Source organism: Carassius gibelio, chromosome B15, assembly GCF_023724105.1.
Source record: "Carassius gibelio isolate Cgi1373 ecotype wild population from Czech Republic chromosome B15, carGib1.2-hapl.c, whole genome shotgun sequence".
Taxonomy (NCBI): Eukaryota; Metazoa; Chordata; class Actinopteri; order Cypriniformes; family Cyprinidae; genus Carassius; species Carassius gibelio.
In genome coordinates, this window is record NC_068410.1 from 16,517,134 (window position 1) to 16,761,614 (window position 244,481).

The 244,481-nt window shown below is 37.8% G+C and overlaps 13 protein-coding genes and 1 long non-coding RNA gene across 21 annotated transcripts; 9 read left to right on the forward strand and 5 right to left on the reverse strand.

The window, feature by feature from the left end:
• The first annotated feature begins 893 nt into the window (after positions 1-893).
• caln1 (calneuron 1) lies at positions 894-51,990 on the forward strand. Of its 2 annotated transcripts, none has more exons than XM_052576894.1 (6): positions 894-1,492; positions 8,866-8,990; positions 15,198-15,341; positions 18,095-18,207; positions 43,862-44,018; positions 48,424-51,990. In XM_052576894.1, exons 2-6 carry the CDS (start codon positions 8,873-8,875, stop codon positions 48,549-48,551), a joined length of 660 nt encoding a protein of 219 aa, XP_052432854.1. In that variant the 5' UTR covers positions 894-1,492; positions 8,866-8,872; the 3' UTR covers positions 48,552-51,990. The 2 variants fall into 2 exon arrangements, with proteins under 2 accessions (XP_052432854.1, XP_052432853.1); XM_052576893.1 differs by lacking the exon at positions 894-1,492 and adding an exon at positions 2,465-2,938.
• A 2,066-nt stretch (positions 51,991-54,056) lies between these two features.
• On the reverse strand, positions 54,057-66,013 carry galnt17 (polypeptide N-acetylgalactosaminyltransferase 17). The gene is made up of 12 exons (XM_052575432.1): positions 65,406-66,013; positions 63,767-64,049; positions 63,487-63,670; positions 62,881-63,047; positions 61,557-61,731; positions 59,881-60,078; positions 58,920-59,037; positions 58,580-58,765; positions 58,371-58,508; positions 57,169-57,264; positions 56,598-56,759; positions 54,057-56,503 (listed from the first exon to the last, which is right to left on the reverse strand). The coding sequence occupies exons 1-12, from the start codon at positions 65,406-65,408 to the stop codon at positions 56,366-56,368; spliced, it is 1,848 nt and encodes a 615-aa protein (XP_052431392.1). The 5' UTR covers positions 65,409-66,013; the 3' UTR covers positions 54,057-56,365.
• Positions 66,014-77,416: 11,403 nt separating this feature from the next.
• Positions 77,417-90,324, reverse strand: flot2b (flotillin 2b). The gene is made up of 11 exons (XM_052576452.1): positions 90,095-90,324; positions 88,652-88,733; positions 88,078-88,168; positions 86,055-86,178; positions 85,838-85,956; positions 85,120-85,233; positions 84,902-85,021; positions 84,557-84,771; positions 80,487-80,670; positions 80,217-80,366; positions 77,417-79,297 (listed from the first exon to the last, which is right to left on the reverse strand). Exons 1-11 carry the CDS (start codon positions 90,141-90,143, stop codon positions 79,265-79,267), a joined length of 1,281 nt encoding a protein of 426 aa, XP_052432412.1. The 5' UTR covers positions 90,144-90,324; the 3' UTR covers positions 77,417-79,264.
• A 498-nt stretch (positions 90,325-90,822) lies between these two features.
• On the forward strand, positions 90,823-97,599 carry fam222bb (family with sequence similarity 222 member Bb). 2 transcript variants are annotated; one of them, XM_052576768.1, is made up of 3 exons: positions 90,823-91,050; positions 92,595-92,719; positions 92,897-97,599. In XM_052576768.1, exons 2-3 carry the CDS (start codon positions 92,641-92,643, stop codon positions 94,612-94,614), a joined length of 1,797 nt encoding a protein of 598 aa, XP_052432728.1. In that variant the 5' UTR covers positions 90,823-91,050; positions 92,595-92,640; the 3' UTR covers positions 94,615-97,599. The 2 variants fall into 2 exon arrangements, with proteins under 2 accessions (XP_052432728.1, XP_052432729.1); XM_052576769.1 differs by lacking the exon at positions 90,823-91,050 and adding an exon at positions 91,077-91,338.
• Positions 97,600-100,319: 2,720 nt separating this feature from the next.
• Positions 100,320-104,154, reverse strand: LOC127972243 (uncharacterized). Its single transcript, XR_008157053.1, has 4 exons — positions 103,652-104,154; positions 103,411-103,487; positions 102,394-102,497; positions 100,320-100,414 (listed from the first exon to the last, which is right to left on the reverse strand). It is a non-coding gene; the product is annotated as an uncharacterized LOC127972243 (long non-coding RNA).
• A 4,417-nt stretch (positions 104,155-108,571) lies between these two features.
• p2rx8 (purinergic receptor P2X, ligand-gated ion channel, 8) lies at positions 108,572-120,130 on the reverse strand. 2 transcript variants are annotated; one of them, XM_052575616.1, is made up of 12 exons: positions 118,055-120,130; positions 117,787-117,931; positions 117,602-117,673; positions 112,391-112,466; positions 112,003-112,087; positions 111,791-111,874; positions 111,550-111,691; positions 111,342-111,451; positions 110,901-110,994; positions 110,749-110,814; positions 110,590-110,675; positions 108,572-110,449 (listed from the first exon to the last, which is right to left on the reverse strand). In XM_052575616.1, the coding sequence occupies exons 1-12, from the start codon at positions 118,219-118,221 to the stop codon at positions 110,386-110,388; spliced, it is 1,191 nt and encodes a 396-aa protein (XP_052431576.1). In that variant the 5' UTR covers positions 118,222-120,130; the 3' UTR covers positions 108,572-110,385. The 2 variants fall into 2 exon arrangements, 1 of the variants encoding a protein (XP_052431576.1); XR_008157059.1 differs by lacking the exon at positions 108,572-110,449 and having other exon boundaries at positions 110,749-110,824.
• A 748-nt stretch (positions 120,131-120,878) lies between these two features.
• On the forward strand, positions 120,879-122,529 carry txndc17 (thioredoxin domain containing 17). Its single transcript, XM_052576327.1, has 4 exons — positions 120,879-121,166; positions 121,251-121,332; positions 122,016-122,091; positions 122,174-122,529. The coding sequence occupies exons 1-4, from the start codon at positions 121,022-121,024 to the stop codon at positions 122,240-122,242; spliced, it is 372 nt and encodes a 123-aa protein (XP_052432287.1). The 5' UTR covers positions 120,879-121,021; the 3' UTR covers positions 122,243-122,529.
• An 860-nt stretch (positions 122,530-123,389) lies between these two features.
• On the forward strand, positions 123,390-194,973 carry nxn (nucleoredoxin). Its single transcript, XM_052576319.1, has 8 exons — positions 123,390-123,876; positions 178,281-178,398; positions 181,467-181,600; positions 184,936-185,036; positions 186,427-186,533; positions 188,028-188,207; positions 188,314-188,438; positions 193,955-194,973. Exons 1-8 carry the CDS (start codon positions 123,568-123,570, stop codon positions 194,135-194,137), a joined length of 1,257 nt encoding a protein of 418 aa, XP_052432279.1. The 5' UTR covers positions 123,390-123,567; the 3' UTR covers positions 194,138-194,973.
• Positions 194,974-195,151: 178 nt separating this feature from the next.
• On the reverse strand, positions 195,152-199,299 carry mrm3a (mitochondrial rRNA methyltransferase 3a). Of its 2 annotated transcripts, XM_052576318.1 has the most exons (5): positions 198,920-199,012; positions 197,990-198,036; positions 197,792-197,910; positions 197,536-197,703; positions 195,152-196,645 (listed from the first exon to the last, which is right to left on the reverse strand). In XM_052576318.1, exons 3-5 carry the CDS (start codon positions 197,832-197,834, stop codon positions 196,137-196,139), a joined length of 720 nt encoding a protein of 239 aa, XP_052432278.1. In that variant the 5' UTR covers positions 197,835-197,910; positions 197,990-198,036; positions 198,920-199,012; the 3' UTR covers positions 195,152-196,136. The 2 variants fall into 2 exon arrangements, with proteins under 2 accessions (XP_052432278.1, XP_052432277.1); XM_052576317.1 differs by having other exon boundaries at positions 197,792-198,036; positions 198,920-199,299.
• A 1,603-nt stretch (positions 199,300-200,902) lies between these two features.
• Positions 200,903-203,917, forward strand: glod4 (glyoxalase domain containing 4). Of its 2 annotated transcripts, XM_052576324.1 has the most exons (9): positions 200,903-201,062; positions 201,229-201,278; positions 201,377-201,497; positions 201,875-202,019; positions 202,167-202,303; positions 203,065-203,151; positions 203,227-203,340; positions 203,411-203,497; positions 203,592-203,917. In XM_052576324.1, exons 1-9 carry the CDS (start codon positions 200,973-200,975, stop codon positions 203,655-203,657), a joined length of 897 nt encoding a protein of 298 aa, XP_052432284.1. In that variant the 5' UTR covers positions 200,903-200,972; the 3' UTR covers positions 203,658-203,917. The 2 variants fall into 2 exon arrangements, with proteins under 2 accessions (XP_052432284.1, XP_052432285.1); XM_052576325.1 differs by lacking the exon at positions 203,411-203,497.
• A 659-nt stretch (positions 203,918-204,576) lies between these two features.
• LOC127972644 (protein KIAA0100) lies at positions 204,577-225,331 on the forward strand. The gene is made up of 40 exons (XM_052576312.1): positions 204,577-204,834; positions 205,371-205,498; positions 205,585-205,708; positions 206,499-206,548; positions 206,630-206,771; positions 207,142-207,260; positions 208,246-208,306; positions 208,425-208,614; positions 209,400-209,523; positions 209,602-209,726; positions 209,820-209,887; positions 209,993-210,129; positions 210,238-210,356; positions 211,282-211,469; positions 211,579-211,843; positions 211,969-212,174; positions 212,884-213,922; positions 214,844-215,035; positions 215,116-215,318; positions 215,392-215,510; positions 216,244-216,467; positions 216,648-216,838; positions 216,944-217,043; positions 217,128-217,327; positions 217,452-217,749; positions 217,926-218,083; positions 218,157-218,363; positions 218,450-218,549; positions 218,832-219,014; positions 219,111-219,232; positions 219,317-219,472; positions 219,592-219,713; positions 219,807-219,987; positions 220,099-220,185; positions 221,781-221,891; positions 221,990-222,125; positions 222,565-222,677; positions 222,839-222,940; positions 223,279-223,413; positions 223,510-225,331. The coding sequence occupies exons 2-40, from the start codon at positions 205,431-205,433 to the stop codon at positions 223,693-223,695; spliced, it is 6,651 nt and encodes a 2,216-aa protein (XP_052432272.1). The 5' UTR covers positions 204,577-204,834; positions 205,371-205,430; the 3' UTR covers positions 223,696-225,331.
• Positions 225,332-225,671: 340 nt separating this feature from the next.
• On the forward strand, positions 225,672-233,874 carry rskra (ribosomal protein S6 kinase related a). Of its 2 annotated transcripts, XM_052576320.1 has the most exons (12): positions 225,672-225,875; positions 226,811-227,044; positions 227,730-227,813; positions 227,932-228,000; positions 228,227-228,296; positions 229,996-230,103; positions 230,256-230,296; positions 230,449-230,476; positions 231,084-231,173; positions 231,317-231,405; positions 231,517-231,627; positions 232,545-233,874. In XM_052576320.1, the coding sequence occupies exons 1-12, from the start codon at positions 225,849-225,851 to the stop codon at positions 232,791-232,793; spliced, it is 1,200 nt and encodes a 399-aa protein (XP_052432280.1). In that variant the 5' UTR covers positions 225,672-225,848; the 3' UTR covers positions 232,794-233,874. The 2 variants fall into 2 exon arrangements, with proteins under 2 accessions (XP_052432280.1, XP_052432281.1); XM_052576321.1 differs by lacking the exons at positions 230,256-230,296; positions 230,449-230,476.
• Positions 233,875-234,166: 292 nt separating this feature from the next.
• On the forward strand, positions 234,167-239,703 carry aldoca (aldolase C, fructose-bisphosphate, a). Of its 2 annotated transcripts, XM_052576323.1 has the most exons (9): positions 234,167-236,170; positions 236,876-237,006; positions 237,087-237,298; positions 237,781-237,835; positions 238,201-238,361; positions 238,452-238,535; positions 238,663-238,837; positions 238,924-239,123; positions 239,211-239,703. In XM_052576323.1, the coding sequence occupies exons 2-9, from the start codon at positions 236,895-236,897 to the stop codon at positions 239,304-239,306; spliced, it is 1,095 nt and encodes a 364-aa protein (XP_052432283.1). In that variant the 5' UTR covers positions 234,167-236,170; positions 236,876-236,894; the 3' UTR covers positions 239,307-239,703. The 2 variants fall into 2 exon arrangements, with proteins under 2 accessions (XP_052432283.1, XP_052432282.1); XM_052576322.1 differs by lacking the exon at positions 234,167-236,170 and having other exon boundaries at positions 236,258-237,006.
• Positions 239,704-240,085: 382 nt separating this feature from the next.
• On the forward strand, positions 240,086-243,297 carry srsf1a (serine and arginine rich splicing factor 1a). Its single transcript, XM_052576326.1, has 5 exons — positions 240,086-240,310; positions 240,435-240,654; positions 241,398-241,588; positions 241,663-241,835; positions 242,720-243,297. Exons 2-5 carry the CDS (start codon positions 240,461-240,463, stop codon positions 242,912-242,914), a joined length of 753 nt encoding a protein of 250 aa, XP_052432286.1. The 5' UTR covers positions 240,086-240,310; positions 240,435-240,460; the 3' UTR covers positions 242,915-243,297.
• The last annotated feature ends 1,184 nt before the right edge of the window (positions 243,298-244,481 follow it).

Genomic DNA, 244,481 nt, shown 5'->3' on the forward strand with positions numbered 1-244,481 from the left:
TAGATGGGTGAATGAATGGGGTGATAGATGAATAGATTTATAGATGGATGAATAAGGGTGATGGATGGATGGATGGTTGAATGGGTGGTGGTTGAGCTGAGGGAAGAGTGGGTGGGTTGGATGGATGGATGGATGAATGGTGTGATGATGGATGGATTTAACAGGCTGATTGGATGGATGAATGGGTGGATGGGTAATGGACAGATAGGTGAATGAAATGGATGATGTATGGGTGAACGGATGGATGGAAGGATGGGTGAATGAATGAATGGGGTGATGGATGGATAGATGGGTGATAATAGATGGGTGAATAAATGGGGTGATGGATAGATGGATGGATAGAATGATAGATAGGTAATGATAGATGGGTGAATGAACTGGGTGATGGATGGATAAATGGGTGGATGGAAGGATGGGTGGGTAATGATAGATGGTTGAATGAATGGGGTGGTGGATGGATAGATAGACTGATAGATGGATGAATAAGGGTGATGGAGGGATGGTTGAATGGGTTGTGGTTGAGCTGATGGAAGGGTGGGTAGGTGGATGGATTGATGAGCTGAGCTGATGGTTGGATGGGGAAAGGATGGGTGGGTAGGTGGATGGACTGATTGATGGATGAATGGGTGGGTGGGCAGATGATGTTTGGATAGATAGATTGATGGATAGATGGATGGATGGATGGATTTAGGGCTTTGTTGTCTGCTTGAAAGTCAGTGAAGAAGCACTTTCCTTGTATGTAAATATAGCAGAGAGGTTGCATCGCTGATGATGGAGTGATGTTCTCTAAGGTCTGCACCCGGTCCTGCGCTCACCTGCGGATGAATGACAGAAGAGGTGAAGGCTGGACCCGCTGAGTAATGGCTCCAGCAGTGCTCACTCACTCACTCATTCAGTGTGTTATGGGTTAATTCATGCAATGTGAGGAATCTCTCTGCTTCTTTCTCAAATAAACCTGCTATTTATTGTTTTGTGACCGTTAATGCCCACCAACAGCTCGTGGACAACAATATCCAGCTGGACTGCTGATTTGACAGCGATGTTTATTGATTGTTTTTATGAGGCTCGCATACAGTGGCAGTCGAAATCTATCAGCAGCTTTTTGCGATGTGAATCAAACTCGGGAATTATGAGCTGGAATTCGCCTTTAGATCATGGAAGTAGGCTACTGAAGAATCTAGAGGCTCATTAGCGCTGATTGGAGTTGGAGGAAAAGTACAACTGGTTTTATTGCTTTTGCCTGGAAGTCGGACGGGTTTTTTTCGGATAACGATCGGGATAAGGACCACTCTCCACTGCTATTCGCACCAAAAATAATATTGCGTATAATCGCGAATGAGATCTGGAGAATTTCCTCACAATTCAGCGACAATCCATGATCCAGATTTCAGCAGTGGGATAATCTGGATCCTGCAGCGACATCGGCTCGGATCATCAGTCCGTCGGGATCTGAGGGATCACTGCCAGAGATCGCCCATCATCACCACTGAAGGTAGGAGCTGTGTCTCAGAGTTTATAAATCAAATGTTTGAAGTGAATGTGAGTTGCTTGAAGGCTTTGATGGGCAGCATGATTTCAGAAACTGCAGCCTACATTTTCTACACTTTCGCACCTGTTGTTTTATACGGACTGATCGGTCAAACGGAAGGTTTATGATTTATGTACTGTCATGTACAACTCGACTTTCATCATGGCGTGCTACATTATTAATCTTTTTTTTTCTGATTTTAAACATCCATTATTTATTTTATTAAAACATTGTAAACCATGATGCTGCTGATATTATAATAATTATTATTATTATTGTTATTATTAATAATAATAATAATAATATTAATAAATGACAGACATGTATGATGTCTTTTTGTTTTTAGTATTAAGCTATTATTATTATTATTATTATTATTATTATTATTAATAATAATATTTTAATTCGTCTAGTTTATAGAAGTAATACTAATTTGCTGTTTACCTTTAAATATGTCTAAACTATTAAAAATTTTTTCATTAATAGTAGGCTAATAATAATAATTTGCTGTTTACTTTTAAGGATTTCGTTTTATTTTAAAATAATTATTACTACTGCTACAGTTGTTCCTATGTTTTTTTTTTTTGTGGATGTCTGCAATAAAATAATAATTAATAATATAAATAATATTATTATTTGTTATAGCTCCGTAATTGAAAGGATGCCTTATCTTAAATATTTATTTAAAATTATGAATCATCATTATTGCTACTGTTAATATTGTTACTTATTATTTCGTCTATTCACAAAAGCTGTGCAAAACACAAACAACATGTATAATTCATTGTTGGCACGCAGATGGCAGTTTCCGGGCAAATTTTTCACCTTAGTCTCATTTGACAAGTCAGGTGGTGCCCAGCCAACACCCCCTTCAGGGAAAAAAGTGATGGACATGCTAATGACTAGAGGACCTGGAGGAGCGCGTGCAGTGTGAGAGAGCAGGAGCGTTGGTGTGGTGCGGTCCGGTCCGGGGGGCTGGTCAGCTGTGTGTGTGTGAGTGTGTGTGTGTGTGTGCGCTCTCAACGGAGCTGCAGAGGCAGGACTACTTATGTCACCGAGCCACTGTTATTATGAGCCCACCGATGACACCAGAGTGTGACATGAGGGAGATGCTGACCGGCTGAAGGGATGAATGAACACATGAATGACTTACTACCTGCTCCGGGCTGCTGACATTTTAACCAGCGGTTTCTGGGCACTCTATGCTGCTCGGGGGAGAGGACCAGTGCTGGGACGTAGTTAGGCGGCTCTGTTGTGCTTCGAGCCCGGAGTGTGCCGTCAGATGGAGGTCACCAATCTGGATCCAGACCCTCGGGCAGAGGGGTCTGAAGGAGAGGGTCCTTGCGTCCCGAACAGTCCTGGGACAGAGCCTGTTGTGCTTGAGCGTCCTGTAGAGTATGATCCATACGGGTAAGCAACAGGGATCACCGCTGCCATCCCGGGATCTTGCTGCTTTCACACTTTGGCATGTAGGGAATGTGTTTAAAGCTGGTGGTATGTGCTTTGATTTTAATGTTAAACGTGTTTTTGCTTTAATGAGACTGGAGAGATGTTCTGCTTTGATTCTTCTGTTTCGGTATGTGTGTGATCACTTGCTTGATTTGTATTGATTTTAATAACTTGGAATGTTTTTATGCTCGAGTCTGTCCTTCGAACCAGAGGTTGCCTTTGTAAGAGGTTTAGATTGAATTATTCTGACATGATGTGGACTGACATTTTGACACTGGACTGTTTTTTTGCGGTGTCTTTGTGAAACACTGTGCCCTGTGATTTGATTAAAGGATGCAGAGCTCTTCTTGTTCATTTAATGGGTTTGACTCTTGTGAACAGGAAGATATGGCTGAGTGCAGTTTTTTATTAATTAATGAGTTCATCTCTCTTTTTATGTTGTTTAAGAAATGCATTTTATGCTTGTGTTTTTGATTTTTAATTGCAATTCGATGGCTGTTTTCTAGGAAACTTAGAATGTGATGTGGCATTGCTGGATTGGAAAGTTTTGCCCTCAGTTGAACACATTGTGATCAATTCTGCCTCCACCACTGAGTTACACTCTTTATGTCCAGACACTCTATTATGCCTCCAGAACAGAACAGTCTGTTTGTAATGAATAGTTGACTTTACATGTCAAACAGTGAGCTATAATGTGATGCTGTACTACACCTAAAACTATCATTTATAATGTATAATCATTATAAATGCCAGTTTTATGACCTTGCGACCACACTGAACATTTGTACTTTTATCGAGGACTATTTAAGTGAGCGGAATGCCAACTGATCAGCAATTTTTGTCAATATTATTTTAATATGTATTTAAACTGATGTAACTTTTTCTGTATTTTTTGTTTTGTTTTTGAAAAGTCTCTTATGCTCACCAAGGCTGCATTTATTTGATCAAAAATGTAGTGAAAAATGTAAAATATTACAATTTAAATCTATTTTAATATATTTTAAAACCTGATTTATTTCTGCGATCAAAGCTGAATATTCAGCATCCTTACTCCAGTAGTCAGTGTCACACAATCCCTCAGAAATCAATCTAAAAAGCTGATTTGTTGCTCAAGAATCATGTTTTATTATTATGAATGTTGAAAACAGTTCTAATATTTTGTGTAGCTGTGATATATTTTTATTTCAGCATTCTTTGATGAATAGAAAGTTTAAAAGAACGGCATTGGTTTTTGAAATAGAAGTAATTTGCAACATTATAAATGTCTTCAATTTCACTTTTGATCAGTTGAATGCATCTTTCACTGAAGAAAAACGGCGCAGAAACAGTTTTCACTAAGAGATTCCTTGTAAATTTCAAGTTATCTTTGTAATATTTACAACTATCAAAAATAGTTTTGTGAATTAAATTATGAATTCTTCTTCTTTTTAACTGACCCCAAGCTTTTGAATAGTGTATAATATAATATAATATTAGAAATCTAGACTTTATATGTATACATGTATGTGAATTCTAACGTAAAATCTAAATGTTTACATCTGTGTTATTGGTCAACTACCCATCTACATTTCTATTATTAAAGCAAACATACAGAGTATCTTAAAATGTACCAAATTAACTGATGCATTTTTTTTAAATACTTTTTTTTTGCCATTTGCAGTAGGCTACCTTTTGGCTTTATGCAGCTGTCATTTAAACTTGGCAGTTTATCATGTGAAAAGCATGGCAGGTAAATTAGTCATGCTTTCCCCTTGGACATACTCAGACTGTCATGCTTAGCCCCAGGGTTTCTGGGTTTGGATATATACAGTAATAAAAAATGCATAGAGATATTTATTTGCAGACAAGACTGAAAAGTTCATTTTCCTCACTAAGTTCTTATACCATTTAAAATGTGTATTTATTATTGTGATGTGTGTAGCCGGTAAAAAAAAAATGAATTGCATGTAAACCAAGATTTATGAGTCATTTAATGAGCTATTTTAAAGGAGCAAAGTATACATCAACCATCAACAAAGTGGGACCATTAGAAAACAAGAGGTTGATTTGAATGCTAATGAACCTGGAGGCACTGTGATAATTACCTTAATTAAAATTGCCTACATAAACAGTTCATCTGTGCTTTTTCCCTTTCGGGGACGATGATTTATTTGGCCAATTCAGCTCTACTTGTGCAAAGTGTTGACATATGGTGCTTTATAGTCCTTCACACAGTACCCTGTAAAGATGGAGGAATAAAAACGAAATATTTGGTATTAATGAGCTTTCACATTGAAAAATAATTACAGACATTAATTCATTGGCGTGAAACATTCCACCAAAGGCTAATTACAATCTTTCACTTTTATTAATCATTTCAGACATTAAGCTTTATGGTAGATTAAAGAAAACTCAGCTGAAGAAAAGAATGCATGTTTGTTTTTATTATAAATTACATCTTAAAGGGTCAGTAAGATTTCTTTCCTCATTAAATTGATCAAAAGATAAAAAATAAATAAAATCAATTCTGCTCTTTCGAACATTCTATTGTTTTTCTTAATTACGGAATCTTTCTGCTGTAGCCCAAGGGTTGCATGCTTTAAGGCTGGTTCACACGGCAGGATAATTAGACCGATTTTAGCCCCGATTCACCCCTTCCGACAATTTTAGGATGCTCCGATTATCGTAAAATAATCTGATCAAATATTCCTGCCGTGTGTGGTGTGTTAAGACTGCTCTCCTCTGCTCGGAAGAATGTCGGGACCGCTCCGATCTCAAATCGGGGATATCCAACATGTTGGATTTATTTGGCCCGATTTCTTCTCGTTTGTGGTGTCCCCCGAGGACAAACAATCACGCAGCCTGTGGACTGTGGGTGTAGCCAATCAGAAAGCGAGGTGACGAGGCAGTGATAGTACCGGGAAACAAAATCAAAACAGCCGGCGTATATAATATAACAAATACAAATAAAGTCGATGGGCATAACTACATCCACAACTGCAGTCCACCAGAGTACAAACGAATATATGAACGTTTATTTCAGCGGTTATTAATCTGTGTAGTACGTAACAACATTTCTATGAGATAAAACAACAACTTATCTCCATATTATGATATAGCAAGTATAGTCCATGCTCGCGTTGTCTCCACCTCTTTGACCATCGCCTTTTCTTGTTTTTCTTATGTTTTTTCCCGTTAAAAACAAAGCACAAACTATGACCACTGCATCCTCTTCGTCCGCCATGATTGTTTACTCTAAAGTCACGTTTGATCTCGAGGGATTTTGCGAGATTTCCAGTCTGACCTGGGAATGCTCGGGAGTCAAATCGGTTCATGTGTGATGTGTTGATTTTGCCGTGTGGCTGCACACCACACACGGAACGACCAAAACTGTTAGATCCGTGATTTTTTATCGCTGTGTGTGGGGTCTCTCATATTTGTAAAATCGGCCGACAATTTTAAAATCGTCCCGTGTGAACCAGGCCTTAATCTAAAGATCTGGTAAAAATGAAGGCATTTACACCTCCACATTTGATAGAGACATTCTGGACTTGAACCAGAGAGATTTTTAGCTACTCTCAGGCCATTAAAGGCTTTGCACATCCCAATCAACTGCCCCATTAAAGCAACCCCCAGTCTCCTACATTCTTCCAAAGGCAGCATCCATATTTTACAAGGGTGTGCCATCCATCATGGGACATGTCCTTCAGCAGACTGCTACTACGAGCTCAAGCTGTATGTGTTTTACTCTGATTTGGTAACTGGCTGAAGCCCAGCACATACTGTGACTGTGGGCTCACGTCCCAAAGCGTAGTCTGTGATCTGGAACCTCCTGCCCCTTCATGCTTTCTGCTGCTTCAAGTGGCTTTTCTTTCTCTCTCTCTTGCTCTCTGCTGACGGTCTGGTGGTATTTAACCTGCTGGGTGACCACATTGTCCCCACGCGAGCTTTAAGTTCCTGTACAGGACACCAGCAGTCACAGTCTGAAGGAAAGGCTGCTTTTAGCTCTGCTGACGGGAGTAAATCTCAGTAAATCAGCATAACATGACAGACAAGAGAGAGATTTCTAAGGTCTACTCACTAATTTTATTGAGTATACATCTGGGGTCAGTAAGATTTGATACTTTTATACATGGGCCTTGAGCCAGGAACTACAGTAAAGCCCTCAGTGGGTTTGTTTGTGGGAGTACTTGATACACACAGAGCCCATCTTGATCTGTGAAGCGGCCTGCAGGATGTGGAGTGCTGTGCATTTTGAGTGGGCTTTTGACACTCAAGCCCGTTTTTAAAACTCACGTTTACGAAAGGCACTCACTTCGCAGAGCCCAATTACTGAGAGAAACTCACATCTCTATCTGACGCCATCGTATTAAAATGATTCCCATGGCTGTAACTGTGCTGAATAATTAATAGAGATTTCTGCTTATGCTAACCATGACATCTGAGAAATGAGAGATTTCCATATAAAGAGCCATTCCGGTTTGATTTGTGGTTATTGCGATGGTGACTTCTTGAACCCTGCATACATTTGTTTAGTTAAATGACTGTTGCTTTGAGTTTTTGTTAGAATTATTCAGTTTATATTAGTGATAGGATCAATATACTGTCCATTATGCAGCCATTATCATATTGACCTGTGTATGACTGATGAACCGAAATGGTCATTATACATTGTTTCATATACATAATCTAATCTATCTTTATTTTAGAATAAATAATTTTTAATTACTGATTTTTTTTTTTTTATTATTCAAATGTTTTGGTTGCACTTTATTTTATAATGTCCTTGTTACAGTGCAATTATGCAATTAAATACTGAGTAATATTTATTAACAACATGTCCTTACTAAATGATTAGCATTTGGTTTATGGTCAGTTGCTTAAAATTATGCATAATTCACTGTTATAATTGTAGAAATTACAAGTGACATGCAACAATTTGGTTTTTAGTTCATATTATAAAAATCACATAGTTGTTACAGGTAAGGGGTGTATGCTAAACGTAAGACAAAGAGCTTGAGGAGGATCGGGATCAAATGAGGAGTTTACTCACATTAGGTTAGGTTACAATACAATATCAGGTAACTCACAAATAACAGCATTATACAAATACAATCACGGACGAGGAAGAACTGAACAGACCGGGTATTTAAACACACAGGAGGTAATGAGGGAACTGGAGACAGGTGGGGAATAATCAACTAACAAAACAAGAACAGGAAGAAGCCCAAATAAGGAAACAGAAAGTTCATTAATGTAACAATAGTAAGAAATATTTTAAATTGTAATGTTATTTCATTATTTTATTATCAAATAAATGCAGCCTTGGTGAGCATAATTATTTTTGTAAATACGTAAAAATATATATAGTTCCAATACCATCCTTTTGAACAGCAGTGTTTGGTATTGGTATCAGCCATCATAAAACCCATATTATAAGACCACTAGTTTATACAGGAGAAAACACAGTTGTTAATTGTTGAAACTGAAAGTGTCAGCAGGATTATAATGGCACTTAAAGACATGTAAACAATAACTGTGCTTTCATAGACACTTAAGACTCCACCCGTACGTTCACAAACACAAGGGTAATTCAGAGGGCCACTTTACGCTTTAAGATTTAATAGCTTGCCATTTTATAGCTACTTATTTCATTAGCTTTAATCCTCATATGCACATAAACAGCCTTTGTATTCTTTTACAACAATATCTTCACTTAATAATGCAGCAGAACATTGGAAGCACATTGATGTCTGCTGAACAAAGTGTTTACGGATGAGCCCTCCGAGGACAATAATGAGCATTTTCATATAATCAACTTAAGCATGCTCTGTCATAGTCTAATGTTGATCTTGGACCTTGATGTGCGTCAATCATTGCCGTGTTCTTCTGCTCTCTCTGTCTCTCAGGGAGAAGATGCCGTTCCACCATGTGACGGCAGGATTGCTGTACAAAGGGAACTATTTGAGTCGCTCACTGTCCGAACACAGCAATAGTGAACAGCTCGCCAACATCTCCGTGGAGGAACTAGATGGTGAGCAATGGACTTACAGACATTAACACAAATACTATGCACTTTATTTAAGGTCAAACTCTTTACCACTTTTTGTGAGTGGGACTTAAAATTCCAGTTGGTCATTCAGCATTGAGTGACAATTTAGAATAATTTTCATTAAAGGAATAGTTTGCTCAAAAATGAATGCATTTTCTTCATTTATATGTATAGTTGTTTTCATAAATAGATTTTTTTTTAAATCTAAAAATAGATAAATAGGCTTTGTATATTTTCCGTTCTACAGAATTGGCCGAAGTCAGAGTTGCAAATGTCTTGAGAAATGTGTCTTTTTACATACATTTTTGAATATTTGTCCTTTCCCAATATTTGTCACTACCGAAACACAGTAATAATAATTTAATTGGAAGGGTAATATTGACCTTTTAAGATTTTGCTTACATCTAGATTTTAAATAAATAGTTTGACTAAAAAAACTCAGAGGTGAATCCATGACAAATCTTTTTTTTAACAATATTTCAAGTGTAATTTATGAGATTTGTTGTATTTTGAATCAAATTTTGCTTTGTAAAAGTTGATCTTACTGATTTCCAAGTTAAGGATTCATTAGTTTGAATGTACATTGAACCAAAAAATATCATAACATCTTAGTTGATTATTTTGTATACTTTATTTTTAATAAAACATCCAATGTTTCGGTAGTGACAGCACTTTTTCGGTAGTGACAGTAATGCTTTCGTAGAAACCACAAAAAAAAAATGTCAGGATTCAATTTTGAGTTTTGGGATAACGTTAATGATTTTTTTGAGGAAAGTTAGCAGCATATTTTATACAGTTATAAGTCAAATTGTTAAATAATGCCCGTCTTGCTACTAATATAAACCAAATATTTCTGCAAACCCAAAGCAATGGTAATTTTACTGAACAAATATATGCAGACTTCAAAAAGTCAGTGTGAGGGTAAGCACTGTAACTAACATTTTTGAAGAAAGTTACGAACAAGGCAAAACAAGCAAAAAAATAAATTCATTAAGTCATGTAACTTTGATTTATGTACTCATGTATATTCATTTTTGATTGAAAATGAATTATTGATCCCTTAAGAATTATATAATATAAATATTTTATTAATAACGTTTTAATGAAGGCTATTACAGAGTGTTACCCTGAAGTGTTTTTGGTTTTCATATGTAAATCAGGCATTGAATCATAAATCAAAAGTCAGAAATTGTATAAAAAGCATGATCAAAGCCGCACACATGCCCCCCAACACTCTTCATCATGAATCAGGGTGAGTGAAGCAGAACGCTAATCAATTAACGCTGCCATCCTCATGAATAGAAATACATTGAACCCTTGAGGCCTGAAAATGAATGCTTAAGTGACATATTAACACCGCGGGGCATCTGCAGATATACACAGCTGCTACAAGTCATTGACTTTGTTGGTTTTGCTCTGAAACAGTTCAAACTGTGAAATGCAGCCGCTGGAGCCCTGATGTTGTATTAATCGTGTCAGGAGGGGTCAGCAAATACTCTGTAGCTTCTTAATCACAGCGATACTCTTGTGTTAGAGAAACTGCTGGATTTCTGGAGTCTTACTGTTTTAAAATGCTGAACAGATCTAACTGAATCTGCATTTGATATGCAGCAAAAGGTTTTTGCAAGGTTTCCCAGATGTTAAAAGGATCATTCAACCAAAATAAAAATTAGCTGTTAATACTTACTGTAACCTCAGTCCATACCAGATGACTTTTGTCCTACAGCAATGTGTTTTAGCGGAAATTGCAGTTCTTGGTGATTCATAAAATGCAAGTTAACTGCTTCCATCACTTTCATAGTAAAGGCAACACAAAATTAATACCTATGGCTCCTGACGATATATTGAAGTCTTACAAAGAAAAATGTTTGGTCTGTGCAAGAAACTAAATGTTATTTACATTTACATGTTATTTATAATTACATGCAATAAATGTGACCCTTTGAGCACAAAACCAGTCATAAATAGCACCGGTATATTTGTAGCAATAGCCAACATTGTATGGGTCAAAATTATCAATTTCTCTTTTATGCCAAAAATCATTAGGATATTAAAGGGGTCATAGGATGCAAAATTAAATTTTATTCAAAGTAGTTTGAACTGAAATGTGTGTTGGCAGTGTGTGTACACAACCAGCTCATATTGATAAAAATCCACCCAGTGATTTTCTATAAATCTCGATAAATCCAAACCCCTTTCTCATATAAAGCCAATCTCAGATTCTCGGCAGAATGAAGTAGTTCTGCACAGGCCCCTCCCATGATTGTTGATTGACAGTGGTGTCAGTCTTTGGTTTTATCACAGCTCCGCCCTGTTGAGTGAGCTGTCATAAGTTCGCCATTGTTTCAACTCTGGAAGGGTTGTAGACAAGAATGGCTCCTAAGCAATTGAGGTGTTCTGTCATTGGATGTAATAATGAACATAGCAGTCGTCATTTACTCCTGGCATCCAAGCTGCTGAAGACGCAGAGGATTACTTTTGTTTTTGGAACGGAATGCGCCCTGATCTACCTAACTGTGTCCATGTTTTGCACAAATCATTCGTGGTTGCCTTTCCTAATAACGTGCTAGTTAGCAAGTTTCATAATGAATGTGGCTAAAGTTTACAGTCTCTCAGAGAGTGGCTCGGAAGAGAGGGGCGGGGTCAGTAGAGCTCATTGACATTTAAAGGAACTTGCAACAAAACAGCTTGCTGTAAACAGAGCAGTTTTTGACAGGGTAAAAGGGTGTTGTTTTACACTACCATTGAAATTGTTTTAACCAAACTATGTTACAGACTTTTCATTAAGACCTTAAAGCAGGGATCACCAAGCCCTGCTCCTGGAGAGCTACCATCCAGAAGACTTCAGTTCCAACCCTGCTCCAACACACCTGTCTGTTATTATCAAGTAGCCCTGAACACCTCGATTAGTTGGATGAGGTGTGTTTGATTGGGGTTGGAGCTGAAATCTGCTGGGCAGTAGCTGTCCAGGAGCAGGAATGGAGACTCCTGCTCTAAAGAATCATATCAAACTGTGGAAAATAGGCATCCGATGACCCCCTTAAGTAAAGATCATGCATGAAGATGTTTTGTAAATTGCCTACCATAAATATATCAAAACTAAATTTTTGATTAGTAGATGCATTGCTAAGAACTTCATCTCAACAACTTTAAAGGCAATTTCTCAATATTTAAATTTTTTTGCACCCTCAAATTCCAGATTTTCAAATAGTTGTTTTTCATAATCTCAATTTTAAATTATTGACCCATATGTCTGGTTCTGTGGTCCAAGGTCACATATAGCCTCAAGAAAACAGGGAAGACTTTCCTGGAAACTGACTCTTTTGAACAGTTCAGGTAAATAAATTGGTTCAAATAACCGATTTGCCAGTTTGTTTACATAATCGCGCAATTACACAATGTATACGCAATGAAAACGGCATCTAATAATGATGTGAAACGTGCATGTTTAACATTTTTAAAGCATAAACTTATCTTCATCAGCTCACCTTGTTAGATAAAGAAAAAACCATAGAAAAACCATTAAAAAATCACATTTTTTTAAATGCTTGGTTCCTGTCAGTGCAAATCACTAGCTCCTCTGTCTGAGTCGGAGCCGTTTACTCAGTTTTGGTGGAATAACTGGAGCACTGAATGAGTTGGCAAAAACCGGCATCATAGGATCATATACATCAGGACTTTGGCTCATTTTTCCAGTCAGAGTGACTGTCAGGCACACCTGAAAGTGAGTTTTGACTGAGTAACTTATAGACCTGTGCCGCTCGAGTCGAAAACTGTTTCAGGCGGTTTTGTCAGATTTGGTGAACTGGTTCAAAAGAATGATTCGCTCGTGAACCTAACATCATTTCAGGGGCCTGAGGGTGAGTAAATTAATACATTTTCATTTTTGGGTGAACTATCTTTTTTAAGAGAAGCATTATGCTGACAAACTGCTAAATAATCATTTGTCTTTGTCTTTTCATCAAGAGCACATTTTTATTATCTTAGCATAATCTGATTGTATCTTCAGGTAGTAGATCTGAAAATTGATTATTACATCATCTGCCATTTTCATCTCTAAAATGAAAGGTGCATGTCAGACAAATAGCCAGAATTGAGAAAACGGTTCTGTTCAAACAGACTCTTTATGCATATATTCATGAGTTTGCCTCTATACAAAACAAATCTAATGCCTTTACTGTGCAAACACTTTGCAGCGCTCCTAAAGTCTTCTCTCATGTGTGTGTCTGTGTGGAATAACAATTACAAGCCTCTTTTTCCTAAAACAGATGTTCTTAATTGGCTCTGAAACATAACTGTCAGTATAAATGTCCATAGCTATTGGTATAAAAGCCATTTGTGTGGCTGTAATTGTGACAGTATAAAAGTAATGGTTGTCCTCCTGACAATGCTAAATGTTATGTAGGACTGATCCTGATTTGGTTTGAGTTGCAGATTATTTGACACTAGTTGACTGTAAATATAAGGGAATTGAAATGATTTTCACAACTGGAAAAGTGTTGGAAATTAATAGAGTTTTTTTTTAAATCATGTAAAGTAATGTTTGTTTCTTTGTATAGTCATGCTTTGCTCTAAAGCATTCCAAAGTCTCACTAGATATAGGTTTTCATGAGCGCTTCTGTAGAGTACGATTTGATGACTGATAACATCAGTCAGATAACATCACATCAGATAACATCAGTCTGTTCAATGAGGAGTGCTTTGGGATTCTTTGGATGGTATATATCACTAGCTAGTTGTTTTTCAAAATCGTTTCCTTAAGGGGAGAAGGGGCATTGAATCATCCATTGAGAAGTAATCCAATCTCAGGGTGTTATTGGAGATCTTTGTACACTAGAAAGTTATTTAAATCTTGCAATTCAAAAAATGATACCCATAAATCACTATAAAATTATGTTCACACATTCCTCAGTCCGAAAACATTATTGTAATGTCAATAATGTCAGAATGGAAAACATATATTGTTTTTAATTTTTATGTAAAATGTAAAGTTTTAATTTTTTTTATTAATTCATTGTTTATTTGTTTAATTTATAAAAAATTCCCTTTTTTATGTATAAAAATTATTATAATTTACAAGTTGGTCTTTTATTATTATTATGTTGTAGATGTAGTTGCTGCTGTTTTTTTATTTATTTTTTTTTTTTTTTATGAATAACTGAATATATGACCCCAACAAAATAATTTGAAAAAGGAAATCAAACAGAAATCTCTGAATTCATTATAAAATTAAACAAAATGAAAAAAATCCCTAGTCTGGAAACAACTGGAAATATAATTGAAAAAATAATTAATAATAATAAAAAAAGAGGAAGTTTGGAACCCTAATTCAGTGTATAATGGAATTGTTCAATGAATTAGAATAGTTATTGTAATAGAAATATTATAATAGCCTATCAGACACACCGTCCAGGATACATAGAAAAAGAAAAGGCAAAATAATTATTCATTTAATGATTTTTTTTTTTTTTATAAAATCATATGCTATTTTTCCAATCAAAAGGATGATTTTAAACAGGCAATGACCCTTACATAACTGCATAACTTGTTGCTGTGATAATGTGCAGTCTTAAGTTTTGATTTGGATGGATGAGAATAGAGCAGTGTGTCGTCAAAGCTTTTGTTTCTTGTGTACTAATTCCCAGGTTGCTTAACTTCAAATGCTGTTATACGTAGACAAAATTTCCCAATGTACTGCTGTATGCTAGAGCATGCAGCGCAACCATAGCGTTCTTCAGAGATGTGACACTCCAGCTCTATTTTAAAACACCAATCCTTTGCGGACACAAGTTTTCTCCTCACTGAAGAATCGTTTATAAAATATTCATTTGATGGAGCCAACTCCTCGTCTCCACGATTCGAGATATATATGCATTTCAGAGGCAGAGTCCTCCTCTGTAGATCAGATATCAAAAGAAAAAGCCTGGCCTTAAGATGTGCTTGTGTGGTTGGTTAAAATTCTGATATTTAGTGCTGTTTTCAGCAGAAAAATGAACGGTAAAGTATGAATCTGACAAGCGTTTTGAGGAAAGAAACAGCACAGCAGTGTGTGTTGCCACTGATGTCATATCAGGTGCAGAGAAGGTGGCAAATCACTGCAATCATTGCTCAGAGGAGGATGACCAGTGAGATGTCTTATGATGGGAAGCCACCTGAGGTGTTGAGCCGCACACTTGTTTGTCTTGGCAGAAATCCGGGAGGCGTTCAGGGTCCTGGATCGGGATGGCAATGGGTTCATCTCCAAGCAGGAGCTTGGCATGGCCATGCGCTCACTAGGGTACATGCCCAGTGAAGTGGAGCTGGCGATCATCATGCAGAGACTGGACATGGATGGTGAGTTCCTCTACTCACCAACACACATTTGCTCTGCTGTCATCAGAATTTACATTGACTTCTATTAGTTATTTTATTGCTAAAATTATATTTTTATACCTCAATGACAGTATCAAAAAACCTGACTCGCATATATAGACTAATTAGACTCTTATTGCTCTTTTTCACTCTCAGTATGATTTATATTCATTATCTACTGTATACACTAGCATTTACAAGTTTGGAGTCTGTGAGAATTTATAACGCTATTGTCTTTCATGATTTTTATTTTTTTTATTTGATTAAAACTACAGTAGAAAAGTAATTTTGTGAAATTTTATTACAATTTAAAATCACCATTTTCTATTTGAATATATTTTAAAATATAATTTATTCTTGTGATGCAAATTTGTATTTTCAGCATCATTACTCCAGTGTCACATAATCCTTAAGAAATCATGTGAATATTCAGAATCGCATACATTATATGATACATTTTTAATTTCAATATGAATTGAATGTTCAAAAGAACAGCATTTATTTGAAATAGAAATATTTTAAACGTTTTAAATGCCTTTACTGTTTTTTACTCTTATTTAATGTGTCTTACTGAATGAGAGCATTTTTGAACTGTAGTGTATATACAGTGTATTATTTATTTTTTGATCGTTGAAGATCTGATAATATCAGTGAGTTTTGACAGGAGCGTCCATGTGTATATGATGCTCTGAATGTAACTCATATTCATAAAGATTCAGCTACTACACTTTCTGGACGTGAAAGATTGTCGACTCCAGACACTGCTGCATCTAGCCATGATTATTTTATTTTACTTTTTATTCTCAAAGTTATTTGCTTCAGTTTCATTCCTCTAAGCCAGCAGAACTCATCTAAAGGTTCCTGGGCCTGATATATTTTTTAGTGAATCTGTGAAGACTTTTTTTTTTGTGCGAGGAGTTTAAGTGGATATGAATTAATAAAGCAGTAATATTTTCATGCTTCATTAGCATACGGTCTTAAAACAGTAACTGGACGTTACCTTTGATTCAAGCTGTTCACTTTAGATTAGGGGCCCCACATTAACTTTGATGACTGCTAAATTCTGCTCACATTTGAATCAAGTATTTTTATTTAATATTTTTATGAGTTAAAGTCTTTGCCTAGTTGTCTGAAGACATTTAATGGATCAGAGAACTAGACTCTTTTACTTTGAACCTAAAGCAATATTAATCTATAATATTAAACAGCATGTGCATGTACATCAATAACAGATATATGCTGTTTGAGAGATTGCTGAATAAATGTAAATACATGAGCTCTTGGTTATGAATATAAAGATATACATTTTTGTCCTAAAAAGCAAACGGCTAATATATATATTATTTTATTTTATTGGTATTGTAGAATGACTCTAAAAATTACTAAATAATGTGACTAAGTATCTCAGTAGTATTAGCAGTCAAAAATAATGAAGTGGGGAGACGAGAAATAAGAGAAGTTTCACTTCTGCCCGATAGCAAAGTATTTTACTTTCTATTATTGCTTTTGAGATTTTGACTTTCTTTAGTATTCCTAACAAAATGCTGCTTCTGGAGTTCATAGTACATTGTGTCAAGTACATGGTGTGATGGGCAGTCATTTGAAAAAAGATCATAATGAGTCCAATTGACCTTCATCACTGTATATTCAAGACATATGATCCCTGGTCATAGTCACCTGCAGTGAGCCGAACTGCCAGACATCTGATGAATGTGGCCAGCTGATGTAACGCAATGATTCACATTAGTGTTCAGACTTCTGCTAAAGTTTGACACATTGAGTCATCTTCAGGAGCGCTATTGTCTGAGGAAGCCAATACGTTGTTCTGCAAGCACAGGTCACGTTATTTCAAGCACTTTTCAAAGCATGTAAAAAAAAAAAAAAACATTTTTAGTCTGATTGCTTAAAACAGCTGATGTGTTAGTGTGTGAAGCTGTGGTGTGTTATCATATATTTACTCTCTTAAAGGTGAAGTGAGTGTGTTTCAGTGTTAAAATACTTCATTATGTTTCAGTGTGGCCCTGTGGCGTTTCCAACAATCTTAGGTTTTAATTTCAAACTAATGATTGAGTCTTCTCGTCTGTACTATGGGGCAGTAAAGGTCTTTGGCATTAATTTTTTGTATATAATTATTACTAATGATTGCTAATACTTATGAACAAAAATGATGGGCATTTGACTTTTTTCCCCCAAACATTTCCTGTTCGGGATTTTGCCTAAAATGTCTGTTTTGGCTCTGAAAAAAGGCTCTTTAGTTATTTTTCACAGTAAGAAAAAAATGGTTCTTTTCACAACAAGAAGGTTATTTTGGAAACCCAAAATTGGTTCTTTTATGGAAACACTGTGAAAATCCCCCTTTTGGAACCAAATCCTTTAAGAGTGTAATGACTGAAAAGTAGTTTGACCAATAGCATGCAGGTATAGTTCATAATCGACCAATCGTGACGCACAAGACGGTGCGATCTACAGAGAATAGTTAAAGCAATACAAATACATGTGCATGTGATGTTTTAGGACTGTAAAGCATGTAATTTAAATATGGAAAACAATACCAAAACCTGGATATTTTAGGCAATTATAAACCAACAACACCCTAGCAACTATCTATAAAATACAGCTGCCTCAGAAATGACACACCTCACCTTTAATGCCTTCAGTCATAAAATGATGCCTTCAATTTTAAATATATCTTTTGGCATATGTGAGCAGGATTCTGAGGTTAATTTGTGTTTCAGGTGATGGACAGGTGGACTTTGATGAGTTCATGACGATACTCGGACCGAAGCTCCTGTCCTCTGAAACACGGGAAGGTTTCCTTGGAAACACAATTGACAGCATATTCTGGCAGGTAAGATGCCATGAGGACATTTTACTGGTGACAGGACTGTGCAGGACTCTTTACATTTCTACATTATAGAAGATGATTTATTGGTGTTATGATTAGGACCCTATGAAATCCATGTTATCTTTTCTCAAATTCCATTTGTTCCATTTTAATTGTTCTGGATTACGTTTTTTTTTTAGACCCTGTTTTAATGGTTAAATTAAATTGGGTCTAATTAACTGAAATCACAAAACCTACAATATAATTTATAAGTTTTATTTTTGCCAAATTCTCTTTTCTGTAATTTTTTCTGGATTAAGTTTTAATGGTTTCATTAAATATTGATCATTTAAATCATCTCTAATTTATTTATTTTATAAAAACATATAATTTATTATTATTTAATTTTAAATAATAAAAACTTTATTTCCTACCCAAGGAATACTGTGTTGTGTATTTACATTTTTCTGCTGAATAAATTCTGGTAAATAATTTTTCTGGTGAATATTTTGCTGTGAAGACCTTAAGGTTTTCTATTTGTATTATTGTATGATGCTAGTTTTTCACAAAAGAAAGGGTAAAAAGCTCATGAAGTGACTCTCAGAGCAGAGATTATGTTCATGTGTTTATGTACTCATATACTGAGGCAGCAGAGGGTGTGTTGTAAATGAACAGTATTTATGATGCGTTAATATTCACACACGTTAGTCGCGTTCTGATGTAAGTGTAATGACCTGCTTTTGATGTATCCATCCAAACATTGGCATATTCCGTGACATTCCGCGTTTTACAGTAAATTCCATTTTTATGACTGGATTCCGCAATTCCATCTGCATTTTGCTCATCATGGAAATCTCAGGGCCTTAATGTGATGCCTGTTTTTCTGAATAACATCAATAAGAGGACTTGAATAACGGATGCATTGTCTGGATATTGTTACATTAGCGGCATTCATGTGTAGACTGTGGTTTGTAAGAATGGTTTTCAGCTGATTTGAGCTGGGTGAAGCAGTGTTTGGCTGCTTCTGATGTTGGAGAAGATGAAGCAGAGCCCATGCCAGCTGCACTTGGCTGAGACGGGTGCTCGGGACCTTGGCTGACCGTCCCGAAGGAGTTTGACAACTCAGTGTTTACAGAGGCCAGATCGCTCATGATCAGGGAGATGTGTAATAGACAGTACCTTGACCCTGACTTCTTATAAAAAAGAAATAAATGTCTGCGTAAAAAATTTGTCATAACTTGACAGGCACCTTTGGTTATGGCATCCCAAAACATCACATGGTAACAAACACCTCCATAACAGCATCTGTTTGTCTTTATGTTCTATGAAATTGTTACAAAATTTTTACAAATCCCGCTTATTTAGAGTATGATTGTAATTATTGCTTACACTATTGTTTGTGGTTAGTTTTAAAAAAAAAATTTTTTGAAAGTTTTTTTTTTAAATGTCTTTTATGCTTGCTTAGGCTGCATTTATGTGAAAATGTAAAAATACAGTAAAATTTGAATATTGTGAATATTATTATAGATTTTAAAATGTAATTTATTCATGTGATGCACATTTTTTGAATGCAAATGTGTTTAAGTAAACACAAAATTATTTTGAATATGTGTTAAATATTATCTACAAATATAAATATCTTACAAGATTAGTTGTATTGTGTTATTTTAGTTTAATTTGCTGTATACTATTATAGTATTTTGAACTAGCCTTAATTTTATATATTCAGTTTTAGTTTGCTTTAATAATTTTTGTGCTTTTGTCATTTCATTCATTTTTAATTTATTACTATTTCCACTTTAATTTTTTTGTCATTTTAACACTTCAACTTTTCCTGTACTTCGATTTATTGATTTATTTTTTCAATTAGTTTCCAAGGCAACATTTCAAATTTTTGGTAGAAAATTAGAGAGTTTTGTATTTGTTTGATTTAAGTTGTTCTAATATTTCATATTAGCTTTATTTTATTTAATTAAAATGTGTAATTTTTTAATAGTTGCGCTTAAGGTAAAGGGTCTCTGGCTGCTTTCACATACAGCTCATGATTTAAACTGTTAGCATACGCTCAGTGATGATTCCTTTCACTCTTAATTTAAGTGATATGTGTCCTTTTGTTGTTTTTAGACATTGAGCGTTTGATCTTGTTACAGCACCTGTCTAAATTAATCTAGTCCCAAGAGTGGCTCATTCCTGCTGTGAGGGGAAAGAGTCACTGAGGCGCTCCCATCCATCATCTGTGTGTGAAGTAGGATGAAACAACCTTCCCATTACGAAGGACGTTTTTCCTGTTATATATCCAGTTCCAGCCAGTGCTGGTAGAGACTCACTTCCTGTGTGCCTTCACTATTCCTGGTGTATGTCAGCAGAGGACGGGACAGTTCCCTGCAGCAGTGCTCCTCGAATGCCTTTAGCTTTAGGAGTAATATTTGACATTGGACAAGCAGTTACTACAATATACGGCAAGTGTATATAGGGATATATATAAGAATCTTTCTTGAGCATCAGATCAGCATATTCAAATGATTTCTCAAGGATCATTGAAAACTGTGTATCACAGAAATAAAACAGAAAACTCTTATAATATTTCACAATATTACGTTTTTTACTGTATTTTTGATCAAAGCACTGCAGCTTTGGTGAGACTTTGAGTCTCTAATAGTCATCTTAGATTTGCATGATAACATGATTAGCTGCATGTTATTTGCATTTAGAATAGTACAGTATTTGCCCCATTGTTACTGACCCTATCAGACCAGATCTGTGGTTATTTTTGGGACGTGACCCACCAGTTGAGATCCACTGCTGTAGAAGAGCTCTGCCTCCTTCTAAAACAAGACAGCAGAGGTTATCTTGAACCGTTCTTGCTGCTGTCAGAGCTTTAATTATATTTTATGAATCATTTGTCACGATAGGTATTGGGGAAAAACACAAAGAGAGGGTAGATCCAAATGCAGGTAAGGGTTTTATTTAAACAGAGGGGTAAATACAAAATAAACAGTCATGAGAGACAAATCAAACAAAAAGGGAACCGGATGAAACGGGGAACTCGGAAGAATGGAAAGGTAGAGGAAGTCTGGTGGAACGAGAGAATGAGACACATAGGGTAAGACAAAGCAAGACTGATGGACCTGAAACACAATGACATCAGACAAGGACTCCGTGACATAGACTAAGACAGACTGGGTATTTATACACAGAAGGATAATTGGGAAACAGGAGACAGGTGGGGTGAACAATCAATCAGGTAACAAGGAGGAAGGTGACCATATAAGGGAACAGGAAGTGATCTGGGACAGGCACCGTGAGAAGGAGGACATCTAGTGGAACCCCGGGGAACAACAACCCAGACACTGTGACAGTACCCCCCCTCTACGGAGCGGCTACCAGACGCTTAAAGACAAAACATGACACAGAGACCAGGAGGGAGGCGGACAGGTGGAGGCTCAGGGGGAGGGACGGAGGGCCAGAAAAGGAACACATGGGGGACAAACACCAGAAATGATACATAAAACCGGGAGATCAGGAGGGAGGAGGACCGGAGGAGGTACAGGGGGAGGGACGGAGGGCCAGACTAAACTAAAGAAAACAGACAGAAACAGAACTCAAAAAACACAAAACATAAGTCCATGAAGGACATGTTGAGGTGTCCACTAGGACGGAGCAGATGACCACCACAGCCGTGTGGTCAAGGCCAGAGCCCTCCAGGGCGGAGCGGAAGACCACCACGTCTCTGTGGTCGAGGCCGGAGTCCACCAGGTCGGAGCAGAAAACCACCACGTCCTCATGGTCATCACCAGAGTCCCCCAGGGTGGAGCGGACGACCACCACGTCCTCGTGGTCACCGCCAGAGTCCCCCAGGGCGGAGCGGATGACCACCACGTCCTCGTGGTCACCACCAGAGTCCCCCAGGGTGGAGCGGACGACCACCACGTCCTTGTGGTCACCGCCAGAGTCCCCCAGGGCGGAGCGGATGACCACCACGTCCTCGTGGTCACCGCCAGAGTCTCCCAGGGCGGAGCCGAAGACCACCACGGCCTTGTGGTCACCGCCTCGGGAACTGTAACGGACACCGCCTCGGGAACAACATCGGGCACCGCCTCGGGAACAACCTCGGGCACCGCCTCGGGAACAGCATCGGGCACCGCCTCGGGAACAGCATCGGGCTCCGCCTCGGGAACTGCATCGGGCTCCGCCTCGGGAACTGCATCGGGCACCGCCTCGGGAACGACCTCGGCCTCGGGAACAGCATCGGGCACCGCCTCGGGAACTGCATCGGGCTCCGCCTCGGGAACAGCATCGGGCTCCGCCTCGGGAACAGCATCGGGCTCCGCCTCGGGAACTGCATCGGGCACCGCCTCGGGAACTGCATCGAGCACCGCCTCGGGAACTGCATCGAGCACCGCCTCGGGAACTGCATCGGGCTCCGCCTCGGAAACAGCATCGGGCACCGCCTCGGGAACTGCATCGGGAACTGCATCGGGCTTCGCCTCGGGAACTGCATCGGGCACCGCCTCGGGAACTGCATCGGGCACCGCCTCGGAAACAGCATCGGGCACCGCCTCGGGAACTGCATCGGGCACCGCCTCGGGAACTGCATCGGGCTCCGCCTCGGGAACTGCATCGGGCTCCGCCTCGGGAACTGCATCCGGCTCCGCCTCGGGAACAGCATCGGGCACCGCCTCGGGAACTGCATCGGGCACCGCCTCGGAAACTGCATCGGGCACCGCCTCGGGAACTGCATCGAGCACCGCCTCGGGAACTGCATCGAGCACCGCCTCGGGAACTGCATCGGGCACCGCCTCGGGAACAACCTCGGGCACCGCCTCGGGAACAGCATCGGGCACCGCCTCGGGAACAGCATCGGGCACCGCCTCGGGAACAGCATCGGGCTCCGCCTCGGGAACTGCATCGGGCACCGCCTCGGGAACTGCATCGAGCACCGCCTCGGGAACTGCATCGAGCACCGCCTCGGGAACTGCATCGGGCACCGCCTCGGGAACAACCTCGGGCACCGCCTCGGGAACAGCATCGGGCACCGCCTCGGGAACAGCATCGGGCACCGCCTCGGGAACAGCATCGGGCTCCGCCTCGGGAACTGCATCGGGCACCGCCTCGGGAACTGCATCGAGCACCGCCTCGGGAACTGCATCGAGCACCGCCTCGGGAACTGCATCGGGCTCCGCCTCGGAAACAGCATCGGGCACCGCCTCGGGAACTGCATCGGGAACTGCATCGGGCTTCGCCTCGGGAACTGCATCGGGCACCGCCTCGGGAACTGCATCGGGCACCGCCTCGGAAACAGCATCGGGCACCGCCTCGGGAACTGCATCGGGCACCGCCTCGGGAACTGCATCGGGCTCCGCCTCGGGAACTGCATCGGGCTCCGCCTCGGGAACTGCATCGGGCTCCGCCTCGGAAACAGCATCGGGCTCCGCCTCGGGAACTGCATCGGGCACCGCCTCGGAAACAGCATCGGGCACCGCCTCGGGAACTGCATCGGGCTCCGCCTCGGGAACTGCATCGGGCTCCGCCTCGGGAACTGCATCGGGCACCGCCTCGGAAACAGCATCGGGCACCGCCTCGGGAACAGCATCGAGCACCGCCTCGGGAACTGCATCGGGCTCCGCCTCGGGAACAGCATCGGGCTCCGCCTCGGGAACAGCATCGGGCTCCGCCTCGGGCACCGCCTCGGGAACTGCATCGGGCACCGCCTCGGGAACTGCATCGGGCACCGCCTCGGGAACTGCATCGAGCACCGCCTCGGGAACTGCATCGAGCACCGCCTCGGGAACTGCATAGGGCACCGCCTCGGAAACAGCATCGGGCACCGCCTCGGGAACTGCATCGGGAACTGCATCAGGCTTCGCCTCGGGAACTGCATCAGGCACCGCCTCGGGAACTGCATCGGGCACCGCCTCGGGAACTGCATCGGGCACCGCCTCGGGAACTGCATCGGGCACCGCCTCGGGAACTGCATCGGGCTCCGCCTCGGGAACTGCATAGGGCACCGCCTCGGAAACAGCATCGGGCACCGCCTCGGGAACTGCATCGGGAACTGCATCGGGCTTCGCCTCGGGAACTGCATCGGGCACCGCCTCGGGAACTGCATCGGGCTCCGCCTCGGGAACTGCATCGGGCACCGCCTCGGAAACAGCATCGGGCACCGCCTCGGGAACTGCATCGGGCACCGCCTCGGGAACTGCATCGGGCTCCGCCTCGGGAACTGCATCGGGCACCGCCTCGGAAACAGCATCGGGCACCGCCTCGGGCACCGCCTCGGGAACTGCATCGGGCCCCGCCTCGGAAACAGCAGCTGCCTGTCTCCTCCTCCGCCCTCTACGATGGGGAGTCGGTGGCGTTGAGTCGACCATCTTGTGCTGTGGTGCAGGGCTGGCGGCCATCTTGGGCTGTGACGCTAGGTTGGCGGCCATCTTGGGCTGTGGGGCTGGGCTGGTGGCCATCTTGGGTTGTGGGGCTGGGTTGGCGGCCATCCTGTGCTGTGGGGTTGGGCTGGCGCCCATCTTGTGCTGTGGGGCTGAACTGGCAGCCTTGTCTGGACACTCTGGTGTGGTTGTTGCATTCCACTGGGCACGATGGTGCAGGTAATTGGTAAACCCCCAAAAGTCCAGTATCTCTAACCCCTTCATCTCCCATGAAGGTAAAGGATCATCCAGGCAATTATTAAATAAATCCTTTAGTGCTGCATCATTGTAACCTAGCCCGACTGCCATAGTCCAAAACAATTGCGCCAGGCCACCCACCTCACTTCCCTCTTGATGAAGGGTGATTAAGTTCTGGTATCTCCCCCTCCGTTCCTCCATGGTGGCTGGGGAACCGATTCGAAATCCCACACCGCTGGATCTAGGCATGACGGAGTCCTTCTGTCACGATAGGTATTGGGGAAAAACACAAAGAGAGGGTAGATCCAAATGCAGGTAAGGGTTTTATTTAAACAGAGGGGTAAATACAAAATAAACAGTCATGAGAGACAAATCAAACAAAAAGGGAACCGGATGAAACGGGGAACTCGGAAGAATGGAAAGGTAGAGGAAGTCTGGTGGAACGAGAGAATGAGACACATAGGGTAAGACAAAGCAAGACTGATGGACCTGAAACACAATGACATCAGACAAGGACTCCGTGACATAGACTAAGACAGACTGGGTATTTATACACAGAAGGATAATTGGGAAACAGGAGACAGGTGGGGTGAACAATCAATCAGGTAACAAGGAGGAAGGTGACCATATAAGGGAACAGGAAGTGATCTGGGACAGGCACCGTGAGAAGGAGGACATCTAGTGGAACCCCGGGGAACAACAACCCAGACACTGTGACATCATTCCCCAGACTTCATGGAGGACTCTGCTCTAAAGTATTTATTTTCCGCCGCGCTGCTGCGTCAGGTTTGTTTTCTCACTGCTACATCGCTTCAGCGTTCTCATCTCAGTCAAAGCTGGGTCATCCTTTACTTCCTGGTGTCTCTGTTACAGCAGAGCTTTATGTTTGTAATTTTTTTGTATTTTTGTTCACTTTCTGGTGTTCTTTCAATAAGTAGGGTATGATTGACCAAGCTTCGGAAAAAAAGGAAAAGATAGATTTTATATGTTATTTTATAAATATTATATAATTTAAATGTACAGATAGATTTTATATTGTATAATTTTACAAAACATTACAACAACTTGAAAAGGAAAAATGAAGAGCATACAGCATTAGAACAACATGAGGGTGAGTAAATGATTAATTAATCTCTTTGTAGTCAAAAGCCCTCTGTTTTCTTGTTCTCTGTTCCTCTCTTTGCAACAGCATAAGAAACCTTTTGTTTGAAAGCATGAATGCAGACTCTGCTGTGTGACACAGCACGAAGCCTCAGAAGCCCAGGACATCTATCGATATGAAAGACTGAACTCAAAGCCTTTATTCCTCACAGATCTGAGAGGATGAAACTGATACACTCAGGACCCACTGGCTTTGGCACAACTGGCACACAGTTGAAGTTCAAAAATATGAAATGTGCAAATCATGCTCAGATTAGTGAATGAATTCCTATGTCTGGCTTTTAATTTCCAGCGTGCATCAGGTTTGTTAATATGCCCTGGAGTGGGAGACCACACTGCGTCTTGCTAATGAGACAAGGATTTTGTCGAAGAGATGCGAAGGATAATGACGGATCATCGTGAGCACTCAATGAGAAATGATGAGAAACTTCAGATCATAACTACACAACTGTCCCGTCTGGAAGACTGAGGCGTTCCTGTTGGCAGCACACCAGCTGCGATCTTCAAATCTGATCATGTGTTGATATTATTGCGCAGGCGAATGAGTTTCTAGCAAATGATCTGTCATTCCCCATCCAACCTTGCCCAGGTCAAAGCTTATATTAGGGCTGTCAAAAATGCTGTTGATAGAGATATGCTGAATAAAATATAAACAAAACAAGACAATATGTTGACATATAAAGCCACGTTTTGTTTATTCAGTGATTTACTAAGCAATCATTTCTGAATTATATTCAATTAGAGACTTTGGTAACACTTTAGAATAAGGTTCCATTAGTTAATGTATTAATTAACATGAACAAACAATGAATAATACATTTATTACTGTATTTATTCATCTTCGTTAATGTTAGTTAATGAAAATACAGTTATTCATTGTTAGTTCATGGTAATTCACAGTGCATTAACTAATGTTAACAAGCACAACTTTAGATTTAAATAATGCATTAGTAAATGTTGAAATTAACATGAACTAAGACTTACAAATGCTGTAGAAGGATTGTTCTTGCTTAGTTCATGTTAACGAAAGTAGTTAACTAACATTAACTAATGGAACCTTATTCTAAAGTGTTATCGAGACTTTATATATAAATGAATGGATAAGCAAATAACGTCATTTGATTTTAGTACAGATTTTAAGTGATTGAAAACCCTGTTTATATCATTAATATTTTTTATAACAATAATAATATTATTATTATAACATGCAGTATTTAATTTAATTTAATTTGCAGTAGACTCTGGAACTGAAGAATTTATGCTAATACATAAAGCACCTCAAATGCTTTAAGTTGATATTCGCTTAGAGGTCTTTGGGTGTTTCTGAGAAACGCCACCAATTTTTCTGATGGGCTAAACCCCTGCCATGTGTGCACGTTGACTTGGTCCTGTTTTATTGCTATAATAATCAGAAAATTTAAATAATCTTATTTTTTATGCATGAGGAGCTTTCTGGACCCTAATCTTTTCTGCAATATTAAAATAAATGATCTATAGCTGTAACTGCAGGCACTTTGATTTAGTAGACGACAGGATTTGTAAATGAAAGGGAAAAAAGGTTTCACAACAAGAAAAATCGCTAATGATAGAGCCATTTTCTTTCATCAGAAGAGTATGCATTTGATTCAGATTTGTTGATCCCTATTAATTATTAAGGAGATTTATTTAGCTCAATATGAGCGTGTTAGATTTTTCATTAAAATGGCAACAGCTTTGAAAAGGAGACCAGACAGGATCTGTAGTTCAGTAAATATAATTGAATATTTCACATTAAAAAACTTATTTCACTATTACTTGATCATTGCATTGGCCTTTTTTAAGTAAGGGCAGACTTATAATGATGCAAAGTAATCTAAATATATATATATATATATATATATAGCATAATCATTTATCATCTGTATAATTTGTTTAATTATAAAAAGTTTTTCTTCGCATTAATTTTCTTAAAAATTCTGAAGAAACTAATATGTAACATTATTTTTGGCGAGACTGCACAGTGCAGGCTCTTATACATATAGAGATTGTCATGTAGGCGGAATAAATTATGAAAATCTGTGGAATAAAATATGAAAGGAGAGGCAGCGGGTGGCAGCTGATTACAGTCCTTGTCACCATTTTTAACTTGACACTTATGACACACTTACCTTTTCTCACACTTGCAGCCGCGACTAATTGCCCGAATGCGCTCGCTTCACTGTAATGTGACTGTTTATTACAACTATTATCACAAATGATTTTTCTGTAGTGAAATGCTGAAATGTTAGATACCAATAACCTCGAGTCCTGCTGCATGAGAGCAGTTTTACGTGTGCTTGGTTTATTCTCCGACAGTGCTGAATCTTATAAACGTGTCGGTCATATTTCCATGGTTTGGGTGCCGTGGGAATGGATGTCCTTGAAGGATGTTGATGAATGGCGTTCCAGGCTTGACCAAGGCTGAGATGATGATTGGCTTTTAAAGGCTGTTTCTTCGCCTCACTGGTGTGAAGTGACATAAGATGTATTGAAATGCTGCTTTCAAAAGGGCTTCATAAGTGATATCTTCGAGGATAGGTCTTCACCATCACAGTGTCACATTTCTCACTCGGGCAACCTTTAAAAGTTGGTATGCAGTAAACTTCATTGGCAGGTAATGTAAATGTCTCCACTGCATTTAGTCTCTTTTGTCCCATATGAAAGTGCCGTACTTATTGCACTGGAGTTGACGGTGTGTGAACATGTTAATTTGCCAGTGTAATTGTTTTCTGCTCATACACTGACTTCTCTTGTAAAGTTAGGCGAGTAAGGTCACAGGCCATCAGCTGTAGTCGAGCTCAGCACTTCTGCAGCACGCAGCTCACTGAAAATGTTCAGATAACCCAAAGACCTGCTGTAACATTATAACACCAGAGATTTCTGAGGATATTTGACTTTCACAAGGTAACACCCATTCATTTTTAATGACTTTTTCTGATGTACGATAACTTGGTTTATTTATTTGTTCCCTTAACCAACCAAAGGAAATGGAAAAATGCACAAAGACACTGATTTGTTTTGGTAGAGATTGGAGAACTCTTCTGGGTGTTTTAAGCCCACTCTTTTGACAGGAAGTTGCTACAGGAAACAGGTTTTCATTAGAACTCTATTGTGTTGAATTGGTTTGAAGTGACTGCTCAGTGATTGTGAATGTGAAGTATTTATATAAAAGGGCAGATGATCAGTAAGAAAGTGGCTTTTGTTGGATAAAGGGACTTCACACAAGTCTGACACTATTCAAAGTGATATTGAGGACAGATTAAAAACCCCATTTTGATTAGAGCAGCGATTCCCAAACGTTTTTTTTTTTTTTGTCAGTCGAACCCCTTTGACCTAAAACATTTACTTGAAAGTTCATATATCAATAATTTAACAAAATATTTGCATGTTTACAGTGCCCTGATGTCAGTCACATGATGTAGAGGTAAAAAAGTATCTTTTTATTAAGTGGCGTATATATTTGAATTGTTTTATATTAAAACAATATATTTCAGCTTTACATTTTTATGATTTCATTATTCGTTTTTCATCTCATGAACCCCCTATAGTACTTACATTTATATAATTCATTTTAAATTATGGCATTATTTTAAATGGCCATTTGGCTCTGAATTGCAAAATTATGATTATAAAACTAACTGATCTTTGTGTTCCAAAATTTGAATACTCATATATTTATAATATATTAAGACATATGAAATGTTAAATCTCTTGTTATAAATGTTTGTTATTGCGAAGAGGTCTGTAGTTGATTTTTATCAATTTAAAATCATCAGTTTGAGATTTAACAGTACAGTGACTTACATGGAGTTGAAAGGTTCTTTGTGTTTCCGTCTGTCCGCTGGATTCAGCACTTATTCCGACCCATACTTGGCTGTCAAGAGCTGACTTTGATAACAGTCAAGAGTAGCTTATAGAAAGCCTGTGTTTGACCCAACCATCAAATAAAAGAAAAAATGGTTGCCATAACCTGAGTGCTGCATTATGCACTACAAAATACAGAGAGATAACTGCCTCTTGTACTATTTGCTTTTGGGTAACTAAACAAACCCTTAAAAGGTCGGTTCCACCAGTGTTTCGCTAGGAACAAAGGCAGCACATTCAAAGGCAGCGCACAGATGGAGGTCTTTTACCTCCATGATGCTCAGCATCATATTCTTGTTGTGACAGTCTTTAAGAACAACATTAGCTGAGACATTAAAGCAAAGCTGTGTAACTACATCAAAAGACTGATATGCTGTCTCTTCCTCTGTATTCCTGGGGCTATGTTATGTTTTATTTGACAGGAGATTAACATAGCTTTAAATATATACAGGTACATCTCAATAAATGAGAATGTCGTGGAAAAGTTCATTTATTTCAGTAATTCAACTCAAATTGTGAAATTCGTTTATTAAATGAATACAGACTGAAATAGTTTAAGTCTTTGGTACTTTTAATTGTGATGATTTTGGCTCACATTTACATATAAATTAATTTAATACACAAAATGAAATTTCACTGCAGACTGTTAAAGTTGCGGTAGGTAACTTTTGAGGCTCTAGTGGTTAATAAACAGAACTGCTTGCGTCTTGCGGAAGAACATCGTAGCCGGAACTACTTCTCTCTGTTTATGTCTATGAAGAATCACCAAGGTACTGGGTTACTCCGCCGCGGTACCCCCGAAGCAATCTAAAATAGTCCGAATATAAACACTTATTAAAGGTGCACCCTAGTGATTCAGGACAAGCTAAAAACACGGTTAGGAAAATGGATTCATGGTGTACTCGCTTATTATATACATTTTTCTACATTTTGAACACAAACAAAGTTATGGACCGCAGCTCTGATTGGTTATTTTTTACCGGGAGCGGATGCATTTCTGCAAATGGCAATAGGACCACTGGGAGGAGCCAGAGGAGCTTGATTTTTTCACATATTATCTGTCTCATATTCTACTGTCTGAACATAATGACAGGTTTAACAAATATGTAAAAAATATATATTTACAAAAGTTACCTATAGCAGCTTTAAAGGGATACTCCACCGTGTTTTCATATTAAACTATGTTTTTCCCTTACCTAAGACGAGTTGATACATACCTCTCTCGTCTCAGTGCGTGCACTCAATCGCTTAGGCGTGCGGTGACACTTTGAAAGCACTTAGCTTAGCCCATTCATTCAATATGGGCCAAGCAGAGAAGCTACCAAACACCTCCACGTTTTCCCTATTTAAATACAGTTGCGTAGTGTAACTCAACATAGGACGGTAACACAAAACAAAACGTTGCGCTTTTCTAAGCGTGTAAAATGGATAACTATATTGTGTGGCGGAATACCATGGCAAGTGCTTGTAAGCACTTCATCTTGGCGCAGTAATATCTTCACTCGTGAAAAATCCTCTCACCGGCCCCCGCTCCCTCTAGTGAAGATATTACTGCGCCAAGATGAAGTGCTTACAAGCACTTGCCATGGTATTCCGCCACACAATATAGTTATCCATTTTACACGCTTAGAAAAGCGCAACGTTTTGTTTTGTGTTACCGTCCTAGGTTGAGTTACACTACGCGAGTAACTGTATTTAAATAGGGAAAACATGGAGGTGTTTGGTAGCTTCTCTGCTTGGCCCATAATTAAATGAATCGGCAAAGCTAAGTGCTTTTAAAGTGTCACCGCGCGTCAAAGCGATTGAGTGCACGCACTGAGACGAGAGAGGTATTTATCAACTCGTCTTAGGTAAGGGAAAAACATAGTTTAATATGAAAACACGTTAGAGTATCCCTTTAAGTGTTAAATATAGATTATATGTATTGAATTTAAATATATACTATTTTAAAATAGAAAGGAGTTATTTACATTTGCTATGTAATTAAATAAATGCATTCTTGCATCCTCGACTTCTTTCAAAAATATTAAATAATCTTACAGGCCCTTAAATATTTGCATATCGACTGTGCAGTTAATGGCTCTGATATTAGTATACGTTTTACATTTGAAGTCAACATGAAGCCGTTTTACATATTGTTTTTTATTTCAGAGTGAAACTGGGGTTTAGGAAGCAAACAGGGTCCGTTTAGATTTTTGTTGACTTTACATAGTAATAATGCAGGTTTGCTCATACTGTAGCAAAGGTTATAAGTTTGAAGCATTGGCCTACACTGACTCACTGTTATGTGGATCCTTCCCTTCTTGATGGGTTTGCATAAGGGGGGTGATTGTGTTTCTGAGCTGCCTACCTGCAAAAAGAAAGGTCTTAGTAATAATTCTGTGTTAAGCACGTCCCACATATGAATGTAATATGTCATTGGCAAGCTTCTATAGTCTATTAGCTCTGCATGAGATGATGTAATGCGCCAGCTGCAATATATAACAAATGATATTGTCTGCATGACATCTGAATGGCTGATTATAGGAAAAAGTGCACAGAAAGTGTGTGAATAGGATTCTTTTCTTATTTTTGATGTTTCTCAATGGGGTTAGATGGAGTGAAATGACCTGGAATCAAACCCCCATGGCAACTAACTAACACCTCGCCTCAGCCTAAAAACTATACTGGCATTCCAGGAAATATGTGATGCCTGTCAATGCAGGTCATTAATGATTATGTAACAATTTAGTTTGGATCAATTCATAATGCCTTATTGAAAATTGTGTGATGCATAGGCTTTGTCATAAAGTGCCTTTTCCATTGGGAAACTGACTTAGTCTCACAACGTGTATCTTCCATATGGAACAGTCCATGCTACATGTTTTATTTTTTGATAATCAGCAAAATATTTGCTGAACATATACTCACTGTTAGACCTTGCAAAATGTGTATGAGTTTGTTTCTTCATTGGAACAGCTTTGGAGAAATTTTGCTTTACATCACTTGATCACCAATGGATGAATGGGTGCCGTCAGAATGTGAGTCCCAACATCTGATAGAAACATCACAAATAATCCACGCCACTTCAGTGCATCAGTTGACATCTTCTGTAGTGGGAAAAACTGCATGTTTAACAAACCCAAAAAGTCCTCTATTTATAGTTTTGCTTCCTCCAGTGCAAAACGTTGTCTAATCTGAATCAGGAGAGAGATATGAGATAAAGCCTCATTTACAAGTATAAACAGTCCAAAAATGTTACAAACAGTGTGGATTTCAATGTGAGAGGACAACAGAGGATTTTCAGTGTTATTATGGATTATGGACAATTTAAGACTTTAATTATAGATTTGTTTCTTTAAACATGCAGATTTTCACTTGACTAGACACTAATTAATGGACACATTTCTCAGAATCTGTGCAAATCATGAAACAAACCCATCTAAATCATTTTTGCTTAAACTATAACTATCATGTTGTTCCAAACCCATGTGACTTGATAGTTTATGAAATGAAGTTGCTCTTTTCCATAAAGTTTTAACACTAGTGATTTCTGTATGCTTTTCACACAAAATTATTAAATGGCTATAAGATTTGAAATAAAGGTTACAGTGATTATTTTTATGGTGCTTTTTGAATCTATATAGCCCTATATTCCCCATTAATTTTCCATATGGAAAAGAAAATTATTTTGTGTTCCACAGAAGACATTTCTTGCTGGATGAAGGACCATCACCTTCAACTCAACCCTGCCAAGACAGAACTGCTTGTGATTCCTGCAAACCCATCGTTTCATCACAATTTGACCATCAAGTTAGACACATCAACCATAACTCCTTCAAAAACAGCCAGAAGCCTTGGAGTTATGATTGATGATCAGCTGACTTTCTCAGACCACATTACTAAAACTCTCCGGTCCTGCAGATTTGCTTTATTCAACATCAAGAAGATCAAGCCTTTTCTTTCAGAACATGCTCGTTCAGGCTCTTGTTCTGTCCAGGCTGGACTTGTTATAGCACTTTTGTCGATTTTGATTGCTTCTATTGTCCTCAGTCCTAAGTCGCTTTAGATCAAATAAATGTAAATATAGAAGAAAAGAAGTCACATGGGTTTGGAATGACATGAGGGAGAGCAAATAATGACAGATGATTTCTGGCGAGAAATGCTGCTCTCTTGGATAAGTACAGTAGGTCCATTTTTCAGGGCTGCTCTAATGCTCTAATGACACCTGGCACTTTTGTTTCTTTAATGCATTAATTTAGTTCAGAAACGTCTGATTAGTGTTACGGTCTAAAATGCTAAATGCCATATTGTATATCCAAAAAAGCTCAACATTAATAGAGGCGTTGCATGCTTCATTCTCTCTCTCCTTCACAATCTCTCTCTTTCTTTGTTTCTGCCGTGCTCTTTTGCTCTCCTCGTTGTTTTTATTTAAAATAGGTCCACGTCACCTCTTCAGAATTTCATTTTCATTCCTTCGCTCTCTGAAATGGAGGGAAGTGTTGAAAATGGGCTGAGATATTTTCCTTCTGCAATCAGCAAACCTCTCCTACCTCTGCCTGTTTCCACAACCCCGGTGCGGCAGCTGTCACTCACACACACAAAGAAAATTACAGCACTGCACTAATCACACACACACACACACATAATCAGGTATGCTCAAGCACAGACCTACACACAGCTTTCCCCAGCAGGACAGAGCGCATGGCAGAAATAACCGCAATTTTAATTGGTTATTATTAGATACGATTATCTCTTTAAATTGGAGAATGTTTCCATTTGAACAATTCAGTATTCTCAGGAAGCTTGACAAAGCCTAGGCATGTTGATCGCTGGGAATAGTGCGCCAGAGGAAGGAGAATTGAGGTGTTTTTCTGTGAAATTGAAATGGCATTCAGCAGATTAGGTCATTTACTTGCCATTGTATGATTAATGTTCCAGTGCATTTGTGATGTTCATTTGCAGAGTTCATGATATTCATTAAAACATGAAAATTCTGTCATCGTTTATTCTGTCACGTCGTCCCAAACCTGTATGAATTTCTTCCACAGAACCAGTATGAAAGGCCATTTGTCTCTTATCTCTTAACTTTTTTCATTATTCACTGAAAATACTCTGAGCTGTCAGTTGTGTGTTATTAAGCTGTACCCAAGAACCACATTAGTCCAGTGAATCATTCAGATTGAATTTGTGAAATGAATATGACCATTTCTTATAAATATTCAGTGTTAAACCATATTCTTGTTTAAACATATTCCTGTTCAAGATATATTCATCAAAGAATCCTGAAAAAAAGCAAAACAAATCATGGTTTCCATGAAATTTCTTTCACATTCATAGTTTCTTTGGCATCAAATAAGCCTATTATAATGATTTCTGAAGAACCATGTGACACTGAAGACTAAAAATTCAGCTTTGATCTGAGAAACAATTTACATTATTTTAAAATATATTCAAAAAAAAATAAAAACATATTTTAATTGTAATAACATTTTACAATATTACTGTTTGATTAAATGCTGCCTTGGTGAGACGTCTTTAAAAAATAAAGTCTAACAGATTTAGAACGACGTGAGGATGAGGAAATGAGAATTTTCATTGGTGGATCAAATATTCCTTTACTATTGTGCAGCTGATGAATTTTCATGACATGTCCGAACATACAAGAAATAATCTAGCCTAATTCAAGTCTTTCTTTTGTTTATCACATAGTCCATTCTTTTTTACATGCTGTTCAGAACGCAAGAGGTGGACAGCTGGCGAGTGTGTACTGTATAAATTGTGTATTGTAGCAGTGCAATATATTTGCTCTTTATTGCATGCAGCAGGGTGTGCATATTAAAGCGGTGTTTCAAAGGGACACTGGCGTTTCTCTGGAGCTCATTTTAATTTCAGATATGGCAATGGGACGATGGTGGTGCTTTGACAAATGCTTCTCTGCTGCTGGAAAGACGTACTGAGTCCTGAATCCGTTTGTAATTCTCCACCAAATGTGATTTGGTTGGAAAACAAGGGAAGTGACAGTTACATACTGTTTTCATCTGCTTACAGTATTTGTTTGGGACATTTTGTAGACATCTCTGTCTGGTTTATTTAAAGCTGTGATTTTCTAACTTTGTAACGACAAGCATCCATTATATGATGATCCCCTCGTGTGGGACCCCCTTCATACAATAGAAACAGTAGAATCCATTTATACTGTGCAAATTGAATACATACTGTAAATACATACATACATAATAAACATAAATAAATAGAAAGCTCATGAGGGCAAACATTCTCCCAAATTAAATGACTGGTTTTTATTTGTCATTGTACTAAAACCAAAAATCAATTATTTAATTATTATTTGGAATATATTTACTTTGCAAATGAAAGGCATGTCAAATTCATAGTTTATCTTATTTCTATGTCAGAATAATAGAAAAATATTTTCAATGCAATTCAAATGTATTTGTTTAGAACTTTTAAATAAATAATAATATGATTCAAATTAAACTTTGCGGAAAAAAATCGTATAATGAAATTTTATGTTCATTGCAAGTTTTTCAGTTTATTTATTTTTTTAAAGAAAATGATTTTTTTTTTAAATTTAGAAACCTTCACTCGAATGTATTGCGAATATATTATGGAGTATTTCTGTCTGTTTCATAGCTCACAACATGTAATGAAGCTCTCAGTTTTGTTTTATTTAATTATCAAATGTATCTCAAATGTTTGATTTTTATAAATACCTGTGTAGACCACTACAATGAAATACCATATTTAGACAATATTTACCCTCTGTTTATGATTAAAGCTAACAATATTGGCAAAGCAGATAGTTTAATGAGACCAAAAAATTGTATCAATTTTGCTAATATTTAAGATTGCTAGAAATGAAAGCTAAAACTGTATATAACTTTAAAGTAAAATGCAAGATTGAGTTAGATAATTAAATAAATAAATGAATGTGGATTGCAGTTTTGGAGATATCTGATGAAAGAATTTCGTATACCTGAGAATTTTGTTTGACGCTAGAAGAGCAGAACACTTAAGATCCTCAATTTGCTCTCTCTTTATCTCATTTCTATAGGAGAAGCACATGCTGTATGCTTTTGAACATATGAAGGCTTTCATAATCAATAGGATTCAATTCATAGAAACCTAAAAACCAAAGCGAACGCGCTTCTAACATGGTCAGGCTGCTGAGAGATCAATACTGATTGCCAAGCTGTTGTTTCAACAACAAGGACAATCTTATCTCTTTTACCCAATGCTAGCAGTAAGGCCAAGTGAAATCGTATGGAATATCATAACTCTTTTGTATCTATAACTACTTTCAAGACTCGTTCTCTCAGGTTAAAGTGACTTTCTGCTATAAATATACCTGGGTACATTTTGCATGTACAGTGCCTCATGGATAACTATCTTGCAGAGTCATCAGTTTATTCTCATACACTAAATGTACTGAGATTTATAGTATATACTGAATAAAAGAGCCATATTGAAGTCTTGACGCGTAGAACAAGAAGTCTTTTAATACTAACTTAAAGGGAAAAAATGAATTGAATAAAGGTTTACTCATTCTTATTCTAATTCAAACTGATATGAATTACTTTCTACTGATAATGATTCTATTGATCAATCAATTAATTAAAGAATCAGAAAATGTAACATTTTTATTTTATTTATTTTTTTGTTCACACAAAGTTGTTTTGGACCCCACTGACTTTCATTACAAAGGAAAGAAATTTGAAAATGCAAAAAAAAGTCTGAAGATGCATTCATACTTATCCATTTGAGGAATGATGAATCATAGTTTTTCTTCTGTCACTGTGTCTCAAAGAGGACATCTGTCATGTGACATTCATGGACAAGTGTGTGTGTCGCCAAACCTTGAAATGTCTCCGCGGGACTGATAAAAAACAGGTTACAGGCTGGACATAAAGTATCCCGCTCTTCATTATGTGCTCAAAAACTCCCCTGGGCTTGAGAACGTGAGCGTCATAATATTTTACTGACATTGCCCTGAAGTGGGACTTAAGGATGGGTACAAGGGCACAGTGCTGGACAGTGAGTCCAAATGTATGATCTATAGAGTATTACAGAAGAATTGTTGCTGTTTTATCACCATTTGGCTTTAATACAAGAATCGATCCATACAACATTTAATCTTTTCCTCTTCAGTTTAATGTTGTCTATAAAAACTAGTGCTGGGCAACGATATATTTTTTTAATCATGATTAATTGCATGATATTTCTGCAATCAATCGCATTATGCACAAAATTCAATAATTAATTCAAAAGTATTGTATTGCGCACTTTTATTTTAAAAGTACTGTTATATGAACAAAAGTGCAAATAACAAGTTATGCTCAGAGTCCAGAGCCTTGATTATAACAGGCACTTTCTGGATCGAGATCTGCACTCCTGCAAGACTACCACGGGACCCAATGCAACAGAGTGTGGTGCAGGACAACACTTGATGGGCGAGTGCAGGTGCAGGCGGGTAAAGTCTTGTGTGTGTATGTGTTTGTGCGGGATGCAGGAGAATAAAATGATTCACGGGACTACCGCAAAATAGAAATGCCTAAACATAAAATATAAAAAAAAGTATAAAATGTTATTCATTTATTGCATAAAAGCAATAAGAACAACTAATGTAACATAAAAATGATTAACATGCACAAGTTTCTTTTTATACCACGTGTGTTACCATGCGACCTACAGAGCATAGATAACATACAAGGAAAATGCAACATTAGTTTTTTCACTTAAGGCCAGTTCACACCAAGAACGATAACTATAAAGATAACTATAAAGATAACGATATTAGCGTCCACACCAGCGAACGATATTGTCTGTGTATTCTAAGCGGACGCGCGTCTGCTGCTTTAAATTCTCGAGCTCATTACAGCAGGATTGATTCTGATTGGTTGCCAATATTTTTATCGTTCATCAGAAAAAAAAATCCTTCTGAAAGTGTTTCCAACGATATCGTTTCTCTGTGCATTTATCGTTATAGTTGTGGTGTGGGTTTTTAGAACTGTATCTTTATCGTTATCTTTATAGTTATCGTGCTTGGTGTGAACAGGCTTTTAGCCTTCACAAATTATATTAACATCAACAATAATGAGTGTTCACATTATTTTTTCTTGTTTATTTTCGTGCTGGCAAAACCGTTGAAGAGCATGACTCTTTACTTTGTGTTTCTGATTGTCTTTCACGCACATCTCTTTTATCTCTCTATGTACTTCCTTTCTCTCCTCACACAGAGACACACCTGTTCTCTTCATCTTGTCCATCTTTTTAGAGAGGCAGCAGTATGTGGTGTTGTAGTAGAGCTAGAGCACTGGATCGATGACCACAGCTGTCAGTCTCCTGCAGCAGCAGCGAGATTCCATTAATGTGTTACTAAATGCTGTTAAGTGGCCTGATGTTTGGGATGAACAGAGGCTGTCGATACGCTTGCGCTGGTTTGTAGAGACAACTCAATGCAGCCCAATAACCGTCCCACCACAGGACACAACATCACCTTATCCATCCATCTATCCATCCATCCATCCATCCATCTCTCTGTCGATCTGTTGTTCTGTCTATCAACGTTCCATTCATACATTCCTTCTATTATTCTAATTCTGGTTTTCATAATTTTGGCAAGATGTGGATGGTTCTCTTAACCTGAAGGTGTCTTTTCTTAATTTAAAACAAAGATCTTAGGTGACCTATAAGTCATCAGGTCCAGTCTGTCTGGAAATTGCAATTAAACACACACACACCATCCCAACAAAGATTACCCCTGTCTTCCGCACAGACAGTCAAGCTCGAAGGTCATTCCAGCCACCATTACTGATATATATATATATATTATCTAACACGAGGGCTCTTAATGAGCTGCCCTGCTGCCCACTCTCATGGCCTCCAGTGGAAACCGATGGATCTGATGCCCTCGAGCGACTCCGTCTCTGTGGCTGTGGGTTGTCCGAAGGTTACATCAATGCAGTTAGTGCCCAGTCTTTCTCTATGGTAAGGATGGAAGCTTCCCAACTTTACTGTCTGGATGTTAAAAGGGCTGGTTTCCATGAGAGTCCCTGGATGACTTTCCCTTTCTGTTAGATTGTTTACCCTATTTTTTGATCAGGAATCCAAACCTTGCAAGTTCAATTGCTATTGATTTAAAAAATGAATAAAAATTAAACATCTATTACTTTGTTTGTTTCTGGGCATGAATGTGTATTCAGAAATCATGCAACATATTGTAGAAGTGTACTGTTAGATCAAGTGATATTCTATTGTCATGGGGTGAAGAATCACTCGACAAGAGGTATGTGAAATCAAAAGCCCCGGAGGGTGGATTTATTGTCACAGTGATGCCTGGTGAAAGGTGCTGCTCAGATATCTGGTGGCCGGTGCTTCCCGTGTGCTCTTCTGTGCCAGTTAAGGTGAAAGTGCTCCAAAGTGGCTGGGCTGTCGGTCACTCGCTGCTTTCTGTAAAGTGAAGAGAGAGGGATTAGACCAGCGTTGCATTCGGTTCAAGAACCTCTTCTGAGTGTAACATGTGCTCCTTTTAAATGTGCTGGCTGATGGGGAGCAGCTGTGACCGATCAGCCGGTGACGAGGACGTGCAGGTGTTTTGCTTTGGTTTCCAGGGCGACGCTGATTCCTCTGGGAGTGCTCGTCACATTATCTAGCCTGTAATATATAATAAAATATTCTACCATAGTATACTATAAAATAATATAATATAATATATCCATTTTTGTTTTATTTTACCCACTAACTCTAGGGTTCTCTATTCTATTCTGTTTATTAAATAAAATATAACCTACATGTTTGATTACTTCTATTGTCCTCGTTTGGAAGAGTCTGCTAAATGACTGAATGTAAATGTACAAATTTTGTAACTGTACAAAAACATGTCTGTTATGCTGCTAAATAATTGCAAACTGGTATTTGTTATCATATTATTTTACAAAGGGGTCATCGGATGCCCATTTTCCACAAGTTGATATGATCTTTAGGGTATTAATGAACAGTGTTGGGCAAGTTACTTTTAAAAAGTAATTAGTTACAGTTACTAGTTACTTCTTCCAAAAAGTAACTAAATTAGTAACTCAGTTACAAATTTTTAAAGTAACTAGTTACTTAAGAAAGTAACTATTGCGTTACTTTCAAGTAAAATTAAATTTTAAATGCTCAAACGTGACCCCACCTCTACCCCTCTTTAAAGGAACTTAAAATACATGTGCATGTTCAATTATTTATGATAAATCTGAATATTATAATGAAATGGACACTTAATACAATACATTATTAACAGAAACATGAAACATTGTACACACATCTAAAAAAAAAAGTTGCTGTGGGACAAAGTGAGACTAGCCTCCAATCAAATGGCATGTATGTAGATATTATGTTTATATAGTGGATCAATGCAAATAACACGATAGATTTTTGGGAACTTTTGATATTTCCTTTTATTGTTTCTTTAATTTCTTGAAGGAAAAAGTAATGTATATACTTCCATTTAGAGAAGGCTACTTTTGGATTATTTGGGCTCGTCGCCATACCTGTCTCTGGTTGACTGACTGGCTTGTGTTGTTCGTTGTGTGTCCTGTCCTGTCCGATGATGGGTCGTTCGCGAATGAGCGTTAGTGATGATGGATCGACTCGTTCGCGAATGAGCTTTTGATGAGTCGTTCGCGATTCGCGAATGAGCCGACTCTAAGAGCCGGCTTTTTTAGTTGAACTTCGGGAGCTGGCTCGCATATCTGAAGAGCCAACTCTATTTTTTCAAATTTAGCCTATAGAAATTAAATAATTATGTAATAAAAATTGAAATATTATAGTCAAAGTCATTTAAAGAGCCGTTTGTGAGCCAAAGAGCCGGCTCTTTTCAGTGAGCTGAGTCAAAAGAGCCGAATTCCCATCACTACTATGCGTGCTTTCGAACACCCGCCCAACTCTACCTCTGATTGGCTTACAATGAAATTTTACTCTACCTCAGCCAATCGTCAGCATTTATGCGCTTGTCTCGTGCTCTGCCCACTAACCAAGGAAGAACAGTAAAAAAAAGTATTTGCCTCTCGCTCAGAGATCTAGTTGGTCTGATGAAAAAAAAAAAACAGCTTCATCATCAGTTATAGTAACGCGCCGCATTTTTTGGCAGTAACGGTAACGGCGTTATTAAGATGAGAAGAGTAATCAATTAGATTACTCGTTACTGGAAAAAGTAATGCCGTTAGTAACGCCGTTATTTATAACGCCGTTATTCCCATCACTGTTAATGAATACCCTAACGTACTTATAATATATATATTTAAATTTCTCAGTGGTAGTGTAAAACAACATTCTTTTTATCCTGTCAAAACCTTGCTTTTCCGAGCAAGCTGTTTTCTTGAATGCTGCTTTAAATGTTAATGAGCTCTCCTGACTCCGCCCCTCTCTTCCGAGCCACTCTCTGAGAGACTTTAAACTTTAGCTGCATTCATTGTGAAACTTGCTAACTAGCACGTTATTAGGAAAGGTGATTTGCAAAGATTCTTAAAAAAATGTAAACTCACTTGTCTGTAGATGAGGCTGGATCACGATTGATTTGTGCGGACATAAACGCATTTAGGCAGATCAGAGGATGCATTCCCTTCAAAAGCAAAAGTAATCCTCTGCGTCTTCAGTGGATCAGATGTCAGAAGTAAATGACGACTGCTGTGCTGTGCTGTGAGAATGGCTTGATTTTAAGAAGGGATAATGATTTTAGTAGTAAAAAAAAAGAAGAAAACACCGGGTGGATGTGCGTGCCACATCTGATAACCCCTTTGGCTAATGAATCAAAATTCACACACAGAAGAACAAGCTTATTTCCTTGTTTCAAAATAAAGTGGATATATTATGTCACATAAACTGAGGACACAATAGGTCAACATTCATGGGCATTGAGTTACTGTTTGAAACCCTCAGTTTGTGCTTTCTCAGATTTAAATACAAGACGCCTATAAAATGATTCATAGACCTGTTCTGAAGTGTTTACTGCATCATACATGCATTATTACAAAGCAGTGTTTAGCCCCCATTCTTACCGACTTGCTAAAGTGGAGTGAAATGACAAGTTACTGTGGAGGTGAGCATACTGAGGCTGTAATACTTAATGGCTTGTCAGATATATTAGCTTGCCAGCTATTGTAATATCCTGCTGTCTCTTCTCATGAGCCGCAGTGGCAGCACATCCTGTCAAGTGTATTTCTCCAGAGCCACAGAAGTGTACTGTGAGCTTCCTGTCACAAAGTCAGAGCTTTCCATTCTGTATTTTATCACTGTGCTTATCCATGTTTCAGTGAAAAGTGAAGCTAGATTTGAACTTTACATTTTGCTCACTTTTAAAGCATTTACTAGGATCACATCTGCTGTGGTAATTAGATGAATGTATTCTGGTATATGATTATGTGAGTAAAGTTACCATCACTGCACTGTTTTGTAAGGGGAGTCTGAATGATTTAGTGGTGTATTAATACTGTATGTAACCGACTGTATCGCGGTTCCTAATGACTGTTTGTTCTCTGACCTGACAGCTTTACAAATAAGGCATTAAGCTAGTGCGCCACACTTTCATTTCCATCCTCCTGAGAAATCAGGGCTAGTGTTGTCTGGGTAATTAAAGGGATGGAGCTCATAAACGCCCTCTGGATATGAGTTATAAAAATCAACTTTCAATACTGATCATGAGTTACAGTCCCCATGACAGTTTTCCTCAGGATGTCCTTTGAATTCCTTAGTTAATTGTGTTACGTCCGTTTATCAAATCCCAAACGAAAGTGTTCAGACTGATCAATGCACGTTTTCTTCTCAATTACAAAGACTGTATTGATTTTTTTTTTCTGTGCTGTCTACATATCTAAGCACTCAGCTGCAAAATTCATTTTAATGTGGCATTTGTAATCCAAACATATGCAAAGTTTAAAGCTGAAATAATTTTGATTAAATATCCTTTTATAGACACATAAGAGTTTTTGAAGAGTTTGAGTTTGGTCGAGTAACGCCTGTGTTATTTGTCTTTGTAGTTTGACATGCAGCGGATAACACTGGAGGAGCTGAAACACATCCTTTTTCATGCCTTCCGGGACCACCTGACGATGAAGGACATCGAGAACATCATCATCAATGAGGAGGAGAGCTTGAACGAGAACTCGGGGAACTGTCAGACCGAGTTTGAGGGAGGTGAGTGTAAACAATGCTGCATTGTGTGTGTGTCAGTGGAGTTTTTCCTTGGTGTTTGTGAAAGCTTACATGTACAGAAGACAACATTGTCAAAATGCAGTTGTCTTGTAAATGAACGGATTTCCATTTTTAGTTTAAAAAGGTGTTGTGTAAATAGCCGTAGAGTGGGCTAGTTGTGATGTCACGGTATAGGGAAGGTTAAGCTCATGAATATTAATGAGCCCAGGATAATCACCTTGACTGTCCAGTCACGCTATATGAATTCTAATACATTAAGTCCTTGAAAGTCAGTCCAAAATGTGTTATGATATAAAGATAATTCCAAATAAATGGAGTAACAAATGAGGTTTTCTACAATATTCATGATTTTAGTTATAATTTATAATAATCAACTTGACATGAGTTTTTTGCTTGTAAAAAATTGGCCCTTGTGAAAATAGCCAACTTATTAGCGCAAATACTTAATAGCATGTTAATTGCAGTTCAATTAAAATGTATTAGAATTTAAAATGTATTAAATGCAACAAGGGAGTTTTTTTTTTGGCTTATTTAAGTACACTGTAAAAATTATATTATCAGTACGTAATGGCAACTTATGCTTTTACATTATTGTAACTCATCAAAATAAGTTGAGTAATAATTTGAGTATAATTTCAGTTGAAATGACTTGTACAGACAACTTAATTATACGTAAAAATGTAAAACACAAACTAAATTAACGCTGAAATACTGTGGGTGGAAATATTTCACAATGTATGACTTTCTTTAATTTCTTAATTACTTCTATTGGTTAAAGTGCACTGCTGGATGTAATGACAAGCATTTATGGTCATTTCAGCTGTACTGAAATGTTTTTTATGTTGTTGTGTGTGTGTGTATTTGAAATATATTTGTAATTACATTTGTAATGAATTTACAATTTAATGCATTTAAAATGAAGTGCTGTATTCTACAATATTTATGATTTGAGTCATAATTTATGACAAACGTGAGTAAATAAACATGACAGACAGAAGAACAGTATATCATGAAAAATAAGTATAATAAATAGAAAAGCATATGAGATACAACATGCAAACATGTAACTCATTTCAGAGTTTTTTCCTCATTTGGATTAAAAGCTAAAAGTAATTCTGATCAAACTCAACCCTTCATCTCAACTGTAGGGATCAGTGTTTGTAATGATGTGTAGGTGCTTCTTTAGAGTTCATAAGGTTTCTCTGCTTCGGTCTGTTTGTTTTAACAAACTAATATGGGCTGATGTTGATGTTGTTGTTTCATGCATGATAATACTCCTGTTCTCAACACAACATTCATCATGGTAATACACAGGAGGGTTCATGCTCTTTTACACTATATGTGATATTCACACTCTATTAACATCAGGTGCAATTTTTAGAGGCTTATTTGGTTATTAAAATCAGAGGAGTGAATTAAAGATGCTAGATTTGTTTTTGAGTGGGCAGCTTTTCTCCAGAAACAGGAGTGGGTGTTGTCACGCCATCTATAGGGTCACCAGCTCAGTGTAGCATATGCTGCACTACATTATGAGATCTCCTGAAACAAACTCATAATCATCTTATGAAACAGAGTCTTGAAATAATGATGCAAATACACTATATTCAGCACTTTGAGTACAATAGAAGTTTTTTTTTCTACTTAAAAGATTTTATACATCATAAATGTACAATTGTATTTATACAGTAGGGGGGGCTCTTACACATATGTGACCCTAGACCACAAAATCAGTCATAAGGGTCAGTTTTTTTCAAAGGTCAGATTTATACATAATCTGAAAGCTGAATAAATAAGCTTTCCATTGTTGCATGGTTTGTTAGAATAGGACAATATTCGGCTGAGATACAATTATTTGAATATCTGGAATCTGAGGGTGTAAAAAATGTAAATATAGAGAAAATCGCTTTTAAAGTTGTCCAAATTAAGTTGTTATCAAATGCATATTACTGATCAAACATTAAGTTTATATATATATATATATACTATTTTATATATATTTTCACATATTCTGTTTGCTTCCTGAACTTAACAGATTTGGAGAAATTTAGCATTACGTCACTATTCACCAATGGATCCTCTGCAGTGAATGGGTACCGTCAGAATAAGAGTCCAAACATATGATAAAAGCATCACAATAATCCACAAGTATCCACCACTCCAGTCCATCAATTAATGTCTCGTCAATTAAGTGAAAAACTAATGAATCATTAAACTGTTTTTAACTTCAAACCATTGCCTATATTCTTAAGTGAAAAACTAATTGAATCTGAATCAGGAGAGAAATATGCACAGACCAAGCACTGTTTAGTGAAGTGAAAACATTGCAAAACAGCAAATAAGTTCTTATCAAGTAGTTCTGTTACCAGATGATGAATAAAAGCCAATGGCTGAACTGAGAATATAATATTAGCAATCTATTGTTTCTGCCATACAATAATTAATCCCTATAAATCTTTAAAATATCAACCACAATTTAAAATTTAAATCAGTACATGCAGCAATATGTATTAGAAAAATACTTTGTGCACTTAGTGAATGATTTCAGTGTATGGATGTTCAGTATGTATAGATCATGCTAGCACAGTGTTAGCATTGGAGGGGTCAAGCGCATACCTTATGCCAACAGCGTACGTCTCTGTATACCAGCAGTAACAGATGTCCACAGCGCTGAAGCCACCCTCATCCACCTTCTGTTGAGCCCTCTGTGTCTTTATGAATCATTCATGGTTGCACCTGGGCCAAGATAGGTGTTGTCAACAGACCACACTCTGAGACTATGTTAATGAATCTAGAGACACAAGCAAAGCTAACTAAAACTCTTAAACTAAAACTAGCCAAACAACTGCCATTGAGATGAATGGGAATGGGGATTTAGCATTTCATTTGGTGATGCTAGCAGAAAAGAAAATGCAAAACATAAAAGCAAAAAGTGCAGCTTTACTGCAGTATAAATTGCTTTCCTGCTTTGTACTTTTTGTAGTGGGGGTTTTTGAAGTTGAAAAAGTACTTTAACATACAAGTGCTTAATATACTTTGAAATATTTAAATTAAGACTTCGGTAGGACTTAAGTATCTTAATAGGTAATCTCATTATTACTTATGGTAATGGATATGGTTAAAGTACTAAAGTGTTTAAAATTAATGTTAAAAGTATTTACAGTAAGTGTGTCAATAAAATGAATAGAAAATAAAAATGTACATTCTTTAGATAAACTTTTATTAATATTCAATATTATCTGCAAGTACAGTTTTTAAAAAATATACTTTTAAATGGTTTAAAATGGACATTTAATTTACATGACTACAAACTGCACTTTTTAAAAGTACTTAAGTATATACTATAAGTATACTAAATATATATATATATATATATATATATATATATATATATATATATATATATATATATATATATATATATATATATATATATAATCTTGCTGCGTGTACTGTGCTGGGCTAACTGAGACTTAGCACTTGCATTTTATTTCTCTTTTGTTGGTTTTGATTGCTTCTATTGTCCTAATTTTTAAGTTACTTTGGATAAAAGCATCTGCTATATATGACTAAATGTAAATGTGTATTAAATGTGTGTTAAAAGTACTTTAGTGTGTCAAGAAATAAAATAAAAATGTACACTCTTTAGGTACACTTAATTGGCCTTTTATTTCATAATGTTCTTTATTATCTGCAAGTACAGTTCTTTCTACTTTTGAAGTAAACTACAAGTGCACTTTCAATACAATTACACGCACTTCTTTTTCACAAGAGGGTTGCAGTGCTGTTGAGACTTTTTGAAGTTCAAAACATGCTGAGCTCGCTGCGAGACATTTTATCTTGACTTTTATCTGCTGCCATTTGCAAAGGCGAGAGTGGGGCAAAAACGAAAGTTCTCCTTAGCAACACACACTCAGGCAGAAGAGTCGCTACGTTTGCTCATTATCGCGCTTTCTTTCTGCCGTAACCAGGCCAGGGATTGGCTGCAGGGGGCGGGACTTGCTGACTAGCGCTCTGTGCCAGAAGAAAGACTGGAGCGGAAAATAATATCACGGGGTGAGGCTGGCACACAATCTGTCTCGCTGTGTGTTCCCAGAAGCACCTAATAACTGGCTCTATTCTCGGCCTAGACCCCACTGTCACCTCAGACGCTCGTGAGCCGCCACATGTGCTCTGGTGAACCTCGAACCCTGGTCAAAACACCTCCACCTCACAGCGTGTGAGAAAAATGTGTGAGAAATGCTGCTTTATTTAGACGGGTCAGATTGGCAGATGAAAGGCGGTCGGCTAGAATTCAAATCGACACCTACGCATTCAGATGCTAATGCGATATATGCTAATCACTGGCTTGTTTTCCTCAGACTAAATCGCTGTTTTTGTGTCATTGCAGTTCATCCCAAAAAGAAGAATCGGCAGACGTGTGTGCGCAAGAGCCTGATATGTGCGTTCGCCATGGCCTTCATCATCAGCGTCATGCTCATCGCGGCCAATCAGATGCTGCGCAACGGCATGGAGTAGCGACACCACTGTGAGCGGGGCGGAGCCTGCATGTGCATGTCTGTGGATGAAGTTATCGAAACTCGAGAAACAAAACCAAACGCCTCACTACTGAAAAGAGGAGCTTTTTATTCTTTTTTTATTTGTATTCTCCTATTACTTTTCCACGCGGACCAAGCGACACAGGAAGTGTAGAGGCGAGCCAAGCCAGCATGTTACACGGGGCCTCATCTCTCAGGCAGGGACTTTAAAGGGCTGACTTTCTGCTTTTCGTGCCACCTCTGTTCCCTAATGCAATAACACGCAGGAGTTCATAAACCGTCGCCGTCTCCTCCGTGTCTTCAGATATTTCAGCAGGGATTCGCTGATGAGCTTCTGCTGGGTTCGGGCCTCCTGTCGATGTAGGAAGGCAAAAGTAATTGGCAACTCATTACACCTTTGTGGAGGGAGATTTACAGCATCCACTCCGGAGACTATTTATGTCTGCTCTTGCCAGAGTGCTATTCTGGCTCGGGGGATGCTGGGAGACTGGGGAAGGAGCGCTCGTTGTAGTCCATAATTAAATCCATAGTCGTCAGCTCCAAAAATCCATGAGCCTGACTCATTGTTTTCATCATTTCGAATGTGTTCTGCCATTCATTTGTGCGATCTTCCTGTGTCTAATGCTTTTCCTGAAGTGATTTGTAATGAGCACGCCCACGCAAAATGTTGAAACAAAACGGAAAGTTGTGCAGATTTCCACAAAATTGGAACTGCCGTCATACAGGAGTTCTAGTTCCATGTTTGTTTTGTTCAAATTGGGATTGCATGGGGAAACAGGTTTAATTCCCAGGAAATCAGTGTATATCTTGAATGCATTTTAGTTCGCTTTGGGTAAAATTATCTACCATAGAGTCCTGCAGTCGTGATGTCAAAACCCAGAAGACTAATTCGCCGTTGAGATATTCCCATGGGCTTTTATAATGTTTTTTTTTAATTATTATTTTTTATTTATGAGTAAAATAAGATCTGTGGTTAATTTAAATTGATGATACTTGATCTACAACATAAATGATACACATCCATAATGGAAACATGATTTTGAATTTCCTTTTAAAAAAAAAGTTTGTCATATGTAACTACATAGTAATTACATACAAATTTTTTTTGTGTGTGGATGTGTGCAGTTCATGTTGTACAACAAAACGACAAGTTTCATCAAGTTTTAGTTACCACAGACCTTATTTTACTAATTAAGTAAAAAGCCCAATCAAAATAAATGAATAAATAAATAAAAAACACTGTGAAACCTGTGGCGAATTAGTCTTGCTTTGACATCACAGCTACAGCCCTTTATTCAGTTATGTTGTTTCTATGTTTTGGCAATGACATTTACATTATGGTAAACACATTGATGTACACAGCGTTTTGCGTTATTTTTCTCATGCAGTATTGTTGTTCATTTTCCAATGAAAATAGCAAAAAATTCTCCAAACGAGCAAAATTACATAAAATGTTAGGAATTATATAAAGAATTCAGTAATTATGTATTTCAATAAATATTATTAATGTAAATCTTACACAATTATATGACCTTTTAAAATGACAAATTGCAGTTTTGCTTGTCTACAGGTGTCTACAGGTTCCATCTGGGCCTAATGAGTGAATAACAAGATGTTTTTACTTGGGTTTTGCAAGTACTTCAAAGCACTTAATGTGTCTTAATGGTACTTTATGGCCAGTTATCAGTGTTTTTAACCTGTTGAGACCTGTTCCATTTCAGCATTTCTGAAAGGTTTACGATGGCTCTCAGATTCATGTTAGTGGATGAGCTTGGGTTACCTCCCTTTTTGAGCTGCACTGAAGATGTCCTTCACCTTATCATAAGCCACAGTCATCTTCATGGTTACGTGTACGGTGGATGTTCATATAGCATTTCATTCTCTGTCTGTATTAAAGCCACCGTAGCACTGCATTGTTGATGTTTCAGTAGATGTATGTAATGAAGATGCTTCACAAATCTTCAATATTGGGATTGTAAAAAGGAAAAGAATGGAAAGATTGGAAGATGATTGTATCTTTCACATAGGTGCAATGGCTGAAACTCTGTGCCTGATGCATTTCTTCTCTTGTGTTTCATGGATGTCTCCTCTGGACACCTCTGTAGAAAACGCACTGGTAGGCTATATGTCCTCCGCCATGTTTCCTGAGGTCTGCTTCTACTTTATAATGCATGTGAATGAGCAGAACTTTGTAAATAGAGCTTCACATGTGTGTTTTCTGTCCGTGCATGATAGTTTAAAACAGTACATTCTGCACAGATCGTGACAGGGCTACTGAGGGGGCGGCTGAAATCAATATGTGTCTGCCAGCTCTCCGTTCTCCCCCGAAACCCCTCACTAAAGCCATATTCGTCCGCACAGGTGTACTTTAGAAAATAAAGGTGCATACACTGAAATTATAAAGGTATAATGTTAGTCCAACCCCTTTTTTTCCTGACTCAAATGTTGAGTGGATAGTTGATTCTGGTATGATAATGACATCTGGTGGTGGACGTGATTACTTCATTCCCTGTGTTTGTCCTCATACTGTCCTTGTCTGATCTAGAATGTAACATTAGCTTGTAGCATTCAACACAAGATCTGGATGGGTTGATATATGACGTATACTATGTGTGTAGATGATTTTGAGCTCCACAATTGTGTGGTGAATGAGAAAAATTAGACATTAATTATATTTTGGGGTTGGGTGTGATTTTAGGAATGAAGGATTGTTATACCAATATACGGAGTCAATTATTTCAGTTTATGCCGTTATTTAAAGACAATGTAGTAAAATTGCTTTGACATGAACAAAATATCCCATGAAATCAGATTCAATTGGTTCTGTAGGCCATTTAAAGGGTTAGTTCATCCAAAAAATGAAAATTATCCCGTGTTTTATTCACCTTCAAAGCCTCCTTGGTGTATATGTCTTTCTTCTGGACGAATTGAACGAATACAATCAGAGTTTTATGATGGATGCATGCACTTTATTTGACTACTTTTTGGACTGTTGAACAAAAACACTTTTCTGTTCCTATTCTTACACTTGGAAGTGCAAGGAAAATGTTTAATATAACCCTGATTGGAAAGAAAAAAAGTCACATAGATGCTTTGAGTGTGAATAAAACATGAGTTAATTTAAATTTTTGGCTAATGGTTTAAAGTGGGTTGTATTTCAAAAGGCTTTAGGGTTTGGCAAACACAGGTGATGTGGTGGTAAAGTTGGCTACAATAAACTGTAAAAAAACTAAATGTAAATAGCCATATTTACAGTTATTCACTTAATGATATATCTGTACACTTCGCATGCATAATATTTAGCTATGTAGTTGGGACTAGCTTCTTGCAAGCTGCCCATAGATGATTTTAATATACATATTCAAATATGTACAGGACAAATGCATAGAGTTTATGCAATAAAGCATTTTTGTAACATCTGTGGCATCTTTTCTGTTTCCTGAAAAAAATAAAAAATAAATAGACCTACCTCAAGACATATCAAACTTCCCATTATTGATTAATATAGTTTTTGTTGCTCTTGTTTATCATTCTGTAAGAACTGTTCTCTGTTGTGGGTGCATGAACTGAATGGACAGCCTGGAAGCAACTGTATGTAGTTTCTTTAAAATGTTTTGCATCTTTGTAGCTCTCTACAGTCCTAATTACAGGGGATCTCTGTACATATGCATTTGTTTTTACCTTAAAGCAATCCCCCCTCTTCGCTGATTCCCTCATTATTACTCCCAAAACAGAAGTTTGGAGGGAAATGTGGAAAAGAAATGAGTCGGAATGATTTTTAAACTGATATTTTAAGGTAAAAAGATTACTGTAGCTTCAGTATCTCACAAGCAAAATCAACATGGTTCCACTGTCCCAAGGATGCAGGTAAGTCTTTTAGACACTTTTATTGCCAGTTATTTACAGTTGTCTATTCTGTAGTTCCAAATAGTTCCAAAGAAGACTACAGCAGAATCAAGCAGCAGAGTTTCGGTCCTAAATGATTAGTGTTTTGAAACAATTTGAAAGGGTGAGGGAATAATTCAGTGACTCATTTTAAAAAAACTGAAGAACAACTGTTTTTCACGCAATTCTTAGTTATATATATATATATAGTTTCTTAGGATTGTTGGGAACAACTCTCTATTGCATAATTGTATTTATTTATTTATTTTAATTGTTAGATAAAAATTACCTGTTACCTTTTTTTTTTTTTGGTGGAAAACTGCCAAAAAGACATAAAGTCAGAATGTAGAGAAATAAAGACAGAACTGAGCGATGTAGACTCAAAACTGAGAGTCAGAATTCTGCCAATTCTGACTTAATTTGTGAGACACAGTCATAAATACCTTATAATTTCCCATGCCAGAAAATGGCTTTCATAGGAATAACTGGATCTTGGCTGCAAAAATACTTGAAAATGTGCAAAAAAAAAAGTGCAAACAAGAGCACAGACACATTGCTTGGTATTCACTTGATTGGGAGTTTTGAAGTGACTCCATGTGTCAAAGGACCTTTTTTTTGCCTGTGAAATTTTTAATACAAAGTCCCAGTGCAGTTAGACTGTACCAGCACTTTTGGAGCTGACATGCAGAGCACAAAGACAAATGGTAACTAAGTAATGGGTTTTAGTCAAAATATGAAGCCATACAGCACTTATTCACAGTCACACATCAGCCATGCCTCTGAGCTCTGATGGTGAATCACTTAGTTAATGAGCCAGTAATGAATCATGATGATCAATATCAGCGGTGATGAACTACGGAGGCGTATCATCTATTTAAATTATTTACTCTTGTACTATGAACTACAAAGTCATTATGTGTATTCGAGAGCTATGCACTGCTACGATTACTCACTGCTTCACAGCTTACCATAAAATGAAACAAGCCTCCTATAAAATGTGAAAGCCTCTGCAACAAAGAAAATCCATAAGCTGATAGGCCCATACAGCAGAGCTGCCGATACAGCTGCCAGAGTTATTTAATATGGAAAGATGAAAAAGAATACTTGCCCTAATTCGAGTTGTAAATGCATAATAAACAGCGGTTGAATATTTAACAGCCCTCACACATGTGGCGCGGCTCACGTGACTGGGAGTTGTCAGTCATACAGAGCCTGAAGCATCACAGCAGGAGGTTTGGCTCAGTGGTAGGAGGCGCTCAGAGGGTCCATTAGTATGCACAGTTGATGCCCTTTTAAGTTAGAACAGCCTTACCATTGCTGAAGGAAAGATTGTTGTGTGAGAAAGCTCAGCTGGTGCTTTTTGACACGTCAGATCAGCCGCTTGGTAGCCCATCATCTTCCTTGTCACAGCAACATTGTAGTGTTTGACGCTAATCTTCAAATGACAACCTAAATTTTTTTTTGTGGAGCGTTACTTGCTTTGATCTTTAGATACGCTGCTTTGTTGCTGCCAACAGTTCCTCAGGTAAAGTAACAAGTGAGGTACTTATATAGGGCGTTTAAATTCTTTTTTAGATTTAGGACACCGAGCACTGCAACGCAGCAGTTCACCATTTTATTCAAATCAGCCCTAGTCAAAATGGAAGACGGTATGGGTGCAAAAACATCCGAGGAAACTGTAGTTGCATGTACAGTTTATGACTCGTGTAACGTGTCCTTATGTAACTCGGTCGACAATCCCTGACGATCATTTTTCCCATATTCCTATCGCCTACATACTGGCCTTGTTGCTATAGTGTGGTTCAAAGTAACAGTATGACTAGGCTACTACAGGATCCATTCAACAGCAGATAGAGCTCAGTTACCATAGTTACTGTTAAACTGCACACGTATCATAATGGGCTACGGTACAAAGAAAAATTAAATGCAATAAATAACATATTTCCAAAGCTTATTTAAACAGAAGACACTGGGACCCATAGGCGCTGACAGTGAAAACCTAACATAAGAGAATGTAAGAAGAAATACAGATAGCACAACTCAACATTACTACAAATTAAGTCTAAATAAAGCCGTTATGAGCATGTTTTTCCGGATGTTACGTAAATCTGCAGGTGTATAATTTAAAGAATAGATTTAAAGGATTAAGTTCACTTCCAGAATAAAACTTTCCTGATCATTTAGTCACCCCCTTGTGATCAGTCACAAATAAATGAAGGTTGTTTTTAATTAAGACAAACATTCTAGGATTTTTCTCCATATAGTAGACTTTGATGGTGGCCAATGGGTTGAAGGTCCAAATTGCAGTCTGAATGCAGCTTCACAGGGTTCTACACAATCCCAGAAGAGGAATAAGGGTCTTTACCAAACGATTGGTCATTTTCTAAAAAAAAAATAACAACAATTATATATTTATAGTATAAACGAATTAGTAAATCGTGCGCACAATTTATAAATCGAGGGAATGCTATTGTAGCCTAATTGTGTGCACATTTTAGTACATTGAGGGAACGAATTAGTAAATCTTGCACACGATTTAGCCTTATATTTTCTCCTGAGTGTCATGTGCGGGGCTCCATAGTCTGATATTGTTGTTTTAGCAACTTCAGAATTGTCCAACATTAGTTTTACCTTTTTTTTTTTTGTAAAGGCCATTTGACTTTCTTTACACATTCGCTTTGTAAACATGGGCTGTGTTCCAGTCCATTTTTTATGCCCTTCACTTGCAAACCTCCCTCTGTCTCCTTTACTCAGATGTAAGTGATTGATTACATTGCATGAGTAAACACTACTGGCGGGACCCTTGGAATGGGCTGAATTGGAACGTCTTAAGCTTGATCACTTAGAATCTGTGATGGAGTTGCTTTATTGTTTATATTTTTCCCTTTATAATTTATAATTTTGTTTGGTGCAGCATTCTATACATATTTAGGTACTCTTATTAGCTGTTCTAAAAATAATAATAATAATTTAAATATTATAGTGTTGTTTGGGGTGGGGATGAATCAAATGCAATCTGTGTCATATCGTTTGCATTTTGGTCTATGGAGCGGCCAGAAGTGTGCATATGAAACAGACTTGCTCCCTCAGTCTAGATCGAGGGGTAGAGGGGCTGTCCATAACTATGCTCATTTACTTCATGAAGTGGGTATGCATTTCAAAATGGCAGCATGTCTAAAAGTGGATTGGAACACACCCTGTGTCAGTTCTTCTGCCTATGTCGTGCATGCCTTATTCCGTAATGCGTGAGGTAGATCTAGTACAAGACAATTATTCATGTGGACCTTCAACCCATTGGTCCACTATATGGAGAAAAATCCAGAAAAAATTAATTATTTTTCAGAAAGACTTGAACATCTTGGATCATATGGGTGTGAGTAAATTATCAGGAATTTTTTTCTTCTGGAAGTGAACTAATCCTTTAAATTATGCATACAGTGATGTACAGAGTATTTGCAATGCAGCAGTTGATCATCTACAACATTTAATTGTCATTTTGGTTTCAGCACTAAGACTTGATTGCTCTCATTGTTGAAACTATGGTTGAAAATGCTGCACACCTAAGGAACTTCAACAGTTTATGTGCTTCAAAATCTTTAATTGCAGCAAGTTTACTGGAGGAACCATTGATGTTCCTTACAGTTCTTGCAATAACTTATGAAATCCAATGTTGCTCAATGAACTGTCATTGTTGAAGGGATGTCTAGAGGTTTTCCAGAATGTGGAAATCTGAGGAACCTACTGTATGGTGGTGCTTCGAGTGTCTTATTTTTTGTAATGTGTAATGTAGTAAGACCAAAAACCCAAAACACGCAAACATGATCAGCACCCCTTAAGTTCCTCAAAACTCTAAAGTTTCACGAATGCCGTAGAGATTCCCAACTTTCTAAGATCGCTGACTCACTGCCCTCAGTCCTGTTTCATCAAATTCTTGATGTTCCACTTCTGACCAGTGCAGGAACGCAGGATCAGAGCATAGCCGAAGTAGACATTAGCCGGCACTATCTCAAGACAGCGTCCTGTAGCTCGGTTGATGAATGCTTCATTCTTCAGGGTACAAAAATAAAAAGAATCATTCTAGTGATCAAAGGCAAAAGGACAGTTGTTACAAAGTACTCTATATAAAACATGACCCATTCACCTGTGCAAAGTGCCACGTTTTCTGGCTTACGCTTGAGACTTTCTCACAATTCAGGAGCTGTGGGTAGCCGCTGATTTTATCGTCCACCACACACCGCGTATCTTCGCCAGTGCTTCCCAGAGGACCCAGGAAGAGATAACCCTCCTTAGTGTAGCGGCCCAGCTACAAAATAGACCACAGAGGGGATAGTATGAATTTATTTAATTCAGTGATATGGTAACTGGGTCACTGAGTCATTAAGGGGCATTTTGGCACCCTATGCTGATGATGTTTGCCAGATAGTTTTTGGCAGTTGCATAATGATATTAATTTATTATAATTATTAGCTGGGTCAAGCTCCAGTGCAGATATGCAAACTTGTCAAGACATGATCTAGAAGTTACGGTCTCCAGATTGACTTTATAACTAGAAAATATAAATAATTTCTTGTTTCGCGCCATCTTTTTATAACATTGTTTAGTTGCCACAGATAAACTGAATTCGGAGAACTACGTCATGAAGAGACTCCCTCTAGACGTAACCTATTTCCCGCGTGCAGAGTGAGTAGAGGTTTGGAGGAGGGCAGGTCTACCTGAGGGCCCCAGCCATGGCAGGGGTGCAGAGTTGCTGTGTGGTTTTCCTTTATGCCCTGGTCCACACACAGATGGGTCACATTGGTGTTGCGTATCTAGAGCACATAAAAAAAGATTCAACAGCTCATAGTTTGGCCTGCTTTTTGTTGATTAAAATGTTATTCTCTTACTATGAAATTAGTTTTAATAAACTAAGATGCAGTGCCTTCTTATAGTGACGGTTCGCACCATTGTCACCATTTACTCACTTTCTTTGTATATTACGGATTGATTTTGTGCCTCTATAGTTTTTGCTTTGGTTAAAAATGTCTGCTAAATGCGTAAATGCTTCTTCTGTGAATTATAAAAGAAGTCATTGTGAAGAATGTTTTCAGTGTCATTTTCAAATTCAATTGAAGTGAATGGTAAAAAAACTGGTGCTGTTAAAATCCAAAAAGGCATCATGAAAGTTTCACAAAAGTGGTTCATATGACTTCTAAAGCTAAATGCTAGTGTGAAGAGCCAGGTTGAATTAAAGTTTTGGCTTCATTAACTTTAAAAACCATAGGTTTTGGTGTCACAGTGGTAACTAATATGAAATCATTGCATGACTCATCAATATTATTAAATAAACGCCTACAAAACTTGAATTCTCCAGTAAGATGATTGGTAAGATTTTAGCCAAATCATGATCTTAAACTTTGTTGACTCCTCACACTATTATATCATTGGTTTCAGAAGACTTAGAATATAGTACAAGAGTCATACTGACCACTTGAGTGTTACTTTTATGGTTATTTTTGCCATTTTTGGGGGCTTGACAGCCCTAGTCCCTGTTCACTTTCAAGGTATGGAAAAGTGTGCTGAGGACCTTCTTCAAAAAAAAATGTTTTGTTATATGGAAGAAAGTCAGACCGGTTTGAAAGGACATGAGGGTGAATAAATAATTCTGGGGGTGTTAATCAGGGACCCAGTGTTAAGGTGTGGTCACATTAGAAAAAATTTTTTAGGCAAAAAAGGTCCATTATCTTGTCAGTTTGACGTGATGTATAAAGCACAGCTCACACAGGAGTCACTTCCAAACCAAGCAGCTTTCTTTTGCTCGACATGGCAAATCCATATAACCAAACTGAACCCACTGTGTACTCTGTGTAAGGAAATCTTTCATCCAATTTGCCAAACGAAGATGACCGCACCTTTATTCATCTAATGTGGTACTCACCTCTCCATAAAAGAGAGTGTTGTTGTATCTCCTCATCTCTGGATAGATATTGTCGAGGTACCACTCAAAGTTTTTGCACTGGAGTCTTTTCCTGAGCGCAAGTCTCTGGGATATGTCTCCGTAGTCAATGCCATGGTTCTGTATGGACAAAGAAAGTTAGGTATTCTACTATTTATTATTATAATACTGCAAATATGTCAGGTGCTTACCTTCATTGGGAGGTTCCATGCCAAATAGACATTTGATTTGTACTGGTCCATCCAAACTTCTGCCACCCTCAGAGCATTGCGCCTAGTGTGGAAGGCGATGTTACTGTGGTAGGGCTTTTTTGTTCTTGCAATATGGGCCACTCTGGAACAAGGCAGAACTTCCATGCTTCCCCCACACAGCCAAACCTGGGTTTGAAAAATACACATGCACCTATCAAACTTCAGTTCTGGCATCATTTCAGAAGAAAAAAATGAATTCTTTCCAAATGAAGGCTCTGTGCACTGAGCGTAGGGAGGCTAATGCTCTACTTCAGCGGAGGGATGTGGGTGGCATACTAACCCTGATTCCCAGCTCTATATTTTCGCCTCCATACACGTCCATCCCTGCGTCCAGTAGACCCAACTCCCCAAAGTATTCCCGGTTTACCACAAAAGAGCAGCCTATCATTGCAGGAGTCCTAAAAACACAGATTTTACACTTATTTTCAAATGCCGTTTCTTCTCTATTATACTGAATAATTAATGAAGAAATAATGAATGTCAATATAAAAAAATAAAGTATAAATAATTGAAAATAATGTAATATAGAATAGTAGCAGTGTAAAATGTATCTTTTAACTAATAAAATATATTTTATCAGTTTGTATTCAGCTGCTTTCATATTTTTTTCAGAACCACGGCAATGCCAAAGGAACACAGTGTGAAACAATGCTGTGCTAGAATATCATGGCAAGTTGTTTAGCAACAGAAAACCAATCACAAACCAAACAAGCCAACGTCATTAAATATAAATGTGCTTTGTACAGTCACATAACCTTTCAATGCACTCTGTTTAGTTTCTGTTTACTTCGTGAAACACTTAAAACACTCTTGTGTATGTTCCTTCTATACCTTTTTTTTATGTTTCAGAGGATTTAAGACAGCCAGAGCAGATTTATAAAGTGACATTTCCACAGCTGGACAAGCAAGTCCTGCTATAAAGCGGTTGTGCTCTCTTTGTGTGCTGTACTTGTCCAATTGTTTCTTATTTTCTTATAATAATTTCTTCATAATCTATTTTAACAATGTCCTTACAACCTTTCTGGGCCTTGAACGTGTCAGGTTCGGAAAGCTCTCGGATTTCATCAACAATATCTCAAGTTGTGTTCTGAAGATGAATAAAGGTCTTACAGGTTTGGAACGACATGAGGGTTAGTAATTAATAACAATTTTCATTTTTGGGTGAACTATCCCGAAAGTAAATGAAAAATATGAAACCAAGGACTGTGTTTAGAATGGATGAAAGTCCAGTAAGATCCTACCTAATAGGTGCAGAAGTGTCTCCTTCATCCCACCACTGTTTTGGTGGGCTGATATACATACACCAGAGCTCCCAGTTATAACCATGGCCTGAGTTTTCATAGCGTTCCAGCTCAAACGTCTCGTCTTTAATGTTATCTATGGAGGGCAGTAAGATCCTCTTGCGGTTCTCCTTGATTCTAGACAGAACTGGTTCAGCCCTGACAAGGGGATGTAGAGGTTAGATCATTATAAGCAAAGCTGTACTGCACAGTGCTAATAACACTTCTTCAACTCTGCTGTGGAGCTAAATCTAATCCTGGCTTGTGAATGTGTTGGCTGGTTTCTCACATGAACTGAAACTCTTTTTACACATGGTATTTATATCTGATGGTTTGCTAATGAGAACACAAAACTAAATACATCTGTGAACAGGGTCACACACAGGCACATACATGAAAATAATGTACAGCAGAGGTGCCCAATTCTGTTCATGAAGATATACCATCCTTCAAAGTTCAGATCCAACCCTGATCAAACACGATCTTCAGGAGCACTTGATAAATACAGGCAGGTGTGTTGGAGCAAAGCTGGAACTGAAGTCTGCAGGCAGGCAGGTCTCCAGGAACAGGATTGAACACGCAGAGAAGACACAATTAAAGCACGTTAAGATTGCCCTCATACCCTTAAATAGGCACTATTTGAGGGGACAGCCATTTGTAGTTGTGTCCGAAACCACAGTGGATGTTATCAAGTTCACACATTTAATCCCATAATGTACTGCAACAACGAGTGTTAAACCAATGTAGAATCAACAGCTAGAGAATACTCATCACACAATCTTAGGGTTGTAATGATAGCGCCTGCAGCTGAATTATACATTCATCCATTTTCCAAACTGCTTGTCCAATGTGGGTTATACTGTACATGCTAGTTTCCATGAAAGAGATCAAGATGAATATTTCCATTACTACTGGAGCTGCCAGTTTACTCAGGTCCAAATATTTATTAAGCAGCAAGCACAATATGCAAAACTGGCAGCCCTTCCAGTGCACTTAGTGCACGAATTTGCTTATTTGTTTTCATTTACTCCTTCAACTGGACTATATTAGAGGACTAATGTAGGGAATATTGAATGAAGGTATAGGAAGCAATTACAAACAGCACAGGTGCAAACAGTAATGTACTTTGGCTAACCACTTGTGACCAGATAACTGAAAAATAGTGTAATAAGTGTCTATATACTAGGTGTACTATACTTTGTGTCAATCGGGCCATAACCGCATGTGACTGCATTGCTTGCAATGCTATTCTTATAGAGGGGTTTGAATCACTTTCAGATGGTCACCAGTTTTGCTAGGCTGGAAATTCAGCTAAACCATCCTGGTAGGATGAGGTAGTGAGACCAGCTTTAACCAGCTAAAACAAGTTTAATCCAGTTTAGACCAGTAAACCATATTAGGCTGGTTAGGTTTTTTTTTTTTTTTTTTTTATACGTTTCCAGTATAAAGAGCTGTCTGTTAGATGAGCTCTAGATGAGTCTAGAGCTCATCTAGATGAGTCTGTTAGATGAGCAGCTCAGTTTAGATCACCCAGGACAGATGTTAATACCATGCGTAAACAAGGCCTGAGCAGTCGAGGTGTGAGTGAGACCATCTGTAAAACCAGCAGCATATTGTAGCAAGTGCTAGATTCTCACCATGCAGGCGTGAACTCAACATGGGCATCAAAGAAGCCAGTCACCTCCCCAGTGGCCACTTTCCAGCCCTCGATGCGAGCCCGGATGAGGCCCTCTCTCTTCTGATTGCGCACTATTTTGATAAGACCCGGGTAGCGCTTGTTGACATACTCCTCCAGCGGCCCTTTCAGTTGTACTGTCATGCATAAACACACACATAAATGGTAAAGAAGGAGAAATCTTGTTTCATGGTGCATGAGTGCTCGTCGCTGTGTTTAAACCAGACCAGAGGGAACGTGTCTCCTATGCCAAAACTCTTCCGTGCCTTTGATCTTTGCTATGGGGATCCACACCATCCCCTGGAAAACACGTTCTTGGAAAGTGTTCCCCATCCCCACGTTAAACACTGTCATTTGCATTCCGAGTGACAAACCGTGAATCACTGACATTATGAGGACAGAGATGGGCGTGCTACTCGCCTGCCCCCTCATTTCAGCAAATGCAGGCTTTTCCCCCTGTGCTGATGGACGGTTGGCCCTCCGCCACCGGCTCATGCCAACAATGTGATTAAAATTGAACTGTCTCTCTGGGAAGGCCTGAGTACACACTTTGAAACAATAGACAGGCATGGCCATGCGCAAAGTGAGCAAAGAGTGCTTGGCAAACTACTCCAGGTTATCAGTGTTGACACTCGCGCTCAAATGCAACACAATGGATTAAACTCGGTCAGAATGGTTTATGAAACTAGATTTTTGCATTTTCTATTTGGTCTGTGGTTTCTGAGGTGTTCTGAGTGTTTTTTAGTGCCTGATGCATGTGTGGTTACTTGGGGTTTTGGACGAGTATTTAGAGGTTTCTTATTGGTCCAAGGCACATTCGAGTTCTGTAGGAAAGATCTTACTTATGAGTGTAATGCATATGAACCAACACAATGTCATAATTACGAGTGGGAAACTCAGGATTTTCTTGGAATTGGGACATTTCGGTGAGAAAACATGGCGGATGCAATTGATGCAACATGTGTAGGTGACATTAAATTTGTTGAAATGCATGAAATTACAATTTTTCACTTACAATAAAACTAACTGAGCTGAATGTACAAGACACAATAGAATTGTACAATTACAATAGAATTTATAACTATTTGCTTCACCTTTAGAAGATGACACAAAAATACACGATGCATCATTGTAGAAAGAGTAAAAATATTATTTTTTTTGCTACATTTTGTGCATCACCATCTTGCTCCATCATTTTTTATCATTCGCCTGAGAAAACCATTAGAATAACCTCAAATATGATTTTGTACAATGTAATTTAGAGCCAAAATTGTCTTGTTTCTTACCGTCATCACTGTTGTCATCCACCAAGATGATTTCCTTTAGGAGATGAGCTGGTGTGTGGTTGACAGCTGAATGGACTGAACGCAGGATGACAGACAACGCCTCATTTACAAAGATGAAAATGATGGAGATCTGTGGCAGGTCACGGGAATAAAATGCCTTTTTGCATCTATGAAAACACAGACATAGATACAGAAGATCTTGTTATCTTTGAGAAAAACCACCTCTTTGAATCTTTGGTACACAAGTCTGTGAAACCTTTGTCTTCTTAACAAAAGGAAAGCCATTTTTTGCTTTGCCTATATTTGCACATTTTCAGTGTAACAATTACAGAGCCTTGTGGGTCTCAAAATTGAAGCTTTTATAGAACATCGCTTAATTGAACTTTTTTGTCCTATTTAATCATGGTAAAATTAAAGTATCTTAAGCAAATAGTTCTAGACATTCTAGCTAATATATTACAGTGGGTTTTTGTGATTAAATGACAAATATGACAAAGAATACAAAACTATGCCATAACTTTGCTAGTCAGTTAACTCATTTCACATTACACCAACAGCAAAAACTATTTTTCAGGGTAAAAACAAAACAAAGCCAGTGACACTCACTTGCTGGGTCGATAATCTGGAATAGATCTATCCAGAGAGATTTTGTCACTCAGAAATGCATTGTAGCCATATTTCTCCCTCAGGTATTTGGCCTCCTTCTCTTCCTCTGGTGTAAGTGTTGCTGGTAGACCTCCTCCACCCCGACCTCCAAAACCTTCAATGAGTCCAAGAGACTTCGACAAACCTATTCAACACAAATGACTCAGGGCTTTCTTGTTCTGTAAAAGGAAAATTTTGTGAATAATGCAAAAAAGAAAAAGTATGATAATGAAGAAGTTACCATTTAGTTGTCTGTACACCACATCTTCCAGTGATCCAAGTCTCCTTAAGAGCACATCATGAGTGATGCTGGTCTCCTGAATAGATCCATTCAGATGCGTCTGCCCTCTCACATCAGCAGCCACCGCCTGTTGACCAACAGCTTTGGTTGTGCGTAAATTGCACTTGCCCCAAAAAGTGATGAAGCCGGCCATCGTAAACACATTCAGCACCAGTAAGATTTTCCATCTTCTCATCACAAAGGCCATGAAAGATTTTGGTGTTCGGAATCCAGCGAATCGCATCTTAAAAACATAAAGCAAATGTAACGTGTGATGTTCACTGAACTGATGGACACCATAAACTGTCTATTTTATTGACAGACACAGTAACAAAGGGAGTAAGTCAGCAGGGGAGGGGGCTAGGAAGTGAACATGACCTGGGCTGGACTTAAACCCAAGTCTACCATGAGGTATGACAGCTTCATATGACAAAACACAAACAATATGGACACTGCAAACATTTGGATACCATTTTATTACCAGTGTATTAGGTAAACTTTAACAAAAATGCTTTTCTAAGATGTTAAGATTTGGTTTAATTTATAAATGGAACGCAAAATAACATAATTTGCTATGATCCTGACAGGGTATTTAATTATTTTCATTACATCACATTCATTGATTCTGATTGGTCAATCGCACCATTCAGCGACGAAATAAATAACAATTAACGCTGTATAACAGACCACAAAATTAACATCATATATACCGGGACTAGTTTCGAGTGTCTTGTATCACTCCGCCATCTCGCTCTCTCTCTCTGGTCATACAAGCAGAAATGTAAATAATTAATCAGGCTTTATCTTTCGACTTGTAACGGTTAATAACTTTGTTACATTGGCATCGGACTACTCAAGTATTACTACTTTAACAGTGAACAAAACTTTTGATAACTAGATGCTCAGTGGTCCCCACAGAACCACGAACCAGTAAGACACGAGAACATCGATGAGAGAGACTTTAAGATAAGACATTTTCGGAAAGACTACTCTTTATAGGCTTTATTCATAACAATAATATATAAATTCGTATTTTAATAGACTACTTATTAGCATATAATAGCATAAATATTCTTGCTACATTAATAGTTTTCTGCATATTTGGGCTATTTTTCCTTTGCGGATGTAACAAAATAGGCTAATTGAACAAGTCATTTCCATTGCCCGTGTATTTATTTACTAAGTAGGTTAAGCATTAATACATTAGTTAATGTACACTGTCTCAAAATAAACCATTTCAGGATGATAACGACCGACTGAACGTACAAATAATATAACGTTTTTCATTTATAATTCTCTACTTAACTTTACGTTTCTGTATTCATAATTTCTAAATTGAATTAACATTGGGCCTATTTCAGCTATATTTATCTGACAAAATCCAATTGTAAGGCACCCTTCCCAAATTTTTTTTTTTAAAGCTAGCTTACTATAGGGTTTGAGACACAACAGGCTTCTGAAAATCAGACATACATTAATCTCCAACATAACTAGTTGACCAACAGCAAATGTAACTGACAACTTGAATCTTGACTGCGTTTTATGATGCTTGTCATTTGATTGATATTGACTAGTTTATATTAAAAAAAAAAACACTTACCATTTTTGATTGGTAGAATGCATCCTGCACTTGAATATAGAGTCCTCCTGTGCGCTTTCATCCGTATTCACATGTTCTTATAAATAAAATCTTCATGGGAAATATATTTACATACTTCAAAGAGTCACAGCAAAGGGTCCTAAACTGCAGTCATTCATCATAAGACATCTGTCAGTCAAATCTAAGAGCTCTTCGCTGACATACACAGCTGTCCTTTGCTGGAAACAATGTCAGAAGATGTTTAGTGAGGTCAGATTTAACGTGTGTGTTATTCCTGGATGAGCAGAAGTATGCAAGATCCCTCGACTTCAGCTACGAGACTCCGCAGACGCAACATCATCTCCAGCCGGATTCATCCACAGCAAGCGCAGTGCTCATAATAAACGCTCTTTCATGTCCTGCTGCTATGTGACGCTCATCGTTGATCCACGCTGATCCACGAGCATCTCGCATCTCGTGCCATCCACACTGTTTTCTGCAGTTAATGTGCCCTGTTAAATCGTTTTGTCCACATAATGCTGGATACTAGCGCCTCGGCTGAGACTGATGGAAAACACGGAATGGATGCAGCATGAGGAGCAGGTGCGTGGGATTAAAGAGCTGCTCACGCGCGCGCCACTTAACTCTGTTCACCTACATGGACGATACCAAAACGTCCTACTCATTTACATGCAACGTGGACAGCATTACATTTAATATTGGCAGCAGCTATTTGCACTAAATGTACTGTTACTTTAACTTAGTGTAAATATAATCCATGCCACTATTCAGTCATCATCAATCTTGCCAAATATTGAAATAGTAATTGATTCTATTTTTACTGTTTCGAAAGAAACAGTATTTTCTTAGCCATATGCCATTTACACTAGTGCAAATAGCAATAGATTATATTTTCACTAGGTAAAAACAGCAGTATTTTCTTTCCAATAGGCCTAATATTAGTACTAGTATCAAGTAGCATATTAAGACACTGCTTAAAGGGGTCATGACATGCGAAACATAATTTGCCTTGATCTTTTTTTGCATATAAGAGATCTTTATATCATTAAAACATCCTGCGAGTTTCATAGCTTAAAACGTCCTCCTCGTTATGAACAAAGCATTTATTTCATCAAAGTTTAAAAACTGCTTAGATGGGCCAGGTGACGTCATCTGGGCACAAACATTTGCATAAACACTGCCTCCAGAGCGAAGAGTAGATATCTTTTCACCCACTGGCATTAACTACCTTTATATGCAAATTACAATCACTGCCATAAACCTGTAGATACAGAAAAATTTGTTGATAGATGAAGCAGTGCTAAATCTGACTGCAGCTGCATCACACACTGTGAGTAAAGGAGTTAAGAATGCCATGTCTGGAAATTACTTCTTATTTTTGCTCAAGGTGTCAAAACACTCACATGCAACATCAAGGGAGCATTTAGTGTTTCCTATGCAATGACATTAGCCAATCATAACAGTGGCTGATTCCTGACAAGGCTTAAAGGACACGCCCCTTAAAAACAATTGTTTTAGAGAGCGGGTCAGAATGAGGGTTAAAAAAACATTGCATATATATATATATATATATATATATATATATATATATATATATATATATATATATATATATATATATATATATATATTTGCAACAGAATAAAACTAAAAGACTTTATTAACATTATAATTAAACTTCAAGGAACATAAATAAAATCCATGTCATGACCCCTTTAAGATTATGTATACATTTCTAGTCTAGTTAATATAACTTAAATGTTTTATACAAGTGAAAGAAATAGTACTCCTAACACTAAAAATGAAGGTGCTTGAGGGACCATCTGGAGTAGACTGACACATTGGTGGAACCTTCTGGAGAACCTCAATGGAACTTTACGGATTACATGAGGAACGATTGTTAGTCTTTAGAGTTTTTGCAGGAATTTATGCGTTCCATTTATAACTGCTATTTTTAAAGGGTTCCTAGAGGTTCTTCTAAAGTTTGTGTTTATTTTCGAGTGTTTCTTTAAGAAAAAAAAAAATCATGTCGTTTCAAATATGGATTTATTGCATCCCCTGAAACAGGAATGGAGAAAATTAGTAGTATCTCCAAAAAAAAAGTGTGTATAAATGAGAAATGATGCATTAAATTATTAATGAATGAGACCCATAATATCTAAATCTATAGATGAAAACTGAGAGCAATGAGGATGAGCAAATGATGACCAGTAGCCTATTGCAAGGCTATCTATTTTTTGCTTGATTTGATAAACCAAGTCACTTACTACAGACTTGTTTTTTCAGACCTGATCGTTCATTTCTTTCTCAATATTTAGCAAGATTGATGATGACTGAATTTTCATTTTTGGATAAACTATTCCTTTAGAACATGTTTAGGCAAACACACTTTATTTATGGCACAGCAGGGATCGTTTTATTCACAGAGGACACGTTTTGCATTTTGAAGTCTTAAAGGCATGTTCTAGTCATCTTCGTTTTATAATATCCAACTTTGCACCTGAGTCATAAGTATTGCATTACACCGTAAGCCAAAGATATCAAGATAATTCAGAACCAATCTGACCTTAAACCTAAACTAACCAGGAGAACCTTCAATGTACATTAATAATTGCTATATGGGTCGTTCAGTGGCTTTCCTCTCTGTTGCACCTTTAAATTCCACGAGTTTAGGAGGAAATAGGTCACCCAGATAGCCCAAGGAACTGATGTGCCTGGCCACATAGCAGTAACTTGTTAGATCTAACCACACTCACATTATTCCCTCACTGCAACTGTCTCATGTGACCCTTGGTTCTTCTGAAGGACTGACATTCTTGTTCTTGATTACTTGATAAATAGGAAGAGGCGTAATGAGGCTGAATACTGAATACAAAGATGAAAGAATGGGAGGAACCAAATACATCATCAAGTTGCACTAAAAATAATTCAGGGAGCCACACCCATAACAACATTATCCTCAGACTCGGGCCGGGTGATTGGGGCATTTTGGGATCAACGGGTTTGATAAGAACATTGTGTCTTATGTTCCAATAAAGCAGTTCTAGCTAATCAAAACAAATACTTAAATCCAAACTGATTATATTTAAATTTTTTACATAATTCTGATCATATTGTAAATGATTCATCAGCGTACTGTACATTATTCTAAACAAGACATCATGGTCAGTGGTCACACTATAATAAAGAATTCATTCCCTCATTTTAGGTAAATCATGGTTAAATTGTACTTATTTGTTCCTGTTCATTAAATTAAGGCTATGCTTTGTGCCTTGGTTAAAAACAACGCCTTTCAAACATTGAAATACAACACTAGCTCATTCATGCACGATTCACTTAAAAAGTGCCAAAATACATCTAAAAATTTAAATTTCAATTAAAAGTGGTGTGTGTTTCATGTTATTCTCTGGGATGTAGTCTTTTGCTGTTGAATCAGTTTGGTGACCTGTTTGTGGGGTTAATGATGATGAGCTCAGCTGTGTGGATCTGAATGACTTTATCGTGCCATCAATATCGAGCTCTTGAAGGAGGGGGAGGGGGCGGGGTTGAGAGGCAGGTGTTCATTTGTAAATAGGGAGTTTTTTCCTCCCCTGGGACAGTCTCAAATGAGGTCAGCAGCAAATTGGTGGTGAAAATTGGGCAATGGTTTGTGAGAATGAGTTGCTGTGAGCTGCTACTTTCTTCTCAGAGCCAGAGGTAAGTGATGAAGACAAAACAGCAGGTGGGTTTGGTAGAGAAAAGATGAGATAGAGTAGCTTGTGGAGGAATAAAAGTGCCTGAAAAGTCCTGAGTTGCTTTTTTTTTAAGTGCAGGAAACCTATATGACCTTTCCATTTACCATTTTTATTTCTGTGTTCAATAACATGATATAAAACAACAAAAATAAAATGATTGCTTAAAAATAAATAATTCCTTTTTTTATTATACATTTCATATATATATATATATATATATATATATATATATATATATATATATATATATATATATATATATATATAAATAAATTCATTCACACTTATTTCCTAGAGACTACGATGTTTGTGTCTAAAGTTTGTTCTGGTCTCTCTGACTCTGCCAGCTTGTCTGTCACAACAGCCTAAATATGTACAATGAAATGCTCTCAGGACCTGTCTGGAAACAGCTTCAAAATCTGTGTCTAATTTAGTATGCCAAGCATGCATCTCCTTCAACCATTTGTAGAGTTTACTCCACAAGTTGCCAGCAAATTCAGATTGCTTGCCATACTACTCAAGGTAATAGTCTATTATTATTCTCTGTGGAATCTTAATGTGATTGCAGAAGGTATTATAATCCTTTTTATTATTCAAAGATGATGTGTTTTGACCCAGTTTCAATGTAATGTAGTAGCTATAGCTTTCCTCCAAGATTTAAATAAATTGTTTACCTTGAAAAATCTGTTTCATTATGCTTCTTATAGTACACCGACTTCTAATGAGGACAAGGTTTCTTTTCCACGATTCCCCACCAAAAGTCTGTTCTGAGATTATGTAAGTTATATGCCAGATGATTTCAAAATTTCATGTAAAATCAGGGCTTAATTTGTCTCATCTTGGCGGATCTCCCTCCACCAGGGGCGGCGTTTCTGTATGGCAGACGGAGTATAGCCTGATATGTGCCGTGAAAAATTATCCAAAATTAATATCTCTATTATAATTAGTTATTATTATTTGAAATCACAGGGTTTTAGAAAATGTTTACCAATGATAAGTATTTAAAGAAGCTTGTAAAACTTTGTAATGCCATTGGATCCTAAAGCTCTCATATGACTTCAATCAGATTGACGTGCGCGCACAGCCTGGAGGAGACTGATCTCCGCTTATCCGCAAAGCAAGGTTAAACACAATCCCTGCAAGCCCAAGACTCGAACTTGCAACCTTTGGATTGTGAGTCCAAATCTCTAACCATAAGGCCCCAAAAACGAAGACTGGAGATTACCGTGTTATGCCTGGATTACTACAATTCCTGTAGGCTGCTCTTTTCCTAACTGTGTTTGGGCCGTACGGAAGATAAATCAACAAACATTACGTTTTGAGAAATTTGAGCTATTTGAGAAGCCGCCGACAATGAAACAGCAAGGCTGAAGATTACAATGCTATGGGAATTTCACACAGTGGACAAGTGTCCGGGTGTTTGTTACGCCATTTGTTATTCAGCCGTGTTTGAACTACATGGGAGTGGAATGCTGTAACTGTGAGTGAGTTTTGTCTTGGGCGGACCAGAAATACACTGACTGTGCATCAGACTCCAGATAGACCTTTGAACAGTTCATTCTTCCTCCTCAATGAAGCCATCTAATCACCAACGGCTCTCGAAAAAGATGAGTTTAGCGGACATCTAACCAGACACACAAACATCAATCATCATCAATCAAACTAAATGAGGTTTTATTAACAAGATTCGGGAGGAGCGCGTCAAATACTTTGCCTAATCAACACAGGTGGACCACAGCTGACTTACCTATATCCATTGATGGTTTATCAGCATCCCTCCTCCACCCCATCTCCCCCCTTTCTAGTTCACTGTATAAATAGACGGGTGGGGGGGGGTGGTACTCTAGGTTCGGGCCATTCCCGAGCTTGGAGTCCTTCCCCATACAGCATGCCAAATACGCATACCATACCTCAGCTAATGTAAGTGTGAACTTGGGAAAAGTGTGGTTTTGTGTGGATTGTTTTAGAAACCAACACCTGTCTTTGAATTTGTGGTCTTAAGCTTCAGTACGTGGAATGGAAACCAGGACCAGATGCAATTGTGTACTCCCTCTCCAGCAGGGACAGCAGTACATGGTTCTCAAGTGTCCTTAGGTGCCCAGTATGATTTGCCTGGGACGGTTCCCATACCTGCAAAGGAGAATGGACATCTTACTACCCAGGTCCAGGCTAACTGCAGCAAACTGTTTAACCTTAACAAGAGACAGCTGTAAGTGCATGTACTGAAACAGAGTTCCTCTCAACATGAAAGCCAATTGGAAAATCTTGCTGATAAATTGGACAACCAAACACAGCAAATTTCAAAGATTTCATCAAAAACCAAACAACAGAATAAAACTGAGACTGGTCAAATGGTAATAACAATAAAGTTTTAATAACAGAAGAACTCCAAAAAGTTGAAAAAAAAATTGCCTTCAAATATTTGTTTCATGGTGGAGAAACCTCAACAAGAGGTGCAGTATGGTCAAAATGTGCAAAAAATGAAACGAGACTGACGAAATGAGTCCGGCTTATGTTTTTAATTACAAAAGGATATTAATGTAATTGTTAAGGGTGCTGGCATTGTGTATTTTGTGCTATTCTCTAAAGGTGATTGATCCAACGGTCATAGCTAGGATCATTACCGTTCATAAACTATAACAGTATCTCAATGACATACTGTAAAAGTAACACTACTAAATAAACTGCTGTAGGATAAATGCTTAGGTTGAACTGAGCCAGAGGTTTTTGACAGTGGGACCGGATCAGACTCAGTGTAGTTTTTAACAGGGCTCAAGCACACCTCCTCACCTCTTTCTGCAGCGGTCACATCGCTAATTCTATTTGAACCTTTAATGGTCTGTAAGCGTCGGTAATATGGCTGTAGTTCTCTGTTCTCATGCTGTCAGCAGCAGTCATCATGTGCGGCGCTGCATCCCAATCCCAGCACACTGTGTGACTCATGTAATTCTCTGATAGATCGATAATTTCATCAGTTCACTCTTCCTCCTAAAGCATGATGCAGCTAAGTGGTTAAAGCGCTTAAATTGCCTTTTTAGAAGGGCTATCCAGGCATGAATTCAATAAAGGCATTGACTGGGTCTGTTACTTAGTCACCAAGTTAATGTTAAACCCTAAGGACTTGCGTTAAGATGAGCAACAGCACTGCAATTACACACGTCATCTCTCCTCTCCAGTCCTTTGCGGTTGAGACTTACTGTAATAGAGGAATTACATAATTATACAAACATTTAATACAAAGATGTTTGCCTATGCGTTTTTGTTTAAATAATGGTATGCCCAAAAAGTGTCATTAGTGTTCCTTACTGTGCGATCACACCGCCGGCATCGAGAGCATCAAAAATCGCTCTTGCCGCTCTGCTCACGACGCTGCAGAAAGATTCGTGAGCGCTCAGATGCTCTGACGTAGATCGAATGCTTATTTTGTATTTAAAGTGGCCGCAAAGCAAACAAGCTTGTTGATCTCGTGCAGACTAACCACAGGGAGGGCAACGTTATAAGTCAACCTCATTAAATATTGTTGTGGACAAAATATTAAGATCCTTTACTTAAAATGAACAATCTCAAACACCTAGGTCCACGTATAACTTTTAATTAATTTTGTATGTCCCTGTACGCAAACAGGGACACATCATAGATTATTGCAAACGCGAAACAGCAATAATCAACCTGTCCTCCGTAGTGCTTGGGAACTAATGGTCGGAGCTGCATTCTCTGGAATCGTCTCAAGCGGTTGACTTCTACGTTCCGATTGGTAGCTGCCCAACCGCGTCATAGCTCATTACCATAAAGTTGTCCTCAACGCTCTCAACGGCCAAGTCGCGCTGCGCCGCTCCTCGACGCCATAGACAGTAAAAGAAATGGACACAGCGACCCCATTGGAACTCAATTGAGACAAATGAAGCCCAGTTTTAGCGTTTTTTAGCACTTCCGTTTCTGACGCGCAGACTCAAACGAAGCTTGACGACGTCAGCAACCTGTTTGACAGATGTAAATCTTCTAAGTGGCTGTGCGTGCAAACTGCCATCGTTAATCTTGCAGAGACGGCGAGCTTGAGCGGGGAGTTCTTTGGCGTGAGTGAGCAGGAGTAAGTATTCTGATTAATTATTTTGTATAGTATTTTAAAATGTAACGCCAGTACGCCATATTAAGTTAATTGCCTGCGAGCTTTTCCTCCTGTCTGTACGGTAATGCGACAGAGAGCCGAGTGGTTATGACGCAATCGTTAGCCTATTTTTTACAAAAACTGTTTATACGGGGCCATAATGTAACATAGAAGGTAATGGAGCCCTTTATATATTGTCGTGTATCTTTAGAAATAAATAATGGACAAACAGAGTCTTTAAACGCCTCAGATGTAAAGTTATTCGCTGTCAAAGTGACGCCAAAATGAATGGGAGTCAATGGGAATGCTAACGCAGGTGAAGTTCTGCTAAAAGATGGCAGGCCCCACCCGACTTCAACTTCCGGTCGAGTTCCTTGCCCCTTGCTCGACGCCGACTTACATTGAAAATGAATGACTTCCGGCCGCTTTGACGCTCTCGACGCCGGCAGTGTGAACGCACAGTTACTGTTCACAAATCAGTTTGCGTTTTTGCTTTGACTTTGTATGAAATTCACTCACACGATTAAATTAGCTTTTGTTGTGCACACACCATAAGAGGCTCAGTGTCTCTAGTGTGGAAAAACAAATACACAACTATATTAGAAATACAAATAAACAATAATATAATTAATAACGATATTAACCATACATTGTAAAAAAAAAAAAGGAAAAAAGAAAAAAAAAAGAAAAGAAAAGAAAAAGAATGAATTTTTACAAATGCTACCGTAAAAACCTGGCAAACGGTTAACGTTAAATTCCCCTATAATATATATGGTGAATAACCGTTAATAAACATTTCCAGAATTCCCTGCGTTAAATTTCAAATTAGATGTATTTTTGTTGAAATAATGTTTTTTTTTAGCTTTTTCTTATCAGTTTTTTTAGGGTTGTGTGTTACACCTAATGTTGTTAAATGAATGTTTATTGCTTCATTTAAGTTTTGTGAGTTACCATGATGGTGTTTAGTGTTTGTGTGAATGACACTGTGCACCTTCCATACATGTTATTATTTAAACGCTGCTTGTGATGGGCTTTGATGCTTTGGTTCATCCTGTGACTTTCTCATCACCACCTGCATTTGTTGGTTATTAGCGCAGGTACAAAATAGATTTCAGTACTTCAATAAGTTGGTATATTAACATTATATCAGTTAATGAAATTATGGCATTTAACTGGAAATTTATGCAAATATAACCTGTTGCTTCCGTATTTTTTTACAGTATTTTTTTTTTTTACAGTGTAGGCTTATAACAAAAGTAATAATTTAAGTAAATATTCAATATTAAAATTTATTTTAAAATTGTTAATTGTTTTTAATATTTAACATTGGATAAGTTATTGAAATACATATTCAAAATAAATAATATGAATAATGCTAAATGTAAAAAAATATATAAATATTTTGTAAATAACTAATAAATATTATTAATTCATTTAAAATAAAGCTGAAATAAAGCGATGATAATAAGATGTTTTTCGTTACATGCCCTAACACCCTCGGAAGGCATCAGATGGTTATCTAGAGTGCATGAAAGAAAGATGATTGCGGTTGCACTTGATAATTGTCACCATAGCTCACTAGCTGTTAGGAGAGCTCAAAGCTGCCGGCGGCGCTGAAACAGAGAACACATTAATTACAGCCAGACTTCTCACTCACCGTCTCCATGAGTCAAGACTCTGACACTTCCACGCAGCAAACAAACAGACAGAGCAGTGGTTTTTCCACCGCTGATCTAGTTCTCCTCCTCTCTAAAGTGCTGTGAGGTTATTTTAATGTCATACCCGGAGGATGTGCGTTCGAGGAGTTAAAAAAAAATCAGAATTAATGTGGTGGAACAGGCTTCTGCTAGTGGGATGTGGAGATCTCCACGCTTGCTGGCAGATTAAATACTGAGAGGATTAGAAGAGAAAGCTGACATTTAAGCATTTAGGCTTAATTATGCAAAATATTTCATGTGGATTCAATGTCTTCAACAGTCACCCAGCAGAAATAAATAAATAAATAAATACTACATTGTTGAAATACTCCTATGTTCTCATAATGATGGAAAAGCTCTTAAATGTGTTTTACATTTAATTAGTTCTGTTGCATGCTTATATTACGCAAAGCTTGATGCTATTATGAAGCTTAGACACCTGATGCTGGACAGCGGCCCCATGTGCTTTAAGAAGAGTTCAATATGATGTGTTTCTCTGGAGATTTCATTTTATTCCACACAAGCTGCTCCAGAAACGTCATCGCATGGATCTCTTTCCTGCCCTGCAATGAGATTCAGTTACTCATTTAGACCTGAAATATGATGCACTAGGCTTTTGTTCCTCAAAGGCCTGATGCTTCGTATTTGATGTTCATATTTTAGCACGATTTTTCTAAAAAATTATGCATGAATAATTAAGGAAAGTTATTTCAGCCTGGTAAGTATTTATCTTGAAATATTAATGATTTAACCACTTTGAATTTTTTGGTTTTCTGTATATATTGGTCATTAAATTTGATTTGATTTTCACCAAAGTCACAAATGGTACTGTGGCTACTTTCCATAAGTGGGCAAAGATCTCTCCAAAGGGACAATGCAGAATAATCACTGAGGTGAAAAGGAACCCTAGAATAACATCTTAAGATTCATTGAAGCTGGTTAACTTCTCTATTCATCCGTCAACCATACGTAAAACATTCAACAGGCATGGTATCCATGGAAGGACACCACGAAGGAAGAAACTGCTTTCCAAACAAAACATTTCAGCACACCTAAAGTTCACCAAAGACCACCTTGAGACCACTACACTACTGGGAAAATGAAAATGAAGAACATGCAGTGCTATTTATACCATAAAAAGAAAACAAGAAAACCCACAGTGAAGTATGGTGGAGGTCTGCTTTGCTGCCTCCGGACATGGACCGCTTGCCATTGTGGAGGGGAAAAGGAATTCCCAAGTTTATCAGGATATCCTACCGGATAATCTCAAGGCGGCTGCCTGCAAGCTGAAGCTCAGAAGAAGTTGGTGATGCAGCAGGATAATAATCCTATAGTTTGAAGTTAATCTACTACAGAATGGCTTCAGAGACATATCATCTATCTTTTGGAGTGGGCCAGTCAAGCCCAGATCTCAACCCAATAGAGATGCTGTGGAAAGACCTCAGAGAGCCATTCACACCAAGCAGAAGCAGCTCTGTAAGGAGGAATGGTCCAAAATTACTCCTGGATGTTATGCAGGTCTAATACACAGCTACGTGAAGCGGTTGCTTGAGTTTTTTTGCTGTGAAAGGTGGTTAAACCAGTTATTAAAAAACTGTTCATTTGTGTGTTCAGTGGGGGTGTTCAAGAAGACATGAAACATCATGTTTGTGTTTGTCAGCTTAGAAATATTGTGTTTGTTGATATTTGTGACTTTGGTGAAGGTCAGATCGCATTCCATGACCAATTTAAGCAGAAAACCAGGAAATCATAAATATTTCACTCACTTCTTCTTTCCACTGTAGACGTTTTGACCATGCTGGCTTAGAAATGTATGTATTAACTTCTATAGGTCTTTGCTATTTCAGCCGGTCCACCAAAACCAACCTAAAACCAGAAAAGGTGATGTTAAAGGAATTAAACATTTTAGAAAGTAAGCTACAAAGAATAGTCAACTAGATTTGGTTTTATTTTAATGCGTTAAAGTGTAATGATGATGGATGGTGATATGAAAACGAGGCTCTGCATTTTAAATAGGGTTTTATTTAAATAAATAAATAAATAAAAATAAAACATTCTACAAGTGATTTTTGAAGTCAGTTTTGACTGGGAGAAACAAATTACATACATTTCAAAAAATTTCAGCACAGCACAACAGTTAATAGTTGAACTTCTTTTAAAACGAGTTGTGTGAACGATCCTCCTGTGATATTGGAACAGCGCAGTCTGTTTCACACTGTTTTTGGTCGTTTTTCTTTTGTACACAATTATAAAGCTGTGAAATAGTACTGCCAATGTGTATTTTTTAAAGCTAAAATACGCCATTTGTGTTTTCACGGTCGTTTGTTTGAGGATTAGTCTTTTATAAGAGCAATCCTGCACTGCACATCTTATCCACACGGTGTCAGTGTTTCATAACAAACACCCTCTGCACGGTTAGCGATTCGTGTCTTCAATCATTCTTATACGACAAAAGGAGACTTTAATTTCATAAAGTTGACACGGTTTATATGAGCATTTTAATGGAATGAAAGAAAATCGACAGAGACGGGGTCACATTACATTTATTACATTTGGAAATACATACATGCACCATAAACATGCTGAGTTAAATCTGTGTAAAGAGCATGTATAAAACTACCAAATCCTCCCCATATCGACAATGGCAAGTTGGGGTTAGTTTGTGTGACCCACTAAAGGAAAAGCACATCTGAGCTTTGTCCTGTCATTGTCCTGAGCTGTGTCCTGTCCTTCTACGGTTCCTATAATGTTTGTCCAGTACACAGTATAGTGTATTACCAATGCCATACAAAGCACATAAACAGTTGATGATGCGCTAATGCTAAATGGCTAAACCTGACATGGCTTTAATAGTTCTGAATTAATCAAACATATCAGAGTGTTAAAAAATAAAGAAAAAGAAACTGCGGAAAGAGTCAAGGTTTCCGGTGCCTCTTACCCATGCTAAAACTAAATAAATAAATCAGTTTTATAAAGATTTAATAAAAATGGACGGTAAACGGACACAAACTATGATTAAAATCTATATATCACAAAGAGGAGTGTGATCTCCTGGCTTTATCGTTTTTTTTTTTCATTAGCATGTCAAATTAACACAAGGAAAAGTGACTTTGTCCCTTCCCAGCAGAATAAATGTAGAAGCATGTTAAACTCTACTGCAAACCGCCACTCGCTCTGAACCGAATGAGGAAACCGAGGTAATAAACTTTCACAGTGACTAGAGTACACCATCTAGATAAACCACTACAAAACAGAACATTATTGTCCATAAATGGCGATGTCAATGCATCCCATGACAGCTACCGAGTATCTTATGTAACTCGTGTTAATATTTAAAAAGATTTTGTTAGGCATTGGTGTCAAACAACTATACAAAATGATCTTAAAAATGGCTCAACTCTATTGTCATGAAACTATATTAACAGCATCGGATTGGTTGGATATCCAAACATCAAACAACAAATGATAAATCTCTCCAGAACTAAATTTCTTAAAAAATAAATAAATTAAAAAAAAAAACAGATTTTGTCCAATAATATCAATTTAACAAAACAAAGCACACATACAATCCAACGATATTAAAAATGCCCAAGCGACGAGATTGATCTGAACTAATGATTTAAGTTGGCAAGATGGCTGGGTTTATAAAGGCCATGTCTATTTATGTGTCAGCAACATCTAAAAAAAAAAGAGGAGCACTTGGCTTCATTCTACCAAAGATGACACTGAAGTTTACCCGTGAAGCAATACTTTTGTCCAAGAGTTTAGTGTACTGAATGCTACTCGCTACTCGCATCAGTGACAGTCTTCCTGAATGTTAGAAATCATGGCAGGATCTGTAAGGTATAACGTCGCCTCTTTGTAGACAGAAATATGCTTTAATATGAATGAAGAAACAGTGCTTGACTTTGGACGGATACAAAGATTTGATTGTAATCTAAACTAAAGCTGACTCACCATTGAGTGTTAAAGTGTCTTAGTAGTGTAGAGATAAAAGTGTATAAAACAGTAAAGAAAAAGTGTGATAGGTAGAGTTTTGTATGCTGACACTACAGAAATCTATAACAAAACAAAAAGTGGTCTCTGACGTGTGTGATATACAATGACTCCAGCAACAAGTGAACTGAGGAATGTGGGAGCAGCAGTGCATGCAGATATTCTGGTCCTATAAAAAAACATTAAGGCACCAGAGGTATCAAAAATCTACTTGTTTCTTTAAATAATAATAATAATAATAATAAAAGATTTCCAAGTCTTCTAAAGGCAGTTTCTGTGAGTGCATACAACATATCATGAAGGAGACGCAACTGATTGACTTCCTGCTTAAGCACCCGTCATCTTCTGCAACAGAGGGATCTGTGAAAGTACAGACACATCAAGCAGATCATTATCTGATGACATATCACACAACAATATTCTATACATGGTAGGAATGGAACTGCATTATGAGCCTGATTTGCTAAATATATATCATATTAGAGATTTATTTAATTCAATTAGTTAATATTTCTTATTCAGAAATGTGATCAGTATTGTTAATGGATATTTATTCATTTATTTAGCAGACACGTTTATCCAAAGATAAAAAACAAAGCGATCAATCTTACATTTTTAAACTTTTCATACCGGACATTATAATTGTGTGAAGCCTAAATTCACTTGTAGCCTTTAGAGTTTTAAAGTTATGTTTTACTATTTATGAAGATAGGAACATAAAAATCTGACATTTACAATCTTTACTAATCTGGGTTTGAGAAGCAAAATGTACAATGTACAAATTTTACAACTGTTGTCTATTATTTAAAAAATAAAGTATGAGTTATGTTACTTTTTGTGGGTTATTTATCAACTCGGATAATTATTAGATTATGCATAGGGACCTGATCTCACTGTTAATTAGTTGCTTATTAGCATGCTTATTATTAACATATTGGCTTTTTATTAGCACTTATAAAACACATACTCTACATTCCTAATCATAACCAATACCTAAACTAAACAACAACCTTGCTGACTATTAATGAGCAGCAAACTAGTAGTTTACTGAGGCAAAACTCGAAGTTAATGGTTTGTTAACAGTGAGAATTAGACTATAAAATAAAGTGTGACCGATTACTTATTCATTTATAAATAAATAAATGTTTAATTAATTACTGACTGATTATTGTGCATTTTAAACACTGTAAAACACCTGGCCAAAAAGTCCCACACCACAAATGCATGATTAACTTCAGCGTTTTGTGTCCTAATCGTTTGATTTAATGGCCAGTCTCACCTTGGACAGGTCCACACCCGTGAGTGCATTAACAGACACCGGCAGCTCAGCGAGGAGACGGTTCACCTCCCCGGTCACGCGGCTGCCATCCCCACTCAGAATAACAATCTCATTGGTCTTGGCCAGAGGCGCTGCTACCTTTCCAGCGATCTGTAGGTGTTGGACATTAGAAAATCTATATATGAAATCCAGGCCCATCCTATGCATCCCCATGTATAATTCAATCTCTATCAAGGTATTTCAGATAGCATAGGAGAAACGTTCATTCACCTTGGGAAGTGCTTCCAGGACGAGCGCAGTCTTGGCGGCCTCTCCGTACTGCTGGTAGGCCTCTGCCTTCAGCCTCATACTCTCGGCCTCGGCCTTCCCCACGGATTCGATAGAGATGGCCTCTGCCTCTCCGATCTTCCTGATCTTCTCTGCCTCAGCCTGAGCAGTCAGCACTTTCTTCATCCTGTTCAGTGTCACCAATATAACACAGTTCATCTTGGTGTGTCACAGATCTGTTCCTCAAATACATCATGGATACATGATTAATCAGACATCCTATTCGGGTTTGATGCAACATCTGTGGCACATCTGTGAAACATTATTCTGAAAGTAGAAGAGAAGCACAGATGGACACTAAAAGATTGCAGGTTCAAATCCCACAAGGGACCATCCATCTACTAGCAAGGCACTTCATCATGGTTATACAACAACATGCTGAGGTCCTGTTTCACTTCAAAATCAAACGATAAAAAAAGCTATTATATTTTTTAAATACTTTTAAATATATCCCCACCCAAATTCTCATGATCATATTGTCTCCAGAGTGTTTTGTACTTTCCACTTTCCTCAGTGGTGCTAATTTGTTATTCTCTTTAAAAGTGTGTGCCACTATATTTCAGTGAATGTTTTAGCAAAAAAAAAAAAAGGCTATATATAGCTTTTCCTTTCCTCCAAGCAAAATGTGTTTATATACACAAATATATACATATATATTTGTATATATACACATATTATATATAATTAATATTACATATAGTAATTAATTATTATTATATATTATATATAGTTATATATGTTTTCATATACTTGCGTATACTATATATATTTTTCTTTATATATTTTTATATATATATAAATTATATTATATTGTATTTTTTATTTATGTCTATTTTCCGATTTTATTGTTTTAACAAATGCATTATTTTATTATTAATAATTTTACTTTAAAATAATTAATACAAATAACATTATAATAAAACATAATTGCAATGTATTAAAAAATCCATATATTTAGATGATAGATAGATAGGATAGATAGAAAACAGAGATTCTCTAGGAGAGCTGGACAGGCCAATAGAAAGTCCTTTACCTATCAGCAGGATTGGTGTCTGCTCCTTTGTGCAAGGAGGATCAGGCTGAGCACTGACAGAGCACTACAAAATCACCTCAAATGGCTTACACATAACACACTAATAAGCTTCTAATATCCAAATCCGTTGCATTAATGGCTGCATTAATTAGGTAAACCGGAACCAGAAACACTTCCCATAACACCCGATGTACTTGCTACATCATTAGAAGAATGGCATCTACGCTAATATTAGTCTGTTTCTCCCTTATTCAGAGGGTCACCGTAGCCACCAGATCCAGTCTGTATCCAGATCAGAGGGGCACTGCAGTCCCCCGGATCCAGTACGTATCCAGACCAGATGGTGGATCAGCACCTAGAAAGGACCTCTACATCCCTGAAAGACTGCGGAGACCAGGACAACTAGAGCCCCAGATACAGATCCCCTGTAAAGACCTTGTCTCAGAGGAGCACCAGGACAAGACCACAGGAAACAGATGATTTTTCTGCACAATCTGACTTTGCTGCAGCCTGGAATTGAACTACTGGTTTCCTTTCCTAAACATCCTTTAGGCATATAGGCATGTAACCTATAGGCCATTTCGTGTTCAAGCGCGCATAAAGCAACAGCAAATTAAATGATTATGAATGTGCCCGGGGAGAAGAAGACATTTTAATTATTTATTAATAAACTAGTGCTTTCTCAGTCAGCGTCGGCTGCAAAGATGAAGTTACCGAATGCAGAAGTGGACTCGTCATCTTCACAGTAATTGAAGAGAATAAAATTAGAAAAATTAGAGAATAAATATATATATATATATATATAATATTATATATAATTATATTATATATAATATTATATTATATATATAATATTTTTTTATTGGTTCGTTTAATAGTAGACCTTCCAAGATATTAATTTATTCCCATAGATTTATTTTTGTTGTGAGAAAAGTTAGTGCTTTATTGTTTGACGCGCTCCGTTTCACAGACACTGGCAGAAAGCGCACCCTTTCCCCCCTCTATTTTTACAAAAGGTCAATATATTGGTGTTATTGCGAGTGTCATTTTTTATTCATTTATTGGTTTTATTATTATATTTTTTTTTACAAATGATTTAGCCTATAAGGCTACTCTTATTTGTATGACCAAAAATTACGAATAGCCTATTTTAAGTACTTTCTGAAGGAAAAATGCAATGGATTACACGGGTGCCTCCATGTCATGCAGTAAGCAGGATAATACTCCCACACTTCTCATAAACACTTAATTTGCATATCTATAATGCATATTAATCTAAATTAGTAGCTTAGTAACTGTAGCAGTCCTACTCCTTTCCATGAGAGATCAAGTGAGAGATCTTTGTCCTGTCTCCACACTGTATATCTGCAGCTGTGGCATTGGTCGAAACAGCAGCTTGGCACATTTTAACATCAATACACAGAGAGCAAAGGCTCTGGTTTGAGACTGTAAATAGCAAGTCAATATATCCCCAGTGCTTTCTGATGTCATACTGCCTTGGACTCAGATTCTGAAACACTTGTGTAGTGAATTTTATGTGGACTGTATACAAATCTTTGAGAAGTGACTGATCTATCCACCTTTTTCTTGTCGTAAAAATGGGCGCGGGTGGATAGGCTACTTGTTTAATTTCATAAAACAAAAAATGTTAATTAAATTGTGAAAAGCCAAATAATCATATAATAATATGTTACAAAAAATATTTAGTGGATGTATTAGGCTATTTTATTATTATTAATAATAATTAGAACAACAACAAAAACATCTTTTGTTGATACTTATAATTGCCCAGCTCCCTCTGTCAGTGATCTAGCACCCCCTCAGCACCTGTGTTCAAAATTCTCTGGCGCCGCCCACTAGTTGTCAGGCATGCATACAAACAGACAGAGGCCACACAAACTACTCAGCACTAATCTGAGTTGCTGCAATGAAATTTCATCAAAATGGACTAGTCTGCTTCATCATGTTTTCAATTTGATTTTCGGGGTGTCTTTTAATTCAGCCCTCTGTAGATTGATAATATAATTTACATCAAACAATGTGGCATCCTTTCATTCCTAACATATCACCCAGTCCAGATCAGTACAGATATCCAGCGTGATGTATGATCATTGAGATCTGATGTGTTTTCAAAGTGCAGTGTAGATAGACACAGACATACAGATATATGGATGGATGGAAGGAAGGAAGGATGGACGGATAGATGGATGAATGAATGAAGGAATGAAGGAATGAATGAATGAATGGATGGATGGAAGGAAGGATGGATGGAAGGAAGGAAGGATGGACGGATAGATGGATGGATGAATGAATGAAGGAATGAATGAATGGATGGAAGGATGGATGGATGGAAGGAAGGAAGGATGGACGGATAGATGGATGGATGAATGAATGAATGAATGAATGAATGAATGAATGGATGGATGGATGGATGGAAGGAAGGAAGGATGGTCCAATGGATGGACGGATGAATGGATGGATGTAAGGATGGACGGATGGATGGACAGACGGATAGATGGATGGATGAATGAATGAATGGAAGGATGGATGGAAGGAAGGAAGGAAGGAAGGAAGGAAGGAAGGAAGGATGGACCGATGGATGGACTGATAGATGAATGAATGAATGAATGAATGAATGAATGAATGAATGGATGGAAGGATGGATGGATGGAAGGAAGGAAGGATGGACCGATGGATGGACGGATGAATGGATGGAAGGATGGGAGGAAGGAAGGATGGACCGATGGATGGACGGATCCATGGATGGAAGAATGGATGGATGGATGGATGGATGGAAGGACGGATCGATGGATGGATGAATGAATGAATTAATTAATTAATGGATGGAAGGATGGATGGACGAACGGAAGGATGGATGGATGGATGGACGGACGGAAAGAAAGATGATAGATAGATAGATAGATAGATAGATAGATAGATAGATAGATAGATAGATAGATAGATAGATAGCACCACTCACTTCTGTCCTTCTGCCAGCTGCTGCATCTTGTAAGCCTCTGCTTCAGCAGGACGCTTGACTGTTGAAATCAGCTCCTTCTCTGTCCTCTCAATTTCTTTCTCCTCAATGGAGATCTGCTTTTTCCTCTGCACAACCTCGATTTCGATCTCCTCCAATCTGATCTTCTGCTGCTCTTTAGCTGCCTGTAGTTCATAGGCCAGCTGAGACTCTGCTTTCTGTGTAGAAGAGAGACACATTTCATACAATTACTAGCACTCTCATCTGAGACTGCTCACATCCGGCCAGCTAACAAGATGACTTTGATTGAAGACGATGGTCCTGGATTGAAATGAATTTTAATCCAACCTTAGTGTTCACTTCTTGATTGAAAGCAGCTTTCTGCAGCTCCAGCTCTCGCTTGGAGTCAGCCATTTTAGTGTCGGCCAAGAACTTCACATCCATCATTTCTTTCTTGCACTCAGCTTCCTGATCAGGGAGGTGGGAGAAAACAGAAGCTAATGAAAGCCACACATCTAATGGATAATGCATTAGCAATAAAAACAATGAAGCCTGAAGTCTCTTACTCTAATCCCAGCATCCCTCTCTGCCTCGGCCACACCGATGTCAGCGTCCCTTTGTACAGCCGCTGTCTGAGTTTTTCCAAGAGAGCTCAGGTAGTCCAGCTTATCATAGACATCCTGTAAAGAAAAAACAAGTGTCAATATAATTTTTTAAATTCAATTTGTATTCAAATGCTACTATTACAATTACTAAAATTAATTTAATATGTAAAATAATTAATTGAATTATGATTAAATTAAATAGAGATTAACTAAACAGATTTAAATTGAAATAAATTAAATAAATTAAAAATAAAAGCTAATTACAAATTTTAATAAATACTATAAGTTGTGCTGTCAAATTGATTAATCGCATAAAAAAATACACTGTCTGTTTACATAATATATAATAACATATTTAAATATTTACATGTATATGTAATCATATTGATTTATACAATATATAAATATTACATATATTTCTGTGTGTGTGTATATATACTCTAGACACATATATTATGTAAACACAAACATTTTTTTGGGATACAATACATTGATTTGACAGCACTAACTATAGTATTATTTTAATATTAATGTTATTTTTATTATACAAGACATCCCCTTGATTTACTGTATACATGTATACTGGTTGAAGGTCATATTGAGTTCTAGAATGAAGGCGGGTCACTTCTACACCTTTTCCATGCACGTGATTTTGCATTAAGAAACACACATGTCTTACTTTTATAGTGAAGCTGAGGATCTCAATCCCCATCCGACCCACATCAGGAGCTGCCACCTCCCTCACCAGCCGAGCGAACTCATCTCTGTCCTGGTAGATCTGCTCCACGGTCAAAGTGCCTGTCGTAAGAACAGCAACAGAACATCAGCTCCGTAGAATCACACACATAAGCTTTGTTTTTTAATGAGGCTACTGTAATTGGTAGTTATCTATTAACCTAAGATAGAACGTAAATGTCCCTCCAGGGTTTGCAGGACCACAGCCTTGATTTCCATGACAGACTTTCCCAGAAACTGCTCACAGGCAACCGCCAGCAAGTCTTTGTCGGTCATAACCTTGACCTGATGGAGACACAAAGCAAGAGTTAAACCAGCTTTTTTAACTCTTCAAAAATAATGAGAAATAAAAGTTAAAAGATGTACTACTATTCTAAGGTTTAGAGACATTACAAAATGTTAGGGGGACATTATTCCAGCGATCACTGTAATAAAATGAACTAAAACCATACAAACTTAAAATAAAATATTTAAAACTTTCACTTATTCTATTTCAGCTACTTTCCAAGGCAACATTTCTCATTTCTTGTATTCAACTTGATCCTAAAATGGTACTAAAACAACTAAAACTGAAATAAAAATGAATAAAAACTATACAGACATTTATTTTTAACAGGGATGTGTCGATTCACTCAACTCACGATTCGATTCACGATTTTGATTTCAAGATTCGATTCGATTTTTTTAACAAAATGAGTTTTAAGACAAATTCTAAAATTAAATGTGTCCTTTTATTATTACTTAGACAAAATGCTGCACGTTTCTTTGTTAAATTGAAATATAACACTATAATAATATACAAATATAGCATTTGCGTATTATTGCCTTTTTTTGTTCTAATTTGTACATCGCTTTGGATAAAAGTGTCTGCTAAATAACAAAATGTAAAAATAATGTAAATGTAAGTTAAAAAAACTAAATGGAAATTTTAAAACAAGCCCCAAATCAAATATATAAGAAACAAATAAAAGAACTCTCTTCATATAAAGTAAATAAGGCTTTGTCTGTGCTCTTTCCAAAAACAACCACTGCATTTTTAATAATGATCCAAACAAAGATGCTGCATACATGTAACATGAGCAGTTTTTAATCTAAATTAGATTGTATGATTTCCAAATTTGAAGCAGAAACAGAATTGTTTGGCTTCAGTTTTGTGAAACTATACATAAAAAATATCTGTATGAAACAGAAGCAGATTCACTCTCAGCCACCAGGTGGCACTTAAAGCGTTTCCTTGGTTTCTGCTGTAAAGAAAGCAGCGCTGCACTTATTAACTTTAATATGCATTATACAGAAGAAAAAATACCACCTAAACTTTTCTAAAGACAGTAAGTTCCTATCAGATATTCTTTCATATACCGTATTTTCCAGACTATAAGTCGCACTTTTCTTTATAGTTTGGCTGGTCCTGCGACTTATAGTCAGGTGCGACTTATTTATCAATATTAATTTGACAAGAACCAAGAGAAAGGAACTAAGAGAAATGAACCAATAGAAAATATTACCGTCTACAGCCGCTAGAGGGCGCTCTATGCTGCTCAGTGCTCCTGTAGTCTACACTGAAGACAGAGCGCCCTCTCGTGGCTGTAGACGGTAATGTTTTCTCTTGGTTCTTGGTTCTAAATAAATGTGACTTATAGTCCAGTGCGACATATAGATTTTTTTTTCCTCATCATGACGTATTTTTGGACTGATGCGACTTATTCTCAGGTGCGACTTATAGTACGAAAAATATGGTAAGCTTCTACCTCTAATTGAATCATGATTTGTTTAGCATCTCAACCAATTTGAAAAAAACCACAACAAAATAAAAATATTACGAAAAACTATAATAGTATCTTGATGATACTAAAATAACAAGTGTCACATGATCCTTCAGAAATCATTCTGATGTGCTGATTTGACACTCACAAAACATTACTTATTATCAATGTGCTGCTTAATATGTCTGTGCTAAATGTTTTTAGGAATTTATCAATTTAATGCATCCTTACTCAATAAAAGTATTAATTTCTGTCAAAAAAATTCCAAACTTTCGAAGGATAGTCTATACCCTAACTTTCAAGACCCAAAAATGATGTACTGATACTAAGCTGCAATGAAGACTGCAATAATGATGAAATCATTATGAAAATCTACGAATGAATTTAATAAAACAACAGTAAATGAGCTCTGAGTGTTTACTTGAGCAACTCCTGTCACTGTAATAGCGACTCCCTCCGCTGTCTCCACGTCTTCACACTTAGGCTGTAGTGTCATTATCTCTAGTGTAATTCTGGGGGAAGAAAATACCAAATGTTAAACATAACTAAACAATGCCTAAAGCAAGACAAACCAGATTTTCCAAAGCTTGTTAGCGTTGCAGAATTCAAAAAATGGGGCAGGAGTGCAAAGATAATGGCAGTGGCTGACAGGAAATTCAGTATGCAATCAGAGAGACGTTCACGGGAAAGAATGACGCAAACGCTCGATAGAAAAGCATCAGATCAGCTCATAAATCAACTCATTTAGCTGATCATGAAAATTTAAGAAGTTAACAGAAATAGTACTGCATAAGTATCTAACGACAGAAGATGTATACGATAAAAGATGACCTCTATACAGCCAAACTGGTTTGACAAACACACCTGACCAGTTTTCTAAAGTCAGGCATTATAGTTACAGCTAAACATTGACTGTGTGTTGTTTTAGTGAACTTTGACTACATTTACTGCACTACAGAGTGAAATGTGATCCTCATTTATTTGACTGGCATTACCTCTGTGTGTCTGATATAAACCACCATGCCCACGCCCAGCCTCCCACCACATATGTCTTTTCATCTGAACCACAACAGGCACCTAAAAGAGAAGAAAAACACGTGTGACTGCAGTGATAATCTCAAAAGACACAGTCAAACATGAAACAATGATGAATCATACATGAAGTGAACTAGAAGATGCTGTGAAAGATGCCCAATCAAAAAAAGGCATATCATGGTACTCTGACTACCATTAGTGTTGTTTTAGTATCATTGAAACACTATTATAGATTTAATTCATTTGTAAAAAAAAAAAAATGTATTTGTATATATTTTGAAAGGTTTTTAGTAATATGTTGTTAGTTTTTTTTATTATCATTTTTTAATTAGTTTTTAGTTGTTGTTTTTTTTTTAAACACATATACAGTATATAGTTTTTTTTAGTATACATTTTTATTTCAGCTTTAGTTTTAGTTATTTTTGTGTCATTTTAATATCAAGTTAAACTAAATGAGAAATTTTGCCTCGGCAATTAGCTGAAATAAAATTAGTCTTTAAAAATGTTTACTTGGTTCCAGGGAGTGCTAAGGAAGCTGTGGAAAAAAAGTTTACACAAAAAAACTGAATATATATATATATATATATATATATATATATATATATATATATATATATCAAAGGAACTAACTTCCTAAATAGAACACATTTTTTTTGTATTCAAGTTTTCAAAACATTTAAATAAATGAAAAAATGAATTATATATGTACTGAGTAAAAACATTAAATAATAAATTTAAATATGTATCAAATAATATTTTATGAATATGTTAATATTAATTTCACAGTCTAAATGTGGTCTTTGTTCTTTTGGACCAAATGTTAATATAATAATATTCTTGGAGATACTCTGAAGTACCATGTAAATATGGTATTGTTTTATGATGCTTTCTAAATAATTATTAAACATAACAACATTACTTCTACATTTCTCAGCCTTTTAAAAGAAATCAGCTAAATGTAGCGTCACCATATCACTATTAAAGTGATTTCATCAGGATAAAAATAATATATTTAGTTATGAATGAATGTAAAGAGCTATCAAATATTAAATCACAATTAAAGTGCAACTGGATGCATCTAGCAAGCATAAGATACAGAAAAATAATAACTGCAAATACTTTTTCGTGATTAATATGTTTGCGCTCGAATTTATCATACTTAATCATATTTATCATAAACATTTTTAAACAGTTATGAATGACTCGTGTAAATAATGCGGAAGAGCTGATGAGCTAATGTAGTAACTTAGCTGTAGCTAGCTGGATGATATTACTAACCACACAATTCACAATACATGTGAAAACAAACATTTACACGCACACTTAATTAACCAATGAATGCAATAATTGGCTATACATATTAAACTCCTAATATCACAAGCAAAACACATATATCACGATACCTGACACAACGAGCGCTTCATTTGGTCCAACAGTCAAACAGCAACCCATCCTTGCATTTAATAACAAACAATAATCCTTTCGTGTGTATGCCTATATATTTAATAAAGCGGTTATTTAGCAGATTTTTGACTCGCAAAATGAATAAATCTCCGCCCTAGTAGGACAATAAATGTTTGTCAACACAGGCGACCCTGCCCACCGCCACAGGAAGGAAGGAAGGGCGCGTGATAGTGTACGGCTGTGGGCTCAATCCTAGCAAGCGCCCTACCTAGGCAACACGACTGAGCGTTCGAAGGCGCCTAAGATGCCGTCTACGTAGGCAGCACACTAGGAATTTGAAACACAGGCTGTGTTGTCATGATTACTGTAAATGCTGACTGTATTCATGTCTCTGCAGTACGTTCCTTTATTGATGAACTGAATGGATATGCGCTATGTGTTGTGCATGTGATATTGTGTTTTATTAGCTTTTGAATGTTCATCTACATATTTTGATAGTTTATAAATGTGTATTCTCATTCTGTCGCCATTTATTTTTTTCATTTCAGTAGCCTCAGGAGTAGATTTTTTTTTTCAAATAATTTTGCATAAAACATAAAATAAAACATTTTATTACAGCCATTTTAATGCAATAGTGTACAATATGAATTACAAAAAAAAAAAAAAACTTAAGGGTTTTAAAAATAGTCTTTGTTTTCTTTATATACTGCTTAGACTAAGCAGTGTAATTCCCGTTCAGTAGGTGGCGCGTTGAACCCAAGTCCGACCTCAGCGAGGAACACACGTGGGAAAAGCTTACTGCGCATGCGCGGATATGGGCTGCAGTAGTGGCTGGGCACTGGGCAGCAGCAGTGACTAGACAAGCGCTTTATCCGACACAAGCGGAGCACAGGTGCCGAATAACACTGCAAAATGCTCTTTTAAACAAGCGCACGTCTCATCCCGAAGCCAGAGAGTAAGTTTCGCTTTCGACACCTCCCATCTGAACATTTTAATGCGATTTTAAGAAGCTGTGAGATGAAAGCCGGGCAGTGGCTTGCACAAAGAAGACATAGGCTACATGCTAGTGGTTGTACTAGCAAATGTAGAGACAGAGGTACCAAGACAGGCTGAGATCTCACTCTGATCACCTTTTTAGATTGGTTGGTAGTTAGCTGGGCGTTAAATGAGCACGGCAACCCTTCAGCCAACAGGATACATCTTATCTACAGGACAGATGGGTGCTACAGTGACCCTAAATTGTGTAAGTGTGTCTGTGTTGATCTAAGATAAATCTAATGCATGTAGCTTGTGGCTAAGCAAACTTTGGTGGCTAGCAGATTTATTATAGGGTGGACGAAATGGCAACCACTAATTGTACTTTAAACTCAAAGTGCTTTGGTGTTATGTTTGTGTTTGAGATTTCACAATGTAGCTCAGCTCTTGCAAAGCTCCTGTTGTTTTGAATCAAGATGTGTGTAAATGTGTGCAACCTTAAATGTAAGTATTTGCTTGTAAGAGCTGTGAACTGTGAGTTCGTTTAGACATTGAACCCAGTTCAAAGGTTTTATTTTATGTAGAGCACCACCTAAATAAACAACTCCCCCATCCATGGTCCATTTTGGAATGATATAACAGGACGTGTTTGGGTCATCTTTGATTCTAAACAAATCCAGGATGTTTAAGGCAGTGTGAACCTAAGCTCTGGCTGATAACACCTCTTTCAGTGTAAAATTAAAAGCAGCTCCCTGATGAAAATAGCTGGGGGTTGGGTGCGCAGAACATGTCAGGCGCTGTCTCGACTGCACTTTTTGACACCTGCACATCTCAGATCGGAGGAGTCAGCTGGGAGCATGTGGCCTGTGGTTGTGTTGCCGCATCCCCTGCCGTGCCCCTGGGCACCTGCCAGGCAGACGGGAGACTGCGTTTGCATCGCACTCTTGACACTCAGACTGCGGGGTGTGCACCGTGGGTCCTGACACCAGCTGTTTCAGAGAGCTGTTTAAAAAGGTCATGCTTGAATGCATGATATTTAAATAAATTGCACAATGAGGCAATTACAGAGATCTATAGCTACAGCATTTGATGGATGTTCAGGTGAATTAGCAAGGGTAGGGCCTTTGTACACTCCTGCGATTACCATTTTCATGCGTCCGGCTGTAAATCATGTCATTTGTTGACTAGCACGCTCTACTCACTTAGGATATACACTGTTTGCTGGTTTTCAATCTGCAAGTCTTTTAATCTGAGGCGATCTGATTATTGCTTCTGCTGCTGCTGCTTTGTTGCAGCAAACCACCACTAATTAAACTAGAAATTTCCTCCTAATAATTTATTACTCTCATTAAGTCCCATTGCACAGTGTGTTCCATTAAACCTACATCTACCCGTAAAATTGGATCTCTTTAATGACGCCCTCGGAGGAGAAAATAGCCAATGCTTCTTTTTTTACACCCTGTATTTCAAGAGACGAATGATGTGAATCCGGTTTTGTTCCTGACGTGACTGTTTCCTTTGCAGTGTGATGAGGAGTGAGAGTCCAATGTTGCATTAGTCTCATTGTGACATGCTGGCCTGTCTGCCGGTATCAAAGCCCTCCCTCCAGCTTCTCTCGCACACGCAGATGAACACTGGACTTCAGAAATGTAAGAAATGGCCGTTAACTGAAATGAGCTTTGTTCTGATTGGACCTAGTTTGTCCTTTTGTTAACTCTGCCTCTTGACCCTGGTCTGTTAAGAGTCCTGATAAGCAGTTTTATATTATTATATCTGTGCCAAATTTCTTGCATCACCCTTCATGTTTGGCTTTCTCTTGCTCACAGGGGACACTACACAGAGGATGAGATCAGCAAACTATCCTACCCCAGCGGAATTGGATGCCTATGCTAAGAAAGTTGCCAATAACCCACTGACTATAAAAATCTTCCCCAATAGCGTCAAAGTACCTCAGAGGAAGCATATCCGCCGCACTGTCAACGGTCTCGACACCTCCAGCCAGCGCTACAGCCCTTACCCACCTCAGGTCAACACCCGGACGGGCCTCTTGGCCATTGTCAAAGTCCCCGTCAAAGGGATCCTCAAGGACATCGAAGGCGGCCGAGCCCGTTTTCTCCCTAAGCTCATCATGAACCCGCACAGTGGGCTTTACGCCAATCCCAGCACTTTAAATGTTCCTCACACTGTTCCACACCTTCAGACTCCTTTAGGCCAGAAGGGTCTGGCTCACTCTCGAGCCTTGCAGGCCCATCCGCAGTCCCTGCAGCAGAAGAGCAGTTTACAACCACAGCAGAACCTGGCCCACCAGGAGGCTTTACATCAGAGCCAAGCTCACCAACCGCCAGTACCACACCACGCCCTAAACCACCAACAGACTCTCATGCAGCAACAGCCACAATTGCCTGGTCCACAAGGACTCCGGCATCTGCCCGATATGGCGCAGTCGGTGAACCTGCAGCACTCCCAGGGCTTCTCTCAATCCCAGCCCATGCCACAGGCCTCTTGTGCTGGCCCTCCAGGCCCCGGGGTCTTACAGCCCCCCCTGGCAGGCTTACAGATGCCACGCAAGCTGCCTGATGCCGATGCCCCTCCCAATGTGACTGTGTCTACCTCAACCATCCCGCTTTCTATGGCTGCCAGCCTGCACCAGAACCGGCCCAGTGACCTGAACAGCATCGTCAATCAGATCAACCAGTTCTGCCAGGCTCGGGCAGGCATGGGCTCTACCTCCATGTGCGAAGGACAGATCGCCAACCCCAGTCCCATCAGCCGCAACCAGCTCATCAGTGCGAGCTCTCGGGTGTGCACCCATCCCGGTGTGGGTCCTCTGCCTTCTTGCATCCTTGGTAACTCTGACAAAGGCTGTCCTGCTACCGCTTTGCCACTGCCTGACATCGCTGCCATGAACAGGATGCCTCTTTATCACAACGACATGAAACAGCATCAATCCCAGCCACAGTTACCCCATCAAAAGCATCAGCAGAGCCCTTGGGGACAACACCAGTTGGCGCACCTTCAGCACCTTCCGGAGGGAGCAGCTCACCAGGGCAAGAATTTCCCTAGAGAGGCCCTAGTTGGACCGGGGTTCCTCACCAAGAACATGGGCTACCCACAGGAGGTGTGCATGGCACAGCCCTTCAACTTGAAGCCCTCAACTGATAAACCAACACCATCTCCTCCTGTCAACGGGATGCACATGAGTTACAGTAATGGCCACTACATCCAGCCTCCCTGGAACAACATCCTACCCACGCCAAACAGTGACAGCTCAGGGTCTCAAGACCTGGTGGGGCCGTTCCACGGGGGCCTCTCAGGGGCCTCCATAGACTGCACCCCCGGAGCACAGTACAGGACCGGGGCAGCCATTTCCAGCCAGACGAACCTGATGCAGACCATGGAGTACATGGGTGGTGACTTCCAGACGCCCTGTTTCCGAATGCAGAATCCTGGCACAATGGCAAAGATGCGTAGAGCATCGGTCAGCAGGGCCACAGATTCAGGTGAAAGTAGAAATGTGCACATCCACCATCCAGGGTACAGATGAGCTGCAGCCAGTTGTGTTATTCTGAGCGCAAGAAAAAATATTCCCCCGTTTCGTTCTCAGTCTTGCAAGTGATCTACTGAATGTTTCCAGTACAATGATTTACGTGGCTACCACAAAGATGAACCCCCATGTGCCACTTTTTTTTCTTTCAATTTTAGTTGTTTAGATTGCTTAAGTAGCTTTCGGAAAACGCTGTACGCATTTATTTATTTTAGTTTAATTATTTTTTTCTTTCCAGAAATAACAGCTTCAGTTTATGAGATCAGCACTGTTTTTTTTTTTTCATTCCTCTCTGGTCTGTGTTATATTAATGAAAAATGTACCACACAACACGCATATATTCACTTTCTCTTTTTGATTAGCAATTGTCCGTTATTTAAAAAGCTGAGAAGAAATTCCCAGCCAATGCCATCTGTATGTAGTTTAGGCCTACTTGAGATTTGAAGTACTAACTCAATGAAGACATTTAAGGGGTGCCATGATACTGAAATACTTAGCTGTTCCATCTAAGCTAACAGCTTGTACAATGTATAGAGGTTGATTTTATTTTTGTTCCTCTCAATGTTTACATATTGTGCTTTTTGTAACTAATTCTGAATCGATATGAAAGTGCAAACTGATACTGGGATATGCACATATGACAAGACTGTTTCTTTTCCAGACTGTTGAACACGAATCAGGTTAAAGTCTTAGATGGAAATGTTACACTAGGGCTGAGTCAAGCCACATTGTGTACAATGTTAATCCTTCCCTTGAAGTGTCAGCTAATGCACTATCCTTTTTATTCCCTCTTTCTTTTTTCAGTATCCTATTAGATTTCAGTTTAAATGGAGACTGCTGTAGACCGAAATTGCTTCGAGACTTGTGCTGTGCCCTAATTGCATAGCGTAGGGTTTTATTTTGTCTCTCAATTTAATTGTTACTACTTGAATTTCATTGGAAATAGACAGTGACGGCAGGCTTCGACTCACTACAGGACCGACGTTTAGCAGCCGACCCAAAGCTACCTTTGGGAAGAGTGTCATCATCCACTCCTGCATTAGTTTGTCGTTAAATGAAAGACGTCCTTGACCGTAATTGGATGATGGAAGTGTGTTGATGTAAGCGCAATATAAATGAGCACCACGGGCTAGCCTGTGGCTTCACTGCTGTGTTACTGTAACTGAGAGGTGTGATTAGCTGGTGTGAATGCTGTGTGTCGGGGCGGATTGGCTCCCTGCTTTTGCTCCATCATTAACACCATACCGCTCTTCCCTGGCGGGATCACTTCCATCTCCGTCACATGCTGTTGTGTCAGCTGAAGCCTGCCACTGCATTTTCCACCCACCTTAGGCACTTGATGTGTCATGTCGTTCTTATCTAAAATAGCTGAAATGCACCTCTGGTGACAGTCTAGGTCTGTTCAACGGGAAATAACCTAAACAAAAGACGCATTTTAAGTCGAGTTGTTCTGTGAATTCGATAATTGATCCATCCCATGCACCACGGTTTAACTCCCATGGAGAGTTTCTCTCTTTCTCAGGTCTACCTGTGCCTCTTCTCACATTCTCCCTTGACTTTCACGTCTACTGAGTCTCTCCACCTCTATCAGGGCAGGCCATCTGGCAGTGGAGCTTGGGTATTGTCAGACTTTGGTGGAGCAACTGCAGATGAGCGAATGGGTGAAGCCGCGACACCCAGTATCATAACCTCCCTGTTTGCCCCTCAGAAGCCTTAAATATTTGATCCTTGAACTGTCCTTGACAATAGGCATGGTGTAGAATATAAATTAATGATATTTAGCTACATTTGTTTTTGTGAAACCGTAAATCGGGGGCGCAAACTCCCGAAAGGAAGAGGTTTCTTTTTCTGTATTTAGCAATGTATGTGTAGTACTGGGCTGTAACAGTTTTGCATTCACACTACATCATATTATGTTTCCCCACACTAGCGTCTTTATTTGCTCCGTTTACCATCGCAGCAAATCCTGTTCCAGTCCTTTCCCGTAATGGGCGAACACATTCGTCAGAAACGCAAGCACGACTAAATGGTTTGCGTAGAGGCTGATGTTTTTCAATAACAGCAGGCCTTGTTTAAGCTTTGACGTCAGGATGCGTTGCCCATGAAGCTGCTATTTTATTCCAACTACAAGTTATTTCTTATAAATGTTGTGAGGATAGAGTTAAGATCTAATTTATATTATGCCTTTTTCTTTTTTTTCTTTTTTTGCAATGCAATATTGTTAATAGATTGATCGTCGGTAGGCGTAATAAGTTATTCCATTTGCCTGTCGACCATGTGGGTGTAAAGCTTGAACGTTTAGACATCTTGTATTACTTTCGATCCTCTTTTCATGCCTTGTTACAGCTCAAGAGTACAAAGTCAGGTTACTCTTTTAATAGTTGCTATCTCTATGTGAAGTGCCTCCTCTGGGCTGATGTGGACCGTGTGTATGTGACCGTTGGGATGGGAGATGGACCGACGCTAGTGCACGTTCTGTAGACGTAGTGCACTGCTCAAGAACGGGGGACCGAGCTACTTTATAGACTACTGATATGTAAAAAAAAAAAATGAACACCGTGTGCTGCTGCAGGTGCAAGATCTGTTCGGATGTGAATAGTTGCTGCTGAATCACTAGTTTAGGTGGCGAGAGCTACGCTGCTGAACTCCCTAGTGTCCTTGAAACATTTGAAGGAATGCTCTGGAAAGTTCTTTGTCTTTTGGAGCACATGCACTCCTGCCCCCATCACCCCGCTCCCTCTCTCCCCACACCCCCCTTCCCAAAACAACACAATGGCAGTTTTGGACCACAGGAGTGTGTGTTAGGACTCGGAGTTGAGTGTGTCTCATCTTGTTCCACCAAAGAACAAAATGTCACTTGAATGGTAGCAGTGCGCACCTGTTTTGTGTAACCGAAAACTGTCATTCCAGATACACATTTTTTCAGGAACGTGTTGCACAAACATTCCCCTCTAACCAAAATAAAGTTTGACTTGCATTTGCGAAGTGTGTCTTGTCTGTTTTTGTTTTCTGGTATATTTATTGGGGTACAAAAGTAATTATTTTGGATTAATAAGACATTATGTTCAGGCATATTCACCTATATTTGAGTGTGCTCACCTTAGCTTTTAATCAGTAATAATGTCATTAATATAGTATCAAATCTTTATTGTGACTTAGGAATGATTTTTCAGGACAGTCTATGGAATTTTCAGTAGCCTGTGTTGTGTTGGAAAACTTTAAAAATAAAAAATCTGATGAAATAATTATAATAAATCTTTGCACATGTATTTAAAGTAGTAGCCATTTTGTTTGCTTGAGTTGTTAGCTGCCTACTTAAAATGAAGGAAATTACCTTTTTAAAAGGCTATTCAAGCAGTTTCTTAAAATTAGGATATTCTGTAGGCTACTATACTTACCAGAAGAACTCGAGAACTTGAGAATGGACAGACGTTTAAATCATGCGACATATTCTAAATGTTTTTATGCTTGTCAAGGATTAACAGTACGTTCCGGTCCTCGTATTCGATTGGCTGAGCGTGCTTTATCAGCGCTAGCTACGTGTAGGACGTGTCACTGTATCAATGCGCAATCTGCCTTAGCGTTTCATACAGACTGTCGACATGCTAAGTGGAAACAAGTGACAGTATTTCTGAATAAATAAATAAATGATTTAGTTCTACTATCTACATTGAATAATTTAGTGTTCAATGAATAGGCTATTTCTCCTACGATTGGTCAAAGTAACCTTGTGCTGCTCAAAGATGCGTGACGTTACAATCGTATATCTGGAACTATTTTCGTTGGCGGAGCAATTACAAACAAACTAACTGCCAATATTTCCCTGCTGAAAAAAACAATAGAAACCATTACAGAAATTCTAATGGTTTCCATTACAAAACCATTACAAACCATCAGCAATTAACCATTAAAACCATTACCAAATGGTTTCCATTACGTAGTGTGTTTTGGGCATATTCCATTAGGATTTATTGGTTTGTATTGGTTTCCATTACAAGTTTGTATTGGTCACGATTTGCACATAATGGTTTCCATCACAGTTTTGTATTGGTTCTGATGGTTCCATTACAAGTTTGTATTGGTCTTTATTAAAACAAATTTAATGGTTTCTGTTGGTTTTGTAATGGTTCCATTACAAGTTTGTATTGGTCTTTATTAAAACAAATTTAATGGTTTCTGTTGGTTTTGTAATGGTTCTGATGGTTCCATTACAAGTTTGTATTGGTCTTTATTAAAACAAATTTAATGGTTTCTGTTGGTTTTGTAATGGTTCTGATGGTTCCATTACAAGTTTGTATTGGTCTTTATTAAAACAAATGTAATGGTTTCTGTTGGTTTTGTAATGGTTCTGATGGTTCCATTACAAGTTTGTATTGGTCTTTATTAAAACAAATTTAATGGTTTCTGTTGGTTTTGTAATGGTTCTGATGGTTCCATTACAAGTTTGTATTGGTCTTTATTAAAACAAATGTAATGGTTTCTGTTGGTTTTGTAATGGTTCCATTACAAGTTTGTATTGGTCTTTATTAAAACAAATTTAATGGTTTCTGTTGGTTTTGTAATGGTTCCATTACAAGTTTGTATTGGTCTTTATTAAAACAAATTTAATGGTTTCCGTTGGTTTTGTAATGGTTCTGATGGTTCCATTACAAGTTTGTATTGGTCTTTATTAAAACAAATTTAATGGTTTCCGTCAGTTTTGTAATGGTTCTGATGGTTCCATTGCAAGTTTGTACTGGTCTTTATTTGCATATATTTAATAGTTTTCGTTACAGTTTTATATTGGTTCTGATTTGAATGTTTAACTGATAGCTGGTAATTAGGCCATTAATTAATATAAGTAAATAATTTAAATTATTAATACAAACTGTACACAGGTTTTGTCAAGAATATAATGTTTTTATTTATTTAAACTTCATACCAACCTTTCAATAGCAAACAGTTCAGGTTGTTTTGCAAAGAATTAAGAATATGCACCTAAAATCAAAATTATTCACAGAATACTCAACATAGCTGGAATTAACACAAAACCTTGACATTACATTTTATTATAATTATTGTTATTCATTAATGCATTATAGAAATGCAGGAACTATGAACTGTTTTTGTGGCTTGTAGCTGTCTCAGACCTGCAAAAAAAAAAAGGGACAATTCATTAGGACAATGTACCACATTACCAGTATGTGAGATTATCCATACATATATTTATATGGCAGTCTCAAAAAAGTTATTGATTTTTCTTTCATGCCTAAAATCATTAGGATTTAAAAAAAGAAAATGTTCCATAAATATATTTTGTAAATTCCCTACCATAAATGTTTCAACTTAATTTTTTATTAATAAAATGCTTTGCTCTGGATTTGAAATATTTTTTACAATATTTAGATTTTTTAGCACCATCAGATTCCAGATTTTCAAATAGTTGTATCTCAGACAAATATTGTCCTCCTAACAAACCATACATCAATGGAAAACTTATTTAGTATTATTATTGAAATAAAAATCTAAAAAATAAAATAAAAACAATTACCCTTGTAACTGGTTTTGTGGTCCAGTTTCACAAATAGGCTTGAATAATTACATTATCTACTTTTTATGGTACATAGTCTCTATTCACTTCGAGTCATATTAGATAAGAGGTTGTAGCAGTTCCATTCGGATATGGATATGCAAACACTTACCACTGACAGTTTTATCTGGTTTATCACTGATCTCCTCAGCCAGGTATTTCCGTACACTTAGGAGGCGTTTATTTCCTATAAGGTGTGACCTTTTTTCTTCAGCTTCTGAGACAGACACACTTGTTTTGAACACACACCCACACACACACACACACACACGCACACACATAAACAAAAATTGAAATTCAAGAACTGATGGACTAATCTCAGACTTTAAATCTGACCACTCTCAAGTGGAAATTAAGTAGCATATGTGACCTGTGCTGGCAAAGTTAGTCACAATGAGCAAAAATCAGTTTTTTTTCTCATTAAAAAGTCCTTCAAAATGATGTATAACTGTATATATATATATATATATATATATATATATATATATATATATATATATATATATATATAAATGACTGAGCTACACCCGTTTGAAGTTGAAAGAGTTGGCAAAGTCAACTCTTTTCTATTTTCTAAAGGTTCCAAACCAAAATCACTGAGCAACATTGCATCTTTTCCTGCAGTTCTTTTCTTAATAATAATTCACTTTTTTTATTTTACATCCGAACAAAAGCATTCAAGTAAGAAAAACTAATAATCAAATGTAAAATCCCTTTATTCATTACAAATAAATTAATTATTTAAACTATAAAAGCAGTTCAATTAGTCATTCTGTGTATACAGGTGCTCGTCATATAATTAGAATATCATAATTTCAATTCAAAAAGTGAAACCTGTATATTATATTCATTCATTACACACAGACTGATATATTTATTTATATCTGACAACTAAGGAAAATCCCAAATTCATTATCTTAGAAAATTAGAGTATAACTTAAGACCAATACAAAGAAAGGATTTTTAGAAATCTTGGCCAACTGAAAAGTATGAACATGAAAAGTATGAGCATGTACAGCACTCAATACTTAGTTGAGGCTCCTTTCCCCTGAATGACTGCAGCAGTGCGGTGTGGCATGGAGTCGATCAGTCTGTGGCACTGCTCAGGTGTTATGAGAGCCCAGGTGTCTCTGATAGTGACCTTCAGCTCTTCTGTATTCTTGGGTCTGATATATCACTACTCAGCAGCAGTACAGTCCTTTTTGAAGCGAGACACTTCTGGTTCTGTCTGTTGTTCAAGAGTGGCTTGACACAAGGAATGCGAAGCTGAAACCCATGTCTTGCATACGTCTGTGTGTAGTGGTTCTTGAAGCACTGACTCCAGCTGCAGTCCACTCTTTGTAAATCTCCCCCACATTTTTGAATGTGTGTCGTTTCACAATCCTTTACAGGGTGCGGTTATCCCTATTGCTTTTACACTTTTTTTTTCTACCACACCTTTTCCTTCCCTTCCCCCCTTTATTAATGTGCTTGGACACAGAGCTCTGTGAACAGCCAGCCTCTTTTGCAATGACCTTTTGTTTCTTGCCCTCCTTGTGCAAGGTGTCAATTGTCGTCTTTTGGACAACTGTCAAGTCAGCAGTCTTCCCCATGATTGTGTGTCCTACAGAACTAGACTGAGAGACCATTTAAAGGATTTGCAGTTGTTTTGAGTTAATTATCTGATTAGAGTGTGGCACCAGGTCTCTTCAATATTGAACCTTTTCACAATATTCAAATTTTCTGGGATACTGAATTTGGGATTTTCCTTAGTTGTCAGTTATAAACATCAAAATTAAAAGAAATAGAGATTTGGAAATATATCAGTCTGTGTGTAATGAATGAATATAATATAAAAGTTTCACTTTTTGAATGGAATTAGTGAAATCAACTTTTGGATGATATTTTAATTATATGACCAGCACCTGTATTTATCAGGATATATATATATAACTGTAATTTGAATGTCGGATTGAAATGAACACTGTTATTAGAGTAGTTAATTGTTAGCATAAGTGCGGCTAATAATAATAATTAAAAAAAATAATAATTATTAAAAAAATTATAATAATTAATAATTAGACAACACTAATAGCTAGACCTCGATTAATGTGTTCAGGTGCACTGCAGGTTGGAGCAAAACTCTGCATGTAAGTGGACCTTGAGAGACAATGTTGAGATCTCCTGCAATATGTCCTGAACATGCACTATAAAGAGACAGAATGACTTACAACACTGGTGTCCAGTCCTGGGCTGGAGGACCACCGTTCTGCAGAGTTTCTGCTGATCCTTGATCAGCTGCTCAGGTCCGCTTAACTGGGGTTGGAGCTAAACTCTGAAACAAGAGAAGACAACCAATATTATGAAGTAAAAAAAAAAAAAATGATCCAGAAATATGCACAACGTTTGAAAATGCACAAAGATGAGAAGAAAGCTATGTGTTTAATGAGAACTTTCCACTGAAGAATAAGAAGCAATATTAAGTCACAGATGCATTTTTATTAATTCTTATTAATTTTGTTTAAATATGTTACAGTAACCTTGTGCTTTATCAATGATTTTCAGTCTCTGAAATAGAAAAGATCTATCAGTGCTGAATGGGATCATACATACATCATATGTAATGATATTTAACAAGAGTTCTAACACTGTGTCGTCACTGGACAGAACAACAAAATACAACAGAGCCTTTTATAATCAGTGATGCTCTCTACACTGGATGCGGCACGAAACAACAAATCACAGACGGTGATCTGATGCCTTTTCCTATTTATGATGTACTGACACAAAGACACATGATTTTTAACAGTCACTTTGGTGTGATAGTGTGTAGCTTGGAGATAGAGATTTTTTTATGTTTCTGAAATAAGTCTCATGTACACTAAGAAAACTGCATTTATTTGATCATAAATAAAAATGGTAATGTTGTGAAATATTAGTACAATTTCAAATAACTGCTTTATATGTGAATATTTTGTACAATTTTATTCTTGTTTTCACAAAGCATGATTTCTGAAGGATTGTGTGACACTGGAGACTGGAGTAATGATGCTGAAAATTCAGCTTTGATCACTTATTAAAACAAACTTAAATAGAAAATAGTTATTAAAAAATGGTAATTTCACAATTTAACTGTATTTTAATCAAATAAATGCAGCAGTGGTGAGCATAAAAGATGTCATTGAAATACATGACAAATCTGACCCTTACATTTTTGAATGGTAGTGTATGTTTGACGAATTGCTTACTATTCATGGTTCATAATGTCTAAAAATGTTCTTCGACAGGAGATATGACTAGAGCACAGCCATCAGCATGGAAGAACCTAGGAACATAAGTACTGTCACAGAGACAACAATATTTATTATACAATGCCAGGTATAAGGCATATACTATAGCAGAGGTGAAATGCAGAAAAGAAAAATAATAATTCACAGAATATATAATTTATATAATCATTTACAATAAATATTTATATTTTAGTTTTACTTATTTAGTAATGCTCCTACAGCGTGGACATCAAAATGTGTATGTTTTCATCCTCTCTGTCAGCAGCTCCCTTCAGAAATTAAAATCAGGAACTTCTCCTGCGTCATAGAGGTTTTTTTCTGGCACTTCTGAAATCACAGAACAAGTTTGTATTTATGTGTTTACCATGAAAGATCAAAACCTGAAGGTTTCAGTCCATTTTCACGCTCTATGTAAGTGATGTAACGTTATAGGTTACGTTAGTGCACATTTTAGGATTAAACAGTGGATACTTTTAGGGTTAAATTAATTTGGTTACTTCCATTCATCCATTGATCTATATGGAGAGAGAGAGAGAGAGAGAGAGAGCTCATCTACACACAAGATGACATTAAAAGCCCAAGCTTAATAAATAAGAGCTCATGTCTATCGTTACCTCTTGTAGTTAGCCTTACCTTTGAGATGCTAACGGACTTTTTCTGACGACGCTAAACCATTTCTATAAAGTAAATATTAAACGAAAGTGTATAATTTACATGAAATAAAGTGTCAGGAAAACTTTAATGTACTATTTGTGTAATTTAATAGACTAAACTTACCTAAAAAAAAAGTGAAACCACATTGAGTGTCAGCGATCAGCTGCTCGACGGTTGGGCTGCCGCCTCGTTTCCATGGTGACGTCCTCCGCTCCAGTTCTGCGCGCGCGCACATTACAGCACGTGGAAGTCACGCAGAATTTCACTGTTATTTCACATCTATTTTTGGGCTAAATTTGGACCAAATCCGACAGACAAAACAAAGACCAACTTTTCAAGTCAATTTTGAAGGCCATGACCAGTCGAGTTGATTTAAAAAAAAAAAAAAAAAAAAATTAAATGAATTAAAAATAACCTTTCCAAATGACGTATGGTGGCAATCCAAGACAATACATACCACCAATAGAAGAAAGCAATTTACCAATAGAGACCCACAGGGACCATTACTGTGACCATTACAACCAACATAATTCCCATTATAACCATTAAAACCATTACAAATTTTGTAATAGTTTCTATTGTTTGTGTGTTCATTTTTTTTTCAGCAGTAGCCTACCCACTAAGACCATTACAGTTTTCCAAAGAAACCACTAAATTTATTGGAGTCATAATGGTTTCTACTGGTGTCCAGTACACTGTAAAATTTTTCCAGGATTTCACAAGATATAACTGTAATATTTCACAGTTAATTACATTATTACCACTTCACAGGCTTTAACTGTGATAATTCACAATATAATACCGTATTTAGACTTTTACTGTGAAAATAATGCAGGCGCGGGGCTTTTACAAGAAACTACTGTGAATGCCGTCTTTTTTGAGTGGCAACTGTGGCAGCGTCATCAGAGCGTCATCAGAGCTCTCTGATCTACGTGGTCTCATTCGGTGGATTCAGACAGCGGTAAGTGTTTAAATGTCAAACTTTATCAATTTGATGTTTTTTATATGATAGTGCATGTAATTTAAAAGTATGAACCAAATTAGCGTTAGTTGTAGGTTCTGTTGTCATGTTTTTGTAACTTAGCTGGAGCAGACTGGCATCGACGTTTAAGCGCGCAAATTTGAATGAAAAGACGTTGGTTGTAGTGTTAATTATACCGTATTAAGTTAACTGTGAGATGTCTGATTAGATACACCGTCGAACATTTAACTTTAGCTTTACTTAAAGCTTATCTTAGTTACTCTAACAGCGTTCTCTCTTTTACCACAGCATTTTCTACATTGACCGACGATAAATAAAGTTATAAGGTAAGATGTGGCCTTAATGTGGGTATTATGACAGTTATTATCAACTAGATAAATTATGGTGTTTGTGGATTTGGGCAAAGGTGGATTAAATTCATCTCAAATTAGTAATTAACTTTATAATTTTACACGATGTTCCAAACACAAGAATTTTGTTCTACACAAATTAAGAAAATTTTAAGCAATATGAGAGCTTTCTGATCCCACCTATAGACTACTATGTTATAACCATTTTCAAGTCCGAGAAAGGTAGTAAAACCATCGTTAAAATAGTCCATGTGACTACAGTGGTTCAACCTCAATGTTATGATGCGACGAGAATACTTTTTGTGCCCAATGCAATCACATGCATGATCGAGAACACATCACGTGAACAGCATCGGATACTGGCACAGAAAGGAAAAATGTTGAATAAAGTCGGTATTCTATTTTGTTTTGTTTTGTTTCTGCACAGTAAAAGTATTCTCGTCGCTTCATAACATTAAGGATTAACCACTGTATACATATGGACTATTTTAACAATCTTTCCGGACCTTGAAAGTAAAATAATTGCTGTCCATGGAGGATACAGAAAGCTCTCGGATTTCTTAAAATATCTTAATTTGTGTTCCAAAGATTTTTGGGGTGAACTATCCCTTTAATGTGTTCTATAGTGTCTCCTGATTCAATGTAGAGTTTAGACAGACTGCAAAATAAATGTGTAAAATTAATTGTTTTTACGTTTATTTGATTTTAACATGCCTTGATGTCTAAAAAACTTCAAATTTACAGTACTTTACAATAGTTTTAAGTGTAAATTTACATTACTTGCTACTGTGTTGAATTACTATGCAATTTAGCATGCAATTTTTGCTTAAAGGGTTAGTTCACCCAAAAATGAAAATTCTGTCAGTAATTACTCACCCTCATGTTGTTCCAACCCCGTAAGATCTTCTCTCATCTTCGGAACACAAATTAAAATATTTTTGATTAAATCTGAGAGCTGTCTCACTCCTCCATAGGCTTCTAAGGGATTGAAGCTTGCTGGCCCAGAAAATGTATTAAAAACATCATTAATATAGTCCAAGTGACTACAGTGGCTCAATCTTACGTTTACCAAGCAACGAGAATACTTTTTGTGCGCAAAACCCCCCCAAAAATAATGACTTTATTCCACTATTCATTTCCTTCTCTCTGGGCCTCGGGTGAATTCATGTAGTATAACAGCGTAGCGCTTCTGTGTTATACGTCACATGCATCACACACATGACCAGCGTCGGCCAATAGTGAGCCTACGTGTGACGTATAACACAGAAGCGCTACGCTGTTTTACTACATGAAAAAACTCAAGGCCCACAGAGAAGGAAATGAATTGTGGAATAAAGTTTTTTTTTTTTTTTTTTTTTTACGCACAAAGTATTCTCGTCGCTTTATAAACTTAAGATTGAGCTACTGGAGTCACTTGGACTATATTAAAGATGTCTTTAATACATTTTTCTGGGCCAGCAAGTTTCAAACCCTTAGAAGCCGATGGAGGAGTGATCCAGCTCTCAGATTTCATCAAAAATATCTTAATTTGTGCTCTGTAATTACTGACAGAATTTTCATTTTTGGGTGAACTAACCTTTTAACCTCAATCATGTTACTTTCAGTCCTGTTACTCACGTGAAAAATAATAGGACTGGGTAAAAGTAACAGGAGTGATTAGAGTCCTGGTTTGTTGATTTAATATTAATTGAGAGTACTATTCACATTTTTTTTAATAGTTGAAATTACTTAAATTGTAGACATTTTAGGATTAGTGTTACAATGCGAGCACCATACTTACAGGGAGTCAGTCCACCACAGAGTAACTTAAACTTTTTGTCTTTCTTATCTTTTGTATATAGTGGATAGAACCCACACTATGCAGGTGCCAGCTGCGAGGGAAGGAGCGAGATACCTGCGACCCTCTCTATTCCCACCTTTTTGTCTTTTCTTACATCTCTCTCCCTCACTCTCTCTTCTCTGTCTCCTTCTTTCTCTTTTGACACACATTCCTGTTACCCAGTGTCAATCCCTGTTGCCCAGTGTTTTATTCATGTAATTAAATTGTATTTTACTTCTAAAAAATAAAAGTTATGTCACTGTTTTTATCAGTTTTGTTTGGTCCATCATTTATGCTAAATCACAGTAATAGATAGACATTCACAGTTATGTACAGTAATTCTACAGCTGCTTACTGCTAAATTACAGTAATAGATAGACTAATTTCACAGTTAAATACATTAATTCTACATCTGCTTGCTGCTAAATTACAATAATAGACACTAATTTCACAGTTAAATACATGAATTCTACAGCTGCTTACTGTTAAATTACAGTAATACATAGACACCAACTGTAATTTCACAGTTAAATACATTAATTCTACAGCAGCTTACCGCTAAATCACAGTAATGCGATGTCAGAATTACTGTGAAGTCACAGTATACAGCTGTCATTTCACAATAATTTACTGTAAAAATGTTACAGTAACTTACTGTGAAAGTCATGCAATTATTAACCTGCAATTTATTGTAAATTTACAGTCAAATAATTAACAGTGTAGATACCACTAGAAGTTTCTAAAGGTGTTCTATTGGTCCTTAATGGTATCCAATAGACAATACACGCCACCAATAGAAGAAAGCAAATTACCAATAGAGACCCACAGAGACCATTACAGTGTCCATTAAAACCATTAGAATTCCAATAAGAACCATTAAAACCATTACAAATTCTGTAATGGTTTCTATTGTTTTTTTCAGCAGGGTTGTTCTAACGTAAAAAATATTCAGTAAAGCCATATCACGCGCAGCTGTGCTTTTGGTCTGAACGACAACAATGCTATGATTACAACGATGCGGTACATAAAAATATAGTCTACTATGGAGTCCTACTGAGGAATAGGCTACTGAGTAGACCTACAGGTAGTTTTAGGGTTGGTGAGGGATAATGTCCCCTGCTGGGGGAAAAAATGCTGTAAAACCCAACGCACAATTTGTAATGGTTTTCCTAATTATAATGGGAATTGTAGCCTAATGGTTTTAATGGAAATTATAATAGTGCCTGTTGGTCTCTTGGTAATTGGTCGCCTTCTATTGGTGCCTCATTAAAACAACTAAATCCCAATTAAGTATCACAAAACACATTACAGCAACCCATTTCTTAATGATTAAAAGTTAATGGTTTGTAATGTTTATAATGGTATTTGTATGGAAACCATTAGAATTTCAGTCAATCTTATATCTTGACAGAATGATGAGGACATTTTACAAAATGATGTATCTGAACTAAGAATATTCTAGAGATCCTCTCTGTTTCACTCCAAATAAAAAAAAAAAGGATGCTTTTAAAGACTAAGGGCAGATAAAATGTTTGTCCCATATCTCAAATCAGTGATTTCCCCCAATTAAGTTTGCACATCTAAACCCGGTCACAATCTGACATCAATTTCCTGTCGTTAGACTTGTGCTAGCCTACATCAGAGTGTTATTTAGTGTTCTTGGGAGCTCAATAATAATCTTGTCAAAGGGGTTTAGGAGTGTACTGAAAAAAACTTTATTTTTACATGGATTACCACCCACAGGATCTTGACAGATTTGGCACTTGTGTCGGAGCTCAGTTAACCTCAGGGCATTTATGTGACACAGCTCTAATTGGCTTTGTACAAAACTGTGCCATGATGCCATCTTCAAAGAATACAGGCGTTAACTGAGGACACTCAAAATCGTTTGCCAAACTCTACAGTGTTCGGGGCCACTAAGGCTTTCAGTCATGATAGGTTCTGATGATGAAATACAATAAAATATACAAAAAAAAACTGATAGAGAATAGGAATGAAATGTGGCAAATTAAAACTGAATGGATGGATTGGGTGCGGGTGGCACAGATGCTTCATGTTTTATCAGGTTCTGAAATGTCTCTTTGTAAATGTGTTCTGTTACTGTACTGCAGATCTAAACGCCCTGGAAAAAACATTTCAAATGAATCATATAAAGCCAATTGTGATCACACGAGCTAAACTGTTCTGAGTTTTGTGTATTACTATGACCTCTTCTGGTAATTTTATGTCCCGACAACTAACTCATACTTTCAATGTTTTTAAGCAGGACATTTTAGTAGGAATTTAATTCAATCTGGTGAAGTGGTTTGACTATAGTCATCATACAGCAACAAAATAATTCTAGTATTGTTTAAAAAAGAGAGAAATAATAATAATAATAAAAGAGTCAAACATGATAAATCCACTGAACCAGTTTAATGTCTTAAATCATAAGAGTTTAGATGCAAAAGCCTCTAACGTCAGACGTTTTTCTTTAAAATTAGCATTGCTTTATGGCTATTATGTATAGGTTTCTATGTAAGTACTGGTACTTCTCAATGGTTTGAGGTTGGGATTTAGCGCATTTAAAGTGAAAAGTACTCAATGCACATATACTGTGTGGAGAGCATTCACTCAGTATCATTATCTCATTTTTGACTAAGACGGCTTTTAGAGGCTTTTGAACTGGAACTCATATTTACTAATAGAATTGTCTATGACGTTAATGCAATACATGTATTGAGTCATTTCCATCTTGATCTTCCGTCATGATTTCTAGCTGAAGTCCATGCCGCCAGACTATACATTACTCTAAAATGGTAAGGAACCAATACATGGCCGAATCACATCTCATGAAGCAAATGTACCATATTTCCACAGAGGGGATGAAAAACCATTTACAGTTTCCCGCTGATTGATACCAAATATGCTTTACATATCCACAGGTCTTTTAGATACAACATCAGGAAGTCCGACACAAACATAAATCTGAATATGAGATTGTATTTATATACTATATATTATGCAGATCACATTTACTAAACTCCAGCTTATAATGCTTAAAACTGAATAAGCTATACAGTGAGATTTTATTCACTTTTTTTGTGTGTGTGTGTAAGCCAGTTCTCTCATTACTATTATTGTAATTTTCATAAACTGAATTTTCTCTTCAGACCCTCTGGCATTATTTGTACTGGAATTTCTTTGTCATTCCTAAAGGAGATATAAAATAAATGTGATTAATACTTGCAGTTTCATGTGTCAGATAATGCATTATTTGAATATTATTCATTCTTAAATCAAATAACACAGCACAGTAGCATTTTTCTAGCAAACATGCTTCTGTTACGTACGTTGTCACTCTGTCAAGCTTCGACTCTGTGTAAACACTCCTCTTCTTCATCGTGTACAGTAGCATAATATCACAGAAGTAAGAACCCTTGGGGATAAACAAATGTATAGTTTGAAATAGATGATGTATGATGCATGAATCTGAATATTTACATACTTACAGCAGCCATTAAAGTCAGAGCAGAGGCTATGTTGACAATCGTGGGAATAATATTAAATCTTCTTGCCTGAAAAAAACTCATATATATACATGTATTAAAAGCATGCAATTTATCACTTGTGCATTCATGACTTTAGCGTTTGAGTCACGTACCACTCCACACACCATGATGTCCAAATGAATTCCAAAAGCTTTGTAAAATGTTCTTTGCCTCTTTCCTGCAGCATCAGTGGAATAGCGAGCAAATCTGAGAAGGCAATTATTGGCAATACTGAACATAACATTACACGTCGAATGGAACAAATCTTAGAGAATTTGTAAAAAAAAAAAAAATCTGTAGAAAGACAAACATATGAAATCCTAAGTATTCAAAGCCATTCATTAATATTGACTGAGTAATCCACTATTTTGTAAAGCGGGGCAAAATTACTATTTTCACCTGAGTTTTGATTCCAAATTACAGGGAGAAAAATATTATTTTGGCATGCACATAGGCACATTCTATTTTGATAGAGGGAAACAATTACATTTCTAGTTTCAATATTATTTGTTCTCCAATTGATTTTGACTAGTAAAAGAGCAGTGTGAATGTACCTGAAGTCAAATGAAACTTTGTCCAGACATACAAAGCTGTAGTGAGGACGACACTCTGTGTCTTTATCAAGGTCACAGAGCCACTCAATCAGAACCCCAATGGAAACACCCTGGCATTATGATATCAAAACAATAGATTTAGTGTAATAAGGAAATGTCTATTAAAATAAATGTTGCCTAACATTAAAACTACATTCACTATTCTCACCTTTAAAGCCAGTTCTTCAAACTTATGTCCAGTTTTGTTCACGATATCTCCCAGGCGAAATATAGGACAGTACGGGTGAAGAGTTTCATCATACGTGCAGCGTTTGAAAAGCAATTTTCTGTTTTCCTTTGGAACATTTGACCTGAGAGGGAAAACAACATTTGAGATAACGGAGTTGAAATACTTTAAATAGTTTTATATAGTAAAGTTTTGTGTGCTTTTTAATTAGTGAGTTTCTTACGCTGAGAAGTTGAACCGGGAAAATCTAATGAAGTTTCTTATGTACAAAGTGAAGTTTTCAGCTTCTCTCACAATGTTGGCAGGGCTAAAAAAAAAAGTGTGACCTTACTTTTTATTTTAAACTTGATATTGACAATTATTTTATTAATTGCATACACTGTCTGGGATGAACATTGTAACTGTACTTTAAAGAGTGGGAGAAAGTATTCTTACTCTGGTTCCCTTTGTCTTTCAGTGGGACACCAGCCATATATTTCACAAGTGCCGTTGGGTATCAAACAAACGCCAGTTTTAATTCCTAAAGAGAATAAAACCATATATTTCACAAGTGCCATTGGGTATCAAACAAACGCCAGTTTTAATTCCTAAAGAGAATAAAACCATATATTTCACAAGTGCCGTTGGGTATCAAACAAATGCCAGTTTTAATTCCTAAAGAGAATAAAACCATTAAGTACAGTAGGTATTTGCATATTTTAAAAACAGCAAAATTGTGGATGGAAAATATTTATTATGCAACATGGCTTATTATGCTTACATTATTCTGTACATTAACAGCTTATTTTGTGGAAAAAAAAGTTGAAAGCTTTTAAAATCATACCGTTTCCAGCCCTAACAGCCTCTCCCGCTGTGCATTCTTCATTCTTAGAGCAATCGTTATTCGCTACATCTGGGTTCTAAAAAAAATAAAAGATGCCATGGGATAAGGTCTAAAAAAGGTCATTCTGACTTCTTGTCTCACCATTTGAACTTATTTTTTCTCACATTTCTGACAAAAAGAATGTTAAGACACAGAAATGCGAGACATAAACACAAATTGTGGTAAACACAAGCTTGTGTGAATGAAGAATTGTGAGAAAGTCAAATGAAAAGGTATAAAAGATAAAAATGACATTGAAAAAATTAATTTTTTTTGAGTCAGAATTGTGAGATATAAACAGAGCTGTGTACTTAAAAATTGTAGTCTATTACTAATTATAGACTACTTTATGAAAATTGTAGTTTGTAGCAATCAAGGTTATTCATTTTAGGTAATGTATACTCTTTAGATTACTTTTTTAAAACTACCAAAAACTACATACATTACTGATATGAAAAAGCAAAGAGAAAGAAAATATATCAAATTTATTGATGTCAGTATAATTAAATTTTATGAATCCAGGATTTCCCAAACTGGGCTTAATTCAAGCACTGCAGTGGGCTTGTGAGTTGTTAAAAAGCTAATTAATAAAATCATAAAAATGTTAAATAAATGATTTAAAGGGGGGGTGAAATGCTATTTCATGCATACTGAGTTTTTTACACTGTTAAAGAGTTGGATTCCCATGCTAAACATGGACAAAGTTAAAAAAATTAAGTTAATTAGTTAAAATAATAATATAAACAGCTGGTAGGGACTACAACGAGCTACTTCCTGGGTCAGTGACCCTGTCCGGTGACACTTAATGGAGGGGGTGGGGTCATGTTGGGCTGCTATAGAGAAGAAGAAGAGTTGTATTTTTATATTTCTATTTATTTTTATTAAGCTATGTACAAACAACATTGCAGTAACAGAACATTTTGGAAGAGTTGTTGTAGTAGTGTTGTTAGCTCCGCTAGCCATTCAGCAAAATGCTAATTCATCCTTCAAATGGCTAAAAACACATATATAAATTATTTTCTATCCCACCAGCAAACTCCAAATGTTGGTGTTTGTTGGTGTTTATATGATCAGTGTAAACTATTCCTGGATTATAGCATTTATGCTCGTTTAGTTACATGCACAGTAAATGTTGTCCTGTGTTTAATTTGGCAACTGTAGTAAAGCCACTACCTATGTTTCCATCTATTTTTATGCACATTTTGGATTATAGCATTAAAAAACAGCTGGATGGAAACAAAAAGTTGCACATAATAACGTGTGCGCACAACTGAGTAGGATAAACTTTTTATCCAATAAGAAAAAGATGCATAGACCTACAATGAAAGCACATTTACCGAATAAATTCCTGCATTGAAAAAGGTCATGTGACTTGCGCTATCACATGGGATAACTTGACTAACCAGTGGACCAATCTCATTCACAGTGTCTAATAGGGGCTTTCACATCACTTTAGTTACTAAATGTACAGTAATAAAGAACTAGAATGGTTTTGTACGAACTATTTCCCAGTAGCATTTAAAGGGTTGCATTTGCACTAGGATGTGACGTAATCATTTTTGCATGGTGTTCAACAACATTAACAAAGAAGAAGAACGTTAACAACAGGAGGATGGAGGACACTGTGATCGGAGCCGTGTTTTTGTTGTCTCTCACAGGTTTCACAATAATGGACATGGAATTTCGACGTAAAGTGATAGAAAGAACGGAAAGAAGGACTTAGAATTTCCAACGACAACTGGCAGTGCTACATTTGCTACAAGTGCCTGCACTTCAGCGTCTGTCCATCTATCGCTGTTCATCATACTTGCTAAATAAGTTGACACAATGTTTACATTATGTTACACAGCGTTTTAAATCATGGCGGGTCAGGGCGTTTTCGAAACGCGCCTGGCCAATCGCTGGCTGCATCCAAAAACCTAGGCAGGTGACTCGCTGCTGTAGCCGGCAATTACTTTGCAAGTAGCGTTTTTGCACCAAGGCACCTCATGAAACTGATTTTAAGCTTCTGAGGCAAAGTAATGGTTTAATGATCTACAGCAAAATATAGAGAGCTTTGGTGATAACTAAGTGGATATTAATTACTGCGATATAAATTTCTCGCTAGAAATTACATAAAGAGAGGGTTACAGACAAACCGACAACCAACCGCAACTTTCAGACACCATCTTTATTTTTTGGCTTAACTCTCACAGAATGGAACGCACAGGATTGTGGGATATCAAAGGCAGCGAAGGATACATCTATGCTCAAAAATCTTCCAGATGGAGGCATCTCAGGAGACGGGAACTGAAGCTAACATTGAATTCAGACGTGCCTTGATGCCTTCCTCCCTTGGAATGTGTCCTCAGAAGGCAGCAATTTCTTTTTCGGATGGAGCCAATGTCTATTTACGTCACGAATAGTACCAGTTGTGCTTGTTAGACCATGCTCCAGAGTAGGAGCTAATTTGTTCTTCAGAAAAGGCAGTCCGGTAATAAAATTGCACCTAGTTCCAGTGGTGCCTAAATGTGGGTATCTCCACAGTTAGTTTCTGGTACTATGAAAAGGCCCTTATATGTTGTTTTGGTCTTCTGAAATGCCTGAGGAAAGTCTGTCATCAACGTATTTCTATATAATTACTGTCTTACATGACTGCATTCCCGAACACCGGGCATTCATCTCTGAAAGAAACGACCACATTTATTTTGTTACATCTGCTCTCTCTGAAGTGCAAGTAATTTATTACATATGAAAATTATTATAATCAGTGGCTTCTCCTAGTTTTCTTAGAGACATTTAGTACCAGACAAGTTCATCAGGAAGTGACGATTTTGTTCCCTTTGACTCGTTGGATGGAAACGGTGCTTTGTTCACTAATGTTTAATGCAATATTCCAGTTTTGCATTTAAATTAAATTAAAGCTATCAAAAGATAACATAAACAGTAGTAGTATTTATAAATAACGATGTATCTAAAAAGTATTAGACAACTAGAAAAGAACTCACCAGTATGAAACATCTTATAAGAGTAGTGCTTGCATATTTTCAACTTGATCCTCTTCAATAATATTCTCTAGGTCTGACTCAAGCTCAAATTGATAAGGCAATATTGAAGAAAACATCAGGAGTGCATGCAATTACCCGTTATGGTAAGAGGCCTGACGTTTCCAGACTATGAGCATTATATCTGGTTAGCGAAAAAGAATACACTGGGACAGCTAACCAATCTGGGCGTTCACACCATGTCGTAATTACCGTAATCCCGAGATGAAAACACGTGACATTCTACTCGGATCTGCATGATGTGTTTCCATGGCAACACTATCAATGCCAAAGCCCTCACATGCTCCAAAACTTGTAATTACAATTAATAAACTCAGAATGTTCTGAGAGTTTCGACTTGGACTAGTGACAACTGTACCACCTGTCCCCCGACAGATTAATTTAGGCACTACTAATGCCGAGTTCACACTGCACGATTTTCAAAGTAGTCAGACCTCCATTGTTTTTACACTCCATGACTATCTGGAGTAGCATTCAGTTGCTGCTGTGTGCACATTGCACAATGGATTTAAATTAAATTAAATTAAATGTATGCATTTAGCAGACGCTTTTATCCAAAGTGACTTACAGTGCATTCAGGCTATCAATTTTTACCTATCATGTGTTCCCGGGGAATCAAACCCCCAACCTCGCGCTTGATAATGCAATGCTCTACCAATTGAGCTACAGGAACACAGGATTTGCGACAGGAGGTTACACACAGCATCGACAACTTTCTGGTTGGCAAACTACTTTTCATTTAACTGCTCCCCGAGCTTCCCGCTGCCCTATCTTGCTCTCTCATTGGCTGTAGGTCATTGCCAACAAACTTTTCAGTCAGAACTAATTTCACAGGCTTCGTTGATTCCCTCAGATCGTGTCTTTCATAATTTACACTGCGTTCTTTTCAGTCAAGTGAACGAGCACTGATCTGGATCTGATTTTGGGCACTGAAAATCAGACGATAGAACATGAAAAGCTATGAGTAAAATATCACGTGCTGTCATCTCAGAATTCTGGAAATTACAACATGGCGTGAACCCATCATGAGCCCATTGCGAATTTCTGAGGGAAGATCCAGGAAGTAAACAGACCGTTTGAATGAGAATGGAAAAGCTGTGTAAAATAAAGGTAAAATGTGTAAAAAAAAAAAAAAGATTTCTTTTTAAAATGAAGCATGAACACATTACAGTGCACCCCACAAAACACAATCAAGCCTTTCAAAAAAGCCAGTGGCACCCCTTTAAAGGGTTAGTTCACCCAAAAATTTAAATTAGCCCATGCAATACTTACTCTCAAGACATGATTTTCTTCTCTTAGATGAATCGGATGTTTTAAATATGGATATTTTTCTTACAAAACATATTATTATAGGAGGTCTTTATTCACCCCTGGAGCCATGTGGAGCAGTTTTTATTATGGATGGATGCGCTTTATTTGTCTTCACCCACACACCAAAAACACCCACACACTGCCATTATAAAGCTTGGATGACCAAGGACACTTTTTTATATAACTGGATTGGATTCATCTGAAAAGAATAATTCGATGCCTTGAGGGCGCGTAAATCATGGGCTAATTTTAATTTTTGGGTGAACTAACCCTTTAAGCAGCAGCACTAGACATTTTCATATTAGCCAAGTTGTGCAGCATATAAATAATATAAAAACAACAAAGGTTTATGAAATTATATATTATTAATATTGTGTGTGTGTATTGGTAGCCTCTCAAACAACACTCACAAACACAAAAACTCTTTCTATATGAATGGCCCCTGAGACTCACAACACATAAGAAATGGCGGTATGAAATCGACAGATAAACCAAAAAGCCTATTAAACCAATCAAATCTGTCTGATAATGGGGAAGTAAAAGCACTGTAGTTCATAGGAATCACCACAGTGCTCTCACAAGCTCTTACACTGGTAATGGCCTGAATGGAACATGACAGATAACAAGCTGACTGTAATCAGCAACTAATGCAACAGTATCAAACAGTTATAGGATTGTTCATGAAGAATATGTCACTGAATAAAATATATTTTATTTAGTATAGAAATGTTTTTAAAGAACAGCAGAGGAGTTAAATGTTGTTGAAAGTGCAGATGTACTTTTTAATAAATGGTAAAGAGAACTTTTTTTGTCTTACCTCTGAACAGTTGCCTAATGTTTGTTCTTTTGTCTCGATGAAATTGGTTAGTATAGAGAGAAAGTTCTCACCCTGGAAAAAAATGTAATCAACATACTTATTATTGAAGCAAATTAATGATAAAGCAAATCTTTATGAAAATGATTAACAAGAAACTTTTTAGACTATGGTTTGGTTCGACTCACCTGGTTGGGGAAAACATAGTCCTCTGGTCCCCACAAATTTGAATCTATTGTGTTGACACGTGCAACTCCTTTAACTTTAGTTACCACAGAACTCTCAATAGTATCATCTTTTACCTGGTATCCTTTGTTTTTCAAAAATACCCATCTGTTGAGGTAAATAATAATAATAACTGCATATGTTTCATATCTGGAATCATTACATAAGATGATTTTACCTGAAGCTCAAGCTTTTGTTTGTGGTTAGACTAAAATTAATTATAGCTCTTACCCAATGAGATATCCCATTATGGTGAGTTGAAATATTCTGTACAGAAGTCCGATTTTCTTATTGTGCGTGCCCACATAACTGACTGTTGTATATTCAAAGAGAAACTGTAAGCGATTTTGATTGTTCTGCCAAGCCATTCCTGCTCCTGTTGCTGGAGAAGTGCTCATGAACTGCTCATACGCCCTGCATCTCTAAGAAACACACTGTCATGTGCAACACGTCATCTTGCAATTTGCATGCCCTACTACATAACCTTCTCTTATTTTCTTGTTTAGAATGTAAATTCATAAACCCATGTCTATTTGAGCTGTTAATTTTGGCTTGAAAATTGCCCAGTTTTAGCAGATATAACCAAATCATTGTTTACATATTGTACAGTAGTCAAATGCAGAACTCATTTTAATACTAGGAACAGTACTAATAGTAGTTAGATGCCACATATATAAGCCCATGTATGTTTAAGCTATGACTCTCCCACAATAAAAAAAAAAACAGACAACCAAACAAAACGGTAATTTACTTGAGTTTCTGACTAAATGTTTTATTTAAAAATGTGTATTAATTGAAACGAATTAGCCTAATTATGTAAAAAAAAGTTTAATAAATTGAGATAAATGAAGACTTGCAACATATACAGTCGATATTTGCAAAAGTGAGAGCGAGTTCAAAACAAAGCAGTCTGGATATCCGGTTCGCGAACAAATCATTCAGTTCACCAAATCAAACTGATAAAATACTGAGAAATACTCCGGGATATTGGTTTGTTTGAACTCAGAGGGAGTGTCAGCCACATTTAAAATGATTCAGTTCAATTTGGTGAACTGAATGATTCGTTCGCGAACCGGATATCACAAGCTGCTTTGTTTTGAACTCTCTCTCACAACAGACACGGAAGAGAAGACAATGCTGAATAAAGTCGTTGTTTTTGTTATTTTTGGACCAAAATGTATTTTCGATGCTTTAAAAAATTCTAACGGACCCTTTGATGTCACATGGACTACTTTGATTATGTTTTTCTTACCTTTCTGGACATGGACAGTAGACCGTACACACAGCTTCAATGGAGGGACTGAGAGCTCTCAGACTAAATCTAAAATATCTTAAACTGTGTTCCGATGATAAACAGAGACCTTACAGGTTTGGAACAGCATAAGGGTGAGTTATTAATTTCATAATTTTGCTATCTGGGTGAACTAACCCTTTAAGAGCTGTGCTTGCACAGGTTCTGCACGATCCTCTTTATTAATATTTTCTGTGTTTCTGTTAGGGGCAGGATGTTCAGACGCACTCGAGGCAGTTTCATAGACAGTATAAGAAATGGACACCGTGACCCGATTGGATTCAACGGAGACAAGTAACTCAATTAGAAGCACGCACTTCCTGGGGGTCGGGGGTACTGCGCAGACTCAAACTGAACTTGATGACGTAGATGTGACGTGAGCAACCTGTCTGACAATTATAGGTCTTATAATAGCTGTGCCAAGAGAAATCTGAATCACCCACCGAATCTTACAGACGTTGTTGAAAATTTTGTCCCATTGTTTTTATGGACTCTCTATGGGCTTCCCCCTTGACTTTATGCCTCCACGTCCCCCTGATTGTCTCATAGACAGTAAAGATTGCCTGCGAGCTTCTCCTCCTGTCCATACGGTAATTTCTCTACTGTGGGATAGAGAGTCGCAGATTATGATGCAATCGTTAGCCTATTTTTACAATAATGCTTGTATGGTGCCATAACGTAAGATACAAAGTAATGGAGCCTTTTATACATTTTCGTGTTTCTTTAGAAATAATTAGTGGACAAATGGAGTCTTTAAACACCTCAGATGTAAAGTTATTTACTGTCAAATTGACGCCAAAATGAATGGGAGTCAATGAAATGCTAACAGAAGATGGGGGTCCGCTAAACAATAGCGGCGCCCGGGGAAAGCTTCAATAAAATATGAAACCCTGCCCCCCTGCGCAGTTGAGCGAATCACAACACACTGAATCAGTTGACCAATATCAGTCCATTGTGTATTTCTGAGGGAGGGGCTTCATAAAAACAGGAAATAGATTGAGGCCTTTGTCAGAGAAGGGACAGATCGCTGTGGGATAAAAAAATAAATAAATAAATAAAATAAGGTAAATTATGTGAAAAATTATGTGTTTTTTTTTTATGAATCATGAACACCTTAGACTGCACCCCATAAATACAACCATGCTCAGAAAAAAATAAAAAAACAGTAAACCACCCCTTTAATGATTAAACGTGCATACATATGGGGGTGAACATTTTTTTTTTTTTTTCAGCCTGGTTCTCATAGGAGAACCTAGAGATTTGGTTTGGTCCTCAAACCCATTAAATATAACTAAACAAATTAATTACAAATAATTTTAATATTATTGCACTTTATTTATTTAGTTGTTTTTAAATAAAAGTATAAATGAAATAATGTGTGATAATATTATTAAACATGTAAGGTAGGCCTAGTATTAATTACAAATACAATTATTTTATAGTAAACTTCAAAATAGAATGCTAATATTTACTACTACGTTCTTTGTTTGCCTTTTTAAAATAAATGAATAAAAGCGTTTTCATCATTTTCACACTTAAAATCAGCAGACTTTTATTTTGGCGGGTTTAAAGATTTGCTGATTAAAGAGCGTCAGTGAATGAATGTTACAGTTTTGTACACAGTTACAGTTATTTAGAAATAATATGTTTAAACGATAATATAAGTGTTCAAAATGCTCAGTTGTGGTTCAACTACTACTAAAAAAAATCCAGACTTTTATTTTTAAATAGTCCACTCTTATTTTGTTAAAGGTAACGTTACACGCGCAGTCTTGATTTCTGCACACTTCCCTCACTGCTGTTATCGTAAGTTTTACAGTCAGGTGACTTCATACGAAGATCAGTCTACATTGTGCAGCTAAAGCTGGACTTTTTCATTGAACAACTGATTCCCAGAATACAAAATCATGACTAAATACGAGGACGTTGCTGTTCACGGCTACGAGGAATTTTGTAAAGCCGTGTCTGAAAGAAAAGGAAAAGACATATTCGCTTACTTCTCTGGAGATAAAGATGACCAGGGCACGAGCTGGTGTCCGGACTGTGTGAAAGGTGCATTCACGTTATACATTAGCTGTGCTGTTTCAGAAATTAAAAACTAGAAGAAGTCTTATTTTTCTTGTTTTGCTCATGCAGCAGAGCCAGTGGTCAGAGGAGAGCTGACTCATCTTCCGGAGGGATCTGTCTTCATTTACTGCCAAGTAGGAGACAGACCTTAGTAAGTTTAGAAGACATGGGCACACAGAAATAGATAATGTATGTCGCAGCATATAGTATATAAGATACAGCTTAGATTAAAGTTAATGTTCTTTGTAGTGAATGGGTGCCGTCAGAATGAGAGTCCAAACAGCTGATAAAAACCTCTAGCTACAAGAAATCTCCACGACTCCAGTCTGTCAGTTAAAATCTTCTAAAGTGAAACCCGTTTGTTTATTAAGAAATGAATTCATCAAGACGTTTTCAAGTTCACACCATTTTCCTTTCACTAAAATAAAAGTTCTTAACCCATAATATTGCTTCCTCCTGTGAAAAAGTAATCTCCCTCAGGAGAGAAATATGCACAGATCACCAGCAAAGCCAGTTATAAACAAATCGGTGGATTTTTACGTGAGAGCATGGACTTCTTCACTGCATGGAGGAAGTGTTGTCATAGATTGTCGAAGCTTTTCGCTTCACGAGATGTAAATTGATGGACTGTTATTGTGATGTTTTCATCAGCTGTTTGGACTCTCATTCTGACGGCACCCATTCACTGAATAGGATCCATTGATGCATAATTAATGTAATGCTAAATTTCTCCAAATCTGCTCTGATGATCAAACAGACTCGTCCGCATTAGTTTTCATTTTTAAATATGTGACCTGTTTGGGTAACATCTAATTTCACTGTTGTTCTCGCCAGCTGGAAGGACCCAAATAATGAGTTTAAGAAGAATCTGAAGCTGACTGGAGTCCCCACACTACTGCGCTATGGCACGGTACAGATCAGTGCTTTGATGAGTGAATTTAACACTTTCAATATGTATGCATCTTGCAAATGTGCTGTTTGTCTGTTTCAAGCCCCAGAAGCTGGTTGAAGAGGAGTGTTTCAAAGCAGACCTGGTTCGAATGTTGTTCACAGAGGATTAACGTCCTGTGATGCATGGCTTGATGACAAACACATTTCAAATGTCCTCTGTCAATGACTGACACCGTTTTTCTACTCTTGTCATTTGTAATCTGTGCTTCTGCCCTGTAATGTTCAACGAAACAAATTGTGGCCTGGAATTATGTTGTGATTGTGCATTTGTGTTCACTGGAAAATTTCATCAGTAACATTAACAGACTTTTCAAGCTTAATTTCAAGTGATGCTCAAAAAAGGGACTTTGACTACATGTTCATGTCAGCTATAATAAAGTGTTAGTTCATCCAAAAATTTAATATCTGTTATCAATTACTCACCCTCGAGTTGTTCCAAACCTGTATGAAATTCTTCCAGCTGTTGGATGCAAAAGAAGATATTTTTAATGTTTGTAACCAAAGAGTTGAAGGTAGCCACTGACTTCCATAGAAGGAAAAATATAAATCAAAATCAATACAGTAAACATAAATTAAATTTGTTTTATTATCCAAGCCTATGGGTTATGATTATGGTGCTTGCCAGTTTGATTATTTATATGGTTAGAACAAAAAAATTTTTTTTTTAAATCTATCTGCAAATGTTTTTTTTAAAATGCTGTTTTTGTGCTTTCCAAGTAAAATGATGGGAAATTACTGTGCACCAAGCAGATGTGGGTGTTTGTTTTTACTCCTAACTTCAGCAATCCTGTTATCAAGCAATACACTTATGGGTTTTTATCATACACAATCTGGGTGCAATTTTCCTGTGCACCATTTGTTTTTGTTTTTACTTGAAGTAGTGCAGTTTTTACCGTTCTGTTGTTTTTCTTTCGCTTTTAGTGGTAATTGAAATAAACGGGATGCATGAGGTAGCTAATCACTGTAACTCAAGAGACACCACTGACTCCTGAAATGAAAGGAGTGAATATTTACCCCCAAACATTACATGTACTCATACGGTTACTGTGAGAATCCGTTTATACATTAATCTATACAAAAACAAAAAAAGCATAAATTTATGCAGCGATAGAGACGTGGAATGAGTGTGATTCGCTTGACATCCCCGTAGACCGAGAGCGCCGAGGCGCAATTGCAGCATATCGCCACTAGATGTCGCGACAGTCTCACAGCGGGAGTCGGCGGCGCTGTTGCTGAGGGCCGGTTTATAACAGGAGCGCATTCCTCAACACCGCGCACGGTGGAGGCACACGACGGCCGCTGTCTCTCGAACCGCGGGACTGCCAAACTGGGCGCCAGGGCCTGCGGATATCCATCGAGGACTTTGGGTTTACCTTAAAACCGCCCGAATAATCCAAGAAAAGCAAGCGCAGTCCGCTTCGAGGGCTCAGCAGCGATGTCGGAGTTTCTGGTGAATCTGCTCGGAGAGCGGCTCGTCAACGGAGAGAAAGCCGAGGTGGATGTACACGCGCTGGGCAGCAAGCTGTCTCTGCTCGGGCTCTACTTCGGCTGCAGTTTGAACGGTCCCTGCAAGCAGTTCAACGCGAGTCTGTGCGAGTTTTACAGCAAGTTTAAAAAATCGTCAGAGCACAAGGACAAATTGGAAATCGTGTTCATCTCTTCGGATCAGGACCAGAAACAGTGGCAGGACTTCTTGCAAGAGATGCAATGGCCGGCGTTGCCTTTTAAAGACAGACACAAAAAGGTAAGATGAGCCAGTAGATTTAATAAATGACACGAGACTGGAAATGTATTAAATTATAGAAATACTTTTTTTTTAAACAACAAAATAGACGGAAAGTTTGTGTGCAGGTGTAAAAGATAAAAAAATAAGTCTGTTCTTCTGGTTTAAACCCTTTGACCTCTTGATGATAAATGATCAGTTTCATCAGTTTATTCTTCTCAGTGCTTGGGAATAATTAAACTAGCCTCTTTTAGTAGTATAAAACTGTAGTCTTGCTTTCAAAACTGGGATTTTTTTTTTTTGATTTTTTTTTTTTTTTTGGAAGGTATCAAGACATTTCAGACGTCCACCTAATGCATTTTTATTCATCATTCCTATTAATCTAGATATACATCTAAACGTTTCATCCAGTCGTTCTTGTAACAAAAGAGACTTCTGGATTTTATGGATGGAAGGTGGAAGAAATCCTGGGATATTTTCATTATGAAATACACAAAGAAAAGCAGCCACATGTGAATTGTATAGCATGACTCCCACCTAACAGTATATCAATTACCTGTAATCCCAGAAATTAATAAAGCATTTGTTGTAGGTGTTTTTATTTTATTTATTATTATAGTTAGAGGCTTTGTGCTGCTGGGTGATGTAAAGATGAAAAAACACACTTTGCAAACCACAATATACACGTATTAACCCTAAACCATTACACAATGACCATCTCCGTGTCTGCCAACTTAAACATTTCTTTTCCGTTTTCACTTGCCTATACAATCAAACATGCAGACTAGTTTTTAGTTTGTTTCAGCACATCCAGTGTGGGGGAAAAAAAGTGTTGTTCCGGAAAACCCTAATTACAAAAACGACAGTAATCTAAACTCGAAGCTTTTACAGAAAATTGTAAAAACAATTAGTTGCTAAATGCATGATTGTTTTTTTTGTTTTTTTTTTTTGTTAAAAGTACATTCTCAGGTTGTACAATTACACAAATCATTACAATATATCTAGATGATCTATTTCTATTGTTTTACTATGAATATTATTTAAAATAAGGGTGTAGCAGTGAGTTTAAATGTATTTGCTAAGGCCTAAACGAACCTGATTCTAAAGCTGTTTTATTATTGAAAGCACATTTTTTCGGTCAGATTTTTAACAGGCCCATTTTATGTCATTTATTAAAACAAATCTGGAAATGATTACTGCATCTCAGAGCACTTATAATCGAGTTATCCTCTTGCTTATTCCGATGAGATCCTGTGGTTGTGAATCTATTTCAGCTCTGGTATACCAGTGATGAGAAATAACCTTTATTAAATTTGGACTGCCATCAGAAACGTTAATTAATTTCTCACGATTGTCATTCTGAACACTAGCTCTGCTTTGCATAATATGCTCTGTAAGTAATGTTGTGTTACTGTGGGGTTTACCGCTGTATCGTTTGGTTGATATTGTAGTGCCGTATTTTAGTGTTTGTTTTAATGGATAATACCATTTGGATCATGCTCAGATTTGCCCCTGTGTGCTGGTATCCATTTTGGTCCCCTGCACCAGCTCCTCCTCCTGCAGCATGCCTCGGCACGTCTCACTGACGAGCAAATGATGTGCGTTTAATGGCTCATACGGTTTACAGTGGCATCGGTGGCAGCCATATCTAAATATTTAAGATAAAATCTGCCACCGTGCAAAATGCTGATTGTACCGCATGCAGTGTTTTAATAATACACACTGAGAAATGCTGTGTGTGGTGAGAAGATGATATTGTGTGAGTGTTTTAAGGAAGTATAATTCAATTTAGATTCCTGTTTATGGTGTGTGGAAGTAAAAATGGATTTAGTTATTTACTATTTGGATACCATTATTTGTTAAAGGCCTAGGTCTTTTTTACATGCTGACATTCTGTGCAAACTGCAGCTGGTATTTTCATAAGCTTTGAATCCTTTTTTTTTTTTTCTTTTCTTTTTTTTTGGCATATTTGGCATTTTATTGAATGTTTTCCCATGTGTTTTAAGGTTACATGTGTTGCAAACAAAAGTCACAGATGCAAAAAAATCAACAACAAACAAACAAAAAAAAAAACTCCAACTCAGTCCAAGTCCAACTACAGATATGTCCACATCTCTGCTCTAAATTATGCCAGTATTTTATTTGTATTTTTTATGTTTTTTTTTTGCACTGTCCTCTGACATTTGACATTGACAAATCTGGCATTTCTTCGTTTTTGTGTCTTTTATGCTGAATTGCATTTATTCATAGATTCAGTATATTATAAATATTATCTTCATTGTATGGAAAATAATAATTAATTAATAAATATTGTAATATTAAAAGAACAACCATGTATATAGTAGTAATTATAATCATAATATACAGAATAGTAAAATAATGAGATATATGAGAGAGAGAGAGAGAGAGAGAGTGATGATGATGATGATAATTCTCTGATAAATCTCTGTGTGTGTGTATATATATGTATGTATGTATATGTGTGTGTGTGTGTGTGTTTATTTAATAATAATAATTAATTATTATTATTATTATTATTCCAAATGTTTTTCATTCAATTTTGTCCTTGGTATGCTTGCATAAATATTACACCCTATTTTTATTTTTTTTATTTCTGCTTATTAGCAATGCTTTAACATTGCAAGTCAAAATGCTGTTGTTGTTAGCAAGGCAGACTAAGACTAAACATAACATTAAAATAATCCGAACCTATTGTAGGTTGCTGTTACATGGATCATACATCTATGATTTGTTCTTGAGCATTATTTAGTTCGTTTTTTGGAGGGAGATGTGAATGACTCGGGCCGGTCCAGATGAAAGTGTAGCGTCCTGCAGAGCGTCTGAGCTGTGACCGACCAATGTCACGTTCCTGTCCGCAGCCCTAGCATGAGCAATCGCCCTTCCTCTCTTCATGGGAGAGTGCATACAGTGGCTCGTTTGTGTTTGTGTTCTCTGAAGGCTTTAATTGCTGTGTGATGTTGTCCTGCTGCAGAGCAGAGCTGAGGTTGTGGGATATTAAGTGGCTCATTTCCCTCTCTCTCCTGGGGCAAGAGAGAGTGTATCGCTTCTGGACTCGTCTCTGTGTTTGGAATGAAATACTAGCTTACTACATACTGTGCAGTGCACACTATATACTACATACTAGTTTTTTAAATAGTATTATCACATGCCCTCATTATGTTTGTCGCAACCTTATCGTGTTACTAGTTTAATTCGAAAGCTTTGCATTGATGGATGCAGAATTCCTCATAATTACTCTTCAGCTCATTTTAGACTTTGTAATTGGTCATTCATGTATTTCATGCTTATAGAAAATAATATGCACTATATAAATGCGGTACACTATAGTCAACATTTGAAGTGGATCAAAACCTTTCATCAAAGTTGTCCTAAAACCAAAATGCATTCTGGTCGTAGGACAACTTTGAACTTTTTTTGATCCACTTCAAATGTTGACTAGTGTATACTGCAGAAACAGTAAGTAGTGTATTCCCTCTTCTTTTCAGTTGTCTTTTTCCGTGAAGTGGAAGTGATTGGATTTCTGTAAGCACTTGACTTGTCTTTCTGACCTGGGCTGTGTCTCGAAATTGCACACTTTATTTTTTATTGGTAATCTGCAATCATTAAAACCGTATGTTCCACTGTATAGAGAATGATTGCGTGTAGCATGGATCTAATCCAGACATGCTGCATTCGTGACATACCAGTGTGGAACATGACAACTGAAAAACGGTATTTTACTGTAAAAGTGTCTGAAATGTAAAATGTTTTTCACCGTATATAGTTGTGCAACTTACTGTTAACCATTTAACAGGTAGCATTTTCACAGTATTTTACCGTTAAAATCACAGCTATTTACAGTGATATGGAAAAGAGCAGCTTAAGGGAACGTCAAAGAACGAAGTGAGGAAATAAAAACTGAAACACGTAATTTATTGGATATGGTTACCCAAAATGCTTCTGTTTTCACCTCTGACTGGACCCAGTGTTCGCAGCCGTCATCAGTGCACTTAATGTCTGCAGCCGGTGAGCCGTAGCATATTTATTCTGTGTTTTTTCTTGAGACGGGGTCAGAGGAGTGGTGTTTGGTGGTGGGCGTCTGTCCTGGCACTGCCTTACAAGGACACTCGCGTCAGGCGGAGTGTGGAAAGCTGCTCGTAAATCAATTACGGGTTTGGCCCAGTTTTCTGCCAAAGCCCAGATCTGCAAACGGAGAGCCGGCGGTCTCGCATCCGAGAGAAAGAGAGAAGAGTCGTCCTTCTGGAGCTCCACAGATTCAGAGACAGCTGCTCGGAGCTTTTGAGATTGCTAAGGGCTGCTGTCATCAGGGTGTCAGTGATCTGATGAAAACCCCGGCGCTCCCCGTTCATCACATATCCTAGAGCCGCACCCCTCCGCCAGGATCTGGTTTCAAGGCTGGCGGCCAGAGAAAGAGGGCCTTATCTGCAGGTGATAATACCGGCTTCGCTATCAGTGAACGGTACATTTGGCTCAGTGTGACGAACACAGATTTTCTCTCTGTTGAGCGACGCTGTGTGCTGATAATGCTGCTCGGTGGGAAACGCTGAGCTCGGGTTAATTGAGATGGACCGGTGTATGACACACCAAATTCATTTCAGATTACAAAGATTGTGCTTTTTTTTTTTTTTACTACATGATGAAATTTGTAACCAGTTAGCATCACCATATGATGCCCTTGTTTTTTTCTTTTCTTCAAAATTCACATTTTACCTGACCATTTGACTTTTGGGAAGCCAAACATTAATCACTTTGCCAGTAATTATTAATTAAATTTTTTTTTATGGCTGATTTTACAGTTCTCAAATTCCTAAAATTCCACTAAAAAACTAAAATGAGTCAATTAAGTGAATTTCAATGAAAATTTAAGTTTATTTGTATAGCGCTTTTAACAATATAAATCGTTGCAAAGCAGCTTTACAGAAAATTTTGTCATCACAACATTATTTATCTTGGATATTCAGAATGAGAAATAAATATTGTAATCCAAAGATTAAATATAATAGTGTTTTTTTTTTTTTTTTAGTTTTGCATTAGATGACAGCAAAGTTAATGGAAGTGTAAAATTGCATAAATAAGCATGAACAATTTAAATATCGGCCAATAAAGAATAGCTTTAAATGTAAAAAATCTCCAATATCAGATTTGAATTTATATGTTACCAATAATTCATGCTTATTAACAGAGCACCACCCACAATCAACATTTGATCAAGATAGAAAGTCATACAGAAATGGTGTGCAATTAAGTAAATAACTTATTTTATTTTATTTTACAAAATGTTCTTTTAAGACATGTAAATGTCTGTGTTATTACTTAACAGTCTGCTTAACCTCTTTAATGAAGATTCACATCATCATTAGTTCACTCAAAAATGCAAATTTGATAGCTTTTTTTTAATCATGTCAATGGCTACCGTCAACTGTTTGGTTCCCAACATTCTTCAAAATATCTTCTTTTGTGCTCAGCAGAAGAAAGAAACTCATACAGGTCTGGAACGACTTGATGGTGAGTATATTTCATGTAAATATCATTTCTGAGTGTTATGTATATGTGGGTGGTCTTATGTTAATGCGCGTATGGTCAACATGTCATAATCATGACTAGATTTGAATAATGTGTTTTCTGCAGCTTAATTTTAAAAAATGGAGAGCTGCCTGGGAAGAAAGCTCTCTGTTTGAGTTTGTCAACATCATTCAACACACTCTTATCTCAGAAGATCAAAGAAAATCCAGTTTTTCCAAATATATTGCCTGAAGCTATAGCTGTTACACACAGCATGTCTGTGACCCTGTTGAACCTACAGATTCTCGCAATTGTATGACAAGAGATTATGTAAGGACTGTGTGTGTGTGTGTGTGTGTGTGTGTGGATGCTAGCGATATTCTGCAGAGCTTTATAAACAGCACTTACCAAATGTAACTCTTTACGGCGCACTAGATTTACACCTCCTTTCTGTCCCCATTGTGTCTTTCTCACTGGAAGCACAGTAACGTAGTGAATGGTTATAATGAGAGTGTGGACATGGTGAATCCTAGTGGAGGACTGGTTTCTTAGGTTTTTAGTTACCTATTGAGACTAGATGAAAACAGGCGGGGAAAGGACAGCGCTTGATCTCAGGCATCGTGAGACCGTCCTGTTCCCAGCAGTCTGTAGAGGGAGAATACAACAAGAGCTGTCGAGCTGTGACCCCGGACAAGATTGTCGTCCAAGAATGAGTTACAGATGATAGTCTAGCCTTTCTGTACGTTTATCACCTTGTGGCTTGGGTACAGAATTTGCAAGGAAACTGAAAGTGAACCACAGAGAAATGTGAGAGATTTCATCTTCAGCACAACATCAGATTAAAGCCTGAGATGACTCAGTGCGCCAGATTTATTACCGGGTTTATTTAGAGTCTGCAGTCATTTTAGGAATGTTTCGTCCAGCTTTCCTGAGCAAGTCTGAGTAAACACTGCAGTCACATTATTTGGTAAGGAGGACTGAAGCCAGAAACATGCTCAATGTCAATGGTTTTTAAATGGGGGTCCGGAAAAAGTTAGAAGTACTGTATTTTTAAATATTAGATTTATATTGCTTTCTGAAGCCTGTTAGGAAATCATGAGATCCATTGGGAATTATTGTATTCAGTTGGCCAAGTTATTCAAGTTTTTGACACACACACACACACACACACACACACACACACACACACACACACACACACACACACACACACACTGTCTGCTCGGTATAAAATAAAAAGAAATAAACCTAGTTCACCCAAAAGTGAATGTGGAAAATACTATGGAATTCAATGGGGACTATCAACGTTTTCTTTTTTTCCCCCGAAATATCTTATACAAGGTTGAAACAACGTGAGGGAGAGGAAATGATGACAGGATTTCCATTTTTGTTGAACCATGCCTTTAATAATTTCTTCTGACTTTAATGCAGTGAGAACATAGACCACACTGTATATTTAATTTAGAAATGTAGTAAAAACCATAGTTTAATAGAACTGTTTTGTATTTGGATCTATTTAAACATTTTATTTATTCTTGTGATGCAAAGCTGAATTTTCAGCATCATTCCTCCAGTCTTTAGTGTCACATGATCTTTCAGAAATCATTATAATAGGCTGATTTGTTGCTTAAGAAACATTCCTTCTTAATATGAGTGTTGAGAAAAATATTAATATTCAATGGCGTGTTTTTGTGCAAAACCTTGATTCTTTAAATGGAAATGTCAAAAGAACAGCATTTATTTGAAGCAGAAATCTTTCTTCGCTGTCACTTTTGATTATTTGGCATCATGGCAGTCGTCGGCCTACCCTGAAAATCATAAAAAAGATTTACAGATTTATGCTAATAATGCTTAATATGGCATCCTTTGTGGCAATGCAGAGCATACAGCTTCATTCTTTGCATAGAATGAGCTGCTTTTGAGAAACATCTGAGGAAAATAACTTTTATTAATTATGAGTTGACTTTGAAGCTGCAGTACAATAGAGCCGTGGAGTCAATACTGTGCTCATTTTGGCAAAAAACACCACGGGAAGTTTAATTTGGTAGACACTGTATGTTCTTTAACACTTCTTCTCGGCTCATCTTTCATTTTGTCATGTAATAACTTTTGCAGAGATTGGTTCTTCTTATTCCCTTCCATTTTTCTTGAGTGATGGTTGTGCTGACTTTCACTTCTCTGTTCCTCAGAAGTGCGCATGCTGTCATCGGAGAGGATTGTTGAAAGGATGCACAAATGACTCTTTCATGTGGACGAAATGAGTATCAGATGCAACAGATCTAGAGATGTTGAGAGTAACCATCCCAGCATGTTTGAGGACAGCTTAAAGTGATGTTGGATGCATTAAAGCTGTACTGGGCCGTTTTGATCTGGGATCTTATCAATGCTGTCGTTGAGTCAGTGAGTCAGTGATGGTGTGTGGTGGCTGCTTGCCCGATGGTTCAGTGTTCAAGCGCAGCACAAACATGTCGACCATCTCTCCTTGCAGTCTGGCACCTTCACAAACTGGCGCCGACCCTGCTGTGAATCTGCTGTTGACTTGAGTGAGCGTGGAGAGAAATGAACAGTTTTTTTTTGTCTTGTCTTACCACAAAGTGAGAAATCCTGCCACAGTGTTGCTGTGGTATTGGTCTCAACTTGTCACTAGCATTTACTAGAATGACTTTCTTGCTTTCAGTTGGCTATTTGTAGGATATTTCTTTGGTGAAACGCAAAATAATTCTTTTTGAAAATGCTGAGGTTTGTATTTTCTAAAACCATTTTTATTTTAATATAAAGTGCAAAAAAAAAAAAAAAAAAAAAACTAAAATTAGTCTATACTAGGGAAATTTTAGGACCCCAAAATATAATATTCACACCATCATAAGGTATGAAGAAAGCTAAATATTTTCATTAAAATAATTTTTATATAAATATTTATTTTCTTTTTTTACATTTAAGTTATTAATATATATTTAATGAAATAAATGCATAAGCTAATATTTAAGGTAAACATAACTTTTTTTTTTATTTTTTTTATGAATTTAAACATTTCATTTAATATGAACTTTTACATAATCATTTTGTTAAACATTTAAGTAAACATTAACTTATTAATTTATTTGAACAAGTTTATTTTGTTAAACATTAAACTTGGATGTTCAAAAAAAATAAATAAAAATGTTTGTATACATAAATGGTTAACAAAATAATTATTTAAATGATAATATTAACTTAAAATAATTAAAAATGAAAAGCTGTTTACTTGAAACATTAACTTGTGCATTTATTTTGTTATTATTAACATTAAACTTAAGTTAATATTTTGAGTAAACAGACTTTTATTTTTACATTTGAACACATTTGTCAACATTAGCTTTTTTTTAGAATTAACTTGTTAAATTAAGTTAACATTAACTTTTTATTTATGTGAACATATCTAAGTTTAAAGTTTAATAAAATAAAAAATAAAAAATAAACACTTTAATGAATTAAAACTTCTTTTGTTTTTTATTAACTTTTGCATATTTTGTTAAACATGAAATATTACCTATTTATTAATTTTTTTTAAACATTTAATTTGCAATATTAGCTTTTATGTATTTATTTTTTCTATTTTGTTAAACACATCTTTCATTCGTTTATTATTTTACTGAAGCACATTTAAACAAGTGTCTCTGTGCAGTCAGTTTTAAGACGTGAAGAGCTTTCATGTGTTGTTTTAATATACAAAAAAATATTGTCTGTTCCCAGCCATCATTCTGCTGGAGGAAATGGAAATGGAGGCAAAAAAGAGTGAATATCTTAGAACTCCAAAACCACTGACGTCTTAATTAAGGGGCTTGACGCCTGGGATGAAGATCTTCATTTTTTGGCCTCGAGATCAAACGACGCCACAGTGGAAATATGTAATTAAGGGTTTTATTATAGTTTACCCTCTGCTAAATTCCCTCAAAGTATTAATCCAGTTGGCCTTTTTCTTGTCAGAATTGCCCAAAGCTATAAAAACCGGAGTGCATTTGTGATTAACAGGAACCAAATTGAATGAGTCATGGAGGTTGATGAAACATTATATAACTCTGTCACATAGCCTGCAGAATGAACCGGGAGCATGTTTCTCCTGCGGTAAGTGGGAAGATCTGGGGCCTCACCAAATCCTTCTAATCGCTTCATCTCCAGTGGATTACAGGCGATTAGCACCTCTGGAGTCATCAGAGCGATCTGCTTGTCCCCTCACCTCTGAGGGACGAGACCCGCTCTGACCTGACGTGACTCCTGTGTGTCAGGCGCTCTCCACCGGCTTTGTTGGGCTTTTCTCTTGGTGACTTCGACAGATGTTAGATTTGGAGAGAAGCTGACTGGTGTACAGGGTGGGAAATTAGCACCAGCTAAATGCAATTTGGTTTTCACAGTGGCGGGTAATTCTGTGGGCGATGTGTTTCTCATGTTCCTTTGGCAAAAATAGCTGTTGTTTAGATGCAGCGTTGTGCTCCTGTTGAAGTAACATATTATATTTAGAAGCTTGTTTGACTGTTCGTCCCAATCTTCTGTGGTGTTCGTGGCTGTCAGAGCTGAAATTGTAGCTTATGTTAAAGCTTTAGCTCACCAAGGCTGCATTTATTTGATCAAAAATACAGTAAAACAGTGGTATTGTGAAATACTATTACAATTTCAAATATCTTCTTTCTTTTTGAATATTTGAAAATGTATTTTATTGCTGCGATGGCAAATCTATCCATATCTGTTGTGCTGCTTAATAGTTTTGTGGAAACCATGATCATTTTTAATCATTTTAATGAATAAAAAGTTCAGAAGAACAACGTTTATTTGAAATGGAGAATATTTCCATAATGTTGCAAATATTTGTCCCTTTTGAGATACTTAAGGCATCGTTGCTAATTAAAACTATTAGCATTATTAAAAAGGAAAAACAAGCAAACAAATACATATATTGCCATTTAAAAATTGGGGTCAGTAATCTCCCCCCCCCCCATTTTTCTTGTTTGAGGGGCGTAAATTAGTTTTTCCTTTTTAATTTTTTTATTTATTTTTTATTAAATGTACGTGTTTGTGTGTGTATGTGTGTGTGTTTGTTTGTTTGTTTGTACTGGGTTCCAAAACTAGTGAACTGAGGCTCATAATCTGGTTTGAATCCACTTCAGGCAAGAGTCAGTGTGAATTCAAAGACAATACAGTTATACGTAGTTTCCTGGATTTTTTTTTTAATGCATTTATTTAATGCATTTTTTAAATTGCATTTCAAATATTTCCTATGTGGAGTCATGTTAAATAAAGCCTACTTCAAATGAAAAATTAAAAACAGCTGAAAATGTCTGCATTCATCAGCTAATGGGCATACTGATGCTAAAGTGAATTTTCCAATCTGATCATGTAATAGTGTGACTGTATCTAAAGGAATCAGACTGGGTTTTCTGTTAAGCCTCTATAACATAATATCCAAATGTTCCTCACAGGCTTGTGCTTGTGCTGTTGGACTTCAGCCAAAGAAACGAAGATTTTTAGTGCTGGCTTCTGAAGGTTTTACGTCTGTTAGTGTGGTTTTTATTTTGCAGAGGTTATTGCTAGTCCTGCACGCTTCTCCTGTTTCAGCTTTAACAGTTTGAGGGGCTGTTTATTGTCTCAAGGTGCAAGTGTGGCTAATAACGGGACCGAGGTGCTGCCCTACAGCATGTACATCAGCTTTAACAGCGTGGAGGAAACGGGACATCGTGCCGCTGACCCTGAAATTAGCTCTATTTTATAACGTCTCAAAAAGTGTCCAAGTGCAAAACTTTCCAATAAGCGAAAACCATTAAAGGACGTTTCCCCAGTCTGCCATTGCTTTTCTTTTTCTTTTTATTAGTATATCATCTGCAAACGTGTTTTGGTCATTTGTGCAGAAAGTGCTCGCAGCCGCTGGGACCTGGAAGTATTTCCCGCTGGATGCTTCGGTTGTATAGTGTCAAATAAAATTCCATCTGCTTTTTATTGACCTTATTATACGTCTGGTGTTTCGGCGAAGGATGTCATACAATCCTTGCGGTTTGTGTGCCCAGTACGCACTCAAAAAAAAAACCCACTGTCCTGAGCTTTCTTTGGGAAAATCCTCTTTATTTTTCAAAGCGAAAGAAAACAATGCAAATCCTCTTGTGTAATGCATCTCATTTCTTTGGGATTGATGTTATCAGATTGCACATGAATGCAGGGCTATCGTTAGTGTGTGTTGGCACAGCCGAGCAAGGAGGACAAGCCTCATAATTGAGTTTTCTTGCAGTGTGGTTTGGACTCACAGCAGACTGAACTGCTGCTCTGACAACTGTGAGCCTTTAGTACTTCGCAATTGGTGTCTTGTGATTGAATTGTGGGAAACGACGGAGAATTTCCAGAATGCGGGGCAGTAAGTGTGTGCTAAAATGAAAAGTTTAGAACCGACTGAGTTTCAGTAGAAGGTTATTTAGGGGTATTCTGGGTAGGCCAAGGTGGCGTTCACAGGGAATGAACGGAAGACGGTCGTTTTCAGTGACTGTTGACGATTTCCACCGAAATTAGCTGTGAGTTTTTAAAAAGTCGAGAAAAGTTTGATCTTATTTTTCAAGGCATTAAGGGAATAGTTTAACCACAAATGAACATTTGCTAAACATTTACTCTCGATCAGACCATCCAAGATTTAGATGAGTTTGTTTCTTCCTCAGAACAGATTTGGAGAAATGTAGCATTACTGTACACTTGCTCACCAATGGATCCTCTGCGGTGAATGGGTGCCGTCAGAGTCCAAACAGCTAATAAAAACATCACAATAATCCACACAACTCCAGTCCACCAAGAGCTGTGTGTTTGTAAGAAACAAATCCATAAAGATGTTTTAACTTTGTAATTTTGTCCATAGTAACACTTGCTCCAGTAAAAAAAAAAAAATCCATCCCTGTTGTCCTGCCATTAAAAACATGTTAAGAACCATTTTGACTGTATTTGTGTTTGGTGCCTGATCTGTGCATATTTCTCTCCTGATTCAGAGGATATGTCCTTTTGACTGAAGGAAGTGTTCTCATGGATTTTAGATTTGTATTCTAGCTGGAAGCAATTAAGTGCATAGCTTTTCATCTCACAAGACTTTAATAAATGGACTGGACTGTTTGATTGTTTTGATGTTTTTAATCTTTCTTCTGACGGCACCTATTCACTGCAGAGGATCCATTGGTGAGCAAGTGATATAATGCTATATTTCTCTGTTATGATGAAGAAACAAACTCCTCTACATTTTGGATGGCTTGAGGGGGAGTACATTTCAGCATATTTAAATTTTTGGATGAATTATTCCTTTTTAAACCCATTTGTAATTTGTATTTTAAAAGCTATGGCGAATGAAATTACTGTGGGTCTAAACAAGGCTTGTGAACTTTCACGAAGAAATGTGTTTCACAAGCTTGTTGCGTTGAGACCTGAAATAATGCGCTGCACAGGAGATGAATTGTCTCCTTCCAGCTGTTGTTCCACTGAGGAGTCGCTCGATTGAGGATCATGAAGTGACACTGAGAAATGATTGTTCACAAACACAGCTGGGATGAGCATAAAAAAAAAAAAAAAAACATGTTTGGAGTGTTTTTCTACACACCCTAAATTCACATGCCGCTCATATTCAGATAAGTAGTTTTTCACCAAAAAAAAAAAATTCTGAATACAATCTAGAATCATTTCCTGGCATTATCATGCTATCATTTATTCAGCATTTCTGGTTTGTGTTGATGGGATTCTGGAAAATGGATTAATCTGGTATTTCGGGAATCATTTTGTGTTCTAGTTTCTGGAGTAAATGAAGCGGAAGAATCGCAGGCTTTTTCCATCAGTCGGCGGTCACCTCCCGCTGAGAGCGAACCGTGGGGAGTCTGTGTGACTTTGTGGATGGCCGTAAACGCTGTTTTGATTAATCATTTTCTCTACAGCCTTTGAAACTGAGGGGGAATTGATCCCGAGGCCGGGAGAAATGAAAGGGTTTATCAGCTTAAGGCGCTTGTACGAGCACGAGAGGTTGCATCTTTTGAGAGCGTTCTGGATAGATGTGTCCGGCCAATTAGAGACGCTTTGTACGTCTGTGAGATTACGTCTGCTGTGGAAAAGCGTAGCGTGTCCCATTTCTGTTTGGCATTGTTGGTGCAGGTTAAACATCAAGCCAGATGTCGATGCTTGTGTTTAATGTGTGTAGTTCTCAAGCAGATATACTGAAAAGTGGAAGCTAAACTGTTTGTCATTGTTCAACTTTGTGGACTTATTCTATTGTCGTTTTGAAGAATCTGCCTTTTCTGGTGAATTATTTATTTGGCTGGTTCTGTCTCTGTCTGTCTAAATTTGTCTAAATCTGTCTGTCTAATCTGTATTCATCTAAATCTCTCTGTATAATCTTTATCTATCTGTTTGTTTCTCTAATCCAGAGTTTTTCCTGGCTCAAAGTGAGATGGAGGTGGCACCCTCCTGATCATGTCCCTTTAACTGGCTGTAACAAGCACTTTTTTACACAAAACACATTTTAGGTGCTATAATAATTATATGATTGAAAATGTAAATGATAAAGTTACATTTTACAAAAACAAACCTGTTGAACATGAAATTAAATAAAACATACTAACTTTTGTAGCATAGGTCAACATATAACATTTGGTTTTTAAACATTTCATTAAATTGAAAATCTTTATCCACTCCTTATAGTCTCCTGGTCCTCAGTGCATTGATATAATATACATTTATCCACTTTCTAGATAACAAAATATTTTGTTAAAACCTTATGTGAATTCTTCTGATTCACCATGCAATCGCAGCAGGCTAACAGGTGAATTAGGACTAACATTAGCACCAAGCAAAAACTTTTCATCAAATTAATAGTAAGCTTTTACTCAAATCTTGTTTCAAACCAGCATCGAGAGTTTGTAATTACCTGTTTGAAGTTTTTTAGACGCCTTCAGCTTGGCATTCTACAAATCTCATTAAAATAACAAACAAACCATATACTATTGTAATCGTGTGTTCTATTGGGCCCTATGAAATCTGTTCTATTTTTTCCCAAATTCCATTATAATTTTTCTAGAATCCTTTTTAATGGTTAAATGACATTTTATAATCCAAAAAGCATGTCTTATTAATTGAAATCATGGAACTTATAGAATGTCATGTCAGTTTATTAAAAGTCTGACAAAAATTACGTTTAGAGCCCTATGACCATATGTTTTATTATTACCATTCTGTGTTGTAGGTAATAATTATGTCTAATTATTTGAATGCATAAACAACTTATTCACATTTATTCTTAGAATGGCCTTGCGGAAAGTCTTATCATTCTGTGTTATCAGATGAAGTCATAAAATATTAATTAAATTCATCTTTCAATTTCAAGTTTTCCTTTCTCTTTGGAGTGTTACAAGCTCTTCGTGAATGGATAAAATTCCTAAAGTTGCAAAGACGAAGGTCTCAAATCCAAAGTGATATTCTTTATAAAAGTTAAGTTTCATCAACGCCCTCCTAAAACACTTCGTTTAAACACGCCTCCATATGTCTACGTCAGGGTTTTTTATGCAAAGATTTGCATAACATCGCACAGATGTTCACGCAAAGAAAGAAGTCATAACTTTGTTTCTCACTGTAGTATTGCTGCTGCCGCCGCCATATTCTGGAGGCTCTGTGTGTTTTGGTGTAAAAGACTAGAAATCAGTGGTTAAGTTGTAGTTCCAGAACAGTTCAACCCAAATATTCAGATGTGTGCAACACATTTTACGGAGTACAAGGACTGTTTCTTGGGAGAGAAGCTTACAATGCCAGTGCTCTGACAAATAATGCTGACTCACAGCCTGTAAGTACGCTTTTATATTTAAAGGATTTGCCACTGATGATTCAAACGTTAGTTTTGAGAGGTATAGAGTAGCGCGTGTTTGTCGTTTCTCCCAACACAAATGCAGACATGGTTTTATGTTAATACGGCGTGAAGCAATACATAAAAAGAAAGTATAATCCGTAATTATGTCCACACTGGATGCTACAAATGCCTTGTTTGTAATGGGTTTTATTATTTTTGTCTTGTCGCGCTGGGACACGGCATCACAGTATGGTAAGGGGAATAAAATTTCACGCTTGAGGTTTTCGGCCAATGCACAGGATAGCTGGCCAATCACAGCACACATCGCTTTTCAGAACGATGAGCTTTGTAAAAATCGATGCGTTACAGAAAGGCGGAGCATAGAGAAGAAACAATAATGTACCTTATGTGGAAAATAATGGGTTTTTTAACCTTAATCTGCATAAACACATTTCAATACACCAAATACACCAAATAACCATAAAATAATAGTCATATGACCCTTTTAAAATTAAAAGGGAATTTACTATTAAAATTAAAACATGGAAGAAATGTTGTGTGATCATTTCTTTAAAAAATAAAGTTGTAACTATTTTTGTAATATGTACATTCTGCTGAACAAAAGTAATATATTTCTGCTGCGATGTATTCAAGTTAAACCATACTTTTATTTTGAAGGGTTGCCGTGAATACCTTTTATATTTCTATGTGTATATCATATAATGCTAGTTTTACTCAAATGAAATGGTAAAATACTCATGAAGTGACTTTCAGAGCAGTTCTGGAGATACTGTCCATGTATTTGTCTTAATTTAGTGAGATGACAGATGCAGAAATCACCGCGATTAATATATAATTCTCTATGCATGAAAACCTTGTAATCTGTTTATGTCTGTCTGTCTGTCTAACTTTCTATACAAAATATTGGTCTCTGTCTGTCTATACAAAACATCAGCATCTGACTGCCGATAAAAAAATATTTATCTCCATCAGTTTGTCTAGCTCCCGGTCTATGCAAAATATTGGCCTTCATTTCTTTGTCCGTTTATACAAAATATCAATCTTCATCCGTCTGTCTGTCTGAAGAAAATATCAGTCTTTGTTTATCTCTGGCTAAGTGTCTTTACAAAATACTGGTCTTTGTTTGTCTACAAAATAGAAGTCTCTTTGTCTTCCTGTCTGTCTGTCTGTATAATATGTATTTTTCTGTATTCCTGCTTTTCTACCCAAAATATCTTTCCAATTCCATGTCTGCTGATACTTAATATCAGTCTGTCTCCATTTGTTTGCCTATCTCCCTGTCTGTCCAATAGTCTGTTTATCTGCCTGTTTGTTTGTGTGTTTATCCGTCTGTCTGCCTCTCTATACAAAAAAATGAACGTTCTAAGCAGATCTTTCCGTCTAGATTTAATTCTGTCTCATTGTTGGTCTGCTTCTTGCCTGTCTAATTTCTTGAGTTGTCGATCAAGATCTGTTTGTCTAATTCTGATTATCTGTCTGCTTGCCTGTGTGTACTGTATATAGGTTTATCTAGATCCGTTTATTAATATCTGTCTCACTAAACGCATGAATGTATTTCGAGTTCTACAAGTCTATTTAGAGCCTGCTATTGTTCTCTTGTTAACGTCAGAATGGTGAGTAAAGCTGGGGTGGCAGCTGGCCTCTCATTGACCCTGCGGCTCCTCCACCCAGCGCAGGTGAGCGTGTCCTTCACCACCTGTTCATTCCTCCAGCAGCTTTAAAACGCTCTTCAGACCAGGCGGTTTGGCCCTGGATGCTGCTTCTGCCTCTCCTTCCCTCTGCCATTCTGTTCCTGTATGCATCAGTAGCTGCTGATGGAGCGGAGGTTCGGCTCTGGATGGGGTGAATGTGCAGCTTGTTTGTTTATAGAAAGAGAGGCCATGTGTAAGGACCGCCTGTTTGACTGCCAAATGCTGCTTTGCCTCTTCTGCCCCCAATAGGACATGGGAAGGTTTGTTTTGAGGCTGTAACAGTGTAATATAAGCAACAGCTGCTAGCGGGATTGAAAACCAGCTAGAAACTTATGTTCATAAGGAAGAGATGACTGATGTTCAAAAGGAAGTGTTATTTCTGACGGGGCGTTGCAGAGATAATTGTTATGTGTAAAATGATAGTTCATTTAAAAATTATCATTCTGCCTTTTACCATATGACTTTACTTAATCTGTGACATGAAAAATAAGAGAATGTTTCGTTGCTTTTTTACATGCAAAGAGCACATAAAGGGACTTTCCAGTAGATTTGAGTTTTTCATGGAATTACAACAATGATGAAAGCAAGAATATTTGTATGATGCAGCACTAAGATATAAAGTCTATAAATTCAATGAATAAGGAAAACATTAGAATTAGTTTATAATTTTGGTTTAAGCAATTTTACAGACCTACAACTTCTGTTGTAGCATCTATGTCTATATAGTATGATTAAGATTAGTTGCTAACAGTGTTTATTATCTTCAACTAAACCCAGAAAAACGTTTTAAAAAAGCTGGAATACAAACTGGTGAAAATGAGAAATATTTAGTAGGCGATTAACTGAAATAAAATCAGCACTAAAAGCACAGACGTACATAACAAAGTTCCTAAAACATGAAATGAAAGCAAACTGAAAATATAAAAATAAAAGCTACTTCAAAATATCACAAAGTCAAAATATTATGTTGAATGTGGTTCTTAATTCCCTGCTTGCATCTGCTTAAAAAAGAGAAAGTTTCCCAGCACACAACCTTGAATTACGTCAAAATATTATGTTGAATGTGGTTCTTAATTCCCTGCTTGCATCTGCTTAAAAAAAGAGAATGTTTCCCAGCACACAAACTTGAATTACTATGCTTTCATTAAGGCCAAGCCTCCAAGGGCTTTGCAGACCAAACCATTTCAGCATTTTCTGTCACGGAAACTTAGTCAGGGATGTCCCGTTGAGGATGCTGGCTGCCAGGAGAGTACGGGTTACCGAAACCTGGCATCCTCTACAAACCACGTCCGTATTACTGAGCAAGGCCTATTAACCTCGAATGACCTACAGTGACTCAAGCTCTTCTAGAAGATCTCTGCGTAATCGCTGCTCTTAGAAGGTTGCATTGAATAGAGACTACGACCAGCACTGCTTGCGTGGGTGGCACTATGTGGGGGAGGGTGGATGGGTATTAGTAAAATGCCTCAAATCCTCACTTTAATAACCCATAAGCCCCTTAACACTAATTACAGCTTGATACACTAATCAGTGTCTGTTTTCGTTCCTCTGCTGCGGGAGTAGTATAAATACTGCAGAAATCCCCTCAAATGGGAACAAGGCATCAAACTGTTGTATGTATAGCTGCAGTCTTGTATAGCCGTAGACATTCATCTGAGATCATATCTCCTGTTTCTTATTCCTGCAAAGCTCTGTCAGATGAAATATTGCAGAGGTCAGGATTGTACACTTGAAGACTGACCTGAATTGCTCAAGTCTGCTGGGAAGGATGAGTAACTATTGTTTCGAGTCCTACTGGAAATACAGAGCTCCAGAAAATCAACCGTATTTCATTTGATTTCGTAAGCTAACCATATATTTATGTAGATAACTGTTGTAAAAAAAAAAAAAATTGTTCCATGCAGGTATGGATCAGGATGTTAAACTAGTACATCAGTCTTTTTCTTTTTTTTTTTTTTTTACTTAAGGTCGATCTTGTATATATTTTTTTGTGTGTTTATTTTTAACTTTACTTTCTTGTGTTTTTAAAGATAATGAATTAAGACAAAATGTTGTGAGATGGTTTAAATGTGTTGTGCTTTTTCATGATTCATATGCCTAGTTCCTTTGGACTTTTTCAGTTTTGCGCATATCTAATTTTGTTTTTTTTTTGTACTCTATAGTTCAAAAGTTTGGGGTCAGTATTATTATTATATGTTTGTTAATTTATTTTTGTAGATTCCAGACAGATGCATTAAATTAATAAAATAAACTTTATTTAATTAAATGAATACATTTAAGTTTAATGTTACAAAATAGATACTCCCCATATAAATAGTTAATAAAAAGATGGTTATGTTAAATTGTAATAATATTTCACAAATTACTATTCTTACTGCATTTTTGATCAAATAAATGCAGCCTTGGTGAGCTTTAGTGACTTCTTTTACAACATTTAAAAACACATTTGAACAGTAGTGTGTGACCATAAACACTCTGACCAATGAGGGAGTTTGGATATCTATATTGATTTGAAAAAGAAAAAAAAGAATAAATAAAAATCTAAAATGGTCCATATGAACAGCGTGCTGTCATGTTTTAATGCACACAGCTGTTGAATGGTATCTTTTGTGCTTATGTGTGTATGAGAGGGTGAGTCTATAGTCCTCAGAGGAGGGTGTAGAAGGCAGTGTGTAGTTGCAAACAAAGGCACCCCCTCGAGTGAATGACCGGCCATTCTTCATCCTGCCTCGAATCATTTTATTCTGTCTGTTGTCCCCCAGCTGCGAGCGCAGCCAAACTAAATATCTGGCTTGGCCTCAGCACATGGAATATTTCTAAAGGGAAAAAGCAAAGCAGTTTATGTAAGTGCAGGGATGGATATATATGCAATAAACTGCATTTTGTGGATATTAAACAGTGTAATGTTGCTTAGTGCATCTGTATTTCTTCTGTATTATTTCCTTTTATAGATGGAATGACCAGAAAACCATGGTATGAGTTATTTTATGTTGAAGTAATGGTATATCCATACCTACACTGTAAACCCTGATAAGTTCACAGAACTCAAAAAATATTTTGTAACAGATTACACAAAAACATTTAAGTGATGTTTTTAAATGTTTTAAGTTTACATAAACTTAAAAAATGTAATTCCAGTTGCCTTAAATTATCTCAGAGTTATCTTAAATAATTATATTTCTGAACTTATAATTAGGGAGTAATTCACTCATAATTTTATCTATTTTTCAACTCCTATAATGTGGGAAATACACTCAAAATTAGGCTTTTGCTGTCCATCCTCAGTCTAACCACAGGCTCTACTCTTCACCACAACGGTAACACTACAAATCCAACATACAGTATTGTTCAAAATAATAGCAGTACAATGTGACTAACCAGAATAATCAAGGTTTTTAGTATATTTTTTATTGCTACGTGGCAAACAAGTTACCAGTAGGTTCAGTAGATTGTCAGAAAACAAACAAGACCCAGCATTCATGATATGCACGCTCTTAAGGCTGTGCAATTGGGCAATTAGTTGAAAGGGGTGTGTTCAAAAAAATAGCAGTGTCTACCTTTGACTGTACAAACTCAAAACTATTTTGTACAAACATTTTTTTTTGGGATTTAGCAATCCTGTGAATCACTAAACTAATATTTAGTTGTATGACCACAGTTTTTTAAAACTGCTTGACATCTGTGTGGCATGGAGTCAACCAACTTGTGGCACCTCTCAGCTGTTATTCCACTCCATGATTCTTTAACAACATTCCACAATTCATTCACATTTCTTGGTTTTGCTTCAGAAACAGCATTTTTGATATCACCCCACAAGTTCTCAATTGGATTAAGGTCTGGAGATTGGGCTGGCCACTCCATAACATTAATTTTGTTGGTTTGGAACCAAGACTTTGCCCGTTTACTAGTGTGTTTTGGGTCATTGTCTTGTTGAAACAACCATTTCAAGGGCATGTCCTCTTCAGCATAGGGCAACATGACCTCTTCAAGTATTTTAACATATGCAAACTGATCCATGATCCCTGGTATGCAATAAATAGGCCCAACACCATAGTAGGAGAAACATGCCCATATCATGATGCTTGCACCTCCATGCTTCACTGTCTTCACTGTGTACTGTGGCTTGAATTCAGAGTTTGGGGGTCGTCTCACAAACTGCCTGTGGCCCTTGGACCCAAAAAGAACAATTTTACTCTCATCAGTCCACAAAATGTTCCTCCATTTCTCTTTAGGCCAGTTGATGTGTTCTTTGGCAAATTGTAACCTCTTCTGCACATGCCTTTTTTTTAACAGAGGGACTTTGCGGGGGATTCTTGAAAATAGATTAGCTTCACACAGACGTCTTCTAACTGTCACAGTACTTACAGGTAACTCCAGACTGTCTTTGATCATCCTGGAGGTGATCATTGGCTGAGCCTTTGCCATTCTGGTTATTCTTCTATCCATTTTGATAGTTGTCTTCCGTTTTCTTCCACGTCTCTCTGGTTTTGCTCTCCATTTTAAGGCATTGGAGATCATTTTAGCTGAACAGCCTATCATTTTTTGCACCTCTTTATAGGTTTTCCCCTCTCTAATCAACTTTTTAATCAAAGTACGCTGTTCTTCTGAACAATGTCTTGAACGACCCATTTTCCTCAGCTTTCAAATGCATGTTCAACAAGTGTTGGCTTCATCCTTAAATAGGGGCCACCTGATTCACACCTGTTTCTTCACAAAATTGATGACCTCAGTGATTGAATGCCACACTGCTATTTTTTTGAACACACCCCTTTCAACTAATTCAACTAATTGCCCAATTGCACAGCCTTAAGAGCGTGCATATCATGAATGCTGGGTCTCATTTGTTTTCTGAGAATCTACTGAACCTACTGGTAACTTGTTTGCCACGTAGCAATAAAAAAATATACGAAAAACCTTGATTATTCTGGTTAGTCACATTGTACTGCTATTATTTTGAACAATACTGTAACATAAACCTTTGTAAAATCTAATATAACACAACATTTATGTATTAACTTATGTCCCTCTATGTTAATCTTGTGTAAAAACACACAAAATAACACTTAATTTCTAAATTTATTTTCCTTGTTTTCTGAAGCAAAGCATGCTGGGAACCAGAAAACACAATCATTTTAAGTTCACCTCACTACAACAAATTTTTGAGTTAACAGAACTTATTTAAATTAAGTCCAATGAACTTTCGTTATTATTTGAGTGCAATTAACTAATTTAATTTGATTAATTTCACTGTTCGGTTTTACAGTGTATGTTTAGTAATCTGGTAATATTTATTTAGTTTTTTTAAAGGGGTCATATGATGTTGCTAAAAAGTATAAAATATTTCTTTGTGTATTTGGTGTAATTAAATGTATGTGTTTTAAGTAAAAAAAAACAAAAAAAAAAACATTATTTTCCACATACTATTGTTTCTCCTCTATGCCCCACCTTTCTGAAATGCATTGAATTTTACAAAGCCCATCTGAAAAGCAAGGTGTGCTCTGATTGTCCAGCGATCTAGTGCGTTGTGATTGGCTGAATACCTCAAGCGTGTGAGGAAAATATTACACCCCTTAACATGCTGTGATGCGTGTTCTGGTTAGGACCACTGTTAGTGTTCCTGTAGCTCAATTGGTAGAGCATTGCACTATCAAGCACAAGGTTGGGGGTTCGATTCCCCGGGAACACAGGATAGGTAAAAATTGATAGCCTGAATGCACTTTGTATAAAAGCGTCTACTAAATTAAGACATTTATTTAATTTTAATTTTTACAACGGCGAGACAAGACAAAACATTGCATCGTGCCACGTAAACATGTCTGCATTTGTGATCGGATAAACAGAAAACTACAAGCTCTTCTCTACACCAGCGGTTCTCCCCCCAGCTCTGTATATTTTGCACGTCTCTCTTTAACGCACCTGATTCAGATTACCAGATTATAAGTGAGCTCCATACATGAACTGTTTCCATTGACATGGTCCCTACACAGTGTTCATTGCTCCTTTCTGACGTAGACATGGGGGTAATTTTTAAAAGTTTTTTTAAAAGTAATTATTAATCCGATTATTAATGTGTATATGTGAAATATCACAATTCTGGGAGTATGTCACACAAAGAGAACAAAACGTTTCTTCATCAGTTTGATCTTTCACACCACAAACTGCAGGTGTTGCCTGTTCGGTTTCCTCCGGCGCTGAACTCAACAATAAAAGTTTCACTGGTATTGTTTTGGTTTCCAGGCTCTTGCTGTGCCATTCCTTTAACTCTGTTCAATGTTTTTGTGACGAGATACCCATGAGTGGATTTGGCCTTGAAAGGCGAGCCAGCTAACCTAGAATAGTATTTTAATTTGGCTGCCATAACTCCAGTTTATGCAGGCGTCTATGGGAAAATTAAAGTCATAGGCGACTGATGAGGAAGTCTCAAGTCATCACTTCTTGAAATGTGGGCTGAGAGAGTAAAAGGCCTTTCCAAATAACTGTCTGAGACTTTGATCTTTAAATTGCAGTCACTGCATGTCATAATATACCATATTAATTCTGCTAATTAACATTCTGTTGTTAGCCATGATTGTAATTATTAGATGAAATATGTCTTCATAGTGGTTTGTGCTGATGGCTCCTCTTTTGAATTGCTTGGGAATAAGCGAGTGTGTTATTCCTAAGATTATTTTCAGTTAAACCACTCTTCTCTGGTGGGTGGAGTAAGAAAACAGTGAGGCAGGCTGGGCAGGGCTCTCTCAAATAAGTAGATTGGATTTTGGGTTGAGGTTTACACTAAGTGGTGGAATTTGGGTTGTGGGTTCAGGTTCTTGTGGTCTGGGTTTGCATTGTGTGAACTTCTGGAAGAATGGCATCCGAATCAACAGTGAACTGAAGTACTTTAGACATATGACGAAAGTTTATTATGCGTTTTTATGAGTCTTTTGAAGCTGTTGGATTCCCCCTTCAACCTTAGCTTTAAAATCTAATTTAAACCTGTGAACCATGTTTATATTTTTTTCATTTTGAGCTTAATGTCAATGGCACCAAACACCATTGTTTTCAACATATTGGGAAAAGTGGCACGTACAGTCCTGAACATTAATGTAAGAGTGAGTAAATTTGCAAACTTTATTATTTTTTGTTGTTGTTGTTGTTCTTGTTTCATCGGGTCATGAAAGAAATCCATTCCTTGCATTTTTGTATCTGTTTCTATTCTGTGTGCATTTTGTTTTGCAAAGAAAGAGGTCTCAGGCTCTCTTTCTCAGTGGTGGTTCCTGGGGGTCTGTGCCATTTGAAACATAAATACTTTTAAAGTTTAATGGTCTGCAGGGGTGAGTATCCAAGAGTGAGAACAGACACTTAAGTGTGGAGAGAGCTGCTTAAATATTTACTACGCCACAGTGAGGTGAAAAGGCCAAAGGGGGAGACCTGAACACACACTTTGTGCCTCCCCGCTTGCCCACTGTTCAATCTCCTGTCTCCTTTAGAATGGGCACAAAAGAGTTGAAGATGGCCTCTTTGTCCCAGTACTTATTTTTTGCTTGCTTCTCGTCCTAATTGTTTCTTTTAACTTTTCTGGTTTCCACTCTTTTCTGTTTTTCTTATTTTTTATATTCACAAGTCCTTTTGCAGCAATTTTTATGGAAATGAATTGAAGTGATTAACCAGTCTAGTTCCCTCCTTCCTGCTGGTCCAGATTCATTCCAGAATGACAAGATTGATTAGCTGTCTTTCCTTGTAAAAACACTGGTATGATTATGATGACAGCATATTTTTGCCGTTGGTGGAAGGAGCTCAAGGCCTGTGACATAATTGCATTCACAGACTGGAAGGATTTGCTTCTGAGTTGCTCCTTGCATCAGTTTCCCTGTGAGAAGCAGTTTAGCATTGCTGTTCTCAGGTCCAGGGCCCTGTCCCAAACGCTTGTGGTCCTCTATACTTGTGACGTAATGCCGCATAGACTCTGGTGGAGGTCTGCATCAGTTTTGGCTCTGCAAAAGGGCAATAGAGTCTGCACCCTAAGCACCCTTCAGAATCATAAAATGACACATTGGGATACATTTGTGGTCTTTGCAGTGACCACCAAAAGCCTGCTAGATGGTAAACATCAAATCTGCCTTTTAGGACCTAGCCTAGTAGCCAGCTCAAAACCGAGACCAACTTTTCCAACACAAAGTCATCGCTTCACCACAATGGCCTAATTCAAGTGTCTTGGACTTTTAATAGACCATTGAGAGCGCTTCGCAAGACTCTACTTAACCCACCCTTCACTGCTGGAAGGTACCCCGTCGTGCTGAGAAGTCGATGCTCTCTTATGCTCTGAATGCAGCCATGCAACCATTACACACTTTCTCAGGGTCGAACAATAGACCCTTACGACCGGCCCCCATAATCCCCTCTTCTTCTGTCTCATTCATCCACCACTAAACCCCCTCTAAAGGCCAGGCCCCCTGCAGTCCCATCAACCCCAGTGGATACCTGCATTTGTAACCAGCTGGAGTGACCTTGATTTCACATTTTGGCTGCTCCGCTCTGCGCATTTGGCTTCATGTCAAGTCAAGTTCAAAGCTGGGGGAGCTGCACGATTGACTGGAAGTGAAAATCTGGTGTGTGGAAACAATTAAGTCTTCTTGCCAGTTTATTGATCCAAGCAGCAAGCCGGTTGGCCCGTTGGTTTGCAGGTTTGGGGGATGGATGCTTGAGGAGAAGTTCAGGCGGAATGCCAACTGTATTCCACGCCAACTCTCGGTGGGAGACCACACCATCTTTGAGCATGACTCGATGCATCCCACTGACACGTGCACATTTATGCACGTTTAACTTTTTCGCCTTCTGTTCAATGTAAATTTTCACTGCACCCTCTACTGTGTGTAAATGAACTCTTTAATATCATTATTGAATGCTTTGCTATGACTGACTTGTCCTGCATTAAAACGCTTTGGTTAAGCTCCTGGTTACTGTTTGACTGAGCACCCTGCAGAGTCTGCGAAAGAGAGCGGTAAATGTGAGGTGTGATCTGAGTGCACCTCAGACAGATGTGTTATTGAATGAAAGCAGTGTATCTTCAGTTTTGTGTGGATTACCTCCCCCTGGGCTGAGAGGTCCGTCTCAAAGCAGAGGCTCTTGGGTTAAGCCTTTCTGTGCAACTGCAGCCTTTAACGAACCATGGGTGTCTGCACCGTCTGAGCACTTTGACAGGTGTCAAGGATTAAACTCGCCTTCTGGACACGGACAGATTGTTCTCTTTCCCCATTCTCTCTGTATTTTCCCCCCAGTCAGGCTGCTTTCAAACTTCATTAAAAATGTAATTATTCACTCATTAACCTCTCTAAGCATAAAATTGCCTTTTTTCTGTGAAAATGGAGAGTTAGCGCTGATAATTGTAGATCAAGGCCAGGGGCAGGGGGTTATGGGAATCGGAGGGTTGGAAAAAAGGAGTGGGATGCACTATTCTGATTGGGTTCGGGAATGATTGTTGTCTGGAAAAAGAATGCAGTGAAGATGAAGACAGTGTGCCCACTGTGGAAGTGCCAATGTCATGACAACATTCTAGCTGGTTTAATATTGCATGCTGGACAGTTAAGCTGGCATAACTGTCAATCAATAGAAGGCTGTGTTTTCTTTTTCATTATCTGTGAATGGGCTGTCCGTCATCTGAATGCCCATAACAACATGCCACAGCTTACTTGATTAGGGAGCGAACTTGCTTTCTGCTGTCAAATTTTTTGTATCTAGCTAAATTGCATCACTGTTTTGAAAACTTTGTGGTAAGGACATTATTTGCTTGAAGTTGGTTCCTGGTTTAAGACCGACCTTCGTTCATCCAGGGATGCATTGATCTGATACTCCGTATCGTTATCTGCTCCGATACTGCCATACCTCTATTATTATTATGAGACCGATCCAAATCCGATATTGTGCTTAAACTATACTGTGTTATTGTTAAGCCCGTCGAAAGGCACAAAAACATTATAAAACACCATAACGTTTCCGTGCACTATATTTTAAGCCTTTCCATAGTTGAATGTGAAGTATGATGAATATTTAAATAAAAGTCTTGTAAAATCTTCTGTCCGCTGTCTGTCTGTCATCCTCCATTCAGCATTCAAACTGTGTGTCGTTCAAGCGCATCATTCTGCGCAAGGGATCTGCATAAACACTTTGGGCCACTCTGTATTGGAGCCATTTCATATTATACTTTTGCGCAATGAAAGATTATTAATAGTCTTTTTTGTTCTATCTATCTATCATATGTTGCTATATAGCTATATTGTGACGAGTCAGCTGCCTCCTCCCTGATTATTCAATTCAAGTTTATTTGTATAGCGCTTTTTACAAAACAAATCGTTACAAAGCAACTTTACAGAAAATTATGTTTCTACAATATTTAGTAGTAGCTAGTAGTTTGTGCACATTTGACAGGATTTTAGAAAAACTAAAAAATAATAATAATACAAGACGTAGTCAGCTAGACGATGAACTATCAATATTATTAATTAAGTTATTATATGATTAAGTCACACATTTAGGAATAATTGTTAGTTCTGTTTGTTCATTCAGGGTTAGCATCATCTGAGGTCCTCTGAGGGTCAGCATCATCTCTTCTCAGGTGTTCTGGATCCAGACTGGAGCTTGTGTAAATCCTAGTTACCACGGGATGTGAATCCCGTGGCAAAACATAGAAACAAAATACAGACATCATTAGCATAGCTGCAGATCCAACAAAGTAAAATTAGTTTAACCCAAGCTAATGAATAAAATGCACCTTTGATCAGATGCAACTACACTCACAATTAAAAAGATACATTATTCGAATGCTTGGCGAAAGAGATGTGTTTTTAATCTAGATTTAAACAAAGAGAGTGTGTCTGAACCCCGAACATTATCAGGAAGGCTATTCCAGAGTTTGGGAGCCAAATGTGAGAAGGCTCTACCTCCTTTAGTGGACTTTGCTATCCTAGGAACTACCAAAAGTCCAGCGTTTTGTGACCTTAGGGTGCGTGATGGGTTGTAACGTGGTAGAAGGCTAGTTAGGTACGCTGGAGCTAAACCATTTAGGGCCTTATAGGTAAGTAATGATAATTTGTAACTGATGCGGAACTTAATAGGTAGCCAGTGCAGAGACTGTAAAATTGGGGTAATATGATCATATTTTCTTGACCTCGTAAGGACTCTCGCTGCTGCATTTTGGACGACCTGTAGCTTGTTTATTGAAGAAGCAGGACAACCACCTAGAAGTGCATTACAATAGTCCAGTCTAGAGGTCATGAATGCATGAACTAGCTTTTCTGCATCAGAAACAGATAACATGTTTCGTAGCTTGGCAATGTTTCTAAGATGGAAGAATGCAATTTTTGTAACATTGGAAATATGATTTTCAAAAGACAAATTGCTGTCTAATATAACACCCAGATTTCTGACTGTAGAGGAAGTTACAGTACATCCGTCTAGTTGCAGATTGTAATCTACAAGATTCTGTGTAGTGTTTTTTGGTCCAATAATTAATATCTCCGTCTTATCCGAATTTAATTGGAGAAAATTCTTTGTCATCCAATCTTTTACATTTTTAACACAATCTGTTAGCTTAGATAATTGGGAAGTTTCATCTGGTCTCGTTGATATATATAGCTGAGTATCATCAGCATAACAGTGGAAGCTAATTCCGTATTTTCTAATAATATTACCAAGGGGCAACATGTATATTGAAAATAGAAGGGGACCTAGGACGGATCCTTGTGGCACTCCATATTTTACTGATGATAAATGAGATGACTCCCCATTTAAGTATACAAAATGGTAGCGATCGGACAGGTAGGATCTAAACCATCTTAGAGCCTGCCCTTGAATACCTGTATAGTTTTGTAATAGATCTATGAGTATGTCATGATCTATGGTGTCGAACGCAGCACTAAGATCAAGTAAGACTAGAAATGAGATGCAGCCTTGGTCTGACGCAAGGAGCAGGTCATTTGTAATTTTAACAAGTGCAGTTTCTGTGCTATGGTGGGGCCTAAAACCTGACTGAAATTCTTCATACAGATCATTTTTATGCAGGAAGGTGCTCAATTGAGCAGACACAACTTTTTCTAAAATTTTAGACATAAATGGAAGATTTGAAATAGGCCTATAATTTGCCAGTACACTAGGATCTAGTTTTGGTTTCTTAATAAGAGGCTTGATAACCGCCAGCTTGAATGGTTTTGGGACGTGTCCTAAAGATAACGACGAGTTTATGATATTGAGAAGCGGTTCTTCGGCTACAGGTAACAGCTCTTTCAGTAATTTAGTGGGTACAGGATCTAATAAACATGTTGTTGGTTTAGATACAGTGATAAGTTTATTTAGCTCCTCCTGTCCTATGGTTGTAAAGCACTGCAGTTTATGTTTGGGTGCGATGGATGAAACTGAAGTGTTAGATGCTGTAGAATCTACATTCGCTATTGTATTTCTAATGTTATCTATTTTATCAGTGAAGAAATTCATAAAGTCATTACTATTTAACGTTGGTGGAATATTTGAATCAGGTGGCGTCTGGTAATTTGTTAACTTAGCCACTGTGTTAAATAAAAACCTTGGATTGTTTTGGTTATTTTCAATGAGTTTGTGTATATGCTCTGCCCTAGCAGTTTTTAGAGCCTGTCTATAGCTGGACATACTGTTTTTCCATGCAATTCTAAAAACTTCTAAGTTAGTTTTTCTCCATTTGCGTTCAAGACTACGAGTTACTTTCTTGAGAGAGTGAGTATTACTGTTATACCATGGTACAGTACGTTTTTCTCTAACTTTTTTCAATTTGATTGGGGCAACAGCTTCTAATGTATTAGAGAAAATAGTGCCCATGTTGTCAGTAATTTTGTCTAATTCATGTGTATTTTTGGGTACAAATAGCAGTTGAGATAGATCAGGCAGGTTATTTGCGAATCTGTCTTTGGTGGCTGGAACAATAGTTCTGCCCAGACGGTATCGCTGCGACATATAGTTAATATCAGTTATACGCAGCATGCACGATACGAGGAAATGGTCTGTAATATCATCACTTTGAGGTACAATATCTATAGCAGTAAGATCGATGCCATGCGATATAATTAAATCTAGTGTATGATTAAAACGATGAGTGGGCCCGGTGACATTTTGCTTGACTCCAAAGGAGTTTATTAGGTCAGTAAACGCAAGTCCTAATGTATCATTTGTATTATCAACGTGAATATTAAAATCTCCCATGATTAGCGCCTTATCAACTGTAACTAGAAGGTCTGAGAGGAAATCTGCAAATTCTTTTAGGAATTCTGTATACGGCCCTGGTGGTCTATACACAGTAGCCAGAGCAAGAGATACATTAGATTTCTTTTGCATGTCTGACAGAGTAACATTTAGCATTAGTATTTCAAAAGAGTTAAACCTGTATCCTGTTTTCTGGGTAACATTGAGAATATCACTATATATTGTTGCAACACCCCCGCCACGACCAGTCTGACGGGGCTCATGCTTATAACAGTAGTTTGGTGGAGTAGACTCATTTAGACCAAAATAATCATTTGGTTTTAGCCAGGTTTCAGTCAAGCAGAGTAAATCAAAACTATTATCTGTGATCATTTCATTTACAATAACTGCTTTTGGTGTGAGTGATCTAATATTTATGAGCCCAAACTTTAAAAATTGTTTTTGTTCATTTACTTTACATTTTTCTGGTTTAATTACGATAAGATTTTTTCTAGATCCTACATTATATTTATATTTATATTTTGACCTCACTATTCTGGGAACAGACACAGTCTTAATAGGTTTTACAGCACAAGTACTTTTATCATTTAAGCGGGTGGAACAAAACTCATCATAATGGTTATTTGAGAATTGACTTACTAGTCACATGGAGCGAAGTGTCCTGGAGATGTTGTCAGAGAGAAGCTCCGCTCCGACTCGACTGGGGTGTAATCCATCAGCGCGAAACAGTCTAGGACGCTCCCAGAAAAGATTCCAGTTATTAACAAATAGCAGTTTCTGTTCTTTACACCATGACAACAACCATTCATTTAAAGCAAAAAGTCTACTGAACCTTTCGTGTCCTCGTCGATACGTGGGCAGTGGTCCTGACACGACGATCGTCGCCGCGGGCGTCGTGCTGCGAACCGTCTCGATCAGGCTCCTGAAGTCCCTCTTCAGCGTCTCCGTCTGCCGCAGCGTGGTGTCGTTAACCCCGGCGTGAAGGACGACCGCTCTCGGGCTCTCGTCGTCCTTCAGGATCGCGGGTATCTGCGCAGAAACATCGAGAACACGAGCACCAGGCAAACAATGAGTGTGCACTTTACCTTCGGCTAACGTAGCACTTACGTGTCGGACGATGGAGTCTCCGATGATCACAGCGTCGCGTCCTGTCTCGCGGAGGGGAGCGAAGCGGTTCTGGATGGAGATCTCGAAGGCAGGAGGGGGAGATGTCGTCGCCCGGGACCCGGCTCGCATCCTCCGCTGTGGATGCACCCAGGGTCCGTGGTGTCCCGGCTTCGCAGTGAAGGACATCTGGCACCGGCACCCCGTCCTAAATCGCCGCCCTTCACCAGGCTCCCGACTGGAGTGGGTGTGTGAGAGGAGGGGCGCTGGACGAGTCAGGGCTGGCGGCGTGTGATGGGGCACACCTGAAGGAAGTGGAGCCTCATTACCGCCGCTGTTTAAAACCCCAACGCGCCTCTCCTCAGGAGACCGGTCTCTTCCCCGTGCATGCACACTGGTGTCCTCGTGGGTCCAGGAAGGGTGCGTTGAGGGACTCCCGCGCCACCAAGACGTGAGCTGCCGGACCCGCGATCCGGATGGGAACCGCACCCGTATACACGGCCGATTGGCCAGAATGCCGGGCCGTCCATCCCCTACCAGCACCGCGGCCAACGAGAGAGACGCGGCCGCTAGGAGAAGCCGCCGCCCCTCGCGCCCTGGAAAGAGGAGGGGAGCGCGTGCGGCCGCCGGACTCCGCCCCTTGCCTGGACCCTTCCTCGTTGAACACTACCCGACCTACACAAATCCCGCAGCACGACGAGGACACCAGATTCCCTGTTATTTTGGACACTTTCCCCCTTTGGCCACTTTTATTCCCTGTTATTTTATGATTTCTGTTAATAAAAGCCTTTCCGAGGCCTGACGTCACGCCCACGGTGTCTGTCTTGTGCTCCTCCCGTGACAATATATATAAATATATATGTGTGTGTATGTGTATATGTGTGTGTGTGTGTGTATGTATCTTGTTTTTCATGAATGTATTTTACAATACAAATAGCAATGTGTAAAAAGATTTATTCTTACACTTATTAACTTTGATTTGTTCATCACTAAACAAAGTTTTCACTAAAATTTTAGTTTAGTTTCATGTTTTATAAAATTATTGTGCACCCATGATTTTTCTAGAATAACTTTTGCTGCTGGATTATCCACTAACCTAGTTTAAATGTATTTTTGTCATAGATTATGATTAAATATATATTTTTGTTATTTTTTTATTAAAATGAATTTGTCTGTATTTAGCAGATTGTGTTTAACACACACAAGAGTGACGATCAGGGGAACACCGAAGTATAGAAAATGTACATTGATTAAAAAAAAAAAAAAACTGTGCTGAGATCGGATTAGATAAGAATTTTGTGTTGTCAGTTTGCATTTTTCCAGTATGAACAAGCCTTAAAGGATTTGGTTCTGGCCCACAACCACACATTTTTCTGGTGTAAATGTGTGACTATGTATGCTTACGTGCTTGAGAGGTTGTTCTTGAATTAATCCACATCAAACAAAGTCATTTACAGCAGGCTGATCTGTTTACAGCATAGGAGAGTGAGAGCCTGTCATCATAATTACATGCTATTGATCGCTTGCCGAGCTGATGTTGGACTGCCTCAAGGAATGCGATTGTTGAATCTGAAAAAGAAGGCACTTTTGGTACTCGCGGTGTAGGTTTTCTCCTGGCTGGGAAGTGATGTGATGTTAGCCTGTGGGTATGTGATGAAATTGTAACCTGGCAAGATAATTGAGGGTATTTGAAACTTCGAGACAAAGTACCACCATTTCTAAGGTTTCCTTAGCCTAACCAGCAGTGTATTGATTCTTGTCCTTCTGCTTTCAGGACGTACACTAGCCCACAGAGTCCATCTAACAGAAAACACAATCCCTCAGACTTCACTGCAGGAATGCTGGTTATTAAACGCCAAAATAATTGAATTACAACTACTCTGTCTTTCTCTTTGGCTCGCCGCTCTGATATAAAGCTATAGGGATACTAAAAGGCCCAGGAAAGGAACAGATCTCTCTTGAATGGTAAGGAAAGGCTCCAAGTGTATAGCTACGGTTTTAATTTGGAGAGGATGGTGTCTTGGCTTGGTGTCTGTTTGTGAAGGGTGGAGGAAAGAAGTCTTGGGTTATCTGAGTACAGAGCTAATCTCCCTTATGATAATCACAAACTCCCTGAGAATATGAATGTGGTCTCATATGGTTGTAATTTGGACAAATGATTTTATTGTGCTGCACATTTTCGATTGAAAATGAGTGGAGGGGGAAAAGGTTTAACATGTCACCTTGTACTGTATGCTCCCTTAGCATAGCACAGCTGCATTAAAATGATTGTTTAAATCCGAATGGCTCATCTGAACTGGTTGTAGTGGGTTAAATGGCATGTTTTATGGTCTGACCAATGCCTCTTGCTGTCTTTGTTCATGAAAGCACAAAGGGTTTACAGGCGATGACGCCAGTTAGCAAACATCCTGTTGAGTTATCCCTGGAGACCAAAAAAATTACCTCCATCAGTTTGAGGTTGGTCTGCCCCGTTTTCTTTGTTCGGAATCATTAAGCTGTCTGGCCAGGCAAACATATGAGGCATGTTTGTGGAAGGATAATTTTGAATGATTAATACAAGACAATTTTTGTGGGGTATTTTAATAAAAATAAGGCTGAGCTGTTCTCTGATGCTTGAGTTTATGGTCTCTGAGGAAATCAGTGGTTTATTGGATGGTTTGGATTCAACAATGGGGCAAAATGTTTGATAGGAACCATAAGGAGACATCTAGGATGAGAGATTGGGGTTCAGGTGAAGGGAATCGTGGAGGAACTGTTGACTTGCAAACAGACAAAGAACACAAATGAGCATTGATGGACCTGAGCCAGTGAGCCGTTCATGTGGGGAAAGCTCAATCAGAGATCATGAAGATCGAGCGAGCATGTCTTCTGTAAATGCCTGCAATGGTCCTCTCTGAGTTTTGTTTCTGTTGTTGGGCTTGTGCAGTCAGCTGACTTTCTCAATTAAACTGCCAGGCCATTTGCATTGTCTGTGAGCTCATTACAGGGATACACTGTGCTTTGTTTTGCAGTGAGGGCTTTTTCTTTTCAAGGAAACTTGGCAGATGGAAGCAAAACCCCTCAAGAGTCCCTTGTGAAGTCCGGTTTGAACTGAACCAGTCCAGATCATCCCATTAGCTGCTGCCACTGCACCGAATGAATAAGACCACCCAGATTCATTTGAGAGAACAATGTCACACAAGTGAACATTGTATTGCTCACATTGTAATGCCACATGCTTTTCAGCTGTCTTGTTGACTGAGATAAAACCACATACAAACTAGAGAGCAGAAGATGACAATTGGATGCATAATGGCGGCAGTTGCTAGGCTGGCTGGCTGGATGAATAAAATGAAGTTTTTCAGTGATTTGTCCTTCACATCTTTAGTTTCTAGGTAAGCATTTCTATTCAAATGTGTTACATAGAGGACAATCAGGGGTATTTAAAAGGTCCCCTTCTTCGTGATTCCATGTTTTAAACTTTAGTTAGTGTGTAATGTTGTTGTTAGAGTATAAATAATATCAGTAAAATTCTAAAGCTCAAAGTTCAATGCCAAGCGAGATATTTGATTTAACAGAATTCGCCTACAAAAAGCGACCCGTTTGGACTACATCCCTCTAGTTCCTGCAGTAATGACGTCACTAAAACAATTTTTTTGACTAACCACCGCCCACATTAATTCACAAACAGGGAGCGTGGTCTTGTTGTGCTCCGACAGAGAAGAAGGAAGAGCTGTTTGTGTTTGTCACCATGTCGTTGAAACGCTGTTTTTTTTCAATCACCTTTGTTTGGGCTTCCCAGGGACGCTGTACTTTGAGATTAATGGTTACAATTTATGTTTAACTCGGTTCCCGAAAATTATAATGCACATGTAAAACTATGTGCAGCTCATTTTGCTGAGGACAACTTCCTCAATCTCAATCAGTTTAATGCCGGATTCGCACAAAGATTATTCTTGAAAGATGGAGCAGTTCCCTCTTTGTCTGGAGAAGGCTTTGATTATGGACCACAACCGGTAAGTGTATTTTATTATTTAAGTTGGTGCGTTTAACAGTTTCTGTAACTTATTACACAAAGGGCAACGCTGTTTAGCTTTTTTAACTAGATGTTAGGGCTGTGCAAAAAAACAAATGCGGTTTTCATGCGCATCTCGTCAGTAAAAACGCTCCTGATACTATAAATACATCTCCAGCACGTGCGTTCTAGTCCAATCACGTTACCAGGAGGACAGCCTGCTCTCAGCTGCTGTCGAATCACAGCACAGGAACCGCTGGCCCAATCAGAACTCGTTACGTATTTCTGAAGGAGAGGCTTCATAGAGCTTGGAAGAGCCAGGGTATTTTTAATATAACTCTGATTGATTGTATTCTCATGAAAGAAGAAAGCCATAACACCTAGGATGCCTTGAGGGTGACTGAATCATAGGGGTATTTTTCAATTTCTAACTATCCCTTTAAATACTACTCACCAGGAATTGTGGTTTGCTTTCTGTAAATTAAGGTTAATATAGTTTAACAAAGACATTCCCGCTCACCCTTCAAGTCCAAGGCCAAATTCCTCATGGAAGCCTAGTTGAACTGTAGCATAAACAGAAGTGAGCTGAGGTACTTATTATGGTCTTTGTGTTGTTGGTTTGCACAGGATGTTCCTTAAACTGAACAAATAAAAGCATCTGAAGCAGGTTCACGCTCACCTCAGGGCTCAAGACTACTTGAAATGTAATTGTTCCTTTTGTGTTGGTGCAACAGCAGTCCCTTCCCCCTCTTACTCCAGCATGTCCCACAATCCCCTGGGAACAATATACAGCCAGTCTCCGTGTAGGTACAGATGTCGGTTTCACTTCTGTCTGGCAGCACATATGTATAGAAGGAAATGTTTCATCCTGCGGCTGCTCGTGTGCATTACGGTAAATGCCATTCAAAAGCTTGTTGGGGGCAGCACACAGGAAACAGTAAGTTGACTCAATCCTGTTAATGTGGAACAGCATTTAATTAGATCCGCTTGAAGCAGATGACGCTGACACATCTAGTTAAATAGGACCTAGATTTGTTGTCTGACATGACACACTTTATGAATCTTTAAACGTGAAGCTGATCAGTTCTGCTTTCATGACTGTCCTGATCAGCTGTTTGTAAATGTTTACATGAATGAAAGATTTAAACTGTTAATAAAGTTGTAGTTAGCAGAATAAAGGAATAGGTGACACAAAAATGCTGTCCAAGTTTTTTTCTTCTTCATCAGAACAGATTTAGAGAAATTTAGCATTACGTCAGTTACTCACCAATGGGTCTTCTATAGTGAATGGGTGCCGTCAGAATGAGGGTACAAACAGCTGATAAAAACATCACAACATCAAGTATGTGTTTGTAATTAACATATTCATTGTTAAAACATTTTTAATTTTAAACTATTTTAAATATATGGTGGATTTTGAAATGAGAGGACAACAAAAGATGGACTTTTTCACTGGAGGCAGTTATGAATTATGGACTCGTGTTTTGGCCAGAAGCACTGGTTAAAATTAAAATGCCTTAGTGATGGTTTTGTCTTTTACAAACACAAGTCTTTTCACTTTACAAGACATTAATTGATGGACTGGAGTCATGTGGATTATTTGTAAACTATTGTGATGGTTTTATCAGCTATTTTGACTTTCATTCTGACGGCACCCATTCACTGCATAGGATCCATTGGTGAACAAGTGATGTAATGCTGAATTTCTCCAAATCTGTTAATAAAAAAGCATATCTGCATCTTGGAGGAGAAATGCTCAACATATTTTCACATTTGTGTGAACTGTTACTTTAAGAGATAAAAAAGGTCCATGTAGTTATTGTGGTTATTCACTCTGAACTATTCTGACCTAATGTATGAATTTATTCTTTTTAATTGATCTTTGCAAAGTAGTATTTGTGATTGAGACTACACTTAGGCCCCGTCCACACGGAGACGCGTTTCTGTCAATACGCACACATTTTTTATCGGATAGGCGTTTTGTCCACATGGATCCGGCGTTTTCGCAAGGTGAAGCCGCTGTTTTTTTAAACCTGGTCCCAGAGTGGATAAATTTGAAAACGCCGTCTTTGTGTTTTCGTCTGGACGGCTAATCCGTATATTTTCTGAAACGATGACATCAGACAGCCCTAAGTCACGTAACAGCAACAAAAACATGAACAAACACTGAACGATTGTCTTTTTATTGACTAACATTAACACTGATTAATAAATGTATTGTTCCATGTTCGTTTGTGTACCACGCGCAAGGTTTACGAGCATAGTCCAAGTCTTCTTCTCTGTTTTTAGTGTATCTCTGTGGCAGAATTACAGTGCCACATACTGGTCTGGCATGTATACTACATCATTATGCGGTTTCGTGTGGACGAGGATATTTCTTGAGACAAGGAAAAAAAAAAGATCGGATTGGGGTAAGCTCCATCTCCGTGTGGACGGGGCCTTAGTGTTTTCTGTCTGCAGGTCACAGTCCTGCTGATTTGTCTTTCATCTGTGTCTGGTTTGTGAAGGCAGCAGTTTGGGCAAATTGAAGCATGTTTCTTGCTGATCCAACACTGCAATCTGGTGCTCTGCACCGTAACAAATTACACACAACTGCTACACCGTACCATCATTCCCCCAATCCAAAAGTGTTCCATTGTCTGGTCACAGTGTGGTTTAGCAGATTAAAGTGTACGTGGTGTAAGTGGAGTGTTCTTGTATGTTCGTTTTTGCTATATATTATATATAATAATAATAATATTTATTTACATTATTTAGATGTTACTAATTAGTAATGCACCACAATTTCAGCAACCAAAAATCTGTTTCAACTGAAACCGTTTTGGAGTGATGTTTTATTAGTGCTTCTCAGATGGCTCGTTTTGACTTTGTTGGTATCTAGTTTATCAATTATAATCGATCTTCATTATGATTAACTGAGATCTTTTAGTCGGTGCTATGCAGTTTAGATGTATAACAAAACTTAACACTAAACATTTTTTGCAGTGCATTATCTGACTTTCAATAATCATATTAATAGTATTTAAAATATAGTATTTAACTAAACTATTTAGCTCTGATTCTTATATATAAATAGTATATGTAATATAAATGTTCACCCAGAAATCAAAACTCTTTTCTGCTCTGTCTTCTTTTTTTACCCCCCACTATGATACATTTGAAGCCAGCGATTTCATGGATTTGTGCTTTGTTTTTACGCTTTATTTCATAAATCGTTTTCAGTTGCTGCAGGCAATACCCTCTGCCTCTCTTTCTCTCTCTCTCTCTCTCTCAGCACATACACACACAGCCTTTTGTTGACATTCTCTGATTTGTTGGCACCGTCAGCTGCTGGCACTAGCCAAGTTAAAGGCTGTATGGCAAGACCGAAGCTGCTTTGCTCTGTGGAGGGGCTGAACAGCACTGGCTTTTGTGTCTGACTCTTTCTGCTGGTTATTTATAAATTGTGTCAACCTGCAGTGTATTCCAGGCCTTCTCTGACAGAGCTTTGCCGCACTGATGTGTGCTGCTTTTGTGCCTGACATGGTACCTCTGGGGACTCCAGCTGTGAAACACATTTTTAGTCCTGAAAGTAGATTATTAAAGGTCTGTCAAAGTAGCACAGGGGTTAACTGTTGTTCGATTGCACCCCACATCCATTGATTGGTTTTATTTATTGCTTTCTTGGCAAACAAATAACTTTATTTGGGTTGTGAAGTGCTGGAGTGTTTTGTGGCCAGATCATTCAGTCTAAAATTTGATTGACCATCTCAAAATTCAAAGCTATGATTGACTGAAGCGGGACTTCAGTTATCTAACAGATATAATACAGAACGTGTTGTTCAGAAACACCTAGGGTCTGTCTGGGGAGTTATTCTTTAAGTCTTTTCTTTATTTATTTAATTTAATTTTTTAACGTTTTAATTTGACACGCCGTTTTACAAATGTAACTGAAATGAAGAAAAAAAAAAAAAAAAAAACTGAAATTCATTAATTTTAATTAAAAATAAAAAAGTTAATATAAGAAGATAATACAATAAATATTGTCTCAGTTTGTTTTCACGTCCTGTGTTGGGTTATATATTTTATTGTAATTATATATATATATATATATATATATATATATATATATATATATATATATATATATATATATATATATATATATATAAAATATAATATATAACATTATATATTATATAATATTATTCAGTTGCTTTGATGCAATGTATTTTGTTTAAAGCGCTATATAAATAAAGGTAACTTTACTTGAATGAATTTAAATAAATATATAATTTATACACTGGTGTTCATAATTGTGACTGTCTATACAGCTTAAGGCCGCTTCAGCTTCCTGATATTTTTGTTTTACAAGCTTTTTTTATGTTTTACAAGCACCACTTGTGGTCATCTTGAATTGTGACTTTCAGACATGTCTACAGTAGAGGTTTTGGCACCACATCCAGTAATTCAAATATACTTTTTATGTCTGTTACACATTTTGCTGGCCAAAGCTGCAAAATCCTTTCTCTCTCTCTCTCTCTCTCTCTCTCTCTCTCTCTCTTTTAACTTCCTCCCTTGTTTTCTCCAGGGAGACCTTTTATCTGCATCAGTGTAAAACATTAATCACACCTTTCTGATGAGGGTTTAGGCCCAGTGTTGCAGTATTACCATGTGCTTCTTAACTACTACACACTTTATCTTCCAGCCATGTAGATTATGCACAGGAAAAAAATAACCTCATGTAAACAATTGGCTGGTGAGATCATGGTTTATGGTTTAATGACTCTTTACACAGTGCATAAGACATCATAAAACACTATATTATCGTTTCTGAAAGTGGGAAAGCACCGTAAACGTTCATGCATTCAGGTAATAGTTGGCATGTAGTTTTTAGTTTTAGCTCTTATGGAAGGAATTCTAGACCAAGTTGGACCGGAGCATGCGGCGCTCCCTTTCCTTCCTGTCTTAATAGTGTACCGCTCTACAAGGTTCACAGAGCAAATACACAGTGCCTGAAGAAATGAGGAGGCTAAACAATTGAACATGTTTATCAGTGCCTATTTGCTCACATTAAAGGAACCGGTACTCGGCCACACTACTTCAGTCAAACTACTTCCAATCCACTTCTGAAGGACAATAAACACTGAATGCTGACCTCTCGCTCAGCCACACTGCGTGATTCATTCATCCCATGATTCCCATTACTTTGTTTAGGTCACTGGGTCAGATTTCTCTTTCTATGGCATCTGTAGATTTATGACTAAATTTTAACATCCAAAGAACCTATCCATTGCTTCACATAATTGTCAGTTCAGTGAATGTTTTTTGGGAAACCTAAAATGCTTCTTACGGTGACCACAACTAGTGCAAAATTAATTCTGATTAATCGCAATAAATCACATTGTAATGCATTAATAATGCATTAAAATTTGGTTACATTTGGTTTGCAAATAAGTAATAAAAACAAATAAGGTGCATTTTACAGCAGCGTTTCTTTTACATAGTAGCAGTTAAAATATCTATTGTACCCTATATCTCAACTTATAAAATTAATGTAATTAAATTAAATAAAAATTGGCTATTTGTCACTGCCAGGACATGCCATGTTATAGAAAAACAAGTTATGCTCCGAGTCCAAAGCCTTGATCATAACATTATAAAAGGCACCATCCTATAAGAGACCTGCATGATTTCGGGACCAATCGCAGCAGAGTGCAGTGTGGGACAACACTTGATGTGCGGGTAGAGACCTGTGTGTGTGTGGGATGTTGGAGAATAATTAGGGTGTGCTCCCATTAGGCATTCTTAACCTCACCAGAGTGTGTTTGACCCCCAAAGCCTGGTTCGTTTGACTTGTGTGATCGTCCCTGACTCGGTTGGAAGAGGTGGGCCAGAGAGCAGTTCAGTTATACATAGATCAGTGAGTGTGAGCACTAACCACGCTGGAGTGCAGCTCTTCTGATACTTGCTACATGATTGCGTGAATATTTCTGAGAGGCAAAAGCGATAGATCTGTAAAGCAATATATTGTGAGATAGACGTATGTTACCGCGTCCCATACGAGCGAAAGCGCTTCTCTGCTGTCTTCACCTGCTATCAGAAACGTCCTTTTTCCAACTAAATAAAGTTATGATAAGGAGCTTTGTATTCTTTTCTGTTAAAAATAACAGTGGACAGTGGTTTGTGAATGTTGATGCTTAGCCTAAATAATATGATCGGATGCATCCCCTCCTGTGACTCATGATTTGTTTGAATGTGTACTCGGAGCCAGTGAGCAACAGACTTTCGTAGTAGTAAAAAACTGTATTAACGCGCGATTAAAATAATTGTCAGCATTAATCAATTAATGCGTTAATGTGATAATAACGCATTAACTTGCCCAGCCCTATGCACAACACAACAAAATCACCACAACACAACAATAAACAAGCCACAACAATGAAATTAGCTCAACACAATCGAAGCAAGCTACAACACAACAAACTAGAAAACACTACGGAAGCAAGCTACAACACAATGCAATTAACGCAAGACAACCGAAGCAAGCCTCAACACAACGAAATTAACACACCACAATAGAAGCAAGCTACAACACAACAAAACTAGAAAACACAACGGATACAAATCAAAAAACAATAGAAACAAGCCACAACACAGCGTAAATAAGCCGCAACACAACAAAATTATTCCTATGTGTTATGCTGTAAAGATTTCGTTGTACTGTGCACTACTGACCCACTGTCGCTGCTTCTGTGTCATCACTGAGAAAATTTAATTTCAGAACCTTTATGTTGAAAAGTGAATTCAGTGCATGAGCAGTCATTTATATAACTATTGCTTGTATAGCTAGTCATAATGCTCTGTTGTTGGAATAGATAATTATTTATTAGTTTATGTATTTACTTAATAGAATACAAAACCCTAATTAAAATAATTAACATAGATAAATTATGCACATTATGTAATAAATGTTTCTGTTTATTGATATAAACATTTTTATTATTATTATTATTAGAAATAATGTTTGCATCCCATATATATCAATTACTATACGTGTTTGGCCATTTGACATCTAGCAGGCAGAGGTTACGTCAGCTATCCAGATATATGGAGCACTGTAACAAACACAACTCCGTCAAGCACTGCTTTTCTACTGAACTGTTCTGTCTTGTTGAGTTGAGAGCAAAGGTGATTTATAGGGAAAAGGGCCAGTAAGTCCGCTAAGGACTCAAGAGAAAACTTAAAGGGTAACTGGCTCTCCCACCCATGAAAGCAAGGGGGGAAAGCTACTGTTGTATCTGGTTTCACATGGCCATTGGCTACTACACAGCAGGATTTTTTAATGGCACCTTCTTAACACTAAGAGTGATTTAAAATTCAGTAACGGATGAGAAAATGTTTTTAGCGTCCCTATTAGCTTTATTCTTTTTTTGCTGTTGTTGTTTGGGCTTGGTTTTGTTTTGTTTTGGTTTAGTTAGTGTTCATTTTTTGTTTTGTTTTGTATGGAAGCCCATTTCCGCCACTGAAAATTTAAAAAAAAAGGTAATTGCGACAAGTTCTCACAATTCAGACTTTTTTTTTTCTAAAAAAAAAAATCTTAGTTGCGAGATTCGAAGTCAGAATTGTGCCATATAAACTCGCAATTCTGACTTCTGATATATTCTTAAATATAAACTCACAATTGCAAGTTATAAAGTCCAATTCTGAGGATGAAAATTTGAATTTTTGAATTTGAGTCACTTAACTTGAATTTTTATTTTATGATCAGAATTGCAAAATATAATCTCACAATTCTGAGATTTTGTTCCTGAAATTTCAAGTTTATATTTCGCAATTCTGTGAAAAATGTCGGAATTGTGAGAAGTCTCAAGTACCTTTTTTTTTTTTTTTTTTTTTTTAATTCAGCTGCGGAAACGGGCTTCCATAGTATTTGGGTTGGTGTTTTGTTTTTATGGGATTCGTTTGTGCTTGTTTTGTTAAATATAATTTATTATTGCAATTAGACAAATCAACCAAACCTTCATGATTGTAATGGCCCTACAGTGCACGATCTTTATCTGATGAACTATAGATGTTACCACAAAGAGACCCTATGCATCCCTAGGCCACTGATCTCTGACCCCCTCTGTAGGTGACGAGAAGTCCATCATGCTGAGAGCATGTCTTCACCATGCCGCGCTGCATTTGATCTACTCCTTTTCAAGTACATTTCATTGCTGCTCGTGTTACTGTGATGAAGACTATGTGCTTTACCAGTAGATCTTCTTACAGCTGTGTGCAGCATCATGGGACGGCAGATCTTTCAAGCTGCTGTTTATTTAAAAATGCCTTCAATTACAGACTCACAGGTGACTCGTGGGTCACCAGAGTGCAGGGGTTGTGTGGAAGTGTTGTGCATGTTTCAAGGCCAAACCCGTCCCTCTGACCATGTTTTGAGCCATGACCTTTGACCCTTCCCCCATTGCTGCCCACTGTGCCACCCAGCCAACAGCTGCCCCATGTGCCGAACTGACCCTGAAAGCCTGACGCTCAGCTGTCTACATCCTTCTCCTTACAACACTCCCCTTCTTTACACACCAACTGACACTCGTAAATCTCTCTGAGGGGCATTAAGCATTGCTTTGGTACTTTTTAGGCATTGCTTGCCCAACGCAGACGTCCGTTTGCATGCGGCAACCCAAGCAAAGTCAAAACTAGGTCAAGAGGTTGAGGGTTTTACTGATTTTGAAATTTAGTGTGCTGTAAGCCAATAAGCCTATGAAAGACGTCGGTATAATCGGCTCTCTGAAAATCTGATTTAACAGAATTTTACACTGTTCTGGGATCAGTGAGTGAAAAGGCACTGGCACATTTGTGCACATTAAATAAGACAAAGTCTGGTCAGAATCAGCAATGTTACCCTGCAGCTGCAGAAAACAGATGTACTCTTTAATGAGCGAAAGAAGAGAAGAGGAAATGGGTTAATAGACCGATATAAAACGTCACAGTGAAATCCAGTTCCACGCATTCACATGGTTACCGTCCCAGCTCTCATGAAAAGCATAAACAAATCATTGTCATACATTTATAAAGGTGTAGTTAATGAACATGTCAGAAATTTGATGTGTGAAACACTGAAGTTGTCCGCCAATAGTATCTGTGGATGTATAATGTTGCTGTAGTTTCATCTGAAGTAGCTCTTGGAGCCAAAGGTTCAGACTCATCCTGCTGTCAGGCCTCTATTGTTGCTTTATGATGCTGTGCAGCCCACCGAACAACTCCTGAGATTTACAACGCCCTGGGGAGTCTGAGATGGCCCATATGCTGAAGATGTTCAGCTTTGGTGATTTTAGGGAGGAACCTAAAAATAAAACTGTCTCTTTAAGATGGATGGGTATTTGGGTTTTGCTAAGAACTTTGTGCTACTATGTGGAGATGGGTCAATGACATGACACTTCTTAATCTGTTCACTTAAAAATTGATTTAGAATAGAATTTATATATATATATATATATATATCAGTTGCACGGGGACCAAAACACGGACTTCTTTAGGTTTCAGAGCATTGGAAGATCCAAAACTCGCATTGGTTTGATGATGTTCATGCTACAAAAACGGAAAAAAGATGTGCCTAGGGTACTTGTAACACTGATTCCAGTTATCCTGAGAGGATAGGCAATGTAATTTATTTTGTTCCTTTTCCTAAATCCAGCCAAAACAGAGCAAAATGTCCCTAAGCATTCAACACCAATCCCAATGAAGACAAAAACGTTCATTTTCTGGTTTTAATACTCTCATTAAGTTACACTTTTCATCTGCTCAAGCAGAACGTTAATGTCATCTTGTGCTTCAGCAAGGTATCCCAATTCAAGTTAATGAGCCCATGGTAATGTACAAACCTAAATCGCGAACTGTAAATAAGCAATTCTCCCGTTTGCTTTGTGATCTGTATTTTTTCTTATTTATTGTAATCTCTTTTTATATATCCCTCCATGGCATATTTAAGTCCCACTTGAAGGCCCATCTGTGTCCCAAATTGGTCAGAAACACCTCAAAAGAAGGTTTTCACTGACCGCTGTCATTGTAAGACAGTGAGCAACTCCATTTGTTTGTCCGAGGGAGGGAGCATCAGTAACTAAAGGGGGCAGGGCTTATCGATAGGTCACTTAGGATAAAAGCGTCAGCTATATGAATAAAATCAATAAATATAATAATTAGAAATATTTACATTTTAAGGCGTGTTTACTCACATGTATTCAAAGAATTCGGTCATTTTTATTTTATTTTATATGGTTTAATAATGGTTAGACAACATGACATTCTTATAGTCATTAAGTTCAAAACTTTATGAAATGAACTTTTTAAAACTAGATTTTAAAAGGATTTTTTCTTTTATTCTGAATGCCATAATATGGTGTTTTTCTGCCAACTGTCATGTCTTGCATCCTAGATGTCATTTTTGAAAGTAATTTATTATTTTGGACATTTCCTGAAATGGAAACACACATATGTATGTATATATATATTTGTTTCTTGTTTAAGATGTAAGTCCGACATTCCATCTATACCACAATGGTTTGCTCTCAGACTGGCCCAAATACCCCGAATCAGTGTCAAAAGCTATTGCGGATCGTAATTTCCTAATGCCCATCAGGGGGTCAGAGTGGGATATTCTTCAGTGGCTCTGCTGAAGAATATAAGACCTGACGTTTGCACTGAGCGATCACATTGTGGGCCGCTGATAAGAATTCTTTGCAGTGCAGCAATGCTTAAGTGTATAATCGCTGCTTCTCTCATTCTTTTCTCTGTTCTTCCTCCCAGAGTGACTGAGTGGGTGTTCAATGAAAGGTCAGGATGGGGTGACAAAAGGAGGGGAGGGAATGAATGATCCCGCCCCCTCATAAACCTAAAGTATCATACTTGGCATCTTCGGCGAAGCTTCCAGATTCCTCGGTTTTTGAAGGGGATGAATGTGTAGGAGGCTTAAGCTCTTGTTTCTTGGTCTTTGCCACCCACCTCAGCATACAGTATTGCCTTTCCCTTTCTGCAGGGTGCGATGTGAATTACTCTTGGCAGGAAGCAGGAGCTATGAAAAACATGCTCTAAGTGAAGCTCTTCTCGCTATGAGTGGGGCCATTGTGATCAGAGCACCGCCACGGTGTCTCTGCCTGGTCCGGTTGGTGCTGTGCCAGTTTATGCTGCCAGAAACTGTCCAGGTCTCGAAGTGCTGAGAGAAGAACTTGAGTGAGCACCAAGGAACCGCACCCAAATTTGTTCAAAAACTGGGGAATGGTTCATCTGGACTCTAGGACATTTCACAATCGGTATGAAAACAATCTGGCTTGGTTTACACAAGTGAACTACTATTGATGACATATTGATGACTGCATTCGTATTCTCTGCATCTTCTACATCTGTAGCAGAATGATGAAAGTGCTCATTTGCAAATGGTTTCAGTTGCAAATCTGTTTTATATGGGATCATTTATATCCAGCTGCTTATTTCAAAATAAACTCTTGACAGGGTGATCTGGATCTTGTATCACTCCGTTTATTTTGTGATATACTACTTCTTTAGCCCATTTGTAACATGGATACTTGATGCATAAAAAATGGACGTGAAATATTAAGTTATAATTTTTTATTAGCTGAAAACGCAAAGCATTCACGAGGAAATAAGCATTTATGCAAATGGCTTTTAGCCAAAACGAATGAACAAGTTCAAACAAGAAGAACATTTTATGGGATAATGCACAGTCATACCACTTATTACGTAGCTTTTCAGCACATACAGCATAACCAGATAGAAATAATAACAGAATGTTTTATTTTTTATATATTGCCATCCTCATTGCAGTGTTTTGAATCATGACACTTAGTTGCCAATAATTCACCCTAGTGTAAAAACGCTAAAAATGCTCCTCCTGTTCAGTTCAATGTTAGATTGTCTATTATTATTTTTTTTTTTGCCTGGTGAAGGCCCAGGGGACAAAGCACTCCCACACAGCCCTGACTCCTAACCCTGTTCCTCCAAGGCCCAGTAGCAAACGGGATTTGTCTTAGACAAGGCTGCGTATCGCTTAAAGCCTTGCTCTTTACGCTCCTACAATCCCCTGCTTTTAGCCGGCATTCTTTACTCAGTAAAATCTTGCACTAAAGACCCCTGCCGTTGAGAGCGCAAGTCAGGATTAATCCTGCTTTCAGAAAATGGCTTTTGTACGGCCAGGATTAAAGCTGGAAGAACACCCTGCACTTTCTTTTTTTTCTCTCCATCTCCATGTGTGTCACTCCATCTCACTTTTTCCCCTCTGCATGAATGAGCATGTCTCTCTCTTTTTTTTTGTTCCCGTCTTCTAAACTCCCTCGTGACACTCTGGCACCTGTTTTCCTCACTAAAGCATTAATTTATCACTGAATTATTACCGGAGATCCCACAATGTGCCTGCCACTCTATGACATGTCCTGACTGGGCAGTTTCCATGGCAACGGAACCCCTCTATCCAAAAGCAATTTAGCCGCGTGTTGGCGTGTACAATGGCTGTACCCGCTAATGGATGGGCCAATGAATATTTTAGCCTGTAAATATGATGCAGCCATATCACGCTGCGTTTTACAAGTGCCGGTGGGGAAAATGGCCGTGTGCGAGGAATCGGTTTCCTAAAATTGTGATTCGTCCCTCACGATGGAGGTCATAAAGGCGTTGCTGCTTTTGTGATGAAGTGAATGCCGGCGAGCGAAGCCTGCTTTGCTCATCAGAGAGGAAGCATGGGCGAGACGTGAGATGTACATACTGTTCCAAAGCTTCTTTCTCTCTCTCTCTTGTCGAAGTATAAAACTGACCCCGTCCAGGCTCGTATTTTACTCATCTTCTGCCATCAGAGCAACACTGCTTTACTAAATGGAATACAACATGTTATTTCAGTATGCGCATGCAGAGGTTTGAGGCCAGAGGAAATATCTCTCGGTCCCCTTCAGATGGGACTCGTTTCTGGTCTCCGTGCACCACGCTGCATTGTAAACTATTTGGTTCAATTTACAGTGGATTTTCAGGCATTATGGAATGCATTTATAGTACTCCTATAATTCATATTAGTATTCATATAATTCATATTAAATATGAATGACAGTTACTTTTCCATGAATAGTGGCATATAAACTAAACGACAAATCAAAATTGTGACACACTAGTATACGTAAAAAACTAAATAATAAAAATTCGAAGAAACGCGACAGTTAGGGCCCTATTTTAACGATCGAAACTCAAAGTGTAAAGTGCATGGCGCAGGTGCACTCAGGGCGTGTCCAAATCCACTTTTGCTATTTTAACCCGGGCGCACAGTCTAAACGGGTTGTCCCCCCGTAATCCCTGCGTTTAATAAGCAGCATGTACGCTCTTTAAATAACAAAGAAAAAACATTGTGCCAGACCTGGTTTGAGTTGGTCAATGGCACAGTCTATTTTCAGCTCCTTAAAATAGCGCCTAAACACACCTCTTTTTTAGACCAGCATGCCCATGGGCGCAAATGCATTTGCTAAATAAACTGTGTGGCACTTGGACGGGAAAATGCGAACGGCGCCGGACTGAAACTAGCAAATACACTTGTGCTACGCCTTGCGTCACATTGCGCCGGGTGTATTATAGGGCCCTTAAAACCTGTTTTTAACATTTAAAACCAGGTCATTTTTAACTCCTACTTTTAGTACCATTCATACTTTTTACTGAAACATTCTTTTTTTTATTTTTCACTTTATATGGGAACATAACTTTCACAGAGAATCAGGTACCGACAGGCATGCACTACAAAAAAACAAAAAACGTTTTAAATTATTTCTTCAGAGATTCTGCTGGCATGGTCTACTATAAAAATCAGTGAAAGTATGATTCATTTGTTAGATGAGACCGCAGGATCCTCTCTGGTAGTCCTGTGGACACATTCAGATCTGGAGAACAATGACAGAGGATATCTACTCTACAGTCATTTATAGAGTGGGCATGCCTTAACATGCCTCCAGTTTAGTTACTAGGTGATAATGATATTTGCAATAGACGTAACTTAAGTAGGAGTTTTAATGTTTATGTCTGAGGCTTATGATTCCACTTAAAAAGGTCTTCTAGATGGTACACATTATCAGCTTTAATGGAGTCCGCTAATAGCCTTTTTTCTGAGGTTACAGCAGCAGTAAATCGTATTGTAAATGGCGTGATTATTGACAGCTCATTTTCACTGGTTAGCAGCTGATATGTTTCTTAGTGATCTCTTTATGTGAGGCAGATTATTAATAAGAGGATTAAAGGATGGGAGTCCTGCCAGAAACTTGACAACTCTTTGGCCTCGATCTATGAATTCCTTGAAACCAGTACGGTGTCGTCTCAGTCACCGTATCCGCGGCGCAAGCTTTATTGTCTGACGCTGTAGTGCTCCAGTGCATCCTTTTAAGTGTTTGCCAAAGACGCCTATGCCTTTTCCTTTGAAGCGTTGTCTTTCACTCGTTGACAAGATGATCGCTGTACATGTGTTTCTTTTCTTGCCCGCATTGTGTATTGGGTGTTTTCTGAAACTGTGGCGATGCTACTTGGCACATGCCCCTCGTTCTCGCCCTCTGATGAAAGTGGATCCCCTCGGAGTCACAGATCTAACAACGGGAGGTGAATAGGACGATGACTGCGGGAATATCTTCTAGTTGAATGGGCTCAGCCGGACTCTGGTGTAGGAGTCACGTGCATTGCTGTTGAAGCCCAGTGTGAGACCACAGAGGAAGTTTGGTAGCTACAGGAAGTAAAAAACATTTGACACAAGATTGGCACTCCATAGAGAAAAGCTGCACCCCTCCATAGCACTTACTGTCCCGAGAGTCTGCCTCGCAGTCATGTTGGTACAAGCATCAGTGTCACATGTTAACATTACATTACATCAGAGTTTCCCAAATTGAGCTTAATGTAAGGACAGCACCTAGCTACAAATCTGGAGACTTCTTGGACCAACTTTCTTCAGTTACTGAGACTCACTGGTACTGCCGCTCAAGCACAGGGTCTCACTTTCCCAGTGCTCACAAACCTATATCTGCATCTGCTCTGTTCAGCGAGCGGCAGAGACGAGCGCTTTCAGTTAAAACAGATATTATGTTTTCACTAATTTCACATGCAAGTGTAGCCGAAATCACAGCTGTTGTCTTTATCTTATTTGATTTCATCAGACAACAAGTCTATTATAAATCAAGAATTTTGTGCAGATTAACATCTTGGATATGGCTAGGAACTATACTCTCATTCCGGCATAATAATCAGGGAACTTAGCTGCCGTACCATGGGTGCAACAGGTGCAGTGATATTATGCAACGCCTGAAAGTAATCCCCATCAATTCTGCTATTGCTGCAACTACACAAACAATAAATAGCTGGGGACTGTTTTCAGGCGCTACGTAATATCACTGCGCCTGTTACACCCATGGTACGCCTTAGTACATGATGTAACTACAGTAGTGTCAAGTTTTAAATAGGAAAAATATGGAAACTCTTTGGTCCTCTTTGAGCGAGATGCTAACGGTCTAATCCGATTCAATGATCTATGCTAAGCTAAAAGTGCTAACGCCAGACTGGGTCAGATGAATGGATTAGAAAATGGTAAAATTAATCGTGATTAAATATTTGAATCGATTGACAGCCCTTATACATGTGTGTGTGTGTGTGTGTGTAACAATAAACACACAAGCACACATATTGAATACAAAGAACTGAATACACAGTTGGCTTAAAAAAAATTGCGATATTGAGTTGAGTATTTCTTGTTTTTTTTTTTCAGCGAGAACAAGACCCTATATTTTAATAAACAGATGATAAGGTCCTGAAAATATCACACGTTCAACATAAACACATATTCAACATAAGTTCCACCCATTCGTCTGACTTCTAATGTCTAGAATAACATCCACAAATCATAGCTAGACAGCACCATAACATCTTTTTTCTTGAGGCATATGCACATTTTCTGGGGCAATACCCAACATACACAAAGCAGTATTTTTGCATAATTACTGAGAGTCTTATTAACAAATTGTGCATCCACAGTTTCATATTTCGTAGGCTAATGGGGCCTGTGCTTAGCTATCATAATTATTTCACCATTCAAAAAAACCCTTAATGGTTCTAAAAATACGCTTTATTTTCTTCAATATATAATTATTTCCCTTTTCATCTGTTCACACTCACTTTCTCAAAGAAGAGAGAGCTGCTTTCATTACTACTCAAGCATGTTTGATCCATTTGTGGTTGAACAAATGGCCTGTGCTCAGCCCGTGTTTTGTTTGAGTGAATGTAATGTATAGTTAATGTCCACTGTGGTTGTTAAATGGTCACAGCAGGGAGTATTGGCACATCGAAGGCCTTGCTCGGAGTAAAGCAGAGAAACAACACGAACGGCCGTAGACGAAGGTTATTAATGACGGCTGTCCTTAATGTTTGTTGTTTTTGCCAGTGGCACGTCTCTGAGGCCGTTATTGTTACTGGTGTGAAATGAAATCTGCTGTATTTCATCATGCGTGCAGCAGAAACACAGCTCTGAGGTTTCCAAATGAGTCTGCAGCCCTCCGGAGAGTCTGCGTAAATGTTGCCATTACATACAAATGCAAAAAAATTAATAACAAGCAAAGAAAAGACTACCTGAGATTTTTAAATGACGGAAACGTGTTTTCTCAGACAGCTTATCATCATAATGCCATGAGAACAATGGCTTGATTCTTTCTGCATCACTTGCAATGGAAACTTGAATTGCACCAGTGCAAAATAAAAGGAAATTGTTAGTAATTTGCCATAAATCATCATTATTTCGAGAAGGGTAACGGTGACTGATGAATGCAGGGGATGCAGCCGCTGTGATTATGGACCATCATCCCCTGCAGGATTATGCTAATCGGGTGAATTGTGATGCTCTCTAGCTTGATCTCGGTTTGCCAGGCTGTGCCGCTATGAAACAGAACCACATGCTGTCTATAGACGTCGTAAATGCTTCAAGTCGTCGTTTGCTAGTGTGAGCTGAATGCCTTTTGGTTTCTTTGCTCATTTTCAGTATTTCCTTGTGCTGTGCTTCTTTTTGTGCTGCGGTGTATAGGTGTTTCTGTGATTATTGTTTGTGCTTTTACAGGTGCACACAGAAAGGAACTGTTACTCGGGAGAAATGCAGTAGAGATTTATGGAAATTCACAAGTGTGACTGTATAGATCTGTACAGTCTTACTTAAAAATATTACCTTCACTAATACAGCAGCATGTGTATTTTGTGTACGTGTGGCTTTAATTTAAAAAGATTATTTCATTTTTATTTTTTATTTAAATAAACATTTGTTTTAAAATGTATATTTGTGTATATTCATTTTATATTTTATTTTATATTTTTGTTTTGTTTTAAATTATATTATTATATTTTGTTATTTAATTGTTGTATATTTTATTTAATGTTTTATTTTTTAAACGAACAGTTTTATAAATAATTGTTTTTATTTTGTGCATTTTAGTTTATTTAAAATGTTATCTTTTGTTTTTTTTATTTCTTTTGATGAATGTTTGTTTATTTGTATTCTTTATTTTTTACTTTTGTTTGTTTTTATTTTTCAGCGTTATTTTATATTTTATTTTATTAAAGCATCATATTTTTCCTCTTATTCAAAACATACTGGCTTATTGCCCATATTTAAAGAAAGTCTTTGACCTTTGAAACATCACATCAGCATTCATCACGGTCCATGTCTTTCCTTAATTGGCTGTTTTCATCAGGTTCAGGCTGTGAGGTTTTTGTAGCCTCACTGAACTGATGGGCTTCCGTTGACACGGCTGATCATGGAGCTGACTTTCATTTCATATTACCCATCTCCCTCATCCATGCACTCGTACAGCTGTCTCTCAGCCTGCAGGCGAGCTTTGTTCCCCTCATGGCTCCTCTCGCCCGAACTGACAGCTCTGTCAGATTCAGAGGTGTGTGTAAGGTTAAGCAGCAGTGTTGATACTTGAGACGTACACCGTTAGTGCCCTTTAGCCTCACTGTTTTTGCAGCATAGGCCGTGTCCGCCTCAGGCCGGAGTGAGAGATTTGGGTGCAGACGAGCCAGTGATTGCTCTGTTGTCTATGGCAGTATTGCAGGTTTGTGTTGGAGCGATTGTCTGGACACAATCCTTCAGGCTTAGAGAAACAGAGTAACACTCTTTGACTGCCTGTTCACATCTAAACTCTCCTCCTGTGAAAACATTTCATCAGCTAAGATAAAGAATTGGCCAATTTGGAAAACTACAACTGTAGTATTCTCTTTTTTTTTTCAAGGGGTTATCAAGTTAAATTATTTAATGTCATAAATGCTTTTAGCATATCATGTAGTTAAAATGAGAATTACATTTTCTAACAGTCCTAGTCTTTGCATGCGTGTCTAGCATTTTGATAAATCATTCATGTTCGTGGCACCTGCGTTTCAAGCGCTACATGTTTCGCGTCAGTCTGCTGCAGTTACTGTAGTTTACTTTCATAGACGTCTTTCATCTATTAGACCTTCGCACGTCCACGTCCTGAATAATTTACCAGGTTTGTTCTCACCAGCAAAGGATGAAAACAGCAGGAGCGCCCACAGCCGCAAGACTACGCGAGCGAGGTTTAATCGCTGGCTTTTTAGCCCCGTGTACCACGCTTTCACTGAGACTACAGAAAGAAAAAGCGCTCCGCTCGAATTTCCTCAGATGCCAGTCTCTTTAAAGTTGAATCAGCCCTGTAGATGTTTGATTCTGGCCCTTAGCTAATTCTTCGCCCGCTCGCTTCAGCTGCAGATAGCACTTAATTCAACTCGCCACATTTCTGAGTCTCTTTATACTTCAGAGCGAGAGGAAGACGTTTAAACTCAGCCGCTTGTTTCATAGCCTATTTAAAGCCTCACGTGGACCGTTTAAAGATGGGAAAGTATCGATTGTATCTCGAATGGTTAAAAAGCCAAAATAGCTTTGGAAGTAGAGGAATGAGCTGAGATGAATCATCATCTCTCTCTTCACCACAAACATTCCTAATATTCATATTTCTTTTGAATATCTTTTGATTTCCAGTCTCTCATCTCAGTCAATGTGTGTCTTTTTCTTTTTGTATAGATGAAGCTTTGGAACAAGTACAAGGTGACTAGTATTCCTTCTCTGGTGTTCATCGACGCTGCCACGGGGAAGGTGGTGTGTCGGAACGGCTTGCTTGTAGTTCGAGATGATCCAAAAGGTGAGTGCCAGGCTTTATTTTTCACCCACTCATTCCTTACAGTTCACCCAAACAGTTCACGCTTTTCATATGGTGTTCCAAACCCTTGTTAAATGTGAATGGAGAATTATTTGAAGACTCTTCACGGAGCTCTGTGGTTTATAGTTTAAGCTCCAGAAATGACACAAAACATTAAAAGTGCACCTTGAAAATGTCCATACAACTTGTGTGCTATATAAACTAAAACCCAAAAGTATACTCAAGTTTTGGCGCGAAAGTATGATTCAAGCATACAGGAAAAATGTTGTTTATACGTAGGCGGTCGACATATAGAAAGTTTCATTTATTTCGAGTTCCTGCATTACTTCTCTCCGGATGCTATGATGATAAAATGTGTTTGTAAATTAATCAAGCGATTAATCGTGATTAATCGCATCCAAAATAAAAGCTTTGGATTATGTAATATGTGTGTGTACGGTGTATATTTATGCATATATAAATACACACTCTACGGTATTGTTTTGGAAATATTTGCATGTATTTATATGTATATATTCTGTATGTGTGTATTTATGTATACACAATAAATATACACAGTTGCCACACATATTATGTAGCCTAAACAAAAACGTTTATTTTGAATGTGATGAATCACGATTAATTGTTTAAACTTCAGTTGTATTGATCTCGTAACGTGTGTCAGTGCAACAGTGCATTGTTGTGTCTTCAGCAGTTTTTTTTTATTTGTTTTGATTTTGATTGGTCAGGTTCAAATCTTAAAATATTTGTTTGCGAATCTGACTGATTAGTTCTTTAATAATTTCAAGGATACCGGGATCTGGTCACAGTAGTAGTTAAATTTACAGTTTAATAACTTGAAACTATTTGATGTCTTTAGAATAATATAGTGCACAAATTGTATGGACTGCTTTTATGGTCCATAAACTATATATTCCGAATCTTCTGAACAGACCAAAATTTGATGACTGGATCGTTGATTTAGTGAGTTTGATTCATTCATATGAGCCAGTTCTTTTTTTAATAAACATGAGTTGGAGTTCACTATATAAATAACTTTACTAGCCCACAATTTGGACACAACCTTTGTGAAAATTCTCCAAAAGTACTATGTTTGTGTTCCACAGAAGAAAGCTGTACAGGTTGGGAAAATCATTTGTTTGGAGGTGAACTGTCGCTTTAACTTGACATTCACATGCTCAGGAACTCAGATTGCATACTTGACTTGGCACCATGGTACATGGTTGTCCTTCACTGCTCTCCATCTGTCTGTGTGGTTACAATATTTGAAGAGCTCCAAGCGTTTGATAGCCCTCAGCTCGAGTGGTGTCATGCAACTTTCTGCAGGTGAAAGAAAGGCATTTTATTTGCCTGGAAAGGCAGGAAGCCACTGTGTTTCCATAAAAACATTCTTATGGTGGGATTTGTCAGGTGATCAACATGACAGATTCACCTCCTGGGTTTAATGAGCCTCGGCTCCAGCAGTAAGAGTGAAAAATGAACTCTGTGTCGTTCTCAAACACCGGCACGCAGGATTGATGACTCAGCTTTCTGTGTGATGACATAGTCAAGAGCTTTTGTTTGAAAGCATGTGTGGACGGGGAATATCCGGTGTGTTTGTACAGTGTGAGTGTGTGAACGTGCACAGTAGCAGGTTCAGAGGGCAGAGGGTTGGAAGGGGCCCTTGACATAACAAAAGGCCCCGGCTAAATGTGTGGGAGTTTCAAAGCGGAGCAACAGCCAAGTGCTTTTGTTCTTTCTGAATAATAAAACCTGTAACAAAGGATAAAGAAATTTTTACTTTTGTTAAGCTCCAGAATGATGCAAAACACATGGAAAAGCATCATAAAAGTGGTCCACACGACTTAGATTTAGATCGAATAGATTTGTTTGACAAGCAGGCCAACATTTAAGTCATAATTCTCTGATAAACATACCGCAACCAAATGGTTAACTCAAGAATCACTACAACTGAATGCATTTTGTTCCCTGTGAAACATGGTCTTTATTTACATAAACTAATTCATGAATTGAACTATAGAACCAGATCAGTAAATGAATTATTCGCTGAATCATTCTGATCCAAATTCTGTTAATTCTGGTTCTTTTCAGTTAACAGTGATTGTTAATCTGTTGTTTGATTGTGGTCTTAATGAGTGTATGTTTATTCAGTGAGTTGAACTCTTAAAACCAGATCAGTCAGTTTTGTGCTGGTTTTGAGTATCTGGTCATTCTGTTTCATTTCAGAAAACAGATTGGTGGTGTTAGCCAATAAAACTGATTATTTCATGAATCTGAGTGATTAATTCAGTGAGTTGAATTTGAGAACCAGATCAGTAAATGAATCATTCACTGATTATGACCGTTCTAATCTGAACTGTGATCATTCCAGTTCTTTTCATAAAACAAATTTGTCCTATTTGCAAATCAAACTGATTTGTTTAGGAATCTGAGGGATTGATTCATTGAGTTGAACTCAAGAACTAGATAATTACTGAAACAATCATAATGATGAAAATCAGTTAGTGATTAATTTAAACAAATTGGTCCTGTATGCAAATAAGACTGATTTATTCATAATTCTTAGTGATTGATTCAGTGAGTTGAATGAACCAAAGAAGTGAATGAATCATTCTGATTGGAATTATGACCATTTCAGTTTTGTTCAGTGAAGAGATCCTGTTTACAAATCAGACTGATTAATTCAGGAATCTGATTGATTCAGTCATGAATCAGAGTTCTATTGAATGACTTATTTGGTTGCTAGTGATGGTATACATTTTAAATTAGTTATGTAATATGTAGGAGAAATTGAGAACGAGCGCCCCATCTCAAATTTCTGGTGCAGTAATGGGAAATGTAACTTCCATCTCACAGACCTGATATTTGCATCATCTCCCTTCACCTCTGTGCCGCGTTTGAAATCCATGACCCGTGGAGATCCAGAGGAGAGTCTTGTGTGTATTATAAATACATGAATGACATATGCATGTGCTGTGCTGGCAGTGAAAGGAGGATTGTGTGACAGTAATCGGAGTCTTGCCTCTGCTCTGCTCTCACCCGTCCTGCAGGCCTGGAGTTCCCCTGGGGGCCGAAGCCCTTTGCGGAGGTGGTGGCCGGGCCCTTGCTCAGGAACAACCGACAGACGACAGACAGCAGTGCCCTGGAGGGATCCTATGTGGGGGTTTACTTCTCTGCACACTGGGTGAGTGCTCTGTGCTAGTGCTTCTAACCTAGCTGTATTTTGGAGACAAAACCACGGTCGATTTAACCTTTACTAGCAGATCTCGTATGATAAACAAGTATTTTTGTTAAATACTAATGTTTTGCTAAGAATATCATTATAAATATATTGCAATAACTAATGATTTAGTTATACTGTAGGTAACTAAAACTAATGAGACGGTTTCCTTAAGAATCGACTTTAAACACTCCATTTATTGTCTTATTAATAATGCATCACTGCAAAAATTGTGCTTTTGTAAAATAATGAAAACAAATAGGATGTCACTTTCTGCCATTTGAGTTTCCTTTCTGTGAACAAATGTGTCACACAAAAATGAACTGAAACTCAGCATATATAGGCTACCGTACATGACACATTGTTTTTTTTTTCTCGTTAATCTGTAAAGTATATCAAATATATTTCAAGTATTCATTCCTTGCATTTATGTATATTTTATATGTAAAACATTATAATATAATATTTAATATTTTCACATCTAGGTGGAATTTTTTTTATTTGTACTACTGTCTGTTCAAAATAAATGAAAAAACACCTAGCATAGTAGACTTGTTTTTTTTTTTCTTTATTTGTACCGAAATCGTATCGAACCTTTAGGCCCAAACAGAGGTATGTACCGAACCATGATATCTGTGTTTCGTTCCACTTCCACTATATATTTGTGTGTGTATATATATTATAGCATTTTTATTTTCATTTAGTTTAACTAAAACTAAAACCATAAAAATCTAAATTAAAAAAGGACATTTTTGAATAAAATATTCATTAAAACATTTTCTTTCAGCTAGATGCAAAATGAAAATTGTCATTAATAACTCGCCCTCCTTTTATCTTCGGAACACAGTTTAAGATATTTTAGATTTAGTCCGAGAGCTTTCTGTTCCTCCATTGAAAGTGTGTGTACGGTCTACTGTCCATGTCCAGAAAGGGTAGAAATTTCAAACGCTTCAAAGAAGATCCGGTTACATCGAGTGATTTGTTCGTGAACCGGATATCACAAACTGCAGTTTTGAACTCGCTCACAACAGACACGGAAGAGAAGACAATGCTGAATAAAGTCGTAGTTTTGGCTATTTTTGGACCAAAATGTATTTTCAGTGCTTCAACAAATTCTAACTGACCCTCTGATGTCACATGGACTACTTTGATGATGTTTTTCTTACCTTTCTGGACATGGACAGTATACCGTACACACAGCTTCAATGGAGGGACTGAGAGCTCTCGGACTAAATCTAAAATATCTTAAACTGTGTTCCGAGGTCTTACAGTTTTGGAACGACAAGAGGGTGAGTCATTAATGACTTAAGTTTCATTTTTGGTTGAACTATCCCGTTAAAATAATAATTTCATAAGTCATTTTGTGTTGTTACAATGTGCACTACTGTTCCTCTTGGGCAGGGATCTCCAACCCTGCTCCTGGAGAGCCACCGTCCTGCAGACTTCAGTTCAAACCCTGCTCCAACACACCTGTCTAATTATAAAATAGCCCTGAACAACTTGATTATGCTGGTTCAGGTGTGTTTGAATGGAGTTGAAGCTGAAATCTGTAGGATGGTAGCTCTCCAGGAGCAGGGTTAGAGACCACTGCTCTTGGGTTTCCCACCATCTGAAACCTTTTCCACAGAAAGCCTTTTATTTCCCACTATAGAAGTCACTCCTAACACTCAGGACAGTACGTGACGCACTCATTCACTTTCACAGAGGAATGGTCTCCTGACTGACAGCGAACACGGGCACTGCTTGTGCCAGTCCACAGAGCTGCAGCTTTTTCCAGTTCCCCCCTTTTCCAAACCCAGACAAATTGTGAAGATGAGCCACAAAACCAGGCTATATATTTATATAGTTTATTATTCCAGCACCACATTCCTTGTTCCTAACCAGCGTAAAGTGAACCTCTTTTAAAGTGACGTTTATAAGACTAATTGTGCCTTGATGTATTGTTTTCATAGATTTACTAATGCCTCCCTTTTTTTCTTCTTTTTAAAATTACCTCAAATAACCTCTAGGAAACAGAGGGAGAGTTTGCTAAATTGGAGGGAATTATTATTATTTTATTTCTTTTTATATACAGACTAAAATAGTCTAAAAAGTCTGATTGGCTGGCTCATGAATATGAATAACTTAAAGGGATAGTTCACCAAAAGAAATGAAATTCTGTCATTATGTCGTTCCAAACTTCATGTTCCTAACTACTGTGGAACATAAAAGAAGCATGATAATAGCCAAAAGGTTTCAGTTCCCATCGGCTTCCATTGTACTTTTGTCCATACAAAGTCAATGGGACCCAAAACAGCCTTCAGAATATGTTTTATGTTTCATACTGCAGTAAAATAAAAAGAATAAGGGCTTGTAACAACATAAAAGTGAGTAAATGATGATGCAGTTTTCATTATTTGGGTAAGCTTTCCTTTTAAAACCACATTTGGCTGATCCATACTTTTTGTCATCTTTGAAAGGTCAACATTTTTGGTTGTAACCTTCTAAAACATTTATAAATTCACTGCACATTTCAGTTTGTGATTCATGTGGTGCTGGTAAATTATATCAAATTATACATTTTTAGTTATTTTACTATCAATCACAGTTACTTTTACTATTGAATTACATTGTATTTAATCATTACTCTACAAATAACTGCTGTTACATTCATAAAACAGTAAACCGTATATGTCAGCAAGATATAGTAGGTATAGTTTTTTTTTTTTTTTAGCAAGGATGCATTAACTTGATTAGAAGTGACAGTGAAGAGGTTTAAAATGTTACAAAAACAAGGAAAATCTGTGGAAAGGATTTAAATATATGGTAAATGAGTACTACAGCATACTAGTAGCTGGAAGCGTTAATCAGATCCACCTAAATATTTGATAGAGAAAGGCAGAAGGGCCGGAGGATGTTTAAACTTTGTGAATGACAGGCGTTTGAGTTCTGTGTAAATCTGCTGAGCTGTCGTTCAGTGTGGATCTGCCGGTTGTCGAAGTCTACGCAGGGCTGGAGATCTCTGAGAGCTGAGTGAAGTATGTCAGGCAGTTTGTAGCACTCTTATGAAAAGAGAAAAACATGCAGCACAAAATGCCTCCAAGCCATAAAAGACAGGGAGAGTTTAAAAGCTCTTCCAGGCCCTAGTCACATTTGTTTTGTTTAGTTTTTTTTTTTAAAGGAGTGTTGAACTGCAGGGAGAGTAATATTAAGTGCTCTGGGCACTCACAAGGCTTCTAAGTGCTGTTTATTATCAGAAACCCTTGAGGAGATCTCGCCATAACTTATGAATGTGTTTATGTGTGTGTTTTATTTCACAGTGTCCTCCTTGTCGCAGTCTAACCCGAGTCTTGGTGGAATCGTATCGGAAAGTGAAAGAATCAGGCCACAAATTTGAGATTGTGTTTGTCAGTGCTGATAGGTAAGAAACACACACACACACACACACACACACACACACATATGTGTATATATGTGTGTGTGTATATACTATATACCGTATTTTCCAGACTATAAGTCGCACTTTCTTTCATAGTTTGGCTGGTCCTGCGACTTATAGTCAGGTGCGACTTATTTATCAAAATTGATTTGACATGAACCGAGAGAAATGAACTAAGAGAAAACATTACCGTCTACAGCCGCGAGAGGGCGCTCTATGCTGCTCAGTGCTCCTGTAGTCTACACTGAAATCATAGAGCACCCTCTCCCGGTTGTAGACGGTAATGTTTTCTCTTGGTTCTTCGTTCTAAATAAATGCGATTTATAGTCCAGTTCGACTTATATATGTTTTTTTCCTCCTCATGACGTATTTTTGGACTGATGCGACTTATACTCAGGTGCGACTTATAGTACGGAAAATGCGGTATATCCTTTTGTTTATATATAATAATATATATATATATATATATATATATATATATATATATATATATATATATATATATATATATATATATATACACACTTATTTTTTATAATTGTCATTTTTATTTAATCACAAATTGTATTTTTAACATAAAGGCTACAGACACACACACACACACACACACACACACACACAACAATTTCAGTGCATTAATTTTGTCTTTACATTTCTATTTTTCATTTTAAAAAAATTATTTCCCGGTTTAAATGTACATTTTGCGTCCCAAATATTTGGTGTGGTCTCAGACTTTGGACAAGTTATACATATTTTCACTAGGGATGCACTAATTATTAAAATACTGATCTTCGGGATTTTCATGTTGTGATAAACGATAAATCAGCAAAATTAAAATTACAAGCATTTACAAAAAGTACAGTACAGTAAAATTACAGCTACATTGTTTTGTCTCCATAAAAAAAAAACACTAATTACAAATTATATTGCATATGCATGTACACACACACACACACACACATTCCATTTCTTCAAAATCCTTAAACATTCTACATATTTCCAGGTTTTCATTTGAATTCCAGATTCAGTATGTATTAACAGTAAAATGTACAGCATGGAAATGGATGTAACAGTGTGTGTTATTAAATTATGAATTAAGTGTATTTAGAGATTAACTTAAAGTGAGGTTTGCAATGGCGAAAAATAAGGAATATGAGCACAAATTAAATATCCAGTATCTGTCTTTATACAGATATATATGATATCAACTGATAGTAATACATTCAAATCTCTAATATTGGCCATTAACACAATATATTGTGCATTCTTAACTAACCTCGTTGCTTATTTCCTATAGTTGTTTGAATATTTTAAAGTTGGAGGACACTTTAAACACACGATGAAGATTGAAACAGCTTGTGTTTTGACGCAGGTCAGAGGAGTCATTTACGCAGTATTTTAGCGAAATGCCGTGGTTGGCAGTGCCGTACACAGACGAGGCCAGACGCTCACGACTCAACAGACTCTATGGAATCCAAGGTACGCCTGTGGACTTGAACTCCGGCTCAGGTGGAAGTGTGGTTGGATGTCATACAGCTGACCCTGCCAAGAACTGCAAACTGAGCTGTAGGACCTCAGGAATGTAGGCTTCTAATCAAGTTTACTTTACTGTTACTGTTCCCCACCTCTCGCTCTCGCTCAAGATAAAAAAAAAAAACTATTCTGAAAACACAAAAGAAGCATTCTGAGGAGTATTTTAACTGTTTCTATACATATAATGGAAGTCAGTAGGGTCCAAAACAACACTGGACCAACATTGACTTTCACTGTATGGACGAAAAAACACATTATGAAGACATTCTTTCTTCGTGCTTTGAATGGCATGTGGGCTAATAAATAATGATGGAATTTAGATCTTTAATAGAAATCTTTCTGCCGTAATTAGCTGCGACTGTGCCTAAAAACTCTGGGCCAGGTATCATATGACCCCTTTAAGAGTCAAAAAAGTCTCTTTGGTTTTGCTGTGGTCTCTTCTCCATTGGGAATGGATGCATTGAGAGGGAAAGTACTGGCTTCGCGCCTGTCTGTTCTGGAATGTGAGGAATTCATCTTGGATGAGTTGATACTGACTCCGCCGTTCCTCCACCTCCAGCCTGGAGTCGCTGTGTGAGTCTGATAAGGCCACTAATACTGCAGTCAGATTTCTATCTCAAAGCGCGTTTGAGAGAGGACGGCCGTACGGAGAGATTGCTGTGACCACAGGCCGCCGGACTGAGCCTTTGTGTGCTTGAGCTCCACTTACTGTAACTTTAAACACGTTAAGGCATGTCAAAAACATTCAAGCATTAAAGCATAAATACATTAGTTTAACACAATTGTAAATTATTGTTAATTTAACTGATAATTTAAAGTCTGACACTTAACTTTTAAAAGTAGTATGTTAACACTACTCATAATGAACTAACAAGAACGATAGTACCCTACTGTTTGTGATTTTTTTTTTTTTGGAAAGAATATTAATGTAAATAAATTAATGTAAAGGCTTAATTTATTTAATAACAAATATACTGTAAAAACAGTAATTTTGTGAAATATTATTACACTTTAAAATAATAGTTTTCTATTTGTTTATTCCTGTGATGCAGTGCTGAGTTTTCAGTATCATTCATCCAGTCTTCACGGTCACATGATGCTTTAGAAGTCATTCGAATATGCTAATTTGCTGTATTTATTTGAAATGGATTTCTTTTGTAACATTACAAGTGTCTCTATGGTCACTTTTGATTAATTTAATGCATCTTTGCTGAATAATATAATCGATTTCTTTTAGTTATTTTGAATGGCAATGTATACATATTAATACATTTGATTTAGATTTAACATTTTAGGCTTGAATCCTGTAAATACACTAAATTACAGCCAATTATTACCTATTTGATGTTTAATTAATGTGTGACATTAAGTATTTTTAGCTTGATGCATTATTGAATAATATCTTGACATTAAAGAATAATGTGGTTTAACCTTTTCCAGGTATCCCCACACTGATTTTACTGGACACAGAGGGTCACATGATCACGCGACAGGGGCGGGTGGAGATCCTCAATGACCCTGACTGTCGGCTCTTCCCGTGGCACCCGCGACCCGTGCTGGAGCTCAGCGAATCCAACGCCGTGCAGCTGCATGAAGGGCCCTGCCTGGTTCTGTTCGTAGGTGAGCTCATTGCAGAGGATCATTGAAGCTTCACCTCCCTTTTCTAATTACTATGCTCTTACATCGTCTTCCTCTCTTATTTCACTGTTTTGAACCTCTCGTTTAGATGCTGAGGAAGAGGGAGAGCTGGAGCCGGCCAAGGAGCTCATCCAGCCAATCGCAGAGAAGATCATGGCCAAATACAAGGCAAAGGAGGAGGAGACGCCACTGCTCTTTTTTGTCGCTGGAGAGGTATGTTTGTCCATTTATGTATGTAATCAAACAATTAGGTGAAAGTTGCCCAAAAAATGAACTTGTCTTTATTTACTTACCTCGTTTCGGTCTGAATGATTCGTTCATGAATCAAATTGACTCGATCTGCAGCGGTTCACTGGATATGAAGATTATCAGTGAATAACAACTTAAATTTAAGTCTAGGCTTGTGCAGTTTATTTTGAAATATTGCTAATGTACAAATTGTGCTATTCATTTTGCAACATCGTTTGATAATTTTGATATGAATTCTTCAGAATGTTATGAAAAGTCATACTTTGTTAGCAAAGAAAAGCCTGCGTATGTGAATGTTACTTGACATTTGTGTGTTTTTTCGCTTTGCTTAGCTTTGTGTTTTTAATATAGGTCAAGACGTTGTCAACAAATGTACCAGCGGCTTCTGCCAACAATTTACCGTGATAATAATAATTATTTTTATTATGTATGTTGGCGACATTATTTTCAGAATTGAAATAAAATTTACAGTTATTTTTGATTATCTTTTTCTTTAGTATCATACAGTATAATAGTGTTCCTGTAGCTCAAGTGGTAGAGTTATTGTTAGGGGTTCGATTCCCTGGGAACACAAGTTAGGTAAAAATTGTTAGCCTGAATAGCAATGTAAGTCACTTTGGATAAAAGCGTCTGCTAAATGCATACATTTTATTTACATTTAATTTAATTAAAATTTATATTTAAGCCTGTCAAATAAATCTAAAATTTCACTTAGACTTAGAATATAGTACACAGATTATATAGACTACTTTTTCAGATTAAAAGCTTCAGTTCCGCTTAATTCTAATGCATAAATCAAGAGTGAACAGTACATTAATTCAAAATTCAACTTTTCGAGAAAAAAAAGGACACACGGGTTTGCAACAAACTGAAAAAGAGGCAAAAATGACTGTTTCTTCAAGGTTTTATTGAGTGAGATTTTGAAAAAGTTTTTATTCTTCTCTGCCACAACAATGTTTGCTTGCTTTTACACACAAGTGTGGTGTGCCATCTGTTTCTGTATATTTGTGTAAAACAATCCTTCGGGAGGGCGGCCTGCAATCACCAACATGTACATGCAGTAAATAAAAAGAGCTGCAGATGAATAGCAAGCACATGTAGCACAAGCCTCAAATCCAGAGGGTGCCGAAACAGCTGTGCCCTCCGCTCTCTTTCTTTCCCCCTCCCTCGATTCTTTTTTTCATCTCCCTGATCTCCTCTTCGTCTTTCAAGCCTGTATGCCATGAGGGAGGAAAGCCAACATTTTCATAACTCTTATCTCCTGTTTTCTCCTTGTGACCTTTATGTGAAGTCATGTAGAGAGTGACGGCATGATGTAATTAATAGACTATTAGCAGCCCCTTTCTTTACTTTTCCCTTCTCAATTTAGTTTTTCTCGTTCAGTCTTTGTGTGTGTGTGTGTGTGTGTGTGTGTGCTCTTGTTTTTGTGACATATCAGGACACAACTCTGTATAATGACATGGGTATGACACGGGTATTACAAGGAGAGGGAGACTTATGAGGACATAACCCAAAACGCTTATAAATCATACAGAATGAGTTTTTTGAGAAAGTAAAAATGCACAGTATCCTGTGAGGCTTAGGTTTAGGGGTAGGGTTGGTGAAAGGCCATAGAATACACAGTTTGTACAGTATAAAAACCATTACGCCTATGGAATGAACCCACTTTTCACAAAAAAAAACTGAAGTTGCAGATCCTCAGGGTGGCACTTGGCTTGAGGTTTGAGTAGGCGTTCCCCGCACATGTTATTAAGCTGTGCATGTTTAACCAACCACTGCATCTGACATTTAAAATTCGAAAAGTGCCCAATTTGGTTCCTTACTCTACTATTTGTGTTTTCTGTTCGTTTTGCTGTTGTTGTTTTGTTTGTTTTGTGTTGTGTTCTGCTTTTCTTGTGCTGGGTTTTGTTTTATTTTTGGTTCTTTTTGTCTTGCATGCATTTTGTTTGGTCTTTTGTTTAGTTTTTTGTTTGTGTTATGCTTTGTCTTGTTTTGTTGTAGTGTTTTGTGTAGTTTTTATTCATGTTGCTTTTGCTTTGTGTTTTTTTTTTTGTGGTCTCTTGTTTTGTTTTTCATGTTTGATTTGTTATGTTGTTTTTGTTTGCTTTGTTGTGTTGTATTTCACTGTATGGACGAAAAAAACACATTATGAAGACATTCATGTTGTATTTCTTCTGTCTTGTCTTGCCTTTTTTCGGTTTGGTTATTGTCTGTTTTATTGTATTTTTAATTGATGCATATTATTATACAAATTATAACATTGCACAGACAATTGTAATATGCAGTTATATCACACCGATCTCATGTTATCACTTTAAAGTTTAAGTCTTGTGGTGATACTTTTGCAACACGTGTATAAATGTTCATCCTGGCACAATGCCTTTCGCCAGACTTTTGTGGGAGGTTCATTATTTTAAATGCTGTTTGTTTGTTTGTTTGTTTATCAAACTGGGGGCCAAAATTATTTCCTGTGTGTGTGTGTGTCTGTTTGAGTTGTTGTTTTCATATTTTGTTTTGCTTAGCTTTGCGGTTTTATTATAGGTTAAGACATTATCAATTTTGCACAAATTTTTTTTCTCAAAACAGCAGTTTTTGTTTTGTTTTATTCAATCAAAAAATAACATCATACTTTTAGACAGAAGTGTATATGTATTTAATTTGGTTTAAACCAGAACCTTTCCTTAAAGGATTTTCCGATGTTTTCTTTGTTTTTATAAACCAACATACCGCAGATGCTGTCGATAGACCATAATTTGTATTTAACCGAGAATAATCCTTTAATCAGTGATGCAATACCCAATCAGAGCTTGGCAACGAGACACATTCTTTCACTGATGGCTTTTATTTATTTCCAACGTGCAATTATTTGAACCTAATGTCTGGTGCAGAGCACAGCTAGAACACTGTTTGGTTCAGATCAGAGCTCTCGGATAACCAATCAGCACAGGCCGTTCATAGTGCGCTAGCCAATCAGACTCTGCTTGCATGAGCAGATGGCTAATGCTTGTGGAATGCAACAGGCCCACAATAGGCAGAATAAACTAACGTTGTAGGGCTGGTGCAATTTAGTAAACACACTGTCCCTTATCACGCTAGCAGCTGGAGGCAGCCACAGGCTGACCCTTTGTCTCCACACGGTGAGCTCAGCGCTGGAGGCGGCGAGGGACTGTGTGTGCGCGCCATAGGGCCGCCGGGGTTGAAGAACAGTTTACACAAGGTTGGCTGATCCACAATAGAAGATGTATGGCTTACCATAGACAGGCAGACAGCCTGAGAGATCTAATCTTTTCATATCTAAAAGCTTGGAAGGGTTACACTGACAGACTCCATTTCTCTCCGTATTTGCTTCTGCTGATGGACAGCTTTCGCTGATCTTTATCAATCCGCAGTCTTTACAAGAGAGCATTTAGCGCAAATCCCAGAAACAGGCTTTTCACATTGTTAATTTATGTCACATTTTGACAGCCATTGCCAGTGATGTTCTCGTTGATCATTCGGAGTTAATCCGATGCAGTGTGTTGTGGGTTCACATCGGACAGTGGAATGCATCTGGAATGTGGAAAAGGAAGTGATTATGGGTAAAACCACCAGTGACCCCATGTGCCCGACTTTTTCTGCTCCATAAAACAGGAAATCTGTAGTCCTCTAACTTTAGGTTGATCCCCCACCCTTCGTATTGCTTGAGCGTTAAGGATTGCGGAGTATTTTTTTAGATTGGTAACAATGATGTTAGGCTTCAAATTTCAGATAGCCCCTTGTAAAGCGCTTAGTTTTTCTTCAGTGTAACAATACTGCCGTTCCATCTCTTATAAGTTTTCTTTGAAGTCCAGGACACAAACTTTCGGTTGCCCTACATGTCCTTTTTAGGTAGCAAAAAACGGCACAATGGTTCTTTTACAGGCCCAAGATCTGATTGTGCGGTTTAATCCATGTACTGCTGTGGAATAGCTCATAGTTTCTCTGCGAGCCAGTCAAAGATGAAATAAACGAACCCAAATTTCTATGAAACTGTTGTACTGCTCTCTTGTGGTCAAAAATGCAACCATGGAGAAAGTAGGCACTTTCAGCTCTGTTAAACTTGACATTATAGAATAAATAACAGATCAATAGAATAACACATAATAACATAATCTATAATAGAGTTATAATAATCTAATTGCTTAGTGTCTTTAGGCGAGATATATAATTTGTTGAATTCAATTTTAAGCAAGATATAATAGAAAATCTAAAAAAGAAAAATTTAGAAAAAATTGCATTTGGGTTTAACATTTTGTATATATTTGATAAGTCAGGCTTTTATAGCTCATATAGTATAATAGTGAGAACATGAAGTTCAAACTTCATTCAAAGGCTAAAAACAATATGCAATTTGGTGCAGCTGCAGATATTTAAATGGCTAAAAGGTAAGATAATGTTCTGATACGTTCTGTGTGTAAGTATCAGATTTATAATGGTGAGCAAATATAATGCAATGCAAACTGATGATGATGACGTTCTGCTTGTCATAACTGATGCTCACATTTCAACATAGAAGTGCATAATGAAGGAAACTCAAGGCGTTACAGTCTAGAAAGTTTTCATCTTAAAATATTAACAATATACAATTTATTCTTATGTTACACCCGACGTGTAGGTTTTTAGAAATGTATCAAATATGATACAATAGGCTTTATATGGTTATAATATGTTATAATGGTGTTTTTAATGTGGTTGTTCTGTTTTTCCTCATTCCTCAAAAGTGTCAATAAATCATGATGAACTATGACCACAAAAGAAACCGCTCTTGAAGGATACTTGCCCCTGACAACATATTTGTGACCCTGTTACGAAATATTTTCATGGAACATAATCTTTACTTAATATCCCCATAATTTTGACCCATACAGTGTTTTTTTTTTTTTTGTTTGTTTTTTGGCTATTGCTAAAAATATACCCCAGTGACTTAAGACTTAAGATTTTGTGCTCCATGGTCACATATAAACAAAGCAGCATCCATGGAGCCGCCGTAGGGTTTCTGGGGTATTGAGATAAAATCTTCTTAAAGAAGGACTGCAGAAGAGATTCTGAAAATAAAATCACTCCACCTGCCTTTGTTACCCCACAAACACATATTTAGAGACCCCCATCTGGAATAATGGTTTTTTTATTCCGCACTCACAGTGCTATTCATCTCTCTGATGTTTCCTGGGGTTTTAGTGCCTCAAAGCAACAAGGTGGGTGACGTGATGTTTTTGTACCCCCTCCTGGTCCTCCTCTCTGTGGGGAGTGAGAGGAGCTCTGGATAGGGTAGAAAGAGACTCCCGTCTTTGGCATCCTGCTAATTTTGAGAGTGAGAGCTTTATAATGCACTTATGCAGTTTTTTGTTTCACTGTGTCTCCATGGTGGTTATTTCCAGTTCATCTCTTAACACTTTTTGCAGTCATTTTGCTCTTCACAGACAATAATGATCACTTCAGCTGATGTTTTCATCTCCTGACAGGATGATATGAGCGATTCCCTGCGGGACTACACCAACCTGCCTGAGGCCGCGCCTCTCCTCACCATCCTGGACATGTCGGCCCGCGCCAAATACGTTAAAGACGTGGAGGAGATCACACCTGTGGTGGTAGAACAGTTTGTTAGTGACTTTCTGGCCGAGAAGCTCAAACCAGAACCCATTTGAAGTCCTTGATCTCCCTGCACCCTGTTACCTGAACCTCCATCTGGCCCTTGACCTCCAGGCCTGCTCTCTCTTCTCTTCCTGTCAGACTGTTCCAACAGAAGCGTACTTTGTAATGATATTTTACTTCTTTTAATACGTGCCCCTCCATCTCGAAGTGGCCGCCTCCTCCTGTGGTGCCTTGTATTTACTACATGCAGATTTTAACGTTGATTGTCTTTTGCCGTTACATTTAGAGATTAGATTGACCCCTGCAGCCGCAAGTGAACACGACTTTGTTCCTAATTGCTTTAATTGAGATTTTTATCAAACATTTCCTTCTATCCTTGGATATTGTTTCAAGAATCAAGAGCTTAGAATAAATATAGCTTGGTAGATGTATTAGTATTATTATTTTTCCACAGACACTGCACATTTTACGTGGCCATATGTTCTGTACGGCTGTGATTCTCTACTTATGGGTGCTGATAAATATGCATACATGAACAAGCTGATGTTGATATCCTTGTATAGAAGGCACGATCTATTCTTTGTGTGGCTGCCGCTGTTTATTTTGAATGCAGTTGTCTGTAGTCGATACTTTAAAGGTCTTGGCCCACCTTCTTGTTGATATTTGATGTTAAATGACTGATCTGTTCCCATCTCAAACGTGACATTTAAGTGGATTTTCTGTGAAGGTCCCCTGTATTAAAGCGGTATATGTTTTTTTTTTTTTTTTTTGAAGGCACAATAAACAGCATCTAATTGCAAGCTTCCTTATGAAATGTAGCCAATTAAAGCACAGTCTGTCTGTCCTTGGTTTGAAATGTCATAACCATTAAAACTCACTGTTTAAAATGCCTCTGTTCTCTTTATATTTGGGACTATGTTTGCAGTTCATACTACCCTACTACTCCGTTTCTGTAGTGTGCATACTGCATGCAGATTTTCTGATAATAATGTCATATTACTCTAGAATCTTTTAAATATGCCAGATCATGCGACATACAACCAGAAATACTGAAATATCCCACAAGGTATTTCCTTCAAGCTTTAATTTCCACTTACATAAAAATACATATGTTGTACATATATAATGATGATAGTTTCGATTTTCTATACTGTACATTATAATATTCTCACAGAAATCTGGAACTCTTGCCAGAATAACCATCTGCCACTTGCTTAATTAAAAATCTAATGCAATGAGGTCATGCCACAGTGTAGCAAGCAATAGCCTGATACTGTTTAAAATGTTGGTTGCATATTGTTCGACATACTTAAACGAATAAATATTTCCCTCAAAAATGAAAATTTGCTGAAAATGTACTCACCCTCAGGCCATCCAAGATGTAGCCGAGTTTGTCTCTCAAACAGAACCGGTTTAGAGAAATGTAGCATTACATCACTTGCTCCACAATGGATCCCTTTGAAGTGAATGGGTGCGGTCAGAATGAGAGTATAAACAGCTGACACAATCATCACAAAAATCAACTTGAATCATCATTTAGATATTTTTGTCTTCAAAACATTGCTTCCAGGTAAAATAGTGCAGTGTAAAAGACACCACGTCTGAATCAGGAGATAAATATGCAGTTTACAAGTAAAAACAGTCCAAAACTGGTAAAAATATGGATTATGAACTCATAATTTGGCCAGAGGTGATTATTTAAAGTTACAAACTCACAGCTTTTTGCTTCACAACACTAATTAATTGATGCACTGGAGTGGTGTGGATTACTGTGATGTTTTTATCAGCCGTTTGGACTCTCATTTTGACGGCACCCATTCACTGCAGAGGATCCACTGGTGAGTAAGTGATGTAATGCTAAATTTCTCCAAATCCGTTCAGTTCAAGAAACAAACTCATCTACATCTTGTATGGTCTGAGGATGAGTACATCAAAACACACAATAATCGCCCTCTACTGGAGAAATGGCAAGCAGTCAAAAGACACAATGAGAAATAAAGTGAACATGGACAGTACTGGTGAAACATCTTGAACACGTTACAAGAAAACCACTCATTTGAAGATTTTAGATCGTGTTCTTCGCCGTGTTTTGTCCAACATATGCAGAAGCTGCCGTCTGCCTTCAAACAGCAGTATACTAGCAGCCATTGCAGCGTTCAGGCTCTCCACTCCTGGAGCCATGGGCACAAAGAGCTTCTTGCCCTCTGTTTCCTCAGCCAATCGCTGAGCCTCCAGACTCAGTCCATGCGTCTCTCCACCAATCACCAATGCCGTGCTCCTCTGAGCCCAACTCTCATAGTACACCTGAGGCTTCAGACACGGCAGTGAAAGTTCATCATCGGACTCTTCGTCAGAGTCACTTTCACTGTAGTCATCCGAAGAACCTTTTTCTGCTTGTGCTGGAACTGGAGCTTTTACACTGTTATCTGCTACATGGACAACCACGTCTTTTGGTAAGTGCTTGGAAATTTCATCCCAGTCTAAATTAGGAAAGACCGGAAGTCGGAAATGAGCTCCCATTGCTGCACGAAGAACCTTGGGCTCCCAGGCGTCCACACAACCTGAGGAAAAAAACCAACACAGACCGTGATAAGGGTTTATTGTAATGCATTCTGGTCATTTTTGACCCAGAAAATATTTCTAAAACTTCTTTTAAAAAAAAATGGATTTAATATAGTAAACTAAGTTAAAAAAAGTGTCAGTACTATTAAAATTGTGTTTTTGTTTTCCCCCATGTATTTTTTAAGAGATATAACTATTTAAAATAAGATAACTCTTTGATTATCTGGATATCTGTAGTGACTTTTAATATGATATAACGCAGACTTTGAGCTAGATTTGTCTCAAAATACATTTGTACTTACATCTCACACATTTTTAGGACTGATTTATTTATATTTTTCATGAATTTTGTAAACATGCACACACAAACACACAATATGAACAGACAACAAAAAATTAATTACATTTCTTTGAGAAATATATTTGTTGTTTTGCCAGAATATAAACAAATTTATATACATAAAAATGTTTATAAATTTTTTTTATCATAAATTTTGACTTTTAGGTAGTCATGACAGGAGGAATTTAATTAAATTGATTGTTTTCAATTGTTAATACTGGTAATTCTCATTTTAATTTCATTTAATAATATATTCATATAAAATGTACCATTTAATTATTATTGCACAACTCATTTTGCTATATTTTAATATTTAAAGTTCCAAAAATGTTTTAATTTTTTTCAATAATTCTTACTTTATAGTAATAACATAGTAATATGCAAAACCTGTTTGCACAATTACTCATTAATGAAGTGTTCTTCATTAAATCTTTTTGCTGAAAAATATTAAGTTATGCCTGTTTAAAAAATGACCCAGAATGTGAAAATAGGCTGCAGTGTTTTAGAAGTTTATAAAGTTTAATTATAACATATAAATGTACTACACACCTTTGGTGAGGAGAACCCGCTCACAGCCAGCAGCTGCCGCGCAGCGTAAAATAGTCCCTAGGTTCCCAGCGTCACGTATGTTGTCACATAACAGAAACAAAGGAACCGACTGAAGACGCGTGTCTTTTGGAAACACCAGGTGGGAGGCATCCGGTTTAGAGAATATAGCTGCGATTTGAAGGAGACAATGTGATTTGTGTTGTGTTATAAGCATTTAGATGTGAACTAGGTTTCTAAAAGAGAGTCAGCATCGCACCTATGACCCCCTGAGGAGTGACCAGGTCAGACCAGGTCTTCATGTCTTCATATCTGACCTTGATGAGCTTGGCCTGCTGTAGTCGATCCAGAGGAAGCTCCTGCAGTCTCTGCACTGAACTGAAGAAGAGCATCTGAGGAGACGCTCCAGCACACAGAGCGTCACAGATCAGACGCCTCCCCTCCAGCAGAACCTTACCTTCCTTATCCCGAAACACTCTGGACCGGGCAACACTGGCCACCCTCCTGAGGGCAGAGAGACAGATCTCTTAAAACTACAACTGAGCAACTTTTTCTTTGATAGAAATAACTAAAATGTTCATGAGAGTGAAAAACAATCCAGCTTCCAAACCATGTCTTAACTTTACTCCAATACACTTTGATAAACCTATAAAAATTATTCATATTTTAGACCTGTCGGCCTCGGGATCATTCTTTCTTCCGACCACACACATTTACAGAGCGACTGCATAAAAAAATAAGCATTTTTAATAATACAAATGGTATATCTTTTTTTATATATAATTATTATTTACTCCTCAACAACACAATCAAATTCATGTTTTGGGGTATATATATATATATATATATATATAATATATTTTTTTTACCTATTTACTGCCAAATTGTTCAACTATACCATAAGTCTGCATGTGAAAGATCAAATACAACAGAAAAAATATAAATATACCAAAATATGTTAAAATCTCCTTTTTTTGTCAAAGGTTAGTTCTTGTTTGAAATTATGTTTTTATTTTTATTATTATTATTGTAATTAAGGAAAGGTTTTAATTGGGTCCAATAGATACAAGCGATCCAAATGTGCCAAAAACGCATCATCACCAAACACCAATGACTTGTGAATGTGGGCACAGTCATTTTAGACACTTCCAAAACTGTTGCAACCGATTAATTATGTTTCCATCTCTGACGCCACAGTTTCGGAAGTGCCGGTTTCTGTTTTAAAGAAGGGGATGTCCCAGAACTTTTGGCAATATAAATAATAAATAACCCAAAGAAATTAAACGTAAACTAATCAGACATTTTGCCATTTAAAACTCAGTTGATGTATTTTTCGAGAATGCCGATAACCGGTGTAATTTTTTCATAACTTCTGTAAGTGCCTCACGCGAGTGTGTTGTCTCCAGCAGGAGCCTTCTCGAAGCGTGTTTGCTTCATCCGTGGAGACTCTTCTGCACATTCAGAGACATGTCCTCTCCACTGCTGCCTGCCAGCTTTCTCTGAGACTCTCTCTCTCTGTTTGTCCTTCTGGTGGTTCATTTTATCGCCTGCTTCGTTTGATTTAATTAATCTCTCTCGTTCTCCATCAGGATACAGGACCGCCACGGGTCTCCGCCGGAGGGCTCGGACACATCGCCTCGAATCCACCAAGATCCGGTGGATGTTATGTCCTCTGAGTAATAAACTACGTTCCCTGAAAATAACAAATCCACGACTCACGTTATACATGAGCGCTGCCATCTTTGTTGACCGCGCATCTTCTTCTTCTTTATTTAAGGGCGGTTGGCATCCAGCTTAATGGTGCATTACCGCCACCTTCTGTTCCGGAGTGTGGACCATTCAGTAAGTTTTCATCACAATATAATTCTATAGCTACTAACTTGGGGAGGCAAAAAAAAAACAAAAAAACCTTTGACCTTTTTCCATTATACCCTATTATATATAAGTATCCCTTAAAAAGACCAACAACTCTCTCACCCGTGCTCTAACATTCATATTTAATATTTTATTTAAAGTGAGATTCTGTACCCCTAATTCCTTAAGTTTATTATCCATTATCACAATCTCCCTTTGATATTTCCTACAATATAGAATTACATGCTCCACCGATTCCTCTTCCTGGCAATCCTCACACAATCCCGTTTGATGTTTCTCTATCATTTTTAATGTTTTATTTAGAGCACAGTATCCCAGCCTTATCCCAGCCACAGTATCCTCTTTCCCCACTACCTTATTTACTTTAATACTCTTCTGGATATGGTATAGGTGTCTCCCTTTCTCCTCATTATCCCACAATTCTTGAAACTTTTGGTTAATTTTTTTCCCCAGATTATTGATTTAATTTCTGCTTTACTGATTCTTATTTTCATTTCTACACTTCCCTTCTTTAAATCATTCTTTGCAACCTTGTCCACTTTTTCATTTCATTTCCACTGTGCTTGGAGGGACCCATAAAAATGTAACTAGTCCTCCCTGATATGTTGTGATCCAGTAAAGGATTTGATACAGTATATCTTGTCGGCTTTTCGAATGGAAATACATTAAACTATCAAGAACTGAAGGTGAGTCCGTGCCTATTATGATTTTGCCTATTTTTGATTTTTCCACCCACCGTGATGCCTGGCCGCGCATCGCCTGGGTCACAGGGAATGAACTACGCATGTCCGATTGGTGAATCATTCTTTTGAGTCGAATCTTTTTCAAGAGTTGATTGCATCACTTCACCGTTGTCGCAAGAAGTCGGCTCTCTTATCAACTTTATTTTGTAAGTGACATTTTTTTTTTTTTAAACATGTTTTTATTTTATTGTTTGAACACTTAAAATAAGATATAGGGTAATGTTACATTATTAATGTATGTTTTATCATTTAATTTATGCTATGAATTATTTATTCATCATTTATGTCTTCTAAAGACATGACTTTATTAATTTGTTGTTGTCTACACTGACTGGTTGCATACTTTTTCTCGGACCCTTTTTGTTTTCCTTTGCTTTGTCTCTGTATGTAAATATCTGTATGTACTGTTTTATTAAAAAGAGCAGTTCTCGATATCAATACTTTAAAAAAATCTAAATTTGAATCGATTCTTTAGGATGAACTGTTCATTGGAACCGATTCACGTATTCACGTGGTTGACTCAGTGCCCCTTCCACGGCACAAAAATGGACTGTACCATGTAAGAATTCACCAAGAAATATATTATTAAGATTCAGCTCAACGTGTTGTAACACGTTATTTAGCATTGCAGTATATTACAAATATCTACGTATTGTGCACTCGTTTATAATGGCATTGCGAATGAGCTTTCGTTTGAAATGAAACTAATTATTTTGGTTTAGTCTGTGGGCTATCGACAGCAGAGCAGTCGATCGCAAGGTGTGTGTGTTGACACAGAGTGTGTGTGATCAGCTCGTTTACAGTAGGAGACTTTCAAAAGTGATGGCACTAAGAAGAGCACTGCATTTTGTTTTTAAAGTAGGAGACAGGACCAAAACAGCCACCTTTTACAGGGATGTCTTAGGGATGAAGGTAGAAGAGCTGTGTACTGATCTTACTGTAAATGTATACAGTGGGAACTTTGCCTCCTAATATTGTTGATAAGCCAGTTAATCACGCTATTACCAAACACAGGTTTGCACGCGTATTTAAATAAAATTTACATTTACAAACAATAATAAATTATTCTAATGTGCAGATTCTGCGTCATGAAGAATTTGAGGAGGGCTGCAAAGCAACCTGCAATGGGTTAGTCATGCTTTTATTTTTATTTGACTAAAGCTGTCTGGATAAACCTGTATCAAATTCTCGATATTAGCTTACACGTGTAACTTGTTTGTTTTCAGTCCATATGATGGAAAATGGAGTAAAACCATGGTGGGCTTTGGACCAGAAGATGACCACTTTGTTGCAGAGTTGACCTATAATTATGGAGTGGGTGAATATTGCCATGGCAATGACTTCCTGGTAAATGACACTATTATAAAACATTTATAACTTATAAAACGACACATAAAGTTGTGTCTGAACATTTGAAACCATAATATATATATATTATCAGTAATGATGATTTGATTTTTGGACCAAATATCATACAAAATGTAAGCTTCTACTACATTTTTCAGCCACAAATTCAATGTGCATAAATGTGCGTCACTAATCATGTGAATCATGTCCTGGATAACATCATAATAATTTTTTAGTTGTCATAACACATAATTAATATTTTTGTAATAAATTACAATAGGGGCGTCTTCAGAAGCAGTTTAAGGTTTTTGGCCCCCACTGCATGTGTTCTGTTAAATGGGATCCTATCTAAATACAGCTGTGCTCTTCAATATTAGGGTCTCACTCTGCAGTCCAGTCAGGCTGTGAGCAATGCAAAGAGGTTAAACTGGCCTCTAAAACAAGTCGAAGAGTCTCTCTACATGACTGAAGCTCCGGGAGGATACCGCTTTTACCTTATAGACAAGGAACTGCCCAACTGTGGTGGGTATTTGCACTATCTGTGTGTTATAATAGGGATGGGAGAAATTCCTTTATGAAATATGGAAGTAAATGTATGTGTTTACATTAGTAGTAAAGCGTGCCATTGTTTACTGACTCCTAACTGATTGTTTCTGGTCCTGGTGACAGATCCTGTCCAGAAAGTCTCTCTGGCAGTGTCTGATCTGCAGCGTTCTGTTCATTATTGGTCTGCTCTGCTGGGAATGAAGGTTATTGAGAAAAACGAGGACAAAAAGATTGCCTTAATGGGATTCTCAGATAATCAGGTTTGGCTGAAAATAATACATTTATTATATTTTTGGCAATAATTAATTTATGAGGGCATGCCACTCACAAAAACCTAATGAATTCATGCTTTGGGTTTGGTTATCCTCTTTTTATAAAACGTAAAAAAAAAAAAAAAAAACTAAATATTAGTGATGTCAAATGCATCCTAAAGAAAAAAAAAACTATTTAAGAGAAATATGTTGTTTATATATTAAATATATTTTATATGTAATATAATTGACATGAAAATAAATGTGTAAATATTTTCAAAATATATCCTATAAATATGTTTATATAGAGATAATAAATATACACAGTACACACACACATATATTATGTCAACAAAAACTTTTATTTTGGATGCGATTAATCACGATTAATCATTTGACAGCAGTATTTTATTCAGCAACAATATGTTCAGCCGATAAAAAGTGACAGTAAACACAAAATATTTCTGTTCTTTTGAACTTTTCTATTCATCAAATTTGATCATAATAAGAAATGTTTCCGTATTAGATTATGATCATGCTGAATGAAGCTGAAAATGCAGCTTTACATCACTGGAATAAATTGAAATTTTGCAGTATATACATTAAAATAGAGAACAGTTGTTTTACATTAATGATAATATTTCCCAATATTGTTGTTTTTACTGTATTTCCATCAAATAAATGCAGCCTTGGTGAGCATAAGAGACTTGTTTTTCAAACTTCTGAGCGCTAGTTTATGTGTCGTTTCGATAAGCTGTGTGTTTTTGTAGTGTAAGCTGGAGTTACAGGACATTGGAGGCGCTGTGGATCATGGGACTGCTTTCGGAAGGATCGCATTCGCTTGCCCTCGGGATCAGGTCAGCTATTCCAACATCAGCCAACAATATCCAGTCTACTAGGTGTCATTTTAAAGAAATGTCTTTGTTTTGCAGTTACCAGACATCGAAGCGCTGATGAAAAAAGAAAAGCAAAAAATCCTAACCCCTCTCGTGAGGCTGGACACACCTGGAAAAGCCACGGTGGAAGTCGTCATTCTTGCAGATCCCGTGAGTCTTTACAGTCTAATGTTACTGAGACTGATCTTGAGTATTTTCTCAAGATCTCCACTTCATGTAGGATGGCCATGAGATCTGCTTTGTGGGTGATGAGGCATTCAGGCAGCTTTCTGCTGTGGACCCAAAGGGGAATGATTTACTGGATGAGGTAATCTGTCTTAATACATTATAAAGGATAGAGTAAATCCTTTCATCCACTTTCAAACCACTTTCATGTGTTTTCTGTTTGGCTGCTTTCACAGGCCATGGCTGCAGATAAGAGTGACGAGTGGTTCGCCAAACACAACAAGCAGAAGGCTTCAGCATAAACATCCAGACTGCTTGGAAAGATCCAGGATGTTCAGTCAACCAGATTTTTGTTATTATACATTTCAGTGGTTTCGGAAATGATGATCAAAATTCAGTTTTAACTTTATCAAGTATCCCTAAAAACTGCATCTCTCTACTTTTGGACATGGTGAAAAATTCGTATATTTGTGTAATTAATTATAAAAAGTAAATCTTCATGATTATGTTGTGATTCTCTTGAAAGTGTAAATAGGTTTGATAAATAAAGAAGATATTCATACAGGAAGTGTGATGTTATAAATATTCAGTGGTGGTTAAAATAATTCATGGCAGTTATTACTAGCATCATGGTATACAGTACACCAAAGAGCAGAAAAAGAAAGACGGACCAGCAGAGTAAGTGTGGGCTGTGGTTAACCAGAGGGCACAGAATGACAAAATTCATTTACATAAAAATTATTAAAAAAAAACTTAAATTAAAAGGCCAAACATATTAATAAATAATGGAAAACTTTTTAAAAAAAGGCGTAAAATCAAATCACATTTATTTTCGTTCTCAATAACTGTTATTTTCGTTGAAAAACACTTATATACTTTTTTTTTTTTTTTAATCAAGCTGTATTGTCATTGCACTACAGAAATACCAGAGGAAGCAGTTTAACCTAAATGTGTCCGGAAAGGTTGAGAAGCACTGGTGCAAGGTGACCTGTGGTCAGGTGACGCTGACTGAGAGAAAGATGACTGTCAGCTGACGGTCCAAATCAGAAAACTGACGATTTACATACTGCAATTTATCATAGTTAAGATAAAACTGAGAATTAAAGAGTCTTCATCTATAAAGATGAAAAGATTCATTAAACCTTCATGCCTCTTTAATTTAAAAAGAAAGTAGCAAGTAACTTTTTGCCCGTGCTCATGTCATGGGACTTTTATTATAAAAAACTCAAAAACAGCAATTTCTAAAAAGTTTGTATTTCTGCCTTCACACTTGAAATATAAGTATTGCGAGAGGAAAGTCCATTACTAAATCCTAAATCAGAATAAAATGTGGTTTATCAACTTAACAGCGGATGCAATTATAATGTTATGTGTTTAAGGAAGCGGATAAACATGATTAGCATGTCCGTTAGCCTAGCATGAGACGGAGGGGCGCTGTACACGTAAAGATCCACTGGTCTGCATTACAAACCCTCTCAGGTGGGTGACCCGACTTAAAAGCTGCTAATTACAGTCAACACTTTAATTAGGAAGTTAAATCATTCTTGATTGGAGGTGCGCGGTAGTGTTTTGACAGCTAACAGGCTAATAATGTTTCTTTGCTCCAAACTGCCCAGTTCCTCCCAACAGCTGTTTGCAGTGCCAGAGTGGCACAACCACGAGACAGACGATCAAATGATTAGATTAATCCGAGAATAAACATCTGTGCAGTATTAGTGTTATATTATCGCACATAGCTCTGTCTGTAATTTGACTTGTAAAATTATAATAATTGCAACATGTTCTGCTTCTGTGTCTCTATTCAGTTTGTAACAAATACATTTCGAATACCTAATTTTGAAATCAGACGACATATTGAATAAAGAAATTAAAATGCACTAATTTGGCTTCTTTAAATGTTAATGCACTTTCATTCTCATTATTTTTTTCTCTACTCGCTTGAATGCATTCACTAATACCTTAACTTACATGTTTTGAGATAATTCTGCAGGAATTAATGTGTGATTGTTTGACAGGTGTCTGAAGTCTGGTTTCAAACCAGGTATCATGGTTGTATACTAAACATTTGCAGCACGATGTCTGCCCTGCTAATTGTCATCTTGGTATTTTTCATCTTGGCAGTTGTATTCATCTTGATCTTTAGGTAAGAAGCAATCATGTTTCAATAAGTACATGTATTGAACATACAATTTCAAACCTATTAAATCTGCCCCCTTTGTGTTTCGTTAGATGGCTATATGGTTTGGCTGTCCGTTTTTTCCACGATGTCCTGAATGCAGAGCTCAAGATCAGATCTGTGGGTCTTTTCTCAGTGCGAGGAGTCAGTGTTCAGTTTCAGCCTCAGCACACTCTGGTGGGTTTCGTTTTTTTGCATCAATAAAACGTTAAACACACTGCATCTAATATCAGCCCCTTTACAGTCCTCATAACCATGTAAAGTTTTTTTTTTTTTTTTTTTTTTTTTAAACATTTGTTTATTGATTTTCAAGTGACATAACAAAATCAAGAGGTAACAAATCGGGTGTCAAGACAGTGTCAAGTACAACTGACAAGAAAAAATAAAATAAAAATAAATAAAAGATAAGGAATAATAGTAATAGTTTAAATGGTATAATTTTCTTTAAAAAAAAACAAAAAAAAAACAACCCAAGAACAAATAAACAGAATAAACCAAAAACACAAAATGGTCACCAACCACTAAATAAAAGTCCAATATGTTCACTTACACATAGATTAATAAAAACATCACACCATTCTACAAATTCACACAAGAAGAAACTCACAATTAATAGACAATCAGGGTGACTACTCTGGAAATAACCATGTAAAGTTTAACACAAATTAAAAGTCATAACATCTATCTATCTATCTATCTATCTATCTATGCATTTAGAAGTGTTTATTGAACTTTTAGACAAAAATAATTAGACGTTGTATTATAAAGTTTACATATGTGCAAAATGTCTTAAATTGTTTTCCAAAGACAAACAAAGGTTTTACGGGTTTGGAACTACATGGGGGTCAGTGATTAGTGACAAAATGTTCATTTTGGGGTGGAGTATCCCTTTAAGAGTTGCAACTGATGGGGTGCAGTGATGTTTAATATGTATTCTAGCGCTATAAAGCCTTTTTCTGTTTCGCAGGAAATTGACAGGATCTGGATTTCTTGCAAAATAGTTGACCCAGACTTGCCGTAAGTATAATTCTAAGACGTAGTTAGTTTAAATATTGTCTTTTGATGATCGGTCATTGTGATTTGTGTTTTATTTGTTAGGAGGTTTCTGGCGTTGTGTGTGGGTGAGGCTCGGGTCCGCTTTGACCTACAGGAGCCATTTAGGCCCCGGGCTCCTAAAAGCAATGAGGAGAATTCAAAAAGACCTCCCCTGAGTCCCTCCACACTTCACCTCCTCTCTCAGGTGATCAACTTCACTGTTGTTTTGGAGAATCCCTGGTTCAGTACAAGTTAAGCTCACATGCTGTTGATTACCACAGAAGAGCTATATATATATTGTTCTGAAGAAAAGAAAAGGGTGTTATAATAATGCACTTGCAGTAAAATTCAATGGGGCAAGACACAAAGCTCATGCTATTTAAAAAAATATATCATTACAAAATGTAAAAGTTATAGTCCTTAATGTTCACTTACACATTTGGCCCATGTAAAATAATATCCTACCTTTTTATCTCATAATTTTATATGAACCTTTGGAATGCCATTCGACTTTCACTGCAAGTGCAATACTGTTTATACAGTTGTACAGTTCATTTAAAGTGTGTGTTTTACAGCTGCTGTCATTCCACATTGACTCTATTAATGTGATGGTGTTGAATCTGGCCCTGCCTGACTCCCTCTGGCACATGACATCCTCTGCCATCACTTTGCTGCTGGATCATCAGAGTAAAAGGTGACTGACCTGTAAAAAGACTTCTGCATGGTGTTGTGTGACTGATAGATAGCTGTGTGCATAGCAGGTAAAGCTCACTTCACCAACCTAATGGGATGCACTGAAGTTTAAAAACCAATAAGCCTGTACTTATTTGTATGTTGTGACCAATATAAATTAGTAACAGATGGCCATGACTGACCATGGCAATAAATGATCATTATCTAAATTCTATGCTATTTTGTCAAAATAAGTAATTCTAAATGGTAAAAGTATTTTAAATGTTACAAGTACAGTTTAAGCATCATAATATTATAACGCACAGAATGAAAAATGGATATTTATTTAATAGTGTTATTAAGTTACTAGTTTAGTTTAAGGGTACAGTAAAAAGAAAAAATAATAATAATTAAAAACAAAATAATGATTATATATATATATATATATATATATATATATAATTTTTTTTTTTTTTTTTTTTTTTTGATGTTTTTAAAAAAAAAAGTTTAAAAACAGGGCTGCTTTTATTTGACCAAAAATACAATAAAAGCAGTAATCACTTGAAAACCTGTTACAATTTAAAATAACTGTTTTCTTTTTTTACTTTCTTCAGTTAATATCTTAATATCTTGTGTAAAAACAATAATTCTTGTGTAAAACAACAATAAATATTTGACAACATTGTAAACATTATGCTGTCAATTTTGAATCAATTATATGCATCCTTGCTGAATAAAAGTATTAATTAAATAACAAAAAATCTAACTGACTCCAAACGTCTGAATGCTAGTGTAATGAACATGCACATTTAATTAGCCAATATCTACTGGTACTGATAAATGTACTTTTTATTTCAATAACCAATATACCAGTATACTGTGCAAACCTATTCCTGTTCCACAAGGATCAAGCCACAGTCTTTCTCCATTTGGCCCTGACCAAGCACTTTAGAGAAATAAGTTACCCTACTGCCTACTAAAATGACAACTTCCTGATATGTTGTCAGGCTGGCCTGGGATTTCTCAGTGGGACAACTTAGCAGTAAAGTTCTGAAGAGCAGCAGACTGGTATGTGCAGCACACATTCATGTGTTAAGCTGTTAAATCATTATGTTGCGTACAAAACATAAATGTTTGGGTTAATGGTTACATGGTGTTAACTGACTGGCTGTTTTCTCATGAGCAGGACACGTGTCTGGCTGAGGTATCGCTGAGTCTGGCCCTGAATGGTGACGTGAGTCTGCCTGGTCTGAGGCCGGGTCGTCTGGGACTGTGTGTGAAGACTCTGCTGGCTGAGCTTCATGAAGGCCTGTTCCTCAGCCAGCTCCCCAGACCTCCAGGAGCTGCCCCTGCTGTCTGCACGGCTCATACTGCAGGTTTGACTTTACACTACACACCTCGCATTAAAGCTGTGCAGTTAGTCAGAATAAAACCGAAATCGGAATTCAGCTTCGCGCAATTATTAAATGGCCAAGGCTGCGATTTAATAAAAAAATTTAACCGGATGTCATGAACAAAAGAGACGCTTTTGACATCCTGCAGTTTTCCGTCAAAATAAAAGCCTGATAGTTTAATATTTGAAAAGGAGAAAAATTAAGATGCAATAAATATTAGTTTTGTCAGTTTACAGTTTTACAGTTCTTCGAAATATAATTATAAAAACATTTCTTCACAGTGAAATATTACTGTGGTCTATTTAAATTTTGTGAAATATTTCTATTTAGCCATGATAATAATAGTTACATACACATACACGTTCCCTGCTGTAAATCAGTATAGTTTATAATTTCTATAAATTTTTTAAATGTGTTTTAAAAAATACATATTTTCCATTTTCATTTCAGTCAAAGTTTTAGTGGTCTTGTTTTATTTTTAATTTATTTGAAATATGATTTTTAGTTATGTTTTTATTTAAAAAAAATTATAGCATAGCTTATAGTTTTCGTTCATTTCAGTTCAATTCATGTTCTTCTTCAAATGTTGCCTTGACACAAAATTAGTTTGTTTTCTATTTTATTTCAGTTAACTTTTATATTTTTTCAACTAGTGGAAACTAGTTAACCCTGTTGTAAATATATTAATATATACTATACTAAAATATGATATATATAACAACTGACCGTTAAATGTTAAAGCTTTTTGATGTTTGTGCCTCATCAAGATGACAAAGAAGACTCTTACATCCAAACTGAAGCCGTGGAGCGTCTTCACGAGCTGATTCCACAGAAGGTCAACGTGGATTTTGAAAACACTAATATCACGCTCTCCATGCACAGTCAGAAGAGGTGAGCAGAGAGGTTACAGTTCTTGTGATCAGTCTTGAATGCAAATTTGTGCTCTAACAAACTATGTGTGTTTTGCAGACATTTGAACTGGACTTTAAAGTGTCTGAAGCTGGGTTATGAGCGTGATGACGAGCAGCTTCCTCTGAAGAGTTTCTCCCCTGAGCTCAGCTTCCCTCAGAGCCGTCTGGAGCTTCTGCTGGAGGGTAAAGCACTCTTTATCACTGCTCTTTACCTTCGAGTTAGGGATCTGAACACACACTTAAAGCTACGTGTTGTGTGTTCTGGGTGTTTTTCAGATGGTCTTTTACTGTCACAAAGCCGACAGAGAATTATATGTCTGAACACACTCAGAACAATACTGCAGGTGAGTTGTTTTGCTCGCTTTCTATAGGACTTCTCTAAGCAAATCTAAATCTTTCTTTGATGCAAGCTTCTTCATTATTGTTTTCTGGGTTCACTCTCTCTTAAGGTGACATCGGTTGACATCTCCAGCACAGTCACCATCAACACTTGTATCATCCACTACCGTCATCAGGAGTTCTCCCATTGGCTGGACATGTTATCATGGGACCAGCTCTCGCATAAAAAACCAACTCATGAAAAGAGGTATGAATCGCCTGCTTGCTTTCTGAGCATCCCAGATTGGGCATAATTGGCAGTAATGGAGGTCTTGTTTGTTGTTCTCTCTTAAAATTGTCCGTTGGTCTCTCCCAGGCGTTTCCCTCAGCTGGACGCTCCCCTGATGATCAGCTCTTCCGTGTCTAATGTCAATGTGTCAGTGCAGTTGGGGGATACGCCACCCTTTGCCCTGGGCTTCATCTCAGCCAACACTGGTAAATAGAGAAGTGTGGCTATTGACTGCTGAAAAAAAACATAGACGGTTGAACAACCCATTCAGATTAGATAGCAGCAGGGTTGGTTCTCTACAAGAAAGAGATGAATGAGAAAGTATTTTGTGTATACATTGGGAAACACATTGCTTAGCTTTACAGCTTAAGACGTTTTCATGAATATATATGTTTTGAAAAGCACAATTTCAAAGGCCAATAAATATTTTGTCTGCACAGGAAAATCACCTTGAATGTGGCATTTTGAAATCTAATTAATCTCTTTAATTACATTGATATATAATTATTTTATAAAAAATTCATAATGTAATATTTAATATTATTATTAATATAAATATATATAATATTAAAATATGTTCTTGCTGTAAAATATTTATTATAATAATTTAATTATCTAAATATGTAACTTTGCCTTGCCTACAATGTACTGTAGGCGGTGTTATTGTAGTATTATTTATATTGCATTAAAGTATTTTGAATATTTTTAATTACGTTTTATTGTTAGATATTGCTGTTTAGCTTTAATTTATTTCAGTTTTAGTTTTAATAATTTTAGTGCTTCAGCTAGGAACATTTTTTACCCAGTCATTTTTTTTAAAATAAATATTCTAATATTTCTCATTTATTTCATTTAAACTTTATTTCAATTATACAACAACTAGTTTAATTGATTTAGTTAATAATATCAACACTGAATGGATTCCACAAACATGACCTAGATTACAGCATTTGTTTCAAATTCAATTGCCCTCGTAAACTTTAATCAAAAATCTTTACTACTTCTCCTCCTCATGAATGGAGTCACAATAACTGAATTATATTTTTAAAATGAATAAAGTGCAGTTTCCTGATTGTTGAGTTCAGAAGTGTCTCTGCCGTGATGTGTGACTGAATCTGGTGTGTCTCACAGAGCTGCAGCACTTGTTGGACTCAGAAGAGGATGAGGTGAAGAGTCTGACTGTGACTAAGAAGGCCTCTCTGTCCCTGGATCATTTCTGGTGGCGTGTGGGCCAGGGTTCCCATATCCAGCAGGCTCCTCACCCAGCTGGAAAACATGTCTGGGGGGAAGCCCTTATCCTAGACTCCGTCACACTGCAGGTAAAATCAATATGCATTTATGTGGCAAGTTATCATTTATCATATCTATATTTTGAAATAAGAACCGTTTGGCTTTACATCACTCCCTTTTTAATGAATTCGCCCTCAGGGCAGCTATAGTAAGTCGAGGACGGGGAACTCCAGCTCTTCTGGGAGCGCTTGTGTGGAGTCCAGTCTGAAAGGCCTGCAGCTGGAAGTGTCTGAGACCTGCACTCTTTGTCTGTCACGTCTGTTCTCCGTTCTCAAACTGGACAAGGCAGAAAACATCTCCTCGCCTTCCACTCCGGAAATGCCTTCAACCCATCTACCACCTCTATTTAAGTTTAAACTCAGTCTTGAAGATGTAAACACATTCACACTCTCCAATGTGGCAGGTGGGAACTAAAAGAAGCCCTCAAAATACCAGTTACACTCTTGTTTAGTTTTTTCTTCCTTGTATCAATGTTACTCAGAACATGTTTCAGTACCTGAGGGTTAGTTTTTCTGTGTTGCATCTAAGGGGCTCTTGCAGTGAGGGTGGACACAGTGGAAGCTGAAGGATCGGGGGAGAATTCGAATGTTTCTGTCCAAGGTGTTTCTTTGGCTGTGGTGAAGTCCCTCACTGAGAGTATGGAGCCCTGCTGCCCAGCCGCCCAAACTCCCAACCCCATCCTGACCCTAACAGCGTTTACTGTCTCCTACCACATCAGCGGCCGCAGTCTGGAGGTACTACACACCGCAGTCATGACTTCTGTCATCTATGATCATGTATTATAGGCCGTGACCAGTAGGTGTGGTGTAAGCGACTGCAATGATATGTCATTTCTTATCGAATACCATTAACAATTATAGCAGGATACAAACTAAGATTAAAATGTAAAACTGGAAATCTAAAGGGTTTTGGACTTTGCATATTTTTCTGCAGTCTGGTCACAATGAGGCCTTGTTTTTAATCTTGATTTGTTATGGTGGAGTTGGGTCATAACTTGATCCAGTTGCTTAGAAGACGACAGTAATTTGTGTCAACACTATAATCGTGACTTTCAGTCAAATACCGCAACCGTACTCGACACAAGATGCATTCTTGCTTAAAAAGTTATTTCACATACTCCACAAGAGGAAATAATAGTTGAATTTTTAAAATGAAAAAAAAAAAAACTGCTACTCCTCCTTTTCACTTTGATATCTCTTTTCTGATGTGCACCAGCTCAAGGGAAGGATAATAATCCCTCCCCTCCATCAACCTGTCAATCATGAGGTCACACCAATTAGCAAACATCAACGGTCCAATCAATTTATGATGGACGAGATTCATTTTTCTTATTTGTTTTACTTAAATATGTTACAATAGAGAAGAAAAGATGATCATAGTTTACATTTCATGCCAGCTTTAACCACATCTTGATTTAATTTCCTCCCATCATCATCTGCTCAGGTGCGGAGTGAGAACGCTTTAACAGTGCAGTGGACAACATCGGATCACATGTTTTTGTATCAGCACGTCACAGAGAGCCAAAGCTATTGGAAGGTGCTGTCTGAATCTCTAAGCCTACGACAGAAGGATGGAACCGAGTCTGCAGCCTCTTCCTCTGACATGTTAGTTTGTGTAGAGTTGGCCATCACACGGCTCACCGCCCATGTGGCCGAGACAAACTTCATCACCTTCTGCGCAGAAGCACTGTCGCTCTCCAAACGGCCCGGAGCCGTGCTGATGAAAGCTCCTCATTTGGTGTTCGGCTTTGATGGCAACGACATCTTCTCCTTTTCTGGAGCCGAGGTGCAGATGCTGGATGAGCTTGAGGTGATGCAACAGCACAGATCTCAATTCCCTTTCCTCCAAACTTCTCGCAATCGCACTTGGCTCTTCGCTGCTCCCAGCCTTGCCATTGAGTTCCCTTACCAGTACAACTTCTCCGACACTTTCGATAAGGCCATCAGCGTGCAGAAGTGGCTGAAGACCCTACACAGCAGTGCTGCCCCGTCGACAGAACCTTGCCGCCTTCCTCCGGACGTACTGGTCCGCATCAACCAGTTCTCCTTTGTGTTCCTGGACGATGTCTTTGAGATCAAACTGCGTGACAATTACGAGCTAATGAAGGATGAAAGCAAGGAAAGCGCCAAGCGCCTGCAGCTGCTAGACAAAAAGGTGGCCGACCTACGCAGGCAGCACGGCGAGCTCCTGCCGGCCCGTAAGATCGAGGAGCTCTACACCTCCCTTGAGCGCAAGCACATCGAGATCTACATCCAGCGGTCCAAGCGGCTGTATGCCAACACGCCCATGCGCAAGTCCCTGCTCACCTGGACGGTGTCAGATTTGGAGCTGGTGGCGCTTGCGGATCAGTCATTGCACGGGCCTGAGCAGATCCGAGAGCAGCTGCGGGACATCGATGGCATCAGCCCCTTCCCCAGAGACGGCCTGCAGCTGGTGATCCAGTGGTGCCGTGCTTTTAAATTCAAGCTTAATGCATTTCTGGGTAAGTCAAGTGTACTTTAATACAGGGATGTCCGATGTCCTGTAGAGTTTGCCTAAGGGGCCGTTCACATATCGCGTCTTTTGCGCGCTCAAACTGTTATTTCCAATGTAGGCGCGCGGTATGGGTGCTCATAAAGGATGCGAGGTGGTCGAGTTAAAAACATTTCAACTTTTCAGTATGCCGCAAGCGCACCGTAGGTCATGTGACAAGAACTAACCAATCAGCTTCATCCTTTCCCGTAACAACGTTGAAAGCTCAGCTATGATGAAGGAACTGCTGATCGTATATGGATTGCCATTTTGAAATAAATTTAGTAGGAGAGCTACTGCAAGCGGTTTTAAGAGCTGCAAATCCATTTATCCTTTGCTGAAATTTCCACGTCTTCATGGAGAGAGCACGTCATGGTTGCTTAGCAAAGGCAGACGCCTCAGGGGCGCAACTGCCCGAGCGCTTTGGAAAGAAGGAGAAAACGGCGCGCCTAGCGTTTTCCGCGCGTTTTAGGCACGATATGTGAACGGCCCCTAATAGTAGCCCAGAAGACCTTGATTAGGTGTAATCCCTTGATTTTAAGAAATCTCACACATCTGTTCCAGACACAGTAAACTCCTTACCTAGACATCAGTTAACAGATTGTGCTAATGCTAAGAATAGCTTATTTAGATGGAGCTGAAAGAATCGCCAATTTAGCTGGAGCCTAAAAAATATTTTGGTAATTTTATATGCTTTTGTATTGTTTGTGTGTGTGTGTGTGTATGAATTTTTGAAGTTGTTTTAATTTGTTTTATTTCACTAGCTTGGTGTGAAAAAAATAAAAATGCATCCAAGATGGCCGAAAAAATGATTGCCAATTGCAAATAATTCATTTCTGAAAGATGTTGCTAAAAGTGCTTGATGACTAGCATTCTTGTTTCCTGTGTTCAGTGAGAATCCGGGACTATCCTCGTTACCTGTTTGAGATCAGAGAGTGGACGCTGTTGGGACGTCTGATGGGCACCGAGCAGGACGGGCAGCTGAGGGCAAAGCGAAAACAAGTGGTGCAACTTGGCCAGCCATGGGGTGATGTGACCGTTTACAGAAATATGCCACCACTGAAGTTTTACTATGACGTCCATTGTGAGTCACAACACTCTCTTGATCTTGTAAGTCTGTAATGGGATAGTGTAGCAATGTGACCGGTCTAATTGTTCGTATAGCGAATATTTCTCTCTACACCATTGTGTGGGGGCCGTGCTGGGATCCTGCTTGGACGCTGATTGGCCAGGCTGTTGATTTACTGACCAAGCCCACAGCTGACCCGTCCCCCCTTCTGGCCTGGTGGGATAAAAGCAGACTTCTTCTGCATGGCCGCTGGGTAATGGACATCGAACAGGCCAACCTGCATCAGCTCGCTACTGAGGTACTTACAAACACACCCAGGCTCCCTGTTAAAAATAGCTCATACTTTAAAATATCTCATGCTTTTTGCGTAGGACCCGTACAACACCACGGAGAACCTGCACTGGGAGTGGAGCAAGCTGAACTTTGACTGGAACCCAGGGCAGTTTGTCTTCAAGGGTGACCTGGACGTCAACGTTAGAACAGCCTCCAAGTACAGGACTAGCGGTTGCATTTTAAATCGAGTTATTTTAAGGGGTCATATGATGCGATTACATTTTTTCCTTTTTCTTTGGAGCGTTACAAGCTCTTGGTGCATAAAGAAGATCTGTAAAGTTGCAAAGACTAAAGTCTCAAACCCAAAGAGATATTCCTTATAAAAGTTAAGAGTCAACCACGCCCTCCTATAACGGTTCGTTTTCACCGTGGACGAAGCGGAGTCCAGCTAGGGTCGTCACATGTGGTTGCCGCAAACCCAACAGAAGCTCCTTCATAGAATCCACCGGCCGCGCCGTTTTCTGTACACTCAAGGCTGCGGTGTTGGACGCTGTTTCGTTGAGAAAGCAAAACTATTTTGTTTGGCTTTCCAAAAGAGGACGCGACTAGAAATCATGTTTATATCACATTAACAATGGGTTTTATGTTTATTTCACGTCGTTCCGGCAGGACAGGGCATCACAATATGTTAGGGCCGTAACATTTTCATCACATGCTTGAGGTAATCGGCCAATCACAACGCACCTCGCTTTTCAGACCAATAAGCTTTGTAAAAATCGATGCGTTTCAGAAGGCGGGGCAGAGAGGAGATACAATGTACCGTATGTGGATAATAATGTTGTTGTTGTTTTTACTTTAAAACGCATAAACACATTTCATTACACCAAATAATGTTCTTTTTAGCGACATCATATGAACCCTTTAAATCTGGCTGGTCTGTTTCTATACAGGTATGATGATATCTGCTTCCTGCACCTCCCGAGCCTTTGTATGACCCTTGACCTCCAGTGGTTATGCCATGGTAATCCACATGACCACCATGCTGTAATGCTCTGTGCTGTGGAGAGCGTTGCGGATGTCACCTCAGGCCAGCCACACGACTCCTACAGGGCTTTCCGCTCTGAAAACCTCAACCTCTCCATCACCATGGACCTCGACCAGCACTGTGGCAAAGGTAAGAACTATAGCCTTTTTTTCTAAATGCTGATAAAAGCTATTCAGGTTTTTAAATCAGAGCAGCAACTAGTGTCGTCCAGACTGAAAATCGGGGGAAAAGTCATGTAGTGTATTCCAGCCAGGCTTGAAGGTAATTTCAGTGCTGGCTTTAAAGGCTTGTGTTTGTGTTTTCTGTCAGAGCCCAGTCAGCCCAGAATCCTCCTCTACAGCAGCACCCTGCGCTGGATGCAGAACTTCTGGGCCACGTGGACCAGTGTGTCCCGGCCCATCTGCAGAGGCAAGCTCTTCCACAGCCTCAGACCCATCCGCAGGAAGCTCGGACAACACTACAAACAGATGTCCTACACAGCATCTTTTCCACAGCTACAGGTGACACTCCTAATATCTTATGATTCAATGGATCTTTTGTCATATCGAAAAGATTATTTTGTAACTGTCATGAAATATATGCAAGGATAAAATGTTCCTGTGCAGGTCCATTACTGGGCATCATTTGCTCAGCAGAGGGGCATTCAGGTGGAGTGCAGCAAAGGTCATGTCTTCACCAGAGGAGCACAGAGGCTCATCCCACAGGGTGAGAGAGCAAACATCCATCAGCCCTCTCCACTTGACATACTATCGACATGTTCTGCTGAAATGATCGATGCATGTTTTACAGCTGGCACTGTGATGAGACGACTGATCTCCGAGTGGAACGTTACTCAGATGGTGAGCGAGCTCTCTCTGGTCACTGTGCACCTCATGGCCTCCACATGGGATGAGACCGCTGACCACCAGATCAGCACACAGGTGAAGAAGACCCACCTGCTTAGCCTGTCATCACTCAGCTATCAGAGACAGAGCAACCGCATAGAGGAGGTGAGACACTCTTATTGCATTCGAGAGACTGCAAGAAATGAAATTTTGCTATATATTATTTGATATAAAAGTAACACCTTTACTAATTGGCAAACCAACAATATCTCTGCCTAAATTGTCTCAGGAGGTAACCTCAAACGACGAGAGCAATGCTTTCTACACGCACAAGTTGTGTTTGGTGGACCTGAGGGCTTCTTGGACCACCACCAACAGGAATATTGCCTTTGGTTTGTACGACGGCTATAAGAAAGCAGCCGTGCTCAAGAGAAACCTGTCCACCGAGGCTCTGAAGGGTCTGCGGATCGACACCCAGGTGCAGATGAAAAAGCTGAAACGCTCCATGTCCAGCTACTCCTCCAACACAGGTCCTGCTACACCCGTCATCACCACAACCACTCGCCCAGAGAAGAGTCAGAATGAAGGTAGGCTCCTCTTGTGACTGTCTGCCTAAAAATCTGGTGTATATTGTAGCTCATTTGCTTGTTTTTTTGTTTTTTTTGTCCAGACTAATCAAATTTTTGCCTTTTTGAAATGATCAGTCTTCAGTATACCAAGGCTTTCTTTCCCCCAGTTGATGTGTTTTTCTGGTCCTTTTTAGGAACATCCATGCTACAGAAGCTTATCGAGGAGACTGATAAGTTTGTAGTCTTCTCTGAAGAGGACGCGGGAGTGAGCGACCAGCTCTGTGGAATTGCCGCGTGCCAGACGGATGATGTTTACAACCGCAACTGGTTCATAGAGCTCGTCAACGGTCAGGTATGAAAGTAATCTGTAGTCCAAGGTACTGTTTTAGCAGATCTAAACATCTTCCCATGTGCATGGTGTTCAGATGATGTTGCGAGGCACTGAGACTGCCGGTTGCGTGTTGGTGTCTGCCGCCAAGGCACAACTACTGCAGTGTGAACACCATCCTGCTTGGTACAGCGACACACTCAAGCAGAAGACCACTTGGACGTGCCTGCTGGATGGGATGCAATACTTCGCCACCATGGAGCAAAACCCCTCCGAACAGGAGGACTGGCAGCTGTGGCTGGAGGTGGGTTCAGAAGTACAGTTATCATGCATTTATAAGCAATGAAACATTGGATTATAGCAATCAGTTCTCATTTTGTGGACCTACAGGTGAAGAACATTGAGGAACACAGGCAGAGGAATCTGGACTCAGTCCTGGAGCTGATGGAGAGTGGTCAGGCTGTCGGAGGCATGGTCAGCACCACCACAGGTGTGCAATTGTAACTCTTGACTTCATAACAGCATTTAGCTCTTGAGATGGACCACCTAGTAATGCCCTAGAAGCTCCACATAATATCCTGTAGACTGGGAAGAGCATGATGACTTCTGATATCATTTGGGACAAGGCCCTTGAGTATTACAATTTCTCCTATGCATCTCTCTACAAGTGGACCATCTCTAGTCCTTATTGCATAGTGGCGGAAACTTTTGCATGTCCAGTCAGCAGCCACAGTTTAGTTTATTTGACTTGTCTCTTCTTGCTCTGTTTTAGATTGGAACCAGCCGTCCCAAGTGCAGGAGACCCAGCAGGTCCAGCGTATCATCTCTCGCTGTAGCTGTCGCATGTACTACATCGGGTACAGCCACGACATCGACCCTGAACTGGCCACCTCCATCAAACCGCCAGAGATCAGTGACCGCCATGAGAAGGAGGACCTTTTAAAGAAACAGGCTGGTATGCGACCTCAAGCAAAACAGGAACTGACTTATGATGCTGGTAGTTGTTCTTTGAGAAAATCTATTATTGTTGCTTTTTTTATGATCGTATCAGGTGCAGTCGACACTTTCACCCTCATCCACAATGACCTGGAGATTTCCACCAATCCAGTGCAGTACTCCATGATCCTGGACATAGTCAATAACCTGCTGCTCCATGTGGAACCCCGGCGCAAGGTTCAAACCGACTAATTGTCTGGACGCCAATTCTAGAATGAGTTCTTGTGTTTGCTGATCTGCCGGATCATTTGCTTTCTTTAGGAGCACAGCGAAAGGAAGCAGCGTGTGCGTTTCCAGCTAGAGATCTCCAGCAACCCTGAGGAGCAGCGTAGCAGCATCTTGCACCTTCAGGAAGCGGTACGCCAGCATTTGGCTCAGATCCGTTGCCTGGAGAAACAGATCTACTCCAATATGAGGGTTAGTGCACATTTGCAGCACCTGAACCATCAGCCATCTGCATAGCTTTTCATACGAGGGCATTTCCTCCAGACTACTTTGAGGTTCCTTCATAATGACCTTTTATCTGACTCTTACAGTCCCAGTCAGAAGAGTTCAGAGGAGACGAGCTGTCGGACATCAACCTGCGCCTGCAGAATCAGCTCAACCAAGAGAAGACGGACATGCAGATGAAGAGTGAGGAGCTCAACATCCTCATCCGGTTGGTCACTAGCAGAATTCTACCTGTTGATCATTCATTGGAAATATTAGTTCAAGAGGGTCGGATATATCAAAGTTATTTGCCTCCTCTCAGATGTTTTAAGGACTTCCAACTGCAGAGAGCAAACAAACTGGAGCTGCGTAAACCCCCAGAAGACGTTAGCGTTGCGCGACGTACCGAGTTCTACTTTGCTCAGGCGCGCTGGTGTCTCACAGAAGAAGATGGACAGCTGGGTATAGCTGAACTTGAACTGCAGAGGTTCATGTACAGCAAGGTGAGTCTGCAAGGAGGTTTTGGTTGGAGATACTGAATGCTCTTTGCCAATCATTGGTAAAACGTTAGGTACTGTGTATGTTTGACCATGCTGTGATGTTTTCTTGCACAGCTGAATAAGTCTGATGACACAGCAGAACATCTCCTGGAATTGGGCTGGTTCACCATGAATAACCTGCTTCCCAATGCTGCGTACAAGGTACTGCTGCTCAGTGATTCACACTGGATGTCCAAGTTGGGGAAATAACTAAATCATGTGACAGTTGAGATGTGTAATTAAAAATCCTCTGTTGTTGATCTCTAACTTCTGCAAATATCGCTGTGTAGCTGTTTAGATGTTTAAACCATCTGAACTGAAGCCTGCATAGGGGGCTGGTTTAGTGTGCGCCATTTGTTGTATGGGAGCAGGACGGTCTATTAATTGTCCAACACACAATTAGTTAGAGGTCAACTAGACAATTTAACTTGAACATACTACAATAAACATATACAAAAACACTGACAAATAGTATTTTTATTGTCAATATTAAAATAACATGTTAACATCATTCTAGTCTGACAACTAGTAGATTTGTCAACTGTCTTGTTTCTTGACAGTCACCTAGTTTACTAATTTGTCTAACAACCTCCTAGTCAATCAATAAGGGGTCAACTAAATGAGTAGTTCTCATTTAAGCAGGTAACGTTAACTATATTCTGGTTTGACAACCAGTTAACCAACCATCCTTTCACTTAGTTACTGTCACTACTGTATCCACCAACCAAACAGTCAATTAATAAGTTGTCAACAAACCTAGTAGTTAGCATTTTAGCTGTGAAATTTAGAGTGAAGTGTTGAAAACATTCTAGTTTGACAACCAGTAGTCTCGACCGTCCTGTCCCCTGATGATCATCTAGTTTATTAGTTGTTCAGCAGCCAACTAGTTAGTTAGCTAGAAGTCAACTGGGCAATCCGTTTGCATTTTGCCTGTAATATTTCAAGTAACATGAACATTATGCTCGTGTGTAGACTTGTAAACCCTGCTGTCCTCTGATGGTCGTCAGTTTACTAGTTGATAAGTTAGGGGTCATCTAGTTGGTTTATTTTTGATCATTTACTCCAATATTTACATCCGAGGTAAATATGTGTGTAAATTATACTGAGATTATGGTTATTTTAATTTGAAACATTTTTATCATAATTACAGGCATAATCAGTGGATTATTATCAGCCATCGTAATACTGCTGTACTAGCAAATCCACTGCTTTCACAATAAATTTCACTTTAACATTAGACCATTGTCTTGTGAACATGACCCTAAACCAGCCTAATTATACAGGACTTCCAACTAGTCATTCAGACAACTCACAACTGGTTCATTTGGAATATTTTAGCGTTTTGCACATCTCTAATATTCGTTAATACTTTAACTCTTTGTTTCTCTTGCGCAGCATGTAAGGGTATGTATGGATGGAGTGGGTAAAATTCTATGTTTGTTAGTCGACACCTTCGTCCTCATCCCGACATATGCCTGCTCAGAAAGTTTATGTTCCTGTTTGGACAAAATTCACCCGCATTCTCACTTGTAGATTGATATCACAGGCTAGTTGCATTGCCTTCCACCTTTACATCTCTTGTCTCTTTTTTTTGTTTTTATTTATTTTATATTTTTCATCGGTCCTATCATTTTCTGTTGGCTTTGAACTGCAGGATATGCAACCTTGTCCCTGTCTTCCTTTGTTTCATGGTTTACACCTGAACAAACACAAGTACTTCAGTCCGTTGGGTGAAACTGCTCATGTCTGTGTTGTAGGTGGTTTTGCGCCCTCAGAGCCCCTGCCAATCAGGACGCCAGCTCGCCCTGCGTATCTTCAGTAAGGTCCGCCCCCCGGTGGGAGGGATTTCTGTCAAAGAGCACTTTGAGGTCACTATCATAAAAATCTATTATTTTTTTATATCAGAACACTGGAGGGACCCTATTCACAATCACAGCTGTCCTCTTCTTTTTGTTTTTATTTGTAGGTAAATGTGGTCCCACTCACCATTCAGCTCATGTACCAGTTCTTCAAGAGGATGATGGGATTTTTCTTCCCTGGAAGAAATGTGGAAGAAGAGGAAGTTGGGGATGAAGAGGACAAGTTTAGATTGGTTACTACAGGTTTGTGAAATGTCCGTTCTTGTCATGAGCATGACCTTCCCACTAAAGCTAGGATATTCGACTTTGTTCACAACTGCATCAAATGCAAATAATTTGAAATTAGAATTAGAATTCATCAAGTACAAGTGTAATGCTGATCCTCTAGAAAGCCAGAATTGGTCTTTACGTTCCTGTTTTAACCACTCTTTGAACTCTCTGCACTGACGTCCGTAGTGCAGCCCATGCTGATCAATATCAGTTTACATTGATTTTTTCTTTTTTTCCTTTGTGCTCTAGTGAGGGTATTAGATTGCCGTCTGCTGATGTTATGTCACACTGATGGCCCATCCTGAGCTATTTAAAGCTCATCGCTCCTTTGACATTGTGTCTGATAAGGCTTCAGGGTGACTTTCATGTGCGTTGTGGAGTGTCTAAAGCAAGTTTTCTCCTTAAATCACAGGTGTGGTGAAACCCAGGCAGCTCTCTGAAGACTCCTTAGGAGCTGGGAAAGGGGTGACGCAAGGGTTAAATCGAACCGCGGGGGTCAGGAGGTCATTTCGCAAACCACCTGAGGTATTAAATGAAACTGTCTAGGCTACTTATTACATGTATTGCCTTAGTTTATTAATTACAGATCATTATTTGCATTCTGGAATGATTGTAACATTGTATATGCAAGTCATTAATTGAGTGTAGCAGGGTTTTCTGACCTCTAAATGTCTTCCCCCATTCAGCATCCCGTTGATGACATTGATAAGATGAAAGAAAGAGCTGCCATGAATAATTCTTTCATCTACATCAAGATTCCTCAGGTTCCCCTCTGCGTCAGTTACAAGGTTGGTCCTGACAAAGGCTTAAAGTCTGAAAGACACATGTAATGCTCACCATGGCAGTATTTATTAATCAAATTGAATTACAAAGTGACAGTAGAACAGCAATACTGCAGTTTAAAATACTGTTTGAAAATGCATTAGCAAATCAAACACCATTTCAGAGATCTGAGTTACACGATGAGGAGTGATCATAAAATGAGGCCTAAAAGTAAGCAGCACATTAAAATCACTATAATGTTTAGAAGTTTTACAACAAAGTCTCTGCAAATATAGGTTGTTTGTATTCGATTCATTGCATGCCCTGGTGTGACTATGCCTTTTCTCTTGTGGTGTATCCGTAGGGAGAGAAGAGCAGTGTAGACTGGAAGGATCTGAACCTGGTTCTGCCCTGTCTGGAGTATCATAACAACACCTGGACCTGGCTGGACTTCGCTATGGCTGTGAAGAGAGACAGTCGTAAGGCTCTGGTTGCACAGGTAATCACTCGCAGCCCCCTCAGTCCCACACTCAACTTCATGTAAGAATGTAGTAGTAGGCCTCCATTCAACTCCGTTAAACTTTGTCCCAAACAGATGATAAAGGAGAAGCTGCGGTTGAAACCCGCCTCAGGCTCAGAGTCTCGAGGTAAAGTGACGGATGGGAAAACAGACAGCAGCCTCCAGCAGCAGGTGGAGGACGAGAAAGCCAGACTCCTGATCGGCTTCAGCACCGCCGACAAGAGCTCCAGCAAAAAGAGCATCTTCAGCCGCCGCAAGTGAAGCTCCTTCATAAAGAAGCTGGTCTTGAAGAAGCGCTGCTGTGCTGTACTGAGTCCCAGTCTGCAGGAGAAGGGATGGATGATGATGATGACCAAATCCTCTTCACCAGTGGTGCCTTTTAAACGTCCGCGCTGGGTGTGGACACAGGAACCAGCACCTGGTCCTGCTATTGAAGAAGGGATTGTCATTCACTGTCTAATATGAGTGCTGTACACCTAACTTTGTTTTTATGTGCTCCTGTTGTGCCATAAATCAATTCAGTATATTTAAATGAACAACATACAGCATTAAATCATCTTTATTAAAGGGATAGTTCACCCAAAAATGAAAATTCCATCATTAATTCCTCACCCTCATGTCGTTCCAAACCTGTGAGACCTTCGTTCATCTTCGGAACACAAATTGAGATATTTTTGATGAAATCCGAGAGCTTTCTGACCCTCCTGTAGACAGCAAGGGATCTACCTTGAGTAATGTCCAGAAACATAGCAAGGACACTGTTAAAATAATCAATCGGTTCAACTTTAACATTACAAATTAAAGAGAATTCTTTTTGTGCGCAAAGAAAAAACTGCATACATTGTTTACGTATGTGATGCGCTCCAAAATGGCTCCAGGATGACATGGAGGAGGTTAATTGTTGAATAAAATGGTTATATTTCTTTTATGCACACAAAAAGTATTCTCGTAGCTTCGTTAAATTATGGTTGGAACACTGATGTCACGTGGATTATTTTAACAATCTCCTTGCTACGTTTCTGGACCTTGACCCGTGGTAGTATTCTCGCTGACTATGGGAGGGTCAGAAAACTCTCGGATTTCATCAAAAATATCTTGATTTGTGTTCTGAAGATGAACGAAGGTCTTGTGGTTCGGAACGTCACGTGGGTGAGCAATTAATGACAGAATTGAAATTTTTGGGTGAACTATCCATTCTAGTAAGATAACATCGTCGCAGCTCAAGACAGTGTGCTACAATTCAACGGTTCATCTATACTGTGTATTGGAGCATTGTGACACCTCTCCTGCTGGATCAGGAGAATCTAGTAGGCCAGAATGGAAAATCTACAAGAATCTGAAATTCACATATACTGGAAACCCATATTATCCCACAATTTGTGAAAAATCACAAAAAATTAAATAAATCAAAATTCTGTCACCATTTAAGTTCATTGTTAAATTGTACATGACATTAGTTGGCTGACCACTGTTTTACTGTACTAACCAAATAGTGCAATTCAAAAGCGACCGGACTGAGGATTTTCTCGGACCTCTTGGAAGCATCTTGTTTTATGCCATTTTTGCAGCCTGTCTGATTAATGCTTTGTCATTTTAACACTATGGCACTTTTTACACAAAGTATTTTCTGATATTTTTGTATCTGTGGTTATCTTCTGTATCATTTCAATAATGTCTGAGATGCTGCTGATTTTTTTTTTCTTCTCAGCTTCAAAAGTGAGAGATGTCATTTCAGCTTGAATGTTCAAAAATGATCACTATTTAGATATCCCCCCCCCCCCCCACACTGTATCAGGCAATGGGCCTAGTATTGTTCTTTGTACAAATAATGGGAGGTATTAAATGTCACCAAGCATGTAAATTAATACTGGTCAATAAAATAGAATTAAGCCCCGAAGAGCCCTCAAAATCAAGTTATTTTATGATGATGATATACTAGCATGAGCATGATATACTAGTATAAAATAGCATAGTCAAATACAAATAATTTTTAGGTTTAAAGTAAAAAAATATATAGTCACGTGTGGCTCACAAAATTGGAGATAATTGTGTATTATATCCTTCAGTGCATCATTTCAATAACATTGATTCTCCACTGAGCCACAAAAGAAGGTCACGTCTTTGAGTGTGAGTTACATAATCAATCAATTATGGCGTTTCTGAAGCATGCAGTCACAGTGCTTTTCTGTAACGTGATATTTGTTTATATGTAAATATTAATGAGTAGGCGGGGCGGAGTCTCGAGCTGCTGCATGTGTATCAAAGGGTTGCAAACTGACCTATGTGTCTCCTGAAAAAGCACTCTCTTGTCTGCAATGCTGGTCCAAATAACGTGGGATTCACTTTTTACTGACGGAGTTTTGTTGGAGAGTAGAAAATATCGTGTGTCGTTCATTTCTTCTTGATAAAATGTGATGGGCGGCGACGGGAGTAAGAATAAGGTAAAAAGTGTTTACTGTCCTATAACGCCTCACACTGATGAATAACAATTTGTTCAAAGTAAAGATGTGTGAAAACGCTTCGGTCTGATTGAAATATTGATTGTGCTTCGCGGTTTCATGAAAGGCTATATCAATTTCATTATTAAATTCAGATTACGTTGACACGTGAGATGTTATTCATGTGTTAATCAGTCAAATGTGTTTAAGTGACCGTTTTAAGAATTGTTTACAACTGATAAAATACTGGATGATATTTATATTTACAGACGTTATCTAACTACACCAATAAATGAGCCCGCATAACATCAGTTTACACAACTTTACAAACGTAGATGGAAAAACGTTGTAAGAAATAACACAGAAAAAACATTCAACGTTTATTCGTGTGTTGTTATACAGTTTGCTCCTCATGAATTTCCTTAAGTAACAAAATAAGCCTACTTCATATTTTATTGTTTATTTTAAAATTACGCTTTATTTTATATTCTGCTGTTTAATGCAATGCAGCTCATATTTTAAAGGTAACACCTATGGACCAATTCTCACTACTTAATAATTGCTTATTAGCATGCCTATTATTATTAAAATATTGGCTGTTTATTAGCATATATTCTGCATGACCATATTTTACATTCCTTATCCTACGCAATACCTAAACTTAACAACTCCCTATCTAACAGTTAATAAGCAGCAAATTAGTAGTTTATTGAGGCAAAAGTTGTAGTTAATGGTTTGTTAATATGAGACCTTATAATAAAGTGTGATCATTTTAAATACAACAATTCCAGAATTATTCTTTTTAGGTGAACTTTCAGTAGTCTTTTGGGGCCACTGCATATTTAACACACACTTATATGAATAATATTAGCCTATGTGTTATCATAAGTGATTGTGATTTTGTATAGTTTTTATGAATGATGTGGTCTTTGCTGCAGGACTCAGCATGGCAGGTGAAGAGGAGATCCCTGTCATGTGATCAGGGCTTCCTGTCTGTCCCGGCTCAGCTTGTTCATCACAGTGTGTTTAGACGCAGCGCCCAGCACAGAGAAGACCCCGTCTCTAAGCAGTCTCGGCCCTCAGACTCAAACACTGAGGGACCTCGTCTAGAGTTTATTTCCAGTTTCCTCCCCGAATTTCCTCAAAGTTTTACTGGGCATAAGCATTTACAGGTAGTTCATTGCCACAAGTCATAAAATCCTCATATAAATCACCCAAAAATGTAAACTGTCATCATGTACTATTTAAGTGTGTATTGAATGTAATGTAAATTGAAATGAAATTCAAATGTACCATAGTTTATATTAAATGCTATTAGTTGAACCTAGGAATGCTTTATTGATGAGTAGGACTTAAGTATCTTTATATGTAATTTCATAATTACTTCTATTGTACTGCTAAGCTTTTATGGTAAACTAAAATATGCTTTATTGTCATTTCTATTGAAACTTATATGTCAGGTATTTAAATACATTTGTAAGTTGTAATTTAGTACAGTTAAAATATATATCTATTTTAAATGTTAACATTTTCCTATGCTTTTGTTTGTTTCTTTAGTATGTTAGTCTGCACATCAGCATAAGCATAACACAATGTTATTAATATATAATTATTTAAAATGCACTTTACATACATCATTATAAAGCTCACTTTTATAAAGTGTACTTAAGTCTGTTAAGAAATGGTCATGACCGTGTAGTACTCTTCGTGTAGGACACTCAAGTGGCATTTTATATATACTTTTTTAAATGACTTTTAAGATTTGAAGTACTCTACAAGTGCACACTGAATACCATTAATCACACTCCCTCTTAAATCCTGCGGTTTGTCTTTTTTAATCAGTGATTCTTTTCTCAGATTCTTGGTTTTGTAGCTAAAGGCTCGTTTGGTCCAATCTTGAAGGTGAAGGACGTGTCTACAGATGAGACCTATGCTATTAAGGTGACCTTTTCTGCCTTGTTCTGAATTCCCTGTCATGTTATTGCCTTTTGGAAAGTGTGTTTTGTTCTGTACGCTGCACCATCTTCATTCCCCGGTTTCTGTTGTCACTGTTGGTTAGGTTTTATCCAAAGCTGAGGTTTTGAGAAACGGAGTCCTCCAGCAGTCCAAAGAGGAGGTGATCATTCAAGTGAGTCACACTGCGCCGCTCTGTGTCGGCTGTGGCTCGTCTGATCTGGTTCTAACCGGGCCAGCGAGACATGGACAACGCTGACTTCCTCTGTCAATACCCTAGAAGCGTGCACACATTTCATACTTCAATTGTTTTGCTCATGCCATTATTATTTCTTCCCACTTCCGCTCAGCGCCTGCACTCACGTCCATCTCATGTTGTGTTGTCAACTGTTACATTGTAGCGCCAGGTCAGACATCCTTTCCTCCTCAGTCTCCGGGACTGTTGGCAGAGCCAGAGCAATCTCTTCATCAGTGAGTCGCACCACGCACATACCCACTGTCCCGCTCCTTATTTCCCTTCGCTTTAAAGCAGGGGGCTTCAAACTGGGGTTTGCTGAGAGAATGAACATTAAAAAAGTTATTTTTACAACGTTAACGTAATATATAAATTAAACGTTTTATATCTGTACACACACACACAAATATAAATCATGTAATTTATAATACACGTAAGCATTTCAGTATTATATTTGACCTTTTTAAGAATTAATCCTCAACAGTTATCTTTAGCTTGCTTACTGAAGGATTTAAATTAAAATCAAATTAAATGTATGCATTTAGCAGATGTTTTATCCAAAGCAACTTACAGTGCATTCAGGCTATCAATTTTTACCTATTAATGATTTATGATTTATGGCAATAGACAATATTGAATATGTAGATGTAATATTTTATAGGAAATAGCTATACAACTGTACTGTACAAGTATATTAATTAACCTAATTACCTACTATATATCAAATATTTTCCAGGTAAAATTGTATTATTATATTATTGTACTAATTAATTAATGATCATTTGCATGCTGTCTTTATAATAACACATTTTTCTTACACTGTGAAAAGGTTTTTAATAATGAAAAAAAAATATTATGTACTACATAAATATTTTCCAGATTACATAAATAAATAAATAAATAAATATATATATATAAATATATATATATATATATATATATATATATATATATATATATATATATATATATATATACACACATACCAAATAAAATACAATAAAGTGTACAGTAATTATGTATTTATTCATTCATATAATTTATTAATAATATAATTAAATATAATATAATAATAACTCTTTTAAAAATATATCACACACACTCACACACACACACACACACACACACACATATATATATATATATATATATATATATATATGTGTGTGTATATATATATATATATATATATATATATATATGTGTGTGTGTGTGTGTGTGTGTGTGTATATATATATATATACTAGAAAGTTTGTCCGTTACACAGGAGTGATTGAAAAGGCGCCTCAGATATGTAGGTTCATCAAAAAGTTTGAAAAGCCCTTCTTTAAAGGAACATGTGAAGTGAAAGGTGATGTTTACTGTACTAACTGTGATTTTAAAAACACTGCCCATCTGCCCACACTGGCCAGGACAAACAAACAGTTCTGCCCCAACCTTAATGTTGCTATGCTGTGTTTTCCTTGTAGTCTTGCATGGATATCATCTGAAATCGACTGGTTTACAAGAGTGCATGTATCTGTCAAGAGAGCATAAAAGTACAATTCTTGAAAGATCTGCTCAGTGCTTCATTCTTATTTGATTTGTTCCTTTACCATGTGATTTATCGGTTTCATTCAGTGTGTTTTTCTTGCTAAACCTCCCCCCCATGTATTTCTTTCTCCACATCCATTAGCCAGGGCAAGCTATGAGACTTAATCATTGTGTTGTGTCTACTTCCTTTCCAAAGTCTCCCTCCGTGACCCTGTGACAGACTGAAATTGTGTCACCGGCTTGTGATTATACTCAAAAATACTGCTCCAGATCATTCTGTGCTTGACTGAAGTCCCTAAGAGTTTGATCTGTGAGGAGCGGGCCTCAAGGTCAGGCCAGTCAGCCTGCTGTGACATTGTCTTTCTGGTCTCTTATCTCTGGCTGGTGTGTGTTTGTGTTCAGTGTGTGATTACTGCAGCACTGGCGATCTCTATACTTACTGGAGCCTGAAGGGCCGCTTTGATGAGAGAGATGTTCGAGTGTTTGCTGCCGAGTTGGGCTCTGCTTTGGGTGAGTGTTGTTACATTCATTATGTATATGGACGAACACTTTAAATGCTTATTTTGTATTGAAATAATTTTAATATATTTAGCCTAGAGTCATTTTCACAAACAGATGTTGTAAATTTGTATCGGTGACACAACTTTTTTTTTAATTTTCAGGCTTTTTGCACGACTTTGGAATAATGCATAGGGATGTGAAGGTATATGTTTGAACACGTTAACTATATTCAATTTTTTTGTCATATTTTACAAATATGACTAAATATAAATATGTTACTTAAGTTAATAAATGTTTGAATGCATCCTATTTAAATGCTCAGAAAATATAATTTTTTGTTTTCTTAATAAACAGATGGAAAACATACTTCTGACTGATAAAGGTATCAATAGATTATTATAGAGAGTTTATTAATACACATTTGAGTGATTTTGAGAATGTAAAGTTGATTACATTTGTGTGTGAGTGAGTGAGTGTGTATGTGTGTGTGTGTGAGCTTGTTTATGTGGTTAATGAGGACACAAATTTGTATAATGACATGGGTATGACACAGGTATTACAATGAGGAAGTGGGTTATGAGGACATTTTTAGTGTCCCTGTAATTCAAAATGCTTATAAATCATACAGAATTAGTTATTTTGATAATCCAACAATTCACAAAGTTTCCTGTGAGGGTTAGGTTTAGGTGTAGGGTTGGGGTAGGGCAATAGAAAATACAGTTTGTACAGAATAAAACCCATTACGCCTATGGAGAGTCCCCATTAACCACATATACCAACATGTGTGTGTGTGTGTGTGTGTGTGTGTGTGTATACATATATATTTCCAATCAAAATTCAACACTGATATATTGTAATGATTCAGATATATATATATATCTTTTGTGTCTTTGGATCGTTTTCAAATGTCCATTTCAACTGTGAAGCATTTGGCTTTTAGCTTTCAGAAAAGGGAATTGTGGAATAGACATTAAATCTGTCTCATTTAGGTCACCTCCGCTTGACTGATTTCGGGCTGTCTCGTCGTCTTGAGCATGGGGACAGAGCTTTTACTATCTGCGGCACAATACAGTACATGGGTGAGGCTGAAATCTTTAAACGGGAAAGGACTGTGTTTACCATCAGCTATATCTGGCAGTAACTGAAGACACTTATAGCTCTAAGCAAATGAGCTATTTCTGTAAAGATGGATATTTAATTACATGATGTGGTTATCAAACAGCTCCTGAGGTCCTGAGCGGCGGGCCGTACAGCCACGCTGCAGACTGGTGGTCTCTTGGTATTCTTCTCTATGCTCTAGCCACTGGAGGGGTGAGACATATCTAGAGGCTATACTGCAGGACGAGCATATACTCAGTGATGTGTGGAAAATGCTACGGGCTGCTTATACAGACTGTGAGCTTGTTCTCGATTATCTTGTAGTTTCCTCTGCCTGCGGAAGCAGATCACGGTGATATGCTGACCAGTGTCAGTGAGTGTCCATATGACATGCCTGCAAGCCTCAGTCCAGCTCTGGCCTTCCTGCTCATAGAGGTGAGATGCTATACATAATCTGCATTCATTCATTCATTCATTCATTCAGACTAACTATGATTTATATACGTATACATAATACAATTTTAAAACATTTTTTTACATGCATATAGGTTTTGAATATGGTTGATATTCATACACATGCATTAAAATACAATAAAAGACAATAATATATTACATATAAAATTGTATTATTTATGTTTAAAATATAAATACATGTAGAAAGCATTTAATAATAAATTTTTAATGAATTGCATTAATAATCATCTAATGTTTATGAGTATTAACAATATATCCATGAAATAATAATAATAATACATTCATAAATTATATATTATTGTCTTACATTTTTCTTTTTATGGATGTTCTATAATGAATGTTTAAAACATTAATACATTTGTATTTTGATGTATTAATGGATTACATAATGTACAGAATACATAATGTATTTTATTGATACCCCATATTTTATGTGAAGGATGTCATTTAAGAGGAATTCACACTGAAAATGTATACTTAAAATATATTTATACATTATTTGCACAAAGGTTTGATTAATATTCATAAACAGACATAATACATTAAAAACTATTGTTTTTTACATGCTTATAGATTTTCACTGTGATTTATATTCATAGACAGAATATATAATTAAAAAGACAATATTACATACATATAAGTGTAATACATATTACAGTGCATGCATTATGTGAAATATAAATGTAAAACATTTTCATCTTTTTTATTAATATCATCTGAGGTTTATGGGTATAAACAATAAATTCATAAATATTTTTTGTGTTGTTATTATACATTTGTGTGTATGTATATGTATGTATGTGTGTGTGTGTGTGTGTGTGTGTGTGTGTATGTATATGTATGTGTGTGTGTGTGTGTGTGTGTGTGTGTGTATACAGCTTCTGTGCAAGATCCCCACACGTCGTTTACGCTGCCTGGAGCTCTTCCAAAGCCAGAAGTTTTTCCACGGCATGTCTTTTGACTCCCAGCTGCTGCAGAAAAGTCCCATTGAGCCAATCCTCGAGCTGAAGAATCATCCTGACCGACCGGAAAGGTCGATGCGAGGTTTATCATTAGATCTGCTTCAGAATTTTGAGTGTGACCTACAGAACTCTCCATCAAACCCTGCAGATTTGTCTCCTACCTAGATGAAGATTAAAGGGATAGTTCACCCAAACATTTTAATTTGATGTAAGACCTGTCGCGATAGTCGATAAATCAATTAATCACACAATAAAAAAAAAATGAGCTCGACAATTTTTTCGGCCGCGATAATTTAGTTTTTCTATTTGTATTTTTAAAATGTAACATGTGGGGTTAGTCTGGAGCGCAGCCTGTGGACAGCCTGCGGCAGAAAACACTCTCCGATGGCACAGATGTCCCGGGAATAAAAAGATAATGTCTCGCTGGAGTGGCCAGCGCCTTTCATTTGTTTGTGGATGTTTGCGTCGCAAGTGATACTTGCAATACTGCTTTATTTTAATACCACGTAACTTCGTTGCCCTTTCTGTCGAAATGGGCCTACTTTTCGCTCGCTTCATTTGGCTTGCTCAGCTAAATATGTCTGTAGGTGCGTGGTTGCGTGTGTCATGCACCCAGTGAGTTAACACACACACGCGCGTGTGGCTTTCTCCTTCTTTCCAAAGCATTTGGGCAGTTGCGCTCCTGAGGCGTCTGTTGTTGCCAAGCATCCATTAGCTGCGATATCTGTTACGGAAATTTCAGTAATGGATTTACACCACTGAAAAACCCTTGCTGTCACTCTGCTACGAGATTTATTTCCGAAGAAAAGTAAAAAACGCAGTGTTTGGGTGCACACCATTCTTCAAATACAACGGGGAATTTCACCCCGAAGGAAGCTGATTGAGTTGGTTCTTGTCACATGACCTGGTGCGCTTGCATCATTCTGAAAAGCTGAGATGTTTTTAACTAGATGTGGTGCGGACGCGCCTGGAAAAAACGAGTGCATCTCTTCTATTATGAGCGTGCATACCGCATTTGAAATAACGAAATTGAGCACAAAAAAGACGTGATATGTAAACTTCATCGGTCAAAATGTTTACTTTCGGTTAACGGTTAAACGGTCAATATGAGCATCCCTAACTGGTATATAAACATAATATAACATACAAAGTGAATACATTTTTAAGCCACACAAAGTCAACATGTTGGTATTTCTTGCTCTGAATCTGCCATAAAATAAAATAAACGTATATTGATCTTTGAAAAGGTGTACCTACGTTATTATGCCATTATCATTATATTAGTTGAAACTGGTCTTAGAACAACAATATTATCGTTTATCGCAATAATTACCAAAATTTGTTATCTTGACAGGCCTTTTTGATGTTTATTTGCTTACCCCCAGGGCATCCTAGATTTTTTACTCTAACCCTTGCAGTCTGTCAGTCATATAATGGACGTGGACGGGAATCACCGCTTTGAGAGTAAAAAAAACCCCATCAACACTCTCAAAGTGGTGATTCCCATCCACGTCCATTATATGACTGACAGACTGCAAGGGTTAGAGTTATAAATCTTTGTTTGTTTTCTAAAACAAAAACCATAGGAACCACTTTTCTATGAAAACAGAAAACATAAATTAACTAAATTTTTCTCTCTTTAACATTGTGTTTTGCCAAAGACAAGATAAAATGCCACCACATTTTTCTAATAGTTCACCCACAAATCAGTCATCATGTGAATAGCCAGTGAGTAACAAGTATTACTACAGAGTTAATCTTATTTAATAATCTGATACAGAAAGTGTATTACATTTTTTACAATGTTACCTCTGTTTTGAAAGTTACATTTTGCCCTATAGCATTTGCCCAATATTTGTCTTAATAGTATATGAACTGTTGCTTTTATTTCGTTTATTTAGTTAAACACAAATGGTGAAAATGCCATTGTTGGGTACAATATAAAAAAGGCTAATATGCTACAACATTACTATTACCAATATATGAAATATGTTTATTAATATATTGATTCACAGAATAAACGTACTGTGAAATACACAGAAGTGTAATGTGCAATGTAATGTATAGTGCGATGCTTAATAATAATAGAATGCAACATAATACAGTTTAGGTTATATTAAGTAGTATGTGGTATTTATGGTAATGAGGATCTGAATATTATTTGATTATCTGTCATTTTTACATCCGTTTTCAGCAGTACAGTAAAGAACATTCTCACCATATGTCCCCAAAATAAAACTCGTTCATCAATTGATGTGAAGGACAAAAGTATAATTTCACATCATTACAATTCAAAAGATAGAATGGTAAATATATATATCTGTGAATGATACCTGGAGACATACTCCAGCTTTGGGATTTTAGCGTGACCTATTTGTGAGAGCAATGACAAACCCAAATGGGAGCAGTCTTAATAGGCCTGAAAATTGAACACTAGATAAAGCATCATTATTAATGTTTTTAATTAGGAATCAGGAAAAAAATTCACAGCCCCAGTAGAGGTGGCTTAAAATATCCGTAACTCTTAACAGTTCTCCTGAGAGTCTACTTCCAATGGGTTCAGTCCTTTATGTATAATGAAACATTGGGCATCCCTCTAAACCTGACATTTTTATCTACAGTACCTTGTTGGTTTCATATTAATAATTGAAGAACATGCTTCTAAAGTTTTGGCTATTTCTATACATATTACATGTGATATGAATAAACAACTTTTAAAGCCACTTTAAGGGCATTGATCACATAATTTCACAACAGATCGATGCTTTAGTAAACTGAATCTCCAAACTTTGACTCCTTTTTCATCCTTGAAAACTAGATCATAAAGTCATCTAAAAGTTCCACTCACCTGTATAGAACTACAAATGATGCCATGACCCCACCTCGTTTCTTTTTTCAACACACATTCCTAAATCTCAGCCGCTTGCTCTGTGACTGCCAATATTTTCCTTAAGGGTATGATGGGAGATTTGAGGATTCGCCTGAGGCATGTTTGCTCTAATTATATTGTTGACAGGAATACATTATGAAAGACCAAACAGGCTACAAAGTTGATACCTCAAATAATGTGGCTTTTAGGCAATCTGGCAGATAATAAAACTGCAAAAAAAAATCCCATTTATTTACACTAAATAAGGGAATCAAGCCATATCTGGGCTTTTTTGAGTAAATAATTATCCTGAAAACCAGCCATAACCACTGTATAGCAAAAACCTGGCAACCACCCACTCTACCCCACCAAGTTTAACACTATAGAAAATGTAAAAAATCTCATTTGGTTGCATTGCATTGTGAAAAATAATGAGAATGCATGCTGTTAGAGAACGAGGGTCAGGTGGGCAACCTTTGGTGGCCTTTAACACCTCCTCCAATAACTTAATGAGGGCATGACGTTAAGCTCCGCCCCACAAGTGTCAGCATCCTCTGGGATATCACCTTCATAAAGAACTGGGACACTGGTACTGTTAAAGAATCAGTCACGTCTCATCTCGTCTGCGGGAAAAAGCCCCTTCAGTCAGAGTCACTCGGTCCACTCTGACCTGGTGAGTAATTCCCTCTGTTGAATTATCTGCCACCGTTTTGTGAAATATTCAGTGGAGAACCAGCTTTGTAAGGTTTTTATTATTAAAACCATCAAGTTACCAGTTAGACAATGAATAGATCATTTTTAATGCTGGGAGTCATTTATGCATAATACGTTTTCTGGATAGCTGTATAAGTGCTGCTAAAGGGTCAAAAGGTTTTCAAGAAGTTGAGAACTACTTTTGCAATTTAGTTATTCATAAAGAGTAATTTATATATGCATGAGGCTTGTAAACTGTGTCAAAATTTTAATATATATCAGAATAATTCAATACATCTAACTAATGTTTATGTTTACTAGATGCTTTCTAGAGATTAAGCTCACAGAAACTAACAAAATAACCAAATAAAAGTTCTGGAAAATCACAATTTTCTAATTGTCAGATATTTCTAGGTTTTCTACATGTTTTCTACAACGTACTGTTAATATTAAGGAATTTTCCATATTGATTTTGACCTAAGTTTCAAGTTATGTTTGCAATGCTGTATTTTTTATACTGTATTTTTTGGTATGTGAACCATACAGACCCTGTTATAAGCATAAATAACTTTAGCACAAAGGCAATATATTGTGATGTCTTTGATATCCCATCTTGATTATGTACTGTACTCGTGTTTATGATTATGTCATTACAATGTTCATACTCTTTCTCCTCTATCCTCAGGTTGTGCTGGACACTTAGGATGACCCATCAGTTTCCTCCCCTCACCGCTGAGCAAAAGAAGGAGCTACATGAGATAGCTCTGCGTATAGTGTCACCAGGGAAAGGCATCCTTGCTGCAGACGAGTCCATAGGTTAGTGTGGCTTCCTCCGGTTAGTCCTAATCAATTTCAGTGTGAAAGAACTCACTTTGATCCTGTGGATGTTCTAACAGGCAGCATGGGGAAGCGTTTGAAACAGATAGGGGTAGAGAACAATGAGGAGAACCGCCGTCTCTACCGCCAGGTGCTCTTCACCGCTGATGACCGCATTGATAACTGCATCGGTGGGGTGATCTTCTTCCACGAAACACTCTACCAGAACTCTGACGATGGCGTCCCGTTCGCCAAGATGATACAGGACAAGGGCATTACTATCGGAATCAAGGTATGAAGTCTCAGCGTTCACTAGCATGGATGTAGGAGTATTTGTTTTGACATGCTGAACCTTGGTGCTCATGCAGGTACTGGGAGTTTGAACCTGGCTTGCAACATTTCTCAATCCCAATTAATCCATAACTTCCGTTCATGTATCATTAGAAAAAGCATTTCAGTGGGATACTTTCGGGACAGATATAGGGAGTGTTCACAAAAACCCGTTTTTGGGAAACACTTTATTAGAATTTTGTATTTAATTGTATTAAAATGATATCTTTAGGGGTACAACAGCTTGATACTAGGGCAGTACCCTTAAAGAGGCAACTGTTTACACATGAAAAGTTGGAAAACTTAGGGTTCAAGGTAATAATATGCACCTACTGTACTGATAAAGGTACAGTTTTTGCACCTTTTTTTCTGACAGGGTGTTTAAATCAATGAGCTGAATTAAAAATGTCTTTCATTTCTAAAACATTTGCCCTTTCTTCACAGGTTGACAAAGGTGTAGTCCCCTTACCAGGGACTAATGGAGAAACCACTACACAAGGTATTTTAAAGTTCTCCGTTCTCTGGATCGAAATATTTGATCAATCAGTTTTAATTCACCGTTGATTTATTTTCGAATAAGTTCCGTGGTTCCCTTATTAAATTAAGTATAATAATATTGACCTGCATATTTATTTAAAGGCAAGGGCACAGACCCTTACAGATTAATTACAGTTTAAAAAAAAAAATCAATACAGTTTTAAATATATATTCCGATGTTTACTTTTATTGTTATGTTTGAGAAGTGTTCGTGGATATTTTCCATACTGTGATTTTTTTTGTGTGAATTGTCTTGAATCCAGTTAGGGTCAGTTTGACCCAGAACATAATGATCACCAGAACTGAACATCTTAACCATCTCAACAGGTCTGGATGGGCTCTCAGAACGCTGCGCTCAGTACAAAAAGGATGGAGCTGACTTTGCGAAGTGGCGTTGTGTGATGAAAATCAGTGATACCACACCGTCAAACCTGTGCATTAAAGAAAATGCTAAAGTCCTTGCTCGCTATGCTAGTATTTGTCAGCAGGTAAAATGTTCATTCGGCTGAATTCATTTATAAGACATGCAAAACTGAGTGTTGTTGAAGCTCGAGTTCTTGTCCCGACTGTACTTGCAGCATGGGATTGTACCCATAGTGGAACCTGAGATCCTACCTGATGGAGACCACGACTTGAAGCGTTGCCAGTCCGTTACAGAGAGGGTTGGTTATACTCTACCTCTTAAAGAGATATTACATCAAAAAATGAACATTTAATATAGATGAATAAATCAAGTTACACGGTTTTTGGGTGATCTTATTCTTTACACATTCTCTGTCATTCATTCAGGTGCTTGCAGAAGTCTACAAAGCCATGTTTGATCATCACGTGTATCTGGAAGGCACACTACTCAAGCCCAACATGGTGACCCCTGGACACGGCTGCCCAACCAAATACAGTGCAGAGGAGGTTGCCATGGCCACAGTGACTGCTCTGCGGCGTACTGTCCCGCCCGCGGTGACAGGTGAGGGTACACGAACTCTAAACCTGGTTTCAGATTCAGTGATGAGTCTGAGACACCGCGTGATCACAGACCTCCTGCACTTTCAGGGGTGACCTTTCTCTCAGGAGGTCAAAGTGAGGAGGAGGCCTCCATTAACCTAAATGCCATCAATAACTGTGCACTGGTGAAACCCTGGGCTCTCACCTTCTCATTCGGCCGAGCTCTGCAGGCCTCCGCTCTGAAGACCTGGCATGGAGAGAGAGACAATGAAGCCGCCGCAACCGAGGAATTCATCAAACGAGCAGAGGCATGCCAACCAGATCTATACATAAACAGACAGATATAGAAACATACATCTTCTCTCTAATTGCTTCTCTACTTCTTTTCTCCTCAGATCAACAGTCTAGCCTCTCAAGGGAAGTACATGGTTTGTGGTGACAGCAGCGGAGCCACTGGTCTTTCTCTTTACCTTTCCAGATATGCATATTGAAATTGCTGCTGATTCCCGTACCCGCCTAAAATGAAAGCTATCAGATTGCACGGCCACCTCCATATAAAACACTCAAACATAAGTCGATTATTTACTTCCAATGTGATGTTGATATACAGTAAAAGCGCACATGAAAGTGAATTCTAAGTACGTTTCTGAGGATGTGAAATTTTGTGGTGTCCTCTGCTTGTCTTAAAAACATTGTAAAATGATAGCTTTTGTTGCCAATATAATTCTTTAGGAAAGTAATGGAGTATTAATAAAGTGACAGCTGACTGTGTTATGTTGATCCACAACAGTTAAGAGTCTTTTAGGATTGATATAAAGATCTATATGCTACTGTAATCTACCCTTTCATCATCTAAAGCTTTAATAAAGCCTTTTTTTCTGATGAGAATCTGATGATTCTGAATGTCTTGCTTGATGCATTATTGCCTAAACAAAATGTGAAACTAAATTACTGACAATCTGATAATGCTGCATTAATATTGTGAAGACAGATGTGTCTCTGGACTCTAATCTTTGAATACACACAAGGCTACATCTGCTCGTTATTATAGTATATATTAGGCTATAGACTATTGCTACTATAATATAATCGCAAGGTAAACAAATAATTGTAAATAGTTTTTTTTTTTTTTTACTTTGTCTCCATGTAAGTCAGTCGGTAATCTACAGTTTACCTCAGCAGCAGGTGCAAACAATAATTGACTTCACCCGACGACCGAACAAGTCAGCGCTACAGTATATAACAAAGTTTTGACATACCCTTTCGCTCTTTATCCATACTAATTACCCGTCTGTATAAAATATTTGTATTGTTTCCGACGTCACTATCCGAACTATTTGGCGTCGCGGATGTAGCTACTCCTTTACCCGCCCCTCAGCCTGTTTGCCCAGATTCATCCGCGGTGGCTAAAGCGCGCTTGAAGAGGAAGCGGCCCGCGCTTCTCCAGAGGAAACACGTTCTCGTCGTGCGCGTGCAAGCGGCGCTTCAAACAATAGTAAGTCTCTTTGTTTTGTATCTGAGTGGTGTTGCACTTTGTTTTTTCGTATTTCGGAAGTTAAACATGCAGTTGTTGTATATCAGTCGCAAAAGATGTATTTAATGCGGTCTCTGCTCATCAGGAAGGTGAAGGTATATCCGTGCAGAGATGTCTGGTGGCAGTGTGGTCCGGGGCCCTGCTGGAAACAACGACTGCCGCATCTATGTGGGGAATCTGCCCCCTGATATCCGCACTAAAGATGTCGAAGATGTGTTTTATAAGTACGGAGCCATTCGAGACATCGATCTGAAAAACCGACGAGGCGGACCTCCATTCGCCTTTGTCGAGTTTGAAGACCCAAGGTGAGTAACATTACAACTGATCCTTGAACCTTTAGCTTAAAGGCTAACGTTAAACTGTTTGTTTAAACTCTGCAGGTTTCACTTCTTAAACTATACGAATATTGTAACCAAAAAAATCTGTTCTGTTTTTGCAGTCTTTATATATACACGCAAGAGTGTGTTTATGTAAATTAGTTTTTTTTTACTTTTGCTTTGTGCTAACATGCTAATCGGCTTAGCCGAGCTTCGTTTGTTTATATTAACTGATGTTTTTAGTCAATTAGTGCAGGCTTTGCAACTTAGTTGTTTATTTTGACCTAACATTTACCACAACTTAATGTGTAAACTTTCACTTAGGCTTTAAAGCCTGCCTTAGGCTTGGATATGGAAATTAGCTTTGTAACTAACGTTAGAGCAATGGCTTCTCGCGCTTGATTTAAGATTATAGTAACGTTAGCCAACATTTGAAGTGCATCTACTTTCAAAGTGGTTCTGAAACTTTAAACCAAATGTCGTTCTTGTCTTAGGAAATCTAACAATTTATTATTTAAATGTTTAATACTGTAGTTTCAGTGATCTTGTTGTAATTCCTTGTTTAGCACTGACCTCTTCTGTATTTTTGCAATTTTAGGCAATTTCACATTGCTTTTAAGTGTTAGGTCCCTTAACTAGCTGGTTATTAGTAGTTATTTGTTGCCACACTTACTGGTTTTTCATGCCATTTTGGTATTTATTTGCATGCTTTCCTGCTCTGTTTCCTTTAGAGATGCAGAGGACGCTGTTTATGCCCGTGATGGTTATGACTACGATGGCTATCGTCTTCGAGTGGAGTTTCCCAGGAGCGGGAGAGGAGGTTTTGGTGGCGGAGGTGGAGGCGGCGGTGGTGGTGGTGGGGCTCCTAGGGGTAGATATGGACCCCCCTCCAGACGTTCAGAGAATAGGGTAATCGTATCAGGTACGTTTGCATCACAGCATTAGCTAATTTATGAACCTTTTGAAGTTGTATTGATTTGTTGGATTTGGCTCCAGGGCTTCCACCGAGCGGGAGCTGGCAGGATCTGAAGGATCACATGCGTGAAGCAGGTGATGTATGTTACGCTGATGTTTTCCGAGATGGAACTGGTGTGGTGGAGTTTGTTCGCAAAGAGGACATGACCTACGCCGTTCGCAAACTGGATAACACAAAATTTCGGTCTCATGAGGTAGGTTTGAGATTTTAATCTGTATTTTTGGATATGCTTAGCATTGGAATATTCCTAAGGTAAGCAAATCCTAATGTAGTGCTAAGAGGTTCTATGTTGTAAGTGAGTTTATCTTGGTGAAAATATTTTGACTTGACAATTTAGCCAACTAATTGGCATCAATAGCTGCATCTTAGAACTACGAGTTACTTGGAGAAATCCTTTTCTCTGCAGTCATATGTTAAGTAGGTATTGTTAATCGATTTCTTTTTAATGTTAACCTTATTGTAGAAATGCTGCCCAGACTTTTAACTTTTCTAATCGCCTCCTTTTGTAAGAGAGGAGTAGCTATATACACACACATGTTCTACAAACAGTTACTTTGTGCTAATGAAAACCTTTTAGTGCAAAAAGGTAAGAAAGTAAGATGTATACATATTGTACATGGCAGCTTAAAGGTTAACCAAAAAAAATCTCTCTCCCTGTCTTGTACTTGAATGACAATCTTATTTTTTGTAAATTACTAGGCATACTTGGGGATACTCCACCCCAAAATGAAAATGTTGTCATTAATCACCTACCAATAAAACGAAATCTTACAGATTTGGAACAACATGGGGGAAAGTGATTGATGACATTTTCATTTTGGTGTGGAGTAACCCTTTAAGTCGCTTCATTTTGTAACGGTTCAGCATTTGGTCTTTTGTTTTCGAGTAGTTACCGGCTAATTGTATTGCCAAAATCCAGCATTGGTTGACCCTTCCTTGTGACTACAAAAGCTAAACCTTGTCAAAATATAAAATACTGGTGTACAGCCAAAGAGCAATGTTTCATTGCAGGAAGTCTGGTAAGTATAGTGACAATGTTGACTACACTTGCTCAATGGAAAGTTCTGTCTCTGCCAGGGAGAAACCGCGTACATCCGTGTGAAGGTGGACGGTCCCCGCAGTCCGAGCTATGGAAGATCAAGGTCAAGGAGCCGCAGTCGCAGCAGGAGTCGCAGCCGCAGCAACAACCGTAGCCGAAGCTACTCCCCGCGCCGCAGTCGAGGATCCCCGCAGTACTCCCCGCGCCATAGCCGTTCCCGCTCTCGCTCCTGATCGTGCCATCTCGAAGCCCTTGAACCATTTGTTTTTAGTCTTTACACAAACCCCATGTTTTAATTCCACCTTTCTTGTTTCATGAGACATTGATCATCTTATGAATGTCTTTCTGTCCTTTTTAATTTTTTTCTCCCTGCATTGGTTATTTTTAAATGTGCATTTTTAACCAACTTTTCTTTTCCCATTACTTTTTTTTTAATACAAAGTGGAAGTCTCTTTCATAGACCAAACAAAGGGTTATGTAATGGCTCCCAATATTTTTGTAAATGCCATGTATGAAAGTTATTCATGGGATAGTGGGTTTCTCAATTGTTTTATGCTGTCTTCCTCTAGACTTGATGGAGAACTGATGCTTTGTAATAAAGGATTGCTAAATGTAATCTGTTGCGTAAAAGGGTAAATTTGAACTCTAGAAACAAACCTCTATTGCATCAAAAGAAAAAAAGATATTTGTTGGCCCTTAGGGCATGATTTGAGTAACTGAACCAATTTTAGATCACCTTCAAATTGGGTGGTATATTTAGTTACACTGGTCAAATGTCCAAAGACGGATTGCAGCTTTCATGTTTTTCTCAACATGTTTGATTCGGTCTTAGTGTCAGGTTGTTAGTTTTGATAGTCTGTCTTGGCCTTAATGCTGTATGCATGCGTCAAAGAAGGCAGGTTTGAGTGGATTTGATTCTAACTCTTTGCCTCCTTTGTTTTGATTTTGCTGGTATCTTAAGGTTTGGATTGGAGGAGAGGCTCAGTGGATGCCGGATCACTGGGATCAGTACATAATGAAGATAGGATAGGGAATGCTGGATACATGGAACAGGATCAATTGCTCCCAGGATCATAGGATTTTTAAGGCCGCAATTCAAAAGTACTTCCCTACCCCCTTTATGTTCTCTATACCTCAGTGGAAAATGTAGACATTTTGGCTTTTTTTTTTTTTTTTAAACATTGGCGGAGCAGATGCTGGAGTGGTCTTTGAGGATGGAATCGACAGGAACAGTATGGTAAACTGAAAGTGCATTTGGGATGGGCAGGGGTTTACTCAGTAATTTTTAGATTTGCACTGTCCCACTGTTGGACGGTAGATGCTTTGACATCGCTAGCATTTTTTCTTTTCAGTGAACAGTTTTTGCCTAAATAAAGGTTTCAATGGTACAAAAGTGTGTTCCTTTTTTTATATATATATATTTATTTTAGAATTGTTGAATATTGTGAAATTATGATTTTATGGACCGTTTTAAAAATGTACAATTTACTCAGTCACACATCACACACAACTCTCACAACAAAATAGTGTTGTACACAATGAAGTTCTGCAGCTATTTTTGTACTCAAGGTATCAGTACATCAGTTGATGCATTATCTGGAACTCGAATATGTTGCTTAGCATCATGCTCATCTATGAGAGCTACAGGACTACTGCTATTAAAAATAAGTTGGCTCTCCCTTTATAAGCAACCCAAAAGGTGAATTCTTCATTAATGTGGTTTGCAGCATTGCTTAGTAACAGAGTCGTCTTCTATTAGGATAATAATTTTATTAGGAACAATTGGTTTGGGAAAAGAAG

Excerpts from the sequence above, each read along its gene's own strand:
- caln1 (XM_052576893.1), top strand. The coding sequence starts at position 2,811 with ATGGAGGTCACCAATCTGGATCCAGACCCTCGGGCAGAGGGGTCTGAA. Across the intron at positions 8,991-15,197 it reads CTCCGTGGAGGAACTAGATG|AAATCCGGGAGGCGTTCAGG; the intron begins GTGAGCAATGGA and ends TTGTCTTGGCAG. Across the intron at positions 15,342-18,094 it reads GCAGAGACTGGACATGGATG|GTGATGGACAGGTGGACTTT; the intron begins GTGAGTTCCTCT and ends TTTGTGTTTCAG.
- galnt17 (XM_052575432.1), bottom strand. Across the intron at positions 63,671-63,766 it reads GGTGTACAGACAACTAAATG|GTTTGTCGAAGTCTCTTGGA; the intron begins GTAACTTCTTCA and ends TGTGTTGAATAG. Across the intron at positions 57,265-58,370 it reads ACACTCTCTTTTATGGAGAG|ATACGCAACACCAATGTGAC; the intron begins GTGAGTACCACA and ends TATGTGCTCTAG.
- flot2b (XM_052576452.1), bottom strand. The coding sequence starts at position 90,143 with ATGGGTTGCTGTTTGACTGTTGGACCAAATGAAGCGCTCGTTGTGTCA. Across the intron at positions 85,957-86,054 it reads ACATTTACGTTCTATCTTAG|GCACTTTGACCGTGGAGCAG; the intron begins GTTAATAGATAA and ends TTCTTACGACAG. Across the intron at positions 85,022-85,119 it reads AGAGGGATGCTGGGATTAGA|GAAGCTGAGTGCAAGAAAGA; the intron begins GTAAGAGACTTC and ends CTCCCTGATCAG.
- fam222bb (XM_052576768.1), top strand. The coding sequence starts at position 92,641 with ATGCTGGCCTGTCTGCCGGTATCAAAGCCCTCCCTCCAGCTTCTCTCG. Across the intron at positions 92,720-92,896 it reads GAACACTGGACTTCAGAAAT|GGGACACTACACAGAGGATG; the intron begins GTAAGAAATGGC and ends TCTTGCTCACAG.
- p2rx8 (XM_052575616.1), bottom strand. The coding sequence starts at position 118,221 with ATGAGCACTTCTCCAGCAACAGGAGCAGGAATGGCTTGGCAGAACAAT. Across the intron at positions 111,692-111,790 it reads TCCCGGTTCAACTTCTCAGC|GTCAAATGTTCCAAAGGAAA; the intron begins GTAAGAAACTCA and ends TTTCCCTCTCAG. Across the intron at positions 110,676-110,748 it reads CTCTGACTTTAATGGCTGCT|GGTTCTTACTTCTGTGATAT; the intron begins GTAAGTATGTAA and ends TTTATCCCCAAG.
- txndc17 (XM_052576327.1), top strand. The coding sequence starts at position 121,022 with ATGACTAAATACGAGGACGTTGCTGTTCACGGCTACGAGGAATTTTGT. Across the intron at positions 121,333-122,015 it reads CAAGTAGGAGACAGACCTTA|CTGGAAGGACCCAAATAATG; the intron begins GTAAGTTTAGAA and ends TGTTCTCGCCAG. Across the intron at positions 122,092-122,173 it reads CACTACTGCGCTATGGCACG|CCCCAGAAGCTGGTTGAAGA; the intron begins GTACAGATCAGT and ends GTCTGTTTCAAG.
- nxn (XM_052576319.1), top strand. The coding sequence starts at position 123,568 with ATGTCGGAGTTTCTGGTGAATCTGCTCGGAGAGCGGCTCGTCAACGGA. Across the intron at positions 178,399-181,466 it reads AGTTCGAGATGATCCAAAAG|GCCTGGAGTTCCCCTGGGGG; the intron begins GTGAGTGCCAGG and ends CCCGTCCTGCAG. Across the intron at positions 188,439-193,954 it reads TCTTTTTTGTCGCTGGAGAG|GATGATATGAGCGATTCCCT; the intron begins GTATGTTTGTCC and ends ATCTCCTGACAG.
- mrm3a (XM_052576317.1), bottom strand. The coding sequence starts at position 199,272 with ATGGCAGCGCTCATGTATAACGTGAGTCGTGGATTTGTTATTTTCAGG. Across the intron at positions 198,037-198,919 it reads GCTGGAGACAACACACTCGC|GAGGGTGGCCAGTGTTGCCC; the intron begins GTGAGGCACTTA and ends CTCTGCCCTCAG. Across the intron at positions 196,646-197,535 it reads GCGGGTTCTCCTCACCAAAG|GTTGTGTGGACGCCTGGGAG; the intron begins GTGTGTAGTACA and ends TTTTTTCCTCAG.
- glod4 (XM_052576324.1), top strand. The coding sequence starts at position 200,973 with ATGGCACTAAGAAGAGCACTGCATTTTGTTTTTAAAGTAGGAGACAGG. Across the intron at positions 202,304-203,064 it reads TGGGATTCTCAGATAATCAG|TGTAAGCTGGAGTTACAGGA; the intron begins GTTTGGCTGAAA and ends GTGTTTTTGTAG. Across the intron at positions 203,152-203,226 it reads TCGCTTGCCCTCGGGATCAG|TTACCAGACATCGAAGCGCT; the intron begins GTCAGCTATTCC and ends TTTGTTTTGCAG.
- LOC127972644 (XM_052576312.1), top strand. The coding sequence starts at position 205,431 with ATGTCTGCCCTGCTAATTGTCATCTTGGTATTTTTCATCTTGGCAGTT. Across the intron at positions 212,175-212,883 it reads TCAGCGGCCGCAGTCTGGAG|GTGCGGAGTGAGAACGCTTT; the intron begins GTACTACACACC and ends TCATCTGCTCAG. Across the intron at positions 213,923-214,843 it reads CAAGCTTAATGCATTTCTGG|TGAGAATCCGGGACTATCCT; the intron begins GTAAGTCAAGTG and ends TCCTGTGTTCAG.
- rskra (XM_052576320.1), top strand. The coding sequence starts at position 225,849 with ATGGGCGGCGACGGGAGTAAGAATAAG. Across the intron at positions 228,001-228,226 it reads AAGAGGAGGTGATCATTCAA|CGCCAGGTCAGACATCCTTT; the intron begins GTGAGTCACACT and ends GTTACATTGTAG. Across the intron at positions 230,104-230,255 it reads CGAGTTGGGCTCTGCTTTGG|GCTTTTTGCACGACTTTGGA; the intron begins GTGAGTGTTGTT and ends TTTAATTTTCAG.
- aldoca (XM_052576322.1), top strand. The coding sequence starts at position 236,829 with ATGATTATGTCATTACAATGTTCATACTCTTTCTCCTCTATCCTCAGG. Across the intron at positions 238,536-238,662 it reads GCCAGTCCGTTACAGAGAGG|GTGCTTGCAGAAGTCTACAA; the intron begins GTTGGTTATACT and ends TCATTCATTCAG. Across the intron at positions 238,838-238,923 it reads TGTCCCGCCCGCGGTGACAG|GGGTGACCTTTCTCTCAGGA; the intron begins GTGAGGGTACAC and ends CTGCACTTTCAG.
- srsf1a (XM_052576326.1), top strand. The coding sequence starts at position 240,461 with ATGTCTGGTGGCAGTGTGGTCCGGGGCCCTGCTGGAAACAACGACTGC. Across the intron at positions 241,589-241,662 it reads GAATAGGGTAATCGTATCAG|GGCTTCCACCGAGCGGGAGC; the intron begins GTACGTTTGCAT and ends ATTTGGCTCCAG. Across the intron at positions 241,836-242,719 it reads CAAAATTTCGGTCTCATGAG|GGAGAAACCGCGTACATCCG; the intron begins GTAGGTTTGAGA and ends TGTCTCTGCCAG.